This window comes from Emydura macquarii, unplaced genomic scaffold (assembly GCF_026122565.2).
Source record: "Emydura macquarii macquarii isolate MOO-44397 ecotype Brisbane River unplaced genomic scaffold, CSIRO-AGI_Emac_v2 contig_1253, whole genome shotgun sequence".
NCBI lineage: Eukaryota > Metazoa > Chordata > Testudines > Chelidae > Emydura > Emydura macquarii.
This window is the reverse complement of record NW_027131390.1, coordinates 77,162,218-77,422,333: the sequence shown is the minus strand read 5'-3', so window position 1 is coordinate 77,422,333 and position 260,116 is coordinate 77,162,218. Positions and strand designations below refer to the sequence as shown.

At 39.8% G+C, this 260,116-nt stretch overlaps 2 protein-coding genes across 4 annotated transcripts; one reads left to right on the top strand and one right to left on the bottom strand.

The window, feature by feature from the left end:
* The first annotated feature begins 52,113 nt into the window (after positions 1 to 52,113).
* On the top strand, positions 52,114 to 53,094 carry B3GALT1 (beta-1,3-galactosyltransferase 1). Its single transcript, XM_067549872.1, has one exon. The coding sequence runs from the start codon at positions 52,114 to 52,116 to the stop codon at positions 53,092 to 53,094; it is 981 nt and encodes a 326-aa protein (XP_067405973.1).
* Positions 53,095 to 82,011: 28,917 nt separating this feature from the next.
* STK39 (serine/threonine kinase 39) lies at positions 82,012 to 240,268 on the bottom strand. Of its 3 annotated transcripts, none has more exons than XM_067549301.1 (19): positions 239,927 to 240,268; positions 205,874 to 205,986; positions 196,815 to 196,923; positions 195,165 to 195,306; positions 191,587 to 191,642; positions 185,698 to 185,807; positions 185,504 to 185,605; positions 182,588 to 182,721; positions 180,450 to 180,498; positions 180,272 to 180,337; positions 151,714 to 151,782; positions 150,766 to 150,888; positions 150,602 to 150,634; positions 146,415 to 146,477; positions 145,734 to 145,801; positions 119,870 to 119,922; positions 117,764 to 117,832; positions 88,703 to 88,767; positions 82,012 to 83,489 (listed from the first exon to the last, which is right to left on the bottom strand). In XM_067549301.1, the coding sequence occupies exons 1-19, from the start codon at positions 240,033 to 240,035 to the stop codon at positions 83,415 to 83,417; spliced, it is 1,608 nt and encodes a 535-aa protein (XP_067405402.1). In that variant the 5' UTR covers positions 240,036 to 240,268; the 3' UTR covers positions 82,012 to 83,414. The 3 variants fall into 3 exon arrangements, with proteins under 3 accessions (XP_067405402.1, XP_067405404.1, XP_067405403.1); XM_067549303.1 differs by lacking the exon at positions 239,927 to 240,268 and adding an exon at positions 239,025 to 239,321; XM_067549302.1 differs by lacking the exon at positions 151,714 to 151,782.
* Between the last annotated feature and the right edge of the window lie 19,848 nt (positions 240,269 to 260,116).

Genomic DNA, 260,116 nt, shown 5'->3' with positions numbered 1-260,116 from the left:
TGATGAAGGGAAACGACAGTACACAGTGGAGCAATGCTCTGAGTGGTTGAGACGGCAGCCTTGTTGAGAGCACAGAGTGATGTAGCCATAAAATTGTGCTGTTTCCTCTCCCGAATTCCTGAACCACTTTATTTTAATCCCCTTTTTCAAATGCTGATCGAATCATTATGTGGCTGTGAGATAAGGGCATCTGTGACAGATGGCATCATCAGTCAGTGCTCAGACAACGCAGTGAGAGCTGCTGTATGCTACACAGAGCTGGCCCTAGCATGCACAGGTCTTGTGCTTTTGAGACCCCAGCGTACACCTTTGGTTTTCCCCTCTTCAAGCAACTACACACACACACACTATTCTAAATGAACGTGGCAAATCTCCATGGTACCACCCAGACCCACGCTCTGTTCCAACCTGCCACCAGTTGCTGAAACTACCCTGCTTGGCCTCTCAAGGTATGTCTACACTGTAATTAATTAGATGGCTTGCCTGTGCCTGCTGACTTAGGCTCACGTTAAGGAGCTGTTTAATTGCAGGGTAGACATTTGGGTTTGGGCTGCAGCCCAAGTCCTGGGACCCTCCCACCTACCAGGGTCCTAGCACCCGGGCTCCAGCCCAAGCCCGAACAACTACAATGCAATTAAACAGTCCCTTAGCCAGAGCCCTGCAAGTCCAAATCAGTGGGCACAGGCCAGCCCTGGGTCTAATTGCAGCGTAGAGATACCCTCAGTGAGAAGTGCCTATACCTCACTACTGATAGTTCAAGCCTCCTCTTCCCTGCTACCAGGCCCACCGCCAGCAATCCTGGGCCCCATGGCAGAACAGTCAATGCCCCATCTAGAAAGGGATGGCTCAGGTCCGAGTGGAATTCCGCCAGAAGTTTTTACTTATTTATCTTGTGCCATGTAGGTTCCTGGGCAACTGAGGAGGTGGTATCTGCTACTCAGTTTTCCGGGTCCCTTGGACTCCCCAGGGAGATTACTAGTGAACCCGAGAAGCTGAGCACCAGATACCACCGCCTCAGCCACCCGGGAACCTGCATGGCGCATAATAAAGAAGCTTGAATCAGGGGAGAGGCAGACAGTGTGAGCGGTGGGGGCATCGAGGGAAGAGGTGTGTGGCAAGGAGAGGCAGATACATATCTATCCTCCCTTCTGCCCAGGCCCTTTTAAATCGCTGGGCCTCTGGGCAATTTCCCCCTTGCTTCCCCGTCGGCAGGGCTGCCTGCTGTTCTCCACCACCAAACAATATGGTTTACTGCATGCCGACCCTGGACACACAACCGAAGAAAGCTGAGGCTTGGTCATAATGAGTTATGAGCACTCTAGAAAGTCATCAAGAGAGGACCAGGAAGGTGCACCATGCTCAAAAGTGAGGACGACAATAAAACCACCCTCATGACGTCCTTTAAACAGAAAAACACATCTCCCTCCCACTCCTTTTTTCATGTTCCAATCATCCAAGTAAATGAAGTGTGAAATAAAGCTCTGCCTAAATCATTACACAATCGCAAAGTCTCTTCTGCCAAAAAAAAAAAAAATCTCCAAAACTGCAAAGACACAGTAGTCAGATCCTGTCCCCCAATCCGGGCTACTTTGCAAAGCAACCTTAAAATTAACTAAACCAGCTACATGAGGGTTTCCCCTGTGGGGCAGACCCAGCATGCATACTTTATTTCCTCTGTACCTAGTCCAGACACAGGAGATTTATTGGAGGAAGAACCAGAGCGCTGCTATGCTGTGGCTAATTTCTAGAGCAGTTCCATGTGCGCTGTTGCAGCACTGCAGCTGCTCTGGGTTGTACCAGGGATAGAACTGTTCCTGGCTGACCTCATGATTGTGCGGAAGGGACCAAACATGTGGCATAAAGCCACCTTTGCCTCTCTCGCCATTTAGCTAGTCTGAGTGAAGCTTCAGTGCAATTGAGAATCTAGCTCCTCTCCCTCCCCCTGCACCAAAAAACGTTATGATTTCTTTTCAGAAAAAAAATAGGGATACATTTTGGCAAATACAAGTAATGTTGGGAAGGTCCAATTTCCTGAGCATCTCTTTATATTGGGAGTGACATGTAAAATGTGTGTGGCCTTCATCACTCCATGATTTTCCACATTGTGTGGCTAGTGCTATGCTGGTCAGAGCCAGCTCACACCAAGCCAGTCAGAAAGATTAAAGCCATGGTATCCTTCATCCTACCTTATGCCATATAAGACTTAGATGTGTATTGTTCAGAGCAGAAGGAAAACAGGAATTGGTAGAACAAGTATTACTTTGCCCATGTGTTGTAGCCGCCCATCCCATTTCTCCATTGTACAGAAAGAATTTGAAACACTGTGTGTGCTAGTCCAGATCTGCATTTTAATAATTTGTGATAAATCATCCTTTAATTTACAAGAATGAAGACCATGCTGTGCTAGTCTATATCATATAAATGGCAGTATTTTATTTTTATACCATAGGCATAAATCTAATTGCTAATTGGATTCTTACATGTGGACAACAGCCTTTAATGTCATGTTTCATTGAGCAAGAAACAGCTGCCTTTGTTTCGGAGTTTGTTAATTGTGTCAAGTCTTCCCATTAATACAATAGCCAATCAAACTCACCTGAGAGAGTGAGGAATAATTAGTATTGTCCCAGATAAAGCAGGGGCAGGTGAAGTTACTGGCATTCATATTGTGATCTATCCTCTTCAGTATGTCTTAGCTAATTATTCTATATGATGTTCAATAGAATGTAAAATGTTGCTCACCCTTGTACCTCATTCAGTCTTTACTGCAATTGCCTTCACTGTTTGTCTCCCTCAGAGCTGGATGAACAAGGAAAAACAAAAACAAATAATCTGCAAACTTGTTCACATTTTTATTTTATTGTTTGAATTTTAATTTTTTGTAAAAATCACTTTATTGATGTAAGTCCACAAGAAGTATCATTTCCTGAAACGTATAGCACGGCTTCAATTTTACAAATATATGATCAGATGCTGCAAGTGGATTTGCCTGAGCACACTCTCAAGTTTGCAAAGCACCTATGGACTTCAGCAGGTCTCCACACAGGGACAAGCAATCCATTCCTCAATCCTGAGAGATCAGTTTACACAATTTAACCCTTTAGGACCCAATCCTGCTTCAGAAGCCATTAATGCAGAACCCTGTGGACAAGCCAAGCACTATTGTCTTTAATGGGACTTTACACAGTTCTGTGTTAGTGGATCCACTGCAGTATTGGGGTCATAAGGAGCACAATGAACAAATCTATTTTATACCATTTAACCTAACCAAGGATTACCAGTGGTTTTGTTTGTTTGAAGTCCTACTCTTATTTCCCAATCTGTAAATCAGATTTTCATCACACTGTGAAACTGATCAAGTTCTTTAGGATACAGCTAGGACATTTTTCTGATTTCAATTGCTGAGTGCCATAAAATTACATAAGAAAAAGAGAATATGCAAAAAATACTCCTTGTGAGATGAAGCAGAATTGTTCCAGTAGTAGAGAAAAATACCCAAGAGAATTATCCTTGCATCCAGGGAAGAATTTTCACTCCAACAGTGCTTTCACTATTTGGTATATGTTTTCCCAAGCTTTTTGTAGTTTTATATATTTCCATATCTATTAAATCAGCATTTTCTTCATTATATCTCCAACATTTGTTTATCCTGAATGTTTTGATTTTAAATTATTAGGAATAATTATTTTAAAAATAAAGATACAGGTGCTGTACTTTCAGTTGTGTATTTACTGCCTTTTTTATTATTATTAATTTCACAAGAAATTTCATATTCTTGTCTGAATTTTTAAATCAATTTTGTTTGGTCAGATCATGGCTTGTTTGTACTGCCTTTTTTGAACATTCAAGCAGTGGCATTTACTGAAATACCATATTGCTTCTCTGACCAGTTACAGCTAAGCAGGAAAGATCAATTTTTGAATATTCACATAGTTAAAAACTTCAAAAAGACATTTTGTCAAGTGTGAACAACGTTGGGGCATTATGATTTAATAACTGATATCACACAAGCAGAGAGATACTAAATTTATCAGGTTAATTATGAATTATTTCCCAAGCTCCAGGCATGATTAGTATGGTATATACTGAAGAATTCCTCATTTACTTGCTTTTTAGGCAAGTTATAAAAATGTCAATTTTCATTATTTATATGCTAATTTATCATAATGATACTGTTCGTGTCTCCTGAAATATTACAGGTACAGTTGTCACTATTAAGAAATCAGCCAACAGTTGCCATATATAGCGTTTCTAAGAGAACTGGAAACAAAAAAACTGTAGTAATTGTGTGGAATCTCTTGCTAAATGTTGACTTTTTCAATGACAACCACTATATTTGTTTCAGTGTTTGATATTGTGCCCCTTGAGTTAGAGAATCTCTAACAGTGAACTTAGCTATGAAATCCCTGAGCTGGATAAATACAGCTGTGGGAATGCACATGAAGCAGTTCACTTTGGGATTGGGAATGTTCATTTAAACTGTCTCATATATATTGATCACCTTAGCCATAACTGTTGTACTGTCATGCTTGCTTTAATAGTACAATAATCAGAAACATCTATTCTTGGCCTATATACACAACTTACAATGTTTAAACTAGATCTTAGGTAATGGGGGAAGGAGAATGTCAAATTTTGCAAAAATCTTCCATTTTTCAGTGAGATATTGAAATTTCTAACCAGTTCTACTTTAAAGTGATAAACAAACAAACAAGGCACCTGAGATCTGCTTTTCCCAGAACCCAATAAGACCACTCTCTTATAGCTGTCCAGTCAGACTTTGTCACAATATACACAATGGGGCCAAATTAAAGTTGCATGAGCAGTGTTCATTCTGGTATTTCCTAACTAGAGAGAGCTTGATTTTGCAGTTTTTTAATTTTGTAATTTTTATGGTTCAGTTTATTGATGGGAATAATTTTAACTATAAGCAAAGTTGTTTTGTTTGTATGAATTTCCTCAGTTTTAATAGAAAGAAAATCTTATATTGTGCTATTTAAATATCAACCTATCCTCTGGGGCCTGTGCTCAAACCTGTTTAGGGGTACCATTGCTTTTCCCCAACTCTGATATCAAGCACTGTCCTCGCCATCCTAACTCTTCACGAGGCCTGCAATAGTCTGTGGTTCTTTAGCCCTTCACAGGAGCCTGTCTGGCTACAGCTTCTTTCCTCTGACTGAACTCCCTCAGACTATTTATAAAGACCCAGGTGTCTGTTGTGTTATCACCTGATTTTTTTGGTTCCTTCCTCTCTGGCTGACAAGTAACTATCCACTTACCAATCTGGTGAAGTAAATATCATTAACTGGAGCTTGAACCTTTTCTTACCCATGATGGGGGGTTCACTCCATCACACAAGTGTAATAGGTTTTCATACAGATAACTGATTTTCATTTACAGAGTTGTAGAGTCACCAGCTACCACACAGCCATAAATGCCACCAGCTACCACACAGCAACTCATACAGAGCAGAAGTAGCTTAGTTAAACAGATCAAAGGAAATAGTTTTACCAAGGAAAAGGTAAATCCTGTAATAGAGGGGGTAAGAGAACCTTGGGGACACCTGCATGTGTTAAGAGAGAGAAGCATTTGCAGTAAAAAAACAAGAAATCTAATCTAACGCTAGAAACCCACACAGAAAATGTAAGCTGAAGTTAAGGTTGCACTGTTAGAGAGAAACTGAAGTGTACTCCTGCTCAGATCAGTATTCCTGAACAGCTAATGACAGACAATGGACCACAATTCACCACAGCAGAATTCGTGATTGCAAATGCAATATGATTTTGATCATATTACTAGCAGCCCATATTACTTACAAGCAAATGGACAGGCTGAGAAAGCTGTACGGATAGGCAAGAAAATCCTACAGCATGGAAGATCCATTCCTTGATCTTCTGAACTGCAGATCGATGTCAATAACAGCTACTAGATATAATCCAGCACAATTTCTGATGAGAAGACAACTCCAAACTTCTGTTCCAAAGTCAGAACAGAACCTATCTCCAAAGTGGCCAGATACAAAGAGAGTAGCCAACTTAGATAAAAAGGCAAAAAACTTACAAAGGCTTTTACAACAGACGTCACTCAGATAGAGAACTATCAGGTCTAGAATCTGAGGAATGTGTTGGTGTCAAACTGGACAGAGAAAGAGGATGGATAACTCCAGTCATCGTAAAGAAAAAGAATTCATCACTCATATCATACATGATTGAAACTCACAGTATCGAGTTCAACAGAAACTGTTGACATGTACGGTTTTCTTCTCAGAAAGAACAAGCAACAGAGCAAGCTCTACAGATGGTGGATGCAAACAAGATGACAGTGACTCAAAGATTTCAAACCAACCAGAGACAGACCTTGCAACTAATGGACAGACAGATGAACAAGTTGTTATGCATTCAGGTTGTGTAACTAGAAAACCAGTACAATTCAGAGATACTTAACAGAGTGAAATGTGCTGAACGTTAAAGATAGCATGATACTGTACATTTTGTAAAATTTTGTAAATGGTAGGAATGTAAAACTTAAAGGAGGAGATTTAACATAATACCGAACATTAACATTAACATTATACCGTTCAGCCACTGAGTACGTGTAAAATAGCTTACTTGAGCATACAACAGCTATACTTGGGAGTGCATTAAAGGATCTCAACAAAGATGCACACATTTCTCCTCCCTATCTATAAAGGAAGCTCTGTAACCAGTCAATATCTGTATAAGCTCTGACCTGCTAGTACCAGCCCTGCAACCTACCATGTACAAAATTTGCATACTTACTACAGCCAATCTCTAGCTCCATATCAAAACTCAATTTGCAAGCACAATAATCACTCTTAACTTTTGTACTAAAACTCCTGTCACCAGAAGATAAATGTGCACAGACAAACCACCCAAACCAAACATAGGCACAATGTCCCTATTCCACAAACTCACATAAGCCCATGCTTATGTGTTTTGCTGAATCAGGGCACAAATGACATTAACTTCTTTGTAACCGTAGCAATAATGGCATATTAAAACACATTTATAAATGCTTAATTTTCCCGCACCTTTCTTTCCTGTTCTCATCAAGTCTCGGACAGAAGCTAAATTCAAAGCCTGACAGAAAGAATTGTGAGGGTAGAACGGTTCAACTGGATAGGAGCTCATGTTAAAACCCTGCTGCCTCCATTAAAAGTAAGCTCAATCAAGTTAGATTATAGTTTTCCCCTCTTCCCCACTTCCCCACAAAAATTTGCCACCAGAAATCTGATCAAGCCATAACGTGTGCACAGGGAAAGCGTGCACAGAGCCCCTCTGCAAGCACCAGGCATAACAGCAGTATCTGTGCTTGAGAGAGTGTAGGGACTGTTCCTTCCTAGTGTTTTGGGGGACACAAGTCGCACCAAAGGGAGGCAGGACCCTCCAGTCCCACTGCACCAGCTCACAAAAGAGGGAGCAAGAGAAATGGTGCTCTGTGAACACTACACTGCACATCAAGGAGCTGGAAAGGATCATGCATCCTGAGACACAGTCCCTCCTAGAGCTCCCCCTGGAGTGTTGAGGCTCCACACTACCCCCAAACTGGCCGCGTGTTCTAATGGCACAATCCAACCCTAACTGTGTAAGGTTGAAGGCTGAAGCTTGTCATTCCCTTCTAGTGCATCCCAGTTATTTACAAACTAGGGCGTGGTCGTGCTCCCTTTGCAATAAGTGCTAGAATTCTGTCTACTTGAATGAGATCGGGATCACGCCTAGAGCTTTTCTTCATGACTATATCCAAACATTGTTTATATCCCAGTCAAGACACTTTGATGGTGAGCATTATGGAGTAGGCCAGCTGTTTGGAGGTTTTGCAGTAGAAATGCATGCTTCTTCCTATTACTCCCAGGAGGTTCCTGGTGTTTCCCAGGTTGGTTTTGAGAGGTGCTTGCTTTCTTATAAAATGCATGAATTTACAGGAATTTTATCAAGACAAAAATCTTTTTTTTTTCCAACTGTGTCACCAACCCCTTAGGCTATTTTTAAAGTTTTAAATTTATTTTTCCACTGGTTCTACTGATTGTTTTCAATTTGCTCAGTAAGGAGCGTGACATTAAACTGGGCACTTTCACAGTTTCTAGTTACTTTCCCATTCTAGTTCCAATATACTAGCCCAGGGATTTTGTGTTTGAGTTTCTAATTCTACAAGGGGATTTTAAAACCAAGACACCTTGCATTTTATTGGATTTGTGTTAAAAAAAAAAAAGTTATGAACCTCATTGTATTTTGTTTTGTAAACATCTCCCCACCTTCTTCCCCCTTACAAAGTCTAAATTTAGAGCCTTAACTACCTGATAATGTCCTTTAAAATAAGAAATCTGTAATTGTTTAGGAACTGATTAAAAGAAAACTTTGCTTCTGGGCTTCTAAAACGTGCATGCAGCTATACAACCTCTTTCTCGCTCTTCAAAAATATTGATTTTTGGTGACTTGGTGTGGGCTTTTGCAGTGCTTGAGACAGATGGATCGTATTATTGAATCCAGCCTTAAGAAGTCTTATTTCTAAATAAATCAAAACCAGAACTATACTTTCCTGCAGACCTAGAGCTGATTAAAGAGCTGATTAGAAGGAACAGTTTCATAAATGCAAAATAAAGTCTAACACTTCATACAAATATAGCAATGTTGGTTGCAAATACTGTCTGCATGTCTATAACAATTAAAGTGTGAGTGCATTATTATGAACAGAAAAATGACTAACAGAAAAACAAATAAATGTAGAGTACAAGAATAAACGCTGCTAAGTAGGCAAAAATCCCAGTAAGTGATTGTACAAAGTTGCCATTTAATAAGCATCTGTCAAAAGCTTAAATTTCATTGTATCCAAAGCCTGGAACATGAAGCCAAAATCAATTTCTGCAGTTTAGCAGAGGGATACATGAATGATCATAATGACTTGCTTGACAGTGAACATCACCGGTACATGAAATACCCCGTCAGCTAGCCACACATTCATTGGGCCAGTTCTGCTCTCAGGTTACCTTAAAGCACTCTGAGTTATATGCTTTGGGCCACTTGTCTCTATTGAATTTCATATTGTTGATTTTAGACGAATTTGTCAAGGTCATTTTGAACTCTAATCCTGTTCTCCAAGTGCTTGCAACCCCTCCCAGTTTACACTTCACTCAATTATCCAAATAATTAATGAAAATATTGACTAGTGCTGGACCCAGGACAGAACCCTGTGGGACCCCTCTAGATACACCTCCTCTCCCCTCCTCCCCCCCCCCCCGCCAGTTTGATAGCAAACAAATTGACAACTACTCTTAAGTATGGTCTTTCAATCTGTTTTGCATTCTCTTCTAAGAAGGTTTAATGTGCTTAGTCCTATATCAGATCTCACTGGGGATCAGTCCTATTCCTTTCCTGCATTACATCCTTGTGAGTGAATGCAGTGTACATGCTGCACAACAAATCCTATGGGGGCTTGGATCACTGTTTTCCTCCCTATGTGTTATTTTAAAACAATGGCCTAGGGAATCACAGGCCCTTTGTAAATAAGGCTCTGGTGAGAACATTGTATTTCACTAGAGCAAACATTCAAACTGTATTAGATTTTGAATGGGCTGTAATGCATATACAACATTCAGCACCCTTTTTTCCACTCAATGCCCAGTTACAATCATAGGAGTAGGGAAAGCATAGTAAGTCTTCCTCATTTGGATGCTTAGGCAAGGGACAGGCATTTTCCTAGCAACTTCAAAAGGCAGCAAGTAGCGACATGGCCTTGCCCCTTTTTCTCCCCAGCCTGCCAAACTACCTGGCCATCAAGCAGTGAGCAGGCTACACCATAATTTCTCAATCTATAGTATGTGTACCCCTGGGGGTACGTGAGACACAGGCAGGGGTTACCCGGGGAAAAACTGAGTGAAGTGGAGATGGGCAGCAGCTACCGACTTCTGGGGAAGCCGGACAGCAGCAGCCCGCTTCCCACCCGGTCTCAGCTAGGAAGTGAGTGGCAGCCACTGGTTCTTGGGGGAGGCAGGCAGTAGCCTCCTGCGTCCCACTGCGTCCCAGCTCCCAGGTGGGAGCCTGGTGGCAGCCTCCTGAATCTTGCAATCTGGGCTCACAGATGGGTGGCAGCTCAGTTAGAGCAGTGAAATTGACAACTATGACAGCCCCAGATTTCACCAGTTACCCTCTTTTCCTGTCTCTCTCTCACCTCTTCCTCCTCTCAAATCTATGGCAAAAAATTTGGCATGATGCTTTATATTCCCCAGCATTACCATGCTGCTCAAAGCCTCCTAGCTTTGGCCAACATCACCTCTAGCCCAGGTACATACTTGAGTTGTGCACCCCTGGTGTAAAGGTGGTAACCCTACCCACACTAGATCTGACATCTGTCATATCACAGCCTTATATACTCAGCTCTTCTTCCAACATATGGCTCACATTAGTCTGTCAATATAAAATCCCATGGAATATTAAGTGTTGGGGTACTTATTAAAATTTTCAGAAGTTAGGGGGTACTTGCTAATTAAAAGGTTGAGAAACACTGGGCTACACTATCCAAAAGAATGATGGACTTAATGAACTCCCGCTGCACACAGGATCGCTCTGTAAGGCATGCGTTCTTGTGCACAATCCCACCCAAAGCATCATAGCATGGTGTCACCCCTAACAAAGTTCACAATCTTGTCAGAAGTATTTAGAGGTGGAAAAGACCTTTTGATCATCCAGTCCAACTGCATGCAAATGTATATTAATTCTGTTACATTTTCTCGTGTTTTCCAGACTAGTTGGAGTGATAGGACATAATTAGCTGAAGGACCAATTTAAGTGTAATTATTTAGAGATGTATTTTTCATAAAATCAGAGTTTAAAAAGTGCTAAGATACTGTACTGTATTTTGCCAAATAAGTTTGTACATCTATACACATTTCTCATTTGCACAGCTGTCCTTAATAGGGTCATTTCTATAACAAGTGTACTGTAGCTTGTACTTCAAGATGGTGTAAAGTTTACAATAGCACTCCATAAACGCAGAGTATTATAAAAAAAGGGTGATTTGAATGCTTTGTAGGGTGAATAGATATTCTGCTTTGAGAAGCACAATTTCACTTTTATTACAACATCCTAGTTGTCAAGGTGACTGAATCTCAAGTTTCTCTCTGCTGTGGAAGATATGGTCTCTTATTAATGTTCTGTTCAAGGGTAGTGACTTTTTAATCATCTTCATAGGGTTCTCAATATAGTTTGTTTCAAACTACCTTGAGTTTGGGATGCTAAACTAAAATTTGCAATGAAATGCCAGTATTCTGTTCAGACATAGTAAGGGCACCTGAGACTGGGAAGTTAGAACATTTGGTCTCATGTTCCCTATTACTTCCCCATTATATTCAGACTCAAATTATTAGCCTGTAGCAATTAAAAATGATCTAATTGACATAAAGTGAGTAATGTAGCTCTTCTTGATCCTTTGGCAACAAAGTAACATTAGGTGTTCAACTTCACTGACTTAATGAGCAAGGGCCTAATATAAGGAGAAAACATTAGATGTATTTACCTAGAATTCTCACTCCTATGGAAAAAACATTTCTCTCTCAGAGTGATGTTTTGGTGAGCTATTCACACTTTTCTTCATTAGGTATTTACATACTTATTTGTAGTAGTTGTATCAGCTGTAATATTGGGGCCCAATTATGCTGAAAAGTTTACAATCCAGTAAAAGTATGTGGAGAAAGAAGGTCAAAGGAAAAAAGTAAATTTATTTTATTTATATATATTGCATCTAGCTAATCACTTGGTGCTTTACACCAAGTTACATTCATTACATTCTTACATGTAGAGTTGTAGATAATAGATTTAGTCTGGTTAAAGATATGCACAGCTCAGATACCATGATCACCAGCAACATATTTCAGGTTACTTTTGTTTTATTGCAGTTTTTCACGGAAAAATGTCTCCTGAGATACAAATATACATTTATCTTGATTTGTAGCTTCTCTCTGCTATTTTTATTCTCTCAATAGGGATGAATATATTTTTTGAACACAAAGCAAACTAGGCAGTGCTTTTGCTATGGGAAGGGAAGTGTTGACTAAAAGACACACTTACAAGAAAAGTACTGCATTTTTATGACATAATTCTGTCTCGTTGACATCTTGGTGTCTAATTCAATCTCCATATAACTTGCATGTGCAAAATTCCCATTGATGCCGAAGGGAGTTTTGCCTGCACAAAGAGCATGAAAGCTGATATTTCTTTGAATAAACAGCAGCCCAGCTTCTAGATTATCTTTTCATAGTCCTTTCAAGAGCAAAATGGGCTATTTCTTTAAGTCCTATATTAAAACTCTAAACCTGACTGTATTTGCTAAATTATACAATGTGCTGATATTCTGTGTATATTATGCTGAGCAGAATCTGACACTTCCCAAGTAATAAACAAATTAATTTTTGTTTTAATGTTTTGTTTCATTATACCAGGGATGAATTTGGCCTAACATTTTAAAATAGTTGTAGAAAGCTACGTTCACATTTCCAAGTTCAATTGCTGTCACCTTTTGAAAAAATAGAGAAACAAATGGTTTGTCACTTTACTATGCCTGTTGTCTTTGTCTTTTTTAGAAGAAGTTGTTGGTATTTTAATTTTCATTCCACTGAGTTTGATCTTCATTGCTTGAGAATGCCACTGGAGTATCAAAGGATCTGTCAAGCTACGAAGAATGGCAAGAAGACCTGCCCTGTGCTTAACATCACTGCATATTAATTATGGCTGAATATAGCAACAGTCACAGAAATCTGCACTTTCCTGGCTTCATTTTAGAAGAATTATAGTGGACTAAAGTAACCTATACACATAGGTTATAATTAGCAAACATACAACCCCATATTTTAGTCACCCATTAACAACGCACTAAAGCTTAAACAATGACCTTCGAATTTAAAAAAGGTGATGTTATTAGGAAAAACTTTGTCACTTGGAAGGTGGTGAAGCACTGGAATGGGTTATCTGCGGCGGTGATGGAATCTCCATCCTTAGAGGTTTTTAAGGTGAAGCTTGACAAATCCTGGCTGGGATGATTTTGTTGGGGTTGCAGTGCACAGGGGGACTTTACATTACAGGCACAAAGCAGACTATATGCTAGCTCACAATGGAGGCAGGTGCAGTAGTGTGACTACTGAATCCACAGTTCTACTAGCCTCATAGTGAAGAAATCTGTCAATAAAAAGTACAGAAGGATGTGTGCAAATACCCATGTAGGATTTGCGCTCCTAAATTAGGCAAAAGTGTGTGGAGCTGCACATGCCAGTTTTGAGAATCAGTCCTGCATGTCTAAACCTAAACAGCATATACCTAGTTAAAACTAACAAACAAACACAATGTAAAAGAATACTCTGGATTATTAACTATTTTAAGGGCCATATGGCGCCATTGTTCTATACACAGAATTGAATATTGGGTAATAAATGATGGCTAGATTCTCTGTATGTTGTCATTTGATAACTTTCTCCATCCATTATCTCGAACAAGAAAAGGAAAGCAAAATAGCATAATGCCTTTGGTCTGAGCCAAGGGGGGGAATAAGCAATTAAGCAGGGATAGACAATGCACAATGGCGTTCTGGATTTGCATTCTCACTAGAGTTGGTAAGGAATTTTTCAGCAAAATGCTTGTTCAATGGAAAATGCTATATTGTTGGAACTGAAACCTGTCAGTTAAAAGAAACTGAATTTCTGGTCTAAACCAAAGGGTCACACCCCAGAATAACCAATAGCCCAGTGTGTTGAATTCCTTTTTATTGCTTGTATTCAGAGAGAGAAATCAGCACAGGATCACAGAGAGATGCAACACAGGGAGCATCTTTATTGAACTAACATGGATAGATCAGCCAGTCTTGGCTGCTTTTTCTCTAATAGTCTAACTCTGTGGCAATTTAGGCAATCTATGGCAATTTAGGCAAGACACAAAATACTCAATGTATTCCTCCCCCCTCAATGAAAACGCCCATTGAACAGAACAATCACTAACCTAGGGAATGAGGGTAGACTGCCTCATTTCCCAGCTAAACCCCGGGGATTATTCTGCCCCTCAATGTGGGTTTGCCCTAGCTAAAGATCCAGCTGTTGAGGAGGCCTTCTCTCTCTAGGTGGATTACGGTGGACTTCTGGTGTTCTTGCACTGGAAGGTGTTATTGGTGCGGGTCTAACAATGGGCTCAGGACTTGTAGCTTGAACAGGTGCAAATGTTGTATTTGCTCCAACAGGGATGGGGCTGTATCTGCTGCAGAGGTGGATGGAGAAGGGGAGTCAGGAATGAGTGATTCTTAACTCGATGATATCTCACCTGTAATGGTGAGGTCAGGCAGTTCAACTGGAGAGGTGTCCTTGGGACATGTATCACCTGGCAACAGCTGAACTACATTCTGCTGCCAGGTGAGTTCTGCTGCCTGGATAGTGTAGGAAACAGGTCCTGTTTGGGCGATGATTGTAGTAAGGACCCATTTAGCTCTTGAAGTATAGTTCCAAGCTAGGACAGGCTGTCCAAGACTAAAGGTTCGGTCTTTTGCTCTGTGTACACGTCTTATGAATTGGTTTTGCTGTTGATGTTGCACCACTTGTCGTGCTTTGGCAAGTTTCAGCAGATCAAAGGAAGTGTGCAGCTGTCGTCCCATTATTAGAAAGTCCAGGGATGCTTTGGTCGTAGCATGAGGTGTGTTTCTGCAGGATAGTAAGGTGTCCAGATGCTTTTGAATGCACGAATGTCCCCTTGTAGATCTTAAAGCTTGTTTCTAGGTCTCCACAAACCTTTCAGCTAATCCATTGGTGGATGGATGATATGGTGCTGAAGTGATGTGACATATCCCATTTGCTTTCATAACATTTTCAAACTCCTGAGAGACGAACTGTGGTCCGTTGTCGATCACAAGTTGTTCTGGCAGACCGAAACGACTAAAGATTTCACACAGTTTCTGGATAGTACTTTCAGCAGTAGTGAACGGCATTACAGAGGCTTCTGGCCATTTAGAGTGAGTCTCTACAGCAAATTTCTGAATTCCGAAAATGATTGCCAGTGCTTCACGTTTGATTTGGGCATAATTTCTGCTTTGCTTAAGGTGCTTGAGGCAAAAGCAATGGGTCTTGCCTTTCCCAAAGGTATAATTTGTGACACGACCACTCCCAGTCCATAAGGGGAAGCATCAAAGGGCAACTGTAGAGGTAAGGATGGATCAAAATGCGTCAGAACCTCTGAATTTAGCAATGCGCATTTAGCCTTTTTAAATGCAACATCACAGGCTTCAGTCCACTTCCGGACCTTGTTCTGGCCAAGGAGTTCATGTAGTGGTTTTAGTAGTGTTGCTAACTGTGGAATAAACTTTCTGTAACAGTTCAATAGCCCTAAAAAAGAGTTAAGTTGGCTTACGTTTTGAGGGGGTGGAGCATCCACAATAGCCTTGACCTTTGCAGGAACCTTATGAAGGCCAGTAGCATCTAAGATATGTCCCAAATATTCAACAGAAGTCTGGAAGAATTCACATTTGTGTTTGCGGACTCAACCATACACTTCCAGTCTTTGTAGAGTAGCCTCCAAGTTTGCGGCATTGCAAATGAGAGCGAATGTTTTTTCCACCAGGGAAGCTCTAGCAAGAGGACGGAAGATGGAGGAAGGGTTATGTAGATGGTGTGGTAAGGTCAAAGAGACAATTCCTCATATCTCTGGTCAGTGCATAAAAATGAAAGAAGCAAGAATTAAAAGACATAATAGAATAGTTAAAGCACTAATTGATAAAGTAGGAAATAAAGGATGTAAAATTTGGATTGAACCTTACCTTCATAATAAAGAAGGGAAGTTGAGAAAACCCGACCTCATTATTGAAAAGGAAGGAGTGGTAGCCATTGTGGATGTCACAGTTAGATGGGAAGACAACGCTGACAGTGTGGAGGCAGCCCACATTGAGAAGGAGGCATACTACTCTGAGTTGGAGGAGGAGGAGCTGCAACTCACTGGTGGGAAGATCATCCACTTCTTTGGATTTGTGGTTGGGGCGAGAGGTAAATGGAGTGAAAGAAATGATGAAATTTTTAAAATTTTAGGTATTGATAAATTTAAAAGTTTTAAAGAAAGTGTGTGCAGACTTGCTATGTATGCTACGACGGATATGTTGGCTCTTTTTAGCGATAAACAGTGAACCCGAACATTCATTTCGTGTATCCTGTGGATTTTAGATATATTTTAGATATAGATATATTTATTCTCCATATTTTAAATTTATCAATGGGCTTTAGTTTTCATACTTTTGACCTGTTGACTATGTTTAACTGTCCTTTCATGTAATTTATTTTAATTTTAAAATTAATTGAATAATAAATATTACTTATAGGTTAGATTTTGATTTTAGATTATCTTAGCTACTGAATACTAGATTGGACGGCGGACTGGCCGCATAGTAACCAGGAAAGGGCAGGTATTTACGCCTGTACAAATAAGGTGATCCTCCTCATTCTTGCCAGTGACAAGGATGTCGTCAAGATAGCACTGGACTCCTGGCAAGCCACTCAAGATCTGGTCCATAGCCCTCTGGAACAAAGCTGGAGGGGACATTATTCCGAAGGGCAAGTGACGGTATTGGTACAGCCCTTTACATGTCATGATAGTCAACAGCTCTTGGGACTTCTCATCAACATGCATCTGTAAATATGCCTGACTCAGATCAATCTTGCTGAACTTTTGTCCACCAGCCAAGCCATCGAAGAGGTCATTGATGCGGGAAAGAGAATATTGCTCTGCACACAACACTGGGTTAACAGAGACCTTAAAATCCCCATAAATTCGAATAGAGCCATCTTTCTTCAATACTGGAATGATTGGGGTTGTCCATTGACTGTGGTTAACTGATACTAGAACTCCATTTTTGAGCAGGTGCTCCAGGTCCGCATCAACCTTTAGCCATAGGGCACTGTTCTGGCTTTCAGACATTTTGGTTGGCTGTCAGGCTTAATGTTCAATTTCACAGTGATTCCTTTCATACTTCCCAGGTCTTCTCCAAAAACAGCAGCATGTTTCTTTAATACAGCTGTCAGACCTGTATCTTCTTTAGCCATCCTGTGCACTTCTGCCCAGTTCAGCTGGCTCTTCCTAAGCCATGTCCTTCTCGCGATGTCACGCGCTGCCGCCAGAGAGTACAATGCCACAAGATGTCACGGTAGCGCGCTGCCACCAGAGGGTACAATGCCGCGAGATGTCTAGTGGCAGTACGTGGAGCACTCTGTGCACGAGACGCAGCGCTCCAAAAGGTGGGAAAGGGGACAGTGTGGTCTTGGGGCATCGTGCAGTACTATAATTCTTAATCATAAAATAGTAGTAGTTGTAGAAATGAATTTACTGCAGTTTTTATATCGCTGATATCTAGCAAATAAAATATAATACTACATACAAATGGTTGTGACTAGTATTTCAATTTATAGTATGTATGGCCCACTTGAAGAACATTTAATTCAAATCTGGCCCGCCATAGCAAATGAGTTTGACATCCCTGATCTAAAATATCAATTTAAATGACAGGGAACATTTTGATTTCTTTTTTATATTTTAACAGCTTAACTGTGCAATATTATAAAAACTTAATGGCTATGCAGAAAGTTTATCAAGGGACAGGGATTAGTATCAAACAATTCTCTTACATTACCATTCATTACATAGGGAATTGAATGCTAATGATGCAGTTTATGTGAACTGGCATTTTAAAAACCTGTCTCCTAGTGGTACAAAAGCAAATATTTAAAGGATTGGATCTTAGATAGCATCTTAATCTCTTAGATCTCCAATACTGGGCTGGACATCTCAGGTGAATAGGCTCGCTCTATTTCAAGCGTCTACATTTCTGATTGACTGGAAATCAGAATTAAAAGCATATTTAAGCAAGTATTGCAATGCATTAAACAGACTTGTTTCTTAAAGTGAGATCAGTTCTTAGTGGCAGGAGGGACAACTTGTTTCATTTGAATTACTTTACTCTTCACTAGAGGAGGAGAAGTCACAAATTTGAATGAAGCCAAATACACAGACAGTGTTGAACGTAAAGAAAAACTGGAAGAACTATCTTCATTTAGAAAAATTGCTTCCAAGACTGCATGGGAATGATAAAAAGACGCACAAGAAATCACCATGAAAAGGGGACTTTGTTGTACTTTTTACTTTTCCAGAAGCTTTCAAACCCTTGCTATTTGTTTACCAGTACCTTGCATTTCTACCACATGGTATTCGTTTATTAGCTTTCTTTTACTGGGGACTACTATACTTTCTCTGATTGTCAAGTACATCTTTTTCAGGTTTGTTGCTTTTCTTTATGCTTCTAATATTTGGTCATACTTTGTTAAGAAGAGGGGTTGTTACAGTTCTGATTTTTAATGACAGTTTTATGCAGGAAAAACTTGTGAAAAAAATCAAAGCTTTCTCCATTTCATTATACATCTTAAGAAAGCAATAGCATTACTCAACATGTACATTTATAGGAGTTATGACCATTAACTTAAACTCAGACAGCAATAAGTGCCTATGGTCAATGTCATTTTATCATTTACACAATTGCTATATCAAGTTATATGGAGCCCCGGGATCCCATTTGTATCTAAATCCCAATAATTAATTTCTCCACCTCATTAAGGATCATCATCATTAAAGGACATACTGATTTGTGGATAAAGGATGTGAATATCAAGGCTACTTCTTTCAAGAGCTATCAAACGTATCTTAGATCAGGTTACAATGTATCCAGTAAATTTATTCCTGAGATAATGTGTCAGCTTCTCCATTGCTACCATTTTCCATTAGGATTCATTTAATCTCAGAGGGATTTACTTCTCCTCTAGAGTGCATCCTCAGGATATTCAATATTTGTATTGAGTTAGCACAGTCATCACTGATGGGCTAGCTTTTTAACTGTAAGGCAGGTCAGAAGAAATTGAAAATGATTCTGTCTCAAATGTGCTAGGTTCAATTTAGTGATATGTCTCTCTTAGCACATAGAGATTCTAAAAGTAAAGTGTGACAGACTCCAAAAGCAAGAGCAGGGTATATCTGCATGTGGTGGCAGAGGTCTATGAACAGGACTTTTTGATTATGTGCTATGTTTTGTTTGGTGGAGTAAAGACTGTCCAGGTCTTTCTTCAGTTTAGAAAAGAAAATGAAGGCATTTTCTTGGGAATAAACTTTATTATTCAAAAGATGATAATCCTGGGGTGGATTCATCCCAACCCACCATCACTTGTAGAGTTCAGCCCATGACATTTGCAATGTACCTTGTAAAAAAACAAAGAAGATGCATATCATTACTGCAGGGAGTGCAATGGAGGTGATAACCAGGCCTGTTGGTGACACATCTGGATTAAGAGTGGTCCAGAGGGCAGGAGTGATTTAAAAGAAAATCAGTGTAAAAGCAGTAGTGGAAGAGAATGTGCCATCAGCTATAAATTGAAGAGCACAGATCTATCCTGGCTTGGCCACTGCTTCTTTCAATATTTCTTAGATATACTGCATAGTATCTAGTGGCATACAATCCCCAATAGGTATTTAAAAATCTCATTAGCTTGACAGAGTCTGTAAAGGAATAAATACATTTAAATAGGAAAACCCAGATGTTATATTTACAAGGTCAACATGTCCTACCTGCTTAAAACCCAGGAGCTGCTACTGCTGAATCTAGTCTGTCAGTAGTGAACAATTAATCTATGATGCAGTGTAACCTTTAGCAGAAGAGTAAAGCATTGTATGTTGTGAGAAATAAACAGGTATGTGCTGCTCCAGCCAATTATAGACCTGCAAGCTGGAGCATCATGCATCAGGAGGGCTTTCAAATGCCTTTAGTAAATGAACATTCTTACAGAAGACACACTAGATTTCTCACATTTGGATTCTGTAGCTTTTGTAGTTGCTGCTGATCAGAAGGTTTTTCTATGTCTTTGAAACTAGCTTGCAGATGTTCAGCAGTTAGCCAGCCTTCCATGAGGTAACATAAAGGTCATAATATTTAAAGAAAAAAAGAAAAAAAAAAAAGGTATTTCTTAGGAGTTGATCTGCCAAGCTGTTCTAGACTCTGTCCAAAAATATACACGTTAAACAATAGTTAAAAACAAGAATGAGTAAAAACATTTCAGAAACAGATTATAGGGACATTTCTAAAGCAATTTTTAAAAATAGCATTTGGAAGGCCCCTTAAAATGAGGTCAAGAACCTCACAGAGCATTCCAGATGGAAAGATGTGAATCCTGCAAGCCCTTGGCATCAAAAACCTTATCCTCTCTGATAGGAGAGTCTGCACCGAGGATGCCAGAAACACAGCAAGGTCTGGGACTTATCTCATTTACAGATTTAAATGTCAGAACTGTGACCCAAAACTGTATCCACCTCTGTACCTCAGAGGAGAGAGAAAAGCAGTGGATAAGAAGACTCTTCACCTGACAACAGTTGATTTTGCTGCTGCCATATGTAGTAGCATGGATCAGCCATTAGGTAGCCCATTATGGAATCCATTGCAATAATCCAATGCTGTTCTGTCACAAAGGCACAAACCATTGTTATCAGGACATGAGGAAGGGTTACAGTCTGGCAATATTTTTCAGCTCGGAAGGACAATCTTTACCTTGGCTGATAGAAAAGTCTCTCATTAGTCACTGATTATGGCTGACACCCAAGCTGTGTGTATTTTATTGCATCTCTGAAGCAATTTCAGGTCAAGGATTCAGATACCTAACCTAATGGCAGTCCCTATTATACTTCCCCCATGCACTGGAACATGGGGCTCCTATGCCAACCTCTTAACCTAGCCTCCCTTTCCACAGAATCACATCCTCAATGTATGTACAATTCAAATGCACTATTTATGATCTGTAACATTTTGTCCTGAAAAAATATAAAAAGAACTTACTCTCTAGGTTTTTTTTTTTTTAATTGTTGTCTCTTTACCCAGCATTTTCTTTCCCTCTTGCTTTCTTCCCTCAGTCTTTCACTGGCCATTCTAACCCCACTATTCCACCTCTAAATCTTCCCCTCTATCCATTCCCCTTTTTTCTCTCCCCATCTCTCCCTCCACCTCTCTGCTTTGTTTTCTCCTCATGTGGTGACTCCTTGGATTTGTGTGGTCGTTCCCTTCAGTCATTCACTCTTCACCCTCTCTCCTGCCCCCACCCCAGCATCTCTCTTCCCTCTGCAGATTGCCCCTGAAGACTTCATCTGTTCCCTCCCCACCCCCCGTCACTGATTCCCTATAGTGTTGCTCACCCCTCACCTAACCTGCAGTATTCTGTTATCTCTAGCTCTGACTGTAGATTCTGCTCCTCCCCCATAGTCATGCCCTTCTACCTGCAGATTCTCCTTTGCTCTCTTCTTGGTGCCTGTCTCTAAACCCATTCAGATCTTGTCTTAACTGCACATTTCACTCTGGTTCAACCACATTTTCTCCTTAACACACTCAGTGTTCATACACTCACATGGCTTTATACATGCCACATGGCGAAGCAGCCACCACACACTGAGGTATAGTGCAGACCCCAAATTAGCTTATCTTGCACAAGATACCTGCAGGTAAAATATGCAGCTATGGCCATCCACCTGAATAGATACATGATGCGCCTACAAGCCCCTTGGGTGCCCTGTGTACTAGCTTCCCATCTACCTGTCCTATTTGACCTATGACTGAAAATGGTGTACTTTCATAGACCTCTCCTCAGCTACCTCAGTTCCACCTTGCTTGCGGGTTTTCTAGCTTTCCTCATCTCCAGTATTCCATACAACAGGACAATGCCCAGGAAGAAGCCCATGTAACAAGGTGCCATCACCTGGCCCAGAATCTTTTGGCTTATGCAAGCAGACCTCATGACTTTAACTCCTCAAATAGGAACCTCAAACTGTACTGTGGCATAACTCAGCAGCTGCTGGGGCTCATGGGATCAAGCAGACCAGACAGTAGCAGAGGGAGAAGATAAAGGAGCTCAAGGTGATGTACCAGAAGGCCAAGAAATCTGGTGCACCCCTTTCCATTTTACAGTGAACTGACCTATGTTCTGAGAAGGGCTTTAAGCATGGAGCCCCACTTCAACTTCTGTGGAGCCGAGATGTGTATGTTCAGAATTTGGATGTCTGAAGACATGCAGTGCCCTGCTCCCAACCCAGAGGGGGAGACACCAGCCTCAGAGGCCTTCTGCACCAAATCCCAAGTAATATTCCGAGATCAGGGCCAGGAAGAGCATGGGATGAAGGGGCACCACCCAGAAGAACCAGGGGAGGACTAAGATGGGCACAGTCATCTCTGTTATTATGAAAGATATTGCTGAATATTGGGGCAGGGTTTACTCTAGAATTGTAGATGCCACTTAAGTTGAAGGTGGGCTCAGTGCCATTGTGTTCGTCCTCCCCGCCCATCCCCCGACTCCTTCATACACAGAGACAGCCACACTGCCTAAAATGGCTGCCTCGCGGAAAAAACCCCTACGAACAGGCATCTTACAGCAGCTGAATGCAGTAGGATTTCTTAATGGTTTTCCATTAATGAGAAATAAAAATCTTCATGGCCACAGCTATCTCAGGCACAATGTAACTTACTGTAACACAGTACTTAACATGCAGGAGTGTTTGGATGGTAATTCCTTTAAAGCACCCACCTACTAGTTTAGAAGCTGCTTTAGTGCTGATCTGATTTTGGTCCATTCCTGGAGATTAAGATGATATTTTCACTCAGTAAAATTCCAGGTGGTTTCTGAGATTCCTTAGTAAGGCAAGCCTCTCTCTGCCAGTGTTGTAATTTGCACTCCCTGTTCAGTCACTTATCAGTTCATTTGTAACAAGACAGAGATTTCTCTTGCATACAAGGATTGTCTCCACCCAGAGACCTGGAATAACTGGCCCTTCTTCCATTATAAAATCTGAAGCAGGACATCTCGTAAGGCTACAGCCTCCTGAAATGGGCCAAATGTAATTACCATTGCTGCTCTGTCTCCCAAGTCTTTGTATACACCCCTATATCCACTACCCTTGCTCAAAAATATTTTTGGGAGAGCTGGAAGGTAAAGTCAATCACCTCTTCTTTTCCTGAGAAAACTCCTCTACAAAACTTAATAGGCAGAAGTTTGTGGGGTGAGAGAATCAGCAAGAAAATGGCACTCTTGCAAGATAAAAATTGCTATTTTGTAGTTGTGGTTGTATACAATGAATATAAAATTATAAGGAGACATGGGCACTGTCAATCTCTGCCACAACGCCCAGGACTAAGGGAGACAATTTTAGCCTCCTCCAGGGATAATGGGCCAACTAAGAGACCATTCTGTCAGTGAAAGGATTCAGAATTTGAGGTCAAACCAACAGAGGACTAGAGATGACGTAATGTGATGCATAAACAGACTTCTCCATCCAACTGTGAAAAAAATCAGAGTTGGAGAAGCAAATGGAGGATGAACTGTGAGGAGAAGCAAAGGGAGGAGGATAAGGAGCCTTAGGAGAAGCTGCTGACAGAGTATCTAAATTATCTATGCCACAATTGTGAGAAAAGGGAGCTGCAACTGCATCTCTCATAGGGACATATTTGCGAAATCATTCAGGCTCATGAGTGGGGGTGGGGGGGTTAATACATGGAGCCCATAAGCCCCATGGATTCATCTCAACATTGCCAACTCCTACAGCTTATGACCAACAATACCTAGAGTCATTCAATCTGCCAGTCCTTTAGCCATGGAACCTCATTCCATCAGCAGTATGAGCTGCACTCTACACCAGCTCTAATGTGGGGGAAGGAAAAAATGCACTGAAGATTTTTTTCGTTTATACTGATATGGCTTACCAGTTTGATTTGTCCTATGTTTGCATACATTTAAACCACATTTGGACAGCTGGTATGCCCACATATTTTGCATAAATAGTTTCTTCTTTACCTTTATTTACTTCTATTTCTTTAATGCATGCATACACACTACATTTGACTTCTAGGCAATAGCCCAATGTGCAATAAAGCAATAGCTCCAGTGTATTCCCCATGCAGCTTGGGAATGCGAGTATACAAGACATCTCTTATGGTCTTGAGGTAACAGACCCTATATGCCACTGATCAGTGCATTTGGTAGTTGTCTGTAAAACAGACCCCCAAACCACAATTACTGGCAATACATTCCATCCTAGAGTACACCCCCTTATTGTCACATATATTGAGAAGCTCACAACAATGTATTCCTATCACATTAGGGCATTAACCACATAACAGCACAAATGAGTCCATAAGCAGTGCTATCTTGCATTTAGTTAGCTGTAGGCACATTCTGCCAACATCCCACACTTCCTCGGCACATAGTTGAATCATCTCTTATCCGTTTCCTCCCACCAACCGTAGAACAGACAGATGAATTGCCACACCACCCTGTGAATGCCAGGAGAGAGACATAGTGAGTTGTGGTGCTGTGACTCTTGGGATACAGGTACAGCACCAATGCTGACATGGGGCATGACAGCAGTATGCTTATTTCAACAATGTGGTTACACTGTAGTGTGTTAGTGGCTGACTAACTTACAATTATTTCATCTGCAGTTAGGAGGCAGTGAAGACAAGGTCTCTGACTTTACGCATTCACACCACTTCCAGCGTAGGGGAGAAAATTGTGTGTTTCAGATATCCAACATCTCCTCGCATGCGATCTTGCTTCCTTTTCCTGCCCTAAAATCCCTTGAAAATCTTTTTCACTGTCTGAATTTCTAGCCCACCCCAATCCGTGAAGGATTACACCATATGCACATGCCACTAATCATCACTAGGCAGCAGTGAGACAGAGCCAGATGGAGAGGAGCTAGAAGCAGGAGACTGCATGGAGTCACTGCTTTATTAGTGTTGCCTAGTGCTGGGGATAGAGAAGAGCAGGACTTTCCTTTCTCCCAGTGACAGATGTTTGCTCCAACCATCAAGGCAGACTGTGAGGTGTGGGGAAGTAGTGCACTGTTTTGCTTTCTACTAGATGCCAACACTACTGAGAGACTACAGTGGCAGGAATGACTTTCCTTCCCAGACTCCCCAGGCACGCTCAGTGACTGCTAATGAAAGATGCCATCACTGTAGGCTGGATGCCCAAATATCTCAGCGAATTTCATGGGCTTCAGGAGGTGTTCCATAGGCTTCAGTTGAAGCCTTTCATAGGCTGCTGAAAGATTTGGGGGTCTTGGTGGATAATCAGCTGAACATGAGCTCCTAATACAATGCTGTGGCCAAAAGGGTGAATGCAGGCCTTGGGGGGCATAAACAGAGGAATCTCCACTATAGAGAGGTTATTTTCCCTCTACATTGGCACTGGTACAACCACTGCTGGAATAGCATCCAGTTCTGCTGCCCACAATTCAAGAAGGATGTTGACAAATTGGAGAGGGTTCAGAGAAGGGCCATAAAAGTGATTAAAGGATTAGAAAACTTGCCTAATAACGATAAATAGATTGAACTTCTTCAGTCTAACTTAACAAAGAGAAGGTTAAATGGTGACTTCATTACAGTCTAAGTGCCGACATGGGGAGCAAATATTTGATAAGGGGCTTTTCAGTCTAGCAAAGAAAGGTATAACATGATCCAATAGCTGAAAGCTGAAGCTAGACAAATTCTGACTGGAAATTTTTTAATAGCGAGGGTATTAACCATTGGAACAATTTATCAAGGATCATGGTAGATTATCACCAGCAATTTTAAAATCAAGATTGGATGTTCTTCTAACATAGAAGTTCTAGGAATTGTTTTGAGGAAGTTCTATGGCCTGTGTTATACAGAAGGTCAGACCACATGATCACAAGGGTCCCTTCTGGCCTTGGATGTTTTTCATAAGAATGTATAACCAAATTTATCAACAAGTGGTGGAGTTAACTTTGAAATGAGCTTCTTATTATTATTAACCAGTGAGGTGTGTGTGACAAGTATAGTGAGGACAGCTGTATTACAAAGAGTTAATCAGGACGTTTTTAGTTGCTCTGCATTCCGCTATGCCATACTTCTGGTTGACTATGGAAGTTTCTTCTAAAATGCAAACACAGAAACCCATTGCAGGGAGTGTCAGAGAATACAGCTCGGCTAGACTATAGCAGCGTTAGTCAGTGTTCTCAATATAAAATATTTCTTGTTGTTAATTAAGCCCAAGGTTCTTGAGAGTTGCTAGTGATTTTGGGTGCTTCAATATTTGGGTGTCCAACCGGAGACATCTTAAAGGGTCCTTCCTAATTTTCAAAAAGTGCTGAGTAGCCTCTGGAAATCAGGCCCCTTTAAGGTGTCTCAAGTTGGACACCCAGAAATCATTAGCCACTTTTGAAATCTTAGCATAAATGTTATCCTACATTCAGCTTCCACTCTCATTTGAATACCATGCCCAATAAGATCAGATCCACCCTGAGGCCATACTGACTGTAGGCAGAGCTGGTAAAGATTCCACACCTGACTGGATCTTGAGAACAACTGGATACACATCCTGCTCAAGCCAAACAAGAAAAAATTGACAGTCATTTCAATGTATGCAGTGTTATTGTAGTCTTGTTGGTCTCAAGAGTGACAAGGTGAGTGAGGTAATAACTTGTTGGTGAGAGAGACAAGCTTTCGAGCTGACAAAGAGCCCTTCTTTAGACCTCTTTTCTCTTCCTGGTCCAATAAAATACTACTTCATCCACCTTCTCTCTCTAGTAAATTCAATGTCACTGAACTCCTCTGGAATTTTCCCTGCCAAAACTTACTTCAGTGAATGCAAGAAGCGTAGTGACTAAGGGAGCAGAGCTATATAAAAATCTTAGGCCAATCTAGGCTATATAACTGCTATAATATTTGTGCTTAATGCATATGTTAATTAATTGCTTAATTAATTAATTAAATACTTAAAGCATATTAATGCTTAACATATAATCTGCATTTTATTTGTATAAATATAAAATGCAGATATGTTATTAGTAGATATGCTAGCCATCATATATAAGTCAACACCACCCTATAACATCTTGATTTCAAAAGTCGGGTCACAAGAGTCTCCTGTGAAGGAGGGTTAATGGGACAGAGGCACACAGATTTCTTCTTCAACTGGGGAATGTCCATCAGAGCCCCTCATACACCCATCTAGGAAAGTTACACAACCCTTAACGTGACTTACAGCAAATACATTTTGTGCAAGTTAACAGAGTATTGTTCCCACATAGAGAAGAAAATAATAGTCTGGACAAACTTATTCAAGCAACATTGTTTTTCAAGCATCATTTAGATGTGGTCCTTACAAAGTTGCATTTAAATGGGAAGTCATAGTATTTTTGACAGTTTTTGTTTTGTTTCCAGGCATTTTATCTCAAGCGGTCATAGTAAAGGCTATAGCTAACTGAATTTAATGGGACATATGCATACCCAGGATCAGACTGTGGAGTGGCAAGTGCTGAGTTTAATAATGCCTACCATATGCCAGCTGTATATGCAGCAAGTTGAGTTAAGGCTGAACTGCTTGTCATGGCCTAGATTTTCTAAAGTGACTGATGGTTGTGTGTGCCTCACTTTTCAGGCACACAATGTCAGATGTTTAAAGGACCCTGATTTTCAGAAGATTCTGATTTGTCCACCCTCTGAATAAATCAAGCCACTTTAAATTGCCTTAGGTAAAATATCCAAAAATTGAGCCCTCCCCCTTCCCCCCCAAAATCATTAATCCCTTTTGAAAATCATGATAATTTCCTCTAAATTTTCTCACTTATGTTGGCTTGAATAAGATCCTTACATTTATTTCTTTTAGGAAAAGCAGTATGTAACTGATCTCAGAAAACTGGTTATTAACACCTTACGCCATTAACTGTGTCCCTTCCATTTTTGCTTTAAGGCACCTTCATGTCAGATCATTTAAAGGACACATGAAAGTGCATTAAGTCTGAAATAGGGTGGTATGGCTTAAAAGTTCAGATAAAAAAATATATGGCTATCATATGGGGAGGGAAGAAGCTTTAGACCTGAGAGTTAACGGAACCACTTGTATTGCTCCACTTAAAAATACCAGAGCTCCTTTGAAGCTATTACAAGACTTAGCTATTACAAGCTATTACAAGACTTAGAGGAAGTGCATGACACTTTGTTACTGATATTTCAGTTATAACACATTTTAATGAAACTGGAAAGGTTCTTCCATTGGAAGAATGATGGCCTCAGTGGAAAATATAGAACTTTTCCATTGTTTATGGATTATTGACTGGATTGACTATAATGGTTACTAATTAGCTGTTACTAACAAATTGCTAAATATGCCTTAAATAGTTATCTGTCAGTCATTTGATATGATGTACAATATGTGTTTTAAATAGCCTTACTTGAAGCTGTTCAAGTGGACTGTACTATAATTTTTAAAAGTATATCTTTGTCTTTATTCAACTTAAGTCCTATCTTTCATGCTGTTTTGAAAGTAGAAATTTTTATTGAAGTTATCTGTACTCCTATACTGGATCTTCTAACAATGGAGTCCTTGCTATTTACCACCCATTCTGGAACTACCCTTTGGGAAAAGCTGATCAAGAAAGCGTGACTATTCAGTTCCAAGAGCATTAGACACTAATGCCATCCTAAAAAGATTCCACTCTGGGATTCCACCTTCCTTTGGAGTTGAGTCTGTATTTGTCAGGGTCATGAATGTTCTCTTGCTGCTTTCAGACTAGGTTCAATTGCTCTTTCAGTACCTTAAATTTCACCTGGCACCCATGAGCAAGCATAGGGTATTGGTGCAGCATACTCCCTACTAGGGATGCAAAGGCCCTTAGTTTATACTATTTCCAATCAGGCCTATCTGAGCACAGCTTTATAGCCTAAATTATTGCCAACCACTTATATGCTGGAATCCAACTTTGCTGCTTAATCATTACAGAGGCCAAACAATCTTTAATAATTTGACCATTTAATATCATACATGCTCTAATGTTTTCTTTTTTCTGTCTATAGCTATTAAAAATAAAAATGTATTTCAAGTGAGCTATAGTTTTATGTTAATTGTATATGTAATCCACATCAGCACAGTATGGAGCTTTGTTCCTCTTTAGCAGCTGCTCCACAAAAGATGACAATGATCTACCATCTAATGGATTTAATCTCTTAAACTCTGTTTTTAGAGCTGAAGACTCCAGATTCAAACCCTGTCAGTGGTCCAGGCATGGTTTTACATGCAGACACAGACCATCTTCAACCCTGAACTTGGTACCTCTCTCAGTGTGGTAATTACCCTGGTTGGTTAGGGTGGATACTGTGTGTATCATCTGGAACTGATCTTTTATTATTTCTCTGTAATTTTTTTAATCTTTTGATGCTGTAGACAATCTTCTTTTGAAGAATTTAGCATCATAAACATTGTGCTCCTGATCTCACTTACATCCTTGTAAAAGGAATAAATGCCACTGAAGTTAGTGGAGTCACATGGTTATCAAACATTTTTGATCAATAGTAGAATCAAACCACTATCACAGATTATTTTGCCTACCTGGTCCAATCTTATAAAGGGGAATTGGTGTTCAGCTCTTCTTCAGCGTGGGCATGGGAGGCAATGGAATTATTCCAGATTTACACAGGTGTAACTGAAGGAAATTTGGTCCATAATCTTAAATTGTATGCTGAAAGGTGTTCGTTGTTTGTTTTTGTCTCTATACCTTTTATGTTGTCTACTGGGGTGGTTGACAATTTATCTAGCTGTCAGTTCAATGTATCTACTTTTAGATGCCTGCGGTTTTGTTGTTAGTTCCCTCTCACCCCAATTTAAAATGATGATGTGTATAAAATTTCATTTACTAAATCAAAACAACCATAGAATTCATGTTTCATATACAATTTCTTCTGACAGATTTTCTTTCGTACCTACCAGACAGAGCTATAACTTTGGGTTGGTTCCTGCCAGCTGGGATAATAATTTGGCGTTGTTTGGGGTACAGATATCTTTTGGTTGTCATAATATAACATCCAGGTCACTGAAATGTTTCCTCATTTAAGGAACCTCTGTTCCTACTTTGATACCTAGGTGCTAAAAAACTCATCCATACTTTTTATAGCCATGATGAACTAATAAAACTCTTCTCAGTTGACTTTTCAACTCTCTTTAAATGAATTATTTTTGGAGAATGATTATATGCCTTCATGGTTCATACTATAGGAGGATTTAGCTGCTTCCCCTTTCAAATTTTGCCTTTTGAGGATTGGAAAAATCCAGTCTTTGCTGTCTCCTGGCGCACACTGACTCTGAATGATTACACCATCCAGATATCCCAATCTCCAATTACTTGCCTAAGGAAAAACCTAGATTTTAAACTGACCAGTAGAAAGTGATAATGCATATAGGGAAAATTAAGATCATTATCAGAGCTCATAATCTAAGGTCAAATTCTGCTTTCAGTTACTCAGATCAATTAAAACCAATGTACATTCTGGATTTATACTACTGTAACAAAGCAGACTTTAGTCCCGGATGATTAATAATGAGATTGCATGTTTCCTTTATGTAATAAATATTCTCTTGCAAACTTGCACTTTTATTTGCAGTTGCAATGTGTGCTATGAGTATTGTACATCTCAGCTCTGCGCAGCAAGTTTCAGGTCCCTCCCCTGCTGGAAGAAGTTTTTGGCAAGTTTGATTAGACAGCTATTTTCTAGGTAACATGACTCAGTTCCTCATTATATCCTTTCACCATCAGTATTAAATTTAAATGAGAAAGTAACTTGAAAATTGGGAAGCTGTTTAGGTGAATGATAATAAGATCTCACTTTCTTCATGGTTTTTTCAGAAGGAGGAACTCAGCAAATTCTACTGAGCCATTGGGGAGATCATGTAAGGCAGGTCTTGCTGACTACACTAAAGGCAGGCAGCGTCATTAACAATCTTGGCACATGTACTTTTCATAAAAAGCCGTCAGTTGGAAATATATAGAGATTGCTACGAGATATTGAATATCCAGTTCTGTTCCTCTCCATGGTTTTGCTTACATAGTCTACAAGAAACAGATCGCAATAAAATAGCTTTTAGTCTCACCACTGGTAGTGAACTGAAGATAGTGAGCTGATATTTGTCTAGTTCACGGTGAGTTAATGAACACAACTCTGTAATAGAGGCTCTGGCTTTCAACAAGCAAAATAACTGGAAGAAATGTAATCCGAAGGCTATTGTTCTGCTACCTAACAGCACGTTTATGCTGCAGCTCAGAGTGGGCTTCCCAGTGTTGATGGATAGACATGCTAGCTCTGCTCAGGATAGTGTGCTAAAAATAGTGCAGCCAGGGATAGCATAGGTGGCCACTCAGTTGAGTACATACTCAGGCAGCTAGTCCAAGCTGCTTCTTGTGCTAGCCCAGGCTACACAGCAATTTTTAGCACACTAGCTGGACCAGAGCTAGTGCATGTCTGTCTACCTGCACTAGGAAGCTCTACATTGCATCTTTGTGCATCATACTGCGAGAGCCCAGGATTCTGTCCTCAGCTCCACCACAAAATATTATGTAACCTGTGGCAAGCTACAAAACACACAGTTCCTCAGTTAGCCCTTTTGGAAAATTGACACATGCACATTCTTCCTAGGCCAATCTTCCAGAGCCTGAAGTTACCTTTCATTTTTGAAAAGTAGTTCTGGTAGGTTCAAAGGTTTATAACAAATATACAGCTCATGACACCATTTCTTTTTACTCCTCAATCAGCTACTTTAACAGAAAATCATACCTAGTTTTCAAATAGTAGCAATTTCTCAAACATTTTGCTATTCATGCCCTTGAAAACTGCCTCTTGCAAGAACCAAGTTAATATTAAAACCTACTTAGGAATCAGATTTTAAGTTCCAAAGTTATTTCAGCAAATGGAAAGATACAAAGAAACATTAGACACTTAAAAATGGAGAAAAGAGAATCATTTAAGGGTTTTTGGAATCTCAAAGAGTACTTAAAATCAATTTCCAAAATATTCCGTTAATCACTTAAAACTTACCCCTACATATTTAAAAGCATGAGGATTTTTTTAAGGGTTACATGGGAGAACAAATCATCTTTAATGGCACTGTGGTTGCAATTTCACATCTATTGAGCTGAGACTTTGTTCCAGAGCAGCAATACATAGAACTTTCACTTGATCTAATGGAAGATCTGTTAGTGGTCACTTATAGAAATTCTCTGTTCCTTTTAACCAGCCTGTGGAGAGCAACAAATTCAAAAAATAATGACTGATCCTGCTCCTACTCTCTTAGATCCCTTTCCTTGAATGGTAGGAAACCCATTTTGCTAGGTGAGCTGACACAACCACACACACTTCCCCTCCAGTTGCCCTCCCAGAGTATCTGAACAACACATAGCATAATTTTGTTTGGTGTTCAAACACTGGATATTCAAAGTTCGAAATAGAGTCTATGCCTGTGGAATCTGGGAAAGCTAACGCTGCTGCAATTCTACAGTCCTCAGGAAATTCTACATATATGAAACTGAAGTTATGCTTTTTCATTGCCACATACTTCTGAAAAAATTGCCACCAAAGTTTGACATCCGAATGTGTTGAGTAAACTGTGTTAGTAATAGTGGCGTGCATGTAATACAAATACACCACCTTCAGTGAACAACCAGTTTAAAAAACAAAACACAGTTTTGCTACCCTCCATCACACATACCTTACTTGAAATCAATGGGAGAACTCAAAAAGTGAAATACTATTCTTAGTTAAGGTGGGTAACGATGGCAGAATCATGATCTTACTTTACACTTATCCAGGTTTATTATAACATTGTACAAACAAGTTTATCTGCCTAAACTGAAAGAGAAAATGTATAAACACAAGTTAAAAAGCAGGGTTTTTAAACAGAGGGAGGTGGGCATCACACGGCAGCTACATAGAAAAAAGCTGGTGTTTGCTCAAGACAGCAGCATGTGACCGTTAGAGCCAACACCATCAGTCACTTTGGTAAGCAGTCACGCTAAAAAGATGTGACTCTTTGGAGGGGTAGTTGATAGAAGATGATGCTCTCTGTGTGGGATAGGAGGTGAGGGCTAAGAAATTATATGGAAGTCCTCCCCAGTTGCTTTCTGCGTGGATAAGTGAATTGCAGGAGGGGGGAGAGGAATAGGAGGGGATAGAGCTGGAGGTGTTATGGGATTTCTTCCCTCTGTTACAGGAAGTGAATTAATATGTTATATAAAAGATGATTTCCAGTTGGCAAATAAGACAGCCTCAATGCCAGGCTCTGGAACTGATCCCACTGCTGTTCAAGAAAAGTGAAAATGAACTCAACCACTTTACTTCCTGGCTTCTTTTTCTCTGCCATAGGTCTGTCTTAGATCAGAGCATAGAGGTAAAGCCAATAGCAGATGTCAGCATCTCTGCCAAATACATGCACATTGAACTCAGAGTGGGAAATTAATTTGTTTAAAGAAAGAAAGAAAGACCGAGAAAGACAGAAGAGGCTTTTTCTTACAGAGAGGGAGCACGGGCACTAAAAAAATTGCAACTGTCTTTTAAAAGTGCAGGATGCTTAGGGCAGCTCCAAGAGATTCTGTTACCATGCAGTCAAGAGAGTCCACCATATAATCAGCAGCTTTCCTTCTCATCTGAGCATTACATTTTATTCCATGGGTAGCGAGAAAGGCTTTCAGATAGAAACATGAGATTGTGCATATTTACAACTGTTCTCCCATCCCCTACTCCTACCATCACAGACGTTATGGGTGAAATCTCTCCACTTAAATGGATGGGGGTTTTGCGATTGACTTCACTGGGGCTAGAATTTCATTCTGAACAGGATTCCCTGCCACTCATTCAGCCAGAGTGGTGCAGTCCCTCCTTCTCTCCCTCCCACTTCCCCAAAGCTGCATTCACTGCCTCTGTAGCACACAGCCCTGCCATGAGTAAGAGAGACAGGAACTGAACTCCATTCTCCTGAATAGCAGTGCAAAGCACTACCAACATTTGCAACAATCCTCATGTTTCCTGATGGTTTTTCATATGAGGGGAGCAATTTGGAGTATATTTTCCTCCCCAGTGTGTGAGAAGCACGGAGTGGAACATGGATTGCCAATTTTTATGGATTTCCATATGTAACATACAGTCACACAGTAAAGCTGGGTTTTTCTTGTGGCCTCTAAGACCTACCCCACCAGTGGGTCTTCCAGCTGCTTTGCTGAACTTTGTGTTGCTTCTTCCTCATGTTGCTTTTGATATCAGAGTAGCTAGAAAAGGACTGGAGGCACAGATTACAGAATAGGTAGGGGTTTTAAAAGCTCTTTTGTTCAAGAGATTTTGATCTCAGATTTAAATAATGCTGAAAGGAGAGCTCCCAAAGAGAGAGAAGGATGTAGGATGTTGAGGGAGAACTGCACAGAGTTTAAACATGTGCAAGGGAACTCCTGTTGTGCCCCCACACGCTAAGAGCCAAACACCTTCCTTCTGAGAAGGTCTGGGTTCATGTTATTTATACACCAGTCACTGCTGCCTCCAGTCACATACTGACGTTTTAAAATGATCAGAAGAGTTTGTGTGGATGGGTGGGGAGTGTTAAATAAGAGTTTCCCAGAAGAATGGTTCTTTGTGAAGTCATTCTGCTTAATTCTTGCAATCCTGTGGTACAGACTGAGATTTGGATCCTGGTGTATGTTGCTTGGCAGATTTTTATTACTGTATTACCTACCTCACAGGGATATACATATGCACTCATGTTTGTAAAACTTTTGGAGATCCACAGATGGAGAGCATTATTGAAAGATTATTAACAGATGAAAAATGAATTTTTACACCAGTGCACATTAGCACCCCTCTTTATAAAGAACTTACTCGAAAAACATGTATATGGCTAAGCCAAGGATGAACTTAGGCATAGTATTAAGTCTCCTGGGCACAGTGACGTCATACGTGCCATTTATCACTTTATATAGTTCTTTTCTCTTTTATTAGATGGCTGTGTGTGTGGAGCTGACCCTGGCTCTGAAGTCAGCTCAGACACGGCACTATCTCAAACATGGGCTAACCAACTTTTCAGCCTGTGACAACACTTTCCAGAAAAAGGGGAGAGTGGGAAGAAAAGGATTTTATCTCCATGACCTACCTTTGAACCAGTGCAGGCAGCTATGTTGTATTTCATCATTGCTAACAGTGTGGCTCACCAAAGTAGTACTTTCAGGAATGACAAAAAAAGCACCAGACAATGCTGCACATCACTCCCTGCCCTAGCAATGTAAAGATGTGCCCCATAAATAGAGCATAAGAAAGCAGCAAGTTAAATTAGATTGTCTTATTCTATGCTTCTTTGTCTGTACAGTCCAGGTCTGCCATCTATGTTAGGCCATGGTTATACAATATTGTTTTGCACGTTTGACAAATCCTGCAGTAAAGACAACGAGTCTACATTTACACCTACATCAACTCACTAGGGACCATGAGATTACAGGTAGAGCAGCAACCCTACAATCTCCAATTATACTGAGAAGTAGAAATTGCATTGGTCATGCTTCTATAGCCGTCATATAAAAAGACAGCAAGTAAAAATGTGCTAGCAGCCTAATGAGGACAAAAAAAAAAAAATTCCATTCTCTCCAGGTTAGGTATGGAAGAAAGACAAAAAAAAAAAAAAAAAAAACCACCACCACAGGGAAAAGTTCAACTGGCTATTTTTCTAGTCACCAGCAATTGCAGTGTTCCTAATTGGGCAGACTCAAAGATATGAGATATCTGGACTGGCACTCCTGACCACTTGTACTGTTCCTCAGGGTTTTGAACTAATGATCTCCAGAGAAAACAAAGTCTATATTGAGGAATATCTCTAATGACACAGCAAATGAAAATGGAGTACGAACTCTGATTTCACTGTTTACTAGAATAGATTACTGACAGGTGCTTTATTAGATTCTAGAGGTTATCAACCTTGCTGTAGCCAGGTTTCATTAATGGGGGACCACAGTTTGAGAATGCTCATACTACTTTTGTCTACAGAAACCTTGAGGGACCCAGTTAATCCCTGAAGTAACCAAAGAATGAAAAATAGAAAGTAGGAAGTTATTCATTTCCCCCCAAAAAATTGATGTAAATGTCTCACTGATTAGTAGAAATTCAATTGTCTTAAATGAATAAATTTAACTTCACAGCCTTGTACTCAGCAAAGCAAAAAGTGAGAAACAGTGGCCAGAGAAATTAAACAGATCCAAGATTTTGGGGAAGGGGATGAACTGTGTTGCCATGCTGATTCCCTAAAATCATTTTTATAGGCCAGCTAAGGATGTAGGAGTCTATATTGGTCATTTGAGATTACGAACAGTGATCTTAGACCAGTCTCCTGTGCTGTGCAGCTGTGGAGGTACCAAATGTAAGCTGATGAGTATATTGCACTTTTGAACTTGTAAGAATCACTTTAAAAGAAACCATCTAGTAGGGGCTTAACCCAGGACAAAATGTGCTGAGCATTTTTTAAATATACAGGGGAGGAGGGGGCAGAATTACTCATTTGGATGCACAAGGGCATGTATTTGACCATTTATTGGGTATCTGAATACACAAATGCAAATCAACATATGCATTCAATTAACTGGCTGATATATGCAAAAGCAGGGGTGTTTCATGTGCAAGTAGATGTGCGCAGTTGTGTGCAATTTTGAAGCTCTGCTGATACTTTGGGCCCTGATGTGACTACATATTATGTGAGAATGCATATGGAATGTAACATATAAGTGCCTTCAGCTGCAAAGTCTATCTACACCTCTGATGATACTCGGCGACTGGCTTGTCGGGAGTCCTTTCTCTGAGATGATGTTATATCCATTGGCTCAGAGAACTTGGGACTGGCAGGAAACATCCTGATGCTGTAAAAATTAAGTTAACATAAGAGTCCATTTTAAATACTCATTTTTGTAGTTACTATGGTTGTAAGTTTTACATTTAAGGTTGCAAAACAGTTTCCATTGTGACAACATACTTTTACATGCTCACGGCTTTCTGCCATGTTTGGGTTGTAATTTTTCATGCTTGATCTCCAGCAAAAATATGTTTTGATTTTTAAGTCCAAGCAAAAGTCTAGCAGCCATTTTTGAATTATTGCAGGATAAAAGGAAACATAGTTGCAGTCTTTTTATCTTAGGTAATTATAAAGCATTTTTCCCCATGGAGGAGATGGGGATAGAGGAAGATCCTCAACTGGAGTAAATTGTCACAGCTCCGTTTAAGTCAATTGACAACAGATCTCCAGTGACTTCAAGGGAGCTATGACAATTTATACCAGCTGAAGATCTGCTCCTTCGTATTGAAATGTGACTTCTCATAAATAAGAGGAGCAGCAGTGTGATTCAGGTCACCATAGAGGCCTTAACGAATAAGAGAATTCCCTCCCTTTAAAATAATTCTGGCCACTTGATCCTCTGGCAGATAACAGCACAGCAAATTCTGAATTATCTCAATTATGAGAAGAGCAAGTGAAAGTATAATAGGATGTTTACTAGCTAGAAGGGAGGGAGATGCAACCAGCTGTAGGGAGCCATCAAATGGCTATTTTAGGGCTGCCACTGTTTGTCTCTGCCATATTTAAAGTGACAGCTATCAGGAAACACATTTCTGGAAAGTTCCTATAAACTGGGGAGTCTGTGTGAAAGGGATTGAGGGCATGTCATATGGTTGAAAGAAGTCTCCAGATTTTCTAGGATGGAATCTGGTGATTAAAATAGCCATGTCTCTTTCCTTTCTCTCTCTCTCTCTCTCTCTCTTTTTTTTAAATACTTCTGTAGTAAAGACAGATGTAATTTTGACAGCAACAACTTGCTTTTAATGTACCACAACTACATCATAGGTGAGATTTGGAAACTTCAAACTTGTTTGCAAATAGTCCACAGTTGCAAATTATTTTTTTCTTTAATTATTTTTAAAACTGCCCCTACTTCAAACGCACAGAAATCTGAACATAACCAATTCCTGCACAGGCACTGAATGATTCTGGGAACCCCGCCCCTTTGTACTGCAGAGCTGTGTCTCCCACTAGGCAGGGCAGTTTAGAGGGAAATAATGAATAGGGCCACTCAGAAGGGGGAACAAAAGCAGGTGTTCTGACCTGGCGTGCAGGGCTGCAGCGCCTCTCAGATTTGGCCTGCAGATGGAGGTGAAGCCAAGACAAACCTGAGTGACAGCACAACTCTGTGCAACAGATCCCAACTCCCAGAGTGGGGAGCTGGGCCCAGCCTGTGAAAGAGGAGCTGAGCCACCACTGTGAGGTGAATGTGGTGCAGGCTCTCTCTAAGCTCCCCCCAACCCAGGGCCTCTCCTCAGTGGTAAGTTTTTGGAAGAATGGGGGACCTCAGGTTCAGATTTTGCACCAGGCCAACAAAAACTTCTAAATGACATTTAGTGTTTTTCTTAAAGCCGCAGCTGCTGGAACCCAGTGATTATATGATAATCTCTGCTTTCATTTGTAAAATGTCTCTTGCTTTCATGGTTAAGGAAAAAAGCTTGCAGTCATGAATCTTAAAGACTCAAAAACCAAAAGGCAAATAAAAAGAATACCCAATGTATTTTTTTTTTTTTTATAAAGTCTCATGATTGAAAGCCACTCAAATTTTTGGAAGTCTGATTCATGATTTTTTGATGCTTGGGGTTAGCTGTACAGCAGCCACTTCATGGAAGAGGAGTGCTGCAACCATGGAACTTTTGTAGCAGTGACTCTGGGGAGGTTCTGCTGCCACTCCATAGTATGAAAGAGAGGAATCTTTCCCCAGTCCTCATGAATTGACCCAGTGCAGTTTGGTTAGTAACACTTTGTACGAGGGAACAAGACGTTCCCTCAAAGATATGTTGTTTGGCAGGAACAGGAAGCTAAGTTAAAGGCTAATTAAAAAGAATGTACAACTGCTGGTGGAATTTCTAGTCAAATAATTATGTGGAAGGCCCTTGTTAGCTCCACAAGTTGAGTGCATCTCGAGTAAGCGACTAGCCAGCTCCGGATTTTTCCCTCTAAAAAAAAAAAAAAAAGTGAAGCCAAGGAAGTTAAATGTGACCTCTCTATTATTTGCAACATTTCACAATAACATAACTGTGGTCCTTAACCTTGCATAATGCAGGGTTTTTTGCATTTAATATAGATAAACTAATAGATTTAGTATATTCAATAGACACAGTAAACAGGTATATGATTCTGTTCCTTTGCTATTAAAAATTGCATAATTATTGTTTACATAAGAAAAGATAGGCAATTTCTGAAATGCTATTTTGTCTGACTGGTGCCAGGGCATATAATATTTATACGCCACGCCAAGAATTAAATCTTTCCACATAGTGATGACCCCAGTTGATAAAGTTAAGCAATAAAAATACCTGAAGCATTGTGACAGGTACAATGAAGGTTGAAACGCTTTTTCAGCTTTGCCCAGTCAATTCCAAAGTTTTAACAGTTTGTAGTTTTGCTTCAGTGTACTCCTGATAGCTTGTGAGGTATGGGAAGCAGATTCATTAGCCAGTTCAGCAAATGCAAGTATGATTTCAGATGTTCAGGTCTCCACATTATTGTTAGCACTTTTTCTCACAAAGATTAATTAAGAATGGCAGTATTGCCAGGACAAACCTCTATATAATCAAGGCCATTGTCATCTGTTCTTACAGTCACTCCATGTTGCCACATCACAGGCATCTCTATAAATCCTAAGGAAATGAAATGGAGGGTAGCAAGGGAGACTTAGCATGATTAAAACAGGACTAGCGAATGCTTTGAAATTCTGACGGTTACTTATTAGAGTCAATAGGTTAAGCTATGTGGGTAATAAAGATTTTGTTAAAGAGCCAGTAACCATTTTCCTCCTGAAAAGCAAATTTTTGAGAACTCATGAAGGATCCTTTTTTTGGTCCTGAATTTCTCACTAGATATACAGCATTGTAACCAATTTGGTGGTGACATGAGGTAAGGAATCTTGCTGTGAAATTTCACAATAGAGTACAGCACAATAGCTATAGAAAATAATGGCTGTGGCTATGGTAACCCAAGGCGAACCGTGTTATTTGCATCAATTTATAACCCCACTGAGATGCAATTTCCACATTACTGCTGTAACAGGACATGATTGATGTAAGCACAAATGACCTTTCACAACAGGAAGTCAAGAATGTTTTAAAAATTATTTCTAAAAGGCATTCGGGAGGAAAAGACTGTATGGATTTGACACTTGACATCTCCTGGAAAACTTTGAAAAAGCATTTTGCTAAGAAATTATTCTGCTCAGATAATGTTTATTTTCTTCACTTCACTTCTCTCCTTTAGTTAGCACTAAGTATGTCTGCATAAGAGATCTGATTCTACTGCTACTGCTGAAGCCAATGGCAAAGCTCCCATTAACTCTAGTGAGACCAGGCCCAGAATAAACCAGTTTAATAGATAAATATGCCCAAACCAGAACTACTTATCTTTACAGGCCAACATCATGGAGGTTTAAAAAAATTGGACCTGGATATGAACCATTCCTGGTTAATGCTTGACCTTTGAAATTACTAGGCTGCTAAATTTCTTTGGATAAGCATCCACAGTTTGGCCAGTCTCTACTCTAAGGTTTGCTCTAGTGTTGCTTCTTATTCCCCTCCTGAAATCACAGTCCTGTGATTGTGACATCATAGTTGGATGCTCTGGAGAAGATTATGTCACCACAAACACATGACTATACTCAAGGCAGATGTTAAAAATGATGTCAGCACAAACAATGTCAGTTTTCAGAGTCTGGTTGCCAAAATCACGAAGTTTGGAAATACCAACTGGGATTTAAATTACAGCCGATTAAACTATTTAATACAATTAATATTATTTACAGATACAGCTCCAGTTTTGGTTGATGAACTGTCAGTGAACCAATCCTGATCTACTCTGAATGTCCTAAATCCTGAATACACTGCACTGCACTGCAGACTACAGGGGATTGCAGGGTGTATCAAACTGCCTTGTGTGGACTCAGCTGATGCGAACTAAAAAAGATACACAGTTCACGTTAACATAGTCCTGTATGAAAGGACTACATTCATGAGAAGTAAGTACCTTTAAGTTCATGCCAGCAGTGTCTACATGAGGCAGCTTTGGGCACTCTGAAAATTCACCGTACACCCCCATAGTCCACACTGTGATTCAGCACAGACATAGCCTTAAGTTATTATTTATAGGTATTCACTTTCCTGAATAAGTGATGGAAACATTTTAAGAAGAAACAACAATAATAATCACCAACACGGAGACACACACAATTCCAGTACTTTGGAAAAGTAGGCTAAGATCTTGGGTTGCAGCCGCTGTGTCCTGTATCACTAGCACATATTGTCTGAAAGCCAATTGACCCCACAAGGATCACCCTCCTTAAAGGGATCATCAGATGGTGTGGAGTCAGCATAGCAGCTCCTTTGCCTCTCCTCTCCATAGGGAGTATGACATGAGGAAAGAAGCTTGGCCAGGGCATCACTAGACCCTCTTGGGGCCATTGACAGGCTAAGCAAAATGAAGATGAAGGCTGCTCTAATTTATGCTGGGGCATTAGCTCAATGCATGACTGGTCCAGGATTGGATGAGTGCAGTGATGGCTTAAACCCACATTTGTACACACCCTGCTGCTTGTCTAAATACTTGAAAATAACTTAACCCCCTAAAACATAGCAAATCAAAACTGGCACTTTGATTGATGAAAATATTCCCAAATTGGGGTTTTCCACTATTTGACCCACTCTGAAACACTCTTCAGTTTATTCATGGTGAAAAATGATTGCTGCCTCTTGAACTTTTAAAATGCTAAGCAGACAGAAATAGATGTATATTTCTCTTTTTTAAAAAGCTATTATTTATGCAAATGTATTAGAAATAAAGAATGAAAAGAAACACTAAAATTATGACATGCTAGCAAGATTATCTCTACTTAGGCTGCTTTTCAGCATTTTCCATGCAGCATCAGCTGTTCTGTATGAAACAAAAATATTATTTTCATACAAGTAACTTTACAAATAAAGAACAAAGTGGAAGAAAAAATACATAAGCAGATTTTTAAAATCCAAATTATGTAATTAAAAAAAAAAAAGAGAGAGAGAGAGAGCAGCTACTCTTTAAAGAGAAATATTTTATGTTCAATTGCAGTTAAAAACTTTCAGGTGTGAGAAAAGCCATCAATCCTCTAGAAAATTGTCTCAGATTAATCAACCAAAAATTGAGGAACCTAAAAAAAAAAAATCACTTTTTTTTTTTTTTTTTGGGTGAAACTTTGGGCCTAAATTGGACACCTGTGTACTTCCCTTACCCCAGACATCCACTTTTTCTACAGTTAATAATTCAATTTCATATATGTTGTCTAGAAAAATAAAACCTTATATAGAACTGGCTTTGTTTCATCTGTATTCCATGATCTATTTCACTCAGGGACTGCAAAATGTTTGATATGTTTAATAAACCTTCAAATGAAGCTGCAGGAGAATAGCTTGCAGTCTCCTGTACAATTACCTATACCACCTGTCCAGAGTTTCTTCAAGAACTTGCTATACAAGTATAGAGCCAGGAACATAATAGTGTCCCTGGAATTCTTTGTAGCTAGTTCTTAACGTGCTGAAGAATTATCTTCTCAACAAGAAAATAACTTTTACTTGAGTAACTTCAGATCTTCATAAAATAGTAGAGAAACTTCAGTGCCTCGGTCTGTATACAAACGAAAGCCATGATTGTAGAAGCCTTTTACAAAAACCTCTCTTCAGGGAAAACTGATTATGGTCCGTTATACTTATTAAAATCATGAGCAATATATCTTCTTTTCCTTCAGGTGTACAGTCTTGGCAGATGTGCATGGTGCTGCTTTCACTCAGCTGTGCTTGCTGCTCTCTAACAGACCCTGGAGTACCAGGATTAACTGCTGCACCTCCCCCAGGGCTCTAATCAGGGATGTTCCACAGTGCTCAATGCTGTCACCACCCCTATTCAATATCTGTATAAAGCCTGAGGGGAGATAGTGAGATGAGAGGGACAACACCACCGGCAACATGCCAGGCTTACAGAGTTGTGGTTGTCCATCATACCCTGTGCAGACACTGCTGTTTCCCAGTTATTCCATTGCAAGATTACATCTGGAATCAAGGGAAACATCTGATTCAGGCTTAATCCAGAGAAGATTGAGATGATCTTGATAAGAAAGGGGAATCACTCTGTAAAACTGGCAGATTACACAACTAATGGACAACATTTGATTAATTTAACTTTTTCTATCTGCTTGAGAATTGTGTATGAACAATTGGCAAAAATTCTCAAATGTATTAATTATCTAGCAAATACAGTACAGTGCACAGACAGTTTATGAAAATATTCTCAATGAACCTCACAGTTTGCACTGAGTCAGTTAGACAAAGTCACACAATATTGTCTTTTCCTCTAACTGGATGAATTCAATATCAACACCGTAAACACAAGTAACACTGGGATGACTGATCATTCATTTTTATATTTTGAGGCAGCATGAGGAAAATCTTTTAAAATATATTTTAAATCTCTCAAAAATGCAAGCGTGCTGGGACAGAATGTCATTGCTGCAGAATCTAGGTATGGTTTGCAGCACATTACAAGGGACTTTGGTTATGGTCAATGATTATGCAAGCTACTTAATCAAATGCCTAATCTTAAGCAGAAGTAGACCCACTGATACCAAAGTTAGGTACCTTGCTGAATCAGGGCCATGTTTACTATAACAACTTGGCAACCTTTGACATTCTCAGTTACTGGCTTAACTTCTCTAATAGAACAATCCATGTTCCCCTGCCTAATAAATCCATATATTATTGTGACACCAACTTCATACCATTGTGCAACAGCATTACTGGAATTACTGTGCAAGGACAGCATTACTGGAAGCAATTTACATGATGTTTTGTCCATAGGGCAACAAAAAAAGTGACACAGATCCTTACCTAGCCATACAATTGATGTGCTAGAGGGGGCTCTAGAATTCAGCCACTTATTTAGGATGTTCTCCCCTGCTCTAAATACTGCTAAATTATCCCAGCAAAGGTGATTATCCGTGAGGCACAATAAATTACTTAACAGCAAAATGTTTTCTTTTGGAGAGCACCCAGTTTTAGGTATTTTCAAAAAACCTTTCCAGAGACTCTCCCTATATGGGTCTCTATCCTTCCTCTGTCTCCCCATCCCCCAACTCATACACATACCACCATTTAAAAATGCAAAAGCTTGAATGCACTTTTCTGTGCTAAGTATATAATGCCACAGTTTTTTCAAGTACAAAATATAAACTTCTACAGCAAATGTCCTTAATATAACAGCCTAATGCTGTTGTCTCCCTCCTTGGGTGAGGAGAAACGTTTAAATGGGAACATGGTTGAATAGATTTCTCAGTCCCTCATTCCTACTCTCTGTGAACACAGGACAAAGGAAAAAGGTTGTGTATGTGAGCTCCCTTGTGAAAATATTGACAGCACATGACTGATTGGCACATAGAATAGCTTGGTTCAATTAACCATGTTAGAAATATATTTTAAGTAGTTTTCATATTTCATTTTTAAGACTACATAGTCAAGATACAAAACTAAAGTTAATAAAATACTTTTTCCACAAACATCTGAGCAGATACTGCTACATGTGATTAAATATTTCATGGGACATAATGCCACCAGACTCATGTTGTCTTGTCAAGAGAAAGCATGTGTACTAAAAGCTTTCTAAGAGCCTGAAGTATTTGTGAACACTGAGGCACAAATATTTTTAAGACTCCATCTCTCTGAAAATGTTAAGTAGAACATATTGACATATCCTGTAAATGCTCAACACAAAAAAAATTAATGAAAACAGAAAATCTGGAACATTTATTGTAGCACCAGAAACAAAATACAAAACCAACTAGATTTGTCTTAACCTATTGTACTATGAATATAACTACTTCATATCAATTCTGTGTTATATACAGGACTCTATAGGTCTATCCTCAGAAAGGTTATCTAAAAATTACCTCTTGTTCACTATCATACAAAATGCCATCAGATCCTGCATGGATAATGGAGATCTTTAATAATGAGATACTGGTAACTTAAAGCTAATATGTAAAGTGACATTTTAAAAACTTTTGTAAGAGAAAGAAAATTCAAGATCTAGTATTCTGAATAAAGCTTTAATATTTGCTGTGCATGCAGTACTAATTTCTTGATATGAAACTTGACCTGACATACTTTGGATGCAAGTAATGAATTGACTATGAAATATTCAAATCCTATATTCTAAATCCCACTTAGATAATTTAGATATTAGATATCCTGCCTTCTAATAAAAATACCCTATTAACCCACATTCTTTAAAAAACCCAAATAAAATTAAAATCCTTGTTTGTATCATATTAAATATTTTAAGTATTCTTCCATTCCCTGTAGCAATTTGTGGGATGTCTTCAATCGTTCACTCTCACAGTTCTCAACAATCCTTCTATTTTCTTTTCTAATGGACTAGGAACACCCAAAGACCTACTGGAATTGCCGGTGACTAAGTAAGTCAATGCTTTTCGGTTTTTTATTATTGTTATAAAAGAAAATCTGTGTTTGCAAAGGAAACCAATGAAGTTTTTAAATACATGCATACACATTATGTGTGTTACATACACACACCCTACATATGGGATAGTGATCTCTAGGAGATATTTCTAAATCAGGTGAAATTGCAGAGCCTTGTTATGAATTGTGTTTATCATGTCCCTTTGATCACCTCACTTGTGTTCTGCACATAAGCTTTCACTATTGGGGCTATGTTTAATATGTCAAACCTCACAACAGCTTTCAAAAGGTCATTGTGACTCTCCTTGGGGGGTATCCAGGGGTTGTGAGGTACCTCACTACCACCTCTTCACATCAGAAGCCTTGTCTGTGCCTGTTGAGAGTCAGCTCTCCAACTCCATTGGCCATGAGCAACACAAAGCCTCCTCTCTAGGCCTCACAGGCCCTGTTTTCACTCTATAGCAGTGGTCCCCAAACTTACCTGATCCATCCCTCCCTCCCACCCTCCAGGAGCTGCAATCAGAAGCTGGGGCCAAAGCCATGGTCGAGAGCCGTGAGTGGGGTTGTAAGCCAGGGCCTGAGCTTGACTGGACCTGAGGTGGGGACTGGAGCTGCAGCCATGGGACCTGGGGCCAAGAATGGGCCCAGGAGCTGGGACCCAGGCTTGGGATGTGGCCAGGGGAAAAGCTCAGGCACGGGACTGCAGCTGAGGCTGGGGCTGCAGCCAGGGGGCAGGGCTGGAGTGGAGATGGGGGCAGAGCAAGGCTGAGTTGTGCTTCCTCTCCACCCCCGTGGGGGCTAGCCTAGGTCCTGCTGTGCCACCCCAAAGGTTCCTCCGTGCCCTTCTAGGGGGGCACACCTGCACGGTTTGGGGAACTCTGCTCTATAGGTTAGTGATAGGCACACTCCAACCCCCAAGTCCTCTGAAGTGTGCTCCTGGTGTGTCCAGACCCTGTTCCATTGGACACTTGCAGTATTCACAGATCTGCTACTTCCACAGAAACAGTACATCCCAGCTTACTGCTTCCATCACCACTCTGCTTAGCCCACAGCTCTTAGATATGTTTATAGTGAAAACAAGTATAAGTTTATTTAATGAAGCACAGAGATTCAAGTAGTAGCAAGTAAAAGTATTGGAAACAAATAGTTACATGTAAAATAAAATTGTAACACACTTTCTAGAGCCTAGATTTAATTAAGAAGATACTTTCCTGTTTTGGAGAGTATTTCTCACCCAAAATCCTTGCAGTGCTTTACAACCAGGACTGGCTGTGACGCTTTTTTCATGAGATAAGCACATTTTTAGCATACTTCCTAGGTGAAGGAGTGTGTGTGTGTTCTCTTGCACCCCAAGATATACAAGATCAATACTTGGTCTTTATTTATAAGCAGGACACCTCTCTGCTGTTTGTTTCATCCTGTAAATTTCCTCTCTTGTAGATTTTGCAATCTTTCATTCTGCCCTTGGCTCACTATGCAAATAGTCATACACTACACAAATGACCAGATTGGGAGATTGGTATCTGCGATCTCCTGCCTGAAAGAAACATCTCCAAGCACTGTCACCACCTGGTGACCTGCCTTTCTCCAAAACCTTAAGGACATAATTTTTAGTATGGATACATAACTCCTTAAACATATCGGTACATACATTTCACAATGATTTTGGTGACAAGTGGGCTTCTAGCTCTTGGTGGAGACCTCACCCATTTGGTGAACTATTATGCAGTTATCTGACCCAGGGGATCCTTGTAAAACCTATGCATTCCTTGTGCTCTCTGTCAGTTGGCACCAAGAGATCCTTGGGTCACAACCATTTTTACTTTAAAAACAACAACAACAAGTGTATCAGAAAACTGGGGAATTCCATTTTGAGTTACATTAGCCCCAGGGCCAGGATGGGAAATAATTGTTCTTGGAAGCCTGATTGCTTTAACAGCGGATATCTAATGGACATTTTACCCAAACTATGTTGACTGCTAGGAATCTCTGGCATAAGGCATTTGTTTTTTCTAGCCGTGCTAGATCACAGGATATAGGATCTTAAAATCGCAATATAATGGATTGAAACTCTATGTTATGTAATTTTATAGTTTCTAAAATGTATTAGTTACAATTTTCCTTTCCCTCAGAAGTCTGTACAGCTACGTGTGGTAACTAATGTGCCTGTCTTTATTCGAGAAGGGATAAGGAAAACTATAACCCAATATACTATAAAATCTCCTAAACCACTTTCTGTATCATATACAGAATACATGATGGTATGGTTTTACAGATCATGATTGTACAACTGACCTACAACGAACTATATAGCGCACACCTGGCATCCCAAACTCATACTTATAAAATCTTCATATCACAACACAGCATCATGTATCCTAATTTGAATTGTATGTTGGTCTCAAAGAGGCACGTAATTTAAAAAAAACCCCAAAAAACTTGTTGCCTATTCATCCCAATCCAGCCAAAGCTAGTTGAATGTTTTGAGAAACCTTGCTGGATTAGGAATTTATTTTTTTCAGTTTTGTATAGGCTCTCCCAATTCTACTGAATTTAACAAACTAGTGAGGCTGGAGGGGCTAACTCTCACTAATGCCCTCCTGGGATTCATGCATGTAAACCCTAACTGCATTCACTGGGGGGGTGCACAAAGAATTGCATACCCAAATGATTGTGGTTCATAGCTTCATGTGCACAAACAGAGGCCCTTTTAAAAAAGTTTTCTCCTGTATATTTAACATACTCATGAATAAAAAGATTCTGAATACTGTGACAAATCCATGGCTATTCTTGGAAATCATGGTTGCCACTATGCTGCACAATATGACTACTCAGAATGTTAGCCCTTGTACTCCAAGGGTGTTAAAATAAATGGGCCTTCGAACAGGCTGGAAAATATTAGTTGTACCATTTGAGAAGTGGGATAGCACTGCTAGTGATACATTATATGCTAGCCAGTACAAAAACTCTGTTAATGTTTTCTCAATATATTACCATTTTGATTTCTCATGAACAATACAAAAGTTGTGTTTTATTATGAGAAACAAGTATCAATAAGGGAAAAGACAAAACCTAATAATAAAATACTAGAAGTTGGGCTTAAACAAAGTAAATTCCAATTTAAGCCTGCCATTCCTTCCTCCACTCACTCCATAACTTGAACAAGTAAATGGTCTTGGATTCCAAACACCACCTTGTAATGTGAATGTTCTTGTATCTGTGTAGAAGAGATACTCACCAGTCAGCGTACCCCTTCACGGCAGGATGCAGCATTGCAGGACCTTCCTTCAGTCACCTCCTTCTGGTGACCATTGGGGTCCTGTAGTCTTCTAGTAACCTGGCCCTCGAGTCATGTCATGTACGTCTCACCCCTTCTGGTGTATCAATGCCCCAAATAAACAGAGTCCTGCACAATACTAGTCATCAATTTGAAATCTTCCAGCCCTGCTGAGCTCCTCTTCAATCTTATTCTTCTCAGAGTCAGAGGTTTCTGGGCTTCTGTCCAGCCTCTCTCAGCAGAGCTCAAAACCCCCAAACAACAACAAACCATTTAAGCCACTGATTTCACTGCTACTGCCCCTTGGGCTTGAGCTTTTAGTCTCTCGGGTTCTCCCCTTGTTCCTCTTGCAGAATACCAAACCAAAGGGCAACCTGTCAGGGGCCTTATCCCGGTTTCAGGGCCCACCACGGGGCTGGCTCCACTCCTGTAGCTTTGCCAGGGCTCCTTTCCCTCAGAGATGGAATTCTAAACCCCTCTTCTCTTGGGCCTCTTCTCCCCAGCTGGGTCTGATAGTAACTGAGTCTGACACACCTTCCAGGTGTAACCAGGTGGTCTAATTGATCTCTCAGACTCCTGTTAATCTTTCATGTACCCATGTGTACTCTGCAATAATAATGCCATAGGGCATAGCAATACAGACTTTGTTTCCACTTTCTGGTTAAAGGAAATTTCCTGGTAAAATGGAGATAGGGTTAGAGTGACATTTTTCTTCGTTATTTTTGCTGTATCAATCTCTTTCTTTTAGGAAAGTCCAGTAGGGGTGTTTTGCCACACAACTAACATAGGTGGAATGTGCCTCTTGCATTTGGGGAGGCTGGCTCCATCCCAAGGCCCGGCCCATGATCCACCCCCGCTCCGTCCCTGGGCCCCCTCCCCTGTGGGTCCCCCCGCCCGCTGCTCACGCCAGTCTGCCCCCTCCCCACTCCGTCACTGGCCCTCGCTCAGTTGCTCCAGCATCAGCAGCACATACAGCAGCAGGAGCAGTCCCACAGCTGAGCCAGCCAGTGAGAGACAGAAGTTCAGAACCATTTTTAAAAGTGACGGGGTTCTGGCACCTCTGACCTGGCTCCAGCACAGCAGGAGGAAGGGTCCCAGCTAAAATCCCAATGAGAAGGCCAGGGCCTCATTGCTTTTAAAAGTGGTCCCTCACTGATTGGCCCAGCTGCGGAACTCCTCCTGCTGCTGTGTCTGCTGCTAATGCTGAGGCAACTCAGCTAGTGCTAGTGATGAAGGGGGTGGAGAGGGGCGAGCCGTGGGGGCCTCGGAGGAGGAGGCAGAGCAGGAGGAAGAACAGGTGGAGTGAGGGGGTGAGAGGAGCGAGCAGCGGGGTAAGAGGTGGAGTGAGGGTAGGGTGTCGGGGGGAAGAGACAGAGCAGGGGCACAAAGAGAAGCAGTGTGGATGGGGCCACGGGGGCAGAGACTGAGCAGGAGCTTCTGGCAGTGGTTGTTTGGGGAGGCTTTGCCTCCCTAAGCCTCTTACACCCACTGCCCACGACAGCTAATATGAACACGACTCCAATTTACTTCAAACACAGCTGCACATGTGCATCAGAGGGCAGAATTTGGAATTCTACAGCACATGAGCTACAGTTTTACTGGAACAGTCCCAGTTTTCCCAGGGCCTTCTTTCTGTGCACCCAACAAGCACGGGCACTATTAATGCTGTTCTTCTGCTCAAACTGAATGTTAACAGCAGTTGTTCAATGTTCCCTGATAAATTCATTCAGAACACTGAGGCTGCATATACGTTTATGGAGGTATACAGGGTATGGACGCTGCACATGCAGTTAGCAAGGGTGTAAATAGCTGTGTAGACAGTGAAGCACTGCTTAGGCAAGCAGAGTAGAGTAGAGTGCCCTTCACGCCTGAGCCCTAGGGTATAGGATATATATACAGCTGTATAGGTATATACAGCTCTCTACATACCGAAGCCATGCCTCCCACGTCTAAAGCAGTTTAGTGTTCCACTGTCTCCCCACTGCAGGTAGCTACATGCCACAGGCAGGCAGGCTGTGTCCACACTTATGTGTAGCTACGCACAGCAAGGAAAAGTGCCAGCAGGTCCCCGCTGCTGGAGCTTTTCCCTGTGGCGTGTAGCTTACACATTGCAGTGACAAATGTGGACCCAGCCTGCCTCCCTGTGGCATGTAGCTACGTGTATAGTGTCTGTACTCTACATGCAGTTTTAAGTGCAGAATAGCCTATGTTGCAGGAAAAGTTCTCCACTCCAATAAATATGAACTTGTGGCTGTTGAGTCAGTAACAAATAGTAGCAAGACCAGCACTTTTAAAAAAATGTGTACTTTTGTATGAGTATTTTGCAACCCTTAAAAAAAATGTTACCACAAAAGTGCCTCGGTTTTTTGTTTTGAAAATGCAGTCACCATAAGCCTACCCGGGCAATATTTACGGTAGGTGCGATACAGCACTAGCTAGAGCAGTGCTGCAGAAAGCGACTGCAATGTTGGTTTAGAAAAGAATTACAATCACATCTTCCTACTGTTGCCTCAACTATATTTGTATTCCAATCTTTACATGGATAAGACAATGTATATTTATTATGGGCTGTTTTATAATAGCATGTGCTTCCCTATTATGGTTATTGTGCTTAGAAACAGGATTCTCAGTCCAAACCTGCTTAATTTACACTACATTGTATTGTTGCCAGGGCACATATTAGTACAGTTTGTATTAAAGCTAGGGTTGTAGATATCCATACCCATATTTTGTTAACTGTGTCCTGCAAGACTGGTGTGCCTATTAAAGAAGGCTCTAAGCAAATATTAATTTATATTTTATGTTTATATTTTAATATTTAATGTATTTAATTCATATTTTATCTTATATTTTAATGTAAGATGCTTTAGAATTTATCTTAAAATATTATGCTAGATTGTAGAGGTACAAAAGAAGGAGATGAATTCCCAGATACATCTCTTTTAAATTTTACTGATAAGTCAAAATACAGTAATAGTCTTTTCAACTGTATGTAATATAAGATGAATTATTAGCCTGTATATATCATAAACATGTTCTTACAATAGGGGTATATTCCAGTACAGTGTTGTATCAAAGAACTTCATGAAATAAAATTCTGGAGAATGATAAATCTTTCAGCATAATAATTGTCTTCAAGAATATATGACATAGCAATGGAAATATTTTTCTATTATTTTTCAGAGATGAATGAAAAGTCCAAGAAATAGAAGCTGCTGCTATACAAAGAAGGAAAAAACAAAGTATCTTCAGAGTTAATATTCTCCATCTGAAATTCATGAACAATTACACGGTTATCTTTCTATATCGAACTTTAAGGTTCGTTAATAATATGCTGCCGTTGCGAGAAATAGAGATGCTAATGGTAAGAAGGCTATTTATTCATTATACTGAATAGAAGAGCTACAGAAACAATGGCTTCAAAGGTCTCATGCTTATATGTTCTGACAGTAGTTTGCTGGGCAAGTGCTCTTTGGTATTTAAGTATAACTCGTCCTACTTCTTCCTACACTGGCCACAGACACTTCAATACCATATCAATAGCCAGGAAAAATGTCTCCTTTGGCAATATAAGAACTCGACCTATAAATCCACATTCATTTGATTTCCTTATAAATGAGCCTAATAAATGTGAGAAGAGCATCCCTTTCCTAGTCATTCTGATCAGCACGACTCACAAAGAATTTGATGCAAGACAAGCAATTCGAGAGACTTGGGGAGATGAAAACAACTTTAAAGGCATTAAAATTGCCACTCTCTTCCTTCTCGGGAAGAATGCAGATCCTGTGTTAAATCAGATGGTAGAGCAAGAAAGTCAAATTTTTCATGACATTATTGTGGAGGACTTCATTGACTCTTATCATAACCTCACTCTTAAAACGTTAATGGGTATGAGGTGGGTAGCCACATTTTGTTCAAAAGCAAAGTATGTTATGAAGACAGACAGTGATATTTTTGTAAATATGGATAACCTTATTTATAAACTGCTCAAACCTAACACCAAGCCAAGGAGAAGGTATTTTACTGGTTATGTTATCAATGGAGGACCAATAAGGGATGTTCGCAGTAAATGGTACATGCCCAGAGATTTGTACCCTGATAGCAATTATCCACCATTCTGTTCTGGCACTGGCTACATTTTTTCAGCTGATGTAGCAGAACTGATTTACAAAACCTCCCTCCATACCAGACTTCTTCATCTTGAAGATGTCTATGTGGGACTCTGTCTTCGAAAGCTTGGCATTCACCCTTTTCAAAACAGTGGCTTCAATCACTGGAAGATGGCCTACAGCTTGTGTAGATATCGCAGAGTGATCACAGTGCATCAGATAACTCCAGAAGAAATGCACAGAATTTGGAATGACATGTCAAGCAAGAAACATCTCAGATGTTAAGATTTTTACAGATGTAAATATTTTTTTTTATTTGGGCAGAAAGGAATATGTTGATTTATAGGCAAATTAACTTTGAGGAGGGTTTTAATAACTGATTTTTCATTCTTGTCTTGACTCCTGGTTTGCAAACGTCAGGCTCTACTCATAAAGACATTACACAACTTAAAGGGACCAGAGTCAAATCTCAGAGTCATTGCTCCCTATCACAACGTTTTAAAAAGTCAGCTCTTGCCCTTGTATGTATAAGAACAGTAGTAGCTAACCAGAGCTGCATAACAATTCATGCTCATGCATCTGAGATGAGAGTCTGGCCCTAAGAAATGAAGAATCATGGTAACATCTTTATCTCATCCTCACACGCTACAAGTGTCTCTGTTTAGGGCTCTATTCATAAATATACATACAAATATAAAAAATATACCAAGTGTGTGTATTTACAGTTTGAGTGCTATCTTTGCACTGATCTTATACACCCATACTGGCATGTAAATTTTACTGTATAGTATGTGCAATTTGAAAAATAGTTTATTGCTGGCAGAAAGGTAGAATTTAGACAAGTGAAAATATATTGAAAATAAAAATACTGTTGGTCTTAGAAATAAGACTACCTGCCCAAAGATAAAATACATGCCCCCCCAAAAGATGGCATTTATTTGGATTATTTAATAAAAAACATAGCTCCCCCAGACTAAAAGAGCCTTATCAAATATAATCTTGCAATAAAATACCCGTATTTCCCCATGTATAAGACGCTCCCATGTATAAGACGCACCTTAATTTTGGGGCCCAAAATTTGAAAATAAATGTATTACGGTACATCACCGGTAAGTACCACTGTATAAGACACACCCAGTTTTTAGACCACAAATTTTTCGAAAAAAGGTGCATCTTATACATGGGGAAATACGGTATAACTTGTGTGTGAAATACAAGACAAAGAAAATCTGTGCAACAAAAATTAAAAATAAAATCAAACTTGTATTCATGATAAAAGTATTAAAAATACTTTAACATTTTCTTTTTAAAACAAGTGCAGCATATCTCATTAGTACTACTTAGCGTGTATATATCTTTACAAGTCCTAACAGCAATAATATTTTGGTACAGCAGTATTGAACTAGACACAGTGTTATCACCAATAGCTTTTTCATAACTTACATCTGCCATAGCAAATATGTAATTTTATTGAATAATCAAAAATATCAATAAAAATAATCTTTTCCTACTGTGTTACTAACTAGAAGCAAGTTTACATTCTCCACATCACTCAGTATATCATCAAAATTAAACACAACATATGGTACTTCTTAAAGCATTTTGCTGTCTTAGAGCTAAATTCTGCTTTTTGCCGCAGTACACCCATTGCAGAAAATATAATTACTCAAGATCTATATCAGTATTGCAGAGGAGAATTTGGACCATAAAAAAAATACTCAAGTCGTTTCTTCCTTGGGCATCTGAAGGTGAGTGTAATAGCAGTTATGAGGATCTCTCAAGGGGAGAATAGATCCTCACTGCAAAATCAAGAATATTTAGAAGCAACATGTACATAAGTCAAATTCTAATCTTTGTCACATATATGGAGCTCCCAGTGAAGTCATTATTAAACCAAGAAGTCACTGAGGCCCAATTCAGGAAAGCATCTCAACTCAGGACAGTCCTTAAGCACACACTTCACTTTAAATATGGGATTGAAGTCAATGGGACTCAAGCACATTCTTAAAAGTTAAGTACATTCTTAAATGCTTTCCTGAATCAGGGCCTGGGAGCTGGGACACAGATCCCAGGGCAGAATTTGGTTTTCAGACTACATAACATGTGACTATTTAATTCAAATTTTCCCCTCCTGGTACAAATGCCTCTTTCCCTTCTTTCCGTGACCTCTTCCCACGTATAGCCTGCTTCCTCATGCCGGCTCTTCTCTACATCTGTGTCTCAGGCCTGTGCATATAATGAGAGGAGAATAGATCCCAGAAGCACATCTCTCCAACCTTTATGTATATGAGTGGTGGGAGAATACTGAAAAAGATTTTCTGTTTTAATCATTACAAAAATTTGCTTTCACTGCCTTCACACAAGTGTGCTTTCTGTTAATATTCTTGCAGAATGTTCACTGGAACAAACAGATTTAACCAAATATTATAGAGTATTCATGGAAACTGAATTTTCACCTAGTAAACATGACTATTCACACCCAGAATCTAATACTAACAGATACCCTCATTTATCCAGGTGACCTAAATGCCCAATCAAAACAACTCAAATTTCAAATATTGAATATTCACAATTTGAGATGGTCAAAAAATCCAAAAGTTGTTTTGCTAAAAACTCAAAATGTTGATCGTTTTTGTTTTGGCATGTTCAAAATGAAACTATTACTCATTCTGTGTATAATCATCGATTTCAAAATGATTATCTAAAATTTGCATGTTCTGAAAAACTATTTTAAGAAAATGAACGTTTCTGTAACCATTTTGACAAAACATTAGCATGTTTTGAAAAATTAAAGAGGCACAGCATTTTTCATAAAAACAAATATAACTTTTTTCACCAAAAAATCATTTTTGAAAAAAATCCATTTTTGTACAAAGGGTTTAGTTTGAAAAATTCACAATATAATCCAAGAATTACTTGCTGAAATTATTCAGTAAATACAGCAAAAAGAATTCATGAATATTGCTGCATGTTCATGGGTTGCAAAACTGAAAGAGGCAAAATAGTTATATCTATTGGTTATTCAGCCAACACTGGTGTCCACAACTCCTATTTACTTCACCTTGTGTAAGTGATGTGTAAGTGCTGAAGGCCTGGTAAGTCTGTATGTCATTCAGGATAGCCATAGGGAAGCAGTATGAAATTACTGATTCATTATTCAAGTAAAATCTCTGAAGTAATTCTGCCTTTAATATTATTCTTGTTGTTAATTGTTGTTAATATCATGCCACAGGTGTACATAGCACTTTATAAACAAGTAAACGAATGCTCCTCCACCCAAGGAGTTTACAATCTAGTGACAAATCCTGCTAACCTTATTCACATGAACAGTATTACTGATTTCAAGGGAGCTACTTGTATAAATAAGGTGAGGAGGACTTGGCCTTTAAACTACAACACTATAGCACACTTAGTGAAAACAATAGTTATGGAGCTTTACTTCAGAGTCAGAAGTGAAGTTATACAGTAATTAGCCCTATAGCTGCTGCTAATTAAAAACTATAGTAGCTTGTGTACCCTTAGAAAAAATTCAGAAATGTTGGCTATGAACACTGAATTTGTAAAATGAAATCAAGATATGTCCTTCCCAGCAGACCTAGTCCTTGGTAAAGCTGCTTTTGCTTCCTGCCAAACTCAGAACTCTAGAAAAACAAAGTTCAACTGATTGCACATATGCATCTTATACATACCCGGTGAATTTCATTCTTTCACACACAAGCCCAACTATGTGCAGGTAACTAGTGGCGGGTGAAAGATGGCATTCACCCCCAGCTCATGGGTAAATCACAGGCTGCAGTGCAGCCCCTCCATGGACACTTACTGTAACTGTTCCCACCAATAGGCTGGCATAGCCTCTGCTGTACCTCTGCACACTGTGCGGTGATATTGGGCTACTGGATCCACAAACGCATGGATCCTGTGGCCCTACATCCAGTCGTTCACACGCTGCTGATCCTATTTGGGACCAGGAGAGAGACCATCTCCTTTCTAGCCCACAAGGGTTGCCAAGGTCCTAGTCCCATCATTGCAGGACTTGAGCTTGGAGGGCCTTGTATTTCCTCCTTTATAAGCAAACTGCCTCAGACAGCCTAAATATGACATTAAAGATTGGCAAGTACAGCTTGAAAATAACTATTTCCTGGTGTTTATAAATAAATAGTCTTTTGACAGAAATGTAAATATTCATCATGGAACTCGTACATATATTTTGAAGGCATTTTCTTCTGTCCTCAGCTGTATATATGTGTAGAGTCTGCTTGCAATCCTTGTTATGCATGGAGCTGGGTTAGACATTATGTTGTACAGTGCTTCAAGAGCCTTAAGCATGTGTGCCCTCATTTTTGAATGTACAAGACTTTTTTTACGTCAGGTGAACTAAAACATGAACTATTTTCTATTTGTATTCCTTTTCTGATACTGGACTTCACTAGCTTCTTACAACCGTGATATGGATTTAGTATGTTCTCATTGCTCAAAAAAATAGAATATGCAAACCACATCTGCAAAGGGATATGTGTGGTCATAAAACCTGCATTCTGTCTCTCTATCCCATAAGTGTTTGTGTTGCACTGAATAATGTTAAATAGCAATGATCAATGTTTGCATTGGACCTCCTTTAATCAAAACAAATACTTGCCTTAAAAGTCATTTTGTTTTGTTAGGAACAGGGCAAAAGACAATTTAAGAGCACTTAATTTTTAAATCATTCTATTCAAAATATGAATAAAGTCATATTTGATTTTGATTGAATTGTAGATGAACAAAACACATGGTACCAAGAAGCTGTGGAAGAAAAAGAATGTCTCTTTTGGAGGAATTTTTCACTGTAGTTTTTCCTGTCAAATGACTCGGGAATACTTCAATGAATACTCAAAATTCATTTTCCATCTTTCCTAATATTTAGATTCAGTGCAGATATTGATTCCTTATGATTTTGGTTTTTTTTTTAAACATAAAAACAGCAAGGGCAATTTATAAATGAAGGGAGTAATTAATTAGAAAAGCTTGTTGATAGCAATTGAACTTTAGGTGTATCATTATCTAGGAATGGCTGTGTTTATGTATTTATTTGTCAAAATTGTATATATTGTTTTATCTACCGTAAGTGTCTGTAAAAGTGCATTCCTTTAAAGTATTATTTAGGGTTTTGTGGGGTTGCCAGTCAAGCTGCTAATCAAGATACTATTTTTTGTATAAATGTCAAATTAAAAATAAATATAAAAAAAAAGAACAAAGACAAATGGAAAACAGAGTGTCATGTACAGTTTGCTTCTTAGCCTCTTTCTCAACATGTAAACTATTATCAGAAAGCACGATGCTAATGTATAGGCACATCTGTCATGACAAAGTATTGTTCTGTAAAAGATGATTTTTTTTAAAAAAACATTGGGAAAAATAAACAGAGGAGAAATTATTGTATTTGCTCATAATTTCTGTAATGATTTCCTCAAACTAACGTATACATTGTTCAAATGTACAATGGTTTTTGATCCTGAAGAGTCAATCTTAAAACAAACTTGATAAAGGCTGGGCTTTTTCAAAGGGGGCTATTGGGTGCCTACCTCCTTTGGCTCCTTTGACCACCCAAGCTAATGTTGTCAAGGAGCCAGGCTATGTAGTTCTATGCTGAAGATGGGGTGCAGCCCAACTGCCCCAGGTATGCTGCCTCAGCAAGGCACAGCTCCTCCAAGAGCTCTGTGGTAGAGTGCGAGTTGCTCCTCTCTTTGGTGATAGCCAACATTGCTAATCCATCGGGGAGAGGGGCCATGGCCCTGCTGCTTCCCTATCATTTGGGTGGCCTGAACCCCAGGGATGCTAGGAGGGACTACAAATGTCATTGGCCCTGGATGGAGGGGAGATAGTCTCCTTGTGTCATCTTCCCTTTCACACCCACACAAGGGCCAGCTGCAGTCTAAGGAATCACAAATTGATTCAGTCTCAATGAACTTGGAGAAAATAAATCCATACTGAAGCAGCTAGGAATCTGTAAAGGAATGTGTTGAAATAGAGGGAAAGTGGAGCCTCCTATGTATCTGATACTATTTGACCCTCTATGACAGACACATGTTGGACAGTGTCTCTGTAGGCTTCCGATAGACCCAACCAGTCAATAGTCAATGAATTGGGTTGTCCTTTGCTTCAAAGAAGCACAGTCTGAATAGCCCCAGATTACTGAACTTTGGGCTTCAGTAACCTTTGGCTTCAGTAACCCAAAGTTTCTTCTACCCTAGAAATTAAGCCAGAAATTCTTTCACCCCATCCTAGGAGAACCTTTGGCTTTCACAAATCAAAATGTATTGCTACTTGTGTCATCAGTGTCAGCTACTGTAGACCTCTCTTTGCACACACTAATTCAGACACAGCATTGTCAGGCACCCTGGAATTGTCCCTAAGTGGCCTCAGCAACACCCACACCTTCCAAGTGAGAATGACGTGCTTTAAAGCAACAGACAGTTTCATATGTTTTAGAAACAGCCCATCTTACTGTCACGGAGTTCTCCTATTTTTACAATAGCTGCCTAAATCAAATTATAACAGTTACACTGGGTTTAATTAGTGTAAATCTTAAAGACTATAGTACTAGCAGGGTGGTTTAAATATAGCTTGATTATCTCAATTACAAGAATTCTATTTTCTCATTTGCTTAATTGATTGTCATAGATTTCCAAATGAATTCACCCTGCTATAAGAGGAACCAATATATTTTAAAAGTGCTGAAACTGGCCTATTGAAGAGAGCAATGTACCAGAGAAGATCCATATGGCATAAAACATTGTCCTGACTAATATCTGCTTACCTTTCTTTTGTTAAAAATATGAATCTATGAAGTGGAAAAAGAGGCCTCCAGAAAAGAATGAGTAAGTCTTATTGATTCAATTGTATCTATAATCAAGTCACTTCAATTGTCTCCTTTGGTGGATGTGCCTAGTCCACAAGAAAACAATTTCCATTTAGTTTTCTTTATAAAAAATCTGTTAGTTCTGTATTATATACTGGTTCTGTGTTGTACCTCTTACATTAACCTCAGCCATCACCTGGCGGGGACCAGAGTGAGATGTGATTTATTCTTCATGGGAGGTTTATCCTTGAGTCTTTACTTAGTAGAGCCAGTGCTACATATGTTGTTGTACAGAATTATGAGTAGTGGTTTTGTGAAGAAGACTGTTTTTTATTAGGGAGCGAGGTAAAAAACACCAATTTTAGATGAGCAGCTCCCATTTATAACTCATGGAGGGATTTGCTGTATCTCAGATTACCAGAAATTGCAGTTCTGTTTTCATAGATGTTAAAGACAGAAGGGACTATTAAAATCATCTAGTCTGAGTTAAGTATTTATTTCATTAACCCCTTGAAAACAATGGTAGTGTTATGACTTGGGTTAAACCTTGTTATGGACTGAGTTAAATCCTCGCTGAAACCAATGTGTGTGCATGCCCTTTATTTAAAATATTTGGACGAAACAGTTAAGAAGATACACCTACAACAAAGCCTAATAGAGCGTGCCCAGAAACTAGCAGCATGTGGATGGAGAGTTCAACTGGATATTGTTCTGACCAAGTGTGTGTGTGTGTGTGTGTCTCTGGGTGTGGGAAAGGCTAATGTGTGTGTGTTTGGAGGTGGGGGGGTGAGAGGACAGACAAGGAAGAGATGGAAAGACCCAGAGGCAAGAAGAAACCCAAGCAGCAGCCTATAAGAACATTGTGACCTTGAGAAGCCTAGAGAAAAGATCTGGGTCTGGCGCTGATTAAGGAGGTTTGGGTCTGTAAGTAAAGAAACAAAGGCAAAAAATGAGTTACACCAAGCCCTAGCGGGTGACATTAAAGGCAATAAGAAGAGGTGCTTTAAATACATTAGGAACAAAGGAAAGACAAAGGGATGTGTAGGTCCTCTACTTAGCAGGGAAGGAGAGCTAATGACTGATGACATTGAGAAGGCTGAGGTTTTTAATATCTATTTTGCTCCTGTCTTCACTAAAAAGGTTAATGGTGACCAGATACTCAACACACTTATTATTTAAAACAAGGAGGAAGGCACACAACCCAAATTGGGAAAGAACAAGTTAAAGAATATTTAGATAAGTTAGATGTATTCACACTGGCAGGGCCTGATGAAATTCATCCTAACGTGTTGAGGAACAACCTGAAGCAATCTTTGAGAAATCAGGGAGGGTAGGTGAGGTCCCAGAGGACTGAGAATGGCAAACATGGTACCTATCTTTAAAAAGGGGAACAAAGATGACCACAGATTTATAGACCAGTCAGCTTAATTTTGATACCCAGAAAAATACTGGAACAAATGATTAAACAATTAGTTTGTAAGCACCTAGAGTGTAATAGGGTTATAATAGCCAGCATGGATTTGTCAAGAACAAATCATGAGATGCCCAATCTAATTTCCTTCTTTGACAAGGCTACTTGCCTAATGGATGGGGGGGGAAGTAGTAGAAATGATATATATTGATTTTAGTAAGGCTTTTGACACATTTCCAGATGTCAGTGTCATAAGACAACTAGGGAAATGTAGTCTAGAGTGAAACTGCTATAAAATGGGTGCAAAATTGGATGGAAGACCATACGCAAAGAATAGTTATCAACGGTTAGATATGAAATTGGGGGGGTGTATCTAGTGGAGTCCCACAGGGGTCAGTTCTGGGTCCCGATTCCCATACTATTCAATATTTTAGTAATGGAGTGGAGAGTATGCATATAAAATTTGCAGATGACACAAAGGTGGGAGGGGTTGCAACCACTTTGGATGATGGCATTAGAATTCAAAACTACCTTGAAAAATGTAGGAAAGATGTAAGTAAGTTGAAGGGAGTCCAGAGGAGACCAAACAAAAAATGATAAAAAGTTTAGAAAACCTGACCTAAGAGAAATAATTAAAAAAAACTGAGCATGATCAGCTTGAGAAAAGACAACTGAGGGGGGGACCTGATAACAGTCTTCAAATATGTTAAAGGCTGTGTCAAGATCCTGACAAGGGCAGTCAGGATCAAGGGTCAGAACAGAGTCAAACCTGAGGCTGAGAGTAGTGGAGGAATTCAAAGTCAACTTCAGGCCAGCTTAGATAGCCAGGATCAGAGTTTGAGTCAGATTTCAGGGTCCAGGTCAGGAGGCGAGGTCAAATCAAGCCAAGGTCAAAGCCTGGAGTTCAGGAGCAGAAATGGTCTTACCAGCTACTGGAGATTCACAATGTTGCCTGGACATTTCCCAGGATGCCCCTGGGGTTTATATAGGGTGGGAGACATGAGAAAGCTGCCAGTCAGATCCCTTGATGTATAACTTCCCATGTTCTGTGTCCCCAGTGGGTCCTGGGTAGCAGTGTGTGACCTGGTTACTGTTATTGCTGGGTGATAGCATGGAGGTGTTTGGTGCCTAGTAGTTCTACAGGCTTGGGAATGAGACTTGTAGGGCCTTACAAACTGTTATAAAGCGGCTGGTGATCAGTGGTTCTCCATGTCCACTGAAGGTCAGACAATAAATAACAGGCTTAATCTGCAGCACAGAGAGTTAGATATTGGAAAAAAAATTCTAAATAAAAGAATAGTTATGCTCTGGAACAGGCTTCCAAGGGAGGCTGTGGAATCCCCATCACTGGATCTTTTAAAGAACAGTTTGGACAAACACCTGTCAGGGATGGTCTAGGTATTCTTGGTCCTGCATCGGTGCAGGAGGCTGGACTTGATGACTTCTATGGGCCTCTATTTCTTTTATTCCTTTGTGGGCTTGTACATCCCTTGTAAATAAACAAGATTGCATCAAAGCAAATACCAGTCTCCATCATGAATTTCTACTCCCAACTGGAACATCCCCAGGGGCCTGAAATTTGACTGGCTGATCAGGTTCAAAGCAGTCCCCAGATGCATGTCATCTTGGAATTGCTTTATTTCCAGGGTAAAGAGCAATCTCTCTAGCCAGGTCAAGACTATGAAATCCCATGCAGGGAAGTGCTAGCAAGCAAGCAGCATAAGATTATCTAATGTGGCACCATCTTCTGGCACTAGTAGTGGGGATAGGTAAGTGGGAGAAGGAAGGATGAGAGGAAAAAAGGCTAAATGACTCACAACAAGTATGCTCTACAGTCCCTATGTGCTAGCCATTACATCACCTCATACTTGTCATGGTTCAGTTATGAGAACATCTTTAAAAGGAGAGTGTGCAAACAAGAAGGAGAAGAATAGGGAAAGACACAAGAAAGCTGATAGATCTTAAAATGTCTGATTAGTTATTCAGCCACAGAATCCATTTCCACCTCAAAACACCTTTCTGTTGCAAGGCCTTTCAAAGGTTGAATGACAGCCATCTGACTTTTTTCACATATTCTTAAAGACAACTGAATTAAAACCTATTGAATGAAGGTATGGTCCACAGCCGCTTGACTTTATCTGGTATGTTGGAGTTTATGTTTGGACTGAACATTATGAGCTGAATTCAGAACAGGGTTAAGCAGCTGCAATTCCCATCAATTTCAATTTTAGGCCCTGTTCCTGCTCCCTATAAAATCAATAGGAACTTGGTCAGCTTCTTGAATTGCAAGGCCCCTTGAGGCAGAGACCACCTCCTATTTTATATGCCATTCAGCACTTAACTAGTAACAAATAACTGTCTGATGTTAAGAATACCAGAGGGGAAAGTCAAGTAAATAGTAATCTGTACACAGCATTATACAGTGTGAATTAAAGTTCACTATATAGATTTATAGATTCCAAGGCTGGAAGGGACCAGTGTGATCATCTAGTCTGACCTTCTGTATAACACAGGCCATAGAACTTCCTCACAATAATTCCTAGAGTATATCTTTCAGAAAAACATCCAATTTTGGTCAGTTATGGAGAAACTACCACAAATCTGGGTAAAAGGTTCCCCTGGTTATTTTCTTTCACCATTAAATATTTACATTTTACTTCCAGTCTAAATTTATCTATTTTCAACTTCCAGCTATTGGATCATGTTATACCTTTCTTTGCTAAACTGAAGAGTCCATTATTAAATGTGTGTTTCCCATGTAGATACTTACAGACTGTAATCAAATCACTCCTTAGCCTTCTCTTTGTTATGTTAAAAAGATTGATCTCTTCGAGTCCGTCACAACAAGGCATGTTTTCTAATCCTCTAATCAGTCCATGGCTCTTCTCTGAATGCTCTCCAATTTATCAACATCCTTCTTGAATTGTGGGCACCAGAACTGAACACAGTCTTCCAGCAGCAGTTGCACCAGTGCCAAATATAGAGGTAAAATAATCTCTTTGCTCCTACTCAAGATTCCCCTGTTTATGCATCCCAGGATCACATTGGCTTTTTTGGCCACAGCATCACTGTGGGAGCTCATGTTCAGCTGATTATCCACCATGACCTCTCCCAAATCTTTTTCAGTTACTGCTTCCCAAGATAGAGTCCCCCATCCTGTAAATATGGCCTTTGTTCCTAGATGTATATATTTATATTTAGCTGTATTAAAATGCATAGTAGTGTTTGTCTGAGTTCAATTTATCGAAGCAATCCAAATTGCTCTGAATCAATTACCTGTCCTCTTCATTATTTATCACTCCCCCAATTTTTCTGTCATCTGCAAACTTTATCAGTGACTATTTTATGTTTTCTGCCAGGTCATTGATAAAAATGTTAAATAGCATAGGGCCAAAAACCAATCCCTCTTGAACCCGACTGGAGACATACATGCTTGATGATGATTCCCCATTTACAACTCCATTTTGAGAACCATCAATTAGCCAGTTTTTAATCCATTTAATATGTGCCATGTTAGTTTTACATCTTTCTAGTTATTTAATCAAAATGTTATGTGGAACCATTTCACATGCCTTACAAAAATCTAAGTATATTACATCAACAGTATTACCTCATAAAACAAAGGTATCAAATGACTTTGACAGGATTTATTTTCCATAAACCCATGTTGATTTTCATTAATTACATTACCCTCCTATAATTCTTTATTAATCACGTCCCATAGAGCTGCTTCATTATCTTGCCCAAGATCAATATCAGACTGACAGGCTTATAATTACCTGGGTCATCCAGTGAAGTAGAATATGGATATCTATGAGTTCATAGTTTGTACTGGGCATTGTGTTGTGAAAGGCACAGTATAGTATATTTCCTCTTGAAAGGAGAGGGTTATATAAAGAGGCATCAAACTATCCATCACCTTCTGGCTCCCTGGGAACACAGGGACTTGCTGTCTTCTGTTCATTGAAACCCTGTCTGGCCGCAAGAGGAACACATGCCTGGCTAATGATAGCAGATGCCCCAAATTTCACCTTTTCTACTTGTACTAACTTCTTTCTATTTTCTCACTCTCCTTTTATTTATGCAGTTCTTGCGCTGAAAAAATAGAAGTGGTGGCACAAAGATCATTCCCTGCTTCTCCTACACTTCAGTCATCTAGAAGATTTTTCACCCCAATGATCCTCAGAATGTAAAGTAAATTTTCCCTCCTCACTGATCTTTCCTATGCAGGGAAATGTGGGAAATCCATGCTAAACCAAATATAGTGATTGCCGTGAAATCCCAGTGGTTCTATGGGCAAGGCATGTAGTGAGAGTCACAAAAGACCGAACAGATAATCATCTTTTACAAGGTCAGCCTTGTGGTGTCCACTTCATGGCTGACCAAGGAGAAGGTGGAGGGATAATACTGAGCAAGACCTAAAAGCTCTTAATGTAAATTACCATGTGAATGAGAAAAATATGCCATGGAAAGAAAAAGGGTGGGGGCAAATTGTGAGAGTGGTCAAAGACCTCCATGGTCTGTACAGTAATAATACAGACGGAGGGGGGTGAAGGGGAATTAGAGACTAGAGGGAATTCAAGAATCAAAAGACAGACCAAAACCACATCATTTTTTTAAAAACCAAAAAACACACCCTGATTTCTTTTAATCAGTTTCATGATTTTGTGGGGTGTGACTCACTATGTTGGAATCTTTGGGGTTGACAATGCTGTTTACATTCTTCTTTCTTCTGCTTTCTTTCCCATCTCTCTTTTTTCCTGCTCCCACCCCTCACCTCCCCCTCCTTGCCACCGTTTGCTTCCATCTCTCTTTTCTCCTTTCCTTGGTTTCCTGCCATCTGCCCACTGCTGTGTCTTCTAGCTGCCTAACGCCCTTTCTATTTGTCTAGATGATTACGTAGCTCCCCATCACAGTGGAACCTGAACACTTCATAAATATGAATTAATTTATCCTCACACTGTCCCCATGAAGGTAGGAAGTGTTATTATCCCTATTTTGCAGATGGAGACACAACCCATCTCCCTTTAAAAAAAAAAAAAAAAAAAAAAAAAAAGTTAGGGCCCTGATCCTGCATGGTGCCCGGGCAGAGTGAATTCAAGGAGTCTTAGCACAGGTGCAGCTGCCCACCCATATGTGATAATACAGGATCAGTGTCGAGGACTGTTCTATATAATACATTTCTTTTTTTGCTTTGTCCAATCTAATTATAAAAGTATCACATGTTGGACTTTCATCGCCTCCCTGGGGAGATTATTCCACAGCCTGATAGCTTCCACTGTCAGGAAGTTTTTACTGATAATCAGACTAAACTGTCTTCATTTTCTTCTCATTATTTCTGTTCAACTGCCTTGCATCATTGTAAATAATTACTTTACCTTCAATACCATTTCAGACCCTGTTATTCTTACTCAGCCTGTTATTCTTTAAGTTTTTGTTTAGCCAGCTTAGACTAAATCTTCATAAAATCATTTCAGCATTATAATCTTTTTAGTTGCTTTTTTCTGAATTGTCTCCAGTTGGTCAATATCCTTCTAATATCAAGGTATCCAGAATTGAACTAATATTGCAGGCACAGTTACACCAAGGCGGTGCAGAGTGGGACTATTATCTTCCTGTTGTGCCTTTGTTTATGCAATCCAAAATCCCACTGACATTTTTTGCGGTCATATCAAATTAAAAACTCTTGTCTAATCTTCTGTCTAGAATGACCCCTAATACTCTCTCAGCATTACTGCTTTCCGGGTTATTAATTACCTGGTGTTTGGATTGTTTGCCACAGATATAGTATTTATTTTAATTAATTACATTTCATCCATAGTTATAATTTGGATACATTAAAAAATTAAAATGAATGGCTGCCAACAATTGGCACAAATCAAAGTCACTCATGCTCACTAAGCATCATGCAGGTAGCTTTCATCCCTTATCTGGGCAGCGGGAAAGGAAACAGACCGCAGAATCTGCTATCAAGTAGAAGGAAACAAAGCACGACATCTCTCAATCTCCCCAGGCAGACTCTCGTACATGTTGAACAAGAGAGAAATCTTGTAGGACACCACATCAAGAACCCTCAAAGAGATGAGCATTTGTTCATCGCAGCCCTTTGGGTTTTCCCTCAAAGGAAAGAGTGGAGTTGCTTACAGTCAGCCTCATCCTCCATTCCTGCAAAATGCCACAGACAAGTCAGCAGCACATTATGATAACTTACATCAAAGGCAGCAGTCATAACTCTGTGACGGAAAGGTGGGAAGTAAGTTAACAACATCAAAGTGATAAACACATGTATGCAAAAATTCAATCCCTAGCAACAGGTGGCTACACTTGTGGATAAGAGCCTTTCCATGGTCCTTGTAAAAGAAAAGGACACAATGTCCAAAGAACAAAACAGACCTGAAGGTCTAGATTTTGTCTTCAGGAACCAAAGATGCAGTGTGGGGAGCTCGGAAAGGGACTGGTCAGAGTGCAAGGAGAATAGACCTCTGCTTCACTCCAGCCCTCCCCAGCCCCTTGCAGATGTCTGCTAGCAGGAAGTGGTGCTAGCCCTGCCCAACATCATCATGCCTTTCTCCTCTGGGAAGGGGTGGAAGGTTGAGGAGGTATGGCTATTTCTGCTTCATATGATATAAATTACTGTGTAACCTCAGAGAATAGAGAAAAGCCTCTCTGCAAAAGGCTACAAAGTTGAAGGAGAGTGTTAAATTGTATAACTACTGTTTGCATTGTCGTAGCCATGTTGGTCCCAGGATATTAGAGCGACAAGATGGGTGAAGTGATATCTTTTATTGGACCAACTTCTGTTGGTGAAAGAGACAAGCTTTCAAGCTACACAGAGCTCTTTTTCAGGTCCTCGTGTAACTACTGGTCTGCATTTTCTATGTGGACTATATTTAATGCATTTCTGATATTTATAGGTGCAGGAACAACTGCCAATAGTTAAATCATTGTTGTAGACTTTGACAGTGAATTACAAGTTCAGTGAAGCCATGTCAAAGGTTTGCTACACCCATAGGTCTGCCTATATGTATATGGTCAAGTGTTGCTTCCAAACACCTAAAAGTGATACACTAATGAAAAAAATGTCCAGTGTTTTCATTCTTTGATTCTACAAAGAAAGTTTACATTTACTGTTCAAAGAAGAATGGAAGTATAAGATTTGTTTTTAAAGCATTTATTTTTTCTCCTTAGCTTTTGATCCTTTTAATATTGGCAGAACCATCAGCTAAGGAGGGCTGTGGTGTGTAGTATAAAAAGAAATATAACCAGAAATTGATCCAACTGGTTAATATTGATAAACAACTTGCGACTTGTTCAATGGATGTATACATTTCTAGATCATATCACCAACTGCTGATTTGCTCTTTGTTTAGTCCAGTTGAGTTGATGGCTCTATGCAACATGTTGCAGATGGCAAACATTGTGAGATTACATTATATATCTCAGGATCCATTTGTAGACCTACTTCCAAAGCACTATTTTATTCTAAGCAATTACAGCTCATCTCAGAGTTACAAGTTCAGCTGATGCCACCGCTGCTTAAATTGGCCATTAAAAACCAGTATCATTTACTCCTTTGTTCCTTGGATTCAGCATTTGCATACTTGAAAACGACCAGCATAAGGAATATCTATAGTGTGTAATTTAAATTGTATGTTTATATATATATATATATATATATATATATATATACACACACACACACACACACATACCCATACATACAGTGCAAGCCTTGGCATATATTTACAAGAGTAGGATATAAGCAGTATATATTTTCATTTGTGTAGTACTGCAATTTAGCTGTTGCGTCAAACAGATGGGAGAGTTGTGCAACACATTCAATTGATTTAATTACTTATAAAAAGTATTAGCTTGTGTTAATGAAGTGCAATAAATTACATAACATTTCACAGATTCTGGTGAGACTTTTTAAGCATCACACACAAAAAAGTATTGCATTTTATCTGAAGGAAAACAAACTGAATAGAAGCCTGTATTTGGCAAAAGTAGTTATTGGCTGTTCATTTTAACATACCAACTCATGCCCCTGACACACACCCCTAGCCCATCAGATAGGAATAGGATAAAAGTACTCAGTCTCTGGGGACTGGGAATGCACAAATAAAAAGCAGCAGACACAGAAGCATTTTCAGAATAATTTATACAAAAAATTATCGGGCCAATTTAGTACAAAGTAATTATTACATGCTTCCCCCCAAACAGTTTAAAAAATTAGAACACTGAGATTACGAGAATCTAATTCTTATTGCCCCTTCTCTGTATGATGATAGCATTTGACTAAATATGCCTACTTTTCATGTGAATGAGGGGCATGAATTAGTCCCAACACATACCCCTGATGCCTGTATCTTGCTCGGTGTCTTGAATCCCAGAGAGATGCTATGAACAGTGATCCTACAAGGCCCGAAATGTACCTACTCTAATAAAACAAAAATCAGTGAGTTTAGATAACCATGTGGAAAGGCTATTGAGGAAAGGGAGCCACTCCTCTGGAAGCACCCCAAGAACCATTTGGTGATGGCCTAGTCTCCATCATGTAGGACCTCACCAATGGATGACATAGCAGTACCGGTATGTAAGGGATGGATGTGATATTCACTTGGGTGAAGTGTTAGGAGAGTGGAAGTCCTGCAGATGTTAGCAAGGGATGGCCCATCTGCATGTGAAAAGATAGCCCTACAAGCATAGAAATAGTGGAATATATTCCTGGGGTAAAATGGCAATACAGCCAGGTTTGGTTTATGAAACTCCAGCACAAAGTCAGGTTCCATTTCCCTGTGAGACAAAAAAATCACCACAAAGGTGATGCAGTGGTGGAATAAGAAGTCCCCACATAGTCATAAGCATGATGTGTGGAGTAGTAGAGTTTGGGGGACAGGACCATAAATTGCCCTGTCTTGTACATTTCCAAAAATGCAAATTTACTGAAGCCAGTCCTATCTGACCCAGTTATAAGGAACCTGTCAAGGTGCCACATACTCAGTTTCTCATATAAAAGTAATGAATCACTCCATATCTCCCCAAGCTACCATCGATCAAGTTTTCATAGTGTGTCTAATGTTAATTATGCTTCTGGTGCACTTGGGGCTCTAGCTACCAAAATCAGTCCCCCTCAAGAGCAAGGAAGTGCCAGCAGTTGTGTTAGCCATGGCAGGAACATGGTGGGCCATTAAAACAAATGTTTCACCTAAGAGACTAAAATAAAAAGTCTCAAAATAGCTTCAAAGGACATGGGTTCCTGTGATTTGTCATGAGAATAACCATGTAATAGACAACAACATTGCTTCATTCACAGTGGAGATGTGTTGCTTTCTTAGCATTTCAGATGAAAAAACACTTCATTATTTTTCTACTGGGGGAGCATTGTGATGTAGGATGTGTCATGTGAAACAAACTTGAAGCTTCATTTTTCTGTTAACCCCCATAACACAACCAGCTCATATAAGGACACCAGTCTATTTCAACCAGCATATAGCGTGACTTGGGTGTTGGAGCAGCCACATCAGTAAGCAAACTAAAATCCTTATGGGATTTTCAATGTTAACTACTGCCATCTGGGCATGTTTTCCTTTTCCAGCTCAGATATAGAAGATCAGTCAAACATATTTCACTGTCTTCAGTTTTCACACTCTCAAATCCAAAAATCACAGAATAGGAGATTTGTTTACTTTAACTAAATGTTTCTGGTGCCAATCAGGCTGAATATTGCTTTAAAAAGTGAACTTCAAAGTAAGTTGTATAATACCTTTCAAACAAATGAATCACGGAGAATATCACGTGTGAATATTTTCACTTACGTGTATAGACTAGATAGGTTATAATATGTAAAATACAAACAGCATCTGTGGGGTGGTAAGGTAAGAGTGAAGAAGCATACAACGGCCAAGTATAAAGGCCATTGGATGTGAGACAGGTTTGAGAAAGAGTTTGTCAAAGATGATGCCTAGGTTAGAGGCCTGAGCGACAGGCAAGATGGTGGTATTGCCCACAGTGACTGAGGAAGACGGTGCAGAGACAAGATGGCAAGAAAGAAAAAGCCCGAGTGGTAGTTCTGTTTGCTTTTTAAAAATTAATGTAAAACCTAATTTCATCATCATGATGTATTATCTGTATTACTGTAGTGCGTAGGAGACCAAGTCATTGTGTTCGGTGCTGTACAAACAGAACAAGGAAACAGACCGTATTGACTAGCATGATAGGTAGGGTATCAATGCACCAGAAGCCTGAGATTAAGGGTTTTTTTTTTGTAGGAATCATGACAAAGGTGAGTTTTAAGGTGGAATTTGAAGGGGAACAATGAGGTAGTTTTGCGGTTGTTTAGGGGAGTTCCTCCCAAACACGAGGGACAGAGTAGGAAAATTTTGTTGAAAATTTAACAAGTGGGCAATGGCATTAACCTCTTGATATTGAGTGAGATGATAGGTAGAGTGGGGCTAGGCTGTGAAGGCTATTGAAAGTTAAGACTAGTAGCTTATGCTTGATGCAATAGAGAAGGAGAATCAGTGGAAGGATCCAGGGAGAGGGGTGACCATCAAAATGACAGGCTACAAAAACAATCTTTACAATTGCTTTCTGAATAGATATGAACTTGGCAAGATCACATTTATCAAATCCAGAGAAAAGATATTGTTGGAACTGAGATGCGAGAGGAGGAAAGCCTGGAGAGTTTTAACTGTGTCTGTGTGGACAGACAGGAAAGTTGTAAATTAAATGCAACACAGAAACAATAAGCAAGATTTAGACATAGTCTGAATGTGAGAGAAGTTTGATGAAGAGGTCTAGAAGGAATGGATGGGTTGAAGATGAAGCTCAGGTTATGGCCTGAATGATAGGCAGGATGGTGGTGTCCACAGTGGTTGCAAAAGGAGGTGGCAGGGGCAGTTTGGGGCGGCTCTGTTTTAGCCATATTGAGCTTGAGCTGGTGGCTAGATATCCACAATGTGAGATGTTAGAGAGACAGGTCAAGATTTTAGTTTGTTGAGAAGGAGACAGGTCTGGAGTAGAGCGGTAGATCTCTGAGATCTCAGCATAAAGATGGCACTTGCATTTGTTTTTTTTCCTGGGGTTCTCGACCTTTTTCCTTTCTGAGGCACCCAACAAGCTATAAAAACTCCATGGCCGACCTGTGCCACAACAACTATTTTTCTGCATATCCAGTTGATTAAAAGCTGAATTCAATTGATAGTTGCACAGTTGAATTCACACACACACACACACACAGTATAAAAACCATAAGCATAATATAGGTACAAAAATAAAAACTGAATATTATTTTTGTTTTACTTACTCAGTGTAAAATGTGTTGCTGGTGCTGACCCAAAGACTGGGTGGCCTGCTGAGGTGCATCAGGGGTGGAGCTGGCGCTCCCTCCCTGGTCCCACCACCCGGGCCAAAGTCCAGTTTATTTTGGCGGACCCCCTGAAACTTCTCATGGCCGCCCAGCATGCTGCAGGCCCCGAGTTGAGAACCACGTGATTAGATTACCCAGAGATAGGGAGTAGGGGTAGAAGAAGGGGACCAAGGACAGAATCCTGGGAAATCCCACAGGAAGTTGGAGGGAGGTTATGTGGTGGATGAGGAGGATCCTCTGAGGGACATGTTGAAGAAGTGATTAAAGAGGTAGGAGGAGAACCAGGAGAGGACAGAGTTATGGAAGCCAAAGGAAGACAAGATTTCAAGAAGCAGCACATGGTTAACTGTTGAAAGTGGGAGACAGGTCAAGGAGAATGAGGATGGAGTACTGGCTCTGACCTTTGGCTAGGAAGAGATCATTAGACACTTCGGTGATAGCAGTTTTAGTAGAGTATGAGGGGCACAAGCAGGATTGGAGTGGGTTTGGGATGAAATTGGAGAAGAGGAACTTCTGAGAGCAGTGGTTCCCAACTGGTGGCCCAGGGGCCAAAAGTGGCCCATGGGGTCTTTCAAAGTGGCCTGCCACTCTCCTCTCACTGACTGCAGAAGGGAGCTGCTGCCTAAGGACCCAGGGGGAGCGCATTTTCACGGGGCTACAAGACAGGTTCTTTGTTCCACCCAAGGGACGAGAAATCAGATCTCTCCTTCGCTTGGCTGTAGCAGGGAGCACGGCAAAGCACTCCACTTAGGTCCATAGGTTCTGGGATCCCTGCTGGAGCCAGAGGGAGGGGAGCACTGATTTCCCATCCCCCTGGCTGCAGAAGGGAGCCACTGCCTAAGGATCCAAGTGGAGCGCAGGGAGCTACAGGATGAGTGCAATTTCTCTGCTACAGCCATCTGGGTGCAGTGGCGGGGTGGGAGGAGCTACTGGTGGAGCAACCAGGGCCCACCATGCTTGAGGAGGGGCAGGGCTCTAAAAATCAGTGCCTTCCAGTCTGGGCTGCACTTAGCAGGCCACCCACGGTGACTTAGCTGCCAGGCCATGTGCTTCAGTGTGTAGTGATAGTCACTCATCTACACTAGTGCTTTGTCTGTAAGCGTGTGACGTACTGTGAGTAATTTGTAGGTGTAAAATAGTTAATGTAAAAATGAGCACAGTAGCATCAAAATGTTTACTTTAAATAGGTAGTGATTTGTGGTCCTTAACGGTGTATACATCAATACATTTTTTATTGAGTTGATAGATTGGTGCCCCTTCAGGGTTGTAAAAATAATATTTGTGGCCCTCGAGTCATGGGATTTCTATCAGAATCACTCCACAGTGTGAGAGTAGGTGCAAAGAAGTGGTTGTTGTGGGCGAGCCAGGATGGACGACAGTGGAGCATGAAAAAAATAAAAAACCCTGTCACTGGAAAAAAGGGAAGGGAAGGATGAGAGGTATTCATTCATGAGGAAGGACGAAAGATGCTTTGGTCCAGATCCTGCACTGTCATCGGGGAGCACTTGGAGCAGATCTGATGCTAACAGATAATATATTCTGGATTTTGCATGCCCTCGTAGCTGGGCTATTGTATTCTAAATTATGCTGATTTCCTAGAGCTCCAATGGGTTTTTCTAGAAGCCATCAGCCACGGAGTGGAGAAACGAGTGGTGCAGGAGCCATTATGGCAGCCTTGTGTTACCCAAGGATCTAGGACATGTGTGTGGGACACGTAAGGCAGTGGAGAACTGCTCTAATGCATCTGAGGGGTTGGTCATTTAAATCAATATTCTGATCCACTCAAAATATCTTCAGCATTATCTCAATCATCTTGGATTTTTCAAAATTCTTCAAAGTATATTTGCCAGAAGTGTCCTCTTCTTCAGTTCTTTACATTGTGATTATGTTCTGAAAAAGTGACTTTGTAAAAATGATACCTGCTTAACTAATAGATCTTTGGGCTTATTTTTAAGTAATTTTTTTCTTTTAAATCCTCTTTTGTGCTGCAGAACCAGTGGGGTTAATATTAAGTGAACTGGGTTCTTTTATTTTGTGTGTGTCAACCACAAACTAAGAGTTTTAACTGAGGGTCCAAAAGATTACATTCATAGAAGCCCCTGGAAGGCAACAGGTTACACTGGTGTCACTAAGGGTGTAACTTGGTTTGCAAAGGCTCTATTTACTGGCGATGATGCACAGAAAAGAAATGAATGCAGTTTGATTCACAGATCCCAGGATGAATTTGCAGGCCTGTACATATCAGAAAACAGAAAAGTCTTCTTGCTTGTAGACTAAGTAAATGTGATACAAAATTATTTCAGAACAGTGAATGTTGACCCCCTAATCTGTTATTTTGCAACCATTTTTCTGAATAGCAACGCATTAAATATTACAGATCGCTGAGAATAGTTTACTTCCCAGTGCAGCACAGAATCAGATCGGGGTGTTCTGACTACGAAGTAGAGTGTGGAAATAAATGCAGAGATAGTAAACATTCTAGGAGTGGGGATGGTGAGGGATTGGGTGAAGGAAAGAAAGGAAGGATTTATCATAACTTGGTATATGTAAATGCATTGGCAGTACTTAATCCAAAATTTCCCAGCTAGATTTCAAGTTCTTATTAATATCAGAGATGTCATTTTTATGCCATAAGGAGTAGCCCCAAGACATGTATAAATAGATACATGTAACAAAATGCATATTGCAATTAATAAAAGTCAGAAATTTTACCTTGGGCTAAATATATCTTGCACTCTTCACAGCTGAACTCCAGTATGTATTTTTGTTAGCATCAGCTCTTACATTGCTTAAATCATTTAATAGCCAGAGATGTAAATTCTTCAACCAACTCCAGCAAGACTGGAACAAATATATTCAGACTGGCCACAAAAATCATCATTTGGATATGGTCAGACTTTGCATTGTTTAGTATTAACAAATGCCTGTGGCTGAATATCCTGCAATAATTTTAATTGCAATAAAAACAATGACTCCCTCAAAAGTTCAAAACCATGATTACGTTGAAAACTGAGTATTTTGGGATTAAAAAGGTGGGGGGGAGGGGAGGAGGAGCAGGAGGAATGGGGATGAATGAACAAGACTTTTACCTCACCTGCATGAACACAAGCCTGTTTCAGACTCTGTAGATGGATGCAGATCTGGATGCTATTCATAATGAATAGAGTAGATCTCAGAGATTCAGGTGTTTGCTGGGCTTGCAAATCCAACAAAGGCACATTGTCACATATGCCATCTGAACGTCTGACAAGGTAATTCAGAATCATAGGGATTACATCATTCTAAATTGCATATCAATGGCCTTCATCCACGAATCTGAATTTATATTGTTAAAGTGCTGGGTAGAAAAACAAATGTGTCCAACAGCATGTGTGTACAAACTTTTGTCATTTTGCTACTTTAATTCTTTTGAGTGGCTTCAGGTTCATGGATGACAAGGCTGTGCAATGTCTGATGGACAGTCTTATAGTGTTAGCACTGAAATCAACCATAAACAACTCTCTTTCAAGTGTCATTCTCTGCTTGGCTGAATATGCTGTGCTATTATAAAAAGGAAAAGGTTGCTGCCCAGAGAGAAGTGGAAGATGTTTGGAATATTTTAACTACCTTTCATTCGAATCAAAAATACAAGCAGCGGTGGGGTCATTATCATTCACTTTATAGCCCCCAATAGCACGTTAAGGAATTCATAATAGATGTTGAGAAATAAGGGGGGAAACCTGGCCACATTTAAGTCAATGGCAAAACACTCATTGACTTCTGTGGGGCCAGGATTTCACCAATGGCTTTGCATCATCCATGCTCACGGGGGATTTCTGTTCTGTTTCTATAGCTACATAATACATAACAAATGTTCTATTTGAACCCAACCATTTACTATCACATAGGCCCTCTTTACTCAAACAAAAATCATGTTGAAGTCAGTGGGTTGAAGTCAGGCCCAACCCATTGTCCTCAAACTTTTCCTCTTCCTGTGGAGTTTCCTCTTCCTGTGGCTGAAGCTAAACAGGAATGTTTCAGATGCTGTAATTGTTCCAGCTCTAATGACTCTAACCATGTGTCCACATGTATGCCTTTATTTTAAAATGGACTAAAGACAAAGTCACATGTGACTGAAGTTAAAAAAAAGTAATTGTGAATGTTTTTATTTCACAAATGAAACATATCTATGTATTACCAACCACTGTAATGACTTACATCGTGGAGAATACAGCTTCCAGCTGACCCAAAGAACTTTATAAACACAACAACTGTGAAAGTTGTCAAATCCATTTATCAGTCTAGGTACAAAAATCTATTCTTTGGTCTTAATATAATAGAAGAAAATATTGGGCAGTTTGATAGTTATTTTCCCTATTAAAATATAATGTTGCAAGGTCCTTTTTTGGAGATATACGCTGTTGGGCACAGATCACTATACCAGTGCTGAAATTAATTGATCTCGAGGAGGGAAGACATTTGCCTTGTAACATGGCAGTAGAATATTGTGCAACAGGTTAGGATAGGAAGTGAAGAATACCCCTATCCAAACTCAATGGCAGGGAAACTGAGGAAGCCTAACATATAATTGCCCTAAGTAGAATTTTGTCAGAGTATCAGAGCTAGCTCACCACTGCTTTTTTAAGAGCTATTTCATGACCACTTTGTTTTACATTTTTTAAAATTTCAGTTATTGTTTTAGTGTGTAGTTCGTTGTATGACAATACAGGATTTTTACAGAAGATATCTGTTTCTGAGTCAAAACTATTCAGCAGCTTATATCACAACTCCCAATATGATAAAGGTTAAAGAAGAATTTTAAACGTTTCAGGTCACAGAAATGTTTTCATTGTCTTGCAAATGGTAGTGATTTATAGATCCAGAGAGGCTTTTCTGGAGGTAATCTTATCAAACTACCGCCTGTATAACCTCTCCTTTCTGTTATATAATAGTACAGGTATAAGATTTAACATCAAAACACATCATCCTTAATATCTAAAGACAGTAGACAGTACATGTGGGACTCTTCCAAATTCCTGTACACAGGGACTTGTCAGAGAGCTTTCTCAAGCTTTTTAAAATTCTGGAGGGGCAGATATCTTACTTAGAACCATATTCCAATTTTAGCTCTAATCATTTTTTTCAGCTCGCACAGAACAATTTGCAAAGGGGATATAAGATCATTGTGCCTACTAATCCATTGAAAGCAATGTAAGAAACACAGATCCTTCCCATCCACAACCACTGGGCCACATCAGTACCTTCGGCTCTTATTAAGGTCTCATTTCAGATGACAATGAAGTCAGCTGTTTTGATAAGAGCCAAGACTAGATATTATCTCATGATTACCTTAAATCCCTTTAACTCTGGAGCAGCTATACCTCATTTATCCCCCACAAAATTAGGAAGTAGAGATAAATCTATATGCTCTATTAAGTAACTACAATGTTTTGAGCAGGTGCATCAGGGAAGGCAGAATGGACCATTTAGTCAGACACAGTAATTGAACTAAAATAAAAGGGCTCTCTATTTAATAAACCTTTCCATACATTAACAGAACGCCTCCCTAGTGAATTACACTTCACTCTTATAATAACAGAGAACAAATAACTCAGCCCTCGAAGCCCTTTCCAGTTACAGGTCTTTGGCAGGTGGAAAGGAAGCAGACCCCTGTCATTCATAAAATGTGCACATTAAAAAAAAATGTGGGGAGGGTACAGGAGAGAAATGAATATGGGGAATTGATGTTGACTAAAAATGACTTAACTGTTTCTCCACATAAACACATCCATCTGTCATAATGGTTTTCTGTACCCCACTGTGATGGCAGTTTAATAGTCTTTCAAATTCATGTTTGTAGATTGGATGGCAAGATACTATGTGGACTTGCTTCCTGAGAAGGACATTATTGCCTCTCATTTGGTCTATGCACTGAAAATTAAATATTCTTGTTTATAGCCACAATCCTTTATGAATAACTCCTTTTAATATCTCATCTGCTTGATGCAGCACTGCTTATGAAGATTATGAAGTTCTTTGCTTCTCAACTATTGGGTTTGATTTGGCACCTTAGATTACTTTCACTATGCAAACAGCTTGACAAGCACCCGTCTAACGATCATAAAACAGCCATAAAACCACATTTTTACGTACACTGTAATGGTGGGTTTATTCAAAGTGACAAAATGAATTACTAATGTCACAATGCTTAGGTATTAAGTCCGAATATTTAGTCAATTGCATTTTATTACACGATGGTCCAAGTAAAAGAGGAGAGGTTTTGTTGGGGAGGGTTTTTGCTGGTGTGAACAAATCAAGCTGCTCTGTCAGCTCCTTAGCAGAACACATGCACAGGGAGATTGGAGATGTTGGTTCCAGCTCATCTTCCAACTTCCCCCTTTAAAATTAACACCACAGCTTGTGAGCTGGTCACCCGACGCTGCGAAAAATCTCCACAATCCACCCAACATGCACTGGAACTGATCTAAAGAAAAACTGAACCACTCATTATGAACATAGTTAATTACCAACAAAGTCTCACATTCTCTGCTGCTTTGAAGAACCCTAAAGAGAACTCCTCCCTGCTAAACAGAATCTGTATTTTCACCACCCTTAATTAGCAGGTTGTTTTTAGGTCTGTGTCAGATTCATTAACATTATGACTGATTTCAGGTACAGGCCAATCTCATCGTCCAACATCAGTATGCAGGGCTAGCTAGGGAAAGGAAAACAAGCCTCTAATTAGGCAAGAAAAGGAGGTGGGGGGTGGAGAAGGGGGCTATTTACAAGTTATACAGAGTGATCAATTTCTTAAGAAGATAATGTTATTTAAAAGCATTTTGCAGAGGAGCCCCTTCATCTCCAGTCTTAAGGGAATAAAAGCAGGATCTGCTCAGGAAATAAACTTTGGGACACTTGTTCAAGGATGTCAAATACCATCAGCACTAGCCAGTTTCCCAAAGGCAATGATGGCTCCAATGGATATGGTGTCAGGAGGAAGAAGGGATTGTAGCTATTGGTCAGGACTTGCCTCCCTCTCTTCCAGCACATCTTATTGCCCCTTTTAGCCCCCTTACTTCCTGATGTCCTTTCAAGAAGAAGTAGGGGGCTTCTGGTAGAAGTAGGCAGTGGGGCAGAAAGCAGTTGCCTAGGAACCCAGTTGGAGTCATATGCCAGGCAGCTGGGCAGAACCTCCTACAAGCTGAGGTTCAGGGAAGTGGGAAGGTCTGTCTTATTCAACATCAAGAAGAGGGAATAGTAAGAACATGAAAGAAGAGCTGCTGGAAAGGGGCAGGAAGGAAAGATGGAAGCCAAGTTTACTTGGCCTAAGGTTAAATATATTGAAGCTTTCATGTCCCAAGAGATAAAAGGATGAAAATTCCACCCTATCCCCATACAGTCCATTTCTATTTTCTCAGCTGAACATCAACCAGTAATTGATCATCAGACTTTGTAGCAGCTCAGTTTAGTGCTGAGCTGGATTATATGCTTATCCTTTTACAGCAGTGGGCAGACACAATTTGTTTTCCATCTATTGGCTTCAACCCCTGCCCAAAATGAACAGCTGCTTTCAACACACTGGAAATAAAAGTGTATTGAAAAGGCTATTTCCACAGACACTGAAATTAATTAACAAATAACTCCTACAAGTGCAAATCTGTAAACAGTGGCATATAATAATTGCTGAAAAAATACTAGATATATGTCCAATAATCCCCATTTCCCTGGGCTCAGAGATGGCTATACAGTAGTTCACCTGTTCCAAGTTCATCTAATTAATTAATCTCCTTTTGAATGCAAGCAGATGCTGTCCATCCCTTATTAGGCACCAGGCCATTGTCTGATCAATTACTGCAAAATAAATTGCACCCAGGACTATTCTGTGGCCGTACACCATCCCAATGTGAAGTGCCTCCATGTCTCGGTCATTTCTCATGCAAAATTGCCCTTGTAACAGTCACCAGTTTTCTTTTCCTCTCCATATTCAACTGAAGTATCTGAATGCCGCATTTAATAGGTCCTTCACTCTGGAATGCCATTGTGGTTTATTATTATTTATATTCCTACATAGAGCTTGCACACTAGTCTCCATATTAAGCTATGTTTTTTCTCTTTGCTAACTTTGAGTATCAGACCTTTGTCTATATTGATTGTTTGGTGGCATGATCTGCCTCATGAGATTAATATTGACTAAATTTAAAGATGAAGCTGTTATTGTTCCCCCTGAGTTACTTTTGTTCTAAATTCATTTTGTTGTTGTGGGTTCTGTTTTACTGCAGTGCTTTGGCACTTGCAAAAAGCACTTCAATGCAACTGTAATAAAGCAAAAAACTATTTCCTGTATGAAAACTAGCTCTTTCTTTACAGCCAGGAAAACCTTTCAAGGTGTTTTCATGCTTTAACAGCATATCACTGATAAGCAGCAATTATAATAGGCACATCCTTCTAAGATATTGTGGACTACTTCATCAATAGACTGCAGTCTCTCTATCTAGTTACTTATATAGCCCCAATTATGGTGGTATCTAAGTACTTTTTGCTTACGTTAGTGCAGCATGGAATTTCTAAATTTTAATCCTGATTTCTCATGTAGCCTTGGGCAAGCGGCAAGCCTCCGTGAATATCACTTTTCTGTAAAGTGAAAGTTACCCACCTACTTTCACAGGAGAATTAGTTAATAATTGTACAGTGCTTTAAAAATCTAAGATGCTGTATGTGCCAAGAATCATTAGATGCAGTCACTGCTCATACATTTAAATACTTTTGCTCTTGCTTAGTAACTAATGATCTGTTCAGAGCATTAAAAGTGTGTGACGTGTTTTATCAGGAGCCAGATGGGTTTCTAATTTCCCCTTTTAGTTTACTCTTATTTGAATAGAGCCTTTTTCCCCCTAACTGATACTTCTTAATTAACTCTCCTGTCAAATTGCACCTTCTCCCCTAATTTGGACATGGAATCAGTTTCCTTGTTCTCATTCAAAACAGTTTGAGAAAGTATTTCCTTAGTTCTGCACCCACTATTGCCTCCTTCAAACCATTGCCCACAACTCCCGGCTTCGTAACAGCCAATAATCCCATGCCACTGCACCCAAATACATGTAGTTCAGTACGGATAGCTTGACATAAGCAACAACTATGGCAGTGAGGTGGGTGGGGGAGAAACATAACAGTCTACTAATACTGGAAGGGTGTTAAAGCCAAATGAGGGACGTGACTTATTTAGGAGATGTAAGTGGGTACTATTAAGAGTAATGGGTAAAGTTAAGAAAGGGCACTTGAAATAGGAATAATCTCTCAAAAGCAAGTAGTAAAAGTCTCACATGTTGAGGCTTCCAACATTAGATTAGACAAAGCACTGGACAGTGAGCATTAGGGAACAATATTCCATTGCAGGCAGATGGAAAGGAAAATATAATAGGTTTTTTTTCCATTTCTTCTTCTGACCTTTGTGAACCAGGTTCCTTTCCAGGTGGTATTTTTCTATAAGCCAACTAAAGAAAACAAGTGTTGGTAACTGTAGGTGATCTCACAAGTGTGTTATTTGCCATATTACAAGTGTAATGCACAAAATACACAGATTAAAGAAACTCATTACACAGCCTATTTGTGCAATACTTTTATTTTCCTTTTACCTTTGCAGTCATCTTTGAATAATCATGTAAACAATAAAATGGAATGAAATTACACTGAGTTGTATGCAATTGGCTCTAGAACACCCCAACAATTATGACAAGGCATTATAAATAACTTTTCTTAATAATATATATTTGCCATTTTCAGTACATTAAAGAGCTGCCATTTATCTAGATTTAGCTAGGAAGTAGTTTAAATGGTAACATCCAAGGAATATACCTCCTTGAACATATACTCCAAATTTCAGAATCTTTCTAAAGTTTACTAGCTCCATAATAGCTATGTCACAGGTTAAGCATAAGACTACTTGAGTCAGAAGTGTTTTCTGTTTGTAACATCATAATTTTACCTTTTAGTCATTGCACAAACCCCTTTCTATTATTTTCACTCCACCTTGGTATTTTGCAGAATTTCAAGTAAAGCTCAGATTCTGTTCAAGTTTTATCACCTTTACACAATTTCTATCGCTTTAAGGATAAGCCAAATCAGAGATGGGCACAGTAAGCAGTCTAGCTTAATGGCAATATTTTATAATAATTCTCACTTGTAGACTCCTCAGCGAAGCATAGTTTAGGCCAAACTTGTCTAAAGTCTTTGCTACAATACATCCTCTTTTATCTCAGATAAATATATATGGTGCTTCTAGAACTGAGACTATTCTAGATTTAAGCAGCCTCAGGCACATTCTTAAAACATCAATGTCTGCAAGGCACCTCCCACACCCTTAACAATCAGATTGTGGATTGGTTTTTTAGACACACAAACCAACAAAACTTCCTAAACTTCTAATTAAGTCATTTCAAAAACCAGAAGTTACAAATACTTCAAAGATTTACCTGAAACTTTTTTGTTTTAACATGAGATTAACTGCAAGTAGCACATAATCAGATCAATCATTTTCTTATAGCTAGGATGTATAATGCATAAATATATGAAAAATAAAATTCACAGTCAGTTTTAAAACTAGAATTCAAGTTTGGCTAATTAATTTTATCTTGTATAAGTATGTTAATTTCTAAATATAACAGAAGAGAGACAGTATTGTCAATCAGAAGTACAATTAAAATAGTATCACTGAAATTTTATGAAGCTGAAATAAATTTGATAGAAAATTCCTTTTGTAACCAATAAATACAGCCACCTGAGTGCATTTCCATATACTTTTCACATGGGGGAAATCCAAATTGATAAGAGACATTTAGTAGCATTTTGACTGTTAGCAGCAGCGGTGTAGCTGAGGGCTTTGCTTCTTCTGACTTTGTGAACTGCTAGAGAATGAAGCAGAACTCAGTGTATGGTGCTTTAAATTTTCTTCGCATCTAAGCTGGCCTCTTCATAAACTCACAATTCTGCTGGGGGTCAAGGGATAGACATCAGCTGACACTTAACTGAGCAAACCCAATCAGTTTCACCTCATCAGGGATCTCAGTGCCATCACAGCCAGAAGCCTGGAAGAAGAAAAACAGACATTCATTATAATATGTTAAAAAGGATTATTTGACAGCCATTCAATAAACACTTCCCTGTACTGCCACACTAGAAACAAAATGATTTATTCAGTTTAAGAATATTCTCTATCACAGCCCGTAAACTGCACACTTATATAAAGGTACAAAATGTTTAAATCAATATGGCTAATTAAAAAACATTGTGAAAAACAAATATTGGGGCCATGCTTCCAGAATATAGTTTGCAGTCATCCAGAACTGTCACTTTTAAAAAATGTTAAAACAAATGATTTTTCCAGAGGGGCCCAAGCCTTCTAAATGTGTACATACCAATTTTATATAAGAAACAGAGATAGCTAGATGCACAGTAGCTATCTGATTTGAGTAATACAGTCTGCTGCATACACAAAAATTGCATGCCAGAAAATTACAATCACTGATTTCAAGTCTGTTTTAGAATATTTGGCCATGAATTTTTAAAATGAGAATAAAGAAATTTGTGTGTGTGTGTGTCAGTGCTATTACTTGTAAAACTACTACGGAGTCTCTCCCTTTGACATACTCTACAATCTAGTACTAGCATTCCAAGGTACTTCTTTATTAATGTGCTTTGCAGAATGCTATTGGTACAATGTAATATATGCATTTAAAGGGTAAATGATTTTCACATTTCAAATAATAGTCAAAATACAAGTCAGATTGTCTAGGAATGAACTGTGGCTTCAAAAATACTTTTAACAAGTGCAATTTGCTGAGTCTAAATATTTGTTGTTTTTAAATACAAAATTGGATACTGTAGCTGAGTGGAGACTACACTTTTGCAAGGTCCTCATCAGGTTGGTAGAAACTGGATACCTTTTTGGTGCATACATCTGAGTACAAGAAATAAAGTAGTTTGGTGAATGGTGGTAGTGGTAAATAACACATGAAAGATACCTTTGACTCTTCTTGGCATATCTCCCATTAAACTGTCACAACTCTTAGTCTCCCCTGATGAAATCCTTTTATGTATTTATTACAGCTGAACCCTTTATTACACGTTAGTATGTATATTTGTAACGGTAAGAAAAGACCCACAGAACATGTACGTCAAGTGCACGCAACATCGTTGACAGTTTTCACGAATTGTTTTTCACCACTGACAAGGAAGACTAATCTGATGCTTGCAAGAGCCATGCTGAATTGTTAATTCTTAATGGCTCGATAAAGCAAAAGTATTTCAGCAGTTTCTCCTCTTCCGTTTTTGTTTGGGAGTCAGAAAGCATAATTTTACTTCTATTACAGAAATGTAGGGTGAGGCCTTGTCTTCTCCCTCCTTATTGAGTAGGCCATAGATATCACTGATGCCCTATGTTAAAAGCTTCACACAGCTCCACTGATTTCTGCAGGAAGATTTCCTCTGACAAGGGGTACTGAACTTGTAGTGGCTCGATGGAGTTTGAATTTCACACCCCGAACCACATATTTTTCCTATCATCTACCAACCTCACTCTCACCCTTATCCACTAGATATATGATTCAATTGAAAGGACTTGTCCAGGAGTAAGGATAGTCTGTTTTTAAGCAATCTAAAGATATTGTAAATAAGATAGATATAAAAATAAAAAAAATTGTCTATTTTTACAATGTCACTAAAAGATAAGGCAGTCATGGGTTAAAATAAGATTAATTCTGGCTAGTACTGAAATCTGCTCAGTGTTCAACGTTAGGCATGAACATTCAATAAAAAGTGTAAATACTATCATCTATATTGAAACAGTTTGGAAAGGCTCCAATTAGTTGCAAGTTACTTTTCAAGAACCAACCAAATCCGTTATCTCATTAAAGTGTGTTACTCTAAGGTAAATTTAGAAAAAACCCTACATAAATGCAAATTATATTGCACAGCATTTCTGTGTTTCCCTAGCTATTACCATGAATATTTGTATCTGAATTAGAACAGTTTGCTTCCCAGTTCTTGATCTTGCAAGTGAAATCATAATTCAGAGTTAACTGCAGCAGCCTATTGCCACAGATTCACAAACTGAATTTCACACTAGGGCGACCAGATAGCAAGTGTGAAAAATCGGGAGAGTGGGTGAGGGGTAGTAGGCACCTATATAAGACAAAGCCCCGAATATCGGGACAGTCCCTATAAAATCCAGACATCTGGTCACCCTATTTCACACCCCAAACACCACATCTTTCACATCACCTTCCATCCTCACTCTCATCCTCATGCTTAGGCTGCCACAAATATCACAAATTCTGCATTATGACGTTAACAGAGGATTAAACAAGCACAATTAGCATTTCATCCCTGTTTGCTTTGTATAAAACATTTTGCATCATCATCAAATGGGTAAGCAAAATGTATTAAAGACCTGGAAGTTGATTAAATATACAATATCTAAGAATTTAGATACAAAGTTTTCTACAAGCAGAAGATACTTGCTGCTTAAAAAGCAGCCTAAATATGAATGAAAACAATCTGTAAACAACCAGAAAGTAACAGACACATGGTCCATGAGTAATGATAAATAATACCAGACTAACTTGCATGGGTTTTCAATCACATTTACAAAGCCAGTGGACAGAGGATACATATTAGATACTTTTAGACTTCGGCTTCCCACGAAATATGTACATGCAAAATGAATTTTAACTGAGTTTATAGAAATGCTGTCAAATGGAGTGAAACCCTGTCTAAAAATTAATGAAAAAGAGAGAAAAAAGTGTAGTGGATTAAAAAGTTCAATTTTTGGCACTATTTTATTTAGCATCTGTTACACGACAGGAGCAGAAGGAATAAGATCAGATATGAAATATACTTAAAGATAATACTAAGTTGGGAGATATTACAAATATCAGAGGATAGGAAAACACAACAGAAACCAAGGGAGTTTAGAAATCACAATAGGAATTAGATTCACTCTCGGAAATTGCTACCTAACGAAGAACATCTGCGGTAGAGCTATCCAAATACTGATATTCCCTCAGATAACACTCAGGGTCCAATCCAACGACCACTGATGTCAACAGGAGATAGAACTCCACTTTAGAAATGGATAATGCTGAAAGAGATTTAGGTTGATTGTGCACAGAAAATTAGATTTAATTATGATCTGACACCTTCCCTACCCAAAGAGAACCAAACCCATTTTGGACTATAAACAAAAAGGCCTCTCTTCATAGATCAGGAGAGTGATACACGTTCCCTTACAGGCATTTGGAATATCGCATGTCACTGTGTGCACCTCAGTACCAGAAACATAGCAGAGAAACTGAAGGGATGTCAGAGAAATGAAAGAAAACGTATCAAGAGGACTGGTTTATGATGAACAATTGAATTAATTGAATACTATGCATCTAGCCTGACTAAATAATAAAGGGGAAAGATAATAACAGACTATATTTAGAGGGTTAATGCAACAGAAACAGAGAAATAGTTTAGGACAGGAATTTATGGTATCAAATCAAGCAAAGGGAAGTTTTAAACCTTAAGTTAAGACTTTTTCCTGAATAGTTGGTTCTATGGAACAGTCTCACAAGAGAAGGGGTGAAAGCCCCATTGATGAAGTCATTAAAAGCAGACAAAGTAATTTTAAAATGACAGAGGGAACAATCCCACACTGGCAAGTGGATGGACCAGGTGATCTATTAGGTCTTCTCTCTAAAAATCTAGTCTAGGCTATAACCCATCATGAATCAGCCTATTTTATAAACAAAGCAACCTCTCTGGAGGCTCTCTTGCCTAAGAGACATTTATTCTATCGTTTCATATACAGCACAGTCACTCTCAGGTAGGAGTACTAAAAGCTAGAAAGTTAATTGGTAGCAATAGTATTTACATAGCTAATCATTCAATAGTTTTGGCTATACAAATTTTTGTACTTAATTTTGGAAAAATTCAACAAATATAAAACATCAACGCAGGCAATGCTGAGCTAAGTCTTCTCAATGTAAGAGTAAAGTTATATTAATACATCTTGTATTGTTTTGACAGGGACTTCAGGCATCTATAGATTTTTATATCTAAGATGATCGTTTCGGTCAACTTTTACCAACATTTATTAAAAACAGCAAAATAGCAGTAAATGAGATAAAACCTGGAGTACGTGTCATTGCTATGACAACTATTTGCTACATCTTGACTTCATGTTTATTTTGAGTGACCTGAATGCCATTCCCATCACCACTCTTTCACAGGCACACCAGAGACTACATTCATTATTTACTGGTGTGAGTATGCCATTAAAATATGCCTGTCCATTAGAGCCCATTATTGTGATTTGATGGTTGGAGTTAGTTTTACTTCTTGTTCATTAGACTTTCACTTGAGCAGCTCTACAATAGCTTCCAGTCACATTAAATTTGATATATTCACCTTTTTCAATGTGCTCTCTCCCCCCTACAGCTAAGAGTACTTGGCTCCACAGGAAAGCTTTAGTAGGAGAATGTAGCTTTGAATTCATTTTAATTCATGTACGTGGTTCAGATACATTGCCAGAGGACAGTAAAATGGTTGTTTGCACCAAGATACCCAACTTGTTTTACTTAAAGTGTACCAATAGTGTAATACCGTAACAGGGGGTCCTCCACTGAGTCCTCACTCCTATACTCAGTGAGGAAGCCATTGCTTCTCTTGTTGTTTCTCTTGTTTTCCCTCCCAGTAGCATGGTTTAGCCACACAACTTTGTTTTTAACGAACAACCACATTGACACATCCATACACAACTTGCCTTAAAGCCACGGTTATACCAATGCATTCTGGGACCTCTGCAGGGACTTCCAGGTAGTTTCCAAACTCAAAGCATTGCATTGAGGAATGTATTTAGAGAATGGACTTCGATGGCTTTCTCACAGTGTAGATCAGATGCCTCAAGCATTGCACTGGTTCAACTGGACCAAGGTAAAAACTTTGTCCAATGCTTTCCAACAAGCTAGTGCCACCAGCAACTGTGGAACACCCAGGACAGCTATGGAATGTATTGTACAGGCATTATCAGATCATAGCATTCCAAACTGTGGTTTGCTGCAATGCTTTTTCAGCTGAAGAGAGGGTTGCTGAACAGAAATTTCTATTTTCCTGTTAGTTGTATGATTTTCTAAACTGTTTAAAAATGTTACTGTTCAGTACAGAAGAACAGCCAATAACAGAGCTAAAAAAAGTTCGCTTCAAATATTAGTAATTATTTTGTGTATTATTTTGCCACCAAGAACCTTTTACTTACCAATTTAAAAGTCACTGTTTTCAAGGCCTTAGGATCATCTACTATCTTCTGTAAATTAGCAGCAACTGTAAAACAAAGTATAAAAAGTGATGTACTTAGAAAATAGCATTAAATACAGTTCAGCTTTCAAGGGGCTGTTTCAGACTGGAGTATTAGAGCAAGTCCATTAGCGCTTACACATTTGTAAATTACCACTTAAATGACTAACTTACTCTTGGGCTACACAAAATGCTATAGTTACTAACAGAGCAGCATATAAGTCTAGAATATACAATGTACATCATAGCATACAATCAAAGGAAAATGGAGAGGGGAAGAGGTGAATGTTTGTGGAGATAATGCTGTGTTTTTCCATTCATTGGGCCTTTTAATAGCTCAAGGCTAGATCTCAATCTCTCTATGATAACTGCATCTGCTGTGTTAGACTACATATCGAGTGCAATGGCGTATCTATCCTGGAAGATTACAGGCATTCAGAGGGTGCAAGGAAACTGACTAGCCAGCATGACCAATTCAAATACTCTGGCAAGTTTCGTTCCTGAAGCAGAAGGGGGAAAAAAAATACTCAGAACGCATATACAGTGTCTGGGAGCACCAGGAAAGATAAATGACTTTGTGTGACCTAAAACAACTAATTTAAATAAATCAACAAACTGAAATCAAATACCGTCACCAATGTTTTCAACCTCATGACAAGGATTAGAAACTCAAAGAGTTGCATGCTATCAACAGAAGTGGTATTAGAACTATTTCTGCCTTCTTAAAAAATAAGAAAGAAAAACAGTAAATCCATTTTCAAGGAAAGTACCTGACTTGTCTATTAATCAATCTATTTTTGATGTTATTTCCCATGTTAATCTTGGCAGATACACATTTGACGGTTTTCCAGTTCATTGGTTTGTTAAACCTGCTATACACAACTTTGCCCAGTACAGGATTCTGCACTAGCTAGTTCAGAATGAATCACTGTAAGCCTCTGTTCAATGCTGACTTATGAGCATGAGTACCATTGCTAGGACACCATCATGAGAGACAGGCTCTGCTCTCAGCAGAGCAGTAGAGTCAATATGCACTCCTCAGCAGAGCACAAAAAGGGTAGTCAAGTAGTGGAGAATTCTGAATACATTGGACAGATTATAGTGCAGCAAGATGGAGAACCAAGAAATCAAATGTTTTGTTGAAGCAACGTTTTTCTCTACACACTTCCTTTCTGTTGATTTTATAAAAAGGCAGAAAGCACACTACAATGTATTGGTTTTCATGTTGACACTTCTTAAAACCCCTGGTTCCCATGCCATTAGGTATATATTAAAAATGTACCATACACAGGACTGACTGAGAAAATAGGAATCTAACTACTATTGGTTGTCACCATGGTCCAAATTCCTCCCTGGAGTAAATATGCATTGGTCCAGTAGAATTTACTATACATCCCAGGATGGAATTTGGTCCAATATAAGGAACTATAGTTATTCAATTTGGTAACTTATTAAAAAGATATAGACAATTTAGACAGTTTAGCTTCCAAGCAACCATGCTAAACATGAAAAAATTTTGGGCTTCATCTCTACCTTAAGGTATGTGCTCATCATTACCATAATCTTTGGAAGTGGTTGTATGCAGATATCTGGGGCATAACTTGACCCTTTAGCTAGAAAAGGAAGCTATAAGTAGTAGAAAGGGTGTTTGAAACTTTAAGGCCAAACACTAAAGAATTCTGTAAGGTAAACTTTTGAGAAAGTGATAAGTTTGCTTGTACAACTGGATTAATCCATTTCAAATTAAAGTGTTTTTCCTATTTAATATTCTATTGAAATTTTTTTATCTAGTCATCTACAGCTTCTGTTTTAATCAGACAACTCACTACTTTAGCCCACAGATCAATTTTATTAAAACCTCTACAGTCCACATTCTACCCAATCAAAATATAGTGTACATTTAAAACACAAGTTGTTAATGAGAATAATACTTAGAACAAGTAAATATATAATATGAGGCATTTTGACTCCCATCTCCTGAAACCAGGACAGATCTGTGTAACACTATTATGCTTCATCATGGTACCATGTATTTCAGGCAGTGCTTGTGACTTATGTGAACTCCAATAGAATATTTTATTTAAAAAGGGGTAGATTCTCAGCTAGTGTCAATTGGCTTCACTGAAGTAAATGGATCTCTTGATTTAAATGTTCAGTTTCAATTTTACATCTCTTCATCAAGGACAGTTGACTTCTAGTTAATACTATTTGCTGACTTGTTGCAGATTATTTCCATTCTGTTCCTGCTATCCCAATAAAATGAAGGACTTCAATCTGCCCTCCAAGACACAGCTGCTGCTCGGCGCTGAAATGCACAACAGCCCTTTATTGATATATGTTGTAATGCAATGTCGCGTAGTAGAAATCAGCACTGAGTTCTTAGCTATTTCAATGATCATCTTAAAAACCATGGTTTCCAGCTGTCAATCCTGAATCTCAGGGACCCTTAAAACACCAAATTCTTTTAATCATCTCAAAGCAAAAATGGCAAAGGTGACACTCAACTGATTGCTTATCCTAACTGCTATGTTTATATTTTCCAATCATTTTTACTTTCCTATTTAAAAAATGCTAAAAATGCCTGTATTAACCAATTACATATTATTCTAGATAATTTATTTCAAAGGCAATGTTATTAAAAATGGAGGTTAAAGGATCATACAAACCAGTTTTATTTGTGCACCTACATTTTTAACACCAGATGTTCAATATGCCTGGAAGTTTACTGCAGGAAGTTGACATTGTCCAAATACTCTTAAATGTGTTAATGAACCGTTAGTTTTTACTTTTTGCTGCACTTCCTTGATGTGCTATGACTACAGTATGAGACATTTCATCAACAAGAAGATTAGGGGGATTTATGGGAATCACAACAGATGTTTTGAGGCACTTTCTTCAGAATAAAAACAGCAGACCTGTTAAAATTCCATAACAATAGAGCTAATGTTTACATAAAGGTTAGCTCACCTCTGAAAGGCAGCATTTAAATTTTGCCCAAGGTATTCCTTTTGCATTCCAGATACCAATAATATGTGTTTTTTCTATTTCCTGTACTGTGGATTGTTGAATTGTTTGGCTGGGTTTTGTTGGTTTGTTTTAAGAAGTAAAACTAATGCTTCAGCAATGACCATTCGTATTCTGCATGGTTTGCATTTCTGGCTAGAGATACACCAGAGAATAAAAATGAATATTCCCCCATGATGTCATCAGTTTTGGTCCATTAAGCCACCACCCATTCAGATCCCTCTTGGAGACTCACTTCTTCTCTGATGTGCACAAGGAGTGATGTGCATCAATTAAAGTGAAAGAGGCATGCGTAACTACCTAAGCAACTGTACAATCTTACTGAAACCTTGCCCTCCTTTCTCCTACCAAACAGCTTGTTTTTCATTCACATTTGCTATGTTTGCACATTGCACTTTTCTAGATTGTAAGGCCAACTCAGAGTTGGCCACCTACATCCATATTTAGAAAGCTAAATAGATGTGGCTTGATTTGTAGAGGTATTGAGCACCATGGTCCTATTTTCTTCGTTGGGAGCAGCAGGAGCTCTGAAAGTCAAGCCAGCTGTTTGGATTCTTAAGATGAAATCTATGTGCCTAACTTTAAGCATCCAAATTTGAAGATCCTGGCTTAATCTGCTGGCAGGGGCTTTTGGGGGTGGGGGAAGTGTGTGGGGGAGAGCCCAGAAAGCTCCTAGCATTCTTTGGGCATGATGGAGACAGCCACATAACTAATAGCACCAGCCAATGATCTGCTGGTGACTGTTTTGGGTGTTTAGTCCAGATTATTTCCCTTCAAAAATCTTGTTTTAGTTAAATGACCAAAAAAAAAAAAAAAAAAGCAGAACCACGTGCTCCAGAGATGTGGACTCTTAGATGGTTTTGGAATGATTAAAGCAAGCTTGTCATATTCATTCAGGAAGATGGCCTAAGTCACTTATTGATGGTCTCCTTAACGATGACAGATACAATTCTATATTTATGGTGTGACATAACCACGTCATACAACATAGCCAATATAAAATCATTCAATGTCTTCTACATAATACCGAGACGCAGCAAAGCAGATATAAAATATTGCACTTAAAATGTAAGTGGTACTGCTACCTTGGTTTTATTGATGAAGAGATGAGTCCATCTACTGATTTAGCACCCTCAGTTGGAAAAACCAAAAGAATGTGGTTGAGTGAAAATTTCACTGACCATCTAAGAAATGCTATGCAAATAATGACCTATGTTTAACTTCTTGGGGGAAGTGAGCAGACAAAATAAACAAAAACAAACAATCCAAAACTAAACTCAACAACAAAATAAATTAAACTATCTTCATCCAAATTTGAGGGAGAAATAATAAAACACTCAACTCCAGTATTTCTATTGCAAGTCAATAGACTTGCAAGTCAATGGGTGCAAAGTCTACTTTCTTTTACCAGTGCATTGGTGAATTCTATACCAAGATAAGCAGCACTGCTCTCATTTATTTCTTGCAGTATTAAAAGTTTCCAGAGAGATTAGTGGTGTTGAGGAGTGACCCAGCTCTGAGTGAACTTTCTCCAGTAGTTAAAGTTGAGATATTTGAAGAAGTGGGAGTTAAGGAAAACATACACCTGTTTGTGTTTCAGTTGACTTCATCTGTAAGACTGTTATAATTTTGCCTCACTGGGGTGATATGAGGTTTGTGTAAAGTGTTTTAAAGTTCTTGGATAAGCACTATTTTGCATGTCCAGATTATATTAGTTTGACTGCCAATCTGAAATTCCTGGTGGGAATTCCTAGATCCCACAGCACCCTGCTTTGCTGCAGTATCTCTACTTCATTTTGGCTTCTCATATCCTTCAGGTGTTATGGTCATGTTTCCGTAAGGTTAGAGAGTGTAAATGTGAGTAAAAGGTAGAAGGAAGATAAATAAAATTAAGTAAAGAGAAAAATCTGTGCCAGCAATAACCTGGAAAAAAAAGAGAAGAGTACCTGATGATATTTCTCAAAATCAAAACTCTCTCCAAATGTTAACAGCAGTTTTTTAGTACAGTAGGCTTTTTGTTGTTTACAGCAGTGAATGAGGTGTTTTTCAGGTCCCTTTGGGTTGCTAAGTGAAATATAATTGGTTTGCGGACCACAATTCATTCTAGATACATTTGCTTAGTGACAAATGGCTATGCCACTCTGTCAACCTGATTGTTACTACAAACTCCACAACCACTGCAGGATAAAAAGGTCAAGAACAGCATGTATGCAAACACAACATGGACTGCTCTAATTCACGACAGATGTAATAAGTAAAACTAAACAAAAGCTTTGCATCTCCATGTAAGTGTATAAATTTATTTAGGATGCAGATACAAATTACCATCTTCGATACAAGGCTTCAAGCTGATAAATGAGATCTGAGTTTTGTTAAAAAAAAACCAATCAAACAAACACCTCACCTAAACCATCTAATTCAAGTTACAGACAACACAATAAAAAAGAAAATGGCATTCTCCACGATTATAAAAACTTTGCCTAGCTGCACTTTTATCAGTCTCAAATTGTAGTTTTATTCTTCTAGTGTCATAGAATATTGTGGCTGGTTAGTTGAAATTCTCCACACAGCATGAGTTTTAACCCTAATGACTTCTGAATAGGGAAAATCTCTGGAAAAATTAAAATTAATGAGATAGTAAATACAGTAATATGAATAATGCTTTTCAACTACAATGCCAAGTCAGTCAACTGAGACAGAGCCGTCTGGCTTAGAAACAAAGCACAAGACAGAATCAAAAGGTTTGAGACATTACTTTGTGACTCACTCCAGAAAATAACATTTCATGCATCTCTCCATTTTCTGAAGGATGGGGAAACCTTTGATTCATCTTCCTGGTTTCCTAACATATAGAAAGTGATTCTCCATTTGGTAACACTGATTTTCAGGTACAAGAGGGAGCCCACCCTTCCAATTCCCCCCCCAAAACCTCTCCAAGGTACAACAGCTTCTGGCACTCAGAAGGGAAATGCTAGGCTAGATTCTGAAAAAAGCTAAAATCACTGTATGCATATACTGTATCGTTACATTTTTAGGTTAGATTGGTCAATGATATCTTCAGCAGCTAACCTGGAACTAGTTAAGTTCTCCAAAATATGTATATTTTTCTACCATGCCGAGGGGAGATGCAGTGACAGCTTCATTCTTCTTCTGATTGTGTTGAGGGTAATCCTGTTTGGAGGTAGCAGAATAAAGCCTGTACCTCCCTCCAAGTTTTCTCTCTGGGCTCAGTCTCACCAGACTGGCCTTTTTATTTTGCACCTTATTTCCCTACATGTAAGCAGTGACTTTGGCACCCTCATTTGATAAGCAAATTACTACATGACATGGCAATTGCCTTGGGAATGTGCTGGCTTCAGAATTCACTCTGCTTCCTCTTTTTACAGGCATTAGAATTTCCAGAGAGAAATGGGACTGTTAGATGGATGGGACACACTGCAATGGACCAATGAGTTCTTGAAAACTCAACTGCCCCCAAAGATGAAAAAAAGAATCTATGCATTCTTGTGGTGGCTATTTGTCAGAAGGTGTTTGGTGTGCCCTATATTTATTGATGTCAGACTGGGCAGGACTGCACCACATTTGCAAGATCGTGACAAATGCAAAATTCTAAATTTTATAGTATGCTTAATATTTCATTTCTAGTTTATCCTTTATGTAAATTAATTCTTCACCCTGGGGAAGAGTCTTAATCTGTACACTTATTCAATCCCAAAACAGTTTGTAAACTTTGGTTACATAAATGTTTCTCTGCTTCTAACTTTGCTGCTAGTACTGTACTAACAGCCAGAATTGTTTGTATGAGAAACTAAGGCGCTATTAAATGAAGCACAAGTTTTCTTCAACAGAGGTTAAGAAAAGTCTTATAAATGTATGAAGTTACTTCCTTACTGCAGACATTCAAAATAACAGTCAAAAGCCCCTTTTAACAGAAGCTGCTTAAGAAAAGCAGCAAGGGAACTATTACAACATTTGGAGATGATCTGTGATTATTCACTAAGGAGTGGACTGGACGATAGCTGACATTTCTTATGAGAAAGGAACAAAAGATACAGAGATCAACAGAGCTGCAAGTCTGACATTTGTTGTGAAGAAGATATTGGACACACTGATAAGGGAAAACATTTTGAAATGCATTATTTATGAAGGTAGCCGCCAGGAATTCAAAGAAAGATTAAGCTTCGCAAATTTGTTTGAATTCTCAAAGTACATTGCTGAATTGGTAGATAAAGATAAAACAGTGAATATGATTTATCTGGATTTCAGGATATGATACTCATGTGCAACAAATTGATTTGCAACTTCACAATCAGAAAACATGGCTTAAGGAGAACCATATTCTGATCTGGCTATAGGGACAAGAATTAGAGAGGGCCAAAGCAGTTTTGGCTGGAAAGAAACAGTGAAGTGGCAGAAGGGCCATATAGGATTATTTTCGTTTTTCCTGTACATATATGTAAAAGAATCAATGAGCTGACTGGGAAGATAATTTCACAGTGATACTGGCTCACACAGGTCAAATGATTATTTATATTACAGCAGTACCCAGAAACTCAGACAAGATGAGGGCCCCCTTGTGCTGGGTGCTGTACGAACATAAGAGGACATGATCCCTGCCGTGTATTTTAAAATAAGGATACGACTAAGAACCAAAGAACCAAAGGCTGCAGCCAATAGGGAAGCAGGATACTGAATACTAATCAGGATGGGAAAAACTTAGGGATGATCATCAATAATAAACTGAAAAAAATATGCACAACGTTTGACAGGAGTATAAAGAGGGCAAACAAGGCTTAGAAATACACACACACACACACACACACACACACACACACACACACACACACACACACACACACACACACACACACAGAGTTATGGAATATGCATCAGCACAAGCTATTCCAATATGAATAGGGCCAGATTCTGTCCTGATTTAAATGCTGTGCAAATCCATCGACTCCATGGGGTTTGCTTGGAATGTAAATTAGGTTACAATTTGGCCCTAAGGCAGTGAGTAATAAAACCACATTCAGAGAGTGCATTAATCTGTTTCTCTCTTACATAGGATGAAGTCACTGAAAGGGTTTGCTGAAGACAATCAAAATTATTGTGAAGAAAAATTCATAGAAGCTGGCTAACCCAGGGCAAACCATTAACTAATCAAGTCTGGTATCCTGCTTCAAAAGAAGCCAAAAACCTAGCACATCTGGCTAACCGTGCAAGTTTACACCATAGCAAGGCAGGTGAGACGAGAAAGACAGATACATGCCTTCCTGACCTCTTCAAGCAAGTCAACTTATGCCCAAGGGAGGAGAACAGATAACCTTTGCTAGTGTATTTCAGCTAATGTTCATGTTTATATACACTCACTTCCACTTGCTGCACAAGTATTCAAAATGAGCTAGGCAATTTCCAAAGAGAAGACGAGACAATCCTTGTCCTGAAAAGGTTAATCTACATCTCTCTCTCTCTACCCACCAGGAATGGGTTTCTTGATGCCTATCACCAACCCTTCCCTGGACCTTCTGCCAGAACAATCAACTTCCTCAGCCACCCTATGATGGTAATGCAAAGGCTACAGCTGGGTACTTCAAGGGCCAATTACAGAGATCATTAAGCAAGATTAGCAAACCCTCATACTCCTGCTTGCTCCCATCACCTATCCAAAGGCCCATATGCCTCAAAGCTGCACACTCAGGCCTTGTCTACATTAGCACTTACACTGGCAAAACTTCTGTCACTCAGGGGTGTGAAAAATACCTCCCCCCCCCCGAGTGACAGAAGTTTTGCTGGCATTAGCGCTAGTGTGGACAGTGCTGTGGGTGGGAGATGCCCTCCTGCCGACATACCTACCGCCGCTCATTTAGCTCTCTCCTGTTGACTTAATGCAGCTACACAAGTGCTTTTACAGCAGCACAGTTGTATCAGTACAGCTGTGCTGCTGTAAATTTAAGTGTCAACTAGCTCAAATTTCCTCCCCTGTCAACAATTGTTTGCAATACAAAAAAAACCTGGTCTCTAATCAGCACTAAGTCCTACCCCACAAGCCTCATCAGCACAGGCCGGGTCGCAGCCAACCAAACTGAGTCTTTCTGCCCCTAAGAGTAGAGTTGTGGGGAAGTTAATGGAATGAGGCAGGAGGGTGCAATTTTATTGCACACACACTTAGATGAAATATCATAAAACATTAATCAGGCATGAAGCAAAATTGTAAATATTCTAATGAATATTGAAAGGCATGGGGGGGGGCGGGGGAGGAGGGAAGTACAGAAGTCTACTACACTTAAAATGAGGAGATATAGTTACAACTGTCATGTAGCTTAGACAACTTGCTCCAAATTGTAAATTGGCAGAGTTCGATTTAAGTTAATGGGGCTAGGCTGAGGATCTGGCCCTGCATTTTCTGCAGAAAGCGTATGGATACAATTTAATTCAATTTTATTTTTATGGCCTCTTGCAATGAAAAACTGTTTTAAAGATTGTAGAGTGTTCCGTATAATGGAAGCCACAGAGATATATTTTAAATGGAATCTTTCCATTTAAAGTAATTAAAAAGTTACTTATGTGACAGATAATCTATTTGTTTTCTTTATGCATTTTTTATATAAATAAAGGAACTATCGTAAGTCAGTTTCACTTACAGTTTTTATTAAATTTCCAATCAATTCAACTTTTGGTTTTCATGCATTACAACAGTGCTGTTACAGCTGTGTGGCAAACATTTGCTGAAATAGCTTCCAGTAATATTTAAAAATATTCATGGAAACATTGCTTTAAGCACCTCCTCTCTTAAAGTTACATTTTTGGCCATACTGGACCATGCCGTTACTTTTTAAAGCATATCTCAGTGTGTGTGTCCCCAAATTTAGCAGGAAATTAGAAAAACCTGTGCCCCTATTAGTAGACAATTTCACATTAGATTTCATTTTGTTTTGAAAAGCTGACAAGAAAGTTTTGAGGTCAAATCAGACAGAGGAGTAATCCAGATAAACAGTCAAAAAAAAAAAAAGTATAAGTACCCTAAAATCAGTATGCAGTGTGAGAAGAAGCCAATGTAGTCTGTGACAGTGGTTCTTCTTCAAGGAGCCTAAGAGGAGCAACTTTGTTGTATGAGCTGAAGTCAAGGCAAGGAAGACTGCAGCGGCCCCAGCAACTGAAATGTTCAACTCTAACTAAGCCTTTTTATAGCTAATGAGTAAAGTTCAACACAATTATCAGATTAAAATGTGTGTTTTTGCAGATACTGTATGGATGGAAAAAAAAAATCTGTGCCCATGATATTTAATCCTTAAAATGCTGACATTTTCTAGAGAGCGTTAATTTCATTGAATTTTTTTGGGGTGTTGAGGGGACGGATATCCAGTCTCCAAAAGATAGATTGTCTCAACATTTAATAACCCAAAAGCACATCCTAGTTGCAGACTGTAAGAGGTGGTTTGAATCTTGTCCTGTTTGGAAAGAGTTATTGACAGTAAGTCTTCTTAAACAGGAAATGGTGGGATAAAAAATGATGAATTCTTGCCATCATTATGTAGTAAGAAGGTTGCAAATCCATGTATGCATTGCTTAAACACAATTCTGACAGATGGGAACCTCTGAAATATTCATCCCTACTTGAACAGTATAAAATCTAGAGATTATGTAAAGATGGTTGTCCTCAAACTTCTTAATACCCAGAGGTGGTAAGCAGAAAGCAGTGAACTCAGGACTGAATCAAAGTAGCATGCAAGATTCTGTTTTTCTTTTCAATAGCTGCCAGGAAGTTTTTCATCCACTGACAGCTGAGTATATTCCAGGTTGAACATATCATTTGCCAGTGACTGTGCAGAGAAAGTGGGTGATAGTCTTCAAAGAGGTGTTTTGCACCAGCTTTCCAGTTTGAGGAGCATCAATATCCTGTAAGCAGTTTTACAGATATTTCCATAAAATTGGGTTATAGGAGTTTGAAATGGTATGTTCATATAATAATAAAGATGGGTCGGATTCTTGTATGCGCATTAGAATTGGGACTGGAGGAGCTGCGAAGATCTGATGAAGACATGAAATTACTTAAATCTGCTATAACATATACAGTATTTTGTTCTGACTAAACGAAACTAAACTGTCAAGCTGGGCCAATTTGCAATAATTTATACCTTAATTTAGTTTATCATTGTACTTATTTTGACATACTAGCCATTGGCTGATAACTAAATACCAAGGGAATGCATGGCAGAATTAGGACAGTGTAGAGAAAAATCACCAGTTGCTACTAATGCAACAGCTGAGAACTATTTCATTATTATGAGGAAAGTCAACCCTTAACTCAGACCTAGCATAAGATAAACACTTTCCTTATTCTTAATATTCTTTTACACATTCTGATTTCAGCTACACAAGTTTAATCCAGAGGACCTCCAGCAATGAAAGTGGATTTACTCCTCATTTACACTGACATTACTGAAATCAGAATCTGGTCCACTGTCTCCTGGGGGAAAAAAAACTTTTTTAAGGCAAACATCATTGTTAATATTTTATAATAGTTTAAAAATGTGATTTGTTTGATAATGGCTGTAAAATATGCATATGTATTGTAATATTTTATAAATGGTATATGGATTAATGTGCTTACTTAGTATTGATGAATTTGGGCATTTCTTCTGTTTTATGTACTTAATACTTATAATTCTTCCATGACAGCCATTACACTAGCCACACTTACTGCCAGATGCCCTATTTTTCTCCCCTTGCATACCAACTTCTACCACTCAGAATTCAGTAAGGTAGGCACTTTTATAAAAGTTATTTTTCAGATTAATAAAACATGGCTGTTTCATGCATCACTTATTGTGTTTAGTAGACCTAAAATGTTACCCTAATTGTAAGCTTAAATGTAAGAAGTATTTGCAAGTTCATAAAATGTCACAATAACTTTTTGCCTGCTTAGAAATTAACCACAGAAAATACATCAAGCTTGTCAATAATTACACGTGCAAGAACACCAAAACAAAAGAACTGAATGAGCCCAAAGAAAAAGGGCTTAGTAATATGATTCGAGAACTGTGTGTGTCATGACCAGGGGTGTCAAACCTGGGTCTGCAGAGCTCATCGGAGTAGCCACTCTCCAACCGGCAGCCTGCTAACACTTGCATAGCTGGGACCACAGTTTGAGGCTCCACCCCTGTAGTCCTATTGGCAGAGTCCCAGAGCAGCTGACTGGCCTGCTGGACCTACCTAAGCCAGCAGCAGGAACAGAAAGCTGTCCGAACAACTGGGCACCATTCTTTTCCAGAACTTGGACCTTGTGCTTCCTCCTCCTGCTCTTGCTCCCCTTGCTTGGTATCCTGGCCCTGTATGACTCCTGGCATCCGATTAAGGATTCTGACCTCCAGTTTGTCTCCTGACTGTCCTCCTGGTATCCTGAGCCAGCCTGACTGTGGTTCCTGATTCATGGTTCTGACTCCAGCTTGTCTCTGACCCCCTGATATCCTGATCCAGCTGACTCCTGACTTTCGACCATAGACTCTGACTGCTAAGTCTGGCCACCCACAATCCAGCCATGACAGTGTTAAAGTTATGCTGGTTAAAAACCAGGAAAACGTGGAGCCAGAAGTTAATGAACCAAAATTGGTATGTCGGATATTGAGCATAACTGGTGGACAAAACAATGAGGATGAACAGGCTACTTTCCCCCTTTTGGGGTTTCTGAAAAAAAGACTTTAAAAGAAGGAGGAAAAAAGATGGTCCTTTCTGCCACCCCACCTGACATCCCAGCTCATCTTGTCTCATCTTATTTTCCCTGAACCCAAGACAGGGAAAGTGTGGGCCCCTTACTGAATAAGGGAGGCAACCTACTGACAACAGAAGGTGTGGAAAAAGCTGAAGTGCTCAATGCTTTTTTTTGCCTCCATCTTCACCGACAAGGTCAGCTCCCAGATTATTGCACTGGGCAGCACAGTATGGGGAGGAGGTGAGCAGCCTTCAGTGGTAAAAGAACAGGTTCAGGACTAGTTAGAAAAGCTGGACATGCACTACATGGGGCCGGATGCAATGCATGAGTGCTGAGGGAGTTGGCTGATGTGATTCCAAAGCCATTGGCCATTATCTCTGAAAATTTGTGGCTATCGGGGGAGGTCCCAGACTATTGGAAAAAGGCAAATATAGTGCCCATCTTTAAAAAAGGGAAGGAGGAAGAGCCAGGGAACTATAAGACCAGTCAGCCTCACCTCAGGCCCTGGAAAAATCATGGAGCAGGTCCCTCAAGGAATCCATTTGGAAGCACTTGGAGAGGAAAGTGATCAGGAACAGTCAGAATGGATTCACGAAGGGCAAGTCATGCATGACCAATCTGATTGCCTTCTATGATGAGATAACTGGCTCTGTGGATGAGGGGAAAGGGATATACCTTGATTTTAGCAAAGCTTCTGATATGGTCTGCCACAGTATTCTTGCCAGTAAGTTAAAGAAGTATGGGTTGGATGAATGGACTTTAAGGTGGATAGAAAGCTGGCTAGATCATCAGGCTCAGTGAGTAGTGATCAACTGCTTGATGTCTCGTTGGCAGCTGGTATCAAGCAGAGTGCCCAGGGGTCGGTCCTGAGGATGGCTTTGGTTCAACATCTTCATTAATGATCTGGGTGATGGAGTGGACTGCACCTCCAGCAAGCTTGCAGATGACAAAGCTGGGGGGGAATGGTAGATATGCTGGAGGGTAGGGATAGAATACAGAGTGACCTAGACAAATTGGATGATTGGACCAAAAAATATCTGACGAGATTCAACAAGGATAAGTGCAGAGTTCTGCACTTAGAACGGAAGAATCCCATGCACTGCTACAGACTGGGGACCGACTGACTAAGCAGCAGTTCTGCAGAAGAGGACCTGGGGGTTATAGTGGACAAGAAGCTAGATATGAATCAACAGTGTGCCCTTGTAGCCAAGAAGGCTAACGGCATATTGGGCTGGATTAATATGAGCATTGACAGCAGATCGAGGGAAGTGATTATTCCCCTCTATTTGGCACTGGTGAGGACACATCTGAAGTATTGTGTCCAATTTTGGGCCCTCTCTACAGGAAGGATGTGGACAAATTGGAGAGTCCAGTGGAGGGCAATGAAAATGATTAGGGGGCAGGAGCACATACTTATGAGGAGAGGCTAGAGGAAGTAGGTTTGTTTAGTCTGCAGAAGAGAAGAGTGAGGGGGGATTTGATAGCAGCCTTTAACTACCTGAAGGGGGCTTCCAAAGTGGATGGAGCTAGGCTCTTCTCAATTGTGGCAGATGACAGAACAAGGAGCAAAGGTCTCAACTTGCAGTGAGGGAGGTCTAGGTTGGATATTAGGAAAAACTTTTTCACTGGAATGTGGTGAAGCACTGGAATGGGTTACCTAGGGAGGTGGTGGAATCTCCATCCTTAGAGGTTTTTAAAGCCCAACTTCACAAAGCCCTGGCTGGGATGATTTAGTTGGGGTTGGTCCTGCTTTGAGCAGTGGGTTGTACTAGATGACCTCCTGAGGTCCATTCCAACCCTAATCTTCTATGGTTCTATGACTTTCTTCCTGAGAGGAGACCACTAAGCCTTGCTCTTGTTCAATGAACTTTGTTTTTCACTTTTGAGTCCTGAAAATCCTATCTTCATGACATCCACTTGTCAGCAGGGATATCTAATTGCCAGTACTGCAAAGGCACATAAGATCCTGTTCTGTTCCCTTCCTTTTGTGTTGCTTCCCCCCTTCCTTCCTCTTATTTTCTTGATTTTTTTGTCAATCCCTGAAATAAATTGAAATACATCAGGACAGAGAGATGAGATGGCTACAATCCTGCTGTACCCAAGGAGAAAAAAATCCAACCTGATGATGTCCCTGACAGAATGAACCAGGGTCCAACTAACAGGTGCCGTGGTTGATCTGCCAGGCAAAGTAACTATTTGTGACTGACCAGCCATCCAGTCTTATAAAGACATCACCAAAATTTCCCCCACCTTTTCTATCCTCTCTCTCCTTCATACTGTGTCTAGCTGTCTGTTAGAAATAGGTGAAGTGAATACCCTTTACACATCAGAACTGTAAAATTAATCCTTTTGGAAACCCTCTGAAAATATGAGGCTAATATTTCATATCTAACAGGAGAAAGGCTTTAAAGTTTTTAATTTTGTTTTGCATAATCTCTCAATTTCAGTTTCAATATAAATGTTTGTTTTAATTTCTTGTTCTTTCTTGTCTTGAATTAATAAACTTTCAACTTTCAACTAAATGCTTTTGGGTGTTTGCCAAGATACTGAGTAAACCAAGGTCTCTGTAGAAAAATCCTCCCAGAATTCTTTGTATCACTGTTTTTACATAGGACAGTGGATTTAACCCTCTGAATTCTTTTGACTCTTGAAATTAATACAACAGAACATATCTCAATGAATAAAGTGCTTCAGTATCAAGGACATTTTATACACAGCTTGCATGGTTAAAAAGGCATAACATTCAGATTTTTTCATCTTTGAAGGAGCAATTAGATTCAAGGTTTGACCACCACAGGCTGTATTTGAAGCTCTCTGAATCCCCAAGAGTCTAGTCATTATGATACACCCTTCAGTGTGTTAGGATCTAAATGAGCTTGATGTGTTGAAATATTTAAGCTCCTAGTTATCTATAAAATCCTTAGGGGTTATTCTATCAATAATGTGTGTGCATCTCTTATTAAAGCTAATAGGAGTTACGTGACTGTGTTTAGAGAACAATAGTTACTATAAAATGCCTTAAGTAAAATTAGTTGTAGGTCAGGATTGATATAAATAAGACTGCTCTCCAGAATAGTCTATTCCAACCAAAAACAGAATAAAACCATTTTTCTACCAACTGAGTTTCATTATTAGTCTCTCTCAAAGGGAGTCCATTCCTTAGGATCCTTCCTCTGTCATTAGGATCTTTATGCTGTGTATATTTGATAAGTACTACACAGTGGCAGGAGAATTAAGGAATGGAACTGATATTACACCATTAGTTACTTTATCCAAGTATAAAGTTTCAACAAAAATAAAAAAACAACTTAAAATGTCAACAAAGTCCTCAAGGCTAGTAAAATTAGCAGGGACTAGAGATGCACTAAAGATATTAATGAAGAACCTGTGAAGCTTGAGGCTTTCAGAAAGTAAGCCTTCCCAAATTATGTACCCCCAGCAGTGTTACAGCTCACGGAAATCTTTCTGTGAAGAGAAAAAGTCTTGCAGAAACTGAGTCCAGCATTGCTCCAATAAAGTTTGTCTGTGTTGGGGGGGGTCTGTGTGGGACTTCTCTTTGTTCACACAGACACCCAGTGTTGCTACAAAATGGAGCAGGAACGAAGTCATTGATCTAACTTTATGGCTGGAGTGACCTACTAGGAGCCAATTGTCCAAAAATGGGAAAACCTTGTAATTGTGACATCTCATTTGGTCTGCCACCAAAGAAAAAACCCTTGTGAATACCCTGCACCCCCTGGCAAGTCCAAAGGGAAGGACTCGGTCCTACTGGGAAATGAAGGAATTTTTCACAGGATGGATGGATATCTACACAAAAATAGGCATCCACGTTGAAATGAGCGAACCTACAGGAGGGAATTATTGATGCTACTGCAACCATCCTGAATTTCAACTTTCAAATAAAGACGTTCAGCTGTCATAGATCCAGAATGGATCTCCACCCTCCATTTTTTGGAGGGTGGGGGGATTAAGTAGTATGGGGAATAGAACCCTCTCCCTTGAAACTGAGGTGGCACTTGTTCTATTGGTCCCTGGAGAAAGGGAGAGAATCTGCCTTGTGGAAAAGAATCTCCTTGTTAGTGGTCCCTTAAGAGAAAGAGGGAAGGGGATTTGTGGGGAAAATGGGGGAGAAATTCAATGGAGTAACCACGGGTCGATAATTTCTAGAATGCAACTTACTGTCGTGAGATGCCCACTTGTGGACAAAAAGTGAGATATTGTCCCAAAAAATCAGGGAGGGACAGAAGTGACTGGCATTAGTAACAGAGGGTAATTCTTGACTGAGACATCAAAAGTACCCCTTTAAGGGCGCATGGGAACAGGTAGAGGTCGTGGTAGTAGAGGGGGCTGAAAATTGAGGCCTCTGAACCTCTGCTGCTTGAGCAGAAGCTGATGGTGGAATGTTTGTGGCGGAGGTGGTCTTGGCCTACACACCTAGCTTTGGTGCTTTCTCTTCAGGACCAGGGTGTAAATTCTCAGGAGTCAGAGGGTCGATCTAAAGTCTTTCAATGAGTGTACAGGCTCAGTTTTCTCATTAAACAAATTTGACTCATCAAATGGTAAGTCCCCTATGGTGTTCTGCACCTCACTGGGGAGCCCCAAAGAGTGAAGCCAAGACTCAAGCCTCATAACTATACCAGTGGCTAACCCTCTAAATGCCATGTCTTCAGGGCTCTGTCCTCAAGGGAAAGTTTATCCTTAAAAATCTGCCAGCCTAGAGTAGTAGTTAAAATAATAATTTTCTAACAGAGACTGATAATTAGCAACATGGAATTTTAGGCTAGTAGAGAAGTACACCTCTTCCCAAAAGGTCCACCTCTTCAAGCCTTTGTCTGCCAAAGTGGTCCTAGGATGCTGAGCCATTACTCTCTCCATGGCTGTCTGGACCACCACCAAGTTGGGCACTCCTTTAGCTGGGATGAAATATCATGTCTCCGCTCTTCTAGGTGTGAGGTGCAGGAAACTGGGGTATGCCAGACCACTCTGGCTGGTTCCATGACAGACTCATTTACCAAATGCATTACCTTGCTTGGACCTGTAGGTTGCAGAATACCAAGAGGCTGGTGTGGGGAATCCTGGAACTCCTCCAGTTGGATCTGAAGGTCAACCATGGCATCAGGTACCGGTGGTTCCTGGGAAAGTCTAATCTGGGAGGAGGGCATCCGGGTCTCCTGGACACCCTGTCAGAACTCATCTCTCTGCAAGGAGATGAAGGACCAGTTGGAGCAGATGAGTCAGATACCTGCTCTCGTTTCACTGGTGGAGCTGATGATACCAGAGAGGGAAACACTCCTGCTGGAGAGTTAGAGCAGAGATGACTCCTATATTACTGAAGTAGTTTTGTCCTCTGGTGTGGCAATGTTCCTCAGGAGGATTGGGCCCAAGAGGAGAGGAGACTGAGGATAAGGGAGGAAGATATCCTCTAGCGACACCTAAGTGTCCGTATGTGCCGGTGTACGCAAGTCTCTGTACAATCCATTGCAGGTGTCTGATCCTTCAAAGGATGGGCTGGTACCGCCGAAAAGTCAAGTCCAGCACTCTTGGATGAGCCAATCTTTAGTTTATGAGTCTAAGCCCCTAACAGAACAGACAGATCCTTTTTCTTTTGCACTTTACCCTCCTGGGGTAAAGCCTGGGGGTCTTAAGTGGTCCTGAACCCTCAGAATCCTCATGTGAAGACTTACCCAACCTGGATGGGTCAGAAAGGGATCTCTTCTCTTAGGAACTGATATGGAGGGAGATCCTTTCTTGTAACAATCAGAAAGCCCTTTACTTTCGTGTGAAATCCTGGATGATGAGTCCTTGGGCTTAGTAGCTGTAGGTTCTGCTACCAATCTCATGCTTGGAGGAGTGCTGCTTGTCAGTTAGAGCCAATGTACAAGAGGATGGCCTGTACCTCCCTGGCTCGGATCAGAATGTTGTCTCATAGCCTTCTCCATATGATTCTCTTCAACTGAAGCTCACAAGTTTTGCGTGTTTGTGGGGAAAATGAGTGAGATGCTGCTCTTTGAGTGACAGGAGTCTCACCCAAAACAGTCGAGGCAACATTATTGGTCATCGCTCACAGAAAAGGAGCGAGGACAAGGGATGCAATTCTTGAACCCTTGAGGTTCTGGGCACAGTCCCAGACTGGGGAGAAGGACTCCCCAGCAAGGGGAAAAACAAAGCTATACTAACTATACTATAAAAATTCTAAGTATGCTAATATAACAACTATGTACAATATCAATATACAGGCTAAAGAAGCTGGAGAAATCTGGACAAGAGGATTCTGACTCACACCATGAGGTGATAAGAAGGAACTGGAGAGGCACTGGCCTGCACTGCCTCTTATCCCCTCAGTCTGGCACATGAGGAGAGCAACTGCACATGTGTGGGCCAGTGGACACTGCTTGTTATCAATCTCTGGACTTGCGCGCGTGGCACACATGTGGAATACACATAGGGACCAGCACTCAAAGAACAAGTGTGTATATATTCTTTATATATAATGCAATACCTCTTCTCTTCCCCCCTCCCCCCCCTTGTCCTTCCAGAATAAGTTATGCCAGTATTCCAGTCACGAACATTATCCAACCAAGTCTCTGATGGCAATCAAGTCAAAATTTAGCTTATGTACTATTACTTCTAGTTCTTCCTGTTTATCCCCTATACTCCTTACATTTGTGTATAGACATCTAATATGTTGAACGGATTCCCTCACTCTTCGCTCTCTTGTTGTTCCTTTGACCCTACTGTAATTTTCCTGTTCCCTCTCCTTATTGTAATTTTCCATTCTCCTCCCCCCACATCCCAACATCTAATCCTCTACGGTCATCTTTTTTTATACTTACCAGTGGGCTTTTGTCACCTGCCCCTTTTGAACCTAGTTTAAATCCCTCCTCACTAGGTTGGTGAGTCAGTGTCTGAAAGTGCTCCTTCCCTTCCTGATCAGGTGGGCCTCATCTCCTTCCATTAATCCTCCTTCCAGGAACAACATCCCATGCTCCAGGAAGCCAAAATCCTTCTGTCAACACCCCCTGCACAGCCATGGATTCAGCTCTAGGATGCATGTTCCTACCTGGGCCCTTACCCTGAATGGCAGGATGGATAAGACCACCACCTGCAGTGCCAATTGCTCCACCCTCACTCCCTGCATCCTTCAGTTACTGCTCTGGCTCATACCTGCCAGTATCATTAGTGCCCACATGGTTGAGCTACATGGGGGAGTAGTCACATCTCAGCAACTTGTCTGTGATGTCTTGGAAGAGTGCTCCGAGCAGGCAGCACACTTCCCAAGACGTCAGGTCAGCAGACTGATGCCTCCCATTCTCCGCACCACCACCACCTTACATCTCCTCTTTGTATGAGTGCTAGTGTGAGCATCCCAGCTCTGGGGGCAGATGGCTCCTCTCTCAGCCACTGGGATCAGCTCCTCTCCTCCTACAGCTAGTATAGCAGATCTTATCCTGGACACCCTTATCTAGTTCAAATCTTCCTTGGCTGCTCATGTTAACTGAAGCAAATCCAGTGGCATTCAAGAGGTGAAAAATGTTGATAGTTCACAGCAAGTGCTGTGAAAGGATACAAGCCGAATGAACCCCACTAACAACTTTTACTCATGTGCAGTTGCCACATTTTCTGCAACCGTCTTTGATGAGCACGGTTCCAATAATCCTTCAGGAAGAGGTTATGCCAAGAAACTGACACTACTTCACAGGTGTCCCTGACTTTCCATCTCTACAGCTTCTTAGATTTATTAAAAGGAGCTACGAAGAGATCAAGTTTCAAAACGCTTTCACGGAATTCAGCTTTATTTTCACGCACATTATATACAAGCGGAATTTGTGCATGCTTCAGCTAAAAAGTGGAATGCAATTTATCAGCTGCATTCAAGCTGGAAGTTAATGGAATCAGTTCCTCTGCTGAAGCAAGGTTAATGGAACTAATATTCCTGCCATAGCCCTCCACAAACAGAATGGCCAGAGGAAGATATTAAACCTTTTATTTTCGAGTAAGCAAGGCAATATTAAGACATGCACAACAAACAGCTTTTTATACACATTTACGCATTCAGGACCATCTTCCTCTCAGTATTTTGGCTTCTGTTTTTAAAACCCAAATGGGTTAAATTAATTCCTCAAATAACTGTATTCAAGTCAAGAACAAGTTTTAATCAATTTTTTAACTTACTTAGGAAATTCAATTTTTCAGTTCCCAGGTACAGATGATTTAATAGTTTCTTATTTTCTTGCAGAAGGTATGGCATTTAAAAGATCTGCGGCCAGGCTATTATTCAGGTGTACAAGCACAACACTCAGTTTGTGCCTGTCTATTTTTTGGGACAAGACTAATCCCTTCAAAGCATGGTTGAAGTATGGATTGAAGGATAGACATATACATAACATCTGGGCAGGAAATCTGAAGTCCAAGTTTCTCTGGGTCCTGTATTATGTTCTCTACCGCTTCTAGTAATGGGCATAACAACTATTGTTCTTTTTCATCTACCATAACTATTTCCAGGGTTTTTCCACCATACTATAAATTCTTAATGAGATGAAATTTGGAATACCTACTGTCTGGTTGGGCACATGATAGTGTGTTAAAGGTCTGTTAAGAAAAAATGTTTGGTTATTTTTGGAGGAGGAAAATGGACCTTAAGCTAAGTCAAATTTAATTTTTATTGTTTTATTCAGAAGCAAAAAGAAGTTTGCAGGATGTGTGTGCATCAGTAAGGCACGAAAAGATTAAGGCACATTCCAGAAGGATATTCTTCTCTACAAATTTTTGGAATATTAAAATGCTACATAAATGAGCAGACATTATGAAATACTACATGTAAAAGAAAAGGTGTCATGCAAAGATCAACATCTATAGGATTCAAGGTAAGGACTTGCATTAGTTTTACCATATAGAGATCGATTACTTGGAATTATTGCAATTAATGCAATCATACAAGATTTTAGAACAGTTATGAAATGTCCAACAGCTACTCAAAGGGCCTTCTCTTCCAACATATGACAGATAATGGTATACCAAGAAACAGTTATATATGCAGGGAGAATAATAAAGATAAGAATCCCCAATGTATTAAAAATATTAAACTCTTTCGTGCAGTCCAAATAATAATCAGCTTTTATTACTGATAGTTGGATAATGTCTCTGCTTACCCAAATTGTAACAAGTTGGTTGAATATTTAAAGATGTGAATTTAGGGCTGGTCTGCACTACATATTTTTGTCGACCAAATTCAGCTTTTTGCGCCAAAACAGTGATGCTGTACACACTACAACCCCCCCTCCCCCGTGTGAACCCAACTCCCTTGATTTTGCAACAAAATAAAACCACCTCAATGAGAGGCATAGAGCTTTTAGTGCCAAACTTTTAGCAACAAAGCATCAGTGTAGACACCGCACTTGGTTATGACATGATAAATGGCCTTCAGGAAGTGTCCCACATTGCCTATCCTGACTGCTTTGGCTACCAGTTTTAACTCCGCTGCCCTGCAGCCATCCCTTTAAAGCCCCTCTCCCTTTAAAGTCCCAGGAATTTTTCAAATACAACTTCCTGTTTGGTTGGCATGGAGAGCTCACATCGCATCTTCACAGCTGACAATGGCAGCTCCAAAAACCAAAAGCCTTCCTGCTTGGAGTACACCAGTGTTTCTGGATCTGATCAGCATTTGGGGAGAAGAGGCTGTGCAGTCCCAGCTCTGTTCCAGCTGAAGGAACTTTGATACCTACAGTCAGATTTCTCATGCCATGGCGGAGAAGGGCCATGAATGGGACACATGCGGTGCTGTGTGAAAAATCAAGGAGCTGTGGCAGGAGTACCAAAAGTCTAGGGAGTCAAATCGTCGCTATGGTGCAGAACCAAAGACCTGCCGCTTCTATAAGGAGCTGGAAGCCATCCTCAGTGGCAACCCCACTTCCACTGCCAAGAGACCCCTGGATTCTTCCGTGGGACCAGAGACAGTGGACACCGGGCTCAACCCCAATGAAGAAGTCATGGATGAAGAGAGAGAGTAGAAGTCAATGAAGAGCATGAAACTGCATCATCTGGTGACATGGGAAGCCAGGACCTCTTCTCAACCCTGGAGGGCTCAAGCCAGTACCAGCCCTCCAGCTCTGGTGTGCAGGATGCAGGGGAGGGGAGCTCTGGTAAGTGATTTTTTGAGCTGATGCTGCTCCATTATATGAGGTACAGCTGTCCTTTGCTTTGTTTCATTATACAGCTGGTTGAAGGGATAGAAATGCACAAGAGTAGCTGTGTTTGCATGTATTTCCCATTCCCCTGTGCAGCTAGGCAGTGCAGTGGAAAAGTGTGTTAATGAATACTGAGATTTCACTGGAATCCTCCAGAAAGCTCTCTATGAAGCTTTCCTGGAGGTACTCACCAGTCCTCTGCTGGAGATTCCTTGGCAGAGCTACTCATTTCTTCCCCCATTGTAGGAAACTTTCTCGCACCAATAGGCCATCATTTGTGTAGGGACCAAAGCGGCACACAGACGAGCTGCTAAGAACCCAGTCTGAAGCTGCTTGCATGAGGGACATGCACCCTAGCATCCCTGCTTACTCTCAGGAGTGAGATATTGGCTTCTATGGCCCCTGCCCTGTAGAAAATAGTGGCACAATTTGAAATTTGTCCCTATCTACCTGCATCAATACCCCCAAACAACCACCCAGAAGCTTTTCCCCAGATTGAGTGTCCCCTTCCCCCGAGCTCAACTCACCATGCCCTGGCTGACTGTTGAGCTGTGCACTTGGCAGGGGACAGTGAGAAAGAGGCGTATTTTACAGTAATGAATCAATGCTGTTATTGCATTGACAATCAGGCTTCTGTTCATTGTGCTTCTACAGATGAACATTTGAGGGGAAACCCCTACACACCTGCCGTGTGCCTGCAGTTGATAAGAAAACGACCACAGAGAAGCAAAAGAGGAGATATTTCAGGAACTCCTCCTGTTCTCTGAGGCAGAAAAAAAAAAAAGGGCACGGACAAACAGTGTGACTGAAAAAAAAATTAAAAATTGATAGGCAGCAGAGGAGGGAAAACCAGGAGGGAGTGATAGCAGGTCATGAATGCATGATAAAAGCCATGGAGGAGCAAAAAGAGCTGTTATAGTCACTCTCAACACTGCATACTGAATTCATGCATGCTCACCGTCCCCAACGAATCCAGAACTGCTGTCTATGCCTTCCCACCTCCCAAACTTCACCCACACATTCCTACCACACTCCCAGCCCGTCTTGGTACCCCATTCACTCCACCCCTTGAGACAGCTTCCAGAATGATAGCTGTTTTCTCCCCTCCAGCCCAGCTTTTTGTGGGTGTTTTGAACAATTGTTAATTAATAAAGACATACTCTGTGAAGGATAAGCTATCTTCATTTGTCTCTTGCACATGGTGGTTTCACCTTACATTGATACACAGTGCAAGCATGGCACAGTGTTGTTTACAAAGACACCATATTGATGCTCATTGTCAAAATGGTTCCTCAAGGCCTCCCTGATTCGAATGGCCCCCCATTGTGCCTCTCTAATATCCCTGACATCTGGTTGTTCATAGTCAGCCACAAGGCGATCCACCTCTGCACTCCACCCAGGGGGAAACTTTTCACCCTTAGCTTCAGAAATATTATGAAGTACACAGCAGGCGGCTATAACCATGGGAATGTTTTCCTCATTTAGATATAACCTGCCATAAAGGCATTGCCAGTGAGCTTTTAATCTGCCAAACTCTCATTCAATGGTCATTTGGCACCTACTCAACCTGTTATTGAAGCATTCCTTGCTGCTATCCAGGTTGCCCGTATACGGCTTCAGAAATCATGGAAGAAAGGGGAAAGCTGTGTCTCCCAGGATCACTATAGGCACCTCAACATCCCCTATTGGAATCTTTTGGTCTGGAAGGAAAGTCCCAGCTTCCAGTACAGGCCAGTGTTCCTGAAGATGCGTGTATCATGCACCTTCTCTGACTAACCCACACTGTTGTCAGTGAAATGCCCATGGTGATTCACAAGTGCCTGCAGTACCATAGAGATGTAACCCTTTCAATTGATGTACTCTGTCGCAAGATGGTCTGGGGCCAAAATTGGGATATGCTTGCCATCTATCACCCTACCACGGTAAGGGAATCTCATAGCCGTGAAGCCATCCACTATTTCATGCACATATTCAAAAGTCACAATCCTTCATAGCAGAATGCGATCAATGGCTCTGCACACTTGCGATAACACAGTGCTAACGACTAGATTTCCCATATCCAAGCTGATTAGCAACTGACTGAAAGCAGTCTGGAGTTGGCAGCTTCCACAGCGATTGCAACACTCTTCTCCACTGAGAAGTCAGCTTTCATTCTGGTGTCCTTGTGCTGCAGGGCTGGGGTGAGCTCTGCACAGAGTTCTACGAAGGTGACCGCGCATTAGAAAGTTCTGCAGCTAGTGCTCATCATCCCAGACCTGCATAACAATGCAAGCCCACCATTTAGTGCTGGTCTCATGTGTCCAAAAGTAGCGGTGCACCATATGCAGATGCTCCCTGAATGCAAATAGTAATCCGGAGTTGTTTGTTTGCATGGCACACAGCAGGTTAGGCGCATCGGATTCCTGTTCCAATTGGGAGCTCATGATATACTGCATGAGTAGCCATGATGTGTTCAGAATACTGACAACAGTAGAGAGCAGTGCAGTATCCATCCTTTCAGATGGAGATGGTGGGTGAACAGGAAACTGGGGCCTCTGAAAACTGCTGCAAAACAGTTGAAAACCCATGGAATGGTGGGACGGAAATCACTACATCATGGGACATTGAGCCTGCACCCATGATACACTGCGATTCTCTTCACCTTCCCACAACTCCTAGTGGCACAAGAGGGCAAGTTGCACAGTGTGATAGCTGCCCACAGTGCATTGCTCTCACTGTTGATGCTAGAGCACCAACTGTGGATGTACTTTGGTGACACGAGTGTTGTGTGAACAGGCCCAAGCGTTGTAATTACAGCACTTTTTGATCATCGCTGTAACTTGCATCGACAACACACTCTAGTGTAGGCAAGGCCTTAGTGTTTGTTCAGGGGCAATGTCTGATCTCTGCAGACCCTGTGGTGCCTTGGGCTCCAGTTTTCAGAGATTGGGAGACATGAATTTAGTCCATGTTGCTGAGATCCAAGAAGAGGAACACCAATGAGTACAGCCAGCACACCAGGAAGAAGAGCCAGCTTCCAGCTTACTCAAGTGCAAGTCTGATCTTACGGATAATTCAAATCTCCAAGGGTGCCTCCTTGGAAGCAGATTGAGCAAGAATGGCTTCCTGCACCTTCTATAACACCATTCATTCATTACTGGTCCAGCACGTTCTGAAATCCTCGCCATGATAGAACTGGTCTTCCAAACTTTTCTTAGAAATCCACCCTGCTCTCTATCTCCTACCATGCTTTCCCTTCTCCCAGAAACCTGACTCTCACCCTGCCATGCAATTCACCTCAAGGCTTTTCTTCCTTGCTACTTCCCTATTCCGGGTTATAGCCTTCTTCCAAATCTCATGATTATACGTCAGGCTCTCCTGAATATTGATCTCTGAGCTCCGCTGACTATCCAGTCCATGTACCAAGTCTTTGGTTTCCCCTTTGATCATCTTCCATCCACAATCATTGCAAGAGCCTCCTACCAATATAGCTCTCTGGTCTCCACTGGATATGCCTACACGAATGTAGCCTAGCTTCCCTTAACCTGTCTTCAATTGGAGCAATTTACATTAGGCCCCTTACAATCTCATTTTGTTTCCTATCACGGAGTGAACAACCATTTTGACTATCTCAACATCTTAATTTCTGTGGCAGAGAACATACTGATGATTTACTTTCTTGTGGCTGGCCAAGTCTGTGTTCCTTACATTAAGATGGGTCAAATTACAAACTTCTACATGTCATTAAGTCATCAGTGAACAGCATGCTCCAAGAAGGTTTCCTTAATATATTTTCACTTACCACATACATGACAACTGGAAACAAAAAGGGACTCAATGTTGATGCCCAATACAGGCCAACTTTTACTGGAAGTTCTCTCCTGTAGCCCCATTTAATTATGATTACGATAATTATTCCAACATGCATACCCTGGATAAGATGGACATAACCTTCTGACATACCCCTCCATTGCAGACTCCACCAAACTAGTTCTCTTGATACATGATAGTACACCTTCTCCAGATCCACAAAGATCATACCCAGTTGCCATTTCTTTTCTCTAAACTTCTCCATCAGGATTCATAGCACAAATATGGCATCAATTGTGCTCCTTCCCACCATGAAACCATATTGACCCTTCCAAATTTCAACCACTCCATGCAGACGCTTGTCAATAATCTTCTCCCATAGTTCATGGCATATGATGTCAGCTTAAATGTGTGATAATTAGCACACAGTATAATATTTCTTCTATGTTTAAAAGTAAGCCCCACAAACCTTTCACACCATTCATCTGGGCATTTTCTTTTTCTCAACAGTATCACTGAACAAACTTGTAAGATACTCCAATGACTTCAACGCATCCACTGCTACTTCATCTGTCCCAGGTGCTTTCTCCTTTTTCCATTTTCCAAAGTGCCCCTGCAATCTTTTCTTCCTGTATCCAATCTATTATGCCCTGGTTCAGTTTACATATTCTTAATTCCTCCACTGGGGTCTCCTCATTAATCAATCTTTCAAAATAATCACTCCAAATTTTGTTGATTTATTCACCATTTGTTTGCAATATACCATACTGATGTCTAATGTGAGCAAATTCATTCACATCTCTCATCATTCTCTCTTGCCTCGAGTCTATAGATATTCTTCTCTCCCTCATGTCTTCCTATTCTGTTATATAAGCTCATCGCGGACCATACTTTTAGAGGTCACAACAGTTCTTTTGGTTTCTTTTTTTGCCTCCATGTATGACATCTTCTCCCTGCTCAAGACACTGGTCTTATACTTTTTGAAGGTTACCTCCCCTCTCCCCCAATGGGTTCTTTAACTTGAGGATTCCATCTCATGACTGAATACTCCTTCCTGTCCCCCAAAGATTTGTACAGTTTTCTCCATCCCATCCATATGCCATTGCTAAAAGCAAGGGGGAGGGTTAGAAGGCAAGGGATGCTTTTTCATGCGGCAAAGCTGAAGTATTAAGCTTGAGACTTTGCATGCAGAGAGGAATGGTTATAATGCTGGCAACCTCCAACTTTTGCTGTGAGAAAAATATGGGCTGGTTGACTGTGCTTGTGGGAGGAGCAGGGAATGGCAGCTGCATTTGGGGACCAAGACAGACATGAATCATACTCCTGTGCTAGTTGACAGCTATGGAGGCTGAAATTGTCTGTTTATATGTAAAGTAGATATTTTTTTAGCTTCCCAGTCCTGGCAAAATAAATATGGACTGTATTTATACAACAGCATTGAAATATTGGTTTTTTTCTAAACTACTCACTTGAACCAAAATGCGATGAAGGTGGATGTTCCTGGACTGCTTCTAGGTACAGACTTTGCTTTGATTCTGACACTGGCGCATTAATTCAATTCTACATAGTGTTATCAGTACCAAATACAGACCATGTGAGTAAAGCCACTAACATTTGTTAATGATGTTCTAGTCATAACAAGTCTCTTTTGTTGGGATCTTCAACAATTCCATTAGTCTAGTAAAAAGAGGAAGCTACTGGACTCTTGCAGCTAGTTTTTGAGGAATCAAGTTGCAGAGAAAAGAGCATTTCCTAACCACCCATGTTTTGCCAAGTATTGTATTTTAGAAATCATCACTGTAGATGCTCAGGACAATTAACCACTTTCCCCCTTTCCACTAGAAATTGCTTGAAGACATCGAGTGAGATTTTCAAAAGCTTTCAGCACTGATCTAATTCCTCTCTCTCCATGAATTTAAATGGAAGATTTACTATGGACTTCTATGGCAGCAGAATTAGGCCAATGCTGAGCTCTTTTGATAAACCTCATCCATAAATCCTAACTAGCTAATTCAAAAGTCAACTTTCTGTTGAACAAAAATTGGAATTAACACAAAAGTTATCAGTTACTGCATCGTAAATAACTGCACACAATACAACCCAATGAAATAAAAACCTGTGTTAAATCAGTAAGAGTTCTAACTTCCAGAGAGAATGGAAGATTTTATATTAAAGTGGACTGCTGACTCCCTTGTGTATGTATGAAAAGGAAAGCAAAGTAGAGAATGCATTTTGTATAAAAATGTGCAGAAGCACATCCATTTAGCACAACAAGTTGTAGCAAGAGCATAATTGCAAGCTAAGTGTAATTTACCTATAACTACATCGTGGCCATCAACCAGGCCTGCAGAAAACAGCTCTTGAGAAACGCCATCTGCCGTGTCTGTCCAAAAGGTGAAATGAATATGTATTAGCGACCATAAAATAAAAATCAATAATCCAATGCAATTTAAGAAAATATATTTCAGCTTCAAAACACTCACCTAAGTGTGCTTGAAGTCAAAACCCATCATACTCCACAGAGCAAGAAACATGAGAAAACATTTTTATTTTCCATGATACCCCTAAAGATCATTGCCTGGCTTTGGCATTTCTCCTCTATTACCTAACTAAATATTTTATACTGCACTCCATCACTGTAATATCTAAGCATCCCACAAGAAAATAAGACAGGGGTTTGTTGCTGTGTGATTCTCACTCTTTTCCTCACCCTCACCCCTTCATCCCAAGGCAAAAAAGGGTTACTCTGTTAAATTCTCTTCTTTAGCTTGATTTGTTATTGTTATGGAGGAAGAGCTCCACTGAAAAGATGGGCCCTTTCATTTGGATTTTAAGGTTGCAATATTCAAAGTCATTCTGATCAGGGAGGTCCATAGTTGTGGAGTAGACACAGAGCATTGTCTTCCACTCTCATGTCTTACTCTGTGTACTGCTCCTTCATTCCTGAAGGATGCAACTGCTGAAGAAAGCCATGGCTAAGGAAGTAGAGAGAGTACCTAAAAAATAGCTTAATCCCAACGCCCGGAGTGCTTTGAAAATTAGACCTACAAACTTGTTCTCAATTTTGTCTGTAAATAGATCAGGTCGCTGACCGGAGCACTGGGGTGATGGGATCCTGCCTAATGGTGCTTCTTAGTAAGCAGGCTGCTATATTTTTGACCATTTGGACATTTCCATGGTTTGTGTACTCATTCACAGGCTTTGAGAGTTGCAGTAATACAGCCTGAATGTCACAAAAGCATGAATAACGGTGCCTACCTGTCTGTCAGAACAGTGCACTGTCTGCTGGTCTGCCCTAAGTAGAAGATTTTTTTGATTGTTCTCTTTCTTTTTATCCCCACAATCAGTAAGAAATCCAGGTAAATGAAGATCAATTTGGAGGATGACTTGCTGGCTGATCTCCTTAATGACTGTCAGTGATGGGGTTATGTTTGTATATTTACATTAAAACAGCTGATTGCAAAAATTAATAAGAGAGACGGGCATACAGCTCTATATATCCCATCAACTACATTGTAGGTATATTTTACCCAAATGAAACACACACACACCACTTTCTAAGTCCAAGAAAAATACATCATCTTTAAGCAATCAATTTCCCTTCCAACTTAGATTCCTTTCTAGTCAGCAGTATTTTTAGTATTTATTCAACTTAAAACACTCTGCTGTGATGAAATCGGAAGTACAGTTATAGCCCAAAAGTTGGCTAAGTGGACATATCAACATATCAGCTATCTGGGTGTTTTAACCAATAATATCTGCTTTGCTTTTCAAGCAAAAATATAGTTTAATGACTTCTTACTACTATTAGCAATGGAAAGCCAATAGAGCTGCAAAAGTGAGTGGATTCTGACGTTTCAATTACAATAGCTTGATTATTGGTGATAATTCATGTCAGAAATATAGCTAACTTTCAGATTAAAGATGGAGTTTGCAGAATTGGCAAATACTTCTCACTTGTAAAACTGAGCAAGTTTTATATAGAAGCCAAGGAGACTCAAATGTGGAACCCCACAGTGCCATTTTCAGAGTATTTTTTCAGACCATAACCACATGTGCTTTCAAGGATACCTTACTCTATTTTCCCTCACTCATACAGTGATCTGTTATTGTTACACTATAAAAATGCACATGCTGTAACTCCTAAATCACCTTGCAAAGTGACCTATGTACTGCATATTTCACTAGATTAAAAAGTGAAACAGTCTATCCTGTATCTATTATACTGTACAAGATATAACCTGGTCACTAGAATTTACAAACTCCGCACTATTGTTGTTTGGGTTCAGTAGTGTTACATAAAACCTTGCATAGTAGGAACCAATTCAGAGGGATAATTTATATTAACCATGAACAGTAATCAATTCTGAAATACCCTTTTCAGCAATAAAAGAATTATTTCAATTAAAAAAAGTCTTACCTCTGCCTGGAGTAAACTCAAATCGTATGTCATTAAGTTCCTTTCTGGAGTTCCTGAAAAACATTCAGTACAAACATTAAAATGTAACGAAGCACAGCTTATTCAAACTAAGTGTATTCAACTTTATAAATAAGTTGCTGTTAATATGTAAAGAGCATTTTACAGTTGTATGTTCTACTGTTTACCCAACTGAAGTATAAAATATAGGCAGACGTACATAAGGAAAAATTCCAGGAAAATTTATTAATACTGGTTTTATCAGAGCAACCAACAGTTCCTTTTGTGAGAATTATGTACTTTTAAAGTATGAAAAAAATAGTGGCATCAGATCCAGTAAAATAAAGTTTTATTGTGAAAAAAAGCCCCAGCTCCAGTCCTCTACTGCTGGAACAGCCTACAGTTTAAAGTTGCTTGAATAATAATTGCCGCAGAATTTCAGTGTAGCATTTCAAATTTTCAGTACTTTATATGTACAGAATCTTAATAAAAATCTGTACAATGAAACAAAAATACATTGGTGATTATGGTGGATTATATTTAGTGTTTTTTTAAAAATAACAATGATGTTGGTTGGCCACACCATTTACAGCCAGAAAAATTTCAGGGAGCCACATACTAAAATAAACCCAGAAAACTAATACAAAATAAGCATCAGACTCTGTATATAAAAACTCTAATATTAGTAATTTTCAAGTAAAATAAAATACATAATAAAGAGTTATTAGCAATGTTTTGAAAGACAGAAGTCTCCCAGCATCAAATTGTATGTTCTATAACATCAGAAGCAAATCATCTCACTATGACTCACATACAGAGCAAAAATACATAGCAATAAAAATGGTTTCTTTTGCTTTTTCCCTCCTTTCTGATAGTTAATGAAAAACAGCACAATACATGGAAGTCTTGGCAACTGAAAGCTGTAAGAAACCCCATAAGAAGCCTCATTTTTGGTTTCACAATTTATATAGCAATATTCAGGTTTTTTTCTAAACAACAAAAGCAGTAGAGACACTGCTAATAGCAAGCTATTCTAATGAAAAGGCTAGAACAATTAACACATTTTTAAAAAAATATTAAAAACCAAACAATACTGTTTCCTGGGTAGTACTTATGAAATGTGAAATTACCTTTATTAATATTTCAGCTAATGCAACAGGCCATTAGAATAGTTTAAAGAAGTCTTTGTTTCTATTAAGTTAAGAAGAAGCTGCAGTTGTGTTTTCCCCGTGCCAACTGTTCCAATCACACCACAATCCCCCACGTCATTTATTTGGCTTTCTACTTTGAAGACAGAGGTATTTTGTTGTATGCATTTCCTATTGCAAGATACAATGGCAAATAAAGCTGTATATAAGAAAGAAAAGTCACAGAAAATTGCTGCGTGAATGAACAGAGTTACTTTATAGTGTTTAATAAACTGGCTGGAAAAGTTGTCAAGATTCCATTGCTAATATACACACACTAACACTTTATGTAGTTCAAGTAAGCCACATTGTCTATTCATTCTTTAGGAGGCTATATTCAATGCATTTTCTAGAGTAAGCCAAGATGTGATTAATTGTAGGTAGTAGTCTTGCCCCACTGAGGCAATATATAGTTTTCAAAATGCCAAACTGGATTTAGCTACTGAAGGTCAAGTATCAAAGAAACCTCTTAGCCTCCTACTTAGCATTTTTAAATGAAAGCTCATTGAAGTCAAAGTACCCTATGAAGTATCAAAGAAGCCAAAAGTCACACTTTATTATATGAGTAAAAGCAAATATAAGTCAGTGTTGTTTACAAGCACCACAGACAGATCTTCATGTTCCACAGAAACTCTAACTCTACCCCTAAACCACAGGGTACACACCCTCAGATACACTAGTCTCTAGCTAGACTGCACACAATCAGCATGGGGAAATAAAATAGAAGTGCAAATGATCCAACATACACAGGTTTCTACAAGTGAGCAAAGGGAGAGTACTCATGATCTGTTAGCATTTGAGCTGGTCTGAGGACAGTGGTCACATACATGCACACTGTTTTCAATACACAACAATTTGCATATGCTTTTGAAAGTATTCCTTAAGAGAGGACACTGTTACCTTGAAGTCTAGTCAAGTTAAAAGACATCTGAGTTTGAAGTACTTTTACAAACTATACGTGACACTGAATCACCCTACCAATTTTTTTTTTTAAATGGTTTTGTCTCCCTCTTTATCTGTCAAAGACTCACATAAAATGGAGAAACTGATGGAACAGAGAGGGAAATCAGCAAAAATGACAAACATGCAAAGCACTACTTATGTAGGAAGTAAATAAAGTTTCACTTCACTAGAACCTTTTAAAAGAAAGATCTAATAACAACATGTCAATAGTAAGTAAACATACATAAAGAAGTATTACTTTTAAACTGATAGTGTTCCTGTAATCTACAGTATTTCTGCAGTCTGGCCAAGTTATTGTTCCTACAGGAATCAGGACTATAAATTTCACATTTGACTTGTGTTTAAATCCTCAACCCTAGTATTGCATTCCTGAAGTGTAATGTGATTTGACATAAGGTGTTACAGTCAAGTGTTTTTTCACAGATACATGGTATTTAATCAGATATTCAGTTTAACGCACAGTGTGCCTTTATTATCATTTAGTACTCACCCTGCAGTAGCACCCACACTATGCTAGGTAGTGTCTATACATAAGAATCTTTGTCCTCAAGAATGCACAATCTAAACAACAGACAACATTCCAGCCAACAGTAGGAGTTGAGGCTTGAAATAAATCATGCAAACTACTTCAGTTCCCTCTATTCTTCCTCATCCCCACAGGCATGCCAACTAGCCAGCTCTATCATTGTTAACCCAATGTGCTCTCCTTTGAACCAGCCTAACCTACAGCATGGATCCAGAATTAATATGAGGACAGCAGCCAGTGACAAGATGCCCTTGTTAATGCAAATATCTAAAAGGTTAGAGGCCCACATGGTCTCACCTGCCCTTTGCAGTCACTAGATGTTCTTTCAGATCACTCTTCCTTACCTGATGCTAGAGGATTTAGACATTTGTTGAAAGCTGTACTTCAGATATAGACCATGCATCTTTCTTGAGCTCCGTGACTTAATTTGTTTAGCCATGGCAAAAATCCATGCATTGCACAAAATTCACCCCAGCATGAAGGGTATACAATGACCAACATGGCAGTACAGTTCCCTAACAGAGCTGCATGTTAGTGCACGTGAATGAACTGCATTCCTATATACCGGATGAGTGTGTGCTGTGGATAGGAACAGACTGGCCCAGAAAACGACATTGGGGGTGTGGAAGGGCGGTGACTGCTGGTGGAAGAGGCCACGAGCACAACCTTCAGCATGGACCCCAGTGGCTAAGAACCCTGATGAAGGAGGGGTGATGAGACTGTTGCTATTATTTCAGCTGGAAGAGTGCCCGCACTGCAGGCCCACAACCAGCCCATAGCGTTGCCCACTTTGGTCTCTGTGAAAAGCCTGATCTTTGTCAAGGTGAGGTGAATTTCACCCGCAATACGATTTACTAACAAATGAAATAATTTATTTCCATATATGCTTTCTCTAAATATGTCCAAGCTACTAGTACTTATTGGGGACTAAAACTGGAGGCTAGTTTATAGCTTAAAATATGCTTGAGTGGTCCAAGTGTAAAATAAACTTCTGAATAATATTTGAAATGCGTAAGACACCTGCTATACTGCTCCAATAGCTTTTCAGGAGCCAATCCAATTTTTAAATACAGCCTTTTGGAAAAACAACATCTGAGCACTCACTTTTTAAGAAATTTAAGAATGCTTGGAAACATGTTTAGAATTGAAGTGCTTCAGCAGCCATAACTACAGAATTGAATATAGAAAAGCTAGGGTTTTTTCCATTCTAGCTGCAACAATGTTTATAAAACTGCTTTAATATGAACAGTTCCTTTTTTCCAGTACTTTTTCCACTCCAAGTTTCTTCCCATGCATAAGAGATCAGACTGCTTACAGATGGTACAGTATTGAAGTCTAAAAAACACTGCCTTCATATTTACCAGGGTAAAAGTGTTTCAGCCAAAACCAAAGCTGGTGTAGGTTTCCTACACATCCTAAAGAATTTTTTTAAGATCTGATAGGGACTGTGCTGCAAAAATCTCCTTTCCTTGCAGATTTCCAACTTCGGTCTTAGTTAATAATTTCCACCATCAATAAAACATTAGTTCCTTTTCAAAATAGAAGTCCATCTCATTTTTTGGAAACAGCAAGCACGCTAAGCCCAGGGATGTACTTAACTGCGGTAGCACACAATTTTCTAATGAATAACTCAATTTACTTGGAAAGCTAATAGCAGTAGAACGTGTTTTGTAGCCCATTATTCTTCTCTTTAGTAAGGAAACTGTAAGCAGACTCATATTTCAGAGTACCAGGTCATGAAATCTTACTGTGGGAAAACTAAATCCAACAGGCAGACACATTCAGCCATGACTCAGATCTATCATCACTTGCTAAATATACATAAAAACAGTATATAGTCAGGAAACAGCAAAACATAACAAAAACCAAGTAAATGGCAAAACAACAGCTACTTCACTTTAACAAAATGAGCTAGAAGATACTGAAAAATGACTAAGGCTATGTCTACACTGACAGCGGCAAAATTGCCGCCATGAGATCGACTTATCTGGATCGACTGAGCGATCAGTGAAGACCCACTCAGTTGATCCAGAAGTCGACGTACTAAAGCCACCTCCTAAATGGCATAGCACTGCGTTGATGGGAACCGGGCTCCCATTGGCACAGTGAAATGAAGACAGCACGCAGAAAAGAAGCGTAGAAGTCGACGGGAGTTACGCAAGTTCTTTGCATAACTCCTGTCGACTGCCGCTGAATCGCCGAGGTAAGTGTAGACCAAGCCTAACTTACAGGCTGGGTATATAGTGACGAGTAGCCATCTACTGAACATACCAGACACTTGAAAATTATTTCAACTTTGAGGTACCTAGCACTTTATTCAAGCAAAACAGATACTAATAGATAATTTGGTATCATCTAATAGAAAAATATAGCTAATGCAACTACACAGATATTTGATTAGTATCGTGCAGCCTTACTAGAGTTATTTGCTTCTGCCTTCAAGTGCACTTCCATTAAATGGAATATTAAATTTATGCATTTATAGTCAGCAGAGCATTAGTATAAAATGAAGTTTCTCTCTGGAAAAACTTTGGAAGCTCTAGCTTTCAAGTAGCCTTACCAAGAAATGAAAAAGCCATTTTATTCTTCGGGCTCACTTCCAATATCAGATGCACAAAAATACGTGGAATAATCTATTCAGCAGATGGCTAATAGCGAATTTCACATTAAACACTCTTTCTTGAAAAAGTGAGCCAGATATCTAACATCCCCCCTCAACAGGACAGTTTCACCAAATGCAGGAGGCATCAACTCCTGACACTCAGTATCTCCACACTCCCTTTTGAAGCTAGTGCATCAGGAACACCAAATCTTTACTCCGTGCCTTGATTGGGATGAACAGTAGACTCTCACTCCCTCAGATTTGTAGCCAAACACTGACCTGTCCATGCTGCGTGTGTTTTCACATATTGGGAAACTGAGAAATCCAAAATGCAGCACTTGGGAACATTAGGTAGATTTGTGCTATTCTGGGCTTTGTGTCTAGAAACCAGTAGATATATTACTCATCTCAGATTAAGTTTTCGCAGCTGGAACACACAGTATATAGCAAGACATTAAAGTCATCGTACGCTACTGGATGTAAGTTACTAATACACAATTGTTAAATGCTCTTTTTCACTTTCAGAACAGTGTGTATGCAAACTGTTGGCAGACTGTTATGCCAACATATGAAAGGGAACAGCGCCATTGCATTGCATGAAGTCTGCCTTCTAGGGAAGTGAAAGGCCTGCTATACTCTGGCATTTGGGGTGGTTGGTTCTTTTGGACTGTGCCGTTTTACAGCCAAAAGACTAAATTATGACATAACTTTCACTGCACTGAAACACAAGCCACAGGCCTCAAAATACCACAAAATTAACTACAAAGCTTTGTAATGCTTACTGATCATGCTCTATGTAGTTTGTGAGTGCAACTTTCAAAGACAGGATACAGCAGGGATTCCACAATGGTTTCATGATTTGCACTACCCCTTACAGACTGCAACTGAGAGGGGAAGTGGTCCGTGAGACAATCACGTAATATTTCTGTGGCAATTTCAGTAATTGTTTATGTGGTAAAATTGCAAATTTTTATTTTTTCCATTTTGAAAAGTTATTTTTACTGTGTTTTTCATTTCATCTCCCCTATGTAGATTTTTATAAGATTATCCATCACCATGGTGCCAGAGTATCATCCCCTCCCATCTATTCTGTTTCTTTAAGGCATAGTAAGTTTTACCAGAATTCTATGTAGGGTAGGAGTGCGAAATGAAGTGAAATAAACTGCCCCCCAAACCAGCATAGTCAGTCTCGCAAAAGTCATAGCATAGACAGAGTTATACCAGCCAAGAAATCCTTTCACAAGTGACCAACTGCATCTGAGGAAGTGGGCTGAAGCCCATGAAAGCTTATGCCTGCTGAAATTAAATTTGTTAGTCTTTAAAGTGCTACAGAACTCTCGATGTTTTTGCTGTATACAGACTAACACGGCTAACCCTCTGGAACTTTTCACCAGTGTATTTATTCTGTTCAAGGAACTGGTTTAGACTATACTGGCAATACAGTTCTTTTGCCACTATAAGCTGCATCTCCACTAGGGAAGCTTGACATTATATTTCTACAGGAGAACCCTTTCTAGCAAAAACAAGGCCTAATTTGGAAACAAGGAAAAAGAGAGCCAGTATCATGTGGCCAGCTGGGTTTCTGACTATACCTTCTGTTCCATTGGCCTCCGTTTATGAACAAGACAAGGTTTCAAGTTTACACAGAGCTCTTCTTCAGATCTGGAAAGCGTACTCAGAGTGTCACAGCTAAATACAAGGTGGAACAGATAGTTTAACATAAGTAGTTAACACATTTCAAGGGACCATTCAAAGTGAAGTGGCCAGTTAACCCTCTCCTGTGAGAGTGTGTGTGGGTGGGGAGGGCGAGCTGAGGGGACAGATCAGTGGGTTATAGTTTCTTGTAATAAGCCATAAATCCAGTCTTTTTATTAAGTCCATGATTTTTGGTGTCTAGCAAAGTTATGAATTTAAGCTTCCAGGCTTGTCTTTTGAAGGTGTTGTGCAGGACGAGGTTAAGAGGTCAGATATAAAAAAAGTGATTGCTTTGTGAAAAGTTGACCCACAGACAATACGGTGTCTGTCTTTCAGCATTTTTCTGTTTGAGTTTATTGCAGAGCAAAGTGATAGTCTTGTTTTACCCACCTAGTTGTTACTTAAGCAATTAGTGCATTGGATGAGGTATGCCACTTGTTGTGATGGACCCAGGGATCTTGAAAAGCGTGTTGTGGGGGATGTTGATCATTGTAGCAGTGGAGATAGGTCTACAAGCTTTGTATCTGTTCTGGAAGATGTGCCCTGGTCTAGGAGGAAGTTGGCTTCTGATGAGCTTGGAGAAGTTGGAGGGTTGTTTGAAGACCAAAAGAGGAGGTTCAGGAAAGATTTCTTTCAGGATGTTGTCCCCATCGAGTATGGATGTAGTTGTTTAATGATACTCTGTATGAGTTTCAGTGTGAGGCAGTAGGTGACAATTACGGCATGTGCGATTGGAGGGCGTTTAATTTCTGTGCTGAAGCAGGTTCTCTAGGGGTATTTGCATCGCCTGTTTCAAACCATGGGAACACACCTAGGTAATAAGATGGCTATCCAATATGCCAACCTCTTCACAGGTCACCTTGAAGAATTTCTTGACAAATACTCTATGAAACTAATGATTAACAGATACATCAAGGATATTTTCATTCTCTGGGCAGACAACCTAAACTCCCTCCGATTTCCACTACAATCACAACCACCACCACTCATCCATTAATCTCTCTCAAACATTTTTACACTAGCATCAACTTCCTGGACACCACCCGCAGCTTCAAACAATGGAACCCTACAGACAACAGATCACCACACCTACCTTCACAGATCCAGTAACCACCCCAAACTCACCAAGAAATCGGTTATCTACAGCCAGGCACTTGTATACTACAGAAAATGCTTCAAGGTGACAAACTGGGATATACATCTTAAAACACTTAGAGATGAAAAAGATCTAGCATGTCATTCAGTCTCTCTCCCTACCAAATTCAGACCACTCTACAGTACAATTTAAAAACTAGAATTAACATGTTAAGACATGAGTTTAGGGGTTTCCACTACTTTGTTTGGAAGACTACATCCCCCTTTTCATCCTATTGATCCACGTCAGACCAGTGGGCACCTTCCCCACATGCTACCAAATAAAGAGGACTAAATAATTCCCAAATAATGTAGGGTATACATTTATGGTACAAGCGCTACAGAGGCAGCACTGCAGTTATGCTGTTGCAGTTTAGACACTTACGGCGGTGATGGAAGGGGCTTTTCCTGTTGCTGTAGTAAATTCAGCCCCTCAGGAGAGGGCTTCTGTCAACCTAGCATTGTCTACGCTGCGGCTTGGCTTAACTACTTTTCAGTTATAGGCCAGGCTTTATGCTAATTGAGCCTTTTATGTTCACAAATTGTCTGCAAGCAACTTATTATTTTCTCAAGTATATTTGCTATTTAAAAGTTATTTTCAGAATGATTTCTATGAACAGTTAACCTAGAGATTTTTTGCAAGCCTACTACTAGCATTTCATATGTGAACTTTGTTATCTGGTGTTGGAATTACAGATCATGTTGCAACATTTGTCTTGTGACTGGAGCTGCCAAATTCTTAGAATCAGATTATCAGCACAAATACTAGTATTTAAGGATTCATTGTTTTCTGTAAATATTTTCTTATATACACAAATTCACTGTTTCTGTGAATGTGTTTGCTGCAATATTCAATGAAAGTGAATACAAAGTCATAAGTACAGCCAATTCAGTTGCGCTTTTTTTTTTTTTTAAATTAGAATACATAGTCAAGGAAAGTTTGGTGGCATTCATTCACCCAACAATAATGTTGACTGTCATTACCTTTTAATGAACCTCCAGCCAGTTTTCAATCCAGGTGACAGTATAAGTCTTTGAGCTAATTTGAATTAATTTTAGAAGTAGGATTTCATAAGACTATCAGATGTTTTATTAAACTCAGAACAACTGCCTGCTGCATTCCCTTCACCTATTAATTGCGTAACAATCAAACAAAGCAAGTCATTTGTTAGGCAAGACATTCTCTAAAAACCCATAATGCTTATTGCTTACAGTCCCCATTATCCTTTAGACATTTAAAGATTTCTTCACATTATTTGTTGCATTTTACAAAGCTAGATAAAACCTACGCTTAGGTTTTGGGCGTTCAGAGCATCACTTCTTTCTTTTGGTGTAAACTGTATTTCCTTTTCTCATCTTTAGACATCTCTCCATTTCTAATTAGTGTAAGTGGAATAGTAAATTAGCTTGTTAATTCCCTTAGATACACTTGGATGCAGGTCCTCTGGACTAGCTAATTTGTTTGTATGTAGATTTCCCAGATATTCCTTTACTTGTTTTTAGCAGTTCCTATTTTGTAAGGTATTAGTTACTTTTCGTTACTTAAAGTTGTTCAAACTGATTGTATTTATTTTTTTAGGCAGAAAGGTTAGAAGGAAAGAATTCAGAATCAGTTGTTAATTTCAATTCCCTCATTATTTGTTAATGGTCTCTACTTTCTTCTAGTCCTACAGTAGAAACATCAGAGTTACGAATACCAGAGTTACTAACTGACCGCTCAACCATACACACCTCATCTGGAACCGGAGGTACTCAATTAGGCAGCAGCAGAGACCAAAAAAAAAAAAAAAAAAGAAAAGCAAGTACAGTACTATGTTAAACAAACTACTGCTACAAAAAACGGGAAAGCAGCATTTTTCTTCTGCAGAGTAAAGTTTCAAAGCTGTATTAAGTCTATGTTCACTTGTAAACTTTTGAAAGAAAGAACCACCATAACGTTTCGTACAGAGCTATGAACATTTAGAGTTACGGACAGCCTCCACTGCTGAGGTGTTCATAACTCTGAGGTCCTACTATACTTCTCTCTCTAATAAATCTGTGAAACTCCACTTTTGAAAAAACCCACACACACACTTTTTTGTCATGCTTATTTGGTAGCTAGCTGTTCCTTGCTTCTTTAGAAGCACTGTGGCCTGATACACCTTAATTATGGCAGTTTGGGGAGATTTCCCAGCTTTTTTCTGCAGTAGAGCAGTGTATTCTAAAGCACATTAACTGGAGTTAATTCCCCAAAACTGCTTTCTTGATAGCTAACATAATAGTCACTTCCATATGCCAAAGTTTTAGGTAGCCACTTTAAATGACAGACACAGACAAAATGACTATTTAATCAGACCACAACATTTTGGCAGGCACCACCCATACAATGTGATTTTGGTATTTAAACTTTGCACTTTATGACAGACATTTTTAAAACCATCATTGAGATTGTTTTCATTAGCATCATGTGATGCAGATGTTAAACAGCTATGGGATCCCATTTTCTGGTTTGTTAAGCACTATGTTTAAATGCAAAAACCAAAACAAGGTGGTTGCCCCTTTCATCACTTGATCTTTCTGAATCTGGCCTTTCTGCTTTTATAAGATGACTCAAAGGCCAAAATAGAAGATTTGTGGGGGGAGGGGGGAGAAGGGTAAGCACGAGACAGTATAATTTCATGAACCCGCATTTAAAAAACACATTATAGTTAGGTAATTATTTGTAAACCCACTTAATCATGCTATGGTCAAGTGACCATGTTTCACAGGCTAGATACAAAGAATCTACCATTATGACTACCATTTTTGTTTGGAGATTAAGATAGGACGCTATGTTCTTGTAATTGTAAGTTAGTCAGATATTAAATGGGAGTATATCTTTTTATTTTTATTTGTAAAGTGTCTATCAGTAAGTGAGTATCAAAATGCTGATATGAATGAGATCATAGTGAATTAATTAGGTGTCTGAAAACTAGATAGACTACAGTTCAAATCAAAGGTGAGCTAGCCGGGATAAATGACAAGTAGCAAGTCTCCATTGATTTCTTTTTAATTTTGTACCCAAAGTGGTTTTTTTTTTTTTTTTTTTTTTTTTTAAATAAGCAGTACAGGTATTGAAAGTTTTTACTTTTAGCCCACTCTCTAGAGAAAATGGGTACAGTGCTAATTTACCAATTACAACTTAAAAGAAATTTGTGATTTCATATTTATTGTTCTGCAATATCACTCAATGCATTTAGTATAGATACTGAAGTTTCATATGGCTGTTCACTGAATACTCTTCATGAGGAACACAAGCACACTATTTTCCAATGTGAAATGCCAAGACCTCCCTTTTATGTCTTCTTCCCAAGAAAGGACAGGTTGGCAAGAAAAAAAAACAGTCAGCTTGTAAATATATTTTCATCTAGCATGAAAGAGTACGAAAGGTTGTTCCATGGCTATTTCCAGTTTCATTCCAGAAAAGATTGGCTAGCAGACATGCATACAAAGAACAAATTCAAAAATTAAAAAAAGTGGAACTTATGTTTCTCTCAAGGTCTGGATGAAATGTTTTTTGTTTCATGCAGGCTGGCTCATCCACCCCTATTTCTCATCTTCCTTTACATGATCCAGCTTGTCTAAAAACTATATCCATGATGTAGACCATGGAAACTATTCAAAATAGGAGTATAACCACCATATTATCCAGCCTACCTTGTTAAGTTCAAGAAGACAGAAAAATTACTTTTCTCCCCTTCCACTGCGAAAGAGTAACAATTATAAACATACACCAAAAGGCAAGCTAATACTTTTGTTTTAAGAAGGGGAAAGAACACTAAAGTAGGCTTCTATGAACTAGACTTGGAACACTTCTACATGAAAGCAATGCAACAGGACGTCTATATTTATTATCTCTACATTTGTTTTCTGTATGCTAGCTAGCTCAGTTCATCCCTCAACACACTTAGGGAATATTCTATACCAATTCAGACAGTCAGAGACAGAGACAGAACCAGCAACAGTAAGAAACTGAGCTGTGCTGGTGCCACGAATACCAACTCTAACTAGCACTCTCAACCAGCTGCAGCCTGGTTTTATTCTGTCTTAAATGAGCCAGATGTACATAGGTAGCTGCAGCAGACCTGACTGGAGAAAGGATTCCCCCCACCCATCCTTTGATTTATTTTCTATGTTGTTGATGGAAGGAAAAAAAGATTTCTATTTCCTCCCTTTTTCTTGACCTCCAGTTGAATACAGAAAGTTAATTAATTACACCAAATTAAGGCCACTTTAATTCTGAATGAGGATGTTCACTCATGGACTGATTGCGGTTTAAGCAATCCACTTCCAATTCACAGCTTTAGTTAATTCAGATTAACTTTCCTGGATGTCCCTGTGTAGACAAGCCCTTAAACCATGTATCCCAAGCATCTGGGGTAGAGAGAGAGACTGGATGGCACCATTCGGCAACCTGAATCAGCCTTTCACCTTCCCTGGTCACTATAAACAACTGGGGTATGCCACATACACCAAGACCATTCCCACAAAGCAGATAATTTCTCCCACAGCTAGGGAAATTCTAAGCCATTTTTATCTAGAATTAAACTTTCAGAAACATTTCTCTCTAAAAGTTGAAATTCACTTACACCATAACTGAAGCAGCTAACTCATTTAAAAACAAACACAAAACAGCCCACCACCCAAGGCACACAAATAGCTTAAAAACAAGGAATGATTGCGCAATATTTGGGCAGCCTCATTGCAGTTGCTGCTATAATTAAAAATAAAGGAACACTTAAAGGACCTCTCTGACTTAGATTTCAGAGAAGGCAGAAGTTCAGATCATGACTGCACTGGCTGAATCAGTAATCAGAGCATAGCTATATGCTGTATATCCATAGAGCTGTACTAAGTTTTACCCATTTCTCATTTTCATTCTAGATCACCAGGAGAGATCTCACTTGGCATCTCATAAATTTTCCCTTCCTGTTTATGCGTATCTGTTTGATATAACTGGATAAATAGAATTAAGAAAAAAATAAGATACAATTATTTAGAATCACAATTCCTTTCAATGCTTTTTTTTTTTTTTTAAATAATATCTAGTAGTGTTCATTGCCTTCCCCTCAAAGAACTTTTTCCATCCAAGGATGTATTTTTTGTATGTTTAGTATTAAGAGTCCTAACTTCTTATTTAAGCAGTAAATCAGTTAAACATGGTATTCTTTGTCACCTAACATTTGTGGGGTCAGCTGTATTTACCTCACGAAAGCCTTGCATTTCAAGCAAGTTTCCCCTAAGAATGGAGGGGGGTGGGGAATAGAATTCTTTCATCTGTCACTGTTCTTCCAATGTGCTGCATCCATTCCAAGGTTACTATAATAAGTTTACTGTCCCTGTGGATGGTGATTTACGGATAGAGTGTCACAAAGTCAATTTTACTGTAAGATATGTTATCAAGGTTTGATTTAGGTTTGCTATTAAAGGAAACCTTGATAAAATGTTATATACCTGAATAAAAATAGTACTTAAAAATAGATTAACTGAAAATGGACTGAAAAATAGAAAAAAAAAGTATTTTAACTGTTTCTATTCTGTCTATCAAGCTGTTAGAGGACCCTATTGTAGTTACTGCAACTTTAGATACAGATGGTATTTATAAGTACCATCAACATACATACACTGAAATGAAATATTTTAAAATGCATAGCTGTAACTTCACATGTTCAGAATGTTGGGATTATTCCTACTTCAAGACGGGAAATAAGGAATCCTTTGAGGTACCCGGCTTCTACTTTACCCATCCTCATTCATTCATGCTGCAACTGGCATAGTGAGATTAGACATGGCCCCATATGCACCTGCTATAAAATACTGCCTGACAGTCATGTGAGGTGCTCCTGCCTCCCATCATCAGACATGAACTCCAGTCGTTAGGTGGCTGTCGGTCTAGCCCAGTAAGCCCATTTGGCAGAACACTTTCCTGAACCAGTGCCCTAATGTTCTTGTATTAAAAATATCAGATTCTGCATACATGCAAATTGGTTGGAGAAAAAAAGAAATGTTTACTGAAAAGTAGCTTCCTGAGGATTCACTCTGTGTGAATTGGGAAATCTTCCCATTCTGCATTGTTATCCTCGGTTTTTCAGTTTCTTTTCGAAGAGAAGAGACAATTCCTCTGAACATGTTTCCCATAATTCCATTGAAGTCAGTGGCAAAATCTCCATCAGCTCCAATGGGACCAGGAGCTGGCCCTTTCTCAGTAAATATGGGCTTGATCCAAAGCCCATTGAAATTAAGGGAGGTTTTTTCACCTACTTCAGTCAGCTTTGGATCAGGCCATACAGACATACTTGTAAGTTTTCCTGCCCTACAAATATTAGGTACCTGCTACTCTAGGAGGAGGAAATTTGTTTTTAAGTTTGCAGTTTTAGGAATCCTCAGAGTCTGAAGGGTTTTTTTAAAATAGAAATAGAATATTCAGCACTAGTTTCTGGCATTGGTCCCAGGCCAGACCTTCCTTTCTTCAATATAAATATTCTATTACGTTTTCTGATCATATAATGCCAATAGAAAGTATAGCCAAGCTATGCAATCACAGAATGAGATTGTGGGGTTTTACAAGTGCTCTGGAATACAAGGGCAGAAAACATTTTTCATTTAAGAACAGATATCTCCGAAGTGCTTGAAGGCTGGAGAAAGTGTTTTAATTAATCATGGTGTAAGTTTTATAGCATTGTTCCAAAGCTAAAACTGCATTTATTTCTTCCTCTTTACTGAAGCATGTGCTATTTTTCATGGAGCAAAATGGCAAGTTTCAAGGGGCACTATGAAATGTAATTAAAACGTTTTCTGGCCTGTACCTACAATATAACTGCTTAGAAAGGTACTTGAAATAGTTCAAGTTCATACCTGAATGAAGCATTTTCATCTACTTTTCACATGGCTAGAGCTTTAGTTTTTGGAAGTTTTTAATTTCCGTATGGATTGCTCGTGCTGACAGTCTCCATACAAACCTACCTTTCCATACCTGCTGCACTCACTGGATTGTTACCACCACCATTTAATTAGTACAAAATGCTGTGTAGCCACTAATGGATGACAACTAGAAAACAACTTGCCAGGTAAAGAGCAAATTTAAGACAACTCCCTCCACAGCTGACCAATCCCAATCTAAAATAAAACATCAGTATATAAGGCTACAAAAAGGATCACATCAGGTATAGGAAAGATTCTCATCTTGTACCAATGCATGGGGCATAGGAATGAGACTTATGATTTAGCTCATTAGTTGCTGAGACTGTATTCTCTAGTGCCTCAGAAACTCATTTGTAGTGTGATAAATATACATGATCAGCTGTAATACACTAAAACCAGGGCAGGCCTGCAAAACAGTGTTTGTAATTCCCACTCCCACCTAAACAGCCTCAAACCAATATCCTGCCACTTGGCACAGGGGCAGTCCCAAATTAGCCTACTCATTATAAGGTGGGTGTGTGTGAACAAAAGGCTCCTACTGCACAAATAGAGCCACGCTGCTTGTTTAATATCAAGGCTAGCTTGACAACGAAAAATGCTACCAATTCACATTTAGTTCTCAAGGTGCTGCAAGTGGTGTACTTAAATCAAAGAATATTTATAAGGCTGGAGATATGAGCAGCAAGATAGCAAGGAGGTAGAATGAAAAAAAAAAAAGTGTATTTTTCCTTACTGGTCACTATGTCCTGGACTGGCATATTTACTCATTATTTCCTTTCTGGAGTGGCCCTCTCCATCAGACTGACCCAGCCTGCATGGATCTATCTGGGAATTCAGTTCTTTGGCTAGTAAGGAGCATAGGCTATGTACCTAGTTACATTGCCTGTCAATGTTCAGATAAAGTTTCACTTATATGCGAACAGAAACTCAGTCTTCTCCTATTTCTCTCTTCAGCTATGGCAAATAATTGATAGGAGAGTGGAATTAACCCATTACAAAAGGGTTGGTTTTGGACAGTGATTTCATTTACTCAATCAAAACAAAAGCTTTGGGGCTTTTCTAAAGGACCATGCATTTTTAGGAGAAATTCCAGAGTGTGCAAAAGGTGTTTCTGAAGAAGTCTAAAAGATACTTTAGGCTTAACCAGGAGCAAAGCATGCTTGTTAAAATTCCAGACTATCTAAAGTGCTTTAATCAAAGTTTTCCTGAATGTGTGTGCCCCTTTAAATGGGAGGGTAGTAATTTTTCACCTCTGATGTTGTATTATCAACATGCTAAAATGTCAACCAAAGATGACAATCTAGCTAAACTGGAAACAGACATAAAATTCCGACTGGTAGTATGTTTTTGACAAAGCTGTCTAAGGTATGACTTGATTAACTGGTCAAGAAGGGAGTATGAAGTGTTCTAGTAGTGAAGGTAAAAAAGTACTGCTACTCAAAACAGCTTACGATCTCTCTCAGAAGGCTGAATCAACTTTTCCAGCCATGGGTTACAGTCTCCCATAGGCAGAGCACCCTGAGTGATCAGTAAAAGGTAACATGTACCTGCAATTTGGTTCAATCTCTGCAGATACCAGAATCTGTAGTAGGAGGACAGTCCTTCGTACCGCAATCATAATTGCATTAATCTTCAGAACTGTTAAGAAATATTCCAGTGCTTTAGAGCACATGACAAAAGACTACATAAACATGTGGAGGACCTATGGTTTCTCTTTCACTATAAGAAGGGAACTGCCTATGTTACTTTCCAGTTCGAAAGCTTACAAGCACCTGGGAGTTTTATACACGACTTTTACCATTCAATGTCTCCAGGGCACTTGAAACCAAAAACTGAAATCATTCTCAGAACACAGTAACCTGCAGTTGATAAAGCGGAAAAATCTCTCAGACACTCCTTACCAAAAAAAAAAAAAAAAAAAAGATGACGACGGGAGTGGAGAAGTGTTTTAAATACTAAGAAAAGTAGATCCCCTTTCGGCTCCCCCCAAATTATCAAAGACTATACTGCCAAGAAAGGTAGGGGAACAGTTACTTTGGCACCACTAAGTCAGTTTCCTCTTATGACTCAGGCTACATAACCAGTGTAGTTTGCCAGTATTGATCCCAGACCCAGTACGTCTAATATTTTAAGTGGTTTGAGTCAATGAATAAAGGTTACCACCAAGGTATTATATGTCTCCGTCTAAGAATCAGGACCCATTTTTAACCTGAGCACAAAACTTGCAAAATCACCAGTAGCTGAGCACCCTGAATTTCAAGAGAGTGGCTTTCTGACTGCAGATTCAATAGCTACTGATCCAGGGTCACCCGTACTCAGGAAACCTGCTGTGTTTTGAAGGCCTCAGGACCTGAACTGAAGAGGATAGAATAACTTACTCAAAGAACAGTCAGGCACATTACCTTTAGTTGGGGATAAATCAGCTGGCTATGAATTATTTATACAGAGGCTACCTACATGTTGTATGACCTACATTTTAACCTACTGAAGATACTTGTATCCAAGATGCACACTCTGGCAAGTCTTGCTAGCAGAGAGAGCAGCTAATTAATTCACACATGAAGAGTTTCAGAATTTTGTATATTATCTTTCATAGAAAAATACATTCTACAGACAATCCTTACACTAAAGCAGGAGGATCTACATTTTAGCTTCATCTCAAAAAAAGGACCACCTTTGAGCTGGGTACCTGGTCACCTACACTATGGCATGAGACATGTTTCATTTAGCCCTAGTGAGCCTGCTATTGTAGGATACCTCTAGTATTATCTACTACTTGGACTTTATTCCAAGCTGTAGAACAGGAAGATTCTTAGGAAGTTAAAAAGCAGATACTTTCTAAAGAAAAGTATCAAATCACATGATATTATACTCATTATAAACTGTATTTTACTCTAGGAAAAGGACATTTATTTTAGTAAAAATGATATTTATCCATAAAAATATTGTGAACTAAGTGCAAATAGTTCTTACTTCTTATCTCCACATCTAACTTTCTAAATCCAACATGCAATTACACAACATAACTATCTCATTTGCAAGTGCAGGTGGAAAATACTTACCCCTTTTGTCTTTCCACAGGATTAATTAATCTGGTGCGCAAGAACTACATTGAATTCGGGTATGTCTATACAAATAGTGCTGCAGCAGCATAGCTGTACCGATACAGCTGCGCCACTGCAGTGAATCTGGTGAAGACACTCTATGCCGACGACCGTGAGCTCTCATGTTGGCATTAAAAAAATAAAACACCTCCACGAGCAGAAAGATATGTTAGAGCTTCTCTCACCAACATAGTGCTGTGCATACAAGCACTTAGGCTGGCATTAACTTATGCCGTTCAGGAGGGGGGGAATATTCACACCTCTTAGTGACACAAATTTTGCCGACATAGGTTATGACTGTAACGTCCCAAGACGTAGCCTATCTCCCTGTCACTGAATCTAATTTAACCAGTTTAGATGGTTTCAAAATAATTGCAATTTTCATCAACCAGTAACGAATCTACCAAATTGACACGGAATAACTGAAATAGTCAAACCCTCAGTCAGTGTCTTTCCCAAATTCACACCAACTCCAACAGGCAGATTGGTTGTTTGTTTTAATATGAGCAGTGAAAAATTAGGATCAAATCACGGAGCCAACAATGGCCTTGAAGTTCCTCTCATGCAGTTCTCTCTACATGCTTCTATCAAGCAGCATGATTTGCACACCCACGGAAGAGGAGGATCTGGATCACAAATCCAGTCCTACCTACTCCCCTCCCCAGGTTCAGACTATCTCTGCAGGTTGCAGAGGAATAGGGGTCATGCTGCAATGGAGCCAACCTCTTTCTGTATCACAAGGGGGTATTCTCACTGTAAGCATACGGGAAAGGTCAGGCCTTTTTATTTCACTTCTCTTTTCTACAATCTGTTGCAAAAACTGGGATTTAAAACTATTTTGAAACAAGATTTCACTCGTTAACACACACTTCTGGGAACTTTGCAAAGCAACGTAACTGAAGATGGAGTGTTCACAACAGTTTAGGGTAAAATATCAATCAGAATTGGAAGTGTGTGTGTTGGAGACTCAAAACCAGATTACGATTACCAGAATCTGATTACGATTACGATCAAAGACGATCATCATTCCTTTTTTCCTGCTCTTTAAAATTGGAGGTAAGCCACCAGAGGCTAATTTATATTTTAGCCTTCTGTGGAGAGGAAGTAATATATGTTTTTAATGTAGTTTACAGAAATGATGGCTTTGAGCAAACTTAAATTATTAGTTTTTTTCTCATGACAAGAAGATACCAAAGAAACAGTGGTGATGTAAGTTAAGAAGAAATATATTAACATATAGGTACTTTTACAGCATTAGATCTTCAAATTGCTGTGCGGTATAGCTACAGCCACAGTTCAGACAACAACCTTTTGAGAACAGAAATATTTTTCAGACCATTGCATAATGCTAGCAATGTTGTCTCTTGAATGGAATTTGACTTTACAAATACCAGTTGTATATAGTAAATATTTAATATCAAAGGAGTCCAAAGCAATTTTACAAGTTATATATAAGGATTACTTTAAATCAACACCTCTGGATGACATATGCTAGCTATTTTACAGTGCATAGCAATGCCATACAATAATCTAGGGGCAGGAAATGAACAACTAAAACTGCAAGAGAGAATCTAACTAGACAGAATGTAATTACTCAATACTCAGTAATGCTACCTTGCTTGTACTGAGAAACATCTGCCTTCACAGTAGTCCCATGACAAGACTACTCACTAAATAAGGTACTAAATACAAGTTAGAGATGGCAAAAATCAGGTACTCAAATTGGAAGATGGCCAGACCAGCAGAGTTAAATATTCAGATTCTTATACCAAGTGCCATGGGATCTGTAATGATGGCTATATGAGAATTTAGAATAGTGCAATGAGATAGCAACACATAACATGCCCCTACCCAGAGGGCTCAAATCACCAATCTAGGTCTTGAGTGGAATATATCCAATAAACTACTGACCCAGCTAAACCCTCTTTAGTTTGTGAAATCTAATAGGACTATCAGAAAGCAGCATGGTTTTGAGAAATTTGTCCTAAAAAGGAACCAAGATACACCCACATGGATTTCTCCTTTGTGAGAATCAATTTGGGATGTAGCTCTGCACTTTTGTTCTGCTACTGTCACTAACAAGTTATTTTTGTGTGACCCACTACTGGTTGGTTCAGCATAGGTCTTTAGAAAAAGTCTACAGCAAACAGAGTTGCAGAGGGAGTAAGTGGTGACTAGTCTACATGAACACTTTGGACCGTCTTGCTATCATAGCATATAGCTAATTAATTCCTGTGTGTATTCTGCTGGTAAATATTTACATTTTTTCCAGCAAGTTCTAAGGATTTTTATAGTGAAAATGAATGCAGGAGAAGCAATAGGCAATTTTTCAAAAGGTACTTGGCTGCAAACTACTAATGAAATACACTGAATTGTTTTGTTTTGAATCTTGTAAGGTCCTTTAGTTTAAAATGAGCAGGGGAGATGGATAAAGGCAGAAATCCTAAGGCGCATTCTTGCTGCTTACCATTTTATAATCCCAACTGAATGTAGTATGTTGCAAAGCAAATTACTGACCAAAATCACCTTATGTGCAGAAGACAAGTGCTCTTTTCTTCCACTTTGAACACAGAGGTGATGGAAGCAAAAGTGAGATATATTAGTACAATATTACACATATTGACTATATCATGCATGGAGTTATTAGTTGCAAGTGTATGACTGAAAAATTAGTGTATTTTTCCACTACAGAGTTAATAAAATTGAAACACTATATGTTAATTACACACACAGTGCTGGGCCAGAAGCAGCTTTTCCTATACAGAGAATGTCACAACTTTAAGGTCCATTATCTCAGGCTGCTGCTAGAAAGGTGAGCGGTATGCCACTGAAGACTGGAGGAAAGTTTCCCCCTTTCAGTTTGACCCAGGACTTGCTTGTAGTGATGCAGGGCTCCAGCTTCAGCTACAGAAAAGTTACGTTAGCTCATGTTTAGATGTTTTGAGGCTCTCTCTGAGCTGCGTATAGTTGGGCTCCAAGAAACAAAGGCACCTGGTTCCACAGATAGACTGTCAAGAAGTAACTCTAAAGATTAAAATCTAACCCTAAAAATAGTTTTTCTGCAATATGCAAAAGTGCAGAACACTTTATAGTATGGTATGAGGGTTTTATTAGCACTCATTTGGTATGATCTCCCACCCTCTCCTTGAATATGCAGAGACCTAGATTCAGCTATCAGAATAAAACTGGATACTTAATAAAAGCAATTATTATAAAATATTATGCTGTAAACTGATTAAAATATTTTATATGCCCAGCAAAGCTGAACCTCTTTAAATGTACAGAATTTGCAATTTCTCCAGCACAAGTTCTACTCAAGTGAACTTGTCCAGAGTCAAATTTCAAGTAAACAACAGAATGAAGAACAGAACCCAGGAGTCTATTTTCCCAGTCCCTTCACCATCAGACCACAACAGCTATTATTAATGTACCTGTAGCGAGATCTAAAGAAAAGCACACAATTTAATTTAAAAACAGGGAATACTGCAGGGCCAATGAGCCTAGATGCTGGCGTTCTTCAAACACCCAAGATATATTAGATAGGTTTTAGAGTTGGTTGAAAGTCATGCCAAAGCCCTGGTCTACACTTACCTGGCGATTCAGCGGTAGTCGATGGGAGTTACACAAACTATGCAGAAGTAGTCTGCATAAATCCCGTCGACTGCTGTGCTTCCATTTTGTGCGGTGTCTTCACTGCACTGCGCTGACAGAAACTGCATTCCTGTCGACGCAGCGTTATGTCACTTGAGGAGGTGGTTTTTAGGTCGACTTCTGGATCGATTAAGGGGGTCTTCACTGACCACTCAATCGATCCAGAAAGGTCGATCTGACGGTGGGGACTTTGCTGCCGTCAGTATAGACATACCCAAAGACATTTTGTTTAAAAGAAAAACACAGCTCTAATATGGCTAAGTTATAGGTGAGTTAATTTAGAAAATAAGAATCAAAGAGCCAAAAACATATGCCAAGTTTTAAGTCATTGTGTAACAAAGACTCGTTCTCCATAGTTAATATAGTTCTTGCCATGTTCAGACTGGCCCATACTACATTTCCCCTTTGCCTCATTAGTGAAGAGGAAATGCAGCTCCTTTCCCTTTGATTGACAGTTCAAATAATTCTTAGTCCTGCTTTACCAGCCCTCCAGTCAAAAGTTAATGGAATTTTAGCCAGAGGTTGTCCCAGTTAAATCTATGTAACCCACTGCAGGTATCTTTTGATAGCGGCAAAGCTTACTTTGCATAGGCTGGAAAATAAAGACTAGGCCTAAATTTAGTTAAGAAAATTAATTAAGCAAAATGAAAAATATCAAAAACTGTGTTTCACCCAGTTGTCTGTCAGTGCCCTAGAAAAATGGCTCTGTGTCAAGACCCAAGAAGTCTGTTTGCATTGGTGGGTCTTTCTGCTTTATAGAAAACAAGATTCTTTATTTCTCTCTTGTTAAGAAACTATTTGCACCTACCACGTATTTGGAGCCAGAATCCAATTACCCATTATGGACTTGCTCTCAACAAACTTGATTAATCCATCAATATTTACATGAGCAAGAACTAGCCACATAACTAAGATTCTGAAAGACCAGATCCTATATCATTTTTCAATGCCAGTTTGTAGGTCTGCCTCATCTTTCACACAACCCCAAAAGGTATAGAGAACAAGCTATAACCTCTTCTATCTAATTGCACTTGCAGTCTATGGTAACATTTCAGAAAGGGTTTTGTCTGTCTCCAGCCATACTACCCCCTTACCCTCCTGCCCTGCCTTAAGCAAAAGGTAACTCTTTTGGCAATCCCCAACTGTGAATAAATATTTAACAAGGTAAACTCGTGAGCAGCTGTCACAAACGTATTATTACAACTTACTCATAGAGAAACTACATTAAGATTTGGAAGTATAACACAAATTAGAATTCCATTATAGAATGTCTTTGTTTGTAAAAAACTTCACCAAAAAACTCAACCAAACAAACAGAATTCCTCCTTTCCATTAAATCTCCATCATAGAATCTTAGGACTGGAAGGGACCTCAAAAGGTCTTCTAATCCAGTCCCTGACACTCAAAGCAGGACTAAGTTATCTAGACCATCCCTGACAGGTGTTTGTCTAACCTGGTCTTAAAAATCTCCAATGATGAAGATTCCACAACTTTCCTAGACAATTTATTCCAATGCTTAACTATCCTGACAGTTAGGAAGTTTTTCCTAATGTCCAACCTAAACCGCCCTTGGTGCAATTCAAGCACATGGCTTCCTGTGCTATCCTCAGAGGTTAACAAGAACAATTTTTCTTCCTCCTCTTTGTAACAACCTTTTAGGTACTTGAGAACGGTTATGCCCCCTCCCCCTTGGTCTTCTCTTCTCCAGACTAAACAAACCACATTTTTTCAATCTTCCTTCATAGGTCATGTTTTCTAAATCTTTAATCATTTTTGATGCTCTTCTCTGGACTTGCTCCACTTGTCCACATCTTTCCTGAAACATGGCAACCAGAACTGGACACAAAACTCCAGCTGAGGACTAATCAGCAAGGAGTAGAGTGGAAAAATTATTTCTCGTATCTTGCTTACAACATTCCTGCTAATACATCCCAGAATGATGTTAGCTTTTTTGCAACAATGTTACACTGTTAACACATATTTAGATTGTGATCCACTAGGACCCCCAGATCCCTTTCCACAGTACTCCTTCCTAGGCAGCCATTTCCTATTTTGTATGTGTGCAACTGACTGTTGTTTCCTAAGTGCACTACTTTGTCTTTCTCCTTTTTCAATTTCATTCTATTTACTTCAGACCATGTCCAGATAAATTTGGAATTTTAATCCTATTCTCCAAAGCACTTGCAATCACTCCCAGGCTGGTATGCCATTAGCTAAATCATTGATGAAGATATTTAAAAGAACTGGACCCAGAACTGATCCCTGTGGGAACCACTTGATATGCCCTTCCAGCTTGTCTGTGAAGGGCATATCAGGGAATGTTTGTATGTCTATATCTGTTCAGAATTCATCTCCCCATACATTGCACCTCATTGCTTCCCAAAGCTTGGTTCAAAGTGAGTGATTCTGGAAAAAAAAAAAAAAAAAAAAAAAGGCAATTTTTCGTTTATCTAGTAAAAAGCAGTCAATAGTTTCTTGCTTTGCTTTAAAAATATAATCCACTCGAAGAATACAAATTGATTCAAGAATTCTATTTTGTTGATATGAAAGTAAAATCAAAGGAATTTTCATTGCACATTTCCAAACATGACCCTCAGCTAGCATTTCCAACTACATCTGTTTCACTGGTTTATTTATTTATTTATTCGTTCTTAGAACATCAGTCACCATCTTCCTAGGTGCAATATTCAAGGTCTGTTTTTCAAATAACTACTCCAGTTAGTTCCTTAACGATTTATTGACCATCACCCACAGTCTGCAATAAAGGATCTTGGACACATTGTGTTACACACTGTACAAATACAAAGGAAGATACTTTGGAGCAGTGTCTGTACCTATGGTTGGAGGTAAGACAGAACTGAGCATGAAACAGTCAAACAGCAGATGGAAACGAAAAGGGTAACAATGTGACTGCCTCTTACATAAACTGTGCAGCAGCCAACCTGCTTCCAAATCATTTGACTTTGTTTTAAAAATAAAACAAAAACAAAAAAAAACAAACAGTTACTTATCTGCGACTCCACACAACCCAGTCATTGTTGATTGGGCACTATCTTGTAGATGTCACAAGAGGAGGATAATGGCTTTCTGGATTAATCTAGGGGGATGCATACAGATATTTTACTGATTTCTAATAAAGGAGTTTATTTTGTATTACCTTTAGGAAAATAATATGCTGTACTTTACATACAGCTGTTTTATTTCTGGCCTAGAGTTGATAGCTAATTAAATCATTTGTCTATAGAAAGGCCATTTGAACTTTCTGCATGTGTATTTCTGCTAGTTATGTATATTATAATAATACTTTTAGTCCTTCCCACAAAATGCCTCTGGAAGAGATTATCACCTCGTTATCTGCATGAGCAGAAGGATGACAAGTTTTGAAGTTCTGTTCCCCTGTAAATTACTTATAATAAATTTAAGGAGAAACCTTATTAGAAATACATCGAAAGCTAGCTAGCTTTCTGTGGAAAAAATAATTTTCTCCAAGAATAAAACTCTATACTTAACAAGCAATTATTATAAAATATTAAGCTGTAAACTGATTTTATTAAAATATAAATTTATTTTCTTCTACTGAATAAACTATCAAGTCAGACATCACATTTGTCTCCATTTCCTAAAAGACAGAATGTTCTTTCAAAACATATCTGTCATTCTCCAGAGTGGCTGATCAAACCTGTTAGTGAAAAATGTTTTGAGCAGGCAACTTGTAATACAGCCATGGTTTATTTCTGTCAGAGGCTGACTGCTGAAGTGTGAAAGAAACTCATTAAAAATCTCTGACTGTGATTCTGCATTGGAAGGAAAAAAAGAAAATACTTAATGAAGGGTACACTTAGCCTGAAGCCACATTCATATTCTGCTTTTCATTTTCCTCTATTCTAGCAAGCAATTAAAAGACAGCAATTAGTCATGGGAGCATAATTTATACTGGTCATACTGGGGGATTAAAGAAATTAATGTTTTTATTTTATGCTAACATTATGAAAGTTTAATGAGAGAAATCAGGAATAACAAAAGAGGACAAAAAGGGAATACTAAAATAAATAGATGAATCTTTTACCTTAATCTTAGAACAAGATTCACTGCGTGTGGAACTTCAGTATATTCATCACTAACAGTAGGCAGGGACTATTAAAGAAAAAAGCAGCATGTAGTTACAATGGATGCCAGACAGAAAAGTTTAAATAGTTGCCCTGTTATAGGTTTGATGCAAGCATAAAATATTAAACACATACTATGACTCTCAAGCATCTTTTAAGCGCTTTATTAAAGTGCTAGGTCTAAAGTGCAAACGAAACCAACAGAATGGTTTGTGTATTTAAATACATTACAGAGCCACAAACCATGGAGCTTAAATTAGGGCACTGGATGAAAGAGTTGTTACTCCACTCAGTATCAAACTCTGATAATCTATTAAATAATAATTACACAGTTAGAATTCTGTGCTGTTCTTTGGTTGTCTTCACACAGCACTAAATTTCTCATCTTAATCCCAGTTAACTCTTGTTTCTAGGTGGAGAGCTAACAGAGTCTACCATGATGGACCTCACCAGCTTTGTCACATCTTTATCATGGGAATCTGTGTTCAGGATTTCTGTTTCCATCTTCATGTTATCCTTCATGTTATCCACTCCATCTCCCCTCTCCTCCCTCCCCCCCCCAATTTAAGAATCTGTACTTCCCTGAAATCTCAAAAAAACAAACCAACCAACCAACCCTAATCTATAACTATTGACCGTACCTGAGGATCCTGTATAGATAGATTCTGGATCTGTTCTGGGATATTAGTGGCATTCATGGAGATCTGTTAAAAGATTATTATGAAGTCTTTTGATTTTAAAAAATCCACACACCACCAAAATACTTATATGAACGCTCGTTTTCTGACAGCGATGCCAGTTAAGGCATACTTATTTTGGGGAGAGGGGAAGAGACACCACACATTTCAGATTCATAAAAGAAGTCATTTTTAACATATCTAGTCAAGTATGGGTACAAATTTAGCTTCTAACGAAATTCAAAAATCCGTGGTCAACAAAAGCTAAATGAGAATTCTTTCAATTAACTCATGTGTGTCTATAGTAAGATCACAACCTCTTGCATGTATTTCTACATCTACTATAGATCCATCATTTCAAAGTGATGGGCTTGCACATCCCCATGAAGACTGACAGGCACACGGCACAATGACATGCTCTCTAGTCTTACTGTGACCACCTCTGACCCAAGGCAATATCCTACAGCAGGGGTCGGCAACCTTTCACAAATGGCATGTCTCATCTTCTTTGCCCCCCTCCCGGTTCCACCCCTCTCCCACATGACATGGGCCCAGCGCCCTGGTCAGGAGCCGCTCCTGACACCACCAAAAATTATAAACAACCCTGGCACCAATGGCAGCGTGAGTGCTGCTCAAAATCATCTCGTGTGCCACATTTGGCACACATGCTATAGGTTGCCGACCCCTGTCCTACAGCATTTAGAGAAGTACAAAGATTAACAGAAGAATAAGAACAATGTTTCTTCCACATTTTTGAACTAAACAGTATCCAATTCCTAAGCAGTAGAGACACTGTATAAAATCCAACAACTTTTGTCCAGGGAACAGATTACTGATTTAACAGGGTGGACGATTCTGCATGTCTGATGTACCAGACAACGTTTACATATACATTCAGAATGATTAATCTGAAATGAAAGGAACTGCCTGGTAATCCCACCTTCACACAGCAAAAGGAGACTTGAATAGAGACCATTGCTCAGAGATTACTATGAGCCGCCAATGTGATGCAGCAGTGGGAAAAAAAGCTAATGCAGTTCTAGGATGCATCCGGCGAGGTATTTCCAGTAGAGACAGGGAAGTGTTAGTACCATTATACAAAGCGCTGGCAAGACCTCATCAGGAATACTGTGTGCAATTCTGGTCTTCCATGTTTAAGAAAGATGAATTCAAACTGAAACAGGTGCAGAGAAGGGCTACTAGAATGATCCAAGGAATGGAAAACCTACCTTATGAGAGGAGACAAAGAGCTTGGCTTGTTTAACCTAACCAAAAGAAGGCTGAGGGGAGATCTGATTGCTCTCTATAAATACATCAGAGGGAGAAATACCAGGAGTTATTTAAGTTAAGCACCAATGTGGACACAAGAACTAATGGATATAAACTGGCTATCAACAAGTTTAGGCTTGAAATTAGGTGAAGGTTGCTAACCATCAGTGGAGTGAAGTTCTGGAACAGCCTTCCAAGGGGAGCAGTGAGGCTAAAAAAAAAAAGCTAAAGGGCTTGAAGACTGAGCTTGATAAGTTTATGGAGGGGATGGTACAATGAGACTGCCTACAATGGCATGTAGTTGAATTGCGACTGCTAGCAACAAATATCTGCAATGGCTGGTGATGGGACACTAGATGGGGAAGGCTCTGAGTTATCACAGAGAATTCTTTCCCAGGTTGCTGGCTGATGGGTCTTGCCCACATACACAGGGTCAAATGGATTGTCATATTTGGGGTTGGGAAGGAATTTTCCCCCAGGTCAGATTGGCAGAGACCTTGGGGGTTTATCACCTTCCTCTGCAGCATGGGGCATGGGTCACTTGCTGGTCTGAACTAGTGTAAATCTGTAGCTTGAAATCTTTCAATCATGATTTGAGGACTTCAGTAACTCAGACAGAGGTAAGGGGTCTATTAGGCAGGTGAGGCTCTGTGGCCTGACTAGATGATCATGATGGTCCCTTCTGACCTTAGAGTCTATGAGAACTAATGCTCAAATGATACTTGGAGAGGCATCCAAATAGTCAAGGCTGTGAACAAGTGACTGCCTTAGTAATGTAGTCCACTGTGGCCTTTCACATTTGACCTACTGGAGTGAGCTAAGTAACTGGCAAAAGAAATTTTAATGGCTGAGACAGTAGGGATTTGGTGAAATCCGGGGGCAGGAAGTAAGGGACTATAATGTGTAAAGCACAGAGAAGCTGGAACACACCTGTGTCAGAGAGCACAGCAAGGCTGGTCACTGCCAAAGGGAAACTATATATCAGCTTCCAAGACAAAGGCCATTGGTGGGGGGAACAATCAACATCCACTACAGAACCCAGAGCGTCTGCCAGATATGAACAGTTCCCAGGGTGAGACCATTTTCTTTAAACTCCCTAGTATTCTCAGAGAACCAGCAGAAATGAGCACACCACCCTTGGAATACTTAAACCAAGGTGGAATGGCAAGCAAGTAGATGAGTCTACTTACTGAACCTGAGCAGCTACACTGCTAGGTGGCATGACCTTATTGTCGGGTGCTGCTTCCCTCTATTAAATATCAGACTTGTCAAAAGGGGGCGGCGTTCACAGAGGTGTTGCCTAAATGGACCAGGATGGTCTGAAAGATAAGACTTTCCTGACAGTGCTTGGTTAAAGCACACCATTATTTACAGTGAACCTTTCCTGCTTCCATCCATCATCCCAGACACAATAATCCATAAGATTTATTTTTAATAACCATTGTATGTCACCCTGGCTCCTGGAAAGGGGGAACAGTAGTGAAAAATAGTATTTCTCAGGGATATTTCTTGGACATTTTTTGAGGACTGGGACAAGAACCTGTGTCCTTGGCAACTACTTTATAAATATGGCAAATCCTCCAGAAGAAAAATATTTAGGCAGAATCTGATTTAGCCCTTTTGAAGTGAGAGGCTTAGTTGCAGACCCTCTGCTTTAAAATTATACACTCACACCCACCCACACAGAAGGGTGAGCCAACTACTTCACTAACTGCTCAGATAAAGAAATCTCTTTAAGTAGGTTGCTTTCAGAAGTTCCAGATTCTTGATCTCCTAGCAAAGACCTAATTTGTTAAATTTATGGATTTTGGAATTAATTGGGTAGATGACACAACTCTCAAATAGTTTAAGGAAGGGGGAAGAATGTGTCAACTCTCCAATTTACTCAAACAACATAAACTTTTATTCTGAAGGTTACCTCCTGCTTTGAAGAAGACTGCTCTAAAGAAGCACAAGGAGTTCACTGAACAGCACCACAAAACATCTCAGATCTAACAGCCGTTTTCCAAAGGGATGGGCACACCACATGTTAACTGGTTTCACGTTTGAGAGATTCAGGCAGGAATAATTTGAAAGATTTCTTTTGAATGTCAAGGAAGAGCACTGGGGTCAGCAAGAGAACAAACACAGAATCCCGTGATACCAAAACCTTTGTAGACTATCAGCCTCTATGTAGGACTCTGCAACACATCAGTCAGGATTGAAGGATCTGAAGCTGCAGTGAAATATGTTTCAAACATCCAATAAATAGGCATCATAGTACTTTGGCTGTAAACCAGAAATCCCATTAGCCCATTTATACATGGCAGGAATGCTTCCTAGTGTCAGCATAAGAAGATGGCATTTCATATGGTATTTCTTTTCTGTTTGGGGGTGACTGAATCAATCTATTGTACCACTATACTGCATATGGTATGAACCATTCTAATTACCAGTTATATGTCGTACTGATACAGATTGTAAAAGGCTGAAAACCCTCTGGAGACATATCAGCTACAGAGAAACAGTCACCATTAGTCTGAGGGGAAAAGGTAGTAATAAGTTTGATCCAGTTTTGAAGATTCATTAAAAATTGCCAAATTTCTCATCTTAATCAATTTTTTTTTTACTAGACTTCAAAACTAGAAAGCATGAGCAGAATATGCTTAGATTTCCTAGTCATTTTAGCTTGTGAGTGCTATAAGCTAATCACTCCAGGCCCACCTGCATAACCTTCATGCTCAACCCCTACATAAAATTATTTACTACTCTGTGAAAAGATTGCAGAATCAGGCCCCTACCATTTTACCCCAATCTTTATAAATATAAGAACTGGAAGTTAGCACAACATTTTTTCCTATCAAAACTATCTGGAAGCAATAAAGTAATAAAGAATGATTTACCTCTGTATTCTCCTCTTCTTTTACTCTTCTTGACTGTAGAAGAAGAAGTTAGATATTAGCTATTGTAGTTTATCTTGTACAGTAGAAATACTGTTGATTAAAAAGTAAATGAAAACCCTGCATTAGTTTGCTAGCGTATCAGTAGTAAGTAGAAAACAACTTACCTTTTCTTGAAAAAATGCAGCTTTGCCTTCCTCACTCTTTTCATCCATCTCATCATCACTCCACTCCCAGTCCCCATCTTCTGTCTTATGAAGATGGCCACTAGAGCCAGGTACTCGTCTAACCTTTGAAAAATGAAACACTAGGTGTTTAGTACCTGTACTTCTAAAGACTTACTTGCATTCTGGTATCTAAGCGTATTTATACCAACAGTTCTCCAATGCTGTCATTCTGTACTTCGATTCAGGAGAAAGTTCTTTCCATGGATCATCTCTCCAGTTAATTACCTGGGCTTTTAACAAACGTTTGATTGTGTGTGTCGTTCATGAAGGTTCCTGGGGGTCAATGGCGATTTACAGACCATCTTTTGAGAACCACCTGATTTACATAAACTATACAACTACTTGGGGCCAGAACCTACAAGCAATTACAGTGCATAGTGCTCACTACTGAGAGTAGCCTCTTTCTTAAATGGGATACACCATTCATGGTACTAGTCAAGGTTAAAGTTATACACTATTGTTTGCAGGATCCGAGCCTTAAGCAATTGGGTTATTGAAGTGTTTACACAGAAATGTTAGTCGATGTTAAATTGCTGGATTAAAATAAAGTTCCACCTCTTTGACCACACAATATGAGCCCTAAAAATAATAAAATGTTTTGCTGTCAACATGAAACAGATTTACTATGCATGGAGAGCTCTTCAAGCAAAAAAACCCTGACAAGCACAAAAATGTAGTGAAAACCTATTAAACGCTTCTGACCTTTAAAGTAAGTTTACATCTTTATAAATAACTAAGTAAAACGCATTCAGGCATGATTACGAAAACAGGAGGCATGCATGTAGCATGTTGCAGACTGTGCAAATGTATGTATATTAGGCAGCCTAATGAAGCACACACCAGGAGCATCCAGCAACTAACTCCTAAATCAAAAAAAAAATCAAATACCCTTCTGTTGCCATCTTGCTCTTTTTCAGAACCTGACATCATGCCTGTTTTCCCAGGATTCTGCTCAACCTACTTGAGCAAAACAAAACAGAATCAGACTACTCTTAACACACCTTCGAAAGCATTTATGAGACTCATGAGATTGCTAGACGCACAGCATGATAATCAGCAGCCACACTGGTGTTTGATTATAATCAGTTTCCTTAATTACTTCAAATTATCAAACCAAGAAACAAGAAATAGTCCACAGTGCAGAACTTTAAATGCCTTTGCAGTTAAACTCAAGAGGATGCCCTCCCCCATGGCCTATTGTACTGAAAGTATAAAATGGAAACTTTCTCATCTGAAAAAAAAAAAAAATCAACACATTGCAACAGGAAAAATGGACTATGAAGAGTTGTATGGTACTAGCCATTATCGTGTAATGGGGAGAACTTGTCATGACTGGGCTTGGGTAGTCAGATCTAGTGGTCAGAGCCAGAGTGGGGCCAAAGGTCACTGCCTAAGTGTCAGAGACAAAGGACAGGGATCAGGAACAAGGCAGGAACAGATTAGGAAACAGGAGCAAGGCAGGGAAGCAGGAATAAATAAGGAAGGTAGAGTTCTGGAGCCTGGCGAGAAGGCAGAGGTCAATGGAGTTGTCAGACAGGATTTCACCCAGTTGTATGGATAACTTCCTGTATCTATCTTTGGGTTTAAATAGAAAGCCCTATTTAAATAGGTCCTGTCATTCCTCCAATCAAGAGCCCAAAGAAAGCCTCCTGGATGTACTTGGTCAGCCTCCTCTCTACTTGGTCAGTTGGTAGCAAGTTCCTGGGTGAGAGCAGGGAGGTGTCAGTCAACTGCAAACCCCATGGACAGTGCTTAATTTGTGCCAAGGCTGACAGGGCTGAGCCCCAGCACTTTTGGGCTTGGCAGTTCATATCCCCGGCACCTCTGGGCTTGTTTCATCAGTTAGGAATGTAAAAAAAATTGCTTTAACCCCACCTAATTGCTTGAGCCTTGGCACCCCTTTCATTACAAATTAAAGGAATGCCCATGGACCCACATTTGAGACACATGCAGTCATGATAGAACAATGCATAGAAAGCAGTTTTCTGGGCAATCAGAAACACCAGAGAAGATACCTTTTCAAAGATTTTTTTTTTAAGTAATCCTTTTTAGTTATTACTACCGTGATCAGATATAGACATTTAAGCATTTGGAGGTTAAACAGCGTAGACTAGCTCAGAATTCTACACAACATTTTCATGTTTACAGAAACATGACAACTTGGTCCGGGTTTGGTTTTACGAAGGTTTTTATTTGTACCATTTCTCAAAAGAAATCCAAGTCCAAAGCGAGGTGTGCTGAAGTACATTATGCATTTGTTTATTTAATCCTATCATGATAATGGTCACAAACAGGCTGTGAAGGGAAGACAAAAGTCATTACCATGAGTGGTGCTATTTTGCAACACTGAAGGGGGGGGAGAGAGGGGGCGCGGAAGAAAAACCAAATTCCCATCCAGTCAGGATGAAGGAGTTTTGGTTTTGCTTTTTTAAATAGATGAAAATCTACATGGAGACCTAAACTTGCAGAATCCATGTGAGGGTGGTTACTCTTCAGTAGCTGTTTACTGTTACCTGGAGAGCTACATAGCTCAAGGTAGACTGCTGAGGATTTTAAAGATATTGGAGTGTGACCATGACACCCTAACGTTACACCACATATAGTACACCTATTTGGTTTAACAAAGACAAACCAAACCAAACAGGTTTCAAACACCAGTCTCCAAAGAACTATGCAATACTCATATTAATACAGTGCAAAAAGCTGCTCTGCAATCTGTTGCAAATATAGGCTTAGAGTTAGACAACACAATTATTCTTCAAACAACTGCACTGAAAGCTCTGAGATTACATCAGCCACAAGCCAAAATGCACTTTTCAGACAACTTGTTTTTATATTCTCAACATCTATAAACCTTTCGAATCTGACACGGTCACATACTACACTTTTGGTGCTTTGCACAAACATTTACACACATTTTCTGTTGTACTGAAGACCTCTTCTAACCAGGGTGATTTTAATGGAGTTGAATGGTGCTGGCAGAGGGTTTTAAGAGAGAGCCTTACTAATGAAGAAACTTGAAGCACACTCTGCCTTTTAATAAACAATAAACAAATGTCTCAAGGAAAAAAATTGTCAAACAAAATATGGTGTTCAACTGAATAATTTTTTTTGAAAGTTGTCTGAAGGCAGAATAAATGCAAATCTAGGCCCATAGGGATCAGCAGGATGTGAAAGACCATAGGACACACTTGCGTGAAAGAAAATAGGAACCTCAGCTGCAGCAAAAACCCCAAGCCATTGAATAAGAAGTCACCTTCAAGGATTGCAACTGTGCAGAAATTCTGCACAAAACTTTGTTTTAATATACCATGCAAGCTTGACACTTATGTTCTCCGCAAATGAATTTTGAACTTTTGTTTGCCAGGATCAAGGGTGAATTGAGTGACTCAATGCAAACTCAGTTTAGTTCAGACTACAGTTATCTTAATCTGCATACTATCAACAGGTACTAATGAACTTGCTTAAGTAAGCTGGAGTGGGGAGGAGAAGGGAAATGGCAAAGCAGTAGGGGGAAGAAAAAAACAGCTGCATGCTTGTTGCCCTTTTTCACACAACCTTACAACAGGCAATATCACAAACAGGTTGGAACTATGCTAGCTGGAAATGCTCATTGCAATAGGAACATTATCTGTCTTGAAACACATCCTTAACATTGTGCAGCCCCAACACCTTCAGCCCTTGCACCTTCTTTAGTTTTCTGAACTGGCTCATTCACATGTTATGAACTGTACACATATGCACAAAATAAATTTGAACCAAGTAAGTTCAGGCTGAGAGGTATAAACATTCAAACTAGCATGTAATCACTTCCAAATTACACAGAACAAGCATCAGAGCAAGTGACAGAGCCACAGACGGAGCCTGGTAAGTTTCTGGTGCCATATTTATTAATGTATGGATGGGAGGATTTCCTGCTTTTGGGGCTATTAAGTTGTATTAATACAAGATAGTTTTGGTGTGCTTCCTTTCAGGGTGGACCCCTCACCATTCCTCTAGTACCTCCCTACCCCCCAGTAGAATATGGGATCCAAAATGGACACCACAAAAAAAGAGAGAAAAGTTAAACAAGCAGTTATGAAATTTTTACTAGGTACTCGCCGATTGTTATAAGTATGGGTTGGGGCTCCCCGATTAATAGCCTCATGTACCCCTCCTGTTTAATGCAACACATCTTGTAAATGGGCCATACCTGCACTGTCCCAGAATGCGTATGAACAGAGAACCCACAACTTATGCTTCCAAACATTATGAGTCCAAACAAAATGAGTGTGTGTATTTGGTCCATCGCTAGCTTTAATGTGAATCCAAATGACAGCAGAAGCTCTATGGCAGGCAGTGAGTTGGGTCTGTACTTGGATACAGGGTGCTCGTAAGAAGACTGTACTGCATCTCCATGCTAAACCCATATCTTGTCGGTTTTACTGGCTGATGATGAAAGTGAAATTCTCAAAGCATAGGAACCCCAGATGATTGGGTATGTTTTGGGGCAGGGAACACTTATAAAAGGGCTGTCTCTGTAACTCACGAGCCTTCTCCATTGAGAGATGTGCTAGTCAGACACTAGAGGCCTAAATATGTCCTTAGCGTTGTGATGGAGCGTGCCCCCCACATGAGCCCTGCAACAGCTGAATTAGGCTAGGTAGGGCCAATCAGATAATTAGGCCGCAAACAGGGAATCTTTAAGATGGAGACAGCTAATTAGAGAAGCTCATCTATGAGAGAGAGGCAGGGCTTCTACAGAAAACAGGAAGCATGGGGGGTGGCTGCAGGGAAGGAATTTGCAGTCAATCCCTGGAGAAAGGGTGGTGTGCTTGGGGAGCTGCAGAGATGAGTTCCTAAAGTTACTCTCTGCTGGGAGGGAATGAAGAGCATGGCAAACCCAGAGGAGCAGGGAAGGCCAAGAAGTATGGAAGCAGCTCAGGGACAGGCAGCAAGGCGAGGGAATTAGCCTTGGCTGCTGTGTAGAGGGTCCATGAGCCAGAACTCAAAGTAGAGGGTCAGACACTGTGGGAGTGTCAGACACTGCCAGACACTGTGGGAGTGGCCCTGTGAGGCAGTGAAGTTGAAGACTGCCTGAGATTGCTGAAGAGAAGGAACCTTTATACTCTCCCTCCACCCCACCCCCCACAGAAAGGGAAACACCAGTGACCTAACCGGATGGCTGAGTCACAAAGAGGACATTTCTGTTCCTAGAGCAAGAGAAAGCTGCTGAAGAGAAACTGACAGAGGGTGTAACCACTGGAAGGGGCATGTGCCGGATCAAGCTAATCCCCAGAACCGCCAGAATATGACGACGTTCGGTGGCGAGTGGAGCAACCACGCCACACATATACACAGATGGCTGTCTTCTGCTGTTCTGGAACAGAAGTTCACGCTTCTACATGAGGATATCCAGAATATTAATATTCTCCAGAGCCTGCCCTGCTCGAAAGGCTAGAAAAATCATAGCTTAGTAATTAGGACAGAAAAACTCCCCTCCCACTCCCCCTGGAAAAAATAAAGGGGATACAGAAATAATTTCAATTAAATGTTGTGTACGTGTACACACACACACACACACACCCCCATTTCAGCATGTTGAGTGATGGTTTTCAAACGACATCTGAAAGGTGCAGTGTTGTGTGTGAATAAAATACAGCCCACAGATAAAGTATCATCTTATGACCTTTAATTAAAGCAGCCCCTTTCATGCAGTGGGAATGTAATTAAAAAAAAAAAAAAAAAAAAAAAAAAAAAAAGACAATAATGGGCTCTCTTTTTCTCCTTTCAAGGCCTTCCACCTCCAGACAGGGAAAACACATAGCATCAGGAGCCTTTGAGGTTTGGACCAACCTACTGCAAGCGGTAGGACAAAGAATCTGAGATGAGCAAATGCACCAGAAAGTCAAAGGAGAACAGAGGGACAGTGGACACCCAGGAATAGCTGGTCATGTCATACGGGAAAGTGGACCTTTGACTGTTCTGGCAAGTTGTTTACTAGGTTGTAAATTTGGAAGGCAGCTGATCTGCCTTTCTGGTTTTTACATTAGCATGTAAATACCTGGGTGCAAATTCAAACATCTTATTTTACACAAGGCTACATATAATAAAATTTGCTATTGTAATGTTAGAAGTGGCACAAACTTTAATGAATGTCGTTATATGCCCATCATCAGTAACTTTCACAACACAAACGGTCATCATAGTAATCCATAAACTGTGAGTTGTAGTACATGGCCTGTATTGATAAAATGTATAACATATCAACACATTTCATGAAAGTGTTTACAAAATTCACAATATTTAACATAACACATTTACAAATATTTTCCCACAGCTGCCCCACACCCTACATAGGACAGACTAAAATACCATTTCATTCCTATTCATGAATGGTACCATGCAAACCCATCATGTGGGAGCACAAAGCATCCTTGATTTCTGTTGTGCATGTGTATGCAGCGCCAGTCACGACGACAAGTGCACAGTCTGGCTGTGCATGCCTGTTGAAAAATCCAGCAGTGTCTTGAATCCACTCCTGGCAAAATCGTTCCCTTTTATCCTCACAGACATTGTGCAGAACACAGGAAGCCATAATGTGGCCTGCATTGAAGACACTGGCATCTAAACGTTTTAGAAGGCAGCACCAACAGGATTTCAATCTACCAAATGCACATTCCACCACCATTTTACAGCTACTGAGTGTGTCATTGTACTTTCTTTTTCCAACTTCTCTGAAACCAGGTGGTTTCATAAGCCATGGCAACAAGGGATAAGCAGGATCCTCTAGGCCAACAGTAGGGACAATGACTCCCTTTATAACAGTATCATTGGGTGGGAATAATGTCCCAGCTTCTCCATGAAAGTAAAGTCTCAATCTCTGCAAAACACTGGAATCATTCCATGTTAGTGTCCATGAATCTACACTTGTGGGCAACCAGAACCTGCATAATGATGGAGTAGTCACTCTTTGGGGTTTATATACCCATGCACGCCTCACGGAGGGAAAACTATAGGCACAAGTCCCATCAATGGCCCGAGCCCAGTTTGGACAGCCCATTCTCTCAGAACCAGCAATAATTACAGAAACATATGATATGCCCACCACCTTTGGGTGCATCACAGTAGGTCATACCATGCCTGCATGATGATGCAATCCCACCAGTCTGTGCTTATGGACCCAGCGCTTCTGGAGCAGTCTACACAGGGTGAATATGCAGCTAACACATGAATCGCATCAGCTGGGTCACAGCTGGCATATCAGCAATTCCCTCTGAGAAGTGTCTTCGGCAATTCAAAAACTGCAGCTGACCATCCACCAGTGTCTTGCAGATGTGCCACCTGTTTCCCGAAACAGGACTGGCAGAATACAGATGTAGAAGTTCTTTCACTGTGTTGGGATCCATTTTGATGGCTCCGCTTACTAAGAGCATGTGGACACAAAATGGATCAGCTGGACGTGTTGGCATGTTAAACCACCCAAATGCTTCTGATCGTCGTCATCAGCCTAAATGGTCAGAGAAATGTTTGGTTTGGGATCACGCTACAGAATTGTTAATTTCCTAACAGAATGTGCTATAAAAAGAAAATGTTATAATCTCCTATTTGCCCCTCATTACTGTAGCATCTCGCACACTAATGTATTTCTCCTCCTAAAATCCCTGTAAGGTAAGAAAATCATTCTCTCCATTTACAGATGGAGAATGGAGGCACAGAGAGATTGAGAGACTTTCTGAAGGTCAGATATGAAATCTACAGTTGAGCAGGTCCTCTTTAAAAGATTGTGGAATTTTTTTTAAATATGCATAAAAACCTAATTTATATTTCTTCATTGGGTTTAGTCATAACATGGAGTATTAACAGTTTGCCCTTATGTAAGGTAGGTATCTCTCACACTAACATTACTTAGACTGAGGGAAAGAGGAAGATGGAAAACAGGAAAAAAAGAAGAAGATATTCCAATTTGGGTTCTATTGTCTTCAAAGAATAAAAGCCACTTGCAGTACAGGAGGTGAACTGATTTGTAACTTCAGCTAATAAAGAAAACAATAAGACCTTTCAGTCTTACAAAGATAAATTAACGTGTATTAGAAAACATATTTCATATGAATCAGAAGAGTGTGTAGGGAATAAAAAATGAATTTGAATGGCTGGCATTTAAACTGTACCCAGCACAAAAGCAGCTCAGCACATTGTAATCTGCAACTGAAAGCAGTTTGTGGGAGAGGAAAAAAAGATTAACAAGCTGCAGCCAACATCACCACAGCTGTGGAAGAAAGGAAGACAATATGAATGTCAGCTGGAACTGAGAATGCTTGGACAAATTAGGGAGTGAAAAAATCATGACTATGACAAAAAAAAATTAAAAGTCAGATTATCCAATGGAACAATTACAAATTTCTGCAGGGATTAGCCCTACTGCGCATGCTTTCGCTAGCCAAAAGGTAAAGTACTTATTCTAACAATATACAACAAAATTGGAAAGGGATTTAATCATTAAAATAGGGGAGAGCAAGTAATTCTAATAAAAACTTAATTTAATAAACTCAGAGAGGATTAATATGCAACGGTCCACATAAGCCATTCAGGCAAATGAGATTGCACACAAAGATAAACAAGGACTGCATGCAAAGATCAACACTGTTATCTTTGAAAGCAGTCAGATGCTAACCCTACCAAATGAGGCTGTAACCCAAACCCATGTAAATAATACAGCAAGAATTCTAGTGTCATAAAATGAAAACTGCATGCAAAATACAGAGACCTGGGGTATGTCTATTCTGATGGTGGCAAAGCCTCCACCATCAGATCGGTCTTTCTGGATTGATTGAGCGGTCAATGTAGACTCACTCAATCAATCAGGAAATCAATGCTGGTAAACCACCCCCACAAGTGGCGTAGCGCTACATTGATGGGAACACAGTTCCCGTCGGCGCAGTGCAGTGAAGACAATGCACAGAAGGGAAGCACAGCAGTCAACTAGCAAGGGGGACAGCCTTTGGACTATAAAGACAGGGGGTCTGAACCTCAAGTGATAAGCAGTTGAATCAATTGACTGTATACCCTATTACTGTACTATAAAAATGTGTTGAGTAAGGTCTTTTATGAAAGGTTGAGACACTCTGGTGATGAATATAATTGTGAAATTTACGCATTAACACTGTTTGAAGAATTACAGACACTCACTGATGATATGCTTCTACCTCTGACCAAACACAGATACCCTTCTGCTTGTATGTAGGTTGTTGGTGTCAAGGCTCTGAGCCACAGCAGCATAGCATTTAAGGCACCCAGAATTGCAGGGCAGGTGATGACACAACCCCTTATTGGTCTGGTTTGAACCCCAAAGTGTCATAATGGTTCAGAAGGTCTGGTCTCCCATCTGTGGCTGTGATTCATACCTACAGTTTTAGGTACAGTGGAAGTTCCTTGTACTACACCAAAATAGTTGTGTAGCCCTGTAGAGGGGATGAGGAACTCCTTCCTGAGCCCTACAGCAGTACATTTCTATGCGAAAGCACAAGGCAAATCTTTGATGTACAGTGAACAGATATTAGTATCATTGTTCATAAAAATTGTCCAGCCCCTGTTAATATACAGGTATGGTAATTAATCGACCTCCAACCACAAACATTGCAGGCTGACTAGGTACTATGAGCCAGATATCAATGCTCCTAGATCACCAATGTATCTCAGGTATCTGTTCAGCTCTTACTGTCACAGTCCCTGTGTGCTGAAGTTATTTCACTTACTTCAATGAAAGTGAGAGAGTCAAGAGTAAATTTGCAGGATCAGGACTTCTGAGATACAAGACTATCCTTTGTTGTAAATTTCCTCAAGTGATCATTTGTTCTTGTATTGTGGGAACAGAATTAAAAAGGAGGCACCAAGTATTTTTCATGAGATTTTTGTGTAAGTGAAACTGATGGTGATGCTCTATTAAACATTTCAGAAAGACAAAAGTTATCTTGTGTAATTCAGAAACACAGAGTTCTCAAACTCTTGATATATAGGAAATTTATCTTTCAACTCCAGTTAATGCCCCTGTATTCTTGGGCAGGGGCAGGTAGAGAGGAAGACCCAATTAATAGCTCCTGCCAAATCTGTGTGGAACACACAGTATTGTTCCCTATTTCCTTTTAACTGGAGGACAGCCAACACTCTTCTGTGACCTGCACCAATCTACAGAAGGACTATCTGTTCTTAGATCATTATGGAAGCACTGCACGCTATCAATCAACTAGCTGTGTTGCTCCAGCACAAACTAATCAGAGACAGAAAATGCCTTTCAAACAAACACACTCCTACTGATGTCCTTCCCCAATGCATCTACCACTATATTGCTCAAGATAATCAAGATCCCAGACAGCAGGAATGACATGTTGATCATTTTAATAGCTCTTTACCACGCACTGCAGCCCATTCTATGAAGATCCCAGACTTGTCACTGAGGCTGACAAGAATGACCTTTAAAGTCTCTGCATCTGCCTAGAGACACTTAAGGTACCTCTACATTTAAAAAAAAAAAAAAAAAAAAAAAAAAGGACCTGCAGCAATGAGTCTCAAAGCCTGGGTCAACTGATCCAGGCTCACAGAGTTTGCACTATGGGGCAGGAAATAGCAGTGAAGACTTTCGGGCTTAGGCTGAATCCCAGGCTCTGAGACTGACAATCTTTGTTGGGTTTCAGAGCTTGGGCTCCACTCCAAGCCTGAAGATCCACACGGCTATTTTTATCCCCAAAGTGCAAACCTGAGTCCATTGATACAAGCACTGAGACCTGCAACTGTAGGGGTTTTGTTTATTTGTTTTTGTAGTGTCAACATACACTCGCTCAAAACCTACACAAAAGGCATGGCATCTCCTCCTGAGTGCTCTGTTCCTTAGGGCCTGAGCCCTTACAAACTGGCCAGCACACTTATGAAGTGAAAATAAACAGAGCAGAACTCTGCAGTATTGCAACAGTGGAGGGTGTAGGTAAGAAACATTAGCTCAGAAAAGCAAGGGGGTTTTATACTTCAGGCTGTTCGTCCACATTTTCTACACTGATACAACTATTGTCTATCAATCTGCACCTACATTTCATGGGTAGTTCTGTCAATCAAGTGCAGAGCAATCAGCCTTGACTACTGGACAGTCATGTATTGTCTGAGTGACCCTTAAGACTATGATACCATGTGATCTACTGGAGAAACCACTGCCACAGGAAATGCAAGGATCCTTTAGGCACATTGAAGTAGGAGATGAGAGATATTTGTGTTTATACCATGCTTATATCACATCTATTCAGATAAACAGAAATGCTGTAGTTTGCAGGACTCTTCCCTATTGCACAGTATAATTCCTAGTGCTTTGCCCCATCCAGTTTTAAGAGTCTCTAGCAATAAGACCTCCACCTCTCTGACAAACTGTTCCATACTTACAATAATCTTACTGTAAATTTTCCAGTCTTAATGTTATCACATTACTTGTTCTACTCCTTGCACTATATTTAATATGTTATTTTACCTCAATATTTACACTGTCTAGATCTTGGAAGAAGAGAAACTAAGGTTGCAGAGGTTTCAAAAACTATAGCAAAAGGTATTTGAGACTAAGTCCTAATGTAGCAGTTTTAAAAGTCCAATACCTTGTGATTTCTGAGGCTTAGAAACCAATGCCAATTCTCATTGGAAAGCAGGGTGGAGGAGGAAATAAGCTCTCAGCTTCCTGCAAGTGAAAAGCTCCCATTTCATCCCTTATTGTTCAAAAGTCCACACTTAAAACATGCCCTTGATCCATGACTATATCTGGTCTATCCTACATCCCAAACACAAAGTGATCTCTCCAGAACATCATGGCACATTGATGGGTTAATACAAAGCTTGTGCTGAAAAACATGTCTCCTGCCACACTTCTTCACTGGTGAATTTCATTTTCCAAGCTTGCCAGTGAAGCACTTTTCACCATTACTAAATTCATTTTAGAAAGAGAAGACTTACTATAAACATGTGCCTTTAACTTCATGATTTAGAATCTACAGAAAGTGTGTTAGGATACTCAGGAAAGACATTATACGTCAATAAATATCACTGAAAAGAAAGTGCTGCTGCCCAGCAAGACAGACAAGAAATTAAAATGGAAAAAAGATCACTCATGATTAAGTGGACACATGGAGGTTAATCTCTGAAAAGCCTGCTGCGCAATGATCATTGCCTGACTCTCCAACTCAGTTTTTGTATTCATGGCTTTTGCATCAGGGTCTTGCCACAGCATCATCATTCTGATGAATGTTTCCTCTTCCCTTGAGAGGGATTCATCTGGTTATGGAAGTAGTTTTTACCTTGACTATTGTGGGCACAATTCTCAGTTAAACTACAGCCCCTTTGCACAGCTCCAGCAACATAGTGAGAGGCCTTTGTATAACTGAAAATAGAAGCCTACATCTAATAGAACAGAGGTTCTCAAACTGTGGTCCATCAGGTGGCCAGCAGAAAGCTTGCGGAACAATCGAGAATATCTGTACTTGGTCCTGAACTTGATTTATTTTTCCTGATGACGGAAATCAAGGCCATTTTTACAATGATGCCGGTGCTAAAGAAAAAAATGTTATTTTATTTTTATTCACATTTAATCCAGAAGCAAAATATGTGTTTCTTTAAATTGGTACCCTACTACACTATATACATAGTTTTAATTGGTCACATTTTTCAGCTGTGTATGCATGGTTTTCATTAGCTGCAATTCAGCTAACCTACCTATATTGTATTTATTGGTCATCATTGTCACGTGAAAAGTACTGACTGTACCAAAATCCAGTGCTTTTTCAAAAAATGTGACCGTTGTCAGTCCAGTAAGTAGGATAGTAGTCAACCCCCAGAAATGGATGTGTTGAAAACGGGATATTTGAAAAAGAAAGAAAAATAAACAAACCAGTGACGGTGAGATCAGCGAAGGGTTCAAAATCAAACATGAGACTACAGCAAGCGAACATACATCTGCAAAGGAAATTTTGAGTGCAGACCCATGTTGACCAGGAACCTGTACAAGTACCTATAATGAAAGAACTGAAACACCAAAAAACAGTAAGACAATACGACTCAAGCTATGTTAAATTTAGGCTTCACATTACATGGTGAACAAGATGAACCAAGGCCACAATGTGTGTTATGCTACGCAGTGCTGGCTAATGAAAGCTTGAAGCCTACAAATCTCTGGCATCATTTGGAGACCAATCATGCTGCTTTCAAAGATAAACCTCCTGAATTTTTTCAGTGCAAACTGAATGAGTTGAAACAAGGGAAAGTAACCATGTTTGCACATGCATCAGCAAATGTAAGGGCCCTGGAAGCTTCACATTGTGCAAGCCTTCAAATTGCCAAAGCAGGAAAGCCTCATGCTATTGGGGAAGAACTTATTTTGCCTGCAACTAAAGAACTTGCATTTATAATGCGTGGAGAGAAAAGATGGCAAAGCAGTTAGATTGTGTACCTCTTTCAGATGACACTGTCACGCAGAATTCAAGATATGGCAGCTAATGTTAAAGACATTCTTGTGAAATGGGTGAACAACAGTAGGTATTTTGCATTGTAATTTGATGAGATGACGGATATCACTGACTTTGCAAATCTTTTTGCATACGTCAGGCTTGAGTGGGAAAGGAAAGTACTGGAAGATACTTTGTTTTGTCATTCAGTGACAAGAACAATCACTGAACAACTTTTCCAGTTACTAGATGAGTTTGTGAAGGAACATGGTATTGATTGGCAACATTGCTTTGGAGTATATACTGACGGTGCATGAGCAATGACAGGAAGACACAATGGGGTAATGGCTCGTATCCATGAAGTGGCACCTAATGCCACTTGGGTGCACTGTAGCATTCATTGAAAGGCACTAGCTGCGAAGAAAACGCCAGTGGAAATGAAAGGGGTTTTGGATTCTGCTGTTAAACCTGCTAATTTCATAAAAAGTAGACTTATGAATTCTCGAATTTTTAGTGTACTGTGCAACGAAATGGGTACAACTTCTTCATGCAGAAGTACAGTGGTTGTCAAGAGGCAAAGTATTTACTCATTTGTTTGAGCTACGTTCAGAAGTACAGCTATTTCTAACAGACCATCCATTCCAATTCACAAGTTGTTTTGAAGATTCATCCTGGCTCTCGCAATTGGCTTACCTCTCCCATATATTCACACACCGAAATGAGTTGAACGCTGGGCTGCAGGGAGTTTCAATGACTATATTGGATGTGTGAGACAAAAATCAATGCAATGAGCAAGAAACTTGACTTGTTTGCTAGTCACATAAAAAAAAGGATGATTTCAGTGCATTCCCAACGTTGGAAGAGTTTCTGTCTGTAATGAACTGGTTCTTGACAAAAAAAAAAAAAAAAAAATGACATCTATCTTGTTGCACTTAAGCAACAGTTTGAAGATTACTTTCCAGTAGAAGATGAATCAAGCAACTGGATAAGTAATCCTTCGGAATTGAAATCAGTGAGCTGCCATCTGATTTGTCCAATAAGGCACAAGAATGCTTGTTGGTGTTTTCTTTTGACTAAACATTAGAGTCAGAATTTAAAAGACATTCCCTAATTGAGTTTTGGATTCAAAGAACTGGAAAGTACCCAGAACTTGCAGAGAAAGCAGCGCGTTTTCTGATGCCATTTGCTACTACTATGTACCAATGCGAGACAGGATTTTCATCACTTACCATCCTCAAGTCCAAATACAGAAGCAGGATGAATGCTGAACCTGACCTAAGGCTAAAGCTGACACACAATACACCGAACTTCCATGAACTTTGCTCAAAAAAGAGTTTAAAAACAAACTAAAAAAACCCAACTAAAATATGAGTTGTGTGCTTTTATTTGTAGAACAAAAAACATTAATTATTGGTTTTTTTATATATAGCGCTTTTATCCAAAGCACTTTAAAATAGTTATCTAATGGTACAATCTACATCTGGAAAAATCATTAAGTGATCTGCCAAGACCCCCAGCAATTTTCAAGTGGTCCGCAAAAAAAAAAGTTTGAGAACCACTGTAACAGAAGATTTGGTGCACAGTTTATGGACATAAGGCAGGGTGGTTATAGCGTCCCTGTGCTCTATTAACACTGGTAGCTCACTGAAGGTAATTTGCTGTTCAGAGAGGGGTGAATGACACTTGAGGTAAATGGCACATTCGCTATCTCATTGCTGGCATAGTCATACAGATCCCACGACGCAGCAGCATCTAATTGGCATAGCAATGAAGAGTCTAGGCAGAATTATGTCTGTGCATGTAAGCCAAATTTCAAAGGTAAGTCTGGCTTGAAGAGGTGTGTACATAAATCCTGGGATGATAAAAAGGGAATTTTAAACACACCAGACACCAGCTCTTTGATGCACTAATTTATTTAGGAAATGGCAGACATCCTGACTGCTCTCAAAGACTACACAGTTATGAAAATTTATTTAAGATTTAAAATACATGCTATGATAATTCATAGCCAATAGGCCAAACCCTATGGGAAATGATTTTCTGAAATTAGTTGGTGACCAATGGGATGCCAAAAGGAATTTGAATATTTGAATAATCATGACTTTTCAACTTCATAAACTGACCACCAGGAGACTGCTCTGTCCAGATCATTCCTTCCGTAAGACTCTCTTTTGTTTGTTAATTCTGAAATGGTCTTTATTCTCCCTCTGTTCATTAAACTATTCAGATGTAAAATGCACAATCCTAGGGACTAGCTATTCTCTACATATTTTAGGGACATATATGGATCCATCCATAGGGAAATACATGGATATATATTTTATATCGTAGGGACTAGCTGTTCTCTACATATTTTATGTAGCTGGATATATATTTGGGACAGTTTGAATTTGTGATAAATCTGGCCAAGAATTGCAGAGTCTTTGACATTTCGAAATTATCGATGCTGTACTAATTTGGTCAATTTGAGAGAGAGATTTATCTTTACCCAAAAATCCTAAAAGAGCTCATCTTTGCAATCTGATGTGATAATATACCCAGTATTTGTTATGTTAACTATTTTACAGAAAGACTTATGCAAGAATTTAGCACTTCATAAAAGCATTTCTAACTTAGGCTCTGGCCATTTGCACAGGACATTGCTTCTATATTACATGCCATCTGTGAGAAGCACAACTTCTTCAGACACATATTCCAGATTGTTCAGCGACTGTTGATCTTTACCATTAGTTCAGAGCGTTAATATACAAATGTGAGAGGATTTTAGTAAGACATTCAGGGAAGATAAAGATATTCAAATATTTAATACCTGCCAATACAAGTTTATGTTCTTCTCACAGGAATCAGTCAATCATCATCGTTGTCCAATTCCATCTCAAGCCAACCACTGCTTACAAACAATTTCCAGGCCAAGATCTGCCCTCACACAGCACTGTCCAATGCTAATGGGGAACATACTTGGAGGGCAAAGTTTTGTCTTTTGAGTTAGCCCATTGTTAATGATCAATAAAACACAAAGAAGGGTATGAACACATGAACTCTCATCAGTAAAGGGCACACATTTGTCCTTTAGTCAGGGATGTATGTTACTCTTAAAGAGTAGTGCTAGGATTTTTTTATTTATATTTTATTGAAAAATTTTTATTGAAAAATAAGAGGAGAACAAAAATGGCAAAAAGAACAAAAAAGGAAAGGAATGGAAAGGGAGGGAAAGGGGAGAGAGAGATATCTCGGTTTCCATCTGCTAGGAATTACACTAGGGTATTTAAATTACTTGGTATCTCCTGCCCCCCGTGGAGTACTAAATTAGTCCCCTCAGGTCACTGTCTTATAGCTGAGGACAATTTGTTGCACATCGCAAATACGGCCATCTGGAAAAACATCTTTTTCTCTTTTCCTCTTAATGCCTCATATCTCATCCCCCCATCCCGCACTTCCTTTTTTTAAAGCAGAGACCCAGCCAACTTTTCCGCATTTCTGTGCAAGCAGGAGCATGTGCTTTATTCATAATAAACCCTAACTGAGATGGAAAGCAAGCACTACCTCTAGGCATAATGAAATATACTGTGTTTTCTCTGAAGGCAGTGAGATTCATGATGATCATGATCTCTTCTAGGAGAGAGTTCAACAGGCAAGTTGCTGAGTAAGCTGTATCTCCCATGGACTGAGTCAATACCCATCCTGTTCTAAATCAGTGTCAGCTCTGAGAAAACGGTCAGGTGTCCGATTTCTGCATCCATACTGAAATATCACATCTTTCTATCACGATGACTACCCTACCAATGACACACTCGTCTGTAATACAAGACAATGTTTAAAGACCTTCATTCTTTTATTTTGAACTTATTTTTTAAAATGTAAGCCAGGTCTGAGTGTCTCAGTGGCACTCTCCCTGCTCAGCGGCTGAAAGGGGGGCACTTTATTTGCATGGGCTTTATATCTGCATGAGTACAATTAAGTATTTAGCATAACTTACCTAGGTGCTGAGCATAATGGGAACTGGTTAGCTGGGCTGGTGGTGGGCTACAAACCACTTTTGTGTTAACTGCTGGGGTAATGAAATGTTGTCCTTCAATTGTATGAACAGATGTCAGCAAAACTGTGTTTAGTCTGTTATGATAGAACCTGCACCCTAAACTAAACAGAGCTCCACAAGGGTGGCGGACAAGTCGGTGCCAGCCCAGTGCAGTCAGCGGGAGCCAGGTGTGGTCATTGCCAGCGGTCGGGGACTCAGCGAGGCCCAAAGGCGGTAGGAGACAGCAGCAGAGGGGGCCTGGTCAAGCCTGTGTCAGACAGGAGAGGCATAGGGGGTGGAGCCACACCCAAGAGGTGGACATTGCAACTACGTCGGTCAGTACAGAGGGAAGAAGGAAGGGAGAGGCGAAGGACACGCCTCATACTCTGGGAGGGGTTTGGTTCATTGAGTTCATGAACTCTGTTTGCACTGTTTCCCAAATCAGTGCTGTGTTACCTCTCTTTTGCTATTAAAAGGTTTCTTTCTACACTCAGACTCTGTGCTTGCGAGAGGGGAAGTATTGCCCTTTGGGGCGCCCAGGGAATAGTGTGCAATTTCCCAGGTGACTGGGTGGAGGTCGAGCCAGTTTGGTGTTGTATCATTGAGAGGGACCCCTAGATATAGAACCCGGCCCTTGCTGTTGCTGACTCGGTCTGGCAGAAGGGTTACAAAAAGAATAGTTGAAAATCTTTTTTTTTTTATTCCTCATGTGTGCTTAAAAAAAACCAAAAAAACACCCCACTTTGTTTCTGATCCCAAATTATCAGTAATTTAGACTACTAAACATCTATTTGAGGTTTAAAATGTATGTTCTTGATTATATAACATATCAAATAAAATATTGTTAAAACTTAATTTTAAAAGTTTGTAATAGCCACAGAGATGTTTATAAAAGTATTTATATTACTTTGAATTTAATTAAGGGAATTAGGAGATAAACTAGAATTAGAGGGGCTAGTGAGGGAGTACACTTGTTTTACAAGTTGTATTTCTGAGTTTTTGCAGTGTAAAATGGCGGGTGAATGGATTGGCAGGAAACAGAAGAGAAAGGGTAAATAGAAAAAGGAGGTAAACTGGTGAACTCTAATTTTTCATACTGACTTCTAATCACCTGCAAGCTACTCTGCATAGTTTGCGTAACTCCTGTCGACTGCCGCCAAATCTCCAGGAAAGTGTAGACCAGGGTTAAGTCACTCACATCTCTCCAATTCACAGAGTTTTATTAAAATATTTAATCATTTTGCCACAAATGTGCAGCTGTATGGAAGAGGAATTGGAAGTTTCAGTTCTCAGGTAGTGGAGATTTGAATGCTGCTCTGAAAAAAGACAGCCTGAGAACAGGAATCCCAAATCAGCTATTCTCATGGCACCCTCTAATGGTTATTTCATACATGTGAACGGAGCCACTCATTTGTTTTCCCCCACTCAGAACATATAATGATGGAAAATGAATGCAGTCTTAGTTATAGCTTTCACTACCGTGCAGTTGCTTTCTAAGGACCTGATTCTAGAAGCAATATAAAATATAATCCTGGCGCCAATTAAGTTAACGATAGAACTCCCATTCATTTCAACAGGGCCAGGATTTCACCCTACAAGACATAGTGCTTATTATAGTAAATACTACAACGGACTGCAAGCAGTATTGATTCATGTTATTTAGGATCAGGCCCTAAAAAACAGGGGTTAGGATGATAGTTGAATGCAATCTTAACTATAACTTTCACTACCACAAAAAGTTACAATAAAGCTCAAAGGTTTGAGAATCTGTGTTAAGTGTCACATGACACTCCCTTCGCTACTTAAATAGCAAAATGAAAAGATGGTTACTAACCTTCTGTAACTGTTGTTCTTAAAGATATGTTGCTCATGTCCATTCCAATTAGGTGTCTGTGCATGTCTTGTGCACAGATGCTGGAAGGTTTTTCCCCCAGTAGTACCCGTACGGTCGCCTCTAGAGCCCCATGGAATTGCGCGTCCATAGCGCTTCATATAAGGGCTTGCTGACTCTCCACCTCCTCAGTTCCTTATTACCGAGAGACTCCGACAAAGGGGTAGGCGGGAGGGTTTGGAATGGATGTGAGCAACACATCTCGAAGAACAACAGTTACAGGAGATTAGTAACCGTCTTTTCTTCTTCAAGTGCTTGCTCATGTCAATTCCAATTAGGTGACTCACAAGCACTCCTTTAGATGGTGGGGTCGGAGTTCAACGTAAAACTGATTTCTGGACCGCTCGGCATAGTGCACTCTGAAAGTATGAATGGAGGACCATGTCGCTGCCCTGCAAATATCCTGGATTGGGATCTGGGCTATGAAGGCCATCGTGGTTGCCTGAGCTCTTGTCGAGTGGGCTACCAAAATAGGGGCCGATACTTTTGCCAGTTTATAACAGGTCCTAATACATGACGTAATCCACAATGAAATCGTCTGGGAGGAGACCAAATAGCCTTTCATTCTGTTTGTCAAAAAGAGCTGGGGGGTCTTCCGAAAAGGCTTCTTTCTCTTTGTGTAGAAGGCCAAGGCTCTCCTAACACTGAGCGAATGAAGGCTTCACTCAGTCGCTAGCATGCGGCCTTGGCTGCCCTGCTTTTCTCTCTCATTCACAGCCGCTACAATCAGGGAACCCAGGGAAGGATGGGTATATAGGCACTCGTAACCCTTTGATGGGACAAAGTACTCGCGCTCCACCCTCTTTGCAGTTGGGGGAATGGAGGAAGGAGTTTGCCAAATTGATTTCATGTTCTTATCAAGAGTTTTTATTAACAGCAAGGACACCCTCGATGGCCCTGATGGAGACAATATATTTGTCATAGGGTTGAATTCCCCTTCAGCAACCTCCTCAACCTGAATTCCCAGGTTCTACGCGATGTAACGAAGAAAGTCCTGGTGTGCCTTATTGTCCTCGGATGCCAGTGCCAGAATGGTGCCTGCCACTGCTTTGTCCAGGGAGGAGGATGACGACTCCCTCAGAGGACCAGACTCTTGTCCCTCAGCACCCAGAGTGTCTTGCGGTACCAGGCGGCTTGACTCCCCACCACGGTGCCAGTGTAGGTACCTCCATAGTTGGTGCCGTGTCCGGGGTCGAGGTCCTGCTCGGTACTGCTGTTAGCGTCGGGATGGGAGACGGTCTCCGATCTAGCCCGGTAGTCTGCTCCCCGACACTAAGGATAAGGACCAATTGGATTGGGATCCCTGTGCTTGATGAAAGGCCCATGGGGTCCAGAAGGGACATTGAGGGTTTTGCCACTGGGGTAGCTATGGTACTGCGAACAGTTGAGACATCCCTTGCCCCCGGTGCTGACTGCTGTCCCGGTGCCGACTCCTCTGCGAGGTAAAGGATTCTACTTCAGACTCTGATGTGGACTCGCTCTCTGGAGACCATGGTGATGCGGTGCCACTTGGTGTCAGCGACCAGTGCCAAGGTGAAGGTTGATGGGGCAAACAGGGTGGGTTTTCCTTTGGAAGGTGCTGATTTCTGCGGCACCGGATCTGCCACCTCCTGCGGTCTTCCCCAGGACTGTGGTTGCTGCGGCACCGTACTCTCGATGTGCTCCCTAGCTGCTTTGAAGGTCTTCGGTGCAGAGGGTGACTAGATGACTTCCACCACCTCATCCAGCTCCCTGACAGGGGGAGTGGTCAGTACCAGACTCAATGTACCCCGGCCCTGGAGTCGATGGTGCTATGGTTCTGGAAGTAGTGCTAAAGTGACCCGACGTGGGTCTAACCGCACTATCTCCCTTACGCCCCACAGATTTTGGAGTGGCTGAGGAACCCGTCTGATTTCTTGTGCTTCTTCCTGGGTACTGGTGAATGTGAGTGGTGTCAAGCGCTTTCCACTCTCGGTACCGGCAACTCCTTACGGCGTCAAGGGTCTTGAATACACGAGTCCTTCCTCGGCACTGGGTCATGGACAGAGGCTAGGACACTTCTGACCGATGCTGATGCACTGGACACCAGCTCTGAAGAACTCTGAGATGGTTGAAGAGCTGCCTCCATCAGAAGGAACTTCAACCTCTGGCTCCTTTCCTTCTGGGTGCGAGGATGGAATCCCTTGCAGATCTTGCACCAGTCTTTCTGGTGAGCCTCCCCAAGACATGTTAGGCACATGGAGTTTGGGTCATTCCTTAGCATGGGTTTCTTGAACTCCACGCACGGTTTGAATCCAGGAGACCGAGGCATGCCCCAGACCCTGGACTAACAGACTGATTCCTTAAGGGGATTTGCCTAACTGTCTGTCTAACTACTCTTAACTGCTATTAACTCTAAATGAACTATTTACAGGTACAAAGCAAATGAGCACTGGGAGAAAAGACTCTTGCTGAGCAAGGGGCGATGGATTCCAGCTGACCGTCACAGGCGGGTAAGAAAGAACTGAGGCGGCGGAGGGTCAGCAGGCCCTTATATGAAGCACTATGGACGCGTAACTCCAGGGGGCTCTAGAGCCGACCCTACAGGTACTACTGGGGAAAAAAAACCTTCCAGCAGCCGTGCACAAGGCACGCACACACCTAATTGGAATTGACATGAGCAAGCACTCCAAGAAGAAGTCTTTACTCCATCTTGCATGCATCACAAGAGTTCTCAAATTTGAGTTCTGTATCTCTACATGGATTTGATAAGGTTTGCCAAAGTTCATTATTTAATAATTTTAAAAGCCAATTCAAACAAAAGCACCAGTATAATTTTGGGCACTGAAATCTGACATTTTTACAGTACCTGAGAAAAAACAGAGACCCAAACAGTTCGAATATTGAATGTGTTTGAATTAACTATAAAAAAGAAGCTTGTATTCTGATGAGCGCAACACACCAGAACCAAAGCCTTTTCTAACAGTGCTTTCTGTAATTATTATTATTTCCATGTCAATGTAGAAATCAGAATGCACTTCATTCTTACATTGCACTTAAACCAATCTAACACAAATACACTGCTGCCCTCTGCTGGGAATGCCATTACTAAACTATATGGTTAGAAATCCAAACCTTTTAAAGCTCAGAGCTGTTTATTTGCTTTTTTTATTCAACTTCATATTCTGTGTGTGTCTGTGCATGTACATTTTGAATACACCCAGCCTAGCAGCTGTTTTCTTCCCAAGCCTTTTGCAAAGCTGTCACCCAATATTTACATACCAGCATGTCCCAATTCAACTTCTGCTCTTCCAGCCACTCCTGTTTAAGGACTTGTTCCCATCAACTGTTCAGCCCCATGCTAGACTTTTCAATTCTTGAGCCAGGAATATTTTTCAGTTACATCCATTCTCCCATAAATTCTACCTTTGGCTATTTTACTCCCATAATGTCCAAGTCCACATCCCTAGCAGTCCCTTAATAGCTCCTATGGCATCTCCAGCTGTACAAATCAGGTCTCAAAAAGTCATGGGTTGGCTTGGGATTTTTGGGGTTTTTTTTAAGAAATAAAAATAAAAGTTTTTGCCTTCTCTTGGTTTCTGGGCCTTTAAGGTATACTTGAGTCAACTTTTATTTTCAAGCTTCTCTACAACCATGAGCATCAGAAACTTACTTCATTGGTTTTAATGAAAGCACAGATTTTTACAAAATTACTTAACTCCAGAAGCTAGAACTTTAAGAAAAAAAAACTAATATTATGAGACTTGCAAAAAAAACCAAAAAAACCAGTGAGTAATTCATCCTGCAACCTCAACTGCTGTGCCTTCTGGAGGTCATCTCCACTGCCCAATCATGTTGTGAGTTTAACAAAAAACAGAACAAAGGAGCACCACACAGACTCCACTTTCCAACCTCTTCATTTCCAAGTGTTTACACCTCCAGATTACTTTTCGGAATGAATGGGTGTTCTTTGACCTTTCCCATACCAAGTTCAGCAAGACAGGGACCTTCTCCTTCACTATGTTTGACAGCACATCAGGAAAACAGTAGCTGAGACAACCTACAAAGTTTGAGATAATCCTCTATGTCAACTGTCTATGTGCATGCTGGGCAATGTCTGTTCCATCTGACCTCTTCTAGACTGAAGGGATTAAGGGCTTCACACCTGCAGAGATGAGTAATGGACCACAGGCCCTTCCACTCTCCAGGGCCCTGGCTCAAATCCAGCACAGGTAGTGACAGTCAGCACCTCATACTTGTATTCAGTAGCCTACATGAGAGGAATTGGTGATTTCAATTCAGTTCTTTAGCATGGAAGTATCCACATCCAGAAACCCCACCCCAACTGGCAACTTTCACAGGCAAGAGGCCAGGGACTGAATAGTCACAAAAAATTAGCTATCCCCTCAGGCTAGTAGCCCTCTTAGAGCTAAGACATGTAACAAGAAGCTTGCACTACCACTGCCTAGAATTAACCCATTCTGCAAAGAAAAGGCTTGTTTCAACAGTTTCCAATTCAGAATATTTCCAGCACTACAAAATTAATTTAACACTTTGTGCCATCAGACTACACAATACATTTCTGATATAATTTTCATGATCTTTAACAGATTAACCCAAAACACAGCCAATGCTAAGCATTCAAAAGTCATGAGTCAGGCCCAACGGTGACATGAGATTATTTTTAAACCAATGCAAGGATTTAAAAATAAATTGAGCTCTTTTTATTTGCTTTGTGGGTATTGAGCCATTAGAGTGCACACAGTGTTGGGCTTCTCTGCAACCACAAGGGCTAGAATTTTTTTTTTTTAAACATATTTTCAAGCAGTTATTTAATTTCAGGAACTGGGGTTCTTAAAAAATGTTCATGATAAAATTGCAAAAAATCAGCAATAGTTAAGAATTTCAGTACATTTTTTATGACAGTTTACATGCCAAATCATTTCTTTGTTTCAATCATGGAGAGACTCAAACAACCCTGGAGCCCATCATTAGAGCCATCACTATAAACGTCAAAACAAGCCAGCAGGTCAACACTGGCACTCAAGAGACAATCGTTTCATTGAAGTTTGAAAAACAGTGCATATAGGTTCTCATGATGAAGATAAATACATAGGCTTTTAAATCCTGATGGACAGCATGCAATGGCTGCCATTTTAATTGCTGTATGATATAAAGTCACCTGAACTTTAAATTGCAACGAGTTATGGACCATCTCAGGCACCAAGATTGGGGTGAGTAGTTTCAAAATTCTAGAGTTTATGAGATTGGTCTGATTCTGCAAGTTCAGGATTGGAGAGAACTCCAGTTAACACCCACAAATATTCCAAGGCTGCCATTCACAGTGTAAGTGCTGTATTGGAAAAAACAGAAACTCACTGTTTTGGTTTCCACATATCTTATGACAGGAGTTTATTTCATGCATGTCCAGGGTCAGCATGGCTCACAGGAATCCTCTTCCTGAAATTGCAGGGTCAGGACAAAGTTCATCAACTGCAAGCTTGTGTTGCTGGTGAACTTATTCAATTTTCATCCACTTGTTAATTCAGACACAATCAGAAGCTAATATTCTGGTTGTGTGGATTTTTTTTTTCTTTTAAAATAATTTGTTTAGCAATACTGTTTGCTTTCAGTATGATGTTTTATAGCATCTTCTAATGCATTTTTTCCTTTTAGCATAATACAATCAGTCTAGCCACAAAGGAATCTAGACATACTTTCCTTGGAGTTGTACTTTATTTAAATTGAGGGTAAAATCCTACTCCCACTGAAGTACGCCATTGACTTGCCTTCAGTGTGATCAGGACGAGGCCCCAAGTTCTAAAGTGTGCTTCAGCTCATAAACTGGAGGCAAAGTTATATATTTTGGAAATGTAAGTTACAAGTACAATACTAATAAGCCTGATAAGTTCCACTATATTTTTTTTGTCTTAAAATAATAATCCCTGGAAGGGACTAGAAAAAAAATGGATGCTTAGAACAAGTAATCTTTAACTAAAGTCATAATGGAAACCACATTCTTTATTAAGACAAGAATTTCCTTATTGTGCCAATTTTTCCATTTAAACTGTCTTTCCCAGCCCTCAAGCCTCTGACACAGAAGTCCCCAGGACTTCAAAAAAGGTAAATTAGTTGTTTAAAAGGGTTGCCCAATGGCTTTTCTGTCTTTCAGGACAGATGGTTCCACTTTCCATCTGGTTTCTCTGAGCACTGGTAGGCCCGTTGCCCCACTAATTTCATGAAGATGTCTGAACAGGACAAGGCTGACCAACTCCCTATCTTACAGGGATTCTTCACCATTATAAGACCTCAAAAGATAAACTCCTGGGTCCTGTGGAGGCAGACAGATGGCTCAGGGGGGAGGAACAGATGACCAACCATATTCTGAGCTGAATGTTCACTCTTCCTCCAGTTACTATTTGAAAGTGCTTCCTACACTCAAGAAGAGGGCCAATACCTAAAGATTACTCTGTTCACCAATCCCCAGATCTTAGTGCCATTATACCTACATGCTGCCACCTTATTTTCCACTGTGATCTAACAATACATTCATGTTCTAGATTACAAAATGCAACATGACTTCAGGATACACATTATTATATTAAATTTATTTATATTGAGTTGCAGTGCCGATAAGAAGTCTTCTAGGACCATGTTAATGCCACTAAATAAGTGCTAATATATATTAAACTAGGTTTTATGGCCAAAAAAAAGTAAGTTACACTCTTCACACACCATCAAATTCAGAAAGTGTCTGGCTACCATTGCCAGCTGCAGAAAGTGCCAGGAGGGAGGAAATGATTTCAAAACACAAAGTTAGCACTGTAAAAAAAACACGTAATCTAAAACTAGTAAATTAAGAAAAGAAGGAGGCATATGACTAGGGAATAGATATCTATTATAAATCCCAATTTTGTACGGTAATACTTGTTACAGCCTCACATTTTCTCCACTCAATTAAAGCTCCTGCTTAAAATATGGTATCTTTAGGATTATACCAAGCTGATGTGAATGAGGTTTAAAATAAAGGAATAAGCACCAACAGTGTTGACACAGCACAGGAGCAGCAAAATAAAAGAGGACATTAGATAAAGAGAAAAAGGTTAACTAAATAAAATAAAAGTGGAATAAGGTCGGAGTTCTGGGCAGTGAGGCAAAGTAATCACACATACCTTAGATGCAACAGAAATTGAATTACTACAGAGCAACTCCAATACCTGTATTAGCAGGACTGGCATGAATGTTAATTAAAGGTTTTTCACGCCAAATGTAATATACAAAATAAAGTACGGATGACACCAATTACCTTTGCCTCCTTGGCCAACAGGCATTTCTAGTTCAGTGTACGTGCTCTTAGAAAAGTGATTTCTTACTGATATTTCACGTTATGCAAGTTTAATTGCTCTAGTTCTATTTACAAAATACTTTGAAACAATCAATTCAATATAAATATAAATTTATATTTTATAGTGTCTTAAAATAGCAGTCAACTGAAAATTGTAAGTGAATTAAAGCTTAAATTTCTAAAGAATTTTAATATTGAGGCTTTAAAAAACTTAATAATTTAATGTTTTCACTAGCTGAAAACTTAACATTTTTCAATGTATGCTGCAGTTAGCAGATGTTTAACCTATTGACATCTTTAGCCATCAGGAATACCTGATGGTCGTCCATGGAGAGCTAACATTGTGCTGGCTCCTCATTTCCAGATGGAAAGTTACTTTATGAGATAAAGTTCCATTAAATACTTTCCTAATGAGAATTTGCTGCAGTTGACTCAGTTATTATGGGGCTGTGAATGAGAGGGGAGGCTAGTCTGCCTGGTCAGGACACCAACTATTGAAAAATGTGGTCCATGCCATAAAGGTTTAGAAACCTGTCGCAGAAGAGAGAAGATTGCGGTGATTCCCACTTTTATACCAAAGTGAAAAATCCCATGTTTTCCTTTTTCAAGTCAAATTACACAAACTCCTTGATAACTGGTCACCCTAGTTGGAAGTGTAAAAAAAATCGAGATAGGCAGTCTGGGGCAATGGACGCCTATATTAGACAAAGCCCCAAGTATCAGAACTGTCCCAGTAAAATGGGGACATCTGGTCACTCTACTTCCAACACACACTGCTGTCACCACCTGGGCAAAGAGCTACAGTGCTCACTGCTCCACATCTTCCAAATAAGTGAGGCTCATTCCTCCTGCCTACTTCTTCCCAATCACTCTGTCCATTCCCAGAACCACTTCTGCTCCTCTTCTAGAATATTACCACTACCCACACTGCCACAGAACCCTGCCACCTGCCACTGATTTCCAGTCAAGCCTGGCAACCCAAACGGGAACAGATTACATGGGTCAGGTCAGGTAAACTATCTGACATTCTCAGGCTTGAGTCGGGTCACTTTTTTTTTTTTTTTTTTTTTTTTGTTTACATACATGTGGTTCCAACTTCCCAAAGCCCTTATCAGGTTTCCTTTTTAGCCTATGTTAGTTATTACCCTCCCCTGCTCCTTCCTCCAGCCCCTCATTCGTCTCCTCTCCTCCACCCCAATACCCAGGCCCACCCTCTCCACCACTCCCACAGTCCTCTATTCTCCTCCACTCTGCCCCTCCCCTCAACACCCTCCTCACTCCCCCAGCTCCTGTCTGACCAGAACAGACCCACTGCCCCTCCTCTGGTAGTGCGGTACCCCGAGCAGGAATGACACTGGTGAAGCAACATGATTCAAACTCCAGGAAGCAGGACTATGATTGATTGTAAGGAGAGTGGTGGCTAGAGGGGTGCTGCTGTTGCCCAGGAGAGTGGCAGTGACGCAGTACTGCTGGCAGGTTGAACCCACTGGGCGGGGCGGGGGTCAGCTGGTGTGGGTGCCCCTTTCTCTTTTTTGTTCCTTCTTTGAGGTGGGAACAGACCCTCGGCCTGCATATAATAGTCAGAGTCCAGGGCCTCAAACTGCTGGGTAGCAGATGCTCCAGCTGCTTGGCCTTACCCTGGAAATGGGGTGTCTGAGCAAACCACTGCTGGCCTACTGGTCCCTGCAGACAAGGCGGCTTCGGCTTCCCCAATGAGCAGGAATGAACTCAGCAGCTCCTGCAGGCCCTGAACTTCCATGGGGGCAAAATTCCCTCTGATCCTCTGGACATGGAACACCCCACTTGAGCCTACAGCCAGTAACGCCAGTGCCTCTGCCCTTAGCTCTCCGAGCACAACCCTATGATTGTCAGAGTTGGGTCAGGCTCGGAAACAATTCTACACCCTTGGGCTCAGGAATGACTGTCGTCTAGTCAGGCTCGGGTCTGGCTTTAAAAATTAGGCCTGAGCAAACCTCTATTTTCCCAGCACTGCCCTTTGTTTCTTAGGGAACAAAATCAGGAGCGAGTAGCTTAAAGTATATATTTTTGAGTTCAATGAAAAATGCCATGTCTGAACACTAGGGGCCTCTACATTAGTTACAGTATATGAAAGAACCCTCATTCTTGCAAGTTACATTGGGTCAATATCCACAAGACCAGTCAAGCCAGCCTCTCAGGAAACCCAAGAGAAGAGCAAATCCTTACAGCATGTTCTAAAGGTCAACAAGAGCTCAGTCCATTGAGCCAGGGAAGAGAGCAAGAATTCCTCTCTGGGAGTGCCCTGGTGCAAGCTTCTTCCTAACTGAACAGCTTTTACTGAAGTCTTTGTGACTTATAGTAAATTACATTGAAATGCACAATAATCAGGTAATCCTTTGTAAATATTGTTTGTGATGTTCATAATACTATATTTTATGTCCTGAATTCAAGACTTCATTTCCTCTGTCTGTGGGTCTGTATTTTCACCATTTTCCATACCTCCTAATAACTAAGGATTTTCCTCCTTTTAAAAGCTTTCTAACTAAAAATGTAAAGAAAAACTGTCTCTCATCTTACTATCACCTTGGCAAGGCACAATAAGGAAGGAAGTCAAAATGACCCGAGACTTTTCGGAGGAAGCTCAACTTCAGAAGACATTCATTTTAAAACAGTCACCATCTATGAAGTGGTTAGTAAGAGAATTGCTACATTCTCTGACAGTTAAAAATCAATATACCAAGTTTTCCCCCTATGCTTGTCTCCGGACAATATTACATCCTACTGTCTAGAGAAAAAACTGAGAAGAACCTTACCTTTTTTGCTCTTTGTGCTATATCAGGTGTTCTGGTAAGAAGCTTTTCTATCAGGTATTCTCTATTCTGAAAAAAACAAACAACAACATTTGGACAGTTAAACCCAATACAAGGAAAACAGATGATTCACACAGGTTATAAAACAGAGCAGATTTACATGTAGGGTTAAGTATTTTACCTTGGCTTTCTGGAAGAATTTGCATTTTAAAAGTTCTGCTGCTGTGGGCCTGAAAGATCAATAATAAATTAGAGCAGAAACAAAGATCCCTCCCGATGAATACTGTACAGGACATTCGTGAAACGGCATGGTACTTTTGAATTAGTGCTGTATGAATGGGAATGCTAGCTGCCAAATTAATTTTAAAATCCATAATAGTATTCATTCACTATACATATTGTGAAATGAGGTTCCTAGATGGTAAATGCATTGGATATAATCAATATCCTGTCCTTGTTTGTCCATCTTTTTCTTTAAAGTGAATTTAGTGCTTTTGTAGGGTGCTAAAATTAAAAAGCCAAGATCTACAACCTCCTTTTATCCATTAAAAAGACAATGCACAGTTTCCTAAATGACTTTGCCAGTGTGCTCAAACCATGCTCCAGAGCAGGGGTGGTCTATTTTTTGTCAAGGACCAAATTTCTTGGTCAAGGTATAGACAAGGTCCAGATTCCAGAGAAAAATAATAAAAATCCAGCAATAACAAAAGATCCATTGTAGTCAGATCTAACATTAGGAAGCCAGGCACGGGCACCAGCACCTGTAGTTTAGTTTTACACTAAACAAAGTGGAAATATTAATATTCTGATGATCACACACGTTTGCTTAATGCAGAACAGTTAATCACTGCGAACTGTATTGCAAGGAATCAAGAGTTTATAGCAGGTACTACTGCATAGGGAGAGACAGGGAAGACTATTGCAACAGCTAACTTCCTAGGGGGACAAATCATATTTGTGCACCAGTTCAATCATGCCCTGAAAACATTTGGCCATATTTGTAGCCAAAATAAAAGCTGATTTTCCAGAACATGTTTCAATCCAAAGAAAACATTAAAATGTATTTAAGCAGTCTACAAGTTGTAGGGCTATCCTTAAAGCATCACCAGACACTGGAGACATAAAATTAATGAAATAGACTATAAAGGGCTGGGGAATCTGAAGATATTACACAAACGATCCCCTGAGCTCAGAGGACAAATTCTGAGCAGTTCTGGGAAATTAAAAGGTCTCTTGTTTGTACTTACTGTTTCTTAACTATTCTTGATCTATTTATTATCTCTGCTCTCAGCTCCTAGGCCTTGTTCTGACCATATTTACCCAGATTTACAGCAGGCTCACTTGGTCCAGCTCAGTATATTACTCTAATTTTACACTATTGTAACACCATTGAACTCAAATTATATCATAAAAGTAAGGTAAGAAAGCAATGAGTCAGGTCACTCAGACAAGGAGAATCATTTTGTAATGCTAGCTCTGTAACTCCTAAATCAGATAAATGATTTATTAAGACATTTTAATTACAGAATGCACCTCCCCCAGACCACAAGCAAGAGAAACCTACAAAATAGGTTTACATAAAAGTAACTACCAAAAGGATAATAGGGGACATCTTTGTGGGACTTTACCAACAGTTTTGGAACAAAGATGGTCATTATCTGGAGTATTTCAGTCACAAAAACAGAGCAGAAATGTATGATTCAGAAAGAATTCACAGTCTACAGAAGAAAGAGGGAATATACAATTTTCAAGTTAGCTCAGTGCCATTCAGTTGTTTATACCATTTATTTCTAACACTCTCTCTTGACACAATCTTGTCACACAGCACATATGACTCAATGCAGAGATAGAAATAAGCTCAACTCCGGAGAAAAAAGAAAGCCAGCAGCCTTTTTTGGTTTAGGCTCAAACAGTCAGGACATTCAGACAGTAAAAACTCACTTGATCGACATAGTCATAATCTTTAACCTAGGCTTCCAGAAAGTAGTGAGATTTTTTTGTTTGTTTGTTTCAAATTAGACTATAAAATTTTCAGGGCAGGGACCATGGTTTTTCAAAGTATTTGAGTAGTGCTTTCTGCAACAGGATTAGAATATTTGCATACTAGTGTACTAACCTAGTTATCATGCTTCTAAAAGTTTGGTTAGCAGCCAACTCGTTCTCCTTAAACCAAAGACCTAATAGTCAGGAAATTCAAGGATTTTCCAAAGAATAAATATTTAAGAAAAAAATCTGTAATAATGATATTTAAAGTGGTATGCACAAAAGTCTTCACTGAATTTTGAACTAATTCCATTTTAAACAACAAAAAAGTCATACCTCTTGGAAGGGTCTTTTTGAAGACATAGTGAAATTAGTTTTCTAAAGGATTTGCCATACTTTTTCATCATTTCTTTGTCTTCTACACCCGTCTCTAAAGTGGGAGGGTCATTTTGCAATGTCAGCATTAACACCTATAGTAAAATCAAAAGGTGACACGGTAAGTGTCTCAGTGATATTACAACACAATAGTAACTGAAATAGGACACAAATATTCCACAAAACATATAATGTTCCTGTTTAAAACATCATGAGGTATCACACAACGCTTACCTGGGCAGCAACTGTTTGTACACATTACTCTTACATTTATGGGATTCATTCACCTATCTGATCTTCACACATTATCTGAATCTCATTACTCCATCTATTTCTGACATACCACTTTATAGTTTTAAGTCGGTGGTCTCCAGAAATAATTTAAATCATACAGACCAAAATGCTCCCGTCTGTCATAAGATTTCAAAAGAAACAAGAAAGTCCTTTTAGGAATAGGGAATAAAAGACGATTGGCAAGTCAGGGATGTCATAGTTTTTTGCACTGTGTTTTGTGAAGGCTGACACGCATTGTTCAAACCAGTTCTCCCCCTACCTGTAACCAGGTCTGTGGCACATCACCCATGATGCCACACGAATGACCTCGGTGGACATATAGATAGCATATAGCTAAAGCCACCAATTTGTGAAGACAAAGGTCTGGAAGTATCCCTAGGACTATCTTGCTCCCAGATAAGCTGCATGTGGACACTTTCTGAAAGTTATGGAAGGCAGAGAGAACTATACTATTCTGCAAGTGACCCGTGCTAAAATATTTATATAGAAAATTTGCTTTTGGCAGTTATGTACACTGGAAAAGCCTGAGATGGAAAGTGGAGTGGAGAAAGAGAGGAAGCAATTTCATCTTTGAAAGATGAGGCCATGCAACTTGGATCATTCTGTTTCAACTCCAGGTAAGTATAACGAAGACCTTGATCAAATAGCAGGCAGGAGAGAGGAATGAAAAAAGGTAAGAGGGGAGCTAACAAAACATTAAACCAAGAAAGCTATCTGAAATTAGCAGAAACCTATGAATAAAAGGTCATTACCAGAGAGAAGTGCATTTTAATCATCAAAACACAGACTAATTGAACAGAGATTTAATATAAAAGGTAACTGAAAAAAGTCAGGCTCAACTAATGAATCTTTCATATACTGTAATGAACTTTAAAGTGCTGATATAACATAAATGAGAGTTTCACTAAAAGACCAAGTTGTTTAGGTAAAAATCAAACTCTCAAAATGAGCCTCACAAATGCATAAGGCTGCACTAATGTGTGCAGCCACTATACACATGAGCATTCTCACACAACCCTCTCCGAGTAATGACTACTATATCTGACAAGAGAATAAAAAACAAACTTTACTATTCACCCAACAGACAGGAAAAAAATAGCAGCACTGTAAAATACTGGAAAAGGTTCTGCTAGGCCTTCAGATCAGGATTAGTCAGTTTAACTCTGGTAAATGAGAGAAGAGCCATAAATAATGAAGTTGCTACAAGCAATCAAACTAGTGTAAGACTGAGTTAAAGAAAAAAAACAAAAACAACCCAGCCCACACATCACTGTTGAAATGCCAGGTCACTCTAACTTTTGTAGTACTTTGGACAGAAATGTATAATTCTTTATCAAGCATACTAGTCACCAATCTGAGAGGATTGTGTAGGAGTATTACTATGTACAGCAGTTGCTATAATTTAAGCACACTAAAAACAAATAAAATGAAACAAAGTTTCTCTATGTTCAGAATATTAACATTTAAGAATTTTAAAATTAATTTAGATATTTTAAAGGAAAAATCTGAAACTGCAGTAACCTTTTCAATTTTCATCTGAAAAATGTTCCTTTTAAAAATTTTCCTACTAAAATACAACCCAGACTATTCCCCAGAAAATCAGAGATCATGCTAACTTCAAGACTTATCAATCTTTTAAAGTAAACCTCAAGCATGGTGTTTTTAATTAAAAAAATATGGTGGAGAATGTGTCAGACCAGTCCCCAACTGGTCAATTTAAGATTATTTTTAATTAACTCTAAAGTCAGCACATAAAATCTTTGATTTTGGCAAATGTAATGTCAGTTACTGCAGATTTCTGCCATCTTCGAGAAAAATAAATTTGCAATTCCACACCGTCATTCCTTTGATGACTTCCAAATGTTTTACATGCATTGAACTTTACAAAGGCCGAATCTGCCTAATTTTACAGCTTGACAAAGTATGAACAGAAAAGTGAATAAAAATGGCACCCTTCTACTTTTATCAAATCCACACACTCAGAAGTGACTTTGAATACACCAATTACTTCAGTGCTAATAGCAGTAAAAAGTAGTTTAATCTTGGAAGCATGCTGGCACTAAAGACCCAATAGAGCTAGGGGAAAGCAATGCGAATCCTCTTCTGATCACACATCAACAGAATTGTTAGCTAAATTCCAGTTGGAGAATCTTTGTTACTAGTGAAAGTGCAAGCCAAGAAATACAGAGCTTGACTTTCACATCCACGTGTGTCCAAAGGACTAGTAGTTATAGGAAAAGGTATAATTTTAATTCTGATCTGAACAAAATTGGATCTAAAGTCAGAGAGGCACTACCACATGGAGCTCTACAATGACAAAGCCACTTTCCAGATAACTGCACATGACACCACTTGTTCCTTGCTCTGTTTCTGTGTGATTATTAGCAATACAGTCATCTTCCAGTTCTATGCTCTGGACAACCTTGCCTCCCCATTTAACCTACACAAGACTGTTTATTAATAAGGCTAAAAGTAGAGCAATCTGAAGTGATTAAAAGAGAAATGCTAGAAATTTACACAGTGTAAAGACATTAATGTTATTTATGCAACACAAAAGTATACATGATTTCCAATGGTAATTACTTTCATAGGAGGATATTTGTGGTAAGGTGCAGCTCCTGTTGCTAATTCAATGGCCGTTATTCCAAAACTCCATATATCGGCCTTGAAGTCATAACCTCTTACCTATTGCAGGGCAAAAAAAGAAGTTTTAATGTGGTATTTTATATGTAAAGTCATCATAAAATGTAAGTACATTTCATTAGCTATAAAGATACCTGTTCCATGACTTCAGGTGCCATCCAACATGGGGTACCAACAAAGGTTTTTCTTACTTTGTTTCGAGTAACATCACCTCCTGTTGCTAAAAATGCACTAACACCAAAATCTGGAACACACATTTAAAAAAAAAAAAAAAAGGTAAGTTATAAGTTCACCCTCTCCCACACATCAAAACTAAATTTAAAAAAACCCTGTATTTTCATATCAGAGTCCAATTATAAAATCTTTTGCATAACTTCAACTGAAAAGTTACCTTTTCATAGCTGGTAAAGTTACATGAAAAACCTAGAGACACAGACTAACGGGCCTCATCTTCCTCTGTTCACATTCCTCTGCTAAGGCCATCTTAATAGGCATCAGGTTAAAAACAAACAAAACAGCATCAACTTGGGGAACTTGTTGCCATGGGATGTTGTGAAGGCCAAAAGTTTAACCGAGTTAAAAAAAAAAATTGGATAAATTCATGGAGGGTCCATCAATGGCTATTTAGTCAAGATGGTCAGGGACATTTGCTCGGGTGTCCCTAAATCTCCAACTGCCGGTAACTGGGATTGGACAACAGGAGATGGACAGAACAGGGCAATTTTGAGTGATCCATCTGCCACTGGCTGCGGTCAGAAGACAGGATAGATCACTGGTCTGACCAAGTATGGCTGTTCTGATCTTAAAAGACTGCAGTATTTCCAACTGGCCCAGTAATTTCAGAATATATGAAGAGTATTAGATTGCATTCCATTTGCCTCCAGAGGGAACTGAGCTGCCAAGTTTTGAAATTTCCATTGTTTTCTGATCATTGTTCCCTACCTCTAACATTTCTTACTTTTTCTACCTTGTTGACTTATTTCTTCCTGGACTTGCTCATTTTTAATAAAGTTAAAAAAAATAGTGGGGTTTTTTCCAAAGATTTCTGGAGACCACAATAAAGAAAGGAATTAAAATCATGAATGAAGTAAAGCAACATGGACAAGAAAAGGCTATGATCTTGGTCAGGAACCAGCTACAGAACACAGACACCATTCTTTCTGCTATACTATTCGGTCTTTTTGCCTAGAAGTATTTGGGATTTTTATATTACCGGTACAGTTTGTTAAATCAGTGCAACACTTGATGTTGTTGTGATAATATCACAAGAGCTATTGCCTGCTACTGAACTGCATTGTTCTGTATCTTAAAATACTCTGCATTTGGACACCAGTTTTTGAACAGAGAGCATTAAAGGGCTTGTTACTAATAAGAACAGAGATTCTTGTGCATTCCCCCTTTTAAGCAAGCATTTCTTAAGTTACCTTGACAATTACTTTTTTTAAAATTGATTCATAAGACTAGAATGAACTCCTTAATTCAAGCGTTTATTCACACTTGAGCCCAGACTTCTCAGCATGTGGATGTGCATTATACATTTTTGTTCTTTCACAACAGCATAACTAAAGTAGGTCTTTATTTGACACATAACAGGCCCCCACTCACATTCGTTTCCCCATTGACCTTGATGAGGCTCAGTATTTAGGATTTTGGTTTAGCATTTGATCATTGACACTTGATAATGGTTTTGTCGAGAGTAATGACAAAGTGTCTATCCAGTAGGTGCTTATTTGGTTCTCTCCTATAACTTTAAACACAGAAAAACAATGCATTTAAGTTTTAAATTTAACTATCTAAATAAGTTTTCAGGAACCTGACCTGCAACTTTTTTGGTAAGGATTAAAGCAAAATTCTTGAGAATCTGTGCCTGCTGCATGAAGCATTTTTGTTTTATATAAAACAGTATAGATTAAGAATAGCTGCTTTGGGACTTGTCAATATTCTGAAATGGTTTCTCTAAGTAATGGCTAATGTCTTCTGAACAGGATCCTTCTGTCTAACCAGGCAATTCTGCACTGAGTACTGAAGTTAAAAGTGGCATGAAGAACACTGTTATTTTATTAACTAGTTATTTATCTTTCAGTTCTAGTTTATCTGTTAGCTTTTCATGCAGATGAGAGCTGGGTTTAGTTTTTTTTTTTCCAAGCCACATTGGTTTTATCTTCAAGCCTGTGCATCGCTTTTTAAAAACTGTATTTACATGCACCTATTTATATTTACTGCCTTTGTTATAAATACAAATTTTATATTTTGCAATGTACTACAAATGACAAAGGAAAGAGACAAAAGACCCAGAATCATAAGCTTCATAATAATCACCCCCATACTAGCCAATAGATAAGTGTATATTCTGTATTTTATGTCTTTACAGATATGAAGGACTTCAAGTGCATATTACACTAGCAGGAGACTGCAGTGTTTGAGAAATCATATATATATATATATATATATATATATATATATATATATATATAGAACAAGAACAGAAAAGTCATTGAGTAGCTATCATGAAAGAATGCTTTTTGTTTTGTATCCCAGATGTAGATCCTTCAAAAATACAGGCTGTTTACTCAAATGTACAGAGATATTTGACTTCCCCTGTCCCAGCCCAATACTGTGCCTTTAGCATTGACACTTCCCTGTATTGTTAGAGCACTTAACCTGTCTCCCTTGGCAGATGTTTATTTATACTGTCTCTTGCCAGGAGTGTGTGCTATCTAACTTCTTCAATTTTGCCCACTTCCTTTTTCCCGTTTGGCTATCTACTGGTGTTTATGAAGGGTCTAAAGAGTTTTGCAAGTGGAAAAAGTGGTGGGACTGAGACAGCCTCACACATACAGTGAGTTAAAATACTAGTGGCATGGTTTTCCCGAGCATTTACGTGATTTAGGAGGAGCCCATTTTCAAAAGAAAAGTGATATAGCATACAGGACCTCAAGTCTCACCGAGTACAGTGCAAAGAGAAAGTCAATGGGCATTAAGCTCAGGGGCCCAAGTCACTTCGGAGAGACAGACAGACAGACTTGGGAGCTTATGAAATTTTTATTCTGAAAAAAAGCCAAACAGATTCAACATGATCTGGGTCAGACAGAAAAATAATTCAGTAATCTCATTCTAATGCTTCAAAAACAGCTGCCCATGGTGCACAATTTGCCAGTCTTAAATCATGATAATCTCTGGACTAGGACAGCAGGAGTGACCAAGATCAGGACTGAGATGTATTGGTAAGAAACCTAGATGGGTGTTTGTGTACTATGTTCATATGTGCTATCACATGCACTATACAAGGTATTTGTTTTAAACGGAAAGGCCTTTAATCACGTTTCAAGAGCTCCCTTTAGAAGAACATCACCTTCTGATTATGTTTAGAAAGCAAGAGGCAAACCTACTTTGTACTCCTTGCAACCAGAAAAGAGTTGTTAGACATTTCTATCATATAGTGGATATCAGGAGCAAATCACCAGTACTAAGTCACTACTTGCCAACTTTTACTATCCAAGATATCCCAATTTTCCCTTGGATTCAGATCAAATTACTCTGTAGTAAAATGCTGGTGAATGTAAACTTCATGGTGCCCATTGTATCCAGAGCTCTAAACTATGTCATTTTGGGTGACGTATCCCTTAAAACCAAAATCAGGTGTCACGCTTTAATACTTTTCATTCTAATAAAAATGAGGACCTACACAACATCTTCATGACCCACCTACTTTTTCAGGCCTAAAACTCACATTAATACTGAATAAAGCCTAAAAGTACTTCTATTTAAGCCTTTTGAGAAGAGGCAGCCTCATCAAAAGCATCTGAAAAAGGTCTGGTTAAACACGACCTGTTTTGTGGTCATTCTTAGCCACATCAACGAACAGTGGAAGAGCTGCCTGATGAAATTTAAGGGCTTTGCATCCACAGCTCCACATGAAGTGGAAATCAAAGATCTTCTCCCTAGATTACTAAAACTGCCTGCTCCTTCAGATTACAACAGTACTGTCACTTATACTTACTAATGTAAAAACTTTACCAAATTACCCACATCTTCTTTCACTTTCCCCCAGTCTCCAACTGTGATAACTTTAAAAAAAAAAGAAAAAGAAAGAAAAAAAACTTTCTACTCACTACAAAGGAGAAGTGAAAGAGGAAAAAACAATTAAAAAAAAAAAAAAAAAAAAAAAACCATTCCAAACCACTCAACAAAAGGTTTACTACATTCCTCCTAGCAAAACTCTTCTTTGCTACTTCAGGGTCTGTGATTAGAAATCTTTCCTGCTCTTCAATTTCTTTGAGAAGTCTACTGGACTGAGCCTACTTAAATAATTAACACACTTCTAAATTCATATAGATTCCGTTTCTCACGTGTCATACACACACTAATGCCCATATTTGTTACCCTTAGCACCTTGCAAAAAGTGAGAATACTGAAGGACAATTACACTTTCAAATATCATTCTTTACAAAATTTAACATTAACGATAAACCACTTTGTCTTTGTATATTTCTCATTTTGAACTGAACTTTATTATGCAAAGCCACCAATACTGCGGCCAGGAATGAATCCTTTAATTATAGTAGTCAGAGGTGTTATTGTTAACAAAGGGAGGTATAAAAAGTGTTAAATGAAAAGTGATTTTTGATTGTGTCCTTTTATGACTCAAAGAAAAAATAGATACCAACTGAAAATATAGAGTATCCAACAACTTGGAAAAAAAATTGAATATGATTTATTTTTAAAAAAAGATTGTAAAAAAAATCAAAATTGGTGACTCACAACCCCTTAATGTTTTCATCCTGCAAATCTGCTTTCAGTTATTGCTGGATTTACAGCAATCACATTATGGGAACTGCCCAAACCAGCAAGGACTCACAAAGAGACACTTCAGATCCAATTATTCTCCCCAGGTGAGGATGTGGAATAGCATTCTATCTAGAAAGTGGGCCATAAAAACCACATGCCACAGGATACATGCCATATGTCCACACAGTCGTGAAGTTTTCTAAATTCTGGATGCACTGCATGACTTCACAGCACAATGAAGGAGCTTACTCATTGAGAATAATGCCAAAGACAGGAAGGGAAAGAAGACACAGAAAGTGGATTGCAGGGATTCAAACTAGAGTGAGAAGAAGCAGTGTACTGTCCAAAGAGACATACAGTCATCCCAGCAAGAAATGTATTACTCATGACAGGAACTGCATGACATTCATAGGATCAAAAGCATAGTCAGAGAGAGTATTCAAAGTTAATAGAACATCAACTGAGAACACTTTCAAAAATCTAATGCACTTATTATTTGGATGGAGTTTGGGGGTAACTCCTTTGTAAAACTAAGGTACAGCTATAAGTCTGCCCTATTATTTCCTTTGATTTCAATTGAACATTAGAAAAAGCAACTAAAGATTTAATACCACATTAATTTTAATATTAGGTTTTTGAGGAAAAAAGGTCAAACCGCCGCATTTAATTTCCATTTAATTCAAGGTGATTTCTGCTCATGAACTGAAAACTAACATTTTTCTGATTAGTAACTTGCTCTTGATAGCTAATCTAAAAGCTTCTGCTCTATCCAGTCTTATTTCAATGCCCTTGTAAATGTCCATTTAAAAATGAACAAAACAAAAAAACCCAAAACATGCAAAAATGTGCGTAGACAATCCATGGCATATTCAAAGCTTCTTCCATACTTATGCAGTGAATTGCTAAGTCTAGGTAACAAGTGATCCCATGCACGTGGATAGTTAGAAGATGATGGGGAAAAAGGAAATAGGTTTTTGGACAATGTCAGTGTGGCTTGTAAGGCAACTATGATACATGCTGCTCAGATGCTTTACTGGGTTCTTTGGAGATCATGTAGTCTCAAACCAGGACATTGAACCACATTTTTCAACTGACACCCTCACCTTATGAAGTTGGTGGCCCAAGAGATACAACAGCATTTCCAAGAAAAAACCCTCAAAATATATCACTTAACAGATTAGCTTCATTTCCCATTTTCCCTTGACTAACTGTTAGGCCTCGATCACCATCATTACCTGCTATTTGTACTGAGCCATCTTCACCCAAAAGGATATTGCCAGCTTTCAAATCCCTACAACGCACAAATAAGAAGAGAGTTAACTTTCTGAATAAATTTCATAATGTGTAATTATAGCTATTGTACCTTCAACCACCCAAAACATGTTGATATCTGATCTGTCACTAACAAGCAAAGACTCTCCATGGACATTTAAAATAAAGTGGGGGGGGGAGGAAATTGAGTGACAGAATTTAGTTAGTTTATATAAAACTGTATAGATGTGCAGAACTGAACATGCATTCTTTCAGAGTCTAAGGCAGTGGTTCCCAGCCTGTGGTCCGGGGACCCCTGGTGGTCCACAAGACTACTACAGGGGTCCATGGAAAAGAATAACATCCTCACCAAGGAAATGTACAATTTCAAATAAAAAATAACTTCATATAGTTTCTAAAAACCTACTACTGCAATTTTATTTTACAACTAGTAGCATGTAGTGGTCCGTGAAATGTCTGGAGGTTGAAAAGAAGTCTGCACACACAAAAAGGTTGGGAAATCTCTGGTCTAAGACCAGAAGGAACAATCTAGTCTATGTCCAGTGTAAGGTATCAAATTTCACCCAAATACCCCCATATTGAGCCAAATGACTTTAATCAGACCAAAACATTTCAGTCTTCAGGAGACTAAACTGTTGCATGCCACAGAGAACAGGAGAGCAACATCAGGCAAGTGATTCAGAGAGATAGATCCAAATGATGTTAGCAGGCAAAACCATGCTCCAGTCTAGCAGAAGGCAAAAACCCTCTAAAGTTTCTGCCAATCTGATTTGACGGAAAATTTCTTCCCAATCCAAAATCTGGAGATTAGTTTAACCCTGACCATGTGAGAAAGATACACCAGCCAGTCATCTAAGAGAAGACTACTCTGTACAACCTCAGAGCACTAGTCCACCCAGTCTCCAGCTGAGGCCAATCCCTGATGCTTCAGAGGAAGGCAAAACAAAAAAAAACCCACCACACACACAGAACACATCTAGCTAATTGTGCATCAAGAAAAAAATTCTTTCCTGACCTGTGCAGGTGACTGGCTGGAGCATGAGTCATTATCTTAATGCAGAAATGCAATAATTATGAACTTAAAGGCAATGTAGGCAATCCTATTCTCCTCAGGGCCCGTGAAGAAAGGGGCTAAACAGGGGGATTCATGGATTCCAAGCCCAGAAAGGACTATGGAGGCAATCTAGCCCACCCCTCCTGCATACACAGTCTGTAGAGTTTTCCCCAGAAACTGGATTAAAGCATATAGTTTTAAAGACTCCAATTAACAGCAAATCCACCATCTCCCCTGGGTAAGCTGTTCCTTTGCAGCAAGGAAACTGTGTCTTATCAGTAGGAACACAAGCCAAACCCATTTTGAATGGAAACCAAGGGCCCAAATTCAGCTTTGGCAGAAACAGGCACAACTCCAATGACCTCAAGGGAGTTGCACCTGTTTACAGCAGTGCAGAGGTTGGCCCTAGATGTTTCTGCCTTAATAATCCAATGAAACTTTTCAAAATTCTATAGCAAGGAACTGCCCTAACTGAACCAATAATTTAAAGAAATAAAACTGCTTTATTTAATCGCCTTTAAAATGCTCTAACCAATTTGTGCAAAGAGATTAAATTGTTTACTGTACATTTACATCTGACTAAAGTACTGCATTTAGGTTGTTCATAAAGATACTTAAATGTGCTGTAATACTTTGGTGTAATTTTGGCTGTTGGGGTTAGTGTGGGTGGTGTTGGTGGCCTGTGATACAGGAGGACAGACTAGATCACCTCTATAACTCAATCCTATGATGACATCTACTCATGCTTCACTTTGAATTCAGTGAGTTTATTCACACATCAAATGGCATTATTCATATTGTAAAGCACAAAGGATTCTTTCTCTAAGAATCAGGCAGCACAGACGATACCGAAGAGGTTTATTCACGATACCAGAAAGTCTGATAAATCAGCTTCAACTTCCTGGTGTTACAGTGGTCAATTATATACGCTTTCTTATTGATTACATAGTACTTTTAAAATTCTTTATCTATTCACTTACAAATACAGACATTGTCCCATCCGGAGAGCACCACAGTAATAATGTTTGTTACATACATGCAGAGACACTTTAATCACTCTACTGACATCAAGGATCCTAGGGCTACACTGGGGAAGTGGGGTGGAGGAAGAAGGGGGGGGGGGGGGGGGGCGGCGTGCCGTTCCTTACAGATAGGTGGCTGGTGAGACAAATTCTAAAAGCAAATGTGCTGTTCTCATTGCAATTAGAATCACTAAGAGGACATCTGGCTGCCTGAGCCATCGGATGTTTACACTAGCCATTGTCCTTGAGGCTCAGGTATGCTCGTTAGCAATTTAAATGAGTTTCGACCTACAACTTTTTAGCTGAAAACAACCTCAAGCCTTACAATATGCTTAAAGTAGCAAACAAAGCATGTGCATAAGTCTTCATAGGACTGGGATTTTTTTTATTTATTTTTATTTTTTTTAAGTACAGATTTATACCCATTTAAACTGCACCAGAATACATGTTCCTTTCAATACGCATACCAGGATCTTCTAAAAAGAATTAGCGTTTGCTGTCATTGAGTAACTCTTCACTCAATGATATATTTGAATAGGGAAGCAAGTGGTGGTGAAGGGAAAAAAACAAACACACTAGCCATTTTGGAAGCAACATCTCCAATTGTTTAATTTAGAGGCAACTAAGGAAAGCCAATCAATCAGTGACAACCCTTTGGGCAAAAAGAATGTACAAAATACGGCTGTAAACAATGCTTTCCTGCTGCTGCTGTATAGTTTAAGAGAATTATTTCTCAACTTAGTTTTGTGATGATCCTCAAACAAACAGCTCTTCTCAAATTTCTTACACCCTATTACAACAAGAGTCGAGAAAAATCTCTTCCTAAATCAGAGGATAGGGCAAGCATTAGACTTTAGTGGCTCTTTCTCTGCTTAGTGTGGGCAACAAATTACGGTTTGATGGCACATCCTTTGACGGTCCAGACTGGAAGTCAAGAGACCTGGATCTTACTCCCTGTTAACGTCAACTTCCCCTTCCGCAGAGTAAGAAAAAACATTTCTTAATTTGACAAGATATAGCTCATTTGTAAAAAGCAGTTCAAAGATTAAACACACTATGTAAGTGCAACAAACCAATATTGCATTGAGCCTGTACTGTACCTATTTCAGACACTACTGAATGAAGAAAAGAAGCTTTTGAAAGTGTCCTCCCTTAAAGCCAACCCTATTTTAACCAAAAATACTCATGAGGTCACCATATAATGCCTCTGACACCAAAACTCCAAACCATGGAAATAACTGGTATATCACTGCAGCAATCAATCATATAGATTAGCTTGAATGAATGGAAGAAATATAAAATTACATGTAAACTTTATCTTAGGGGTCAGTGGGGAAAGTAGATGAAGGAAGTGGGCATTCACTAACAGAGAATGTTTTTAAAAAGTTCCAAGGTGTTCATGTGTACTTCAAAATAGGTTTATACTACTAATGCAAGTTAAGAATACAATTCACAGTATACATACCTGTGAATTTGCCCATTTCTGTGTAGATAATCTAAGCCTTCCAAAACTTCTTTAAGAATTGTTGCTATTATAGATTCTTCAAGGACACCATTCTTGTGTTCCCCTCTATTGACGATATACTTTATTATATCCAGCATTGAACCTAAATTGAAAAGCCAGATTTCCGTGGGGGAAGGGAAGGGAAAGGAAAAACAAAGTCAAACAAACTGCTTGAGCAGTTTTACCACAGTGATTCTTGAGATAATCACAGAATCTGGTCTCTCTTAGTTCCTAAATTTTAATATTTACACTTTACTCCTCAAACTAGTCTGCTTCAATTTAGAAATCTTTGTATGCTTGCACAGAGACCCTCAATTAGCAGCTGTTTGAATAAAATGCACAGCTACCTTTTTTAAAAAACAGAAAATGATTTTGTCAACAAACACTCAACTTTTGATTAGGAAGTCCTGCTTACTTGTTTATTAGCCTATTGTTGTTGTACTTTCAATATCATTGAAAGTTTACACAAACACTTTTCAAAAACAGACTAGAACATGTTTCCTGCCCTCAAGAGTTTACAATCAAAGGCCCTAATTGTTCACTCAGACCCATGTGGGCCAAATCCCATGTCCACAGAAATCCAGTTGCAGAACTGGAGATGAAAATTGTGCTTAGTAAAGAAGAGTATTCTAAAGAGAGCGCTGCATCCTCAGCAACATGCAGTATGACACATTCCCTTTCAAAACAAAGCTTTTGTTTTTAATCCATGTCACAATTTTCAATAGCAACATTGTCTTTTCAGCTAGGAATTTCCTGACAGTAACTAGCTAGGAGTATTAATAATCACTTGGCTTCATTTTGAGTCCTCAGCTGTTCTAACTAGTCATTAACTGTTAGCCAACAAAGAGGATATTTCCTGTTATTGGTTAATATTTTCTCCATTTCAGTGAAGCACAAGTAACAAACTATTATTTTAGGCAGACTTTCTGCATTTGTTTTCTGAGCAGAGAGGTGTACTAGTCAACTACTGCCATCAGAAAAGATCTTGGAGAACATTTAATAACACAAGATGATGCAGTAAATTATTTGCCAACAAGGAAAAATTTGGTTTCTCAACTGTAAACACATGGAGTTTTCAGTCTTTTCCCCTCCCAGAGATTATGATGATTAAGTTTTCATATTGTCCACCACAATCATGCAAGCTGTGGGAATCTTTTAAAACATCCAGTCAAAATAACAGTGACAGGGGAAAAAACCTGGACAAAGTTTGCTACAGGCCCATATGCATGAAATGGTATGGGTCATTGGTCTTGGTGAGGGATGGGATAAGGGAAATGTGAACTGCAGCCGTTTGTTTACTCCTATTTTAGATGAGTAAATGAATTTGGTACTCAAGAAAAAAAAATAATGTCAATAGAACTGACTAGATCCTGGCAAAAGTGCAAGCTTTCTCACACAGACCTAAATGATGTACCTTAAAAAAAAAAAAAAGCAGCATCCCTGCTAGGTCATTCCACAGGTCTCTGAGTTTCAGAGTATGGTCCTCTACTTTTTCCTTCCCACAAAGGAGGTATTTGGATTGGATGAATTAATTCAAAGAATGTGCTCATATAAATATGACACCACACATTGTCTTGAAGTTAAACAAGCTCAAGAAAATCAGTAACTTACCTCCACTTAATAACTTCATAACCAACCAGAGCTCATCCTTAACCACAAAAGATGTGTAATACGTCACTATATTGGGATGATTGCATTGACTCATGGCTTGAATTTCTTTCTATAAGAAAAACAAAATATGACAGTCTGGAAAAACAGCAGTTCTATTTTGCTGTAACCGTTATTTTAGGTTCTTAATAACTTCGAGTTCTCTGCTGCCCCCCACCCCCAACACACACACACACACACACACACACACACTTACTTTACGGTTTACATATAGCTTGGGCAACAGAAACTGTTTTGAGAATGGGGAATATTAAGGGGAGGATGGCCAGGTGATAGTGGAATGACGGTATCTATTTTCTTCTGGAGGGAGGTCATTGTCAGAGTCACAATCCCACGAAGTGATGGTGGAGAATCCACAAGGGTAGGATGGCATGCGGGTAGATCACAGAGAACAGGTCTGCCATGCAAGATGGAGTTAAAAGGAGAGAACAAATCCATTGTGGAATAATGAGTCTGTACCTTCCCTGGCTTTTCTCAAAAGACACTTGGCAGCACAGGAACAGAGAAAACTGATGCAAGGAAACACTAGGGTTGGGAAATGAATTGGACAGGCAGGAAGAGTGGGGAAAGGGAAGTGAAGTGTGGGGTTCAACATGGAGAACACATAGCCAAGTGAGTGGAGAAAGTATGCTTACAGCTAAAGAAAAAAGTCAGAGGAAATGATTTAGTAAACAAGTATACTGTCAGAAGTGTCCATATGATGTTGTCAGAAGCAGCAACATTACCAAGTCATGCAGCCTTTAAGGAAGACAGTTGTATGCGTTTAAGAAAGTAATTAGAATCTTAAGCGCCACTATCTCCTTTTCCAACGTTATTTTCTTATTTTAACTTTACATTATAAGCATTTCTTACAGTGACACCCAGACAGTTCCACATTGGTGGCATTTCAATTCTTTAAGAAGCAAGAAAATGCAGTTTCTAGCTTATGTTTGGCTTCCATTCATTTTAGTCAGCATGAAGGTTTCTAACGGTATGTCTACACCGCAATGTTAGCCCATCTTTGGGCCCAGCTCAAGCCTAGCCTCCTCTTGCATCCACACTGCATTTGCACTAATCTAGGACTTGGACCCAAGGTTCCAGGACCCTGCAGGGCTGGAGGGTCTGCGCTCAAGTCAAGCTGGGACCCAGGGTCCAAGCCCTATTGCTTTGCAGTATAGACACAGGCCCACTTGACTTGGGCCCCGTGAACCACCCAGAAGTGTCCCACAATTCCATAGGACAATTTCCTTGGTCCTCTCTAGCCCAACAATCCGCAATCCACTCTGCTGAAAAGAGAAGCTACTCCTCAACTGCCCCTCCCCCTCAGGTGAGCTGCAAGACAGCTCAGGTCACATTAACCCATTCTCTTCTGATCACCGATCTTGAAACACACTATCAGAAAGCCTTCTGGGTTTGGCTGATTGTTCAAACTTCCTGTAAGATGAAGGGCAGGCAGTAAAGTTTTCTCACAGTGCACCACAGTCCTAGGGTTAGAGCAGCCACATTTGGGGGGTGGGTGCTAGGGATATATCTGGGATATGATTACTTTGACTTGGATCCGCGCACTGCAGTGTGGACGCCAGAATCCTAGATTTGAGCACAGGTTAGAAAACATAGGGTTTAAACACAGTGTTGACATACAAAACCAGGGTTCCCTAACATGGGTCAACTAACTTACTGGGCTTACATTGCAGGGCAGACATACCCTAAAAAGAAGAGGAAAAAATGGCCAAATTATTCTCACCACATTTAATTGTATGTATGAGTAATAAGAGTGATTTAAATCACAGCTGTCTTTCAGATGAGACATTAAGTCAAGGCCCTAAACACTCATGATAATAAATAATCTCAATTTTTCTTTGTAAAGTCAGTGTTTTAACCCAGCTGTCCACATCAAATTGCAATAATGCAAATCACATTATGACTCAAATTTAACCTGCAGTTTCAGTTAAACAATATTTTTTGTTCACTTCCTGTTCTAAACTGCTTTATATTGTTGCTTTGTGCTGTAAAACAGCTGATGGTGTTTCTCATGTCAGAGGTACCTGCATGTCACTGTTGGGCAAAATTATTCCATCCATCTACAAAGGGTATGCCCGGCTTAATTGTAAAGATCTTTAATATACCTTAAAGCATTAAAAAAATGGATTTCAGGATCAAAATATTTAAGTTGGCCACATGATGCTACAGATAGCTGGAGATATAACCCCCCACCAATGAAAGAAAGCACCTCCAAAAGTCATTTAGCTCAATATCAGTTAATTGCTTTAAAAAATTCTTGTATTGCAGAAGGACAGGAATTTCAATTGCAAAAGACTTAATTTAGAGCCTGTATATCAGGTAACTTAATACTAAAGATCTACAAATAGCAGTTATTTAGCTGAAGCACAAGGTTTATTTGCAGTGAGGACATTCACCTAATGGGATAACAACTTTGAAAAAAAAGTGCATAGAAATCCCACTTTAAACAACTACTAATACAACTTCTAGCATGACTAAGAATGAGCAAAAGGATTTTAAAAATTTTTTCAGTCTGCTTACCGTGTGCTCTTCACAGCACTGAATCTAAAGGGGTAGATATTTTTCTTGTTTCTATGGGTCTACCAGACAAACACTCAAGGGTTTTGGTTTTGTTTGTTTTTGAAGAGGAAAACATGACTGTCGCTGTAAAAATTGGCAGAAAGGACTGAAAGTACTTTTAAATTTGCTCAATAAATTGGTTTCCAGATGGTTGTGTCCCTTTTGTTAGAGATCCTCTTTCTATAGGTTTGTCCAAATGCCACATAAGCCCATTGGATAACTGTATATATTTTTCAGATAGAATGGAGTGATTCTATCAGGCAAATGGCTTAAGCTCCAAAGTGAGTACAAGAGAGTTTCCATTAACTGGAATTAACGACTCTGAGTTTGCGTAGGACAGCTAGTAGCCAGGTAAGAATACAGAAGTGCAGAAACATACAGCAAGCTGACTGCATTAAAAGCAGCTCAAACTCATGTTTCCTCAAGAACATGAAAGAGTTTCTCTTCTGTCTCGCAAGCCTAGTGATACGCAGAGATTTTTTAAGAGTAACTCTCACCCCACTCCTCACAAAAATAGGTCTCACAACTTTAGAATTTATCAGCAAGTCAGGATGAATAGCTATGGCAGGCATCTTTTCCCGGGCTTAGAGACATAATTTATATTTATTTACAATAGCGAGAACACATGGCTTTTGGCAGCTTGTGTAGTCCTCATGTTATTTAAATTCCCTTCCCAGACTTTCTTTCGGTTTTAAATATCTGTAGCCCAAATCCTGAATCTGTTCACATGGACATATTGAGACCAAAAACAGTAGATATGCTGCATTTCCACTTCACCGATAGCCAAAGCAGCGGAGAACTCACACAGGGTGACAATGCACTCCACGGATAAGCTCTCTGCAACAGGATTTTGCAAGGCTGTGTGTGTGGTTTGTTGTTGGTTTGGTTTTTCGGCCGGGGAGGAGGAAAGGAAAGAGGAGAATATTAGAGGATAAAGCCACATGGCCCAAGACAGACATTGATGAAGAACTGTAAGTGAGCCAATGGGCCTCATTCCTATTAGACTTCCACACTGAAGCACAAAAAAGCAGTAATCTGCATATGTTCCCCAATCACCAATGCACATGCTGGGGCTACAGAAATCATTTCCTCCCTTTCTGTGTGTTTTGTCACAGTTTCAAGTGAACAAACCACTGCTACTTTGGCTTTGCTCTCACATCCTATTAGAGCTGAGAGGTTCTACAGAGCCTGATTAACAAGAGACCTTATGGGGAAGTCTCAGTCATTGTCTTTACACGGTCTAAAACAGGTATAATGTTTTTGATCCTAGCAGCAAGGGGCTCCATAAATAAACAAAAACCCCACAATTTCTTTCACCCTCATCTGCTTAGCTTTCAACATAAATGAAAAATGCAACTTTGATTCATTTTAAAGAAAAGATCATTGATCACATTTGTTGTGTGTCCCCACATTTGCTTTCAAAACAGCAGAGACAAGTAGCCTGTTGTAGCACAGAGCCCAGAACCTGAATTTATAATGGTACTTCAAAGTCAGAGCAGGGAAGGACTCAGGAGGTGCGACTCCACTCCCAAATCTGCCACTGTTTTTCTGACCTTGAGAACACCACAGCCTCCATTTTCCTGTTTGTAAAATGGTTAGGATTAATAACATAATAAAATGAGGATTAATATCAGTTATTCACATCTATAAATCCAAGGGGGGAAACTTTGAGTTGATCAGAATCCACTAGCCAGAGGCTAAGAAGGACATCTGAGGATACACCTGCCAGCTGCAGTGTAGGTGTAATTCCCAGCTTGGGTAGATGTACCTGAGAGCTAGCATACCAAAATACCAGCGTGGTCATGGCTAGTTGCCCAAGTACAACCCCATCGGAGTGGGTGCATACTCTGACAGCTAGTCTGAATCACCGCGACCACACTCCTATTTTAGAACACCAATTCAAACAAACAGATAGCACACACAAATATCTGAGCTAGGAATGACACCATCCATCTGCAGCGTAGACATACCCCTGAGACTTCAAGCAGGGTCCAGATACCATGCCTTAATAGAAATCCAAGCATCCTCCCCTTTTCCAGCAGCTTGAGATGCAAGGCAGTCAGTCATTGGTAGCCCAGCTTCATAAACAGTAAAATTGGATGTCTATTAAAATTAAAAAATGGCTACCAGAGTCATAGTAACATTTAATGTAATTTTTAAAAAGAAAATGAACAGTCAAGTCATCTATTTAGCCATCGCCATAGAATTGGAGTACTTCAATCATTAATAGACATCAACACCACAATATTTGTGAGATAGGCAAGTACCTGATAAGGCACAGACTTGATCAGATGATTTGCCCTAAGTCACAGAGGAAGTCTGTGGCAGAAAAGGGAACTGAATCTAGATCCAAGTCCAGTGACTCCTCCACTAGGCCATCCTTCATTTCATGGATTCATGATGGCCCTAAATTTGGCTTACCTTGGAGCATTTGGGTAAGAACTTGATTTGGGAATATCTTTATTCAAAAACAGTATTTGCAACATTTACAATATTAAAAAAAAAAAAAAAAAAAAAAAAAAGACATACACTTCACAGTGGTCAGACTTTCTGAAGGACCCATTCAAAGTACAGAGCATTCAAGTCATTACTCACAGAAGTACTTCTTACTTATGAGAGTATTCCTACTTACACCAAAAGGAACTATCCATGTGTAACAGTTTTCAGGATCAGACCAGTATTTATAACATTTTCTCAGTGACTCTGGACATTTAATATGCCTATAGAAATTCTGTTTCCCTTGCTGAGACTGAGGCCTGGTCTACACTTAAAACTTAGGTCGACATAGCTATAGTGCTCACCCCTTAGCAACGGTAGCTATGCTGACCTAACCCCCAGTTCAGACACAACTGGGCCAATGGAAGAATAATTTTGGTCAACCTCTAGCTACTGTCACTCAGGGAGGTGAAGTTCCTACAGCTATGGAAAACACCCCTTCCATTGCTGTAGGATGCATCTATGCTACGGGTTTGGTGACATAGCTGCGCTTCTATAGTCCCATAGAGTAAACGTAGTCTGAGTTGATGAAGGCAAGGACTCCTCTTGCACTGACACTGCTGGATTCATAGGGTAGTAGACAATTCTGCAGACACCAGCAGTGACATAAGATCTCTATTTGCACATCAACTTACTGAAGTTGGATTGTCTTTCTCTAAAATGCAGCAGTTTGGGATAAAATTGAGTTAACTCTGCAAAGTGAAGTGGACATGCCAGCACAAAATATACTCAAGTACAATGTAGTATTAGAAAAGGAAAGAACACACTTTAAACAGAAGTACTTAATTCTCTTGAGCTACCTAATAAGTTACTTATTCAATGCAGTTCTGTGCTCTCCCATTATGAAAGGCACTATCATCCTAGGGAAAGGATTTATCAGAATTAATGTATGCTATTATGAAGAATTGTATTATTAGGAGAGTACAAGTGTTCTAACACAATTAGAATTGTCAAAAAGGAGAACTCTTATAGAATGCTTGGAAAATGTACTCTAAGTGCTACACATAGAAATAAAAGTGTTTGCACAAATGCAATAAAATAATTTAAAGATAAATGTTGTCCGTGTGTGAGTGATCTGAGGGGGTGGCAGAACATCTGTGTTTTGAAACAGTGAAGTCAAAACACTAGAACAGAGAGCTAACAATTATCAGGGTCCTCTGTCTTTTAATGTATTTGGCTAAAGACTCTCAAACAGATTATAAACATGCACTCTGAAGAGTCAACATGGGAGGACAACAGTCATGTGTAGTCACAGGAATTTCTTGGGGGGTGGGGGGCGTGAATTTCTGTCTCAGTTAGAACAGTAGCAGAAGGAGAAAAGATGTTTGCACATAAAGACAAAATTATTGTCATTTTAATACAGTAAAAGAGTGGGATGGAAGAAGGCAATACGGCATCAAAAGGTCCAAACAAGTTGCCTCTGTTTTGGCAGACTGGAAGACATCTTAACATTAGAAAGACAGACATATGGATACCTCAAGCTGTGAAAGAATGTTATAGAAGCAGGTTGCCCTTAAGGGAAGGCACTAATCCTTTGGACAAGATTGGGATTGTTTACTTTAACCCTTTCTCTCTGAGTTGCTTCTAATAACAGTTTAAGTAAGATTGTTTCATATTACTTTAAAATAGTGCTAGACTTTTTTCTTTAATAGCAGTTTAGGGAGGGGTGGGGGAGTAGCGGACAGCTGCTAATACATCATACCACATTCCAGAGAAGTCTTTCCCCTCTCCCTCGACCCCAGATGCAGGTCAAAGCCCTGATTATCTACGGAGCCCAAACAAATTGGAATCGGTCTAAGAAGACAATTCCTCCACCACACTCCTCTCGAAAACAGCTACAGTTGGCTGTGACGTCACACTATATAATCAAGAACCAGATGAAGAGTGTTTGCAGTGGAGGGCCCAGGACTACAGGATCTACCATCAGAAGAAGATGGCTGAGTCCAACCCACATCAACGTCCAGGGCAAAATAAAAGACATCTTTATCTTGGCATTTCCACATTTCTCTTGGAATAGAAAGCTACTTACCTTACAGTAACTGGAGGTTCTTCAAGATGTGTGGTCCCTATCCACATTTCTCTGGGGGTAGGCATGTGCTCCATGAGCCTGGAGCCAGAGCAGTGTCTGTTGAGCCACACATGCACACTGGCTCACCTATGCCTCCGGCCAAGGAATAAAGAAAGGGGCAAGACCAAGTGGCTCGCCAGTTCCTCTACAAGTCAGAGAATATCCAAAGCAGAGGGGAAGGAGAACATGTAGTGGAATACTGATAAGGATCACGAATCTTAAAAGAACCTCCAGTTACTATAAAAGGTAAGTAATTTTCTCTTTTTTGAGTGCTGGTCCCAATGTATATTCCACTATGGATGACTGACAAGTAGTACTGAAATAGGAGGAGTGTGTGAGGTAATAGATGGAAAAGCCAAATGGACTGCTGTTCCAAAATATGCATCAGCAGAGGAGTCCTGTACCAAGGCATAATGTCAAGTAAACATATGGACTGAGCTCCACATAGTTGCCTTACAAATATTAAATAGAGGCACCTCTTGAAGCAATGTCATAGACATTGCTTGTAATGGGGTGAGCATGGATTTTTTCAGCATTTAAGCTGAGCCCTGAGAGGGCAGGAGTTGTAGCATTATGAAAGTAGATGCCTGGGCCTCTTGGTGTGACCTGGCACATTAACGGAGAAAGACTGCGAGCAGGAAGCACAAATTTTGAAGCCCGAGTTCTGGCATAGCCTAGTACCCAAAGAGAGTACCGGAGGGGTGGGTGGGTGGGTGTGTGTGTGGTGTGTGTGTGGTGGTGGTGGGGGTGGGGGTGGGGGGGGGGGGGGAAGAGGAGGAGGAGGAAACGGGGAGCCTGCTCCTCAGGTTGGGGAGACGATAAAACATAAAAACAGAAAAATAACTCTAAAATAAAAAAGCTATTTATAGATACCTATAGATATTTTCACAGACAACGAAAACCAAAAAACTTCAGACACTAAAGGTTCCAACCCGGACCATGCAGTGGTGAGAAGGAACTGGAGAGGCAGTCAATCTGCACCACCCTTTATCTTCTCGGTTGGGGACATGAGATGAACCGGGATGCACGTGTGGATCAATGGACAATGCTTTCAAATTTCTCTGGCTCTGAGCACATGCATACTCCACAATGGAATTCACACAGGGGCCAGCACTCGAAGAACAACTAAAAATTTCTTCATTAGAAAAAAATCCACACCTTCTCGGTAACAGCAACCTGAGAAGCTGAAAGTAGCACTCTCCCTTTTTGGAGTCATTTTGCGTCTTTGGATTCTTGTTATGCTGCTTAGATACCATGGTGATTGGTCTTACAAGTACCTGAATAGAAGAAGTATTATGAAAAAAGTCTGCTAAACGAGTTCTTAGTGACTCGCTGACCTGGTAGGCTGCCATAACTGGTGCATTAACCTGATAATCTCCTACTATTCTAAAATTCTATTTATAAAGACCCATTTAATTAAAAAAAAAAGTCTGTAATCCTTTGATCAGTGATCCAAACAAGTGTTTCTGAAGCGGTTGGTATGGTCTATTGAATTAATGTGATGGTGGAAACCCATATTAGATCTGTGATATAAAAATCCTGATATGTGAAAAGATACACCCTTGAGTGTGCTGTGATGCATTTTAAGACCAAATATAGTCATCATTAGTTTTCCAAAACTACCAACTTTAAAGGGTTCTTTTGTTTGTTTAAAAAGAAGCTACAAATGCTGCCATTCTTCATTGGCACTTTTAACCCAATAGCACTTCCACAAAAAAAAAAATTAAAGAATTTTCCCTTTACGTAGATTAAGTTTTAATTTAGATATGGACTTTTTCCTTTTTTTTTTTTTTTTGTTAAGTAGTCTTAGCATATGAAGTTCAAAATCAGGCAAAAGCAGAGTTGGCCATCAACATTTTTCCTCTTTGGATTTACTTACAAGCAATTCATCCATACTGGTCTGGCATTTTTCTAAGTTGATTCGCTTTATTGCTACACGTTCTTGCCTGGGTTTGCATAGCGCTGCCTGGACTACTGCTGTGGCACCACTACCTGAAAAAGAACATAATTGGAATACACATTTACATACATAAACACCACAAGTTTATAGTTAATTTAAAAAAGTGTCAGGCATAAGAATCAAGTTCTAGTCAGTAGCTAAGACATTTGAAGAAAATTAACTTTGGAAATAAAAGTTGGCGTCTACTTGTGTATCAGTTTGGACAGTCCAAATAGAAATAGGCTCTCAAAATGAAAATGGACTGAAACACAACACAACACACACTCCTCCCTCACTCCCTCCCCTTTAAAAAATTAAGGCAATATTTTTAATCTCTTTTCATTTTGAAGTTTGTCCTACACTTCTAATTACTAGAAACAACTCATCTTCCACAAGAAAAAGTTTTATAAAATGGGATGACTACAACCTAACCATGGAGTCACCTAAATAATATAAATTAAGAAGGTGGGGACCTCACCCTGGGATATGTCAGTTTCAAATCAACAGGAATTTAAACCTTTCATTATACAGAGTTAGCATATTACTACAAAGAACAGCAAAAAAAAATAAAATAAATAAAATAAAATAAAAAACTACAAAATGCTATGTGTCAACTGTTTCAGGACAGCCCAAACTTACTGGTACTTTGTTCGTGTATGCAACAAACTGAGGGAAGCTCCAGTAAAATTGTGCACGGCAAAACATCTGCAATTTCATTTGTGTTCCTGCTTATTCACAGTGACATGGATGAACACCCAATAAGAGGGGTCTGACTTTGGGGAGCAGCATGTTAGACAAATTAGGATCATCACAGGGAAGAAGGAATTAGGCATATATAGGCTGAAGTAAAACTGGACTTAAAAGTTTCAGTTGAGTTGAACATGGCTATACCAGGTCTAGCTCTCAAATACGACAATATTACATTAGAAGTGTCCGATGGTTTTTGCATGGGATTACACTATTTTGTTTTCAGTAAGTGTTTTGTTTTTTCAAAAAAGATTAGACAGTACCATTGCTTCCTTTACCAAGAGCTCTCTGGGCTTGTTTGCCTTAGAGTGGACACCTGAGTATTGTTGTTTCTAAATTACTGTATTCCTTTCAACTCTGATTCAGAGAGATTAGTGAAATGTTTACACATTTCTCAGCATTCTACAGGGAGCAGAGTGAGCTTTACACAGTCTACGTTTTACTCACAGGGAGATGTGTTGGGAGCATTCTGTCTATTCATGTAGCAGACTGTAATCCTCTTGAGTAATTACTACCTATAGCCCCATTTTTTAATTTAAAATTATGGATTTCTTCCAACTCATTGAACTCAACAGCTTGTTCTATTCAAATTGGCCTGCTCATATATTATGTTCTACTTAGGCTTTGAAATTGGTATGTTCTAGAGGAATACAAATTGTGAACAAAAGCCTTTTGTTACTATGTTCCACAAATGTGGTGTCAGTTACCAGTTGGTTTAAGAACAATAGGGAACTTCCTCCCGCTATTTGAAAACAGAACTGAATACCACATGACTAGCAGTTACTGTGTATGTTTTAATTGATGTTTGTTTAGTTATTTAGATGTACTGTTTATTGGTATACATTTTTTCCCATCACGCTTTAAAACAAAAAGCTTTTAGCTCAGTACATCGACGTTGTAAAGCTGATCTCAAAAAACTGCAACAAGACAAGTCAGAAGTGCTTTTGCAGGATGAGGACTTTGACAAATATTGTTGCAACCTGCTCGGTTAACTTGGAAAAAATATACTTTTAAGGTATTCCTACAGTGGCCTCCAGCAAAAGAATTAGGTGATATTCAATAGATACCCCTGGAAAGAAAAAAAGACAACCCCACACAAGCCAGGTTTCTAAAAAGTTCTTCCAATGAATATCAGTATACAATGTGTGTCATTATATTTCTGCTACGTACTGGAAAAGTTGCTTCAAAATGAAACCAGAAGATTCAGGAACTAAAGTGAAAGCATGCTGGAAATTTAATTAATTTGTAGTGAGGGAAACACCCAAATCTGCACTTTCCAGCTGGTGAAGATTCCAAGGGTAAAATCCTGGCCCCACTGAGGTCAATAGCAGAACTCCCACTGACTACATTGGGACCATGATTTCACCTCAAGTGTATTTTATTGGATTTGACAACTCAAGAGCCCCCAACCAACCACATTGCTTTCAACAACTAGACCATTTCCTTGTGCTGCGACTTCCTCTGCCCTCCCTTTTCTGGATTTGATTTAGTTGTTTCTCTCCTTAAACGTGCTCTAGTAAAATTAGGGACCATGATATCCAGTTTTTTGTCCCCAATTACAGACCAAGGTCTTAATCCTGTAAAGATTTATGTATGTCATGTGCTTATCTATGAAAATTATCTCACTGATTTCACCAGAACTAGTTGTGTGTATAAAGCTTGTGCTTAGTTTAAGTTTTGTGGGATTGGATCCCAAGAGCATGCAGTTATTGCTAGGAGGCTCCCCGACCATACAACTCCAGCCCAATCCTCTGCATTAGGTATGACTGGAAGACTTCTTCCCCCTGTATCTATTGAAATAGTATCTGATGCAAGTTCCTTAAGCAACTTCCTTCAAAGCCTGGCTTAAGAACTATTTAGAATCACTGTTTCCAACGTGGACCAAAATTACCAGCCACTGACTACTTGTGATTAGTCTCCTTCAGCAGCATGCCAGAAAAAGCTATCCATAATATACAGTGACAACTGCACCAGAGGCCTTCTATGCTTAGAATAAAGCAAATCCACCACCATCTTTGATAACTATTTTTAGCTTCCTTCTCTTCTCATGGAGGGGTGGGGGGGAAGAAGTACACTCCACATGGTATTTAGATGCTATATGGCCAGCTCAGCACCTAGCAGCTTACATTGTCCCATTTCATGTGTGTCTACATCAATGAACACTAAGTACTTTTTAGTTCATGCCACTAGGTCTACACAAGGCAGTTAGATTGCAATATGTTACGGTGTGCTACAATTCACACCTCTGTAGAGCACACTACACCATACAGACAAACCCTAAAAGGTGTGAATTTAAAGTGGCTTAGTTAAACTGCATTGAACCCCCGTATGGACACTAAGGCCAGGTCTACACTACAGACTTATATCGGTATAACTACATCACCCAGGGGGTGTGAAAAATCTACACCTCTGAGAGACAGTTATACAGACCTAGCCCACTGAGCAGACAGCGCTAAGTTGGCAGGAGGGCTTTTCCCCTTGACATAGCTAATTCCTCTTGCAGAGGCGGATTAACTACACTGATGGGAGAAGCTCTCCCATCGGCATAAGAGCTTCTTCTCTTAAATGCTACAGAACAGCTACACCAATGCAGCATTTTAAACGTAGGCCTTCCCTAATTCTGAAAGAGAGTGTGTCCACACAGGGGTTTAATGCAGTTTAATTAAACAACTTTAAAATCCCAATTAACTGAAAGGTATCAGTTTACTTTCTTGAATGTCGCCATGTAGACAAGACCCAAGAGTGATTTTTCTTCTGCTCTTGGAAGAGATGGGGGGGTGAGTAGTTTCCCTCATGACTGATGTAGCAGCTACAGGAACTCACAGAGGTGTAGAATAGGGAGTTTTCAAATTGTCAAAGGTCACTTGTGTAATTTATAGTGAAACAAGACAGTTCTCCACCACGGCCCCAAACCATTGCCTTTCAGCAGCATCTTTTGAATGTTCCAGAGGTTACATCGGCACCGGTTCTCCAAAGGCAAGTGCCTCACTTCTCCACTTGGTAGGTAACTCCCGCTTAGAGAAGAGGCTGAAAGTAGTCAAAGATTCTTTGTTCAGTTTCCAGTCCTATCTACAGCCATGCCATCATCAGACATATGAGCTCTCTCAATTTCTCCCATGTCTGAATTCTATTGAAAGTTCAAACACCTTCACAGAAAACTCCTGATTTCTCTCTCCAGCTTCTTGCAATAGACTAATGTCACTTGAAATGTTTGTGTTTTGGAGTATATTCAGAATGGACACATGGAAGCAATTTAGATGACAGAATTCCTACTTGTAATACTTAATTGTTTTTTCCTCTTTCTTAGAATCATTTCTTCCCTCAATCAATCTGGAGACCAATTATGTTTCCCTCAGTTGCTGAACATTGCTTTGTGTATTTTAGAGTGATGAATACAGTGTCCATATAAATCTACTTATTTACACTGTTGTTTGTGAGCTTTCACTGTTTAGCAGTAAGTCTTCAATAGTTTGCAAGGCACTATAAATGGCAACCTGTAAGGTATTATACTGAGATTTGATATTTCCAAGTGTCAATTGCCATGAAAAAGTGACACCACTGGGTAACTGATTCTTGCATTTACATTGTTCAGAGAAGAAAGTATTAGATACAAATCTCTGTAGGTTAGCAATGAGATTATGCCCTATTTTCTATGGACACATTTTGAATATGTAATCCAGAAGAACCCTAAAGAGTTAAACTTTCAAAAGGCATCCCAGAATATTTACATAATCCCAACACAGTCCTAGATAAGGAACACGAATGCCTCTCTCCATCCCTAATATACTATTAAAAAAAACTTTCAAGAAGAGTTTCTAATATTTTAAACAAGCATGTGCTATAAAGGCAGAAATGTGGCAGGAAAATCTGACGGAAACTACGGGTATTAATCAAATACTCATTCTTAGAAAAGGGAAAAAAATAAAAAAGGATCAGCAACAAAACCCCCTACATTTACCAAAAATAAAAAAAGAGGAAGGTTCTGTTCCTCAGCTGTGGAAGTCATTAATTCCAGTCACCATCCTCAAGAAGTGAAGATCAACCACATTTGATATTTACTAAATGATAAGAGATTACAGAACTAAGATCTTTTCACTTTCATTAAGCAACCATTTTCACTAAGGAACGTTGCAATCATGTCACAACTCCTCTGCTGCCAGCCCCTAGAAAATCTGCAGAATAGGATAGGGAACTACACATTCTGTTCCTCCAAAAGCACATGGACTGGGAAGTCACCTAGTGTAACATGAAACAACTGCCAATCTCAAACTAATTATTTGGGCAGTGGCCCAAAAAAAAAAGATAGCAAGAGATTTCAGAAGCTAAACCCATCCTCTGGCTGGTAAAGAAGACTGCTTTCCCTCCAACTGTGAATGTTGCAATACTATGCAACTACTATACCATAAAAGCTACTTGCCTTGCTTCTGAGAAAGTTACAGACATTTGTTAGTCACAGCAGTTGCAAGAGTTGGTGATAGCAGGGTTCTAAATAGCTCTTTCACCCAGGTGAGAAAGGCTTAACAAGAACCAGTGACCAGACAAATTCAAAATTGGACACAAACTTTTCCACAGTAAGCATCAATCACTGGAATTTGTGGATTCTCCATGTCTTCAAATCAAAAATGGCCTTCCTGGAAAATATACCTTAGCCAAAAACAAGTTATTAGGCTCAATACAGGGTAAACGAATTAAATGTATTGGCCTGCGATATACAGCAGGTCAGACTAGATGACCTTGTGGTCCCCTCTGGCCTTAAACTCTATTGTTTTCATGATGGGCTTTTTAATAAACAAAATCAGCAAGCTGGCATTGTGGGATTTATTTATTTATTTGGTATGAGTGAATAAACACGGAAACAGATTTAAAAAAAATAAAGTACTGGGAATCAAACTAGTAGGCCCAAAATCTACACTGGAGGCTGTTAGAAAGCAAGGAATCTCTGGCAACCTAATGCAAAGAACTCTTTTCATTTGACTCATCACGACCACCTTCCCAGCTCCCTCGTATAATAGACTACCAATGAACCCAGTGGCTGTGTTTTCAATGTACTGAAAGAGAGTGATGTAGACATCTGAGAAGCCACACCAGTGAAGTTACAGAAGTCACAACAAATAGTGATGAGAGCACTGGAAAGTTTTAGCTGTGTGCAAAGAAAAGGGTTGCATCTACCACTTGCAGAGGGAGGAAGCAGCAGGGTTGGCATGATCTGGATATGGTAGGCAGTGAAGTTGTAGCAGATCTCAGGCTATGGGCCCAGTATTCGCTCTCCCTCCAAATGCAAGTGAGGGCAGGATTTGGAAAGGTGAGAACAGGTAACGTGGGTCTCCACGGGCAAGTGGGTAGCTCCAAGAATGGAAGACAGCCGTAAAGTATCATTAGAAAATTACTCCCAACTGTAAAATAATCTGATGGGAAACCTTGCAAACACAGCTCAAAACAGATTTCGAGAAGAGCTGGAAATTGTTACCGATGTAAGCGCCGATCATAAAAGCAGTACGGCACAGATAGCAGTCTCCAAAGATCAGCAACATTTTTTTCTGCCTTCTGAATCACCCACATCCTACCTTTAAACACCTTTAAAAACCAGTGAGAGAAAAATGCCATACTAATATGAACTTCAGAACAACCTGGTTTAATCTCAGTGGTTTTTCAACATTTCATGGTTACTTTCACCTACAGATGTTCCAGAGGGGCAGCCGTGTTACTCTGTATACGGCAAAAACAACGAGAGTCCTGTAGCACTTTGGGCTGTAACCCAAGTAACTGAAGTTCGTCAGACAAAGTGGGTTACAGACCAAGAAAGCTGATGCCTGAAGAAATTAAAGACTAACAAATTTAAAGTGCTACCGGACTCATTTTTTCAACTAGAGAGTTGCTCAAGAATCTTAGGTCTTGCCCACATGGAATTGCCTGCATGAATGCTGGAACCATGCTAGTCAGAAACTCATTACAGACAGTTCTTTCTAAGAGGGAAGAGAACTCAGACTAGAAATAAAAATATCTGCATCTTAACAGTGAGGTTAATAAGCCATTGGCACCATTTACTGACCTGTGGTGGATTCTCATTCATTGACAATTTTTCAATCAAAATTGGATGTTTTTCTAAAACAGAAAATTATTAATGGAGGATTTATGGCCTGTGCTATCCAGGCAGTCAAACCAGATGATCACAACAGTTCCTGCTAGCCTTATAATGTATCAACATGGTTTCCACTTCAACAACAACAAAGGAGTTCACCCTTGATTAATGCCAGGCAGAATACCCATTTTAGCACAAAATCAGCAAAGAACAAAAAACCCACATTGTCATGGTTCACATACACAAGGCTAATCCTAGTTTACAGAACTCCATGATGAGAAAGTCACTCTGCCATAATACACCAGGAAGAGAAATGATATATAATTTTGATCATTGACTTCTTGATTTTTTAATTTTCCTTTGCGCTTTCTGCTTTGACTATAGTGTTTAATGTTATACCATGAGATTGATGAAGTCAGCTAAAAAGAGAGAATTTCTCAAATTAGAAGCTGCATAAAGATTATTGACTCAATAGTTGACAAGTTAAGCACTCCAGAGACAGGAAATGCCAGAACATGCAACCTTAACTCTGCCCTCCATATTATAGCATGATCTTCATTTACATCATCATCATCCTCTTTCTCAGACAATGCCTTACAATTTTTCTGCAGCTTTAGACAGACATCAAGTAACATCTAGGTCATTCACAGTCCTAAGGTGTAGAAAAGGCTATTTGTAAGTTACACAGTAAGATAACACTTTCACATTGCAGTACATGTTAAATGTAGTGTCCCTGCAGACTCTCACTATCATACGGCCAGTTTGCAGCCGAGTTTTATATTAATTGCTTCATTCCTTGCATTGCACTTCAAGCCATGCTACTAGCTAAAGGAAAGCTACATTCTTAAAATTAGTTTAGAGTAAAAAGAACTGACATAGTAAGCTTAAAGTCAATAAAAACATATCTGACCATTATGACAATGTTATTTTTGCAACAATGTTAAGTATCTAAAGTTGTAGACAATTTAAGATATAAATATTTTATTATTTCAGAATTTGTGCAATCTTTTAATTTAAGATTCTGTGCCTGACTGATCTTGCTTATACCAGTTTAATATTGATTTAAATCCATTGAGTTCAACGGAGTTTCCTGTAATTTACACTGGAAAGAGATCCACTCAAAGAACATGTTAAGCCATAAAACTATACAGCTGTACTTGTATGTGCAACTTTATGAGCAATTAAATGGGCATCCTTAAATGTTCTCTTAGCTAAGAGTTAGTTAAAAACAAAGTTAAATACAAGAAAAATTGCTCCCATGTCTGAAATTCTTTCAAATACAATGTTCATATAAAACCTATTGGAAAGTATGAATCTTAGAGAATGCGAAATAGAAACTTTTCCACCTTTGATGCTTGGTATCTTTGTATAGTCAAGGTCAATTCAATCCATTTTTAAGAGCATTTGCAGTCCCATATATTAATGAACTCTGTAGCAAATATAATTCCAAATCTCAGTAATTTAAGATTCCATATAGCTTTTATCAGTTGGCAAGACTGAACTTAAAATCAAACCTTATGTATGGTAGTCAAATGAAATCCATGGATCTAAAGAAATATAAATTAGTCCCAGATGTACAATCAATCTAACTCCTACAGTTAGCAAAAGAAACAACTCATACAATTTCCAAGCCCTCCCATACTTCTGAATCTAGTTCTTCTACATCTCTGGCATTTTTCTTAAGTGGACCATAGACATGTGAATATCTGGTGTGTATCCGTCAAACAAGAGGCCATCAGCAGGAAGTTTGATACTGTTTTGGACAGTATTTGTGATTAAAAGTAGGTTTTCACTGGATTGTGTAATGAGTCTCTGCTTCCTTAAAGACGGCCTGTGTCTCAGCCCTGATTTATACTACAAACTTATGTCAGTATAACTACATCGCTCAGGGATGTAGAAAATCCATTTATACTGACTTAACTCGTGGTGTAGACCCTAGTTTCTCAACCTGTGGTATGTGTACCCCTAGACACAGTCGGGGGTACCCAGGAAAAAACAGAGTGAAGGGGAGGCGGGCGGCAGCTGCCGACTTCTGGAGAATCTGGGGAAGGCAGGCGGCAGCCCCCTGCTTCCTGCCTGGTCCCAGCTCCCAGCTAGGAGGCGGGCGGCAGCCCTCCGCTTCCTGATGGGTCCCAGCTCCCAGCTGGGGAGCCCAGTGGCAGCCTCCTGCGTCTCGCGAGCTGGCCTTGCAGCTGGGTGGCAGCCACCCGTGCCCCGGCTCCAAGCCAAGGGACAATCTCCAGCGCCCCAGCTTGAAGACAGGCAGCAGTCGCCTGCCCACATCCCTGGGTCCCAGCCAATGCGGAAGCCTCCTCTGCCTCAGCTCTTATTGGGTGACAGTTGCCCACCTCCTGGGCTGGCAGCCAGTTGGCAGCTGCCTGCAACTTGCCCAGGTGGCAGCTCCCTCATTGGCTCAAAGCCCAGTGCCCAGAAAACTTGTCAATTTCACCGCTCTAGTTGTGCAGTGAAATGGACAACTATGACAGCCCCAGATTTCACCAGTTACCCTCTTTTCTGTCTCTCTCACCCATTCCTCCTCTCAAATCTATGGCATAAAATTTCATGCGGCGCTTTATATTCCCCAGCATTGGCATGCCGCTCAAAGCCTCCTAGCTCTGGCAAACATCACCGCCAGCCCAGGTACATACTTGAATTGCACACCCCTGGTGTAAAGGTGGTAATCCTACCCACACTAGATCTGACATCTGTCATATCACGGCCTTATATACTCAGCCCTTCTTCCAACATATGGCTCACATTAGTCTGTAAATATAAAATCCCATGGAAAATTGAGTGTTGGGGTACTTATTAAAATTTTTAGAAGTTAGGGGGTACTTGCTACTTAAAAGGTTGAGAAACACTGGTGTAGACAGTGCTACGTTGACAGGAGGGCTTATCCTGTCATCATAGCTACTTAGTACCTACAGTGAGAGGAGAAGCTCTCCCATCAACAGAGGTAGCCTCTTCACTAAGCGCTACAGTGGTGGTGTAAGTGTAGACAAGCCGTCGATCTTCAATACATTTCCGGCGCAGGAGAGGAGGTGTGGGGGGAGGGGTAAAAGAAGGAAAAGAACGCAAGCCTGCAAGTCTCAGTTTTACTGGCACCTAGTAAAAAGCAAACACTGAAAGTGGGATGTTTATTCCCAACAATACGACTTAAGAGGAAGTAATGTTAACACTGTGGTGATCAATCACCACAATATCAACATTATGTACTTATATAATATTTACATAGGCATTGGATTGTTTCAGATTTCAGGTCTCAAAAGGAAGGACAGGGCTGTGTAACAATGAAGAAGGGGGTCTTTTCAGACCGCAGCATAGCAGCATACTAAAACAAAAAAGATCATATACATGATTTTAATATGTATAAATGACAGTAATCAAGTCTTGTGTTCGAAATTAACTGAGCTGTAATCTATTCCTTTGGAATGTGCTAGTTAGCTCCCTCAACCTTTAATAAATAAAGGTATTTAAATTAAAACATTGAATGCTTGCGTAACCTCACCACACTATTTTCTATTTCGAAGCTAGAAAAATGGAAGCAGAGACCACTTAAAATTGCTTGAGTCAGTGGTAGGGCTAGAACAGAACCCAAGAGGCTTGACACCTAGTCATTAATATTGGCCATTGGACAACACTTCCTTCTACCTGTTTTCTTCAGAAATGTCAAGTTGCATTTTAAATCTAGTGCACCAAAACAATTTTAAAAAAATTCCTTGCAGAATTTAGAAACAGAAAAGTCCTAAACCAAATAGTAAATAATCCCTGTTACTGTCTTTGAAGAAGACTCACTCAATTTAAGACTCAGTCTGGAATGTATTACACAAGAAATTGATATGAAATATAATCATGGTTAGTGCATCACAAGTTAAAGACCACTACAAAGCTAAATTTTAGAATTAGTATATTTTGCCTCAGCAACTTGGAAAGACCCTTCCTATTAGAGATAAGAGGTTATTGAGTTCCAGGCTTAGCTTCCAAGGCAGAGCCTCAGTTTCCTTGTGGATAACTGCTATTGACCTTTCCAAAGCTATGGGAAGAGAAGTGCAAAACAACCCCAAAACATCAATCACAACTTCAACATATCTGTAATAAAAAGATATTTAAATCAAATGATATGGATAAGAGTCAAATAGTAAAAAATCTGAAGTCTAACTCAGAAAACGACTGTAGTAGCAAAGTAAATACGCAGAATATTTGAGAGTTAGCTATTTCTACTTAGTTAATTAAATCAAAACTGCTCCAAGAGGTTCATGGAAGGCATCAGAAATGCATGCAAGATGCACATGTCAAAATGATTTATGACAAAACGCTGTTTTTAAAAAAAAAAATCATGTTCATTCATAGACTAGGAAAGGGCTTTGTAAGGTGTGTCACATAGGTGTATGCCTCTAAAATGCCCAAAAACTAAGAAGCGGTCAGGGATACTCCTGCAAGAGGATATATATGCCCAAGGTGTGGGGAGGGAGAAGAGCAAGAGGGGGCCACTAAAGAGCAACCTTTATTCATCAGAAGGTAATAGGAAGAGAAAACAGGAAGTCATCGGCAAAGCTGAGGGAGTAGAAATCAAGAGTTAAGATTCTAGCCCAGCTTGCTAAAGAGACAGCCTTCCAAATGTGAACAATAGTGTAAGCTAATGCCGTGCTGTGCCCAAGGTTGGAGACAACACCACTCCAGTCACATGTCTCTACTGCTGCTCAGAGTTTTGCCAAGTAGCATAAGAATAACAAAACCCTGATTAACAAAACTGCTTCTATTCAGAATCCAGCTATAAGCCTGTCCAGAATCAAGTGCAAGATGCTGCTGCTACTACTGGAGAAGACTGAGCAGAGGCATGAGGAACACACAAAGACAAAGTAAAACAAAACCACGCTGGCTGGAAAGGCATATGTTAACCCCTTGTCTTAGAAAGGAGGGCTCAAAGTTGACCAGACACCTCCTCGCCAGAAGTAGATCTGAAAAGACAAGGCAGGGTGGGAGCCACTAGTGACGTCCAAAGGCAACAAACACCTTGCTAAGAAGCATGTACCTCCTCCCCATTAGCTTCAGCTGCTGAGGAAGGGGAACATTCTGGGGTTTCCACAAAGGTGCATTGAAACAAGAGAGCTGGCTCTGCATCAGCCTCTGTAACACACCTCCATTAGCCAGAGGCAGAAAGTCTGAAGCCATACCCTCCACTCTGTACTGAATAGGAGAAAAGCCTTATGTTCTTTCTGTTGAAGAGCTCTCTGGGCTGCTCCAAGCATTGTCCTAACCCTTCACCTTAGCTATTTATAGGCTTCCCTCTTTCTCTTGAGGAGGTGGATGGCCTTCCAAATGCATATTGGAACAAAGAGGGAGGTTTTGTGCCAGGAGCATGTGCAGTTGCCATTCTCCTCTCCCCTTAAAGAACAAAAATTTTCCAAAAAGTATTGAAAACTTAAGGCAACTTTGTAAATAGCTACCAGCATAATTAGATGTGTGTCTCTGGGGCAGAAATCAGCAATCCTTTATCCATGCTCCTCCCAAGTTGAAGACTATTACAGTAACTACTTGTATCTTCATGCATTCTGCTGCGATATCTTTTAAGACACAATTCAGCCAATCAGAACCTTGAATAAAATTTCACTTTTACATCACAACCATTGAAACGGAGTCTTCTGTTTAGGAAAACAATCCCCCACCACACTAACAGCTAGTTATTTCAGGGTAAGGGGAAAAAACGGTTACTAACCTCCCACTACTGTTGTTCTTCGAGATGTCTTGCTTAAGTCCATTCCATGTTAGGTGTGTCTGCATCTTTGTGCATGGCTTTAAGATTTTTTTTGCCTTAGTGGTATTCGTAGGGCTAGCTCTGGAGCCCTGTGCTCATGCCACGGTATATCAGGCACCACCGGCCCTGCACCCCCTCAGTTCCTTCTTGCCGCCAACTCCGACGGCAGGGACGGAGGGCGGGCCACGGAATGGACATGAGCAACACATCTTGAAGAACATGGAAAATTAGTAACTGTTTTTTCTTCAAGTGTTTGCTTATGTCGATTCCATGTTAAGTAAATCACAAGCAGCATCCCTGGAAGCGGATTCTGAGTTCATGGATGTGCCGCTTGCAATACTGCTCTACTGAAGCTAGCATCATCCCAGGCCTGCTGGGTGAAAGCATAGTGGGATGCATAAGTATGAATTGAAGACCATGTAGCAGCTCTGCAGATGTCTTGGATCGGCATCTGCACTAGGAAGGCTGCTGATGAGGCTTGTGCCCTGGTCGAATGAGCTGTTATAATTACTGGTAGAGGCACTTTTGCTTATTCATAACAGAACCTGATGCAGAAGGTTATCCTTGTGGAGGCTATCCTAATTCAGGACAAGGATAACCTCCTCTGTGAGGAGACCCGCAGACCTTTCATGCTTTCTCCCACTGTGACAAAGAGCTGTGTCGACCTTTGAAAGGGTTTAGTCCTTTCAAAGTAAAAGGCCAAGGCCCATCTAACATCTAGGGTGTGCAGCCTACACCCCTCACTGGATCTGTATGGTTTGGGGAAGAACAAAGGCAGGAATATATCCTGGTTATTGTGGACCTTCTATCATTGGCCTCATCTTGGTGTCTCATTCCTCACTCAGTGGTTCCAGTTGCAATGCAGACCTCCTCATCTTACCTGTCTACCATTTCCACCTCACACTGAAAGTGGAAATACTCCCAGACCTTCTCACTATTTTGCTGCTGCAAACATTTTCTGAGTCAGATTTCAGACTTTTAGTATTTGACATTTATCCAGGCTCATGTTCTCTTTCCAAGTTGCAACTCTAGCAGCCTTCCATTCTCCCTCACATTGTTCCTAACCTCAGCGCTGGGGCAAGCGAGTAGGTCTGTTGTCCTAGGTGCCAACTTCTACAAACTGCCAGCCATTGTTCTGCCTGACTTTTTAAGACAAAAAACAAAACAAAAACAACTCTGCTGTGATTGGCCAGGCATTTTTGCTCTGCTGATTAGTCAGCCTTTTTTTTTTTTTTTGACTCAGCCATTTGGGAAGGAGGCTGAAAATCTTTTCCACCCTGGCCAACAAGATGCCTAGGGCTGATCCTGCCTCCCCTGCCCACTCACCCCCCCCAAAACCCCTCACCTGTCTCTGGAAGGAGGGGGGAGACTGACGACAACTTTAGTTTCCACATTAATCACCCTTCAAGTTTCACTGCTCACCAACAGCCTCATTCAAGCTCCAGCTTTGATCCAACTCCCTTACCAAACTGGTCACATTTGACATGACTTCACCAATACTGCTCTGTTTCTGACTTAGACACAAGTATTTTTTCCAGACCATTTGCTCTCCTTGTTATAATCCAACAGTGGTGTGTGCTCTTTGGGCAAATACTGGCTTTACATTTGTACAGAGCCTAGCACACTGGGACTGTGATCCTGATTGGGACCTCTGGGTGGTCACTGTAGCACAAAGTTCATAATAAGCTTTTTTCTTCATCTACCCATTTAGCCTTTGATTTAGCACTCTGCTTCCTCCCCTCCACCCCCACCTTTGCTCCTTCTTGAAAACACACACACACACACACACACACACACACACACACACACACAAACAAACCCACCCACCCCCCTACCTCTCTCCCTGATTTCTTTTTCAACAGCTTTACTGTTCCTACTCAAGGGGCCCAGAGCGGTAAAAGTAGGAAGGAATTCCTGCCTGACCCAGTTGGCAATCAAGCTTCTGCCCAACACAGCCCTTATTCACTCTGCAGTAAATCCCATCAGAGTTAAAAAGGGTTGTTGTTTTGTTTTTTTAAATAAGCTGAGGAGTACTATACATGAACCTCATCTCTATACTTACTTATCTCTGCAAAAGCAGGAGTAGTACAGTGATGCAATCAGCCATTGTGTTGACATCAATATTAGTATGTTTGCTCACAGTGGCTGTATTTTTAGGATGAATCATCATGGTCTCATCTGCAACACGTCAACATTTGTGCCCCAGATAAGAATCTACTGAAGTGCCATGAGTCAATCTGGCATCATACTGCCTCTCAGTTACACAAACACATTGTGATATGGTAGCACATCCATCTAAGTACAATATTACAGAACATAGTAAGGAGGGAATTGTTCATAAAAGGTAACGGAGAAAGTTTAATAGTAAGATTGAAAGAAGTGACTAAATCATTTTTGAAGGAGGATGAGATGAAAAAGAGACAAGAATTCCAAATATAAGTGGCTATGGGAGTGAGATCAACCCTCACTGAAGAGAGAGATATAAAAGGAGGAACAGACAGGAGACTAACGATTAGCAAAGTGTGAAGCAGAAGAGTAGGTGAGTATAAAGATCAGAGAGGCAGGATTGAGCAAGTCTGTAGAGCTGTTAGGGACTCATTAGAGGAGACAAGTTTTTATAGCTTTTGTCAGATTGGAAAAAAATAGCTAGTCTGCATATGGGCTGAGAAGCATCAGACTGTAAAGGTGTAACTAAGGACATCTAGGGGGAGAAAGGGGCACAGTATGGAAGAGAGAAGGAGGAAGAAATATCATAGTGGAGGTATCATCATACAATACTTCGTATGACACATTCAGTTACGTCAGTAAAGTGATCTCCGAGGCACATGCAAACATTTTAGAGATCATAGTGCCAGCCACATTAAAAACAATAAAACCATGGCCTACTGTACGCAGTGTTTTACTAAGAGTTAGTTGCACCCATTATGTCATTTTCTATCCCTCATGGTGTTGAAATTTTACTTCTCCTATTAACATTTCAATTTATCCTGTTTTACAGAACAAAAATGCAGGAATCTGCTTTGTTTAAAATTATATTCAAGCTAAGGGGTGCAGGAAGAGGCAGAGTTGGAGCTCTTTTAACACGTCATTAGCCCCAGATAGGAGGTCAATATTTTAAGGGGGAAGAGCAGAAGCAGGAGTGAGGCATATTCATTCATTAGCAGAATGACCAACAGTGTGTTTTTCAGCCATCTGTGGAAAGTTTAGATAAACCATCCATCTCCTATTATATACCTTCAACTTCCACCACTGTTTCTTTTGTTTGTATTTTATGTTTACATGGTGCTTTTCATCACAAGGGTTCTCAGAGTATTTTAGAAATTACATATTTCATCTCTAAAAATGCAGCCTCCTCCATGGTCAAAAGTAGCAACCTAGAGTATGGAAGAAGAAAACTTTTGGCTAAGGACCTTGGACAGACCTCTATTTTAGGGTGACCAGATGTCCCAATTTTATAGGGACAGTCCCAGTATTCAGGGTTTTTTCTTATATAGGCACCTATTACACTTCCTCTCCTGATTTTTCACACTTGCTATCTGGTCACCCTACCTATTCTTACAAATATCATTCCAAGGCACACACATTCCTAATGAAGAGCTGACATGACCATGCTGGATTTCAAGTGGTGTTTTCAAGTAATTTAGGACTAGGTTATTCCCTCCAGTAAAAAGCCATGAACAAAGTCAGCATTCTGTATGAATTAGTATGTAAGCACCAAATAAATATAAAGGCGAGTTTCAGTATTACTAATTTTAAAGACAATATATATACAATTCTGTCTGTAATAAAGAAGAGTGAACACTGTTTCATTGAACTTTCATTCTGTTAATAGCAAAGAGCAGTTGTGCTAAGCAAGTTCCACGATGCTAATCCCAGGGTTTATTAGAAACTGATTTTTTACATAAAATCAATTTTTAAAATCAGATTCTTTTATTTTAAAAAGAAATTATGAGAATAAATTCTAGCACAGGACAGAACAACTTTCCAGCCTTTTATAATGGTGAGTTTCAAGGACTGTGGAGGAACTTAAGTCTTTCTTATTAAATAAAGACATTTGTATGTAATTACAACAACAACAACGGACCTAAGATCTATTCCAATCACCACCCTGACTTCTTGCTTGTATTCTATAACTCCCCCTTTGCCCATCTTTATGTTATAAACTCTTTAGGGCAATGACTGCCTTCCAATATCTCTTTATGGTGCCTAGTACATTTTGGGCACCTATTTTAATGAAGTATTTCCAATATTTCTAGTACACTGTCATTATATGAACCAAACCATTTTTCACCACTCCAGAAATATCATCCATTAACAAATCCATGTCCTAGTTAGCACTATTGCAACAAGGACATACAGGTTAGTAAATGGAGTTGTTAGGAATTATATAACCGCAAAGGAGGTGCATTCTAAACTGAAGAGTAGGTTTCTTGCACTATCAACAATACTTACTACATGATACAGTACAAGGAACATGTTGACTTGTTGCAGAAGTGGTACAAAACACTCCACACATTCACCCTTGTAGAAATCCCAGCACTCTCCCTTCCCCAGGTGCTGCGTGTCAGGGCAATGGCCATTTAGCTTATCAGACCACTGCCCCTGGACTTCACTAAGGGTATCCGCAACCTTCCTGACTAGCATAGTGATAGAATGTTTACTCTAACAGGCAGTCAAGTAAGCCTTCTTCAAATTCTACATAGAATTCGAGATACAAATTCCATATAGATGGAGTGTAGGAAGAACATACTCTGATTACACCAAACAATTCACACCAAAGATATAACTGTGCCCTGGAGAGATAAAGGAATGCTAACCTGTTCCGCAACCTTAGGAGTCTGGGGCAAGATTAGTCACCGTAAGGAAGTGTTAGCAGGCCATCTTCAGAAATGTTACAACTAACACATTTAAGAACTGGTCCTACATGGGGAAACTGGCCAGCAGAAATATCATACTGATATCACTATAATTCTGCTGGTCAGTTTCCTCATGTTGACAATCCCTTATTACTATAAATACCTCCTGAGTTTAACAAAATTCATTTTGCTCTGGTCAGAGTCTCCAAAACCTCAGTAGGAAATGCTTTACATAGTGGGTATTTTACCAATGACAAATTTACTCCCAGACTCTGAACTTGTGTCTTTACAAGACTTCCTGCTTTACCATCCTAACCATGACATTCATAATTAAGAAGCAAGACCTAAGGAGCTACTATTGTAGTCACTGATCTAATTTTTAAAATAAATTAAAAAATGTTTAATAGTGTAACACCATATTTGCCCGTTAGAGGACTAGTATTGGAGAATTGTGAAGATAACAAAACATCAGATTAGTTCCTACCGGAAAACTCTGTAAGGCTAAAGACATCCTGATAAAAACAAAAACAAAAATCAGCATACACAAGATAGCCGTTGTGCTGATAGCACCAGTCAGAGTGTTGGAGCAGGAGGAAAGCCAAAAAATGAAAGATACTGACTGCAGAAATGAACTAGCTGAGAATACTGAGAGTCTGAAGACTGCAGAAAATAAAAAATGAAGTGATTAGAAAATGAATAAGTGAAGAAATGATGCTGTTAACAGAAGCTTCAAGAAAGACTACTGCAATGGTTTGGACACACATCAAGAATGAACATGATATATGGGGATACATACCAGAGTGCAAGAAAACAGAGGAAGATTGAGAACACATTGGATAGACATGGTAAAGAATGACAGAACAAAAAGGTTTAAACACAAAACGTTGGAAAAGAGACTTCATTCAGCCCCACATTACCCTTCTATCCCTGTAATATCAAGTTAATTGAAGACAATGAATGATGCTTTCCTCAAAGAAAGGAAAAAAGACAGTTCTTTTGTCAAGGTCCTAGCAACTAAATTTATCATGGTTTTAAAAGTTCAGCTAAACTACAGGCTTTACATTTAATTTAGTTGTTCTTTCAAAAACCTGAGTGAAGGCATATTGCCAGTTAGGACAATTTCCACTTGTCTCTTTCAATCAGATCACATGCTGCATAATCTGCATCCCATCCCACATTTAATAAAATTAATTTATTTTTCAGTAGAACTTCAGGCAAGTGGGGAAATACCAAGATGAAAAAACAAGAGATTTGCATTCAGTTTTAATATATAGTTCTACTTTAAATTAAAACAATAAATCAGAATTTAATTCCTAATTCCCTGCCTGCAATGACAAGCAACATATATCAGGACAGTAAATAAGCAAGCCTACTTAGTTGTCCCTATCCAATGCGTGCATGTACTGCAACCATACTCAGTATTTAAGGAGATACATACACATTATACAAATAAACAGATTATGTAGATAGCCTTCAGGGCATGCTTCTTGTGCAGGTGTTTCCTCAGCAGATGGGCAAGGTTCTATTAATCGATTTAGCATCTTACTAGATGTGTCCATGTAAGTGGAAGGCAAAAAATGGAGAGTCATGCTTCCCATTAGGGAGCAGTTGGACATGGTTATATAAAAGAACCAGAGGCTAAAACAATGGGCTCTTTAGAAAGGCATTTTAAAGACTGAAAAGTGAAAAAGTCTATTCCTTTTGACAATGAAGGAAGTGAGGAGCTGATACTATAGATAATGACCGTGCAATCAGAGTGGATCCTTGCAACTCTAATGGAGCTCACTTAAGTCAGCAGGGCTCCTTACAGGCACAGAAATCCATTTGTACTGGGAGGCTGCATCTACACTATGGGACCATGCGGAGTTAGCTACCACCTCTCGGAGAGCTGGACTTACTACAACGACAGGAAGGAGGGAGACTCCCTACTGTCACCACACTGTAGTGTTTTAAGCGTTTTAATGTTTTAATGTACATCCAAGCCACTTTAGACTCTTACACCACTGCATCAGTAGCTCCAATCAGTGTGCAGTAATGCTGGTGTTTCTCATAAGAACTGCTGTTTTACTGCTACTTCATCACACTGGACCTTCCTTTGATAAGAAATAGATGGAAGATATACTCTCTCAATGAATTTAAAGCTCCATGTTCCCATTCATTCCAGAAGTTATATGCATTTCTAGTATCCTAACCAGAGGAGTGAAAAACTTACAAAGATGTGTAAAGCTACTTGAAGATTTCAGTCTTAACTCCTACATGGTTTTGTCTATTTGCTCATTGCATTTCATATTCCATTTTTCTCCCCCTCATAATGACCATCCATTTTCCAGGATAGGAGTCTCAATATTCACATTTTTGCCTACTTCTGCACCATAATATGCAAATTCAGATTTTACAGGAAAGTGAAGGCACCCAAAAACACTAACAACTTTTGTGCAGGGTTTCATGGAAGACTTCTCCCTACTTTCACATACACACTAAGTCAGAGACTGAATTTATTGTCAATATGATGGCTCACCTTATTTGTTTTTTCTCTACAGTTTTATTTTTTGTAATTGGATGTAAGTGATTACAATCTAATTTATTTCTTTGAAGGGGTTACAGGCCTAGTGGATGGCGGGAAGCAGCAGACATGATATTATCTTGATTTTATTGAAGCTTTTGATGCAATCCCACCTGATATTCGCATATGCAAGTCAGGAAAATGTGATCTAGAATGAAATTATAAAATGGGTGACCAACTGGTTGAAAAACTGTTCGAAAAAAGTAGTTAATGGTTCGCTGTCAAACAAAGGAGTATCTAGTGTGGAGGTGGAACTCAGTCCTGGATCTGGTACTATCTAATATTTTCATTAATGACTTGGATAATGGAGTGGACAGTACACTTATGAAACTTGTGGATGACACCAAGCAAGCAGAGGGTACGCATATTTTGGAGATCAGCATTAGAATTCACAACAACCCTGACAAGTTAGAGAATCTGTCTGAAAGTACCAAAATGAAACAAAGGGAAGACATATTACATTTAGGAAGAAAAAAAAAAATTCAAACAGCTACAAAATGGGGGAATAACTGGGTAGGTGGTACACAGCTGAAAAGGTTTTGGGGTTAGAGTGGATCACAAATTGAATATGACTTACGCAGTTGCAAAAAAGGCTAATGTGACATACTAATGACAGTATTGTATACAAAACATGGGAGATAGTTGTCTCTCTTCTCAGCACTGGTGAGGCCTCAGCTGGAATGTGTGTCCAATTTTGGGCACCACACTTGAAGAAAGATGTGGACAAACTGAACAGAGTCCAGAGGAGAACAACAAAAGTGATAAAAGTTTTACAACCCTGACCTACAAGGAAAGGTTAAAAAAAAAAAAAAAAAAAAAAAAGCATGTTCAGTCTTGAGAAAAAGAGGACTTGGGGGGGGGGGGGGGGGGCGGCGGGGCGGCTGATAACAGTCTTCAAATCTGTTAAGGGTTGTTAAGAGGATGGTGATCAGTTTTCCATGTCTGCTGCAGGTAGGACAAGTAGTAATTGGTGTAAATACCTAACATCAACCTCCCTTGTCGCAGATTAGGCAGGAACTTCCTAATTTATAAGAAAGAAATCAAGTGAGGTTGTGAAATCCCCATCATTGGATATTTTTAAGAATAGGTTAGAAACCTGGTTCAGGTATACTCAGTCCTCCCTCAGTGCAGGGGGATGGACTAGATGACCTCTCTGCATCCTTTCCGACCCCATGTTTCTAGGATTACATTATAATTCACTGGAAGTCTCCTTCATTGTATTTTTATAAAAAGTCTCTGCAGATTGTTTTTATTAAAAGCCTTTATAAATCTAGGTGAATTCTCTCAGTTTTTACTGCATTTGAAATTTGTTCCTAACCAGGTATTCATTTCAAAGGATTTCAGTGTACTTCTTTTCATCTGTTGCTTTGAAGATACATCTCTTAACATATACTCATTTAAAACTGGCTTCACCACTTTGATCTAGTATTCCAATAGAAAACAAATTTGGGAACCTCATGGATTTTTGTACACAATATTTCTTTTATTTTTAAAGTTGGAGCATAGTAACTTGATCTGAAGTGCTCAATTAATTACGCACCAATCAGCTATAATTAGGATGCCCCCATGAAACCATTTAAGACAAGAATATTCAAAGGCAAATGAAATTTAAGATGCCTTTTAATCATAATATTGTCCAGGGTTCTAAAATATATTCATTTTATTAACAATTTTTTTAAAATACAGGAATAAACTGAATAGTAGCAGAGGGACCAAAGGCCAAAGATCCTACCTTGGTTCAAATTAGGCAAGTAGCATTTATTCAAACCCACTGACAGCAGCTAACTGAAACACTAGATATTGTGTGATTCTTAAAACCCCAGCTCCTGGAGTAAAGTGAGCAGGTGAGAATCTCACCTTTCATAAAAACAGTTCCTAGTCATCGCAATAGCAGAGGCAAGCCAGAAAACATGAACCCTACTCCATAAGGCAAAAGAAGAGAACCCCAAAGTTATTGGTTAGATCTCATGATTTAGGATTTTTTTGTGATGGGGGGAGGGGGACTGACCAATAATTTCTGAACTGTCAAGTTTTGCAGAACTGCATTAAATTCAAAGACTAGGCAACTTAAAAACCTAAGGGCTCAAGAAGTGCTTTTATTTAGTAAGGTTGAAACCACAATAAGATCATTGCTTCCTTTTTAAAAGTCTTACCACTGTAGTTTTTTCCCCATTCACCCCATCCTCAAGGGAAATATTTTCTCCTTCTATACTTTTCTGCTGATAATCTACAAATTCCTTCTCTACCTAATTAGACTTCCAGGAAGTGTGCCAGTAGAAGCATTCTGTCTTTTCTCCACTGACCTGGAGCATAGAAGAATATAAATGCTCTGCACATGGAAAGGACTGCATCATAAAAACTAGATTCAAATTCAGCTAAATCAAACTTCTGTAAAAGCACCTGGCTCCAAGTCAAAAGAATGGCAGATGGTACATCATGATGAGTTTTAGAGTGGCTCAATCCGAGAAGGAAATGGTAAATTCTGTGTTCAAGCGTCCCAAAAAAATTCTGATGCAGAATTCATTGTTTCCAAGGTCTAAAGAGTTCCTCCATATCAAAGCAGCCCACACAAGAGTTTTATGGGAAATCTTAACATCTGTTATCTTTGAAGCACAAAATTGCCAACAATATAATAAATAATTTTGACTGAAAGTGCTTATTTGAGGGCAAGAGATATGTTGGAAAAGAATAGGTTAAAGAGAAAATAGAACCACAGACAAGCAAATCTGAAAGCACTAAAAGATAAAGCTGTCAAAGCAAAAAGTAAAAAGGGCAATTCATTTGAATAGGACCCCCAAAAACTTGGAAAAAGGAAGACGTTAACATAATTCTCACCCTATGAATTGCCTCCAAATCAGTTCCCACTGCTGACAAGGGAGACAGGAACAACTTGTATGTAGCAGAGTTAATATGATATGTGGCCTTTGAACGCACAAGACCCCAAGCAGATCTTTGCAGCACTTGTGCTTACATCTGGCCTTGAATTTAAAAGATTCAGTGAAACTATAAAATATTCTCCTAACACAAGTGACTGTATGATCAGTGCCTACATACTTAAGTTAGACAATTGCTCAAATTTTGCAGAGTCAGGGTCTAAGGCAGGGGTGGGGAACGTTCGGCCCACGGGCCGTATAAGGCCCGCAAAATCATTTGGTCCGGCCCACGGGCCGTATGAGGCCCGCAAAATCATTCAGCGGCGGCGGGGTTCCGTGGGGGGGGCAGTGCCCGCCGCCGAAACCCTGCCACTGTTTGCCCCTTTTTGGCGGCAGGGGGGAATTCGGCAGCGGACACTCAGCCACCATCAGGCCCTTGGCACAAAAAAGGTTCCCCACCCCTGGTCTAAGGTACAAAGGGAAAAACAAAAACAAAAAAAGACAGCAAACTGCTGATTTAAGGTATGCCTGTTAGTGCAACAGGGACCATAAAATAGAAAAGCTGACTATTTTAAAAGTCTTCACGGGGCAGGAAGGGAGGAAACAAAGTTTCAGAGTTATGAGGCAAAAATATTCAAGTTAAGTCAACTACTACACAACTCTGCAAAAAAATTTTCTTTACGAGTCCCAGAATTTACAGCAACTTTGAAACCTTCGGCTTTCCAGTATTCCATAACTGGAGAGCCAATTTTCAGACCCAATCCATGCTAGGCAGCATCATTCAAATGGCACCCTCAGAAACCACAGACCTATTTACTGAAGGAGATATTGAAGAGGATAAAAAGTTGTTTCTTTAGGAACTAGGATGAGCAGCCTTTCAGACACGGTGTGCCACATGTTCCCCCTTTCCCCTCCCTACTCCTCTCCTACATGCTGCAGGCCCAGCACCCTGGGCAGGAGCTGCTCCCAGCCCCAAGCAGCACTGCGTGGCAGCTGCTACCCACTCCCCCCCCCCAACCACACCCCTCTCCCAGCACTCTGGCCAGGAGCCGCTCCTGGCCCCAAGAAGCATCACGCAGCACTGCTTTGGCCTGGGAGCAGCACGGCTCAGGCCAGGGTGCCACTGAGCCCACGTGGGAGAGGGGCGGGGCCAGAAGGCGGGGGGGGAGGGGGGGAGAATGACCACTGCACAGCGCTGCTTTGGGCCAGGGCTGGAAGGGGGGAGCAGCGAGTGCCACTCAATATCATCGCACATGCCACCTTTGGCACACGTGCCATAGGTTGCTGGCCCCTGAACTATATGATTTTCTTACATGGCTAAATAATTAGTTATTTAAAATGTAACTAGTCTCTGGAGTTTTCCCTTGAAAAAGATATATTTTAAGAAAACAGAAAAAAAATGATGAACTCCAAAATGCTTTATTTTCTCTCCCTCTCCTTTCATTAAAAGAAGCCACCGTTCAATACAAGTGACTGATATCTAGGGCCCTTATCTTGCATAGCTAGGGGATCAGCACAGGAGCATATGTCCATAATATTAAATGCTTATGCAGGATCAGGGCCCAAGCCTCCCTGACATTATAATCAACAGGTTTTTACTGAAACCACTACAGCTCTACTTCTACCAGCCCCACTTCTCAGGCTGTTAAATTACAGATTGTTTAAAAAGTTGTAAAAAAAAAAAAAAAAAAAAGACAGACATACTGCATAAAAAAAGCTTTTTAGAAGAATTATAGCTCACCTTTAAAGCAGCATCATAAATAGAGAAAAACTGCAGTGTTGATTTAATTATTAGGCATGTTTTCCCTGCTCTTCCTTCAGTTTGGAAGTAAACATTTTAAAACAATTATAGCTGCACAGAAACATCAGTGTAGCATTTTCTGAATCTTCTGATTGTCACTGCTGAGTGTGTCAAACTAACAGCAGTTCAGTAAAAAAAACAAAGGATATGTCTACGCTACAGTTAAACACCCCTGTTGTATCAGCTGACTCAGGCTCCCTGGGCTTGGGCCACAAAGGGAGTGGGGGGAGGGTCCCAGAACCTGGGCTTCAGCCTGAGCCCAAACACCTATACTGCAATTTTACAGCCCCTCAGCCTGAACCGGTTAGTTTGAATCAGCTGACATAGGCAAGCCAGGGGTGTAATTGATGTGTCGGACATTAGCTGGAGATGTCGGTGTCAGGACAGCAACAATGCCCTGATATGAACTACAGAGCATCTCCAACCAGCTCCCATCATCCCAGTTTGCTTTTATAAAAAGCCTAGATTCTGTCACGGTAGATATTAGCAACACCTTACCCCTTACAGTGATTCCCCAGAAGACTAACAGAGGAGGAAACATTGAAATTCGTAGATGTGTTCTAACAATAAAAAAAGTTAGAGGAAAGTGAGCTGCTGCTTCTTCACTTAATTCCCCTTAAATGGCCTTAAGACAGTAGCAAGGCCATTTCTATCCTCAGAAAGAGCGGTATTTAAGGCAGCAATATGCTAGAGTGGGTAATTATAAATTCAGCATAATCAAGTTTAAGTCTTTTTCAGGGTGCCGAGGGAAAGAAATGAGAAAGCATCTTTATTAGTAGCAGCATTACCATGGGGCTTAGGGGCCCCAGCCCTAGATCAGGACCCCACTGTGCCATAATTAAGCTATGCTATTGTAGATAAATAGGACCTTGCTCACAACTAGTTATGGAAGTGAGATCATGAGTTTTGCCTAGTTTTCCCTTACAAGACAGGAAGCAGTATCCACAAATGAAAATATCAGAGCACATTTTGCAATATACAAGCTTTATACTTTTCTGGCCTATTAAACAACAGAACTGTATTTTTATGCCTCTGCCATAAAATGTACACATGCGCACACACTGCTTGTGGCTATACCAAAAATTGATTTATTATTGGCTCCAGCTAAAATGCATCAAGTCCCAACTTTGAACCAAACATATGATCTCTAAAGTTAAGATCAATGAATAAAGCTCCACCACACAATTGAGCATGTGACCAGAGCCATAACACACACGCGTGCTCACACGCACACAGAGTGACCAGACAAGACTGTATATCGTCACTTCTCCCTTCAATTTTCTGTCTATTTCTACACCCGTCTCTATATAGCTCCAATCCTGGGGCATACCTGTGTCAATTGTAAGCCAGCTTTTCAGGACACTCCAACTCCCTCCAGAATTTTACACCTGATCAGAAAACTTGTGAGTCAATGAACCACAAAGTTTTGAAGAATAATTAGTCTAATGAACTGATTCACTCATTTTGCTAATCACAATAGAATAATCAATGTTAATGCTTTCAGAAGCCCATTGAATAGTTCAGTTAGGTCAAACATCTAGGGACTGAAGGTTGGAAATATTAACTCCACTGATTCCATAAAAATTAATAATTAATCTAATTAATGAGTAATGCTGATTATTAAATCTTTTCACTAAGGCACCTTTGAGAACAGCCCTGAAAACTATGACACTGCCAGCACCTCTTGAATATTTCTCTAAAGGAAAACAGACCCCAAAAAAAGGACCCTAAAAGTCCTCCAGGATTTACTGTGCTTGTCAATATACCAAGAATTTTGTCAGGGACCCTATTGTCCAGAGAAGTCAAGTAATCAAGAAGTCACTAAGATCCCAGAGGAAGCTGGTTTTAGACTACTTTCTTCTTCAAATGGATGAGGGGGTATGCGTGCAAAGAACAACCTAAAATTCAACAAACTACACCAGTCTCCAGCAGTTTTCTGGCTTATTTGAAATCAGACTCAAGAAAAAGCATCCATTTTCTACCACCATGAATCTTCCCCACCTCAGTGGCTCCACTCCCTCTGTCCCCATGAATTTAATCTGTCTCCCCACTGGCTTCTCCCCTTCACTAACAAACAATTGCCTCTCAGGCGCAGACTTCTCAGCAGGCCCTTCCTACATCTCCCTCCCTCCCTCCCTGATCTCTGCTGAGAGAGAAGCAGGTAACTCCCAGTTCTGCCCCCCACTGAAATTGCCTGTAGTGCTTCAGAGAGACAGCAGCTGGCAGGGAGTAAGAAGAGGGACTTACCATACAATCTGGGCGGGGGGAAGAGAACAGACAAACTGTTTGTATGATCGAGTACAAGATTATAAAATATAAAATGCCAGTAAGCTTTGGCTGACTGACCACCATAGAATGGGACGTCTGCTCATTTCAACCCTTGGTCTGTCAGCACCAACATAGAATACACGCTTGTAAGCCTGCAACCAATCACGCAGAACTCAACCGTACTCAGAAATACAGATTCATAGTTACAGTAGTGTACTTGTTTAGACCCTCCCAATAAGATTTTCAAATATCCATTGCTCTACAGCTACACAAGTGCTTTGGTGTGCATCTCCAGGCTATTGTAAGTCAGAAGAACACACCAAAAGAAAGATAGCCTTAAAGCTTCTTTGCTTGGCTTTTTGCCACCTCACTCCAGTCACCATAGGAGAGTCATACCTAGAAAGTCTGATCATGTCAGCTTGTTTTATCCTGCATTAGAACAATCTTGACACACTAAGCAAGAACATTTTCCAGAAGATAATCATACACCTGCACGTCAAAAACTTCAAAAAAACAAAATCTAATGGAGTTGTCAATTCTTCAGTTTCCTAGCAAGTGCTATAAGCAGTACTTAAAAACAAAATTACCCACAACAAAAATTTACTACTTGCAATGACTAAGTATCAACCTCCGCAGAACGTATGCTTTCAGTTAAACAAGTTTCCATCTCTTCTGATTGTGAAGACACACTTCCAAAAGTTAAATCAAAAAGGTAAACCAATGCCACAGTTATCTTCCTATCTCTGCAGGCAGAGTGTGCCCACGTCACCGTGGCTGCTCAAGGGTTTCCTAATGCCTCCATCAAGCTTTGGTGATCATCAAGGGTAACTGCTGTAAAAGGTCAGGCTTAAACACACAAAGAGCCTAAGAACTGGGAGTTTATTTAAAACATGACTTTTTAAAAAAAAGTCAAAAGAAAAAAAAAAAAAAAAGAAAACATACTTTCAATTACTTTAAGAAACAGCCATTCAATTCTGAAGGATCTGCAAGTTAAGACACCCACTCCTTTCCATCCCAAAAGCCAAGCTGCAGAGGGGTCACGGCCAAAGTTAGCACATTAAAACATGAAGTAGGGTTTCAGAGTCAGTGCTGCATACAGAGCTGTTACACAGAAACTGCTGCTCTGGCCTCTGCAGAAGCCAAATGCTTCTCCCCTTGTATAATGAGCTTACTTCCACAAAGTGAGTGAGTGGACTATTCTAATTTCAAAAAGAGTTTATGGTTCTAGTTGGCATGCAGACTTTGGCTAAATGCAACTAGTCTGCTGGCCTACCAGCTCCTTGGGTAAGTGGTTTTCCATCAGACCAAAACAAATTTTTTTTTTAAATCAGACTCGTAGAAGAGTTCTAATGGAATTTCTTCTAGGATGCTCACACTAAGTCCTCTTCAAGCATTTTTCTATGGAATATTCACAGAACTTTGATAAACATAAAATGCTCTCTCCACTTTATTTCTTGGAATTCATAACACACAAGAACCCAAAACAGATACACAAAGCAGGCTGCTCCCAAAAACAGACAACTCACCACACTTTACTCTAGGCTGGCTGCAAACTAACTCTGCAAGGCTCAGTTTGCATGCTTCCCTGGAAGCCCATAACCTGCAAGCAGGACCCGGGGAAAATCCCAGGAAATATAAATTTTACAATTGCAATTTTAAGACAGTTTTCCATACAGCACATCAAGCAATGGGGTTTTTTTTAACATCCAGAAAATTACCTATTTCTGACTCCCAGACCAATTCTGCTCCCAATACTGGCCAGCACAAGAGCTCCTCTCAAATCACATAGGCCCTGCCATAGAGCTAAGCCTGTTCAGGTCTACGAGCCGTTACACCTCAGGTTCCAGAAGTCCTTGGGAATGAGTGACAAAGGGGCATGGGAGCTGGCTGAGTGTAAAGAGAGGCTGCAAAGCAGTTTGGAGGGAGGGGAAAACTGGAGCATGTAATTCATTGTACGTTATCACTATATAGCACCAGATACATTCAACATGCTGTGTGTTTATTATAATATATGCCTTTGACTTCCAGTTTGTTAAGCGTTAACTTAAAACTAACCTAACAGACTTTATTCACCTTGGTTTTGCTATTATTAATATGTAGTTTTTAGTTTGTTTATTCTCTTCTCCAGGACTTATTTTTGACTACTTTCATGCCCTTCAGCTTTCTGGTGTGGGGGTGGTCAGGTTTAAACAAGTTTATTTGAGTTTGGGGTGGGGAGGTGTCACCCCTAAGATATTCTAGCAAACAAAACAGTTACATAAGATTGCTAAGTAATGGTGAAATTAATAACCACATCACTTACAAAACCCAAGAACTTAGATGTAAGACGACAAGGACGACTAAGACCTAGTCTGCAACTGACTGTTTTATCAATATAACTGTTTTGGTTAAAATAGTCATACCCCTAACCAAAAACAGTTATACCAGTAAGACTTTCAATTGTAGACAAGCCCTAATAGCCAAGAACCCTCAATGACCATGTAACCACCAAAGCATAAAGAAATGCATGTTTCATCATAATATAGCCACCTTGACTAGGACTCATTAATTTTCGGCTTTTCCCCCTCCTCTGTATTATGTATTTTCCATTTTAAGAAATAAGAAGTTAGAACTTCTCATTTAACAGTTTATCAATTGACACAAATACTTGTCCAAAAATTTGTTTCCTGAGAAACATGTAGCTAAAGAGGAAAGTTTATGACCGACAAGTAAGTTATTTACGTAGACTTCAGTTCAGGCTGATCAGTGGCATTACTGAGTGTACATATATAGATACAGATATAAATTTCACATTTAAAGGTGCAGTGTTGTGTTTGAGATTTAGTGGTGAAAGTACACTATTTGTTGGGATTAGCTTTAAAGTTGTAGTTAAATATACATTTCTTTATACTTAAAGGTAATGTTTCCGCCTCTCGTTGTGGGTGATTTAATTATTTTGATGAGAGAGCTCTCCTTAGGCATAGAGTGGCTACACGAGAGATGTTACAGTGGCGCAACTGCACTGGTACAGCTGTAACGCTGTACGCTCTTATATAGACAAGACCCTAATGTCAAGACTTACCTAGGCTTCAAGTGCTGTGTTGTAATATTTTGCTGAGCAGATTGAAAGCGGCTAGAGTTTTTTGTGCCAATAACCACTTCAAAAAGAAACCCCTTGAGTTTAAGGAAATTAGCAGCATTGAAAGGTTGGTGTTACAAGTCAAAAGTTATTTGAGCTGGAGTGTGAAAAGGCACATTAGACCACAGTCAAGATTTCAAGTGAGAACTTTTTAAATGATAAAAATATGTTTCAGTTCTCTTCAAAGTCTGCGGACATAATCCTTTGCCTTTAAAGCAATTATAGTTTAACCAGACAACTACACTAGATTTACAGGAGGAGAGGTGAAAATACGGCTTTATAATAGACACTGGTAGCAACACTAACTCTGGTCATATTACGGTCTCTCTGTAATAGAGCCTTCGATCCTATTTCTATTAGAAATAATTTACTTATAAGCAGTAGCCTTTTGTCAAATCTCAAATTATAATCAAGACTTTCAAGAACAGCCAACAACAAAATCCTTAGATATGACGAAACCCACCAGTTTAATTGAATGGGTTCATGATGTAAATAAAAGCTATTTCTTTCTGTTCCAAGTATCTGCATACCAGGTTTCAACCCACAATGATTTTTTTTAAATGGCGTTATTAACTCATGATAGTAGGAATTCACAATGAAAGTGCTGACACAAACCTTAAAATAAAAGGCATTTTGTTCAGCAAAATGGCCAGATTTTGTTTGCTTGTTTTTAAGGTTCCTATGATGAGAAGCACTGCTTCCCACATCTCAATTACCAATTTTTTCCCTAATGGGCATTTGGCCTCTGGTTGGCCACACCTATGTGATTGGAAAAAACATAATTTATGATATCTGCTATATGAAAGCTCAATGGCAGTTTTTAAAATTGCCATTAAGATAGGAAGTCCTTTAACTGTAAGCAATGCTTTGTTTAAAAACAGTAGCACTATTCCCAGTTGCTTATCCTGTAAGAACAGGATGGAAACTGATTACTCTTTCACGGTATTAAATCCCACATGATCAGTTCCAAAAACTAGGTTACTTTTCAGTGATATGGCTGCCACTAATAAACTCTGAAATACCGCTTAAGACATTAGATTTAATCTACAGATAGAAAGTGACTTTAGTTACCTTGTGAAATATTTCATACCCCTATGAAAGTCAGTGCTAAAGAAGACTGGAATGCCTTTCTTCTTAAAAATCTCATTCAGATGCATCAATATATGGTTACTTTTCCTGGTTTAAGTGGCAAAGGACTATTAGAACAAAACATGTCCCTCCAGGCTCCTATCCTGCAGACCATTATGCACATACTTAAGCTTCCCACAGGTGAATAATTCTATTTGAATGAGTGGCAGTACTCATGTTCATAAAGTGATTAAACTTTAAGAGCTTCAGTGATTAAATGCTGCTTACTGAATAGGAGTTAACAGTGCAGGAAGGAAGAGAAATGGCAGTCAGAGTCCTGAACTGTATTATTTTCCCACAGATACTAAGATGAAGGTATAGAAAAGCAACCCTACATACTTTAAGTTCATTTGCAAATGTTATGTAATACTACATTCAGCCTGCAATTCTAAAATTATATCCACATTCATTCGCACAGAACTTACATGCAAAAGATAGACAATCCAGAATCAATTATCCCTTAAAGTGACAAAAGTAGGCATAACGTTTGTTGTAGCAGTCCTTTGCCACTTAAGACAAAAAAAAAAAAAAAAATATATATTGCTGTATTTGAGAGGCTGTAGTTAAAAGGCTCTTTTGCTAAGCACGATATTTTATATAGTTGCATAATAGGAAATATTTCTTATGGCATTTAGAAAAAGTGATTGTGCTTAACCTAAATGTAGTGATAATTTTAATGGAAATTGAGGATACTCCGCACATCCAAGAAGGTGCTCAGCACTTTATTGGATCAGGTGCCATAGAACCCTACCTTGCCTTCCTCATTAAGAAGTGATTCTTATGCTGTAAGAAACTGATCTGTCACTTTACTGCTGTAGTACAATACAAGCAGTTAGTCTGCATTTCTTGTGTAGACAGACCTCTATGCTTTTTCCCAAAAAGAGAGCATTCATCTTTGCAATTATGGGTACTTTAACATTTGTATCAATATCTAAAATATACCTATTTAAAAACTCTGAAGACTGTCTTTTTAAAATGCTTTTCTGAGAAGTAAACACTGTCTCCTTCCCCTCACACACACACTTACAAGCCCTAATCTTCAGCCACTCTACAACTGTACCAATAGAAGACAACCAGTATCTAAATAAGAAATATGCTACAGACTCCCATTGCAACAGCAGGTAAGGATTAGTTTAACACCTTCTCAGGCCTTTTCTGCAGCAGAAAGGATTGTGGGTATAGTTTACCAGCAAACCCACCTACTGGGGATGTATCTTATACCAGCAAAACAACTCTCTTTCTGGTATAGCTTATTCCAGCTCCCTGAATTGGAATAAGCTGTACTGGCAACAGGCCTTTTTTGCTGATATTACTGCATTCACACTAGGGTTTTCAGCAGCATATCTATGCCACAGTTAGGAGACCGATTCCCCCCTACAAACCCCACATGTAAAAGTTTTGCTGGCATAGCTATGTCAGTAGACCAGGCCTCAACCTTCTTCAGTCATTTTAGTGCAGCTCAAGTGGAGCAACAGGGAATAAAAGGAGAGACAATATGAGTAAAACAAAAGCCTGGTAAAATTTGGGAGTGAACAAGGTAAATTATTTCTCCTTGGCAACACTTAGTTTCAGATTATAGAAACTAAACAGCCTCAGAAACAAAAGCTGAATGTAAATGATTTACAACTCAGGTTAAAAATATCATCTGTCACAGTAATCAGCAATTGGTGCTCAATATTAAAAGTACCACTAATTACAAGAGCAACACAAAGCAAATCTGCAGGAATTTTTGAGGCAAGAATTCATTTTCCTAAATATCAAGAAATAGCAATTGCAATCTTGGACCTGGCCTTCAGTTTCTGCAGGTTTTTTGTTTGTTTGTTTTAAGAGTGAGTATTGGTTAACTGATTCACTAGCAATAAATAGTATCCAGATCAGAAAAGAGTAAAACCTTCTATTATACCTACTGTTACCATAAGTTGTCTTTTCATCTTGCAAGATTCATGATGATCTGATCCACACAGATGGGAGGAAAACTAAACCAGCCACATTTTGATGGCAATTAATGGTTACATGCACAAACACAGCACACACTGCCTGTGTCTGGGAGAAGGGTGTTAAACCTTAAACTGAAACGGGAAGGTTTGCACCAATGAAATTAAGCCATAATGAGGGTAAGAGGAAGAGATGGGAACAAAATTAAAGCGATGCAGAGAAAACAAGAGGAAATGAAGGTTTTCAAAAAGGAAATCAGCACGAGCGCCGGTGGGGAGATTTACCCTCCTGATAACCACCGGCAAGATGCGGACTAATCTGAACGGATCAAAGAACAAGACACACGGTACACCGTTAGAACAGGGAGGAGGAAAGGCCAATGGTCCCTCACAACTCCCGGCTCACGAGTGGCAAATAGCGGAGAGGGCAAAGATGCTGAGGGGCTGATCCCCACCCCGCACGGCCCTGGCCCGCAGAAGGGCTGGGGCAGCTGCCACTGCGCTCCCACCCGGAGCCACCCACCCCCACCCCGCGCGTGGGGATGGGAGAGCCGGGCAGCCGCGCGCGTGGGTACCGGAGAGCCGGGCAGCCGCGCGCCCAGGCCCCCTCCCTCGCCCCCGCGCGTGGGGACAGCGGGGCAGCGAGCCCCAGCCGGCGGCGCCTCGGACATAAAGTTTGCAGCCGCTGCAATGCCGGGCGCCCCCGCCGCAGTGAGCAGAGACGAGAGAGAGCCGCCAAGCCTGCGGAGACAGAGCAAAACGCCGGTAGGCCCGGCTGCCGGCGCATCCCCCTCTGCCTGCCTGCCTGCTCCCCGGCTCAGCCCAGCTCCCTCCACCCCTGCCCGGCCGCGCGGCCCCTCGCCCCACTGACCGATAACCTCCTGCAGCTCGTAGGCGTCCCTGCAGATGGGCCAGGCGGCGGGAGCGGCCGCCGGTGGGGGCTGCTGGAGGTGGACAGGCGAGTCGCTCGGCTCCGCCATGATGCTGCCGGCGCGCACAGACACCGCGCGACCTTCTGCAAACTTCCCTTGCAGCGGCACCTTTAACCCCCGCGCGCTCGCTCGCTCACACTCCCAGTCCCTCCCTGCGAGCCGCCACCGCCAGCCGCACGGCGGGGGGAGGAGGCAGCAAGGCACCGACGGGGAGGAGAAGGAGGCAGCGGGGCGGGGAGCTGCGGCGGCTGCACCAGACAGCCCCGGGCATGGTCCCTCGCGCGCCGCCGCCCGCTCGCCCGCTAGCCTATGCGAGGCGAGCCGTGAACGCCACCGAGCTGCGTGCGGGGGAAGGGGGAGCTGGCGCTGCAGGGGACCCGCTCGCAGCCAGCTGGGCGGGCACGCACCTGCCTCGGGGGACGGGGCGGAGATGTATCTCCGCCTTCTTGTATGTGTAGCTCCCCCCCTCCTCCCTCTACCACCTCGGGCCCCCGCTGCTGTGGTGTCTGGCATCCCTTTGCACGGCTTGAAGTTGGGGCTGACGCTGCCATGTTAATGAGACTCTCCTCCAGCAGCAGTCTGTCTTGTAGAAAGCCTACCAAAGAGGGTGAATCCGTGTGTGTATGTGTGTGTGTGTGTGATTAGGGCTCATTTAAAAAAAAAAAAAGTGGTGCTAACTTTTAGGAGGCTTATGGCCTTCTGCATCCCTTGCTCTGATCCTTCCTTTTTTTGTACAGTTCTTCACTCACTCTGTGGACATTTCCAAACGTTTGAAATCTTTCTTAGTCCGGCTGTTGATCATCTGGGTAGCTCAGTCAATGATATCGAAAGTGAGGTGAGGTCATCACAAGGATGTCAATGGCTCGTTTTAAATGCCTAGGCCCCAATCCAGCAAGAGAATCCATTAGATCAGTGGTTTTCAACCTGGGGTCCATGGACCCCTGGGGATCCGCAGACTATATTTAAGATTTCCAAAAGGGTCAGAAACTTCTATTTGAAAATTGGTAGGGGTCCGCAGATGAAAAAAAGGCTGATTATAGATTAATCGTGGTGTTTGTGGGGAATCCCATTGAAGTCACTGGGGCTCCATGGGGTTTGCAAGGAGATACATAGTGTCTGTTAACCCCTGAAGACATGCACATAGGCTTAACATCAAGTGGTGAATTATTCATGTTCTTAAATTTAAGTACATGCATTTATTTATCTTTGCAGAACTTGGGCCTTTGTACCTTAACAAACGAAGGGCCAAATTCACTGCTGATGTAAGTTCCACTGAGGTGAATGGAACTGTGTCATGTTACACTAGTGTATGAACTCGGTCTGTATTGCCAATGAACTTGCAGGTTTCTGTGCAGTGCAGAGAGATCTTTCCTTGGTTGTACAGAATTTAGATTGGCACTGAAGAGATTTTTTAAATGATTTCGTTGCTCTAGAGAAGTTAGTTGTATAAGCCTTTTTCACTGTGTTTTTTATTATACAAGAACGGAGATGGCTGTAGAAAGCAAAGACACTGTGTGAGTTACAGAACTCTGCTGCTTGTGAGGTCAACAATATGGATTTTAATTCTTTTTTTCTCTTTGTTGTACTTTTCACAGCACTAGTAGAAATGTTCATCAGTTATTAAATAATTCCACAAAATTCAGGCCCAATCCTGCCCTCATGGCCATTCTTGGCCCTAAAAGACTTGTGCATACCAGATGGTTTCAGATTTACAGATGTTAAAAAACAATATATACTTTCCAAGGTTGTTGTTTGAGGGGGGGGGGGGGTTAATTTTAGTTATTGCAGCTATGACTGAAAGATTTTTGAAGGTTATTCAAACTAAAATTGAAAAATTTTATCTGGGTGGGGAGAGTTTCAGGGTCAATATGTCTATTCCGATGAGAACTAAAGATAAGAGAATATTAGTTTCTACTAGTACTATGAAATATAAGGTAGCAAAGGTTAAAACAATAGTGGTAGAAAACAGGAAAAGAAAATTGGACCAAGTAAAAAAATGTGAACATTTCTGTTTAGCTTATGTAGGGAAACAGTTTAGTTAATTGTTGTTATTTCTTTGTCACAAAATTCTGTTAGGAAATCTGAATGCTGAATGAAAGAGGGACCCCTAATTCTGGCATCTGAATTCTAGCACAAATTATACCTACACTTCGTAAATATGGAATCATATTTGTGCATTGAAGGTTTCTTCTCTCATCCTTATACATGCCAATTAGGCTCAAGATGGATACCCTTTCTGCAGTACGGAAAAGTAACACTGTATATTTTTGCATTGGACTGATGCTCGAATTTCCTCTCTTAATTGACTTTTTAAAGAAATGTAATACATACACATTAGAAATTATCTTCAACAAAATTAAAGGTTAGCAAAAATTGGAAGAGGAAGTATAAAATTGTCATGCTAATACCACAATATTCAGGCTAATGCCAAGACAGCACAACTTCTTGTTTAGTAAAGAAACCTTTCTGCCAGCAATAGCCTGAAAAAGAAGAATAAGACCTCAATGTTATAGAGTAATCAGTCAGCACAGAAAAAATGAGTTACTTGCTACTCAGTGGAGAACAGCCAACTCCCCCATCTCGACTCAAATTTAAAAAAACAAAACAAAACATTATACATTCTTGTGCTGCTGCTGATAGGATCACTATATCTTCTGAAACAATGCTCAGTTTTATCTGATGATATTATGGGACACTTTCTTCTCAAGGTGCATGATCTATCTGTAGAAATCTAGAGCTCATAAGGGCCCTGCCATTTTATGAGATTAGCAGCTTTCATGGGAAAAGCCTTTTAGGGCAGGGATCTTACACACTCTAAAACTTCTCAGAGGTGTGCCATGCATACAGGGGTATAACTCAAGGAGGAGCTCCAAAATCAGGTCAAATATGAAAGTGAGCAACAGCGAGGCTTTGAAATTGTTGGACTGTGCTACTTGACCCGCTGCCTTTGTTAAGGAGGTCTCCCCCTGGGGATGCATAGGAGCGGGACCATACAGCACTGAAGACATTGCTAACTAGTTATAGGGTGAAAGGAGACTCTTCTCCCAGAAGATCCTTCTGATATTTAAAGAGGAAGAGGCCCTGCCAACATAACGGCAAAAATGGGAAGTGCCAGGAAGGGAGCCGAGGAGCTCATTTGGAACTACAGATTTATGTGATCTGAAGAAAGGTACAGGTGAAGGTTCAGGCTGATTTTGTGTTTTTCGAAACTTGTTTTGGCCTTTCGTATTGATTATGATGAGAATAAGTCTTTGTCAGTACTTGACATGCCATGATACAACCCTTATAGACTACAACAGGGAAAGAATTAGGCCAACACTTACCACTTTTGAAAATCCCATCCTTCATGTTTGGTATTCTTGCCTTTTGATTAATCAACTTTGTTCTAATCCCTATTTTACACGTGCCAAAGTGGGAAGTAACATTAGTATTATATTTTTGTAAGGACTCATAGAATATGGCTGTTAATTCTGATCCATTAGTTGTATAATTGAAAGTAAAAAAATATTGTTATTGGAAACCTAAATAAGTTATGGTAAATCAGACTCTGATATGAATTATCCTACTGCCTTCAGTGAGACATTAGCTCACTGATGGAACCTTCTCCGGCCAGCCTAGTTTCATTCAGTGCTACAATATCAATATTGTAGCGTGCAAGTTCTTTGGAGACAAGCTGCTTTTCCCTCAGGCCTTCATGCATCATCTCCATCCATAGGAATGTGGATGGTCCTTGCTCCTAGAATGAGTTTTTTCTTTTTTCTTTTTGGATTGTTTTTCTACTGCTGTAGAATCTGCCAGCTGTGGTAGTCCGGCCAGATGTTACAAGGCAGACAATGTTTATGGCACCTTTTCTAGCCTCCTCCCTTAAAAAGGGTGAGTAGTGCTATCCTAAAAAGGGCCGCTTAGTCACCTAGGATGCTGCCGAACTTCTCCACTGCCCCAAGGATGGAGCTGAAGGACCACTAGTCCCAAGGCCACCTACGTGCAGGATTGTACCTGTGATTGCCAGTGGTCGTCTCCACCTGTTGCTTCGCCACACCCTCATCTCCACAGGACTTGGATTGATAATATGATGTTCATGATAATGAGATTTGATAAAATGATGTTAATGGGATAAGATTTGTGAGAAAACTTGTGCAGGAAATTTTTAAGTGAGAAAGCCGTTGCACAGGGGCAGCCCCACTATCTCGGCCATGGAAGTCTGATTCCAGTGGCACGAAGAATCCTTACAGCTGGGGATTTCCTTTGCTTAGGGGTCTTATTTGTAGGCTAAAGCTCACTGCAGGATCAGGGCCTTAGTACGTGTCTTTTGCTATATCCCAGTGGGATAAGAACTTTCTACCATGGCATTTAATGAATGAATTCCTTTAGCTCAAACAATAGGCTTTTGTGTTCTTGGTACCAGAGATTCCAGGTTCAATCACTGTTGAGGACTGTGGTATCAGTATGCACAAACCTGTGGTTTGTTACACAAACATTCAAATTAGTCTTTAATTCTTTCCCTTCTCCACAGTGTCCCATATTCATATGGGCCTTGGGATAGAAACTCAGCTTCCTGCTATTTTCAGTAGGTTGAATCACAAGCACCAATACATGATTTTTTTTTTTTAAACTAGTGACTTTAGTTCTTGTGAATGATGTCGAACAGTCTTAGACACGAAGGCCAACATTTTGAAAAACAGGGTCTCATTTTGGGTGACTTCAGTTTTTTAATACCTATCTTGAGTCATCTAGGGTCTAATTTTCAGAGCTGCTGAGCACCTGCAACTCCCATGCTCAACAGCTCTGTAAAGAAGCACCAAGGCCCAGATTCTCAAAGATAGTTAGGTTTCTAAATAGATTTGAGAATCTGAGCCCAGGTGTCTCAAATTGGGCACTCAGAATAAGAGGTCCCCATGACCAAGTTTAGGCCTGTTGCCCTCCAGTTATCTACAAAACAGGTACAACACAGGAATCAATGGCGCAAGCTCCAAGCACCACTGGTAGCATTTTCCAATCCTGTTCAAAAGGAAGCCTAACTAGGGTAGCTAAGGGCTTGTCAACACTTGAAATGCTACAGTGGTGCTGCTGTAGCACTCAGTGTAGACACTACCCTCGCTGAGGGGAGGGGTCCTCCCACTGGTGTAGGTAATCTACCTTTCTGAAAGGCAGTAGCTTGGTCAACGGATGAATATTCTTCCATCAATCTAGCGCTGTCTACACTGGGAATTAGGTCAGCTTAAGTAGATTGCTTAGGGGTGTGGATTTTTCACATCCCTGAGCGACATATCAGGGTTGACCTAACTTTTTAGTATGGAATAGGCTTGTGTCACCATGTCCTTTTGTAGGCCCCAGCACTGTGATGTAGGCCCGGACCATGGATACATATTTGAAGCTTAAAGGGTTAATCCTAACACTGAGAAAAATAAAACTAGGCACATTCCGGACAAATTGATTGTTTGTTCATGTCACCCCAGGCTCCACTATGATAATTGACTGCTTAAACATATGAGTGGAAACATCCTGCCTAAACATTTTGTGATTTAACATTTATGACACATTGGGGCCCTGTTTGTGAAAGTCTACGTATGAATGTTTGGGAACATCCTGAAATCTAATTATGATAATTTACAAGTAAAGTAAAGTGCCCAGTGCGTATCAGGAATGTGGCTGATGTGTAAATCATGGGGCAATGAGAGGGTGAATAAGATTTCTTTTATTTTCTTTTAGTAAAATTGGTATTAATAGAATTGGTGTAGGTATAAGGATTTTATTATGTTAATAAGTAAGTATAAGATAATGTACCAATGTAATGGGATAAGAATGTAATGATTTTTAGTAAGTATGAATGAGGAGTGAATGCAGTTTTAGTCTGCTGAGATAAGATGGCGAGGAAGTAATTGAGGTAATGGTTTACTATAGAATTGGCTACCAGCATTGTCTTTGGTGTAAGATCTGGAGTACCAGTTGATTAGGGGTAAGTGACTGGTCTCTTGGGACTGGGAGCAAACTGATGTGATGTGATCTTTGGTGTAAGTGACCATTTATCACAAAGTCCTGTTTGTGTGGGTAGCAAGATAGACTGGAGAGTCTGAGGGAACTGTCTGTGACTCTGTGGTAAGACTGGTATAGTGATCCAGGAGTTCACATTAGTCACTGGCTTGGTGAAATCTAATTCTAGAACACACCATTAACTTGAGGTGTCAGCCCTGTTCACTGACAGCGTGTCCTGAGGTAGGCACTCACATCTGTAAGCCACTCTAAACAGCATGATGTCCTTTGTGTTAATTCCTCTTTTGTTCCCTTCATGGTAAGTCCACTCTTTCTGGGACTACCTGGGGCCCAGTTGGAGGGCTGAGCATCTTTGGATTGGAACTGGGAAAAACACCTAGAACTACAGAGCAGTGGCCTGGATGGTGGGGGATCACCCTGTCTGGAGTCTAGAGAAAGGCCTGGGGAAGGAACTCTACTGATAGGCCCCCATAACTGTAGTAGCTGAACACCCCCAAAATTTAATTGATTTATACTTGTAACACTCTTGTTGGGAGGTGTTCTTATGCCCATTTTACAAATGGGAAACTGACGCACAGAGAAGTTAAGGGATCAATGTTTGTTAAGTGAGTTGAGATCTCTGGATTAAAAATGGAATGTATTTTTAATTATTATATTTTTATTGTTTGAGACCTATAAGTTGGAAATCATTTAAATTGTTATAATTATGTGTGCATATGCCACCTACATAATTTATGATTATAGGAGAAAACCACAAATGAAAGATACAGCTATAAAAACTCCTGAATACATTTATATCATTATATATCAAAAGATTATTTTGTGATGATTTTTAGGATTGCTGAATTACTTAGTGGAAGATCAGGGGTCAATGCTGGGCATGCGTGCTCTCTGGGAGTCCAAATATGGAAATAAAAATTCTTTTCCATTATTTCTGGCTTCACTTTCAGATTGTAGCGAGTCACAAATAAAAAGTACTACAGGCCAGCAGCACGGGCCAGATTTCCCCTCATATAATTTAACAGTATCCTCAGCCTAAAATCAACATCTATAAACAACTCAGAGTCTCATCTTCCAGGGCAGGCTGCCCTGTCTTCTAGGTAGTAAGAGCTTCTCCATATAGGTCATCCTGAAAGTGGGAAGAATGTTCTTAAGGGACTGATGTAGGGTTAAGGAGACCACCTGTCTTGACTAGGAGGGGACCTGATGCTGCAAGGTGCTGAGCATGACCAATTCCCAGGGGCTTCCTTTGGGGAAGGTGCTTAGTTGAGCTGAGAGTGCTTAATGCCACCTATGATCAATTCTGAATCAGCATTGAAGATCAGCCTTGACATATGAAAAGAAAGAGCTCCCACCCAACTGATTTATATGGTTTCTGTTGTTAGGGTCCCATAAGATTCAGGTGGGATTAGGAGCAGAATTGGGATTTAATAAATCACATTAGGAGCAGAAGTTGCCCATCTAGGTAACCTATGGCGGGCTGTAAATGTCACTACAGTACTTACACAGGCAATGTACGTTTGCTTTGCCGTAGCAACAAGGTAGAGGGTAATGCTGAACCAGTGGTTAGAGTAGTGCTTAAACTTGAAAGATCTGAGTTCAATTCCCTGCTCTGCCACAGACTTCCTGTGTGACCTTGGCCAACTCATTTAGGCCCACACCCTCAAAGGGATAGAGGTTCCTTTTGTAACTAAAATGACTTGAAAATGTCGCTTTAATGAAAATCCATGGGAATCTAGATTCCCTAAGATTTAGGTGGGAGTGAGGCACCTAACTACCTGTGAGGATCTGGGCCTTGGTCTCTCTGAATGGGACTCACTAGTGGACTTAGTTGCCTAACTGCTAGTTTAGCTGCCTAAGTCCAATATTTACATACCATGGACATTCACAAAACCCTCACTCAGCTGCTGCTCTAATCTTGTATGTGCCGAGTCCATAGACACCTACATTTCTAAGCTTAATGTCCCTGAGGTGTCTAAATTTCAGTAGCTGGGCATGCATGCAGCTATTTAAATCCTGACACCATCCAGCAGCTTGGCACCTAAATCAGACCCCTAAAACCCAATAAAATTCACAAATGAGGTATTTTCCTACCTGTTTTGCCTTTGGGGCCTGGTGATGGGTAGGCGCAGAGTACATCTAAACCCTCACAAAAGATGCAAGTGGGGTTGCTCTCGTAAGCTTTAGTGAAGTGGGTAACCCACTGAGCTAGGATGTAGGAGACCCAGATTCAAATCTACACTTTGCCTGATGTGGAGCAGGGACTTGAATTTAGGTCTCCCACTTCTTCTGAGACCACTAGGCTGAGGGTATTCTGGGGTGGAGCGCTTGCAATCTCTCCTGTGGAAGCAGTGCTGCTATATATAAATAATTCAATATTCATTGGGACAGAGAAAGGGAGAATAACTCTCTGTCCCAATGGTTGGGGCACTCCTGAGGGAAAAGCCAGGATCCAGTCCTTGTGCTCTAATGAGTGTTTAATTATTTATACACAACAGAACAGCTTCAGTGAGATATTTCTAGCCTCAGGATACGCCATAGGCTCATAGTCAATGGTTAGAGCTCTCTGCTGAGAGGTAGGAGGTCCAAGTTCAAATCTCTTCTCCACATCTGGCCAAGTGGGGATTTGAACGCAGATCTCCCATGTCCAGGGTGAGTGCTCTAACCCTTAGATACGGATAGGGTATAAGAAAAACTAATCTGGTTTAGGCACCTAACGCTAGGAGAAGATTCATGGCTGTGAATGTCAAGCAGAGATGGGCACCTCCCTTGTGCCTAGAGTTAGGCACCCGACTCCCATGAAGGGGTGGGCTTAAATACACCTGTCTCATCAGCATTTCCTGTAGGCTAGCTTAGGTTGCTCCCCACTCAGCATGCTGGCTTTTGTGAAGCCCTGTTTTGGGCACGTAACTCTCTCTATGCATTGTATAGGGAGCCTGGGAGTCTAATTTAGAGTTGAGAATTCCACTATGCGGGGTTTCATTAACTATTTCCTTCCCCAAATGTAAAATCTATTGAAACAATAATAATTTAAAGAGAGTTTTGGGTTCCGGACAGATTTTAACATTGCTATAGATATAATAAGACCAGTAAAGCTCTAAAACAATGAAATCTATCCAGAAGAAGAAGGTCAGAAACTGCTACTCTGCTACTTATAACTCACAGAATTCTTCTGTCAAGCTACTTATCTCTACGGTGGGGTTTAGGTCAACCTAACTAGGTTGTATATGGTGTGAAATTTTTCACAGCTCCAAGCAATGTAACTACATTGATCTAATTTTTAGGTATAGGTCTAAACTATACCAGTATAAGTGCTCATATATGGATATAACTTCATCCACGGTAGTGGGTTTTACCAGAATAGTTACACAGGCAAAGCCCTCTAGTGTGGACACAGTCATATCATTATATAAGTCCTTTGACCGGCATAAACTATACTGATATAAACTTCTACACTGGTTTTATACTGGCATTGATATGATCATTTTAAAAAAAAATCACAACCCTAACTGACGTAGCTATGCCAGTAAAACTCTTAAACATAGATCAGGCCTAATCTATCTTAATTATTGAAGATAAATTAAATAAACAAGCAGCATAAGTGATGAAAAGGCAACTAAATATTTAAAGTCAGTCTGATAAAACTAAGCTCTTATTAATAACACAGGTAAGGAAGGCCAGTAGCTATTTTTCTCTTGATATTTTCCCTTTAATAGGCAACGGTGGTATTGATGATAGGTCTTAATACTAAGGGAAAGGGGGGAGCCAAATTTTTTCTGTTCTGCTTTTTCAAAGGCAAGGAATGAGTTCCCAGTTCTTTCTTAATGGAGGAAGGAGATAGTTATTTTAACATCTATATTCCTAAGACTTTTACCAAACTTCAGTGTTCTCTCCCTGCCATTCCTGATAAACATAATTCTGGAATTATGGATGACAATTTCACTGCTGCTTGGAACATATTAAAATATATAAGATTTATAATATTTATAAGACATATGTCTTCTGCTGAAATAAACATTACAGTTGAAAATAAATTGAACTTAATAGAAAGGCTTTTGTTCATGCTAAATGTGTATATATTTATTGAAGCATTTTATATAGTTCATTATATGAATGATATGAAGTATTGAACAATTAAAAAGTGGTGTATGTATACCAATTAGAAAAAAGACAGACACCTTTTATATTCAGATGCTGTCCTCTAGATGCTATAAATCAAGTGACAAACAGACTTTCTATAGAAAGAGCTGAATTGTATTTTTAATTAGGGTCTGTGAGACTGAGCTACAAACTAAAAGCCATAAACTACCTTAGACTCACAGCAGATCTCTCACGGCTATCAACAGAATTATTAACTTTTTAAATTAGTATTTGCATGCATGGAGGGAGGAAATCTAAACAAATTTTAGTGGCTTTTTTTCTCCCATCAACAGTGACTGAATCTAATTATTATCCACATTTTACAGAATAGGAAATTGGCTCACAGGGAGGTCAAAGGCCCATTTACATTGTTCCAAGGCTTGTTAATTTGAGTAAGTAACTGGCTTGAGCACATGTGAAAGATGTACCTCTACCCTCAAATGACACACTGATGTGACTGTTACCTAGTTCTGAACAAGAAATAACTCTGGCCCCTAACCACTTGCCTTATTTCTACATGTCATCTGCACATGTTCAAACAAAAGTGGACTTGGGCTGGCCCCATGCGTATGGTGAAGTCCTTGTTAGTCCTTTGCCTCTGCTGAGACTGCCAAAAACGTCATTTCAGGCCAATTGTGGTGATTTGTGATGTCTGCAAGATACTGGATCAAGTCAATGCATTTCACAGGGGCTATGAAACTGCCATCAAATAGAGAGAACATTCAATCTACCAACCAGGGCTAGGACAGATTGAGATCTTAGAGGACAATGGCGCCACATCTCTCACAATTCCCCTGTACCGGTTAATCTATAAATGGGCTAGGAATGGGCTAATTTTTCATTTTGTTTCTATCTATGTTGTTATGCTGTATTCATCACTGGGATATCTAAGCACTTTACAAAACTGTGTGAGTAGTCTACACAAAGACCTGATTTTCTGCTTCTCACTCTGTCCAGACCCTGATAGGTTTCATTAGAATTTAATTTCTCTCTTCTTATCCTTCTGCTAATCTTTCCGGCTCTCTTCCCCACAGGAAAAGCAGTATTTGGGTTTCTTTTGAGGGGAATCACAAGACTGGTATATGTATGTCTGGGCACATGGGTGTGTTATAGAAAGGGTATGTCTTGCATTTTCTTAAATGTCAAGTTAATTGTCCTCTCTAGATCCTTCAGAAAGGTGGCCCATAGTTGTGGCCACCCACTAGTCTTGCTCTGTCCATTGAGAAATTCATGTTCCCAGAGGACAGAGACTGTTTTTGGAGACCATGGTCACAAATGAAGAGTCAGTCTTTGAGATAGCTCAGTCTCAGCCTATTGAGAGCTTTGAAGATCTATAATAGGACTTTGAAGATGTTCTAATATTTGATAGACAGCTGATGTAGTTGTGTGATGTAAATAATCTTGATTTTCCTGCTAGATCATCCTTTAGTGTTTTACAGCAGTCAAAGAGTCACCAAAATGTGATGGTCATCTGAGAAATTATATTGGAGTATTTTTTTTTAAAACCATATCAGACACTGGGATGCAGGGATTTATTAAACCACAGTTGGACCTTCTTTTTTCTGCTTCTGAAACATAATCTGACCAGACAAGATGAGGAGACAGAACCCATCAATATCACAGTTTCCATGACTATCTCCTAAAATGTTAATCTCTCTTTTTTCTTTGACCTTTTGTGTGCATTTGTCTTCGGAAGAAACAGGATTAGAGTTTAACAGAACCTGAGCACTCAGAGCTACCAACTAAAACATTATCCCACCTCACTAAGGACATTTAATGCCATTTTACAAAATTTTTGGTTGTTTTATTTTTTAATTTTAAAATATTTATTCAAACAGAAAGATGGGGAATAAAGGAATGAAAATTCACTTGATTGTTGGAGTTTTAAATCTGTTGACTTTTTTCTTCTTTTCTTCTCGTGTGTGCACACGTGAAATAAATGCTAAAAATAATTCGTCTGGTGAACAAGCTAAGCAAAGTTTTTTGAAAGAGAACTCCAAGCCCAACTTTATTGTCAATGTTCTGGGAGTCAGAAAATGACAGAGTAACTGAAATTACAATATAACATCCTAAAAACACCTCTCAGATCTCATTTGGGTGCCGGAGGGTTAATTAGCTAAGATTTGCATAGCATGTTGAAGGTGCAAACTGCTATCATATTGCCATTGGAGCATAAAGACAGAATTGGCTCCATCAAATCTTATTTATCACTCTCAAAATACAGTAGATGGTGAGAAGATAGCCTTTTGTTTAAAATGTGCATTAATAATTTTTGCCCCCAAGAGTAACACTCTCAAATCTTGAATCTGCATTAAGGCCTCAAGCCTGACACCACCCTTTGCAAGGCATGAAAGGCTGTGGAATTGAGGCAGTTCTGTTGTACAGTGGTGGAAGATCTCTCCAGAAGGATCTATTACCTCCCTCATGCTACAGAGACTACATCCATGTTAGCATGAAGAAGTTTTGGGCAAACAGGTTGGGACCAGTGAATCTGTGACTAAATAGATTTGTGATTAATGCACTCTCTCTTTCTTTCCTCCTTGCTTCCCTATCTCTTATTTAGCAATGCTGTAGTGGCCATGAAGGCTACTGCAGCTGATGGCAGGAGGATGGATTCTATCCCCACTCAACTCACGTAGAATTCTCTTGCACAAAAGCCTGTTTACTCAGTCTGCATGCTGGGGAGAGGATTTGGGTCTAACCGAATTGTGCCAAGCATTCCTAATTGGTAGTGAAAATTCCTTCCAGCTTCCCATTATTGATTTGAGCATAGCTGTGATTAGTTTTCTCAGACTGTATACAATATTCCCTTGACAAAGCAACTGATTTAATTAGGATGATGTAGCTGAAGTTATATCCATTTTTGTTGCTGAGTGACTTAATAAAATCCCCTTTCAGAGAGCAGAAATTGTGAACCATATAACATTCAAAGTGATAAACTCCTGAAATGGGAGTTTAGACGTCAGCAACACTTTTAATGAGACATCAGATTTGGAAGTCATGGTTCAACATTTCTTGTGTATTTTTCAGCTTTGTTTATTGCTTTTAAACTCACTTACAGAACAGGAATACTATGATCCCAGGATTTCACATAGTAATTGGTGTTCGTTGCAAGTCTTGTAAATGTCCGTGTTACCTCTCTGCAATCCTAATTAAGCAATTTAAATGACTTCTATAAAATGTTTTGAGTTCCTTTTCTGGTTTCCTTTCTCAATATAACAGTTCAAGCCTTGTTGGTGGGGGAAGGAGGAAAACACATGGTTTTTACAATCGCTGTAGAGCTACACATTTACCTTGGATAATATTTATGCAGATCAAATCAGGAATATCTAAGATCTACTTCCTGACACTTACCTATATGATAGTGTCAGGATATAATCTTTCCCCCTCACCTTCTTTCCTAGGCTTTCCATTAGGGGATGTTGGAGTGAGTCCAGGGGTTATATCAGATTAACAGATATTTAATATTTGTGTTTTATTAGAAGTGCACCTAGACGGTGTCCAAGAAGAGCACTGTATAGAAATGAATGAATGGCTAAGGATTTGCCCTTTCATACAGTTTTACCTAGGAACTTCAGAATTTGATTCAGAAACTTCAGAGAGATCTTAGGAAGGTACAATGTCCTCATTACTCACGTTGCAATTTGGCCAAGAAGACTAAAGCTAACTATTATTGTCATGAGATCTCTAATGACCAAAATGTACAGGAGCTACCTGAAAGATGGTAGCTCCAGTAACCGAGTGCCTCTAACACCATCCAGGATTTTAGTTCCATGCTGACTTATGTGGAAGAGGGTGGTCTCCTGAATCAGCAGTATTTCTTATAGTACTTTGGTTTTCCCTAGTGGTTGCCAATACAATCAGGGCTTGTCTGCACAGTGCCTCAGTCTCCACCAGCAGGAGTTGTAAATTCTAATTCACACCAGCAGTATTATGCAGTAACTGGCCCACGTGTACCCTGCTGGCACACAATAAAATTTCCCTAGTATGCATTAATATAGTACTGTTTGAAATAGAACTGCATTAATACACACTAAGGAACTTCTGGTGCGCACCAGCAGCGTCCATACAGGCCAGCGAGCACATGACATGCTGGCGTGCATTACAATTTACAACCCCTCCTGGAGCGGATTAAGACGCTGTTTAGAAAGCACTTGTCCAGCTCTGCTTCCATGGTCTTACACAGCACTGCCCAAAGTGGCAATGCTGCAGATGTTATAAGGTGCCCAGTAACATCTTGCTGCATAAATTGATAGCATCACCTTTCTTATTTAAACAAATCCACAGTAGTACTTTCAGGAAAACCTATTACTCTTTCACTTTCTTGCTGCCATGATTATACAGCTATTTCTAATTTGGTCTTTTAAATGCTTAATACATCATTCCAAAAATCACGATACATTTTCCATGCACATTAGCATGGAAAGCTTTCTCCACTTCTTTTTTAAAAACAAAAAACCCTCAAAAAACTAATTTTTCTCCTCAAGGCCATCCAGCCTTTTTTAGAAGCTGCTACTATCTTATCTAGTAGGCTGAGTTTTTTGACTCTTGTCATTTCAGATCTCTCCCCAGAAAGGTCATGGGAGTCTGCAGTCTGTAGCTCTTCAAGAACTGTTTTTTACAGAGCACTTTTTGTCCTTGCTGTACCTGTGTGGCCACCTGGCAGGTCTGCTTTTCAACATGTGGTAGAGGCATGCCTTTTGGAAAGTCAGTTTTTTCTGTATTTTCCTTTGTCTTACTGAATGTTTAATCCATGGCATTAGACAGCAAAAATCCTTTTAGCCGTTAAGAACCCTTCCTCTTGCCAGCAACTGTTCGGCAGATTTTGGTGGGATCAGAGCCAATACACAATGTTGTTACTCTGCAGGAAGTAAAACTAGTTCTCCCTTACAAACACACTCCTTGTGCTTTTCTACTTGCACAAGATCTGTAAGATTTCACATTTCCTCCTGATTTTGTGCTCAGCATAGACTTCATTACTTGGATAAGAGACCCTCAAAGGACACCAAGGGCATGTCTACACTGCAGTTGGACACCCACCGCTGGTCTGTGCAAGCTGATTCTGGCTCACAGGGCTCAGTGTGCAGCCGGAGCTCTGGGACCCTCCCACCTCACAGGATCCTAGAGCCCAGACTCCAACCTGAGCCCAGATGTCTACAATACAATTAAACAGCCCCTTAGCCCAAGTCCCGTAAGCCCAAGTCAGCTGCAATGGGGCAGCTGCAGGTTTTTAATTGCACTGTAGACATTGTGCTGCAGGAATTTATGTTGGTAACTTAGTATGTGGCACTCTTCCTTCCTGAAAATCAGTAATGAGACAGACACTCTGTTAAAGTGTAGCATCTGTCTTCATGATGCTGTGTCTAAGATGAGATGTAAAATGGATGTCCTATTCACTGTATATAGTATATCATAGTATGGTCTCTTTAAAATTAGTCAGGTGTAATTACCAGAGGGCCTCTCACATGATGCAGGCACCTCAGGGTCTACATGCTCAAAGTCTGTAGAAGTCATCCTCTTGTGTATCTAATAAAGAAAGTTGTGGTTTAAACTTTATATCCCGGGTCTCATTCTGAGTTCCTGAAGTGTGGAGGCTGCAGTATACCCACAAGGAAAACGCTGTTGGCTGCCTGACCGCATGAGAAAACACAACATGGAGTCAGCAGTGCTCACATTCTGCAGGAAGCAAGAAGTGTCTGTTTTTGTCAGGAGAACAGTGGATCAGTAAATGGTGCAAACTACTACACACCAACAAGAAACTGCAATCTGCAGACCATCAGGAACCAACAGAAGGTACAGAGCACTGAGACACAGTGAGAGCGCAAACGAGAAACTGAAAGAAAAGCAGTTAAACTATAAGGTGGAGGGTTGCAAGCTCCCCCCACCTTTATCTTTATTTAGCAACCTGGCTATGAAGTGGAGGAGATAAAAACAACACTTCCACGTCTATATGAAAGCCTCAGGAACAGATAAGAAAGAGGAGTCAATAAGTGGGGCCAGGACGAGGGACCAGGCACTTAGTCTTAGGGGTCTTCTCAGCAGCAAGTAGTGACTCAGACAGGGGGTCTGGCAGGAACAGGAAGCTGTATGCTTGGAGATGACAAATCAGCAGTTGGCTGCTAGTCAGCTGATCCTGCTGAGTCAGCAGGTGTGGCCTGTTTGCAGGGTATCATCTGAAGTGTCCCTGTCTGGCTGGCCTTGCAGCATTGAGCAAAGATTAAGGATCCTGCTTACAAACCCCTTGGTCCTGCGTTTGAGTCTTGTAGCACCTGATGCAGCCAGGTCACAGTATTGTGGGTGGTATGGTCACTGCTCATTCAGCTAATACCAACATTCTCTTAAGTCTATCCTTTGTTCATGCTGTTTGTAGCTGAACAGGATTCTGACTGCGATACATGAATGTGACAAGGGGACAGCATTGCTACTGCTCTGCTGCAACCCAAATCTGTCTTTTGATCAATTTGGATGCTTCTGGCAGGAAACTCAGCTATGACTGTGCTTTTGCTTTTCATACTAAACTTACTGCAAGTGAAGAAGGTGAGAGTTTTACTCTTTCCTCATCCCAGAGACTTTGATCAACCAAACCTATCACAAGACTGTGTGTAGTTTCAATCATGTGGTGATGCAGCTGAGGCTAACCTAGTTCTTTGTGGACCAGTTAGCTTTCCCCTGTAGTCTTGTATTGCCTCTTCCAAATGTATTTCAATTGGACACTAATGGTTGGGTTGGGTGTACAGAAGTGCTGAACACCTGCCGCTTTGACTGTAATCAGGCCATTATTAATTGTTCCTTTTAAGTCTGAACCATAGAGACCACACCTCAGGCACTGTCTTACTTAGGGAAATAATTTTTGCTGATGCCTGTTTGCCAGAATCAATTGTAGTGACACTTTAATCTGATACATCAACTATTGGAGGCTATAGCCTTCCCTTAGAGGGGAATGGACTTGGCCATCAAATAGATCTTATCTGTCTTCCATTGCTATGATGATTCACTGTATATGCGCCTGAGTGATGAAACATAAGATTGGCTGTATCAGGTCAGACCAATGGTCTGTCTAGCCCAGTATCCTGTCTTCTAACAGTGGCCAATGCCAGGTGCTTCAGAGGGAATGAATAGAACAGGTAATCATCAAGTGATCCATCCTGTTGGCTATTCCCAGCCTCTAGCAAACAGCAATCCCTGCCTATCCTGGCTAATAGCCATTGATGGACCTGTCCTCCATGAACTTATCTAGTTCTTTTTTGAACCTTGTTATGGTCTTGGCCTTCACAACATCCTCTGGCAAAGAGTGCCACAGGTTGACTGTGCGTTGTGTGAAGAAATACTTCCTTTTGTTCATTTTAAACCTGCTGCCTATTAATTTCATTTAGTGACCCCTAGTTTTTGTGTTATGAGGAGGAGTAAATAACACTTCCTTTTTTACTTTCTCCACACCAGTGATGATTTTATTGACTTCTATCAGATCTCCCTTTAGTCATCTCTTTTCCAAGATGAAAATTAATTAATCTTTTATTAATCTCTCTTCATATGGAAGATTGTCCATACCATTACTCATTGTAGTTGCCCTTTTCAGTACCTTTTCCAATTCCACTATATCTTTTTTGAGATGGAGCGACCAGATCTGCATGCAGTATTCAAGATATGGGCATACCATGGATTTATAAAGAGGCAATATGATATTTTCTGTCTTATTATCTATCCCTTTCCTTTTGACTGCCGCTGCACATTGAGTGAATGTTTTCAGAGAACTATCCACCATGACTCCAAGATCTCTTTCTTGAGCAGTAACAACTAATCTAGACCCCATCATTTTATATGTATAATTGGGATTTATGTTTTCCAATGTGCATTACTTTGCATTTATCAACATTGAATTTTGTCTGCCATTTTGTTGTCCAATCACCCAGTTTTTTTAGATCCCTTTGTAACTCTTTGCAGTCTGCTTGGACTTAACTATATTGACTAGTTTTGTATCATCTGCAAATTTTGCCACCTCACAGTTTACCCCTTTTTCCAGATCATTTATGAATATGTTGAAAAATACTGGTTCCAGTACAGACCCCTGGGGGACATCACTATTTACCTCTTTATATTCTGAAAACTGACCATTTATTTCTATCCTTTGTTTCCTATCTTTTAACCAGTTACTGATCCAGGAGAGGATCTTCCCTCTTATCCCATGACCACTTTACTTTGCTTAAGAACTTTTGGTCAGAGACTTTGTCAGATGCTTTCTGAAAATATAAGTACACTATATCCATTGAATCACCCTTGTCCACATGATTGTTGACCCCCTCAAAGAATTCTAGTAAATTGATAAAGCATGATTTCCCTTTACAAAAACCATGTTGACTCTTCTCCAACAAATCATATTAATCTATGTGTCTGTTTTTTACTATAGTTTCAACCAATTTGCCTGGTACTGAAGTTAGACTTACCAGCCTGTAATTGCCAGGATCTCCTCTAGAACCTTTTTTAAAATTGGCATCCCATTAGCTATCCTCCAGTCATCTGACACAGAAGTTTAAATGATAGATTACATACCACAGTTAGTAGTTCTGCAATTTCACATTTGAGTTCCTTCAGAACCTGGATAGATACCCCTGGTCCTGGTGACTTATTACTGTTTAATTCATCAATTTGTTCCATAACCTCCTTTAGTGACCCCTCAATCTGGGGCAGTTTCTCAGATTTATCACCTAAAAATAATTGCTCAGATGTCAGAATCTTCCTCACATCCATAGTTGTGAAGACTGATGCAAAGAATTCATTTAGTTTCTCCACAATAACCTTAGGTCAGCTCAGTTCAAGAGATGTTGGCTAATCTCCATGCAAAAACAGAGAGGCTACAGAAAATGCTGTCCTCCAGACTTGACACAAAATATGAGTCAGGGAATGCAAAGATTAACAATTTGGATGGATGCCTGGTCAGTCTACAGGAATGGATTTATCTGACTGAGCCCAAGGTAAATGTAAGTGTTTGAATGCAGATTTGCGGAGGATTCTTAGAATGGTATTTTGATGGAAGTGGAGACTCAACCTTGTTCCAAAAATATAGTTGAGAACTGAGTTTTCTTTGGGTAGGTTCCATTAAGAGCAGAATGGATTACCATCACTTTGTGTTTTGTTTTTAATATTTCAAATGAGACTTTTGTCTCAGGAATCCTTACTGCAGCTGACTATGTAATATAAACGTCTAACTAAGGCTATAGAAATGGAGGTTTTTGTTCCTGATTTTTCGGTACAGTACAGTTACAAACACCAGATCATAGGAATTAATTTTCTTTCTAACTTAATATCTTTTTAAGGGAGTTTGCAATAGAAGCACTGTTATGGCTCAAAGGATTTGTTAGGGCAGTCTCCCCTTTCTTGCCTTTTGTATTGTTGTTGCATCTCTTGTTTTATATTTCTCGGAATAAGTGTATGGTTGAGGATTGTTTAATTTCTCAGGGAGAAGGAGAGTGAGAGTAGATGCAAAATATTATTACTTTACAAAAAGCTTATTATAAAAAGCAGGTCTGGTCACCCTATCTCAAAAAAAAGATATATTGGAATTGGAAAAGGTACAGACAAGGGCAACAAAAATGATTAGGGGTATGGAACAGCTTCCATATGAGGAGAGATTAATAAGACTGGGACTTTTCAGCTTGGAAAAGAGACGACTAAGGGGGGATATGACAGAGGTCTATAAAATCATGACTGGTGTGGACAGAGTGAGGAAGGAAGTGCTATTTATTCCTTCTCATAACACAAGAACTCGGGATCACCAAATGAAATTAATAGGCAGCAGCTTTAAAACAAACAAAAGGATGTATTTCTTCACACAACACACAGTCAACTTTTGGAACTCTTTGCCAGAGGATGTTGTGAAGGCCAAAATTATAACAGGGTTCAAAAAAGAACTAGATAAGTTCATGGAGGACAGGTCCATCAATGGCTATTAGCCAGGAAAAGCAGGGATACAAAACCATGCTCTGAAGTGTTCCTAGCCTCTG

Coding starts and splice junctions, on each gene's coding strand:
- B3GALT1 (XM_067549872.1), top strand. CDS start 52,114: ATGGCTTCAAAGGTCTCATGCTTATATGTTCTGACAGTAGTTTGCTGG.
- STK39 (XM_067549301.1), bottom strand. CDS start 240,035: ATGGCGGAGCCGAGCGACTCGCCTGTCCACCTCCAGCAGCCCCCACCG. Junction 205,987..239,926: donor CGAGCTGCAGGAGGTTATCG/GTCAGTGGGGCG, acceptor GTTCTTTTTCAG/GTAGTGGTGCCACAGCAGTA. Junction 83,490..88,702: donor AAACAGTGACTTTTAAATTG/GTAAGTAAAAGG, acceptor TTCTTCTTCCAG/GCTTCTGGCTGTGATGGCAC.